The sequence below is a fragment of the Thermobia domestica genome, chromosome 6 (assembly GCF_964235325.1).
Source record: "Thermobia domestica chromosome 6, izTheDome1.hap1.1, whole genome shotgun sequence".
Lineage (NCBI taxonomy): Eukaryota > Metazoa > Arthropoda > Insecta > Zygentoma > Lepismatidae > Thermobia > Thermobia domestica.
The window spans coordinates 58,201,687-58,412,746 of NC_137459.1; the positions used below are offsets into that span (position 1 = coordinate 58,201,687).

At 36.1% G+C, this 211,060-nt stretch overlaps 2 protein-coding genes across 3 annotated transcripts; one reads left to right on the forward strand and one right to left on the reverse strand.

Moving 5' to 3' along the window:
- The first annotated feature begins 82,393 nt into the window (after positions 1-82,393).
- On the forward strand, positions 82,394-172,121 carry LOC145688023 (metalloprotease TIKI2-like). 2 transcript variants are annotated; one of them, XM_081761696.1, is made up of 8 exons: positions 82,394-82,550; positions 82,640-82,708; positions 145,542-146,102; positions 147,372-147,518; positions 151,452-151,626; positions 160,973-161,063; positions 166,745-166,942; positions 169,575-172,121. In XM_081761696.1, exons 1-8 carry the CDS (start codon positions 82,512-82,514, stop codon positions 169,741-169,743), a joined length of 1,449 nt encoding a protein of 482 aa, XP_081617822.1. In that variant the 5' UTR covers positions 82,394-82,511; the 3' UTR covers positions 169,744-172,121. The 2 variants fall into 2 exon arrangements, with proteins under 2 accessions (XP_081617822.1, XP_081617821.1); XM_081761695.1 differs by having other exon boundaries at positions 82,416-82,550; positions 82,622-82,708.
- A 9,277-nt stretch (positions 172,122-181,398) lies between these two features.
- Positions 181,399-209,096, reverse strand: LOC145688025 (mitochondrial potassium channel-like). Its single transcript, XM_081761697.1, has 3 exons — positions 208,646-209,096; positions 197,304-197,450; positions 181,399-182,651 (listed from the first exon to the last, which is right to left on the reverse strand). The coding sequence occupies exons 1-3, from the start codon at positions 208,877-208,879 to the stop codon at positions 181,926-181,928; spliced, it is 1,107 nt and encodes a 368-aa protein (XP_081617823.1). The 5' UTR covers positions 208,880-209,096; the 3' UTR covers positions 181,399-181,925.
- Between the last annotated feature and the right edge of the window lie 1,964 nt (positions 209,097-211,060).

Genomic DNA, 211,060 nt, shown 5'->3' on the forward strand with positions numbered 1-211,060 from the left:
GGCATAACTTGAGTGATAATAAATTACATTTATTAAGTAATGAAGACTTGGCATTTTTAGATGGAGTAAATCTAAATTCCGATGAAGAAGAACAAAAACTGAGGAGATTGGTTAAAATGTGGACGATGCTGTGGTTAAACCCACACAACAAATCCAGGGACAAAATTCTGTATACAACGCACAACCTAATCTTTGTGTACAGGATAATCATGGTTATGGGAACCAATTTTCTCCTCAACCTGGCCCGGCACATGCCCCTGATTCAATATTTGTTGGATATGGGAGAAACAATGGCAAAAGTACAAATAGTACTGATTGTAGTACTAGTGGTAGTACTAGTAGTAGTAGTGGTAGTGGAAATAATAATGACGGGGAAATCAGAGTAGCCATAACTTCGAAGTTGTAAGAGAGAGCAGAAAACGGTTTCGTAAGTTTCATCTTACGGGCCATGAAATCGTGGTTAGACCTGTGGATAATGAAAGACGTATTGATAATCCACAGGCCTATTTTGAAAGCTTATTTAATTTTGCGTTAGAACATGTGTTATCTAATGCTCGCCCCACAGATTATATTGGACTGTACATAGATAGTTGCAATAGTAGAAATAACAAGTCTGTGTATGTTCCATTTAGAAGAAAACACGATTTTTCTGCTAGAACTGTGCTTTCCTTAATTGAACGAGTTTTAAATTCAAATGAGGATTTCCTTTTGGGGCAAGAACTACTCTTTCGGTTCCATTTGGCAGAGAGTATGCATGGAAAAGGAAGAAATGCAGCAAGTGCTGTTGAAAAGTATTCCGAGCATCAGGATTATTTGGAAAAGCGTTTAATCCGCATAGGAAAACAATAATATGTATTGCCTCCCCATGGCAATTGTGTGGTGGATTACGAAGCACACCGCAAGTAGGCAAAGTTTGTGTAATTTAACAACAATAGAATATAGTTCATGGGTTGTTAGAGCAAAAGTTCTCTGCGAGATGGCGGGTGTTACCGTTAAAGCGAGGGAGGTTGTGATTTTCAAGACCTTGATATCTTCCAGGCATATTTGAGTGGGGAATATCAAATTGTGGTTTATGAGGGAGATGAAAATAATAACCGGAAATATATAGTACGTTACCCGGGAGAGTATGCAGAAAATAAGATTTTTATTTTCTATAAGAGAAGTGACACTACTGGTCATTTTGAACCCATTCCATACATTAAAAAATTACTTGGTAAACTGAAGTATTGCTATCATTCTTTGCAAGCATATAATTTGTTAGCATATAAACATAAGTGTGGAACTCAGTGTTCTCTTTGTGAATGCAAACACGTACGAGATTATGATAGTAATAAAATTAAATGTAATGCGTGCAATAGAGAGTTTGCTGAGGGTATGTGTTTTGAGAATCATGCGAAACAATAAAGGCGGAAAATCTATGTGTGATAATGTTAAGATCTGCAATAATTGCGGTATCATCTTTGGTAACAGGCTTCGAAAATCAAATCATGTGTGTGGTGAACACTTTTGTACGACTTGTCGTAAGCATGTTGATATCACTCATACATGTTTTGTGCAACGGCAAAAACCTGTACATACTGATAGGATTATGTACATTGCTTATGATATAGAAACGATGTTAAAGGCACCAAATGCGCGCGGTGAAAGGGAACATGTCGTAGTACTGGTATGCTGTAAGCATTATTGCTACAACTGTATGAATAAAGGTATCGATGAGTCCTGTAAAATTTGTGGTGATAATAAAGGAAATCGTTCGTTTTCTTTTAAGGCAATGACGGACTTTATTATTCACGTACTAGCAGACCGACCTGATTTTAAACGTATAATTTGTATTGCACATAATGCTAGCAGATACGATGGTCTCTTTTGTCTTAGAAATCTAATAGAAGAGCTACATCTTATTCCTAATGTGGTTATTCAGGGTCAGAAAATTTTTAATATTAATATTGGTAATCGTATTTTCTTTAAAGATTTTTATTTATTTATTGGTTGTAAATTATCTAAACTTCACAAAACTTTAGGCCTGCGCGGAAATTTAAGAAAGGGAGATTTCCCATATTTATTTAACACCGAGGAAAATCAAAATTATGTTGGTCCCTATATCCCACTTGAATTCTACGACACTGAAGGACGAAGCAACGAAGAAAAACAAGAATTAATAGCCTGGCACCAAGAACGTGCGGCAAGTGGCGAGGAGTTTAACCTCGAAAAGGAAATGCTGTCTTATTGCGAGAACAATGTTAAAATTCTAGCAGAAGCGATCATTAAATTTAGTGACATTATTGAAGAGAAAACGAATGGTTTGCAATGTTTCATTACATCATCCACCATTGCAGATCTTGCAATGCCTACATATCGTACTTTGTACTTACCTGAAAATACTACCCCCGTAATTCCCGCGTTGGGTTTCCATCATAAGACAAAGTATAGTACTTAAGCTATGCAATGGCTTATGTATATGGAAAAACAATTAGGGATAGAAATCCAGCATGCTAGGAGAGGTGGGGAAAAGTATATTGGTAGGTATCAAGTTGATGGATGGCATGAGGGACTCAACGCTGCCTTCGAATTTTACGGTTGTTACTGGCACTCGTGCCCGCGTTGTTACCCTTTCAACCGTGACGACATTTTACATGACGCTCAAACTCATACAATACAATGGAAAAAAGATATGAACAAACAATGCTCCGCCGGAAGTACTTGAAAAGTTTAGGTATAAACCTATACGAAATCTGGGAATGTTCTTGGGATGAGAAGGTAAAGACGGGTAAGGACGTACAAAGGTTTATTAAAGAACGTTGTACTAACCTGCTTGATTTCCTTATTCCCAAGAATTGTTAGAATGGCGGACGCACTGAAGTGTTCAAATCTTACGTCAATTGTACGGATAATGAGAAGTTATGTTACGCCGATATTACTTCGTTATATCCATATGTAATGTCACGTAAACCTATGCCCGTTAAATCACCTAAGATACATACGGGGCCGTACTTTCCAGATGTGGAAAGTATTCATGGTGTAGTAAAATGCACTATCTTGCCCCCAAAAAACTTGTATTTTCCGATTATTCCGTACGTGGAGGGAGGCCGATTACTTTTCGGTCTTTGCCGGACATGTATGGAAGAGGAAAACACTGATGATTGTACTCATAGTGACAATGAGTGTGCTATTACACGTACGTTTTGTACTCCAGAGTTACAACTAGCTCTTCAAAAAGGGTACAAAATACTCGATATACACGAATTCGAACTCATGGGACCTGAAGAGGGGAATTCAAGTGGTTTATTCGGAACTTATGTGAATTCCTTCCTTCAGATGAAGCAGGAAGCCTCTGGTTTTCCTGCTTATTGTAAAAATGAAGGAGACAAACAAAAATATATCGAGGACTATTATGCCCATGAGGGCATACAGTTAAATTATGATAACATCAGGACAAACCCGGGATTGAGGCAATGTGCAAAACTTTACCTCAATTCATTATATGGCAAATGGGAACAGCGCACTGATATGTCACATAGTGTAATCGTTAGTGACACGTCGGCGAGGTATGAAATTCAAAGTGTGGTCCCAATTAATGATGATCACTTAATTATCACATATAGAGACAATGAAACTGAAAATGTCCCACTCGAATTTCAAACGTCATATTAGCTGCTTTTATTACTTCGTGGGCTAGACTTGAACTTTACAAATTACTTACGACTGTAGGACCAGACAGAGCCATTTACTGTGATACGGACAGTATTATGTATATACAGAAAAAAGATGAGGAACCTTTGTTACCAGTTGGAAACTATTTGGGTGATCTAACAGATGAAATTCCAGAAGGTTGGGAATTTACAACCTTGTACGGTTTAGGCGCAAAAAATTATTGTTATAGGCTAATTAACGCCAATGGGGATGTTCGGCACATACTGAAAATTAGGGGGATAACACTAAACGATAGGACCTCTCAAAATATTAACTTTGAGAGTTTCTATAAATTAGTGTCTGGACAATTAGAATCCACAGTAATAGAAAACCCAAATAGTATTGTGCGTAAACCAGGGTTCCGTATCTTTAGTCGTACAAAGACTAGGACACACCGTGAGGTAAATAAAAAACGTAAACGTGTTGACGAAGATGACGTAACTGACAATATACCCATAAAAAAACGTGTGACTTTACCTTACGGATATAGGCCCACGAACGAGTAAATGTAACTTGTTTGAATGTTTTTTTTTCTTTTTTTAACTTCTCCTTTCCCGTGGAAAGTCATTAATTATTATTTATTCGATCAATTGCTATGTAATTTTACTTGCTATTCTTCTTATCGAAGCTCGTTGTTATTTGTGTATATAAAGCAAAAGCTTTATTGTATGCATTAATTTGAGTACAACATGTTAAAGTTTCAACGTCCCTCTACCATTTTAACTGCAGGTCCATCAAGGGCAGGAAAAACATGTTTTGTAAGTCAATTACTTAATGAACGTGATCAAATGTTTAGTATAAAATTTAATGATATTGTTTGGTGTAATGGTGCAGTAATACCAAACCTGGATGCACATCCAAAAATACGTTTTGTAGAAGGGATACCTGACATGAATAATTTTGAAATTAAAGACAATTCATTATTAATACTTGATGATTTAATGTCAGAAACTAATGGTATGTTGCTAATTTATTTACAAAGTATGCACATCATAAAAAGTTGACTGTAATATTTATTATTCAAAATTTATTTCCAAAAGGAAAACATGCGCGTGATATTAGTTTAAATGCACATTATATTATAGTATTTAAAACTCCGAGTGATAAATTACAAATACAATATTTAGCAAGGCAAATTATGCCACGATATAGTAAGGAAATCGTGAATGTATTCGAAGAGGTAACACGTGAGCCTCATACTTATTTGTTATTTGACTTAACACAAAAAACAAACGATGCATTGCGAATACGTACAAACATTTTTCCTAATGAAATCATGCATGTAGACGATAACATAAAAGACATGCATACAGAAATTTTTATTTAGTCGGTATCAAAATGTTGAAGGTGAAACAACACTACAACACGCTCCGTGCTCTGTGCAAATGCAAAAATACAAAACGAGAACAAATTTTACAAAATGCTTCAGGGGATTTAATAACAATTTCTCAAGTAGCTAAAAACACAATAAAAGGAAACATTCCTTTAAATTCTCGCCAGAAGCAACGATTACGTAGACATAAAAAGATCTTGCGCGCTTTATCTCAGCAGCGTACTGCATTGAATCAAAAAAGTGGTTGTTACTACAAAAGGGCGGCGCGCTTTTACCATTAATTTTGGGACCACTTCTAGCAGCAGTAGACAGTAGTATTTTAGTCGATAATCATGTCCGACTTACGTAAAATGATTTTAGTTCCTGAAAATGCACTACATGAAATTCGGGCCAATCTTAAATCTATAGATTCACATCAATCACGTTTAGATGAAGAAATGAATAATATTTTAAAACGTCATGATCTTAGTGTTCAACAAAAATGGAAATTATATCAACAAGCTTTGCATCGTTACTTACAATATACATCATCTTCACATAAGCCTATTACATTACCCGTTATTCAGGATGAACAAGAAAAAAAATCATCACCTGCTTTGCAACAGGTTAACAATACTACTATTTTACCATTTGTATCAGACATTTTACAATCAGTACCAAAACATTACGTAGGAAAACAGATCTATTATTAAAGCAGTTGACAAATTCTGATAAAATGCAGTGGGATAAGTGTGGTATAGTACGAATCCAAGGAAAAACAATACATGGTTCAAATATTATAGATTTAGTAAATGATGTTGTTCGTACAAGAAAATATTCAAGAAATCCTATAGGTATTCATGAATTTAAAAATTTATTAGAAGATCTTAATGTTCCTAAAGAATTTATTGGCATACCAGCATCAAAACTGAATATTAATAGTAGACAACGTATTCGTAAAATAAGAAAATCATCCAGTCCTAAAGCAGTATCTAATTTATTTAAACATTGGAAAGAATATAGTATGTAAAAATGACCAAATTATCAAAAATATATTATGATTATTCAAATCCTAATTCTTTGTCGAGTATACAAACATTACATCGTAAAACAAAATTATGTTCAAGAAAATTAAAAATTGGTTAGCTTCTCAAAATGCATATACATTGCATGCACCAAATCGTAAACTTTCCCAGCGGAAAAAGTATTATGTTAGTGCACCAAATGAAACATTACAAATGGATTTGGCAGATATGCAAAACATTGCAAAGTATAATAATAATTATAAGTATATATTATGTTGTATTGATATTTTTCACGTTATGTATATTGTGTCCCCTTAAAAACAAAGAAAGGTCCCGAAATGTCAAAAGCAATACGAAAAAATTTTAAAAATTTCAAGTTACCCGTGTTTAATGTACAAACCGATTTAGGTACAGAATTTTATAATCGTCATGTAAAACAATTGTTAAAAAGAATATGAAATTAATCATTATAGTGTTCATTCTGAAATTAAATGTGCTTTAGAAGAACGTTTTATAAGAACATTAAAAGAAAAATTGTATCGTTACTTTACTGCAAAGAATACATATCGATATATTAATGTCTTAGATCAAATTGTCAATAATTATAACCATTCATATCATTCAAGTATTAAAATGGCGCCTGCAGAAGTAAATGATTCCAATGTGAATCAAGTGTGGGAAACATTATACGGAAATACAGTAAATAAAAAAATACAAGTTGTAAATTTAGTCTGGGTGATTATGTTCGTGTTAGTAAGTATAAACATGTATTGGAAAAAGGATATTTACCTAAATGGTCACAAGAAATATTTATTGTAGATAAATGTATTAAATCTAATCCTGTGACTTATAAATTAAAAGATTGGTATGGAGAAGAAATTAAAGGAATATTTTATATATTTTATACAAAAAGTAATTATAAATTCAAAGAAAACTTATCTCATTGAAAAAGTATTAAAACATAAAAATGGGAGCATATATGTAAAATGGTTGGGATATCTGTCAAGTATGAATTCGTGGATTAGATCCGACTCTATTCAGTCTGCAAAATGAATTCAAACCTTACACATGACTTTTACGTTACTCTTCCTTCAAATGCCAGTAGTGAACTTTTTAATAATAATACAACATCTTCATTTCGCGTTAAATTAGCACAACCTATTGATTTAAGTGATGGGGAATGGGGTGTTGCATTAACACAAATTAATATTCCGTGGAGTTTTTATAATGTTGGTGAAAATGAAGAAATAATAATTACTACTGTTATCGATGATAAAGTTGACCGTCATCATGTTCAAGTAACACCGGGATATTATTCCCATATTGAATCTATTCTTGAGTTAATTCCTGAAAATGTTCGTAAGTTACAATATTTACAAAATAAAAATCAAATTGTGATTAAACATTCTTTAAAATTAGAAGATCAATGTATGATTGGTATTACACCGGGATTACAACATATTTTTGGATTTATTAATGAAAATACACACGATATTAAAAATGTAGTATACACAAAAATTAGAAATGTTGATTTATTATTATCACGGGGTAAATTTCCATGTAATTTAGGTTATAATATTCCCAGTACAATTAATGTTTGTGTTGATATTGTAAAACATGAACAAAATATTGGACCGTTATTTCGAAAACTTAGTGTATATAATGTACAACACGGTCATGTAAAATCTTTTGTGTTTCATACACCACATTATGTTAAAGATGAAAAGAAATATTTTGATACGATAGAAGTAAACTTAATAGATGAATACAGTTTAAAATTACCATTTCGTTTCGGGACTTCAAACTTCACACTTCACTTTAAACGAAAATGATTTCTGAAAGTATTGATGATAGTTTTTACATTACATTAGTTTCAAACGCTAGTACAAATGTATATCCTACAAATAATCCAACACATTTTATTAATCAGTTAAAAAATAATATACGATTATCAGAATCCGATTGGTACGTAGGGTTAAGTGAAGTACATATTCCATTAACATGTTATAACGTCACCGAAGGTGAAAATGTTGTATGGTACAAATTTAAAAATGCAGACCCTATGAAAATTAAAGTTATTGTTGGATATTATCCATTCATTCATCATTTAATAGATGAATTAAACACATTATCAAGATTTATACGGTTTAGGTTTTCAAATATTGTACGTGTTGAATGCGATGAACGTGTAGAATCTGTTACATTGTCACCTACATTAGCTCTACAATTAGGTTTTTCTGAAAAATCAGATCTTGTAAAAGAACATCGTGGATTCAAACAACCATACGTAGATATTGGATATCCACATCAAATTTTTATTTATACTGACATTATACAATATCAATTTTTAGGTGATACAAAAGCTCCGTTACTGCGTATAGCAACAATTTCAGATATTAAATACAGAAAAGTTCAAACAATTACCTTGGAAGATATTCATTATATGCCTCTTGAAAAATTTTGTATTAACACAATTGAAATACTATTAAGAGATCATGCAGGGCGAAACTTGCCATTCCGATCTGGGACATTGACCGTAACACTTCATTTTAAACGCTCTCCTGTATCTGTTAAATAATAATGTTAATAAAAATGAGATCTAGACGTATTACTTTACATCGTGGACGTGGAATACCATATTTTTCAGGACCTGTATATCAAAGGGGACATGGTATAGGTAGTTTTTTTAAAGGAATATTTCGTTTTGCTTTACCATTTCTTAAACCAGGTGCAAAAACTGTAGGACGTTCAGCATTACAAACCGATATACAAGTTGCGGGTGATGTATTGGAAAATAAACAATTTAAAGAAGCGGATCGTGCAAGTGTAAAAGAAGCTGGTAATAATTTAAAGACAAAAGCTTTAATAAAGTTGGACAGTTGTAAACTGGTAGTGGTAAGAGACGGTCACGCAAAAGGAAGGCTCCTGCAATTGTAAATTTTGGACCACCAACAAAACGTAAACATATAAACGATATCTTTTCATAACGTTGCTCCTAAATTCCGATAGTTCTGAATGCTGTACCAATGAAATTGATTTCTTTTCGATAGCAATGACACAAACACCTATTGAAGCAACTATAAATGCTGAATATTGACCTATTTCTACACTAACATCAGAAGGACCAATTGAATTTGTTATTCCTGGAGAAACAGGAGAATTTATTCATCCCGCATATCTATATCTTTATGTACGTTCTAAAATTACAAAAGCTAATGGTACAAATTTAGTTAATGATGATGTTGTTGCACCGGTAAATAATTTCCTACATTCATTATTTAGTCAGATTGATATTTCGTTAAATGATAAATTAATTAGTTCTTCATCAGGATATTATCCTTATCGTGCATACATTGAAACTTTATTAAATTATTCTCATGATGCTTCTCAAACATATTTAGCATGTGCCATGTGGCATAGATACTGCAAAACATTCTAATAAACTTGATAACAATAATGCTGGTTTTCAAAAGCGTGCCAGTAAAAAAAATAGTAAATCTTTTGAAATGTACGGACGTCTTCATACTGATATTGTAAGTTTAGATCGTATGCTTCCTAATAAAGTAAGTTTACGTGTCAAATTACATCGTGGTAAAGATAACTTTTGTTTAATGTCTCCTGAAAATACAAGTTATAAAGTTGCACTTGAAGAAGTTATTCATCATGTACGACGCATTGATGTCGCTGCAGATTTAGCTATGCAATTAAATACGCGAATGGTTTCAGAAACGGTCAACTTACCTCTCACAAGAGTAGAAACAATATCTTATACTATTCCTGCACAAGTCAAGTCATATAACCTTGATAATCTATTTCTGGGTAATGTTCCTAAAGGTCTGGTTATTGGTTTCATTTCCAACACAGCCTTCAATGGAAAATCACATCTTAATCCATATGAGTTCCGGAACTTTAACGTTAACAAACTGCAATTACATGTTGGATCAAAATCATTCCCTCCCAACCAACTTACTCCTGATTTTAATAATGATTTATACCTTCTAAGTTACTATACTCTGATATCAGGTACTGGTATATATTATCAAAATTATTCACATACTGTTACTCTTGAAGAATATCCTAATGGATATGCTCTGTATGCTTTTATTCTACCCCCAACTGGAACTTTAGATGACAATACTTGGGATGTAGTTCGTGATTCTCCTGTAAATTTAAAAGTATCATTTTCAGAAACTTTAACTGAACCGATTACATGTATTGTCTATGCTCAATTTGATTGGTTAGCACAAGTAGACAAATATAGAAATATTTATACCGATAACACCTTCTAATTTATTCAGTTGAGTAGGATGAGGGTTGTTGTACACTTCTCCGCATTCCATAATAATGATGATGAATTTATTGTAAAGGAACTAGCAATTGTAAATCCTGATGTTCCGTTTTTACAAAATTGGATATTTAAACCACCATATCCATTAAATAAGTTGTCTGAGCCAATCATAAATACAAACAAATATCTAAGTGAAAATGTATATGGCATTACCTAGCAGAAGGATGTGCTGCAAACACGTTCTCCGTCTTTAGTACGGGCACCAAGTATGGCTGAACATACAAAAAAATGCAATAAAATAAAATAAAGTTATTTCCCTTGTTTTCCTATTAAAGGGTTTCCCGAGTTCGATTCATGTGTACAACTTTTCACATAAATATAATTTCATGTTTTTTAAAATTCATTAAAGAGGAGGGAGGGGTCCTGGGTGGGGATCCTGATTTTAATTTTTAACAACACGCTTCTAATGAAGCGAACCAATGAATAAACAGGGGCCATTGGTTGGGGGCCATGCGGTAGGGAGCATCCACGGCCTATGTGCGTGGACATATCAAAAGTCATTGGTTAGGGACCATTTTCTTTTATCTGCTCACATACTGTTCGTATGGGTCCTGGCACCATGGGGCCTAGGGGTCATCCGTTGTGACCCTGCAAAGCAGGGAAGGGGCCAGGGAACCAAGGGCCGTGCGGTTGGGGGCCATTACATACGCAGGAAGCATATCCAGCTTTTAATATTTCACAATCATAGATTCTTCATCGTAAGGTAGGGACCAGCCACTGTGACCTTCGTAGTGGTCATTCACCCTTTCTCCTTTCCTAACCTTATTTCGTCATCTATCATTGTGAAACACCAAATAAGATAACATTATCTTAATTAAATAGATAACTAATCTTATCAAAAATAAATAGATAGCGGCTTCTTTTGTCGGCTTCATCTATACTCACTAGGGATGGCCAAAATTTTCCGGAATCCGGATTCCGGAAATTTAGTTTTCCGGAATCGAAAAATTTACTTTCCGGAATTCGGAAAAATACCGGACTTCGGAAAAATTCCGGAATTCGGAAAAATACCGGAATTCAGAAAAATCCGGAATTCGGAAAAATTCCGGAATTTAGAAAAAATTCGGAATTCGGAAAAATTCCGGATTTCGGAAAAATTCCGGAATTCACAAAAATTTCAACATTCGGAAAAAATCCGGAATTTAGAAAAAAATCGGAATTTTTCCGATTTTACTTTCCGGATTCCGGAAAGTAAAAATTCTGGAATTGGCCAAGCCTAGCTAGTAGCTGTTAAAAGAGAAACACAATAATGGATATATATACTGTATTAATTTCTTGTAGTTGGATATTTCTTTATCACTTACGTAGACAATTGCTACTGCAGTTATTTACTGCTTTATGAGAAAGGTCTTAATTTCACAGACAAAAAAGTCGCCGGTATGTCTCAAACATTATCGCGTTCCCACCTGCAGCTGCTCCAAAGCACTGCAAACTACTTTTTAACCAGGCGAAAGGCAGTGAAGGAAAAGAAATCTCAACAAATATTCTAATAACATTCGCTTATTGTCAACATACCTACAGTGAGCGCAGAAAGTGTTCGTACACCGTGCATACTTTATATTGAAAACAGCTAGCATGAGAACGGGAAGTGGAAAATATATATATAACCAGAATTAAGACTACACGTTCATACATTTTATTTCTATATACAATAGAAAGGCCAAAAGTAGTTAGGGGTGGTTACTTCTGGCGCAATTTGGACCCTTTTTTCGAACCAGATTATTTAGATATAAAAATGAATGAAGTAGCGTTATGCGCAAAAGTGAAGAACAAGTATCTATTTTATATTTAATAAATGAAGAAGTGCATTACTTGTAACGAATTAAAACAATACCAAGAGTTCTCTAGAAATGGTAATACAAGACGCAATGAGTGCAAAGCATGCTATAATAAAAAGAAAAGAGAGAAATATAACAATAGTGAAGTTGAAGAAGTAGGTGATGATTTTGAGTTTAGAGCTTTTGAAACATATATTCTCACAAAGAAAGAACTGAACTTAATACAGAAATACCCAAATATTCCTAAGAAGAGACCAGATGGTGTATCTCTGTTTTGGTGGAAGACCGTTAAGGACGGCATAAGATTAAAATGTATAAAGGAGTTTGAAATCGAAACAGCTCCAGAACCTCTTCCACAACATTTTAAAGAACGGTTTCCTTTTCCTCAGTATAAACATTTGATTAAGCGAGTGATAAGTCTTACCAAAGTTGTTCCTAAGAAAGGTTTTACAGTTACTGACAATGAGATTTTTATTAATGATACAGTGTTCGGGATAAAATATATTGTAGATGATAAGAGCATTTTCTTTCAATAGTTCTTGCTTTCACTTCTAGCGCATTTCCCCCTCCACCCCCTAACTGACAAAAACTATGAAGCCGCCACTGTGCACTTTAACACAGAGGGATACCCCAAAGTGAGATTGAATATGCTTTTATGACATGTAAAATCATAAAAACTTACATCTAAAAACTTATAATCTAAAATCTTACATCTAAAACTACAACTCTTCTAACTTATAATGACCCCATGGGTATTGATTCCATCCTTTAAAACACATCTCTTATCATCCACACAACTTAAAGCTAACTTATTTACTTCTATACTATACAAATCGTGCTTATAACTTCTAATCAAGTTCATCTTCTTATAATATTCTTTTCGATTGAACAAGCAGTCTTTATAATCGCTAAATGATAGTTCTTTACTTACAACATTTTTCTTAACTCCTTTTGCTTTCTTACAACATTTATCTTTTTCGAACCTGATTGAGTACATTTTTGATCTTAAACCCACAAACTCTTCTATGATTGTGCCTTTAATCTCATCCTTCATCTTACCAAGTATTTTCTTATTGACTTGTGGTATCTTATATCTGTTATCTATAGAGTAATCACTCGTGTCGAAGTAATCAATGTAATTTTTCATGTCCTCGTACACATCTTCTGTTTGAATATGGTATATATAGCTATCAGTATCTGTATAACATACTTCTATTTTGTCTTGGTATTTTGGCTTCATCACATTATAATGGAAGTCGTACATTAAATACTTTGATAAATCTAGAATTGACATACCAACATAAATCGGTTTGTTAAATTGCACTTTAACCTTGTTCATGTGAACTGCTACTAAATTTTCCGTAAAAACTGTGGTACTCTTATAATTCGGTTTTGCAACAAGCTTCTCGTATTTTTTCTCATCACTTACAAGTTTGATATTAACTCTCTTTCTAATATTTTCCATAGTCTTTCCAAAATCTGAATTGTTCATGAGCTTATAGAAGTCTTTTTCAAAGTCATTTGTTGCTCTAGTTCTCATCTGCGTGTTTAAATCAATATATTTCTTTAACCAATCTGATTGTTCGAACTCTATTACTCGATGTATCTTGTTAAGTTTTAATCCAAGTGAAAGACATTGTTTTAGGTTTCGATAGTGAATTACATATTTTTCTTTGTCATATAGGGTTGTTAAGAGTTTTGATTGTTTTGAACCAGATGGACACATGTTTTGAGGTGCTAATGGGTAGTCTTTGTGATAGTCATGCAATTCTTTAGGATATTCAAGATCAACTTCTAATATGTAACCAGTATCAGAATCATCAGGTATATTTGTGAAATCTATTTCTCTTATCTCATCTTCACTTAACCATCTAAATCCCTTATACGGCATATATTGACTCATTGCCCACCCATACAAGTTATTGGTATCTAGATACATTAAGTAAGGATCTTCTTTATTCTTATTGTAATCTTCCATATACTTATTGTTTGCTTTCACATATCTTTTTGAGCATTGACTAATCCCACCTCTTATACCTTTCTCTACCATTAATACCATATCATAATCCCACAACAATTCTAATTTTATATTTGTCATCTTTAACATTGCGTCCCAAGCGAAACCTGGTGCTGTCATATACCAAGCTGGATCAAGATCATAAGCTTTAAGACATGTTTCTCTAAAGTTCTCAAACACATCTGCTAACAATAATACATCTGTTTTCAAATATAAGTCATGGTATTGTCCGAGATTCTTAATTTTAAATGTTTTCCACACTTTCTTTGCATGCTTATAATCCTCATCGCTTATATGTGTGTTGTTAAGCTTGTTGTAGAATGCTTCTTTTGGTGGTAATTTTCTTTCTCTAAACTTATCCCAATTGTTAACATAATCATATGGGTAAACACCTTTTCTTATTACAAGTTGAAACTGTTCTTGATTAGGATAAAAGTGTTGGGTATGTATCATTTGCTCGGGTTTCAAGTTCGATGACAATTTATCTAAGCTAGAAGCTATAAATCTAAATGAATCTACAAATTTCAATTTAATAGTTCCAACCTTTTTACTGAATGTTATGTATCTTTCCTCGTTATTCGGTATTAGATCTATTTCTTCTTTATTACGTCCAAGCTCTTTTATAAACAAGTGAGAGTCATATCCTGTCAAGTTATGTATGATCACTGGTACAAACTTTGGTACTTTAACTTTTAAATTGCAGTTATTACATAGAGGTGCTACAAACTCTCCTGTTATATGATCGTGATGTTTAACTTTGTGGCTTTCTGGTGTATATTTTACTTTACAGTAAGAACAGGATTCGGATTGGTTGAACTCTTTTATCTGTTTACGTGTTAATGGCAGTTCATTATTTTGACTATATATGTTTGATATTTGTTTGGCTTCTTTCTTTAACATTCGTATGAACTTCTTAGCTGCATCTTTACCTCTATACACAACAGGATTGGTTTTACTTCCATCACTCTTTACTACATAATAACAAAATCCAGATGGTTTGTGTCGTTGATATTTTTTCGTATATGGCTCGTTATCCGGATAACATTCTTTACAACCCATAACTTTATGTAACAAACATTCAAAATCAGCATAAATCACAAATGACATTTTCATTATGTATTGGTAGTTTTTAAATTCAACACATTTACCTTCTTCAGGCATTATTATTTTTACTGGTTCATTTAACGAACAATCTTGCTCATGTTTATTTAAAGCGTTTTGAGAGTAAAAGTACAACAAACATCTATCACATAAATATTTTCGAGCTCTCTTTTTAGTTAACTGTGTACATACTAGTCTGCTTAAATCCTTAATCCAACAATAGTGTGTTTTAACTTGGTCTTCATTTTGTTCTTTTACATATAATAAATTAACATGATTTTCTTGCTTGTTTTGTGTGTGATGTAGTATATAGATTGAATAGTCTTTATCATATGCATAAACATTTATAGAAATATTAAGTAATTTTTCAGCTCTTTGAATATCGCATAGTTTTACAGGAAAATGAATATTTTTTAATTTTTCTTGTAAGTATTTGACAGCTTGCTTGTACTTGGAAGGTCGTTGTGGATCTTTATTAACTGGGTATAGTGCAGAACAAATTGAATATAAGAAACATTTTTCATCTTCATTCTTTACATTAATTACTGCCTTTTTGTTTTGAATTTGTTTAGGTAATTCTATGTATGTTGATCCTCTATATGGTGTATATTTGACGATTGCTAGTTGTAAAAAGTTAATGTTTATAAGAGCCCAGCCAGAACCTCTAGCTTGGAGCTCATCCATTCTTGTTCTTAACCTTTGTTTCATCTTAGTTATTTCTTCTTTCAAATTACTTGATCGATATATTTCTTGGTTTTCAGTGTCAAAATAGAAGTTTTGAGTTTCTTCACCTTTCTTATATGTACAACTTATATAAAGATTAGCTTTCAATGAACTATGTTTACTTAAGCTAATTTGTAATTTGTTTGATATAGCTTTAGATGTTGCAGTAATATATTGTTCAAGTGGATCTTGTGGTTTGTAATCTGTTGTAAATCTCCATGTTTCTAATCTTGATTTTAATGCAATGTTCTGCCGTTTTACATCGATTGGTTGTGATTCAACTTTGATTCTTGGTTCTTCAATTACTTCTTGTTTAAAGGGGAATATATCTCTAATCTGCCTTCTGCTTTGTTCATCGTCATGTTGTTTAAGAAGGTCTATCAGTTCTGCTTTTCTTAATCGGGAATATCTTCTGATTCCCTTCTCTTTACATTGTCGTCTTAACTCTACTACGGTAAATTTATTATAATTACTCATTTATTATATAGAAAATCTTCGTTAGTACTCTTCACCGGGTTATTTCAGTTCATTTTCATTTGTCCTAGTACAACGCTTAACATTGTACACTCCTGCCATTGTCTACATATTAAGCGTTGTATTAGAACACGGCTTTCATGGGATTAACCCATCAAAGTCACATATACACATTTAAAACTGAATCATTTTTGTAAACTTACTCACCATCATCATCATAATCATCACTACCATATTTATATTCATCATCACTACTCAAATCAGGTGTTTTTTGTTGCATTACTAATAACTCTTTTTCCTTTAACAGTATTTGCTTCTCTAGTAGTGTTGCTAAGAGTTTAAGATCATGTTGAATTAGTTTAAGTCTATCATGTAATAAATCAAAATGTGCCTCCATATTTGTTATATAGAAAACCATAAAAGTTGTTACCTTTACAAATATCTAAACACACAACTTATTGTTAATTGTCTCTTATACTCAAAAACAAATCAACAACAAACTCGTCGTCGTCTTCTTCTTCAATATCCACCTGGCAACCATACGAAACAACACAGCTGTATTTTTCTTTGACTTTGTTTAGGAGGTTGACCGAATTTGGATCTTTGGTTTCTGATAGCACTGACATTCTTGGATACTTTTCTTTGAGACACTGAAGTCTTGCTTTGATGTTGCGCTGTTGAACCCTTCCAACCCAATATTTGTATGACTCATAACGCCGAACCTGATCATGTTTGTCTGTGTCGTACTTGTCTACTATGTCTTGAAGCTGACCAACCGTGAGGTTCTTTTTAACAATAACTAGTTTGTGTACTTTCCCCGGATCTTCTGTATGTTCTGCAGCTCTCTCTAAGTCTTGTGTTTTCTATTCTTAAATCGTTCATTTGCTGTTCTATCTCTTCTACTCTTGATTGTAACTCTTCTTGGTCTTCTTGAATCTGTTTAAAATTAGAAACGAAATAGTCTTCGATAATATCATAGCATTTGTCATAGAAGTCTTGTGATACCCATAAAGCAATAGCAAGAAATATCTTTTTAAACATATATGTTCCTGAGATTAGATTGTTTATTTCGTTGCCAGCTAGTTTTACTGTGTAAGATAAGTTTCTGAAGTTCCTAGGATCGGAGGGACTTCGAAGTTTGTTGTTGTAATCTAATAACTCTTTTGATTCTTTATTTTTCAGCCAGTTATCAAACCTCTTACCACCACTCTGACACAGTTTAGTAGCGTTGAAATATCCTGTACTCTTATCTATAATCAACTTGAAATCGCCAAAAACCCCATACCAATAGTTATCTTTGATCTGTTCATAACAAATATCATTTAAACTAAGAGGACTATCCATAGTACCCATATTTATTATATAGAAAATCTTTATTTTTAACTTCATTTTCGTGGGGTCCACCAGCACTGGACCCCTTTAAAACATGCATACGTCGCTTCTTTGAAGTGGTCTATATCTAGACCGCTTATCTCGTTAATGAAGATTGTATGTTGTTGTGGATTAACGCGGGTCCCCGTTTCCGGGACCTTGATTTGTTTGTATGTAACTTTGTTTCGGAGCGACTCCTAGAAATCTGGGAGTCGGTTATTTTTTGATAATTTCCACAGCCGGAACCAACCCTGGAAATATATGTTATGGGGGTATCGTCTCGTTACCCCCTTATCTCATTTAAACCAACCTTTTATGGCATAATAACCATAAAAGACAAACATTTATATTTACACTACAACATTACTTTATGTATTATGCGAATCATCAAACCCTAGCCATTTGACATACTTTATCACCTTTCTTTCTCAACACCTTTTCTACCAAGTATTCATGCTTATGCTTCGTCTTTAATAGTTCTGGTTCGTAAAATCTACCTTGCACATCCTCTTCTTCTAAATCTTTAATTCTATATGTAGGTGGATTGGATGGAATAACTTCACTAATAACAAATACTTCTGTTGACCAATTAGGTGTATATCCTTTCTCAAATAACCCTTTCGACTTACTTATACGAACATGATCACCTAACTTGTATTTGGGCTTAACACGCTTATATTCTTTTTGATACACTTTCTCCAATATTGTTCGCTCATTCTTCTTGTTAACTTCTATAGGTTTTAAACCAATTGTTCTATGAATTTGATGATTATACTCTTTAAGTAGTGTTGGTAATATCTCTATCCATTTGTAGTTCCCTTGTGTCGTGAACCTTTTCCACATGTTCTGCTTAAGTGTTCGATTAAATCTCTCAACAACAGAAGCTTTCTTACCACTATAGGTTGAGTAGTGATTAATCTTATTTTCATCCATCAACTTCTTAAACTCTTTATTGTAAAACTCTTTACCTTGATCAGTTTGTAACTTACTAGGTTTTCTCGTTCTTAATATGGATTCGAATGCTTCTGTAACATTCTTACCAGTCTTATCTTTAACAGGAACAGCAAACGCATATTTCGAGAACACATCTATAATCGTTAGCAGATACTTATAACCTTTATTGATTTTGGAAACACCTTTTAATACTCCACTATCCATTTCTACAAGATCAGCCTGCCAAAGATCATCGATACCTTTTATAACCACACTTAATCTGTCAAAGTTTTTTCTAAATGGTTTGTGAATTTCTTCTATAATGTCTTCTCTAACACCTTTACCTTCTTCTAGTCAATCAGGCTTTTTAACGAATTGAGTTTTAGTAACACCGCATACAGAACAAATACCTTTCTTTAGATATCTTCCATTCTTTGTTTGTTCAATTCTAATAGTATCTTTCTTCGTATCTGTCAATTTCTTACACTTAACACAATACATCCTGTTTATTATATAGAAAATCAATAACTATCGCTGTTTAATATTATGCTATCAACATTCTCACCATCATCGTCACTATCTTCGTCTTCTTTCTACATGCATAAGAAGCAATAGTAATTTGCCATGTTTCAGATCAGAATCTTTAGATGGTCTAACTGCTAAATTATCATTTGTATTAAAGTGCAATGGAAAAGTTTCAACTAGAGAATCATTTAAATATATATCTATATAATACGTATTGTAAGATGACTCTATATGCATTATCCTACCTTTATAAAGAAATTTGTATGTGATAGATAGATTATGTATTAAAAAGAACGGAGTTTCAACATTTTCTGATATCAATCGACTATGAAGCTCTATAACATGACTCCGTTTGATGAAGTTAAGCTCTTCTTTCAACATAGCAATATCTCTTCTCACAACTGTACTATCTAACTCTGATGTCATTTTAACATTACCAAAGATATCCATATTTATTATATAGCAAACGTCTTTAGGAAAGCTCTCTTTCTATGTACATTACAACAAACAGTAATTGTCCTTCTTCCATAGCTGAATTTTTATTTGGTTTAATTGTAATTATATCACTCTTGTTAAAGTTAAAAGATAAATTTTCAATCAAAGTATCACCCAAATATATCTCTAGAAAGTATTTATCCAAACTTAACTCCATGTGCATTATTTTCCCATTATAGAGAAATTTGTGACCATTAGAGAGATTAAATATTCTAAAGATTGGCTCCTTAACGTTTTTAGCTCTCAATCGACATAATAAAGGTATGGTTTCTTTCTGCATAACCAATTTAGTAGTATCCATCCTGATCTTTTGAAAATCTTCTTTCTTGATGTATGTGTCTTGTAACGTTTCTAATGCATCTTCAAATCGTTTTCTATCGTTCTTTAATTGGGCTTCTATTGACCTAAGTTGACTTACGCTAACAACATCATTTAAATTCTCCAACAATTTTAATTTTTCTTCAATAATATCAACATCACCTTTTCTGTCTTTAACATTACCAAATATATCCATACTCATTTATTATACAGAAAATGCCCATCCTAATTTTTCAAAACATTTCTTTAACATCTCTATTTGTTTAGGTGAGTGTTTAAAATCAATATCAACATGAACAGCGTGCTTTTTCAACAGATGGTACAATACACATTTCAAGTTAATAAACAATACTCTTTTCGGATACAGCTCCCTAAAGACCTCCTGTAAGTTTTCGAACTCATTTATAAGTGTTTCCTCCATATGTTGTAATTTTAATGGTTTTTGATCGGTAAGGTGATAGTGTATTAAATAGACATCATCATAATATTTTGTGTATTTGTTTTTCTTTAGTACTTCTAGAACATCTTTTGTTGATATTAAATCTCTTGGTATATCTCTAAGTTTATCATTTAACACCTTGGGCATCTCTTCGGGAATAATTCTATCCTGTAAAGCTTGCAAACGAGATAACTGTAACTTAAATCTTTTTATAGTATCATACCATGGTTTTCTTACGCAAGCAGCTTTCGTTTCTTCACAAGTACTGTAAACCCAACCACTCTCTACAGAACAATCGTCACAAATGTATGTACTCATACCTTTTGTTAATGACTTACTACCACAATAACTGCATTGTAATGGTCTAGAGCTATAATTTGACAACAAGTCCTTTAAGGTAATTATTGGACGTAACTTTTCCAACTCTTCTTCTGTATACAAAAATTTTGGTATTAACCTTTTCCATAGATCAATAGCATTATATACGTTGTTTTTATCTTTTAAGTCTATCTCGCTAACATCCTGAAAATACTGATAAAAATTATATCTATCTAGTGCATCTAGTTCATCCTCATGCTTCTCAAAATAATCTAAAAATCTATTGTGTATAGCTTCCATATTTATCTTAAAGAGAAACTTTTATGGATACAACCCATAAAAGCACTTAATCATTTTCAATCATATACATAACATCACTAAAAGAATACCCTTCATTTAGAAGATTTAAAACCTTAACACAAAGATGACCACATATAACTGAGTTAAAGTCTTGTATTCGCTCATCATTGTAGAATAAGTTTTCAGTACCAAGATATTGTACTAGTTGTTTAGGAGGAACACCACCATAAGAATCGAACACGTACTTTATGTTGTTATCTTTCCAATAGCATATCCAATGAGTACCAATGTTTTCTGATTTATCAAGGTTAACTACGCCACACTCATGTACATAAGGTTTTTGTGGAAGTTCATCACTCATAAATACACCTCTAAATCGTTTTATCTTTAATTCTTTAGCCAACCTCTCTATATCGAAGTTGGTCAATGGTTTTAGTTTTTTGACTTCTTTGGTTTACCTGCTCCCTGCTTTTCTTCCATAGCCATATTGTGTCTTTTTTGTTCTTCAAGTTCTTGTTTATTCTTCTTAGCATCCAATACAGTTTTAGTAATCGCTGCTGCACCACCTGCTAATGAGCCAACTGCTCCTAAAGCTGCTAGAATGGCTGGAATTGTAAAGATAAAACCACCCATATGCTCTTTCTTAATCTTTTTCATTTGTGCAGTAGTTAAAGTTAAATCCATTCCTTTACCTTCTTTAATTTTCTTAGATTTATCGTTAAGTTGTTTCTTTGTTAATACATGATCGATATTTAAATCCTTTAGTTCGTTATAAGGAACACTAAACATACAACCTTTAATAGAACACATCTTCCTATTTATTTAAGAGAAAATCTTGGTTTGCAAAAGTACAGTTGTTGTTGCTCCACCAAAATATATTAAGGAATCATTCTCATCTGTTATCCTTATCTCAAAATTATCAACCTTGTCTTTGGATATAGGGAAAAATAATGGATAAGTAGGCTCGTAAATAATACTATGTTTGAACTCAGCATTTGTTTTGAATGAGGCAATAATTCCTGTTTCTCTATGTGTGTATTCTGTATCTTTAACAAACATGCCATCTGCTATATTACAGTGAACATTTATAGTATCAAACGGATGAAACTTTGGCAACTTACTTCCAATATGTGTTTTGTTCTTTTCTAAAACTTCAAAAACATTAAACCCGAGGACAGTGCCTATACTCCCAATTGTAACATCATTACTATCAGTTTCAATTTTAACTCTATTTCTTAAATGATCTTCTGATAATGTTATGTTGATGGATTGAGATTTTAAATATTCATTAAGACTGTTTAAGCTGTATTGCCCTTCTGGTATAAAAACTTGTCTATCACCATATGAGAAACTGTTTTTTTGTGTTGTTATGTTTGGTGTCAGATATGTACTGTAAAACCCAACTAGTCATATACTTAAATAGTTGCTCTTGTTGTCTAATTCGTAATGGAGCTTCTTCTTTAAAACAGAAGTATCACTCGTTAACTTGAATACCTTAGCCATTTATTATATAATAAATGAATGAGTTTGATTTACCTAGAGATATTCCAAGAGAGAAAGTAATCAAGTTAATAGAAGATGTCATTCAAAAGTTAGAAAACAGTTTAAAGAAGAAAAAGAGAAAACTACGGATTGTTAGATACGCATACTACACTTTGATCACGTTGTCGGTTATACTTTCTGCAACAACTGGGTTTATTAATATTTTTATACCTGTAACAATTTACTCGATATTAACAACATCTCTTGCAACTGGAAGTGCTATAATAACAGGTTTGTCTTCGAAGTTAAACATAAGCAAAAGAAAAGATGAATATAAAACCATTGTCACTTGTATTAACTCATTTAAAGAACAGTTAGAGATGATAATAACATTAAATGGTGAAATGGACAGCGAATATATAAAAGATACGTTGCTTAAGATCAGAGAGCAACTTAAAGATATAAGATCATAAAAGGTGCCCCGTTGTATTCGGAGGTCTAAAATGTTTTGTGTTTGTATAAAGAACTCTAATCCTTGGCCCTTCACATGTGAAGGGCCTGAAAGTGTGAGAAAAACACTCGCCTTACAGTTCATCCTCAAACTGTTTAAAAGGGGTCCAGTGCTGGTGGACCCCTGATTTTCTCTATAATAAATGAGTAAGAAAACTATTAATTGGGATGTAAAAGAGATGATAAAAGAAACAACAGCTAAGAAAAGAAATGGGGAGCTTATACCTGATGATGTTCGATGTCTTATCGTGGGTTCATCTGCGTGTGGTAAGACGTTTTTGCTATTTAACTTCTTATTGCAGCCAGGTTGGTTAAACAATAATTACTTCTACATATATTCTAAAAGCATGAATCAGCCAAAGTATGAGCAGTTAAAAGATCGATTTGAAAAGGCAGAACTAAAGTTCAATAAGCAAATAGCAACGTTCTTAAGCGGTAATGATTCTATTGTACCTATTGATGAATGTGAAAAATACTCTGTTGTTGTGTTTGACGATTACATTTTAGAGAATCAAGATACTGTTAGAAATTACTTTACAAGAGGTAGACATAGACATTTAGACTGTTTCTATCTTGCACAAACATATTCGAAAGTACCTAAACAGCTTATAAGAGATAACGTTAACTTCCTATGTATATTCAGGCAAGATGATACTAATCTCAAACATGTGTATAATGAGTTTGTTGGAGGAGATATGTGATAAGTTTAAAGAGATATGTTAAAAATGTTGGCAAGAAGATTATGGTTTCATAGTAATTGATATGACAAGGAAGGTAAACAATGGTAAGTATAGGAACAAGATAAAACACTTTATAGACGTTTGACGTTTTTTTGATGTTTGACGTTTAACGTTTGACGTTCTTTGACGTTTATTGACGTTTATTGACGTTCTTTGACGTTCTTTGGCATTTGTTCGTTTGCTATACAATAAATGGATGAGAAAGAAATTGATAAGAATATTAAGTTGAAGGAGTTCTTGATAAAGGGCTTCAAATCTTGGAAGAAAGAAAGAGCAGGTATATACGATAAATTTAAGACACAAGAACAGCCCGTAATTGATGCTATTCAAAACTTGGGAAGTGAGATCAAAGAAGTAGCAGAACAAAATAAAAATCTAATAACTGAACTTGTTCCAGTTGCACATAAGACGGCTTCAATAGATCCCAGTCTACTAGAAACACCTAAAAAGATAACTTATGATAGTTCTCCAAGTAGTAGTGATACGCCTATAACGGGGGAAATAAAACAAATGAGAAAACAAATTAAAGACAAAGTGGAAGGAGTAGAACCTTTAACAACAGCACAGTCATTTGGTAAGATTGCAACGAAATATTATAGTAAAAGAAATGATACTGTGTTTGGAATAAGAACTGTAGAAGAAGATGGAAAAATAATAAACAAGATAGGAAATTTGGAAGTTAAAGTGAATGGCGATGATTTGATAATTAATGGTAAAACTTATAAAGGAACAGAAGGTCTATGGGAATTGTTAACGACGAATACTAGTAAAACCATTGAAGATTATGATGATGACGATTTTGAACAGTACAAGGAAATAATAATAGACTCAGATGCTGCCTTCCAAAAATATAATCGAGATAAAAAGGTAGCATCTAGTAGAGGTTCAAAGTACATTAATATTATCAAGCCTATTTGGGATAATTATATTAAACCAACTTTACCCCCAACTCCTAAAAAGAACACGACACCTAAAAGGACTGGTGAAGGAATTAAACAATATACAGAGATACCTAAAGAATATATATGGATGGGTGATGTGAGAAAGTTAATTGATCGGTTAATAGTTATAGATGGAGAAGAAAAGGCTGGTAATCATAACTTTTACAATGAGAAAGTGGGTATAGTGAGTATGATTAATAATAAGCTTTCACAATTTATTCCTTGTGATCCAAAAGGTATAGGTTATTTGATTAAGATCTTAAATACATTACCACCACGATTCTGGAATGATGAGAAGCTTGGAAAAGGATTAGTAAATGATTTGATTAATAAGCTCCCATTTGAATTACATATTCCAGGTTTCAGATTTTGCGGGCCTGGGACTAAGCTTCAAGAAAGGTTAGAGAGAGGTGATGAAGGTATTAACCCATTAGATGAGGCTTGTAAAGAACACGATATATACTACAGAGACAATAAAGATACAGAGTCGAGACATATTGCAGATAAGGAACTAGAAACTAAAGCATGGAAAAGAGCATTTAGTAGTGATGCACCAATTGGTGAACGATTAGCTGCTTTTGGGGTTGGTACTGCTATGAATGCTAAGGTTAAGTTGGGATGGGGATTATAAGTTTTTAATTGTTAATATGTATGAGTCTTTTATGGGTATATTCCATATAAGTGTTGCTTCAAGATTTTCTTTATAATAAATGGATAGTGTTGAGAGTTACGAGTTACAGAGTTTTAAAGCTAACACAAGAACATTTAATAATTTGAATGAAGCTAACAAAGATATTGAGTTCGATTTCAGTGTGGGTGATGGGTTCGTACATCCACACAAAGCAGATTGTCATATGACTTTTGAAGTTGTTGGTGCATCAGTTGGAGGAACATTTGGTGCAAACGATACTATAAAACTTGTAGATAACTTCTTCCCATTCTTCTTTTCTCAAATTGAGGTTAGAAAGCATGGAGTTGTTATAGATAAGATTGAGCTACCTGGAATAACATCTACAGCTGTCGGAACATTAAAGATTTCCAAGCCAGAAGTTGAATATTTAAAACAAGCAGGATTTGAAACAGATGATAAACTTGGTCTAAGAAAGGACTTTAGCGTTTTGTATCCATTAAGATTAATTCCAGGCTTCTTAAGTGATTATAAAGAGGTTATGTGGAAAGGTGGATTGAGAATAACATTTACAAAAGCTAACAACAATAACGATGTCTTGTACAAATGGGCTGGATCAGGAGCAGCTCCTCATGATGGAAAAATAACAATAAAAAGTATGGAGATAAGAATGCCTATTGTTGAACACGAATCTAATTATGAAAACAAGTTAAAGTTGAATATTCTTAAAGAACCAAAAATCATGTTTTCATTCCATACTTATCAATGTGTTCAAAAGACTGTTGTAGGTTCTTTCTTGGAGTTTGATGTTACTACTCAATTTAATTCTAGACAATTTGATATGCCTGATTTCGTAGTTGTAATGTTCCAAACTGATAGAAGTGGTAAACAAACGGCAGATGCAAGTAAGTTTGATCATTGTAAGGTAAAGAATATCTATCTTAAGAATGGGAGGAATGAGGTATTTCCAAAAGAATCAAGAAACTTAGATATTGCTAACAAGGATTATTTTAAGATGTATGAAGATTATACTGCATTTATGAGAATAACATGTGGCAACACCGAAATGTACTATGACCCTAAAGAGTTTATAGACAACAGACCAATGTACGTGATTAATTGTAGTAAGAGGAAGAATGTATCGGTAAATGACAGAACAAACATAAAGATTGTTGTAGACTTTGCAGAAGCTGTGGCTGCTGATAATATATGTTATGCGATTTTAATTGGGCGAAAGAACTTTACATACCATCCCAAGAATGAGAAAGTAGTAGAAGAGTTTTAGATAGTTAACAAAATATCAAAAACAATTCAAGGATCTAAGAGCCAGTATCACTGGCCCTTTATCAGTTAGCCATCCTCAAACTGTTTTCATTAACGATTGTTTTATGGAAGTTTTCCATAAAACGAAATTGATAAAAATGATTAAATATTTTTTGGTGAAGATAAAAATTGAAGATTGATTTTCTATATAATAAATACGATGGCAAAACACGTTGATTTTTTAAACAAGCTTGGAAAACTTGAGCAAAAACAGGTTATTGGATTAAGAGAATTAGAATTAAATACGGAATATAAAATAGTAAAAATGGAAAAGATTAAAACTAAGTTTGGAAAGAGCATTTTGGCCGAATGTGAAAAGTTTAAGGTTTTTCTTCCACCTAGATTTACAAAACACTTAACAGATAAAATGATTGATGAGATCGTTAAAGATGGAATAAAAATCAAATACACTGGCCTAAAAGAAAACTATCCAACTGTTGAGTTCTGTATGCAAATCCAAAAAATGAACGAAAATGAACAAAAATATGTTGACACAAGTAAAAAATGAAGTGTTTAGAAATGGATCCTCAAAAAAAATTCATTCTTACTAATAACTTTAATGTAATTGTGAAAAATGTGCAAACCGAAGTTCAAGTGGTTTTTGATATTAACGGCTGTCTATTCAGCTTGAATTACGATCAGTGGACAGAGTTTAAGAAGTCATTGTTTCCTATAGAGAACGTGGTTAACAGAAGATTCCATTATCAGTATCCGAACTTGTAATTTTAAGTATGTTTTAAGTGTTTTTATGGTAATGCCATAAAAGCTAAGACCTTTGAATATACAAATACAACTCAGTTATTGAATGCTTTCAACTCTAGAAATGTGGGGAGAAAAAGAGATGATGTGAGAAATACATTTTGTATATGGAACACTAGCGCGCGCATGTGGCACGTTTTTGAACTAAATAGTGGCTCTGTCGACAAGGATGTTCAAAGCCGAAGTCCGCCGTGTAACAGCGCAACATTCTTCGCTTGAATTCTGATCGTTACGAGAGGAAAGTTTAGCGAAGAATACAGCGCCCGAGTTATGTGAAGCCGTTAAATTCAATGTTATCTATATGGGGAGCGAGACATACTGCGGCGTTAATCATTCTCTCTCTGTTTCTATTGCATAAACCTCTTTGTCGTTCAGAGCTGATGGGAAGGAAAGAGAGAGAGAATGAGAGAGAGAAAAAAATTGGCAAGCGTCCAAGTTTTACTTCCTCCTTCTTGTTCTTTGCTATATATGTATGTGTGTTAGTAGCTTTTTTTCTTTTTAAACTTGTTTCAGAGATGATGTAATAAGTAAATACATATAACAGTTTGCATTTCCTCATACAGCGCAGAATGAGCAGTACATCTGATCAAAGAGTATGTAGATTCTTAGAAAGCATTGTAGCTAAGTCTGTCAATGAAACAATTGAGCTAAAAATCACACAATTAAAATTAAAAAAGAAGCGAACTAAGGATAATATTAGAAATGTACAAAAACGTATGAAAGAACTATCTAAAAAGCTTCGTATGTATGAACATGATTGTGATAATATCGATATACAAATTTCAAATCTAAAAAACATAAAAACAACTGAATTTGAAGAAGATGAAGATATGGCTGAACTAAACATTAATCTAAGATAATACATCTCATAATATTTTTTTGAAATCGGAGGGCACATATATATGGATGGTGCTCACAGAATGTCGCGATGGTTGGGGCGATATTCACCAAAAAATATATATAAAATTTTGTCTTTCCATTAAAGGAACAGTAATCTAAACAAATTCTTTTAGATGTAAGTTTTTATGATTTTACATGTCATAAAAGCATATTCAATCTCACTTTGGGGTATCCCTCTGTGTTAAAGTGCACAGTGGCGGCTTCATAGTTTTTGGTAGTTAGGGGGTGGAGGGGAAATGCGCCAGAAGTAAAAGCAAGAACTATTGAAAGAAAATGCTCTTATCATCTACAATATATTTTATCCCGAACACTGTATCATTAATAAAAATCTCATTGTCAGTAACTGTAAAACCTTTCTTAGGAACAACTTTGGTAAGACTTATCTCTCGCTTAATCAAATGTTTATACTGAGGAAAAGGAAACCGTTCTTTAAAATGTTGTGGAAGAGGTTCTGGAGCTGTTTCGATTTCAAACTCCTTTATACATTTTAATCTTATGCCGTCCTTAACGGTCTTCCACCAAAACAGAGATACACCATCTGGTCTCTTCTTAGGAATATTTGGGTATTTCTGTATTAAGTTCAGTTCTTTCTTTGTGAGAATATATGTTTCAAAAGCTCTAAACTCAAAATCATCACCTACTTCTTCAACTTCACTATTGTTATATTTCTCTCTTTTCTTTTTATTATAGCATGCTTTGCACTCATTGCGTCTTGTATTACCATTTCTAGAGAACTCTTGGTATTGTTTTAATTCGTTACAAGTAATGTACTTCTTCATTTATTAAATATAAAATAGATACTTGTTCTTCACTTTTGCGCATAACGCTACTTCATTCATTTTTATATCTAAATAATCTGGTTCGAAAAAAGGGTCCAAATTTCGCCAGAAGTAACCACCCCTAACTACTGCCAAATAAACACAATCACTATTTTGTTCAGAAGAAAAGAGAGAATTCCTTTTTTGTAAACGCAATAAGTCAACGTACACTTATGCTTGAATTAATGCTTATAAAGTATATTACGCTATTTAATATTTTGTGGGATTACCCTGTGCGTTAATGATTTTCTGTAGTCTTCGTGGCATTGATTTCACCTGTAGTAGTTCGTAGTTCTGTAGCTTCGGGACTGATTATGTCCCATTCTTCTTGAATAGCTCTTCTCAGGCCTTCTTTAGTAGAGAAGCTGTGCCTTCTGATTCTTGTCTCCAGAACAGACCATAGATGTTCTATGGGGTTCATGTCTGGGGATTGGGGAGGTGTGCGAAGCTGTTTCAAGCTATTATAGAGTAGCCACAAACGAGTATTTTCCGCTGTATGTTTGGAGTCGTTGTCTTGCTGAACAATAAATTGTTTTCAAGAACCATCTTCTGCGCACTAGTATCTAGATTTTCCTTTAATATGTTAATATACACTTTGTGGATCATCACTCCATCGATAAGGTGAAGACGACCCACTCCTGAGGCACTCATACAACCCCAGACGAGCACGGACCCTCCTCCGTATCTTACTTTAGGGACGAGATTTTGAGGATTCATCTCTGTATTCACCTTGCGCCATACCATACGCCTCCCATTGGACTCGATAAAATTAAATTTACTTTCGTCCGAAAATATGACCCTATTCCAGAAAGAAGCCTGATCCCTTATTTTTATACTCTTTTTCAAACTTTAGTCTCTTTATACGATTTGTCTTGTTCACCCAGAACATTTTCCTGGCTATCCGACCATGATACCCTGCAAATATTCCGCATTGTACTGGCTGATACTTTAACACCGCGTGTTTCCAGATCCGTTGCCAATTGCACAGCACTACTTTTTGGAATCTTTTTTCTTTCCCTAATACTGTAACGTTTATCTTGTTCACTCAAAACTCTTGGTCTTCCACTTTTTTTTTTCGCACAGTGATAGAAACATTATACATCGCAATTATTGTTTGTATTGTTGAACGAGGCCTGTCTGCAAGGTTTGCTATCTTTCTCAAAGACTTACCTTTCTTATGCAATTTAATAATTACTTTTCTTGTCTCCTCATTTGTTTCCGTTCGGTTGCTTCCCATTTTGACAGCCCACCGTGCAGTTTTTTCACTCCTATTCACAACTAAACTCATTCTGTTACTCGTCATGCTATACAGAGGTGTATACTCAGGTGAATACTAGTGAACCCCAGTTGTGGTATCTTTGTTTCGTATTCGTACGTCAGGTGTACGATCACTTTTTGCGTCTACTCTATACACTTTCTATGGAATTTATTTACTTTCTGACCATTAAACTTGTCTTTGTGGTTCTTTATTGGTATATTCATAAAGCTTAGTTTTCATTATTCATATTGTGTGTGTTATTACACTTCTTAAATTTTCTGTTTCTTTTTCGCAGGCATTCTCGTTTCAATAGTATAGGTGTACGAACACTTTCTGCGCTCACTGTATGTACAGTAAATACAAATTTATAATTTTTGACTTTACGAAGTATACAATGTAATTGTTCAATAATTAACATAAGCAGGCATTCATTAATTTATATAAATATAATAATTAATAAAACTAATAAGCGGGTGATTGATGACTCAGTGGTAGAGTTTTCATCTATGGTATTCTAACCCAGGACATGTGGGTTTTCGATGGCTAATTTTGTGTTCGAAAATTTTCGCGGTGGTAGACCTACTCTTGGTTCCCTTTCTTATATTTGTTCCATCATCACTCATGAACGAATTTAGTTTATGATAGCCATATATTCATTCTGTCCGTCAGTAAAACAAACAGTCTCAAGAACTATCTGATGGATTACAAATCAATTTTGGCCATGATGTACAGAGTCAATAGTTAAGAATCGAGTTCCCTGATGAATGTAATATTCAAACCGGAAGCGGTACAAATCAACCATTTCCGGTTTTAACGTTAATCATTATATAGTAAATATGGTAATAGATAGCGAGAAGCGGTTTCCAGTAATCGACATATATAATATTCATGTAGATAGAATGTTACCCAATTTGTGCATCTGCTGAAAATAATGAGCTTAGGTATTTAGAGAGCATTTTCCGCTTTAGAAAATGTGTGCTTGGTAAAGAATGTAGAGAATTAGCTGAGTCAGGCACGTAGCTAGAATATGGTAATAGGAAGGGGGGGGTCTGTCACGAAATACTGTGGTTATTTACCAGGGGCTCAATCATTCTAAACTATTTTATTGGCAACATATATTGGTTCGCTTAGCCAAGATTTCTAATGGGGGGATGATATGAAATACTGTGGTTACACACCAGAGGCTCGATCAATCTAAATATTTTACTGACAACATACCCATATTGTTTGGTTAGGACAATAAAATGAGGATATATTAGTAAGTATTTTAATAAGAAGCTATGAAGAAATCTCGAGTAAAAGAATATAAAAAAGTATTGAAAAAGATATAGTTTTCCGAGGTCATTCGAACGGTGTCGAGAATTTTGCGTCTGGGAAATTTGCGCCCTACCTCAAGAACAGGGAAAATTGCGCCTGCGATGTACCTCCACCGGGAAGTTTGAGCCCTGCGAAATAAAAGAACCTATTGGAGCTTACGCATTTGCTCGGAAGGGCTGACATTACAGCATAAACAATCCTCCCCCCACAACCATGCCATTTGTGATTTATTTTCATTGTGGCTATATAAGGGGAGAATAAACTTCAATATAAGCCAAAAGAACTCAACGGATCAACGCAATCACTGCTTCTTCCAGAGATGATTTTGGGGGAACACTTGCCTCCCCAGAGCTCTCAGAGTACCCCTCGAAGGAGACCAAAATAATACGTCTATAATATAAAAATAAATAGAATAGTACCAGCAGTGAACCCCCTCCGGAATACTAAGTGTGCCCCCCGGAACATTTTTTCTGAAAGAACGACTGAACGCAATTGTGTGTTTGAAGTGTACTTCCAGCAAGTAAACACACTGTACATAGTTTTTTTGATAATATTACTGAACTGATTTTACATTCACTTTACATATTCTTTTCTATATTTTGTGTCCTGAAAAGCTAAACAACTCGCAAGGATTGTAAACAGAGATATCTGGGTAGAGCCAAACAGCCTTTTGTAGATTAAATTATACTCTTTGATTATATTAATAAATAATTATATATCAGTCATTTATACTTTTATTGTAAATTTTGTAGTATAATGAAAAATTGTATTTGTATGGATTGCCCTTTAGTGAACTAAAATTGTATTTTTTTCATTTGTTCGGAATATTATAACGGATGGAGTAACTCACTGAGACGATGAGAGGCAAGCCTAGTTCAAGTATGAGTGGAAGTTACTTTACACAATACAAAAATAAGTTGAATTGTAGGCCGCTATTATCCCAGTGCAAATATATAGCCGGCGCATTTTCCCCTCTTTTTGGGGTAGGGCGCAAACATCCCAGTGCAAATATATTGCGAGCGCATTTTTTCCTATTTTTGTGGTAGGGCGCAAATTTCCCGGGCGCAAAATTCTCGCATTCAAGGAAAATATAATGTCCGTGAAGTTGACAAGCCACTTATGTCAGACTCCAATTTCGACTTTAAACGTCGCTAGTGATACGTTAGTGTTCGATAGTGACGCAAATCGTTAGTACTCCACAGATAACGTGTGCTTTTTAAATAATGGATATAAGTCTTCTAACTTCATGCCAACACTCCCACTTCTAAGAATCATCTCAAAAATGAGGTTAACCGTTAGAGCAAGTAAGTGCTCATTAGTGCCATTAACATTAACGTTAATGCCTCCATCGCACGGCCCTTTGAGTAATAATAACACCGCGCTCTTTATTAGTCTCAATGCGTCCCTATCTTCTCGCGAACATTCTGACGTGCTCCAGTTAGTTACTTTTTTTTGCAACTATTGTTTATCTGTTATTGTTTATTGTTTATTGTTAGTCTCCAGAGTAGTCCTTACATTAATATGCCATTGTCCTTGATAATCATTGCGTATTTACAGGCAGTTTGTTATTACTGTTAGAAGATATCAAAAAACAACAGATAAAATCTACTACTTAACGGTTCATATTTTTATTTTACAGTACATAAACGATTAATAATAATAATAATAATAATAATAATAATAATAATAATAATAATAATAATAATAATAATAATAATAATAATAAGACTATTCCAGCATAAAAGTTATCAATTGCATCACACTAGCAACAAGCGACGCATATTTTAACTTCATAAAAATTCGTTTCTGACGATTTTTTGGAAAACTACGTATGATAACATATTCATTATGTCAAATTGTTTATCTCAGTGTGATATATATCTTACCTCTGGATAATATCATAGTAAAACAAAAATTAAATATTAGGAGTGCATCGTACTTTTGGACTACATCTCATTAACCATGGGAAGATTGAGTAGTGTATACTTTAGGATGTAAGTTTCAGCTTAACTTGCATCATACATTCTTAGGATTACAAAAAGGAAATTTGTTCGTTTGCATTTGAACAAAATTCCTAGGATTACAAAAAGAAAAAATAATTTTTCCGAATTCCGAAAATTTTCCGAATTCCGGATTTTTCCGAATTCCGTAATTTTTCTGATTTCCGGATTTTTTCCGAATTCCGGAATTTTTCTGAATTCCGGATTTTTTCCGAAATCCGGAATTTTTCCGAATTCCTGATTTTTTCCGAAATCCTGAATTTTTTCGAATTCCGGAATTTTCCGATTTTACTTTCCGGATTCCGGAAAGTAAAAATTCCGGAATTGACCATCCTTAATACTCACTATCTGCCTTTATCCATAGTTAAACAGTAGATATGTGTTATCTCTTGTCAAAGAGCGGCATCCCTTTCTGTACAATACTAAATCTATACTACTAACGACCATTAGGAAGACCTAGGCGCAGATGGGAGGACAATATTAAGATGGATCTCGCAGAGATTGGAATACAAAGTAGAAAATGGATCCAGTTGGCTAAGGTTAGAAGTCAGTGGAGTGCTTTTGTGAAAGCAGCATTGAACCTCCGGGTTCCACAAGCCATAGAGTTAGTTAGGTGCAAAAGTAATCCCGCCAGAAATTATGCCCATAATACTCCAGATTACCGTATAAAACTCCTGAGAATCCCTGATTAACCTAGAATAGTGGTTCGCCCGTCATTCTCTTCAGAATAGAACTGCCTCTCAAGCGGTACCATTCACATATCTCCATCATGTATCTGAGGCGGGAAAATCGCAAAAAAGGGATTTTTTGTTTAATATGTAGCTTTTTATCTTTTTGACCCCTGGAACCCCCCCCCCTGTGCTTACGCAGAGATCTGAAAAAATCTGAGAAATACTACTTGGTGGACTGAAGGTTTATGCAAAATTTCAATCTTCTAGGTGCAAAAGTAAGCCCGCCAAAAAATAATAAAAATAGGCCTAATATTTTTTAAGTTATGACGTTATCACCAAGGGTGTCGATCCTGGGGGGCCGAGGGGGTCCGGGTCCCCCAAAGCTCATGTGTGTCCTTTCATTGTATTTGTAAATTTACAATATTTGGCATAATTTGAATGAAATTCGTCTTAAAATCCTCATATATGCTCATATATGCATATATGAATGCCCCCCCCCCAAAATTTACAGAGAAATCGGCGCCCTCGGTCATCACCTCCTATGTATCAACGCAGGAAGGCATGAAACCATACGTAACGTGTTCTACAATGCCTCTATACTTGAAAAAATGATGCAAAAAGCTTTATTGGTTCTTTTCAATCGAATAAAGAATACCCTACTTTAGTACCTAAAAATAGGTACTAAAACTCCATAGGGTACCGAATGTCGTGGAGACGAAGAATGAGCTCTTACTTATTTAGTATTACCCCCTTCCCTGCACACACACACACACACACACACACACATAAAGATAATATAATATTTCATCTTTTTCATAACTGGATCCATTAATTTCATGAAGCTAATAACGTTCAATATCACAATACACCTAATTTGTTTAGTAAATATACAACGGTTCTTAAATATTTATTGACGAGCCATTAAAAATGCAAAGCTTCGTTGCAAATCTTCCATTTATTTATATTTTGTAGTCCTGACAACCAGACACCAAAAACCTATTAGTTAAAAATTATATAACATATGAATATCTTCTTAAAATCGATATTATTTCTAACTAACTTCTTCTTCTTCTTCAAAATAACCTTGTTTAGTACATATATAAAATACTTTGCGCCCAAATTTACAAGTTTACAAGTAATAAAAATATAAAAATATACAACGTACCGTTGTATATTATGGCGCCCGACGGACTTTTCTTTTTTTATTTAATTATTTAATAAAAAGAAAAAGAATTCTGGACCGTTTACTTTTGCATATTAATCATTTGAATTTTAGAATGCACCTCGTATACTTGATAATTACATTTCATATAAATATACATATATTTTATATTTACTTTCATATTATTATCATATTTATCATTATATTTATTTTAAACTTTATCATCATCTTCATTTATTTGTACTTTTCAACGACGATAAGGCACATTCGAGATTTGATTAACAAGTTATTTGATTCCTTTTCGGGGCCATTACATGCTTTGTTACAATTTAATAATTATCTACTTGGGCATCATGAAGAAGGTTTTGAAAAAGATGTATGTGATATTTATATATATAGTTGTTCATCAAACATAAAATGATCAGATGTAAGACATAGTTAAACAAAATATAAATTAAGATTGTAATATCGATAATAATCAGAATATAATATAATAATTAACGTCTTCTTAGCATCATAACATGAATAATGTGATTTATATTTCATTTTGGCAATCGCAGGAAAACACATAAATAGTATGAAACACAAATGAATAATGTGATTGATATTTCATTTTGGCAATCGCAGGAAAACACATAAATAGTATGAAACACAAATATTAAATAATACACATAACATCAAGGCATTTGTAGACATAATTTGAGAAATTGCGATCATATACATGAACTCAAGATTAAATAGCATAAAGTAAAATACATTAAATCAACTCAGATATCCATTCGTCCCCTCAGACGATGCAACTCCAATCTAAGTTACATGTCCAACAAATTTATTCAAATTGCATTGAAAATCATAAATCGGAATACGATTTTCCGCTTTCTTTACTTCTACAATTCTTAGTTTCTTTGTTGAGAATTTTCGTCGTAATTCCTGCCATCTGAATAGCATTTCTGACAAATCGTATTATTTCTGTTGTAATTGGATTGTGTCATGCTACCGATAAAATTAGGTTGGGTTGCACAATCGCTACCACTGTTACTGTCACTACTAGGTTTAAGTTTGGTTACATGATTACTATTACGGTTGCTATTAAGATTAGGTTTGATTACCTTACCGGTAAAATTAGGTTTAGTTCTCATTCGTTTTAATGGTGACAAGATGTCATGTCTCCTAACATATCTGTACCTATTCTTTCCACAATGTTCACGGTACTTTGTCCTATCTTGGGTTTTGTTTCTTCTGTGATTAAGTTCAGTTGCATCACCGGTACACATGAATTTAACATCTTCTTGCTCATTGGGATCACACTTCAACCTCACATGAATACATCGAAGTTGGTCTCGGTTAATGTTATTTCGGTTCAAGTTGACACTATATTGTACCATTGAAGAATTTTCAAAATTTTACAACGTTACACCTGGATGACTGAAATTAACGCACTGCATTACGTTTTGCGAAGACACCATCGGATCGTTCACCAACATCATTCTGGTCTTTTCGTTGAATACACAATTCAACACCTCCAATCAGTTGAATAATCACTACAAGCATTGGTGGGAACACACACTTTCTTTCTGAATTTCACAAATATTGGAATCAACTTTCTTCCTGCTACGTGAACCAATGTCATGTACATATCACCCAACGATTCTATTACCATTACCATATTCCAGCATTAATATCATATTGAATATATCGTGAATACGAACGATCAATAACGTTCATGAGACGAAAATGATCATAACTTCTCGCATATTGATACATACCAAAATCTTCATTACACACATCAGTAGGACAATTAAAAACATTTGAACGAAGAGAAAAGTTAGGATAATCTGATTCAATCAGTACGGCAGTATGCTTATACGAACATTCGGCTAATCCTATTCAATGTTCTTGTATTTGATCCCACTTATCATCATTGCGTTGCTGAAGTAGCTCTAGCTTTTCATTATCGCATTGTTGCAATTGCTCTAAATTTTATCAAAATGTTGCTGCAATTGATCTAGCTTTTGGTCCAACTTTTCCAATTGCTGATTCACTCTTTCAAATTGTTCCTGAGATTGTTGAGCTTGATCCTTGATCTGTTGAGATATCTCCCGTAATATGTCCATCATGTGGTTTGAAGAATTCGTTATTGGATTGTCGATCGTTCCATTATCCGTAGTGCTCATATTGTTTCTATAAATGATCTGGCCACTCCTCAACAGAGTATAATTGATATTTGGCTCAATGATGTTCGATTCTACTCAACTTCGAAACGATACAATCACTCAGTCTCGGGTTTTCGGCACCATATACAACGGTTCTTAAATATTTATTGACGAGCCATTAAAAATGCAAAGCTTCGTTGCAACTCTTCCATTTATTTATATTTTGTAGTCCTGACAACCAGACACCAAAAACCTATTATTTAAAAATTATATAACATATGAATATCTTCTTAAAATCGATATTGTTTCTAACTAACTTCTTCTTCTTCTTCAAAATAACCTTGTTTAGTACATATATAAAATACTTTGCGCCCAAATTTACAAGTTTACAAGTAATAAAAATATAAAAATATACAACGTACCGTTGTAAATAATAGGGAAAATTATATGTAAACTAGACACTGTCAGTTAAACTACAAGTTAGATAAGATGTCTATGTCCTACCTCCCATAGAAAAGAGCTAGCTACGATGAAAGAAAAGGTAAACAGGAAATTTATTTCACATTCTAGTCAAGTGTGTTCTGTACACTTTCCCTGATGAATTTTCAATAAGCTGTTGCAAATTCGATGTGTTTACACTTTTAGATACGTAGATACACAGAGCTTGTCGTGGAATTTTAGTTGCTTCCCTTAGCAAGAAAACACGTTTCAAAGACGACGAACGTGTTTGTTTAAGTCCTCTACAGCATATTTGAACCTAGCGGATAAATGTTTTCTCATCACACAATGTGCAAGAAAATGTGAAATATGTGTTGATATATGTAAAGAAGGGAACAGGTTTTTAACAAGAGGAAATTATGTTAAGTCAACCAACGTTCTGAGTAACATAAATGCTACAGCTTGATTACGTTCTTATAGAGGTATTTTGTACTAGTTGTAAGAAGTTTTGGACAAATTTCAATTGAATTGACAATTAAGAATTAATCTATAAGTTTAACCACAGTTGACCATTAATCAATGAGAATTAATTGAGGTTAATCAATCAATTGAAAGTAATTGCTGTGGAAAGTAATTGCAATTAAATTCAATCATTCAATTGCAATTAAATGCAATTACAATTGAAGGGGTCAATGGAAGAAGAGCCTATCCCACAATTTTGTGATTTGGAGAGAAATTCAGTTAAAGTAGTTTTGATGCAGAAAAATCTAAGTAACGTAGGTACTTTAGTTTGTGGGAGTAGACACAGAATACTGTTAAATACCCCACAATGCATTTAGTCCAATGAGTAGGCATAACACCAAAAATCTTTTATCGTAGCGAATCCTGTCGAGGAATTTGAAGCTTAAAATATATAAAATGATAAACATGCCTAATGTTCTGTATGGTTGCGAAACATGGTCGCTTACTCTGAGGGAAGAACTTATAGATTGAAAGTATTTGAGAACGATATTCTGAAACTAATATTTATATCCAAGAGGAATGGGAATGGGATATGGTGGAAACTTCATAACGAGGAACTACATAATTTATATCGTTTACCAAACATGGTTAAGGTCATCAAATCTAGGAGGCTCAGGTGAGCAAAGCACATAGCCAGAATGGAAGAAAATAGAAACGTTTTCGAAGTTTGTTGTGGTTCACTCCTTCCAGACTGTTTCGGCTCTCTAAGGGAATCCAATCATAATAAACCACAAACAAATAAAAAATTTACCATCAAATATTATGGGTTGTCTTATTCTCAAATGAAAATTAATCTTATGAGGGTAAATAAATATTTATTTAGGAAATAAATAAATTGAAGTGATACGACAAAATTCCTTAAGGTAAAATTAAAAAAAGAAAAAGATTCCGGAACTATTTCACTTCAGAGCCCTATCCCTTAAGTCAGATGATCATCACTCAGACCAACAGACTCCTACAAATTGACTTAGTCAGACTCCATCGATCCGTCACTCCCTCAACAGTTTTGTCTGACGCCTACCGCTATCAGGAAAGCCTGACTACAACTTTCCGTTTACAAATGTAAGAGACCCTATTGTCAATGGATATCACTTAGTCCTACTGCTCACTAGCGACAAAACAGTTGCGCAACTATCTTGTCGCTGTCGCCTACAGTCAGCAACTTCACGGCGACAAAACATTTTTGTTGCCACACCCTCGCTCACTGGCGACGACGACAGAAAAGTTGCCAGACATTTGATATCACAATTTGGCGGGATTGGACACAGTACGATGGACTTCGAAGAATGTGCTATTTTTTGTGAGCTAATGTTGAATTTAAGCAGGAATAAAAGAAGAAAAAATACTGGGTACATCCTATATATAGTGAGAAATTGCTGAAGCAAAACGTTTACACGCTATATTGTGATTTACGCAATTATCCCTCGAAGTTCTTTAGGTACTGTAGAATGAATGTGATTACCTTTGGTGAACTGTTGTCTCTAGTAGCACCAGCAATAAAAAAGATAAACACAAACTTCAGACTAGCTGTACCACATGAAGAAAGCCTAATAGTGACATTAATGTAAGCATGTACCATGTGTGTATTAGATTGATTTACCTGTAATATAATCGTTAATAATAATAAGCAGACCGCCTAATGACATTGGCCCATTTAGTTGTACTGTGATATCAGATTCAAAATCTAATAGGTTTCTGTGGTAAAGCGTTCACTTCTGGTGCATAGGGTCCCTGGTTCGATCACAGCTCGCGCAAAGTAGGGTTTGTGGTGGACAAACACCGTGTGGATGGGTTTTCCCATTTCCTGCCACTTTCTTCATCCTGCCATTTCATTCATTCTCATCATCACCGTCTCCTTTAGCCCACCCGGCATAACCGTGAAACAAAACTCCAAGGTTTCATTTCATTTTCATTTCAAAATGTAATAAACTCCTGTGTTGTTTTTTTCTTGTTCATTCCAGTTTCTTACAATAACAAAACACACTTCCCCTCACAATTTCTTCTTTCAATTTATATCTGAATATTCTTGCAAACTTTTATATATATATATATATATATATATATATATATATATATATATATATATATATAACGCTGGGTGTTTCTCTATTTCCTCAATTTTTCATTGTCTTATCGCCAATTAAAGACATACATGTATTAGCTTCCATTGCGAACACTTCTTTTCAAACTCTACACACGGAGCGAACTGTTATGTGAAAAAACTTGTAAACAACATTTATTTTTTATCTCTCTGCTTGGAGGTACCTCGGCAACTTTTCTGTCTCCGTCGCCGCAGAGTGCGGACTCCCATAAGACTCAATGCATTTAGCCAGAGCAACAAGATAGTTGCCCGACAAAATGTTGGCAATGAGCTTTAGACCTTACAAGGTACATTCGCGAAGTGTTCCCTCGGGATTCGTCTAAAATTGATTTAAATGCAAAGTTTTACGCGGCCCAAAGTGTATTGTACTAATTTTATCGGCCTATACGGGTAATTTGCATATTTATGGGCCTTCATATGTCCGGAATTCATACACTACTATAACGCCTGGTCACAAAATTGCTTTTAGTTTCTTTAGATGTAACTGAACATGAATGTGGGCATATGCAAAACAAATTGGATCAAGTACTGCTTCTCTGACATGTGTTATCCACACCAGCCGCCATCTTAGATCCGCCATATTGGATTCAACTTTCGGTTTTTCAAATGGGAATAGGTGCATGTGATACATCAAATTTATATAAAATTTTCTCGGAAATTTATTTGTGTAGTGAGTTTTACGTTAGCTTGTACCATTTGCAAGATATTGCATGTTAAATGTGAGGCACTTCACAAATTCGACCATTAAAAAGTTGGGCAGGGCCCCGTATGTATATGTGATCTTTTACATGATTTATTGTTGACGAAATGTTTTCTGAACGTACATACATACAGACACACAGACGTAAATAGGATATGGTAGATCTTCACCAAAATCTGGTCGTATCTAGATTTACATTAGGCATTTTGTTCGTGATACAATACTTCCTTGTTATAGTATAACATGGAAGTAATAACATTCACTGACAGAAATGTTGTAAGATTATGACACCAATGTTGTTGAGAGTTTGTTTAAACCTACAGTACTTTTCCAGTTAGAAATTAAATTGTTTTGATTTGTCAACATCAAAAACGTAAGCGTAACTGATATTACTCTGCAATGTCTATTCGCGAAGTGCCTAGAAGGATTTAACATGTAATATGTCGCAAATGGTACAAACTACCGTAAAACTCACTACACCAATGAATTTCCTAGAAAATTTTATATGAATTTAATGTGTCACATGCACCTATTCCCATTTGAAAAAACGAAAGTTGAATCCAATATGGCGGATCCAAGATGGCGGCCGGTGTGAATAACACATGTCAGAGAAGCAGTATTTGATCCAATTTGTTTTGCATATGCCCACATTCATGTTCAGTTACATCTAAAGAAACTAAAAGCAATTTTGTGTCCGAGCGTTATAGTAGTGTATGATTGAATTCCGGGTATATGAAGACTCATAAATATGCAAATTACTCATATAGGCGCTAAAATTAGTACAATACACATTGAGCCATGGAGAACTTTGCATTTAAATCAGTTTTACATGAATCCCGAGGGACACTTCGCTAATGTATCTTGTTAGTCCAAAGACTGATTCTCTTTCTCTAAAGAGAAGACCATCACTCAGGCTTCTCTGGCCTAGCAAAAAAAAAAAAAAAAAAAAGTCTATAAGAAACCTAAAAGTGTTTTCTGCCTCTGAGTTTAAAAAAATATATAAAGTACTTCTCCTAACGAGAAGATAATGGGAATCACTTATCCCAATAAGCTATCATTCAAGCTTATCTCCTGCCTAGCTAAATTTTATCAAACTTGGTCATCCCTCAGACCCAAAGGAAATCACTAATTCCTTGCTCTAGCCATCACTTAGGCCAGTCCCTACTTATTTCCTTATTAAATCAGAAATTCTAACGCCATCACTCAGGCTCCAGAGAAATAATTTATTCTCTGTCATCGGTCATCATTCATACCGTTCCCTACAAAATAGGAAAGTATAAAAAAAGAAAAAAAGACGAGACAGGACCTTCAACGTAGAACGGCTCTACCAGCCACAGTCATCCAGCCCCCTATGATCCGAGAGGCTTCCTTTTATATGGTCGATGACCCTTCTCTTTTTAGTTTACTTAATTTTATTTTCGCTTAAAAATCCGCAAAAAATTCTTTTGAATGTGAGCAGCCGTCGCAAGCCTCTGGAAAATTTCATCGATCACTATAAGAAAAAACTATATAGAAAAAAATCGAATGTTGAGTTCGTTAAACAAAGCTGAAAGAAACCCAAGCAAGATATACACAGTTTAAGCAGATATACACATACAAATAAGTAAGCAATAACCAAGATGAAATTACAAATATATAACATAATACTTATATATGTAATTAAATATATGTCTGACCAACTTACCTTTATCAGTAACAAAATTATATACACTTTCACACTAATCCTTTATTCAAAAAAAAATAAAACACAGTAAGGGCGAACACTCGTCCTTACAAGTTTTAACTGGAAGTCCAATCGGAAAACGACCATTAGGAAGACAATATTAAGATGGATCTCGCAGAACTAGGAATACAAACTAGAAACTGGGTCCAATTGGCTAAGGATAGAAGTCAATGGAGAGCTTTTGTGGACGCAGCATTGAACCTCCGTGTTCCATTGGCCATAGAGTTAGTCAGTTACACTACATAGATCAGGGATGGCCAACACGTCAACCGCCAAGTCCTGACAGGTAGCTCGCGATGGTCGCTCTCACCGCCACTCATCATATCTTGATTTTACCCTCGCCCTCATGAGGATTGCCTTTGTGTGGCTGAATACTTAGTCTTCCATTGTAGTTCAAGGAGCATTTTGAAGTAAATGTATCGGATAACGTTGATAAATGGTGTAAAACCCACTATCAAGATCTCCATTATACAATTAAGGCAGTGAAGGTTATCCGGAGTAACTTATATGATGATATATTTACTTTTCGTTGTTTAATAATTCAACAAATAGACTGGAAAATTGAAGCTCTGATTCTCGCGAGGGAAAGCCCTCTTGAAGGCCTCCTCACACGCAAATACCCTCGCCCTTAATGACATGAGGGCGATGGCCAACTGCCACTGCGAGGACAAGTTTCCAGCACGAGGGCGAGCTATGGCAATGCATAACTCCGTTCGCGAGGGCGAGGATCAACTGCCACTCCGAGGGCGAGGACAAGTTTCCAGCACGAGGGTAAGTGAGGGCGATGGACAACTTCCTTCGCGAGGGCGACGGTGAAAGAGTGCGAGGGCCAACTGCTACTGCGAGGGCAATGGTCAACTCCCTTCGCGAGGGCGAGGGCGAGGGCGAGGGCAAGTGAGGTTGGAGTATAATGAACACCTACGGTGCTGAATGGCAAAATGTGATGTTTTCGAACAAGTCCCGTTTCAACCTGTTCAAGATTGATGGCCTCATACGCCTACAACGCTGCCGTGGTGAGCTTGCATTGTTTAGCGTCATAGCAGACAAACGCCCGGTGTGATGGTTTGGGGCGCCATTGGTTATAGCTTGCAATCACAACTCATTCGTATCGAGGGCAATTTGAACAGCAACCCGTATATTGGTGAGATTATATAGCCATTATCTATAGGTGATGCCTTACCTATAGACAACTCCAGACGCAATATTTCAGCAGAAAAATGCCAAGCCACATGTAGCGAGTAATGTGCAAGCTTTCTTCGCCAAAGGCTAGGTATAACTACTTAAATGGCATGTCCGGTTGCCTGACTTCTCGTACATCGAGCATGTCTGGGATATGGTTGGACGCTAACTTCTTTGTCACGGTCTGCCACCAGCAAATGTGGATTCATTTTTTGACTCGTGTAGAAACCACCTGGCAGAATGTCCCCCAGGAAGATATCCAGTACCTTCTTGATTCCATGCCAGGACATATAGAGGAACTGATCTCAGCACGTGGTGGATTCACACGATACTGATTTGTCAATGTCACAGGTCATGTATAGTTCTGTAATTCTAACTATTTGTGTCTTGCCATGTACCTAATCTTTGGAATAAATTTCATTGTTCTAGCATAGGTCTTTCTGGGTGTTCCAATTTTCATAAACGTGAGTGTATTTCACACGACTATATAAGAGGTCAAGATTTACCATCATGACAAGTTTGGTTCCGATCGGATGAATTCGATTGAACTTGTACGATATATACAGGGTGGTCGTGCATGAATGTCGGAAAATTCGTGAGATGAATCTACAGGTAAAAACAAGCAAAAAATGTCATATGAACATTGGGTGAATGCGGCTTCGTTTGGACGCTAGAGGCGTCTGAAATGTCACCTTCCGAGGCGGCAATTTGCAATATCTCAAGAACGGAGAGAAATACGAATGTCGGGTCAAAACATATCAAAGGAAACCCCATCCGAAGAATCCAATTATGCATAAGTGGTGGCGAAACAGTGGCGGCGCTAGAGGGGGGCACAAAGAAAGTGAATGAAACATGGAGAAAAGTGAACAATTTACACTGAAAAATTGTAGGAGGGGATGTTACTTGGAATATGTAATAACAAATGTTAATGAACAAAGGCAACAACGGCTAGTCTGTAGGGACTTTATGGGAGGCGGATTGCAGGAATACAGTATCTTTGTAATGGTGAGAAATAGGAATGTCGGGTCAAAAGATATCAAAGGAAATTCCATCCGAAGAATCCAATTATGTATAAGTGATGGCGAAACAGTGGCGGCGCCAGGGTAAGCACAAAGAAAGTGAATGAAACATGGAGAAAAGTTGAAATTGGTGAAAACACAACTATTTGAAAGCAATCAGGAAACAAGGAATACAACTCTAGGTGTACTGTATGATACATGTCCGATGACAGAGGGCGCATAGCTACAGTAGGTGGAACAAGGGGGCATGCAGAGCGTCACGTAGTAGAGTTAGTTATAGGAGTAGTGAAAGCGTGGGTAACGAGAGCGTTCGCATCGAAGGTGCAGAGGACAGCGCACAGATCATTTGTACTGAATGGGGCAATGACAGTAACAGCACAAGCGTTTTAGTGCTACACTCTACAAGCAGGGCAGTAATCCATGTGTATGTGAATGTGGTTTACTTTGTGTCGTGTGAAATAGTGTTGATGTTGACAAGCGATATGTGCAATGCACCACAATGAATAGGGTAGTATACACTAACGCCGAAATGGCAGATATGCATTTGATGTACGGCTTAGCGGAAGGCAATGCAGAAGAAGCACGTAGGTTATGTGCGGAACGTTACCGAGATCGACAAATTCCAGCACCGGGGATGTTTATTCGTATTCATCAGCGATTGCGGGACACTGGGTCATTCCTTCCCAACACAGACATTCCGAGACGACGACGCGTTCGAACACCCCCCCCCTGGAAGGAGGGTACTCCGACATGTGACCCGGAACCCGAGTATTAGTACCCGACGAATAGCAAGGCAGGAACACGTTTCGCATCAAGTCGTTCTAAGCATCTTGCATAGTAATAATCTCAGACCATACCACTTACAACGAACCAATGCGTTATACGATGGTGACTATGAAACCCGACGACGTTTCTGTCGTTGGTTATACCGCCGCTGTCGTGTATCACCAGCCTTTCTAACACAGGTATTGTTCTCGGATGAGGCATTATTCACACGGGATGGCATCACAAATTTCCACAATGACCATCGATGGGCACTAAACAACCCGCATGCAATTGTAGAGACGAAGCATCAACAGCGTTTCCAATTGCATGTGTGGGCTGGTATTATTGGAGACAACGTTGTAGGACCACATTTCTTACCACAGCGATTGAACGCAATATCGTATCTCCAGTTTCTGACTCAGAACCTACCTATTCTGCTTGAAGATGTGCCACTGAGGACACGACAGTGTATGTGGTTTATGCATGATGGCGCCCCTGCCCACTCATGTCACACCATTCGTGCATATCTGAACAAAACATTTCCACGCAGGTGGATAGGTTGTGGTGGAAGACAAGCATGGCCCCCACGTTCACCCGACCTGAATCCCCTAGATTTTTTCCTGTGGGGTTACGTGAAAAGTCTCGTGTATACACGGCCCCTGCATGATGTTGAAGATCTTCGCCAGCGTGTATGTGCTGCATTTGCCACATTACGGCAAACGCCAGCGATATTGGCACCAGTCAGACAATTCTTACGCCATCGTGTAATTGTCTGTCTCGAAGAACAAGGAGGACATATTGAACAGCTGCTATAGAATGGCATTATGTTGACCATGGTAAGTACAATACTTCTTGTTTTTACAGTACACTGGGTCTCATCTTCCATACGTGTTTTTTACGATCTGCACGTTTCATCACTAAGAGTGTTTAACAGTTTCTTTGCAGCTTCCATGCGCCGCCACTGTTCCGCAGTACGTGTGCATAATTGGATTCTTCGGATGGGATTTCCTTTGATATCTTTTCACCCGACATTTCTATTTCTCTCCATTAAAATGATACTGTATTTCAACATTCCACCTCTCATAGTGTCCCTACAGCGTAGCCATTGTTGCCTTTGTTCATTAACATTTGTTGCTGCATGTTCCATATAACATCCGCTCCTACAGTTTGTCAGTGTAAATTGTTCACCTTTCTCCGCATTTCATTCACTTTCTTTATGCTTCCCCTGGCGCCGCCACTGTTTCGCCATCACTTATACATAATTGGATTCTTCGGATGGAATTTCCTTCGATATCTTTTGACCCGACATTCCTATTTCTCACCATTACAAAGATACTGTATTCCTGCAATCCGCCTCCCATAAAGTCCCTACAGACTAGCCGTTGTTGCCTTTGTTCATTAACATTTGTTGTTGCATATTCCAAGTAACATCCCCTCCTACAATTTTTCAGTGTAAATTGTTCACTTTTCTTCATGTTTCATTCACTTTCTTTGTGCCCCCCTCTAGCGCCGCCACTGTTTCGCCACCACTTATGCATAATTGGATTCTTTGGATGGGGTTTCCTTTGATATGTTTTGACCCGACATTCGTATTTCTCTCCGTTCTTGAGATATTGCAAATTGCCGCCTCGGAAGGTGACATTTCAGACGCCTCTAGCGTCCAAACGAAGCCACATTCACTCAATGTTCATATGACATTTTTTGCTTGTTTTTACCTGTAGATTCATCTCACGAATTTTCCGACATTCATGCACGACCACCCTGTATAGTTTTTTGGGAGGGGGAGAAATCATACTAAGAACGATTAAATGGATACAATAACAGATATGACATGCAAAGGAAGAAGTATGAGCCGTCTTCAAACCAGTGGTAATTTCACAAAATTTAACCCAGAGGCTTTCAATACATTGGGTGAAAGTAATGCTGTGATAATACTGGCAATGCATGTTATGCACTTTCAGGAATACGCTTTTGTGGTTAGGGAAGTTTTATAGTCCCGGAGGAATACCTCTGGCCACTCCCTGAAATAATACTGCTTCAAACAGTAGAAATGTTCTCAATAGAAATTTCTTGTAGTGTTCCTTGTTTTCTCTTTTGCAGTGTTCAAGTATGCTGTGAACATATTGCTTTATTTATTTGAAAATCCTCACAATTCTGAACATTTAAATTCCTTACCCAGAATTTGTTTCCTTGTAGAAGAAGAAAAAAATAGAATTTGCTTGTTCCAAAATGTTATCTTTTCGTTCATTACTATTGGAAGTAAACAACTGCTTTTGGCACAATGATATTTACTGTTTGATATTATTAGAAAAGATGGGACTTACTTTACTACTGAAAATAAACTTCTTGCACGGAGTTTTTCTCTTTATATTTTTGTTTTGATTAGAATCTCCGAAGTTCTGACTCCAAACGGAAGTTTTTCTCTGTAGTGGTTAGTTGTTTATCAAGATACTGACTTCCACTGTAATAAATAAACCTGCACCAAATGGGTTCAAAGAACAAAAGATTTTTTGAGTCTATAACTGTCTTCTTTGACTTTGTGTTACCGCCACCCATTCCAAAGGGGTTTCTAGGTGAGTCATTCTTTTGATTATCACTTCAATTTCACCCTCCGATAATGTTAACGAGGTAGGCGTGGCTTATAGGCAGTGATAAATATTTTATGAACTACAGCGTTTGCCTTCGTTTCCCCTTTGCACCACCAACCCTTCGGAGGCGCAGACGACGACAGCTTTCACATTAGTGCAAGACTAAAGGTCTCTCTCAGGGTTGCCACCCCTAACAACATATCAATAGTTGAGTCAAGGAATTTCGTCATTTTCGGCTTCAATGAAAGTACAGGGTTTCAACAGTTACATTTTTGCTTCTAAACAATATGGCTTCTAAGTAATGGAAGCTTAGGCTAAAGTATATTTCACATTTATTTTGAGGCAAGTAATATCCATACCTTGGTTCAGTGGCGTAATTACAATGGAGCGAGAGGAGCAGTTGCTCCAGGGCGCATAGTAAAAGGGTGCAAAGGCGAAAAAAGAATACGGAAAACTGTTTCTTATGCAAATAACGTTTGAAAACATTTCAAAAGGTACGCTATGACTATTAGCTGTTAATTGGCAACAGTCGATACCGGGGGCGGATCCAGGAATTTTGAGGGAGGTGCAGGTCTAAAAATAAACATGACACATTTTTTGATATTTGGTTCGCTAACTAAAAATGTGGACTGCAGTGCTTCATAATACGTATCTACCTCCGCCCTTCTGGAGGCAGCATTGAAAAATCTTTGAGTTTTACGTCCCCCAGTTATGCCGGTTAGGCTAAAGGAGACGGTGATGATCAGTAACGAATGAAATGGTGGAATGAACAAAGTGGGAGGAAACGGGAGAACCCCGAGAAAACCCACGGACACGGTGTTTGTCCACCAGAAAGTTCACTTGGCGGGAGCAGGGTTTGAATCCAGGACCCCATGCACCAGAGGTGAACGCTCTACCACTGAGCCACCGCGGCCCCTGGGATACGAATAATTTGGGCAAGCGAATGATGTGGGATGAAACGGTAGTTCCCCGAGAAAACCCACGGACATGATGTTGTCCACCATAAACTTACTTGGCCGGGGATCGAATCAGGGACCCCGCGCACCAGTGGTAAGCAGTCTTCCACTGAGCCGCCGTGCTCCCTGCATGTTTTTGAATCAAAGGGAAAAAACTGGAATGCCTTCCCTTAAAATGCTGGCGTTGTGACTTCCCCCAAAGAATGTTACGTAAATGAACTAGAGAACCTGCCTCAAGCACAAAAGTGAAATAAATAAATAATATACTGTATGACATTGATGTTTTTGTGTCCGATTATTTTCCCTTTTCATTACTGATTGTGATACAATTTGATGTTTGCCAGGGGAAAAAATGGTTATAGTTATGGTTGATGTAATTAAGATATCTATTTACGTCTGATAGAAAAGCGCAACCAATAGGTGGACTAAGATCACATGTTCACAAATCTGTACATGTTAAGAAAATAAGCTACGGTGCCTAGTCAGTCAGAGGGTGGTGTGTTGCTCAACAATATCATGTGAAATTGCACCATGGAGAGCACACATTTGCGAGTGGTTTTCTTTTATGAATGTCAGTGACACATTATAAAATAGCTACGTGGCCATGAAATTACAGCATATTATGAGAAGCTCTTCAGGAACACCATGAAAGTGGACTACCTAAAAGAAAGTGTTCATGTTATTGCAGACGAGTAGGCATACAAACCCCACCACTTTCGTTTGTTTGCTTCGTTCAATAGGTAAGCTGAAAAAAGTTAAGATTCATGATTGCCACTTGAGTAGACACCAGCAAACAAACATCGCCATCTGGATGTACCCAGTTCTCTGATTGTGCCTAATAACTGGAAAGACTTTTTGCATCAGGTTGTCACATCTAAGGAAAACTGGATCTGCTGCCACAACGGTAAACGGACAGGGCTGTGGTTGAATCGTCATCAACGGCCAGGACGGTTTACAATTTGTTGATGTACTGTTATGGGGACGGTGGTAATCCATTGTGTCTTTCTCCATCAAGGCGAAACCATCACAGCGTATCGTTAGAGATCTTATTAAAATGCAATACAAACTTGTCGACAATCATCCAGCAATGGTCAACAAACATAATGTCTTGATGTTGCACGAAAATACACGCCGATATTTTGCCCAGAGGACGGTGCAGACTCTCCATGAGTTGCAGTACGAAACCGTTCCTCACCCACTGTGTTATGCTGAGATATCTCCCACTGACGCCTTCCATCATTTCCATCTCTTCTTGGCAGATAAAAACTTCCTTGCTGACCGATGCAAACTGCCTGCGATGACTTCTTCGTATCGCAGAGTCGAGACTTTTCTTTTATTTATGAAACCTAATCATGGCAAAAGTGTGCGGCTGCAGCCGGAGACTGCAGGGTGAGGCATAAGTAGGTAAACACTCCTGCAGCACACGAACGGCTTGGCGTTCACACTGGTTGGCTTGGTTCATGGTATTCGTTGTCCGGGTGGGAAATGGACCATATTGCACGACATGATTTCCATGGCGGCTATCTTAGAAGCCACCATCTTGGATCCAACTTTGGATTTTTAAATGGGAAGGAGGCATGTGGGGTATCATTTGACACGAGCTCGATCTTAGAGAAACAGTGGTGCAGGCCATTTTTACCTACTGTTATTCGTTAAGAAGTTATTGCGTCACAAAGGGTGAAAATTTGTCATTACAGCATGTGCTCTATGTGATGTCCTTGTTCAGCAAGACACACTCCAAGGCGCCTCTGCCAATCTGTATGGACTCGCAACCGCATGTCCGGGTCGACAGATTCACAACATTGCAGACTTCGCTGCATCAGGTGGTGAATATCATGGATGGGTTCTTGATAAACCAGGTTCTTCAGGTGGCCCCAGAGAAAGAAATCTAGCGGCGTAAGATCTGGAGATCGTGGTGGCCACCCTATCGGTCCCCGTTGTCCTATTCAATGTACCGGAAATTGTTTATCGAACCATTGGTGTTAACATAACGCATAGTGAGGTAGATTCCCATCTTGCTGGGAAAAGGATGGGAAATCACCGTCGTTATTCAAGAGAGTAAGGAACACATCATCCTTGAGCAGATCACGATATTTCTCACCAGTCAGGGTGCCGTGGATGAAGTACTATCCAATAATGCGCGTCCTCCAGATTCCACACCACACCATCACCTTTTCCCCACCCACCTCTTTGCTGTCTTGGCGCCAATCTGGGTTTGTGTCACTCCCGTATCTGTGATTTTGTTTATTGACCTCTCCGTGGACGAAAAATAATGTCTAATCACTGAAAAAAATACGTTGTGGGAACATGGGATCCTCCTCACACATTTCTGTGGCCCATTCAGGGAACTGCACTCGCCTGTCTGGATCATTCTCTGTTAACCGCTGCTGGAGTTGCAGCTTGTATAGGTGATACTTGTTCACACGCAGCACCCGTAGCACTAATCCCTGACTGTTATGGATGCCACACGACGAGAACTGCGTTTTGTGCTTTTCACAATAGCACTTCTTTCACCTTGTCGTCGGCAGTAATGATCCATGGGCGTCCAGATCAATCCTTGTCGTGCACCGAGCCCGTCTCATGGAACTTCTTCAACTTGAACACTGCAACGTGTGAGATATTCTTCCTCTTAGGGTGGGATGCATTAAACTCATCCGCAGTCGCCCACCACTCTTCTCCGCAGGCAGATCGTCCACCACTCTTCTCCACGATCTCGATGCGTTCTGGGATTTTTAGGAACATCTTACATCATCTGGAACAACATAGAAACACATGCTGTAATGCCAAATTTTCACCCTTTGTGACGAAATAACCTCTTAACCAAAAACGGTAGGTAAAATGGACTGCACCACGCTTCTCTGAGATCGAGCTCGTGTTAAATGATAACCTACATGCCTCCCTTCCCATTTAAAAATCTGAAGTTGTACAAGATGGCGATTTTCCAGATGGGCGCCAGGGTAACTATGTCGTGCAATATGGTCCAGTACCCACCCGAACAACATATAACATGAAACGAGCGTGAACCCCAAGCCGTTCATGTGCTACAGGGGGGTTAACCAACTTATGCATCACCCTGTACTTTTGTTAACAAGGTATTGGAGTTTTTTCTCTTCTTTCTTTTTCTTTTTTTCCTTTTGAAAGTAATGTACGTCCAGTGGACATTTCAATCTTACCAACTCAATATTTGACAAAACTCTTCACAAATATGGTTCAGTAAAAGAATAAAATCATGGTCCTTTGCCTTAACGAGGCACCAATAGTATGTAGCAAGAAAGATCTAGGGAGAATGGAAGTGTCTCTACAGGTAATTACAAGCATCAATATTTTTCATACTGGAGCACACTCGTAGTTTCAATAGAAAAGTGGCAGCTCAAAAATGCTTCTTATTGAGATATGATGTTGAAAATAACTCTCACATTTACACAGGTTTTGGGTAAAGGCATCGCAGGTGAAATTACACAATTTATTCCCTCTCTCAGGGAGCAATTGTAACGCTTATCCGTTCCTTGTTAGCTGCAACAGTCCAGATACTTAAATCGGTCTCCTAAAAAGCTAATGATTTTGAGTTGTGCCACCTTTCTATTAAAAAAAAAAAACTATTTCTATCTACTGGCAAAAGTACGGAAACAGATGCGTGCATTACTCACTCCGAATGAGCGAAAACACATTAGGCAAATCAGCCATTTGTTTAGAAATTTCAAGCTTCTAGTTCAAGGAAAATCTCTCAGTAGAATCATGACATAACCAAAGCGAAGAGGAAAATAACCTCATATCAAAGTCAAATAAGGTTGTGTTTTCTGAAGAAACAATCGGATAATATGTATAATAAACTTGGGAAAAACGGACATATGGAGCAAACGGACATTACCAAAGAAAAATTGTATTACAAATCAACGAACATGTCAATACTGTTGAGCAAATATAGTAAGGTGTGAACGTTGAAAGAGAAGAAACTAAATATATCGTCGTTGCCTTGGAGAAGAGAAAGTGAAACAAATTAGACAGAATGATGAGTACCTGCAAGTAAAGTTATTAGGTGTAAAACGAGTTTCATATCTTAATCCCTAGCTAGTAAATTTAAATCAAAATTTGTTCATTGTTTGTGCTATTGAGCAGCGTGATCTAACATCTTGTAGTGTGACGAGTATGCGAAACTACTGCATCTCTTGTGTAAAATAGGAAATTTATCTTCGCTTTGCTTTGTGGGGCAAACGGACACATGTAAGTAGAGGGCAAACGCACACCAGTAAGATTAAGAAAACGCGATTGTTAAAAGTACTAAACGGGAGATAATTTTGGTTTGTACCAATGGTGCGCAACCGAGCTAGATCCGCCAATCGTTGCATCTGGAATGAAGAAGTAATGCGTAATGCAGTTATTGCTGTAAAGGAAATATGAACAAAAACACCAGAGGTGCAAAAAGTGCAGCCAAGTTCGTCAGCCTCAAAAAGTGTTGAGATGAGAATGGATGAGCCAAGTTCCTTGGCCACTGCATCTGAAAGGAACACTGGAACTTGGCGCGAAGTGTCTAACATATTCGAATACATTAAAATGTCTGTTCCTAGTTTCACGGCCGGGACATTTCAGCACTAAGGCTAGTGGTGACCCTCAAATCCACCACGCTCACAAACACCATCCCTAAGGCTCGTTAGCATCACTTACTTTGACACTTCGTCGAGGAATATAAGTTTTCCTTGTCTGGGTTTCGAACCATCAATCTTACTGCAGTATACTGTATATGTGCCTTAGCGCATTAGCAAAGTTGATATTCCTAAGGTTGATGGTGGTCCCAAACCCACCACGCCCACCACCACTATCCCTAAGGTTCCTTAACATCATTTTCCTTGACACCTCGCGCCAAGTTCCAGTGTTCCTTTCAGATGCAGTGGCCAAGGAACTTGGCTCATCCATCCTCATCTCAACACTTTTTGAGGCTGACGAACTTGGCTGCACTTTTTGCACCTCTGGTGTTTTTGTTCATATTTCACTTCTTTTTGTAGTTCACCATGTCAATATCGTATATTGGAATTCTCAATTGTGGCATATTGCTGCATTTAAATTTAAAATTGTACGTTTTTAAAGGAGTCATAGTGTGTCACATACAACATTAGTTCCCAAGGGCTCTTCCACCGGGAATAGAACCCAAGACCTGTACAAGAAAAGCGCACATGCTAGCCACTAGAACAGCGGGGAGGATTTATTCTATTAAATATCTGTTAGAGCGTTATGTCCAAACGAGATTCCAATTCATTTACCCGAACTAGAAAATCACGATCGCTAACAACTCATTTTTCATTACATAAATACGAAGAGTATCAACAGGGCCCAAAACCCTTGATGCTGAATCCTCGCTGCTACATCACTAGACATAGCTGGTGTTTCAATATATCTAGTTGTTCTCTACCTTTTCACATTGCGAAATTACGGAGTTCATTACATGACTCGCATGTTGCGCAGTTTCATACTGCCTCGGGTTTTCCTTCCAATGATATACACCTTTCAAATAGCTTGTAAACTTAATAATATTTGCCACCAACATATCCTAATTGTATATAAAACTACATGAACTGACATAAATTAAAGGGATGCTTCCGGTTGGCGTGGAAAGTTGAAATGATGAAGGGGGATGAAGAATTTTCCCATGTTATTTAAATGGGTCTTTTTTTTGACATATAATCTCATGTTTTAGGAACTTGGAATTGGAATTAAAAAATTGAAATTCGGTATGCTTGTACGTTTTCATTAGTATTACCTAAGTAAATCAGTAAAAATAACAATTCCAACTTTAGAGTGGTTTTATGGGGAACTGAAAAATCTTTCCCATGATACGTATTTATATGGGACACCTTTTACACCCCAAAATTATACGGCACTTCCTGTAGGGCTACAATGATTAAATTTGACGTGATTTTAGTTTTTCGGAACTAACCGACAGAAAAATTGCCAATAGTGAATATTTTTAATTTTTAGGGAGTCTAAAGGGGAGATGAAGAAATTCCCCATGCTATTTAAATAGGCCTTTTTTTGGACTTATAATCTCATATTTTAGGTACTTGAAATTGGAATACAAACGTGAAATTCGGTATGCTTCAACGTTTTTGTTAGTATTACCTAAGTAAGTCAGTAAAAATGAAAATATCCAAATTTAGAGTGGTTTTATGGGGAACAGAAAAACCTTTTCCATGTTATTTATATTGGACGTCTTCTACACTCCAAAATGGTTAGGCACTTCCGGCAGGGTTAGAATGATGAAATTTGGCACGATTGTAGCCTCCCGGGACTAATCAACAGGAAAATTGCTAAAATTGAATATTTTTAATTTTTAAGGAGTCTAAAGGGAGATGAAGAAATCACCATGTTATTTAAATAGGCGTTTTCCTGGAATACAAAATCTTATCTTTTAGATAGTTGAAATAGGAAAAAGAAACTTGAAATTCGGGAATTGTAAGCTTAAGAGGTGTGCGGAAATAGGACGAGCAAAGACGAGGGTGTGGGGGCGAACCCCCGAAGGGCAAATTCAGGAAATATGAAGAGCATAGGCACGCAATTCACTGTTGATGAAAAGGCTGATACGTAAGAGATTCTCACACTGTTCACAGATGAAGACACGAAGTATCAAGAACATTTTTACATAACGACTGTGGTAACTATAATATAACTCTGGTACCAATATATTTACGAAATCGGTTACATTTTGTTGCTATTCTCACATAAATTCGAACAATTGGATTCCTCATTTCTTCAAAAACTTCATTAATTTTAAATATTCTCACCTCTACATTGTGTTACTTATCAAATTAATTTCAATATCTATTATATACCAATGACTGCAATAAAGGAAAAATATTCACCGGAAAAAGACAAAATATTGGCTTTCCTTGTCTGGGTTTCCAACCACGAAATTTACGGCAGTATGTACGTGTCTTAGCCCATGGTTTTAAAAGTTAACTGATTCACAGAACGTGCCTCATTAACTTGCTTAACTACTTATTACTAGCTTTCACTTATTTTACTCGCACACTGAGAAAAACTGTATGTGGCGTACGTAAAGACGTTGGTTACATGTGTAAATCCTGTAGCTGTTGGACTTAACGTACACTAAACGTATAACTGAAAAAAGTATATTTGAACGTACTTTCCGTATAAGTGTTCCGAATAAACGTACTTTCTACACGAATGAAAAGACTTTATGTAGGCGGTTAGGATCTCACATACAGATGGCCGTATGTAACTTATAGCTGACGTACGTAATGTACGGAAGACTGTTAGATGTCAGACATCCTGCAACGACATTGTGTAACATCTAAGCGGGAAAGAGGGCAGTACGTATGTAGCATATGGATAACGTATGTTAAGTATTGATTTCTGTAGTAAACATAAGGATCCCGTATATTTGTACACTATACCGCTATCCGGATAACGGGTTTTTCTCAGTGACCTTAGCTCATTTTTCTATTAACCTAGAACGACAAGAACACGAACACAGAAACATCGAGGAGAGTTAAGATTCCAAAGGCTCTTCCACCGGGAATCGAACCCAGGACCCCATACACCAAAGGCGCACGTGATAGCCAATAGACCAGCGAGAAGGGCACCAACTCGACCACTCAGACAATTGACAACATTATCACTATGCACATGATGTGTTCAATAACGGAATCGTTCCCGATTTCTGATTGTAACGACAGTTATTTTGCTAATGAAAAAATTTCCGTAGCAAATTCCACAAATTTCATTTTCAAGCCGTTATAGTGTACCTTTATGGAAAGTTTCGCATCTTTATCTCATTAAGAAGTACCTAATGGCTATGGACAGTTTTTCGCCCATAGTACATTCCTTAAATTTGGAATCTTTACTTACACAGGTCATTACATAAGGTAGGTACCATTATGCAGAGTTTCAATTTTCTATCTCATTTGGAAGCACCTAATCAATGATGAGTGAGTAAATGAACCGATCTCTGTTTGAGTAAGGACAGTTTTTTGCCCATAGAAAATTCTATACCACATTCCTTAAATTTCGGATATTTTTCATATTCAAGTTATTATAAGCTACCTTCGTGTAGAAATTCACATCTTCATCTCATTGGGAAGTATCTAATGGCTACGGACAATTTTTCGGATATAAAAAATTTCCCATAGCACATTCGTCACATTTCGGACTTTTTCCATATTCAGGTCATTATAAGATACCTTTATGCAGTTTCACGTTTCTATCTCATTGGGAAGTACCTAATCATTTTGATGAGTGAGTGAGTGAATCGATTTCTTGCTTGGCTAAGGACAGTTTTTTGCCTATAAAAACTTTCCCGTAGAACATTCCTCAAATTTCGGACTTTTTCCACACTCAAGTCATTATAAGGTATCTTTATGAAGAATTTCACGTTTATATCTCATTGGGAAGTACCTAATCAATTTGATGAGGGAGAGAATGAACCGATTTGTGTTTTACTAAGGACAGTTTTTTGCCATAAATTACTCCCATAGCACATTCCTCATATTTCGGACTTTTTACATATTCAAGTCATTATAATGTACCTTTATGCAGTTTTACGTCTCAATCCCATTGGGAAGTACCTAATTAACTTAATAAGTGAGTGAGTGAAACGATTTCTTGCTTGGCTAAGGACAGTTCTTTTGCCTATAAAAAATTTCCCATAGCATATTCCTCAGATATCGGACTTCTTTCATACTCAACTTATTGCAGGGTACCCTTATACAAAGTTTCACGTTTCTATCTCGTTGGGAAGTACCTAATCAATTTGATGAGTGAGTTAGCGAAACAATTTTTTTCCTGGCTAAGGACAGTTTTTGCCCATAAAAATATCCCATAGCACATTCCTCAGATTTAGGACTTTTTCCATACTCATGTTATTGTAGGGTACCTTTATGCAAAGTTTCAGGTTTCCATCTCATTGGGAAGTACCTAATCAATTTGATGAGTGAGTGAGTGAGACGATTTTTTCCCTGGCAAAGGACAGTTTTTTGCCCATAAAAAATTTCTCATAGCACATTCCTCAGATTTCGGACTTTTTCCATACTCATGTTATTGTAGGGTACTTTTATGCAAAGTTTCAGGTTTCCATCTCATTGGGAAGTACCTAATCAATTTGATGAGTGAGTGAGTGAAACGATTTTTTCCCTGGCAAAGGACAGTTTTTTGCCCATAAAAAATTTCCCATAGCACATTCCTCAGATTTCGGACTTTTTTCATACTTATATTATTGTAGGGTACCTTTATGCGAAGTTTCAGGTTTCCATCTCATTGGGAAGTACCTAATCAATTTGATGAGTGAGTGAGTGAAACGATTTTTTTCCTGGCTAAGGACAGTTGTTTGCCCATAAAAAATTTCCCATAGCACATTCCTCAAATTTCGGACTTTTCCATACTCACGTTATTGTAGGGTACCTTTATGCAAAGTTTCAAGTTTCTATCTCATTAGGAAGTACCTAATCAATTTGATGAGTGAGTGAGTGAAACGATTTTTTTCCTGGCTAAGGACAGTTTTTTTTCCATAAAAAATTTCCCATAGCACATTCCTCAGATTTCGGACGATTTCCGTACTCAGGTCGTTACAGGGTACCTTTATGCAAAGTTTCAGGTTTCCATTTCATTGGGAGGTACTTAATCAATTTGATGAGTGAGTGAGTGAACCGATATTTTCCTGGCTAAGGACAGTTGTTTGCCCATAAAAAATTTCCCATAGCACATTCCTCAGATTTCGGACTTTTTCCATACTCATATTATTGTAGGGTACCTTTATGCAAAGTTTCAGGTTTCCATCTCATTGGGAAGTATCTAATCAATTTGATGAGTGAGTGAGTGAGACGATTTTTTCCCTGGCAAAGAACAGTTTTTTGCCCATAAAAATTTCTCATAGCACATTCCTCAGATTTCTGACTTTTTCCATACTCATGTTATTGTGGGGTACCTTTATGCAAAGTTTCAGGTTTCCATCTCATTGGTAAGTACCTAATCAATTTGATGAGTGAGTGAGTGAAACGATTTTTTCCCTGGCTAAGGACAGTTGTTTGCCCAAAAAAAATTTCCCATAGCACATTCCTCAGATTTCGGACTTTCTCCATACTCATGTTATTGTGGGGTACCTTTATGCAAAGTTTCAGGTTTCCATCTCATTGGTAAGTACCTAATCAATTTGATGAGTGAGTGAGTGAAACGATTTTTTTCCTGGCTAAAGACAGTTGTTTGCCCATAAAAAATTTCCCATAGCACATTCCCCAGATTTCGGACTTTTCCATACTCATGTTATTGTGGGGTACCTTTATGCAAAGTTTCATGTTTCTATCTCATTAGGAAGTGATTAATCACTTTGATGAGTGAGTAAGTGAAACGATTTTTTTCCTGGCTAAGGACAGTTTTTTGCCCAAAAAAAATTTCCCATAGCACATTCCTCAGATTTCGGACTTTTCCATACTCATGTTATTGTAGGGTACCTTTATACAAAGTTTCAAGTTTCTATCTCATTAGGAAGTGCCTAATCAATTTGATGAGTGAGTGAGTGAAACGATTTTTTCCCTGGCTAAGGACAGTTTTTTGCCCATAAAAAATTTCCCATAGCACATTCCTCAGATTTCGGACTTTTCCATACTCATGTTATTGTAGGGTACCTTTATACAAAGTTTCAAGTTTCTATCTCATTAGGAAGTGCCTAATCAATTTGATGAGTGAGTGAGTGAAACGATTTTTTCCCTGGCTAAGGACAGTTTTTTGCCCATAAAAAATTTCCCATAGCACATTCCTCAGATTTCGGACTTTTCCATACTCATGTTATTGTAGGGTACCTTTATGCAAAGTTTCAAGTTTCTATCTCATTAGGAAGTGCCTAATCAATTTGATGAGTGAATGAGTGAAACGATTTTTTCCCTGGCTAAGGACAGTTGTTTGCCCATAAAAAATTTCCCATAGCACATTCCTCAGATTTCGGACTTTTTTCATACTCATGTTATTGTAGGGTACCTTTATACAAAGTTTCAAGTTTCTATCTCATTAGGAAGTGATTAATCACTTTGATGAGTGAGTAAGTGAAACGATTTTTTTCCTGGCTAAGGACAGTTTTTTGCCCAAAAAAAATTTCCCATAGCACATTCCTCAGATTTCGGACTTTTCCATACTCATGTTATTGTAGGGTACCTTTATACAAAGTTTCAAGTTTCTATCTCATTAGGAAGTGCCTAATCAATTTGATGAGTGAGTGAGTGAAACGATTTTTTCCCTGGCTAAGGACAGTTTTTTGCCCATAAAAAATTTCCCATAGCACATTCCCCAGATTTCGGACTTTTCCATACTCATGTTATTGTGGGGTACCTTTATGCAAAGTTTCATGTTTCTATCTCATTAGGAAGTGATTAATCACTTTGATGAGTGAGTAAGTGAAACGATTTTTTTCCTGGCTAAGGACAGTTTTTTGCCCAAAAATAATTTCCCATAGCACATTCCTCAAATTTCGGACTTTTCCATACTCATGTTATTGTAGGGTACCTTTATACAAAGTTTCAAGTTTCTATCTCATTAGGAAGTGCCTAATCAATTTGATGAGTGAGTGAGTGAAACGATTTTTTCCCTGGCTAAGGACAGTTTTTTGCCCATAAAAAATTTCCCATAGCACATTCCTCAGATTTCGGACTTTTCCATACTCATGTTATTGTAGGGTACCTTTATGCAAAGTTTCAAGTTTCTATCTCATTAGGAAGTGCCTAATCAATTTGATGAGTGAATGAGTGAAACGATTTTTTCCCTGGCTAAGGACAGTTGTTTGCCCATAAAAAATTTCCCATAGCACATTCCTCAGATTTCGGACTTTTTTCATACTCATGTTATTGTAGGGTACCTTTATACAAAGTTTCAAGTTTCTATCTCATTAGGAAGTACCTAATAAATTTGATGAGTGAGTAAGTGAAACGATTTTTTTCCTGGCTAAGGACAGTTTCTTGCCCATAAAAATATCCCATAGCACATTCCTCAGATTTCGGACTTTTTCCATACTCATGTTATTGTAGGGTACCCTTATGCAAAGTTTCAGATTTCCATCTTATTGGAAAGTACCTAATCAATTTGATGAGTGAGTGAGTGAAACGATTTTTTTCCTGGCTAAGGACAGTTTCTTGCCCATAAAAAATTTCCCATAGCACATTCCTCAGATTTCGGACTTTTTCCATACTCATATTATTGTAGGGTACCTTTATGCAACGTTTCAAGTTTCTATCTCATTAGGAAGTACCTAATCAATTTGATGAGTGAGTGAGTGAAACGATTTTTTTCCTGGCTAAGGACAGTTTTTTGCCCATAAAAATTTCCCATAGCACATTCCTCAGATTTAGGACTTTTTCCATACTCATGTTATTGTGGAGTACCTTTATGCAAAGTTTCAGGTTTCCATCTTGTTGGGAAGTACCTAATCAATTTGATGAGTGAGTGAGTGAAACGATTTTTTTCCTGGCAAAGGACAATTTCTTCCCCATAAAAAATTTCCCATAGCACATTCCTCAGTTTTCGGACTTTTTCCATACTCATGTTATTGTAGGGTACCTTTATGCAAAGTTTCAGATTCCCATCTTATTGGAAAGTACCTAATCAATTTGATGAGTGAGTGAGTGAAACGATTTTTTTCCTGGCTAAGGACAGTTTCTTGCCCATAAAAAATTTCCCATAGCACATTCCTCAGATTTCGGACTTTTTCCATACTCATGTTATTGTAGGGTACCTTTATGCAAAGTTTCAAGTTTCTATCTCATTAGGAAGTACCTAATCAATTTGATGAGTGAGTGAGTGAAACGATTTTTTTCCTGGCTAAGGACAGTTGTTTGCCCATAAAAATTTCCCAAAGCACATTCCTCAGATTTCGGACTTTTTCCATACTCATGTTATTGTGGAGTACCTTTATGCAAAGTTTCAAGTTTCTATCTCATTAGGAAGTACCTAATCAATTTGATGAGTGAGTGAGTGAAACGATTTTTTTCCTGGCTAAGGACAATTTCTTCCCCATAAAAAATTTCCCATAGCACATTTCTCAGATTTCGGACTTTTTCCATACTCATGTTATTGTAGGGTACCTTTATGCAAAGTTTCAAGTTTCTATCTCATTAGGAAGTACCTAATCAATTTGATGAGTGAGTGGGTGAAACGATTTTTTTCCTGGCTAAGGACAGTTTTTTGCCCATAAAAAATTTCCCATAGCACATTCCTCAGATTTCGGACTTTTTCCATACTCATGTTATTGTAGGGTACCTTTATGCAAAGTTTCAAGTTTCTATCTCATTGGGAAGTACCTAATCAATTTGATGAGTGAGTCAGTGAGTCAGTGAGCCTGAAAACTGTATATTTTGGGGGTCCGGTACTCAAATATGGTTGAAGGTAGGAATGTGAGATTTGGCATATGAGTACATTTGTGGGATATCTCCTTACATTCTAAATTTCATGTTTCTACCCTTAATAGAATCGTTTTTACAAAGCCTCGAAATCGGCGATTTTACCCAAAACTCTTGTTCGTGTATAATATGCTTACGGCAGTGCAGGCCAGTTTTCATTTTCTTCGCATAACTTGGCTGCCATGCACTACCGTGCATGTTGATAAGATGCCTTTAGCTACAGCATCGAAAACATTTAATATCCCTAGGAGACGCTTGGGCGTCAAGTAATATCCAAAAAGGAAGTTCCGAAATTATGGAAGGAAATTTGGACATTATATCATGTTCTCTCCTAACATAGAAAGAGAAGTAATATACCCTACAATATCTGTTGCAACTTGGCGCTGTAGGATTTGGATTGACGATTAAAAAATTAGGAAAACTCGATTTGCTGTTATCAGTGTATATAAACATGATGACTGGTTTATCAATGATTGAATGATGACTGGTTACGAATAGGTACTTTATTTTCTTGAACGTCTTTGCAAGCTCAGCGACAGAGTACCTGAAGGTTTCTTTTAGTTTTGCAAAGGCAAAAAGTTGGAACCACCAAACAATTAATAACTTCTATAACAAACTTGCCCTATTACTCGATACGTACAAACTACACGACCAATCTGCTAGGGTATTTAATTGCGACGAAACAAGGCTACAACTTGTCTGTAAGCCTAAAAAACAAATCAGTAAGCGGGAAAAGACGGATGTAATTAGCGAAACTAATTACGAAAAGCAGAAGCTATAACAGTAATGGCATTCAGTTCTGTGGTAGATCAGTTTTAACGCCCATTTGTTGAGATAAAAGGACAGAGAATGGAAGAAGAGTATGAATTTGGGATGCCATCTGGGACAAAATATATATAGTATTGAAACTATCGGGCCCTGTGATATTGATATCAGATGACTATGATTCACACTGTTCTGACCCAACCACCTTACAGACTGCAATTGCCAATAATGTTCAATTTTGTGCTTGCCTTCTCACAGTTCACATTGCTTACAGTCCTTTGATGTGTTATTTTTGTACCTCTAAAAAAGTATTATAATGCTCTCTGTAGAATTTACATTCATCATCCTGATAAAGGAATTACAAAGGACAATAATTCGCTTTGCTAGGCACGGAATAAAGCCGCTACAGCGAATATCACTATTAGCGAATTCAAAGCTAGTGGTATTGTACTATGAAACAATATTGTACTATTGTCCAGTTCAATTACTATAATAGATCAGACGCGTATACAACAGAAAATGTCTAAGTGGACATTTGTGAAGTGCAACACGACATCTGTGACCCATCTCAAAATGATTCACGCCTACACATCTTTTCACCAAGCAGCAACAAGAATCTGGGTAAAACAGTATTCTCCAACAACCATGGGTCTGTTACTGACCACTGCAAAAGTTCAAGTTTAATCGAAAAAAAGAAACTTATTTCTAGCACCTTAAGCAGTGCAAGAAGTCAATATTCAGTTCCGTTCACCTACTTTCCCAAAACACACAAAACAGAATTAAGAAACGAGGCTTATGTTCAAACGTGCTCACAAATCCGGACGTTATTGCTCAATTTACCGAAGAAAAATAGAAGAAACAATCATCAATACTACATGAAAACTCTCAACGCGGGCAAGAAAAGACCAGCTCAAAAGCAACTGGTACTTCTTCTAAATCATCGGACAACTTTGGCATGCAATGTCGGAAAAAGACCACTATGGTGAGGAGCGAGTTAAGTGCACGTTTTGGTTCCACATACGATGCTCAGTTAACATCGATGCTCAAGTTGGTGAACATTAGCAAAAAAAAAAAAGACTGTTTGCCCTTGTTGTGCTGTCCCTATGACCCGTATATGCTGGGGTAAATGGACACTTGATACAATTTTTTTTAAAATCATATAACACAATTGTAAAGAAAAAGCTTCTTCTCTTTTTGGCCATATATTGCTTAGGTATTGTACTATTCATGCGATAAATATAGTTCATTTAAAAAAAAAAAACATGAGAAACTTCAGTTGTAAATATGCTTAGCGTGCCCGTTTGCTTTGAGTTTACTATATAGATAAAGGCAAATACCTGGATACTTCCGATTACTTAAGATTTTGTCCTAAAATTTCCTATGTAATAACATCGATTTTTGAAAATCGAACCTGTGTTTTTGTTACCAACGAATTTCTACCAATTCTTATTCCATTTGCAGATATCAAATTGTATAACAGTCAGTGGCTTATTAGCATCACAATGCAGTAATACCCAACATGAAATAAACATACAGACGGATATCACTGTCATATATTTCATACATGAGAAAAGCAAAGAAAACATTTCTCAAGATTTAAAAAAAAGAAAAGAATAATACGTTTGTTTCCCTTGAGAACTGAAGAAAAAATGTTAATATGTATGTAGCTTTTACTAAAGCAATGTTAACAAAGTATGTAAAGTTGTATGATAATCAAATTTTCTGTCTGCGTCTCACAAAACAGGAAAGAGTAATACTTTTCCTTTTAATTAATCTTAATTTAATTTAACTTGATTTTGATATATTTTCTGAAATCTAAATTTATGTTACAGACACTACAATAAAAAGGTTCCATATCCTTTGAATTGTCAGCTATACCATACCACACAACTCATGTTTCTTGTTACCTCTGCAACATGTATATACAGGCAGTGATGCCAACTCAAGAGATCAACTGCAAAGAACTTTAGAAAAGAAACTATTATTTTCTTTAGGATATTTAAAGTTTCTCAAGTATTTTCAAAAATGAACTATATTTATCACATAAATCGTAAAATACCGAGCTTTTTCCTTACAATTGTGAGTGTGATATATATATATATATGTGTGTGTGTGTGTGTGTATGTATGTATGCATATATACAGACGCGGATCCAAGGGGGGCAATAGGGGCTATAGCCCCCCTTGACGCTCAGGTATATACTGAATAAAATGGGCTTCAACACTGGATAAATCGGCAAACTATGGTTTAGCTACTCCCTTGATCATATCCTGGATCCGCCACTGTGTATATATATATATCTATCAATCTATCTATCTACCTATCTATATAGATATAGATATATATCTATATCTATCAATCTATCTATACCTATCTATAAGCAAATAAACTAGGGACTGTTACCACTAACCATCGTATATGGAATCAAAAAATACACCTAAGGCCGAAAAATCATATGGGTACCACAGAAAGAGGGTAAACGTTGAAAACATTTATTTTTCGTTACGTCGTTTGCCACTTTTACCTGTAGGGCATTATGTTGAACATGTCTCGAGATATTGCTCTGTAAGTAAAGCATAGAAGAAACCTTGAAATATAGAATCTTCAAGGAGTGGTCTTGATGGTACAAAAAAATCGATGAGGAAGATATTGAAGATAGAAAAACAACATTACATTATTTAGCTAATTTAACATCCCACTTAAGCACAAAACTATATGAGACAATATTAACTGCTTAAAATAAGATCTAAACCATTAAAATGGATTTTGACTGAAAAGTTGTACACCGGTAATCGAACCTGGAACCATGTATATACAGCAAGACTGAACATAGTTAAAAAGATGAAAATAAATAAATGATCACGACATTAGTTTAAAATTTATAGGTTTGATAATTTACTAGCGTCAGTTACTCGCTTCACTGGGTTAAAATAAGAAAAAAAAAACAATAGTAATATGTTTCGTTAGTCAGTCACTTTTTACTATTACTGAAGCACTCCTTGATATCGGCCATTTCCGATCATTTTTATATATATATCTCTCTCTATTCCCAAGTTGCGGGGCTAAATTTGGATTTAAACGGCATTGCAAGTGTCACTGTTCATCTCAGCGACCCCGAAAACTATGGATTCGACACTAACATCGGTCACTTCCGATCATTATATATATCCTCCCCTAAGTTGCACCGTCAAGTAAAATAACAAAAAAAAAAAAAAAAATCCAGGCCCGAATATCATCTATGTTAAAAATTTGGTTGAGATCAGTCAGGTGGTTCAAGAGTTATCAAGTTATAAACATAGTCACTTTCATTTTATTTATACTAGCTGAACCTTTACTCTCTACACAGCACATCATTCACATGTAAGTACGAATCTCCTTGTCATTCCTCACAACATCTGTACATGTCTCTTTACAGACACAAGTTAAAGACGTCTTCATAAAAATCGGCAAGGGGTACCATAAAGGTGAGATTTTTTTCGATTATTTTTTTCAATACCTCGCACCATTTTCAAGATTGAGCCTACTTGCGGTTGCAGTTTCTAATTCATGCATGATCGGTGTTTTCTTTCTTCTTGCACACAGTATGTAATAAGCAAATATATTACATACACAATTAATTATAATGTCGGTGATATGTGGTGTTCGTTGGGGAAAACACTCCAAAAAATAAAGATTCATCTTAGTCTGGAGAAATGGTTATCCTTCGTTTTTCACAATCACCTTAAACAAACGCCTGAAAGATATGCAACCCCTGTATACAATTATGTGGTATTGGAATGTATAACTCGTAGGATATTATGTTTTTTTTAAATACTCAACATTTCTAGTGTACCCCTATAAATGTAATAAAGAAATAACGACCATGATTTTTTTTTTTTTAAAAAAATATTCAATTAGAACTGGACAATCTACACAAAAATTGGAATGAACTAGTGAAAACGGCATATTTCTAGCACTTGTAGTTTTCGAGATCTCATTGTCGAAAGGATTGGAGACAAACATAAACTTAGCATTAGCTACAATGCTCATAAAATACAATACATTACATTAAATATACTAGCTGAACCTGCGCTCTCTACACAGCACATCATTCGCATATGAGCATGAATCTCCTTGCCATTCCTCAGAACATCGGTACATGTCCCTTCACAGACAAGAGTTAAAGACGTTGTGATAAAAATCGTAAAGGATACTATAAGGAGATTTTTTCGATTATCTTATCAATATCACGGACCGTTTGCAAGATTTGAGCCTACTTCCGGTTGAAATTTCTAATTCATGTATGATAAGTGTATTCTTTCTTCTTGCATGCAGTATGTAATAAGCAAATACAAGTACATTACATACACAATTAATTATAATGTCAGTTATGTATGGTATTCATTGGGCAAAAATGGTTATGGTTATCCTTCCTTTCTGGAGAAATGGTTATCCTCCCTTTTTCATTATTATTTGGCCATGAAACAAACGCCTGAGATATATATATACAACCCCAATATACAATCATGTGGTGTTGGAATGCATAATGCATAGGATATGATGCTTTAGGTTTTTTTTTATGTAAACACTTCCAGTTTATCCGTAAAAATTTAATAAAGAAATAATGGTCATGCTTTTTTTAAATATTCAATTAGAACTGGACAATCTACGCAAAATGTGTAATCGATCAGTGAAAACGTCATCTTTTTAGAGCCTGTAGTTTCCAAGATCTCATTGTCGAAAGGATTGGCTACAAACATATAAACGTTCACAAACATATAGTCTAAAAGAACTCCAAAGATGGCAGCACAATTCATTTGCATTGATTTTGGAGAAGGTTTATTAAAATACAAAGGCTTTGAACAATAATTTTAAAGCATAAACTTTAGGGAAAAGGTGTATTTAACTAATTTATTTAAAATACCCACACTTAAAATGTTTGTCTCTGCTAAACGTGAAATCACATATAACCGTAAATGAAAGATTTGATAGCGAAAGTTATAGGTTGAGCTCAGGCGTTTTTAACTGCTACTGTAGCATTTTAATAGATAGATGAAGTTTTATTCCAATACTTCGTTAAATGCACAAACTCTTACAAGGAACCCTAGGTATCTATCAGAGCCCGATTTTCATGAAACTTTGTATATAGATAGAGTACCTTGGGAAACTCGCACAGCCAAATTTGCAGCTGCAGAGTCCAAGACGTTGGGGCATTAGGGCCCGAGAAAGATCAAAAGTGGAACCTCATTACATTAAGGACATGGTGAGAAAATGCACGTTTTTCTTTAAAACTAATCATTGTAACGACACGAAATAAGCATACATGTATATGAGATGGTCGATGTGATCTGCTGAAAGTTATAAAAAGAATATCCGCCATCTTGAAAGAGGCCATGTTGAAACTGGTGCGATTGGTGCAAATGAGAAGAGGGTCACCCGATGCATTAATTTGAACGTAAATATCCACAAAAACCTGTTGGTGAAGTCTGTTGTGGGATTATATTATTCCTGTGCTTCTGGTAGAGTGGTTTAGGTACAAGATAAGCAAAGTGTATCCTATGACACTCGAGCAGACGGAGGGTATGGAGCGCTATAGGTGGACTGATATGACGTTCTGATTTCTGTTCGAATTAATTTAAGTCTAATAAAAAGTTACAAGTTAATGTCAACCATGATACTATTATAAAGATTTAACCCGTCATACCAGCACATCCCACCAATTACATGTTGACTCTGACACAAATGATGTAGTGCTAAAATTATATTTCGCTCGGTTTTCTAGTTCCACTGATCCCACTCACAGCGCTCCATAATCTGCATCTGCTCGAGTATCATAAGATACACTTTGCTTATCTTGTATCTAAACCACTCTACCAGAAGCACAGGAATAATGTAATCTCACAACAGATTTCACCAACTGGTATTTGTGGCTATTTACGTTCAAATTAATGCATCGGGTGGCCCTATTCTCATTTGCACCAATCGCACCAGTTTCAACATGGCCTCTTTCAAGATGGCGGATATTCTTTTTATAACTTTTAACAGATCACATCGACCATCTTGTATCCATGTATGCTCATTTCGTGTCGTTATAATGATTAGTTTTAAAGAAAAACGTGCATTTTCTCACCATGTCCTTAATGTACTGAGGTTCCACTTTTGATCTTTCTCGGGCCCTAATGCCCCAACGTCTTGGACTCTGCAGCTACAAATTTGGCTGTGCGAGTTTCCCGAGGTACTCTCTGTATATACAAAGTTTCATGAAAATCGGGCTCTGATAGATACCTAGGGTTCCTTTAGATTTAGTATTTATGGACCTTATGCAGAGTGATTAGTGCTATCCTAAAGAGTACATATGACTAATATATGTTTCTTGAAGTATTCAGGCCTTTAGTACTGTATGTCGCTAATCATAAGTCAAAACTTCTTTGCGTAAGGCCCTTTGTGTTTAGTTTCCTTCCTTCTCTTTTGTACGTATAAATGATACATCACAAACGGTCTTTTGGTGCCACACAACGCTCTAGTTTTTCTAAACATAATTTCAACCATCACAGTGATGGCCAATTTATAATGTACTGCGGGCCAGAACAAAGTAACAACTATACTTGGAGGCCATTTTCAATGTCCTACCTGAAATGACGCTTTGTTGAATGTCTTCTCAATCTTTGTTCTATTCTGCGTATTGTCCTTCTCGTTTAATGTATTTAAGTTAATTAAGGTCTGAACTGTGAATATTTGGAAGTAGCAATATGAAATCAGCATTTTGCTACAAGTCGGCCCGGTACCAACGGCCTTACTCTGCTGAATCAGCTTGATAACTAAAAAGATAAAGGACATATTTCACAATTAAGTTTCAATTCAGGTATATTATAGGTGGGGTGCTGACTGCCACGGGTGCTGACTGCCACAGCCAATTAATGGTGCTGATTGCCACGACTGGCGCTGATTGCCAATATCAAGGTGCTGACTGCCACGATGGCGTGCTGACTGCCACGAACCTGAGAGAAAGTTGCTAGACGTAACATTACCGGACGCCAAGAAGCATGAAAGAAACTAGATGATCCTTAGGATCGTGTTGTTCAGACCAACACCTAACAAAGGTAAACAGGTCTCTGTATGTACACTCATGTCCAAAATTATTGTCTCTTTACTATAAATATTTTGTTTTACTAATATAATTTGATAACGAATTCACCCGGTACTTCTTATAATGTTAGTATGTGTATAATCAGCAAAGACAAGTATGTGGTAAATTTCATGTCAAAAGAGCAGTAAATAAGAACAATAAAACGAAAATAAAATTTTCTTGTCCATTTAGTTACATTTTATTTTACTCATTATGATTTTCGTATTTATAATTCTTTTCCTATGAAATTTATCACAAATATAAATTTCCTGATTATACACATAATGTAAGTATTAAAAGTACTCTGCAAAATTATCAAATTATATTCTTACAAGAAGACAGTTATAGATATGCGACACTAATTTTGGACATGAGTGTACTTTCAGTTTTGTCAGGGAGCAGTGCGTACAAAATTGGTACGATTTATGTATTCTCACTTGAACTCCCTATGTCAGCATGAACTGTGTACAGCTGTGCAAATTGTTTCGAGCAGCTCTTGAAAGTTCCATCAAAAAAGCACTGCTGGCTGTACCTCACAAGGGAAGTTCACGAGAAAGCATTCTCCTGCAGATAAACTAAGCATGCCATTTGAAGTCCCAATTCATGCTGATTATAACAAGCTAATAAAATTCATGTACGGTTGAGAACGGTTCGAGATATTCAACTTGGAAGTTTATATGAGAAAATGAGGATATACGCATTTATACGCGTTAAGTACAACGTAATTAGTAACGAATATTGACATACGAATTGAAAGCTATTGGAAGTAACAGCAAAAAAGTGTTTCGCAATAACTAACGGGTTTGTTAGATACAATTAGTCATTACATTGTTCACAATAATCATAGGTTAGAGATGAAAATTGATCACTGTTGTTCTGTTTTATGAAGAAATGACGCAGGCAAAATACTCCCTTGCACCATGAACATTTTATGTGTGCAATTGTGTTGCATCCGTCAACAGAACAGTTCGCAGAACCAAAGCAAAAACAAATTCGACAAGTGATTCAAAAGTTATAGGCCTATAATTTGTTCGTAACCTGCCTTGCAAAACGCAAACTGAAACAATCCAATGTATCGCGGTGATCGGAAGTGATTCGTATAGACACGAACTTTATTTGATTGTTTCGTTGGTACATTATAACGTCCAGATGAAGATTCATACTATGTACAAATCTCCTGCCATAATCTTTGATTGATCGGAATCAAAACACATCAAATGGTTGCACAAATCGTGTGCAGTTCTTTGGTATCTTCTCAACCATTAGGTCATTGCCATCCGTCATGGAACTTGTAATAGACAAATTGTCTGTGAATGGACCTCAGTGATCAAGCAATAGCAAGTTCAAACCATCAGGCTTCGCCATGGGAGAGAATACTTAGCGCATTGAAACGTGCATCCACTCATTTTCTCCTATAAACTTCCAAGCTGAATATCTCGAACAGTTCTCAACGTACAGGAGTTTTATTACCTGTTGTAATCAGCATGAATTGGTCCTTCAAATGACATGCTTATTTCTCTGCAGGCGAGTGCTTCTCCCAAACTTCCCTTGTCAGCTGGCTTCAGACCATCATATCCATTAAATAATGCAATAAAACAATTAATATAAACAATGAAATGTGTAAATTGTACATATAACAGAAAAGATAATCAATTTACAAACATCCAAGTGTATGTCGTTCCACTTAGTGAGCAACTTTGTAACTTATAGTATGCCACATAGATTTGCTGTGATGATTACTAAATTAATCCCTATTAAATTAATTAATAATCATAAATTTAGTATGAAGGATTAATTCATCTCTTTCCAAATACAGTTTCTCCCAGGCTCGTGGCAGTCAGCACGCCGTCGTGGCAGTCAGCACCTTCATATCTGCAATCAGCGACAGTCGTGGCAGTCAGCACCAATAATTGGCTGTGGCAGTCAGCACCCGTGGCAATCAGCACCTATCCATATTATAGGCCTAATGGTGAGCTTCACTCTTTCTGTTGGAATAACAAAAAGAGAACAAAGCATACGTCTTTTTCATTTTTACTTGCGGTCCACATGCGACTCATGGGCTGCCATTTTACCATTGTTAATCTCTTAGAACCGAGAGAACAGGACCCATATTTGAAAACATTATCTTGGTATTCTCCTGGTAAAGCCGAAAGAAAGCTCTGGAAACTTTCAGTCAGGATGACCATCACCGGATTCGAACTCAAGATCGTTTAATTGCGAAGCAGCAATGCTTACCATTAGCATATGGATTTCCAGGCCTGTTATAGAATGTATGGTAGAAGATAAAAAAGGGACAAGAAGGTGAGAATTGCGATCGATAGACGATGTCAAAGAAGGCAGTTCTTATGACGTCAAAATAAAGAAATTAGTGGAGAGCAATAGGACACGAATGCTTTTATATTTGCTGCAAATGAGCTACCAGTGATGGCGATGATGAGAACGCATTTACGATGATGATTATGAAAATTAATATAACACATTACAATCATATGAAACAGAAATTTAAGTTTATCTAAAAGGAAATCTATAAGTTTTACGTCTCACGCTTATGCAAGTTAGGCTGAAGGAGGTGGTGATGAGAATGGTGGAATGAAGTAAGTGGAAGAGAGAACCCTGAGAAAACACACCCACACAGTGTTTGTCCACCACAAAGTTCACTTGGCTGAGTTGGGATCGAACCAAGGACCCCATACACCAGATGGGGACGCTCTAACACTGAGCCACCGCGGTCCCTTTAAGTTTGTCTCTTGTAATGTATGGATTAGAAAGTTGGTCACGAACTTTGAGATATAAACACGAATTGCTGTCGTTCGAAAGCAAAAGGTTGAGAAAAATAGCCTTACGAAATTAGACGAAGCACCACCACAGCGAAGAGGCTTACAAAACTTAATATATTGCACATATTAGTTTGGCGCAACATGATTTACGTGGAAAATACGCACGAGGTGCATTGCTTAGGTAACTTCTGGGGAAGACGATCATTGGGCAGATAGAAAAGGGAATGGGAGAATAATATAAGGAAAGATCTGAGGGAGATTAGGAATAATAGATCTGGATGTGTTAGATTGGCACATTATACAGTGACAGGGTTTTATTCCTGGGGCGTTAAGTCTATGGGGTTCTTAAGACATATTATAAATATAATAATTTCCAATTTATACTACAGCAAAACTTGTTCAAAGCGGAACCGGAAGGGATTGAATTATTTTAACAAATTGGACAAGTTTCCACATAATATAAAGTTATTATTATATGACTGAATAAATTATACTAATTTTAAGTACATACTTATAGGCCTATCTTCTGTTTAGGAGTGTAGATTCTCCCCGATTTGCTTCCTACACTGATGCGTGTTGTAAATTTCCATAGTACAATTACCAATCACATAATTTATTACTTCTGTACACTAGATTTAATGCTATATTTCACTGTACATTAAACTACACTACAATACATCTTTAAGTTTATACACTTGGAAACTAAGAACTAGTGATGAACGCAAGAGTCTTGGTCTTGCAGTTTTTGCAAGAGTCTTGCATGCAAGACCAAGACCAAGACCAAGAATCCCGATACAAGACCAAGAACAAGACAAAGGGGTGCAAAACCAAGATCATACCTGCAAGATCAAGACCAAGACCAAGACTCTTGCGCAAGAGTCTTGCACAAGTACCGACACTACTTGAATTTTTTTATATAGAATGTAAAAAAGAAGGAGATGAATTTCTTGGCTTCAGTAAAATTGCTGCTGGAGTGAATGTATTCTCAGTAGTTTATGCAATCCGTGTGAGTCGATCTGCCCCTGTAGCATATAGATACAGTATGTCGTTTTCTGAATTGGTTGTTCGCGTTTTCTGTAAATATTGCTTGTTTTCAAATCGCACAGGCGTCATCTTGCGCCATGTGAGCTTTTTTAGTGGACAAACACTGTGTGCGTGGATGTTCTCGGTGTTTTTCTGTCTCCTCCTACTTTCTTCATTCCACCATTTCAGTCATTTCTCATCATTACCGTCTCCCTTAGCCTTGATGCACCGTGGGACGTTAAACTAGATACTTCATTTCATCTCAAAGCATATTAGTGGTGTTTTTCTTCCAAAACTAAAGAGAAATGTAGTATTAAACATCGGTAATACCGTACACCATAGGTGTCGACTACTTGGGTATGGCCTTGGCTCCGAGACTCAAATATCCGTTGGAAATTTTTAATGTGTGCTCATAAAATTAATATCGAAATAACATTTTCATGACATTGATTAAAACTTAGTGCATGTGACCGCAAGTTTGATTTCAATGGACGGATGCTTGTACGTTGAATAATTGTTTATTAATATAACTTTTAGCCTCCTTAGGTATACGGCACATCGAGAATTGAGCGATATAACATTATACTACAACAATAAATCTATATTATAAAATTAAAGTGACTATTTTTATGACTACTAATCTGTTGAACCATCCGACCGATCCCGATCAAATTTTCAACATAGATTAGGTTTGGGCCTGGAAGTGTTTTCATCATTTCACTTTGACGGTGAATGTTAGGGGAGGGGAGAAGGGGGAGTTATAAAATAATAAATAAAACTTAATATATCTTGAACTAAACGACCAATTTCGATTAATTTTTTAACATAGATGAGGTTCAAGCCTGGAATGTTATCTGTCAGTTCACTTTGACGGAGCAACGTAGATAAGGAAGAGGAGGAGGATATGTACAAAAATCAATATAAATAAAAATAAAAGTGATTAAGTTTGTGTCTTAATAACTCCTGAACCGATCTCAATCAAATTTTTAACATGTATGAGGTTCAGTCCTGGAAAGTTTTTTTTTTAAGAATTTGTTTCATTTTGATGGTAGAACGTAGGGATTGGAGGAGGTGAGGGGTGAGGAGGTGATATATATAATAAAACTTAATAACTTTTGAAACACCCGACCGATCTTGATCAAATGTTCAACATAGATGAACTTCAGGCCTGGAGCGATTTTTATAATTTTACTTTAATGGTGCAAATTCGGGGAGGGGGAGGAGGGAGGTATATGTAAAAGAAACTAAAAATATAAGTGAATGTAATCGTTACTTCATCACTCTTGATCCAGCAAATCGATTTCAATCAAATTTTCAACATAGATGAAGTTCGGACTTGTGGTTTTTTTTTTTTTTTTTTCAAATCACTTTGACGGTATAACTTAGGGGAGGGGAAGGGATGGAAAGTGTATAAAAATAAATAAAATTTAATAACTCTTGAACCAACCGACTGAACTCGATCTCATTTTCAACATAGATGAGGATCGGACCTGAGATGGTTTCTGTCATATCATTTTGACGGTGCAGTTTAGGGGAGGGGAGAAGAAATATATTCAAAAATTATCAAAAATGATCGAAAATGACCGATATTAAAATGGAATCTATAGTTTTGAGGGTCGCTGAGCTAAACAGTGACACTTCCGAAGCTGTTTAAATTCAAATTTAGTCCCGTAGTTTGGTGGAGGGAAGGGAAGAGATATAAAAATGATCGTAAATGACGAATACTAGTGTCGAATCCATAGTTTTCGAGGTCGCTGAGTTGAATATTGACCTTCCGATACCGTTTACGACCAAATTCAGCCTCGTAACTTGGGGGAGAAGGAGAAACATAATAATGATCAAAAATGACCAAATATTAGTGTCGGGTGTATAGTTTTCGGCGTCGCTAAGGTGAACAGTGATACTTCCTATCCCGTTTAAATGCAAATTTAGCACCGCAACTTTTGGGAGGAATTAGATATATAAAAATTATCGAAAATGACTATTATCAATGTCGATCTCATGATTTTTGAGGTCATTGGGATGAACAATGACACTTTCGATGTCGTGCTTCACAATATGGGGGAGGAGGAGATATATATAAGAGTTTATTGAAAATGACCGATATTAGTACCGAATCCACAGTTTTCGGGGTCTCTGAGACGAACAGTGACACTTTTGATGCCGTTTAAATCCAAATTTAGCTCCGCAACTTGCGGAGAAGAAGGGGAGAGAAATATAAAAGTAATCGAAAATGATCGATTCAGAGAGCGCTTTACTAATAGTAAAAAGTGACTGACTAACGAAATATATTATTATCATTATTAGTTTAACCCAACGAAGTGGGTAACTGATGCTAGTAATCCATATTCACAAGTGAGACTTCAAATAACTTGGAGTTTGATGCCGTTATTTTGTATTTCTAATAGAGGTCGAAAGTATTCATATAAATTGAGTTTATACAAGACATAGACAATTGAGTCATTTTCAGTTTTCACTCAAAATATTCTAAAATATTAAGAGGTTTGATTATAATAATTATTATTTTAATTTTCTCTCTCTTTTTTTGGTCAATATTGCTAAACATATCATCATCATCATAGCTAATCTGCCATTATTGGCAGGTTACTTGCTGCAACTGAGAAGGTTCGACGTTCGGTGGTCCTCAGCTAGTCTCTTCGTCTTGACATAACAATTTTCTGTTTTAATACCTTCCTTCAACTACAGTCTCCTTCGCTCCCTCCCTCTCTTTCCTTCCACAATACCCTCTAACACGTCCTTCATAATACAGTTCCTCCTTAGCCATATCCTAACCAGTTCCTCTTCCTCCTTTTAACAATATCTAAAATTCTTATTTTTCCCCCTACTGCTAATATTTCTAGCACCTTTTCATTCGTTTTACGTTCAACACAGCTAATGCTCTCCTTTTTTTCTCCATGTCCACATTTCGAAAGCCTGCAGTATTTTTAATCGCTTTTGCGTAATGTCCATGTTCATGCCCCATAGAGTACATATTGGAATCAGTAAAACAAAATCTCAATATTTAATTGGAAGTTTGTTTAATACAAGGATTAGCTAATTGTGGTTGAAAAGAAAAATCTGACGCCTTTAGAGTGTAAAAATAATTTTGCAATTCATGGTATTTCAATAATCTGTGCCGTCTTGATTTTCTTTCATGCGTCTCAGGGGTAGCCTCCCCAGTTTGTGAACCAGTGGAGTGTTGGATCTGTTAAAAAATATAAACAGATTACGAAACGTTGTGATTTAGGCATATCTTATAAATAGTGAAGTGTGCGCACCCATTAGAAAAATAAAGGTCATCACCTATGTTGTACACTATCATCATACTTACACGAAGTTAAACTATATTACATTTAGAAAATACATTGTATTTCCGTTAATATTGGCGCATTGTGGAGTTTATTATCTCTTATATCCATAGTAAAATTTACCTATGAAAGGCTTGAGATTTCTTAAATGCAAGACTTGCAAGACTCTTGCATACAAGACCAAGACCAAGACCAAGACTGGGTGTGCAAAACCAAGACCAAGGATTCCAGTGCAAGACCAAGACCAAGACTGGATGTGCAAGACCAAGACCACCCCGGGTCTTGGTCTTGGTCTTGCATTTGCTCATCACTACTAAGAACAGGACCCATAAAGCCTTCTCCGAAGGGTTTATCACGGAATTGATCATTTTCGAGAGATTTGCATACAGCGAGAGCTTCACTAGGTCCACGTATGTGCATATTATTTAGTTATGCATTAGTGAACCATCCCCAAACGATTTTGTTAATTTCCTCGTTGCTGGCTTTCTTTGGTTTCCTCTTCAGTTAACCATTTTCTTGCAGCTATTCATCCATTATTTTATGTTTCTGTTTCAACACATCACAAATTTCCGTTTTCCCGCATTTAAATCGAGTCATCATTTTCCGTACAGAGAGTTTATCTGTCTCTTTAGCTTCGATAATGAGACATGACTCTTAGCTATGAGGCTTACTGTTAAAAACCTGGGAACAAACTGCATTGTTCTTGAAATATTTACGCATTATATACATAGTTTCGAGCGAATTCTTCAATTATTGCTTTCCGTTTCAGAGTTGGAAAGATTTCGTATTATACAAAGGATTAACATTGTATAACCTGTTTTCTTAGCTGGGGGACCATGAAATTTGTTCATAATGAGCAAGTTTTCGCCACATTCATATTCCGGCTTGAGCATGTTTTATTATATAATACTTTCTGTACTGCTGTACTAAATTTACATGTGCTAAATCGTTATCACAACTACTAATTTTTTACCTCAAACGTTTTTCACTTTTTAAATTTACTTATGTTCTATCAATGCATGTTTTAATGCACCAAAATAAAAAAAAAGTAAAATTGTACAAGTACTTGTATTTTAACCCTTTAAGTGCTTAACAGCGATATATCCATCTTGCTCATTAATTTGTTGGGTGCATTAGACGGATATATCCGTCCTCGATTCTTTTCTATGGCCTTAACGTAAATGCACGACGAATTAAACACTTGAAACTTACAGTGTTGAGTAACTTGCAGTTTTATGCTCAAGAAAGAAACATGCTTCCGTAGTTTCTGCTTATTTTTCGTACTGGTTTTTGAATTGTATTTGAGCGCTGTTAAAGAATAGCTTCACTTTCCTCAGTAGTAAGCTAAAATTAGGCACTGTAAATGAGATCTGAAATTAGAAATAGAAATTGAGTCTCTTTCTCTTTTGAATTGAGAGTTGAGGTATAAGTGTTTTGTAAGTAACATGACATAAGTAACATGTACATTTCAGTTGTGTTCGAAACGTTTTTTCTAACTTTTATACGAAATAAGATTAAATCTATATATATAATACTTATATATAAAATATAAAATATAATAATAATAATAATAATAATAATAATAATAATAATAATAATAATAATAATAATAATAATAATAATAATAATAATAATAATAATAATAATAATAGAAAAGAAAATCAATTGGTCGGACCATTTCTTACGCATAGATTTCCAAATAAAATTATTCAAGAAATGAACGGCTCACATGAAGACAATGACAAGCGCCATTTTCTGTGAAATTGAGTTATTAGTTGAAATGGGTTGGCATAGGACCACAGAAGAGTATGTAGGTAGTTTAAGTTTGGAACTGTACCTGCATACGGGAGGGGAACTTGTTTAGTATGTATCATTGCATTCCATTGCATAACATATATAACATTGTTTTAATAGACATACTAATATACAGTAGGCTATATGCCATTCACATATTAATATAATATATATTAATATATTTGTTAAAATAATGTTATATTGTCCAAAATTGTAACACAAATTGGTAATAATAAATGTTTGCTTTGGGCAGACTTCATTTTTATCGGCATCTTAGCAGTCTCGGACTAGGGTGTATAGCGCCCCGGCAGGAGCCTCACTTTGAGGGTCACATTTTTCCTTTCCATGGGGCCCCAATATACATTTAGACAATGTGATGCATTCCCATTCCTCATATTATTGAAATATATTCTTACTAGGCGACAAACAAAGGGCCCGAAACAGGACTTTGTAATACTGTTAGTTTCATTCCAATAATGGGAACCCAAGACTACATTCAATGCTAGGGGCCACCGAATGCTGGGAACGAAAGAAATTACAACGAGTAACGATGCTCCAACACAACAGACATGCTTTGTCTTACTTTCCATGTTATTCAATATTCATTATTATTATATACAGGGCTGGCGCGAAGGGAGGTTGAGCCGTGCCATCGCCCAGGGCGGCAAGTCTGACGAGCGGCAAAATTTTAAAAAAAGAAAAGAATACAGGAGCGGCAAAATTTGAAAAAGAAAATAATAAATGGGCGACATGTCAAAGTACCGCCCAGGGCGGCAAAACTTCTAGCGCCGGCCCTGATTATTTAAAGGGTCCCGGCAAGGATACCTGCCCCCCTGCCCTGGTCAGTCCGAGCCTGTATCTTAGTGAACCACTCCTGCCTTTTTCCTTCCATTTTACGTCAAATAAAAAAAAATTAAAGGCGTGTTTAATTATTTTAAATATCAAGTCCAAATACCAAGTTTCATGTTTTTAACCTAAAGGGATTCCGAGATATGGAATTTTATTATAATAATTGCAACCCTAATTTCACCCTCATTTCACTTCGAATTAACAAAAATCTTTAACATATTCTTATATCACAAATTGTATAGCTATACTTCCCACATTTTCAAGACTTTGGTCACCCAGAACTTTTTCTTTTATGTAGAAATTATATTTGATTTAATGCCAGCATTAGGAGAGCACACAAAACAACCATGGGCGGCGATTAGGGGGGCAAAGTGGGGCAGTTGCCTCCCCCCACTTTTTTGATGTAACCCATTTATGTATATAGTTTCATTTGGAAATGTAAACTTTTTGTATGTATTACTGGTTCATAGAAAAAAATGGTGCCATATAATATTCGCCGTTGCGTGTTTACGTGATGAAATGAAATGAAATCTTTGAGTTTTACGTCCCACGGTTATGCCGGTTAGGCTAAAGGAGACGGTGATGATGAGTAATGAATGAAAATGGTGGAATGAAGAAAGTGGGAGGAAACGGGAGAACCCCGAGAAAACCCACACACACGGTGTTTGTCCACCACAAAGTTCACTTGACGGGGGCTGTGAGTACGTGATGGTTATCCACCCGTGGAGTTAAGAAAGCTGCAGAAATTGCGTTTTAATTGCCACGGAAAATAACCCAAAAATTAACCTATTGCAACACAACAATTTCATCATATTTTCACTTCTTATAAGAATTCAATATATTAATCAACCGCTTTGAATTTTAAGACGTTCATGAGCAAGGAGTCAAATCTCTGTTTAAGAGTACAAAGGGCTAGTACATACTTGCGTTGGTCTTGTCAATTTACTTAATAAAATATGAAATACGATATACGGTATTTTAACAAAAAAAAGATAGTATCCTATTAGTTATACAACCTCCCGTCAAGTCTTGCCCTCCACTTTTGACGTCCAATCGCCGCCACTGAATACAACTACATAGAGAAGTGTTTCCAGAGATAAAGGAAAATATTGATAAGAACCACAAGAAGTTTAACTATGAATACAATCCTTTAATTAGGATGGAGACAATCAGAGAAGTATGCTTTGGAATTACGCGATGATACTTTTCAATAGGATTTTGCGAAATCACTAGGACTATACTATGTACACGAACACTGATGGGGTAATTTGGAGAATGCCACTCCGAGAAAATTCGCTTTTCGACATTGGTCCATGAAATTTAAACGGGGAACAATGGGATGAAAATCACGCCCTACGCTCCGCAAAATGATCAGAGTGTATTCTCCTGTGTTTCCATCACTACTTTGTTACCATTGGCATATCAGAAACATTATCATAAAGGGAATATTTACTTTAAAATTAGTACTTAATAATTAAGGCACAGAGGTTGAACGTTTTTTCGTGAAGACAATAGTTGCTTGACGAGAGAAGGAAAAGTGAAAAGTTGCAGTTGGCAGTACTGGTTCCCTCCCCCTTTCATTTTCGATCGTTGCAGCAGTCAGTCGCGTTGTGGTGTGGAGTGGAAACGATGTGGAGGAAGCCCAAGCACAGGATCACACAGCGAGAGCAGGCAGCGGGCTGAGCATGAGGGCTCGCCTGAGGCCCGCTGTCACTTTTCTTATGGTGAGTACTCAAAAAGTTTTCCTCCATTCGGTAGAAGAAAAACAAGCAACACTACTCGACTTCTAAGAAAGTGTGTCTTTTTGTTTCAGCTCCTGCTTGGTTGTCTCTGCGAGGCCAAGAAATTCAAGAGACCGAGCTACTGTGGGAGTGACGAGGAGGTAGGTGCCGAGACATTTAAAACAAGTTCTGTATCTCCTGAGCTAAAACGCATGTTCTAACAGGGAAGGGAAACTAGTAACAAATGTAACAGATCAGTCGAAACAAGTTTCTTTTTTTTTATAGTCTTTGTAACTGGAGAGCAATGAAACTCTTTTCTTTGGAAAGGAAACAATTTTCGTAACTTTGATAGCATGCTAGATAACTTCTTTTACTTTGCGTTGTACGAATCGAGAATGTGGCGGACGATCAGCTGATCTCGGAAGGGATTTTCCGCGAGACGTTCAAGCGTGGCGGAAAAACAACCAAGCGCCATGATGGATTATCAGCTACCATGGAAACAATGATATGTATGTATGTATATAAAAAGCCACTCAGATGGCACTGAATCAGGTTACGTAGCTTGTTCTTTCGTTAGCGTGCATTCGCCAACAACACAAGGGGAAAGATCGTTATGCCAATTACACGCAAACGAAATCAGGCATGCAGAGATTAAAAAGTAGGGAAAATGAATTGGCTTCAGATGTAAATAACTTCACAGGAGAGAAAAAAAAATGATAACTTATAAGTCGTCACGAATATATGTCTACTACAGAAATGGGATGGGATACATTGGTGTTAAATGATGTTTTGTCACGCGATTTGATGGTTTGGGAGCTTGTTTGCGGAAATTAGTATGTGATGCAGAACTTTAAAAAAAAAGTGAAGAAAGAGAAATATACGGTATCGTAGTGAAGAGCAAATTGCAGAAGATAGAAGACAAGCTTTGTTTGAGGCGTTAGCTGAGAAACGGTAAACTGATTTTTGTACAGAACACTACTATTATCCAATTATGTATATGTTAATTGTTTTAATGTTGCTAATTACGCGACCAGTTCAAGAACAGCTTTCCTTTGTTTGGTAATTATTTCTAGCAGGCGCCAAAAGAAATTAGGAAGTAAGAGGTTTTAGGGTGTAAAGTACTATACGAAATTTATTCTTTAAAAAATTAGTTGAATGTTGCAGTATAATAGTTGCGTGAATTAATAACCATAACATTACTTTTTTTTTTTTTTGTTCTCAGTAAGACTCGCAGATTTAATAAAAGATCACAGTCTAAATATTAAAAACTTAAATCTTTAAGTTCTGTATTCAAGAGGATTCTAGACATGGGAATTTTTAAATTATCAAATTTCCCCGATTTCATCGAGAGAGTAACGCAATTATTTCTGGTGGGTGTGTTCCAGGTTCAAATCAGCAGCGTTATTTCAGGGTTTTAAGGGAGGGGCTAGATTGTCCACCGACATAAGTGATTCACGTTTTGGTTAGTATATTAGTATACAATTCATTAAAACTCATGTGTTTCTCAAACTCTGGGGTGCCAATTGCCCTCACTGCCCTTCCCAAATGACACCCTTGGTTCAAATCGCAGTAAGTTCAAAATTTTCGAGGATAATTCAATATTGTGAAACTATTTGAGTTAAGAGGTAGTGAACTAGTGTCTGGAAAACCTAAATAATGTAAGTGGAATCAATGTGCTGTCCACACATCACCAGTTGAACTTACTAAATCGCTGATTGCTAAAAAGAATGTTTGTTTTATTCGAGTTGTTAAACTGTGTTCTATACATCACGATTGAGATAATCATGTCGAGAATTTTATTGTTTTAAAATGCCCTTACAGGGTGATCTGTAGTTTAAGAGTACTTGTATTTTACAGTATTTTTCATAACTCTAAAAGAACGTAAATATATATACACCTACGCTTATATTCAAGGGCGCCCATGTTGTAGTTTCGAGGGGGGGCAAGTATAAGCGATTTTTCAAAAATAGTTTCAAATTTTGTTGCAACTAATAAAAAAATTCTTAGGGGGCAACCGCCCCACTTTGTCCCCCCTGTGGGCGCCCTTGCTTATATTTAGCGCTTCAAGTAAGATTTCAAATTGAGTAGTATATTTTATTCAAGAGTATTATTGTCATCAAGAGAGGGGAAATTTGTGAGTTATGAGCTAAAGCTGGAAACCAGTTAATAGGAATTGCAAATTAGAGGGAAACTTTCATAAAATTCTGTTTATTTCATTCTTTTCTTTTCCTCTGCTACGTCGGGCTCATAGTTCAATCCCCCAGCTAATTAAGTTTGTAATGGACAACATCATGTCTGTGGGTTTTCTCGGGGGTTCTAGTCCCATTTACATCCACATTCTCATTCTACCAATTCTTACAGCATTATTCACTTGCCTTAATCATTCGTTCCTCTTAACCTAAAGGGCATAAAGGTGGGACGTTAAATTGAAATATTTCATTTTGTTTTTTTTTTCTTTTTCTTTTGAACAACCAACTCAAATTATTAGGATCACGCTAGAAGAACCTTCTAAGATTGTAATGTTAGTACATCCCTCAGTTCGTCCGTTGCTCCACACAAAAACGACACTTCTTGAATTTTCTTTCTTTTTGCAACAGGGAGCTAAAGCGTTTATCTCGCCCGAGTTCGTTAAGAGACCTCATCTCAGCGAAATTTTAAAACCGCTTATTTTACAGTAATTATATGATATCTTCAAATAGATAAAAGATAATCGAAATGTGGAACAAGAGTGCCCTAGACAATATCATTTTGCATGAGATACCGTTATCACGACTCACTTATCTGCTTTCGATTTCGAGCCATTTTGAAAATCGGTATTTATTTTCGCATTTCTAAGCGGCTGAAAGCGGAAAACCACTAGGTGACTTGTAATAACGGTACCTCACGCAAAGGGCGCTCTTGTTCCACATTTCAATTGTCTTTTATCTATTTGAAGATATCACATAATTACTGTAAAATTAGCTGTATTTTAATTTCGCCGGGATGAAGCCCCTTAATGGAATCAATCCGTTAACACTTGATGGGTAACGTGACTTTAGCTGTGGCTATCCATATCCCATATCTTCCATACATGGAAATATGTGCTGAGCTTAGATTTTTTTAAAAAAAATAGAAGATAAAATATGTTTTTGTCGTTAAAAAGTGTTCTTGAGGTTAACTAACATTTTGGTTAAACCTCAAAAAATATTGGTGAGGGTGAAACGTCACATAGTTGAGATCTGAGAGGCTACTAGAGCTGGTTTTCGTAACTTGGTGTAGGCGCTCCTAGGGGCTGGAGTCGTGAACAGATATGAGAAAATGTAATTAGGATCTAGTCGCGGGAAAATATTTATTTAAAATAATATTTTGAATTTCTTATTTTGATAGTCATGTTTGCAAAGTTTTGGCTCCGTTTGTACCGAGAAAAATCCGTTATCCAGACAGTGGTATATTGTATAAATATACGGAATCCTTATGTTTACTACGGAAATGTGTACGAAGTATACATTATCCATATACTACATGCCTAGTGCGCTTTTCCCGCTTAGATGTTACATCATGCCGCTTCAGGATATCTGACATCTAACAGTCTTCCATATATCACATACGTATACGTATGTTACATTCGTCAACTATATGTTATGTACGTCAGCTATATGTTACATACGTTCATCTGTATGTGAGATCTTGACCGCGTATACACATTTCTTTCTTTCATACGGAAAATAGGTTTATTGGGAACACTTAAATGGAAAGTACAAAAAAAAAAAACACATACATTTTCAGTTATACGTTTCTTGCAGGATATTACATAGGGTTGTACGTTGTCCAAAAACTACAGGATTTACGCATGTAACCAACGTTTTTTACGCACGCTACTTATTTTTTCTTCTCAGTGTGAGATCTTGTGTTATTTTTTGGAGAGTTATTTATAAGTGTAAGATTTATACGCATATACAACTACAAGTGATAAACAAAAAGCTTATTACAAATTGGAAACTAGTTATAGAGATCGCTGGCTAGAGCATGTTATAAAAGGGGGTGGCGATATGAGATAGCTTGAGAAAGCATGGTCTAGAGTATTCTTGTTTAATCTGATGCTAATAAACAGATCTGCTTCCCAGAGGTTAAATTATTATTATTATTATTTATTATTATTAAATGCTTAAGTCTTTGAGGACAGACCTTAAGGCACCACATCTTTTTCAGCAGACGGAAGATTTTTGTGCTTTTCAAAAGTTTGTTTAACTTTTTGTTTTTTGTTTTTTATTTTAAAAAAACATTTATAAAATCTAGAAACCTTGCTCTTTCAAAAAATATTTAACTTCTTATACTTAGAATAATTCTTCTAACATTTAAAAATATTTTCCGTTAGCACTTTTTGGGAAAGAAATATATATATATGACATTGTGTTAGAATTTATTGTACAGATATTGACAATAAATAATACAGAGAAAACGATGCAAGTATCTTAAGAATGGAATGTCTTCCATTGTTTATTATAAAATTATCTGAACCGGAATGCACGTGAAGCAGTTCCAAAATTTGATCAGCATCTAAATTGCTCGATTCTATTCTCAATAGCATAAACGTGAACACAGACGCGTATTCAAATAAGTTTTGACTATATTCCTTAAAATAAATATTTCTTGTTGGAAATAGACTTCATGAATATGGTAGTTAAATTTACTAGCTAAACTGACTTTCTATTTGAATAGTACATTCATAAATCATGTTTAGGTCGCATTAGTTTAAGGTCACATGAAGAATGCTAAAGTAAATGGGCAAACAAATCTCAGCATGAATTGCTTGATTGTTGTCAAATACAAGAACTACATTCTCGAACAGTAGTGAACACGTGTTCTGTTTAGTGAGTTATCACAGTTTTGATACGAAAACTAATCTTGTCTTTGTCATAAACAAGTTCCTTATCATTGAATGTGGAAACAAGTTTATTTTTATAAAAAAAAAACTTTTTAATAGATGTAGAAGGAAAATAAAGAAATAAAGACAAAAGAGCTAGTTGCAGTGCAATTGCAAACTGATATATTGAGATTGAAACTCGATATTGAATTTTATAAAAAGAATTACCATCTTTCCTCCGCTGGTGTGTTCGCTTTGTCTTTCACTAATATAATATATTATTTCTTATGAAAAAGAACAGACACAACAGGATTTTATTTGTAGTGTTTTAGACTTTGTGAGTGCGAGTGCACTTTCCCTTCCCTTTGTTGTTCATGATGTGGCTTTAAGATTAAAATCGTGGCTTTCAGATTTATTCTTTCTGGAGAAAGGGGACGGCCAATGATGGCATTGCACAAGGCGACAAATTGCCTAGGGCCGGCCCTGATCATTGCCAAAAAAGGAAACATTGTGGCTAAGTTGTAAGGGCTGAACTCTTTTCAAAGGATCCCTGGTTTGATTTCAGGTCCTGTAAATTTATGGTAGACAATTTTGTACTCATGAGTTTTCTAAGGGTTCTTCCATTTCCTCCCACATTATTATCCTACCAATTATTTTATAATCATTCATTTTCATTAATCATTTATCGTCTTTGGCCGTCACTGCTTAAATATGAGAGATACATCTACGTATTGAACTCCAGTTTTTCATTTCATTACCGAAAGAAGTTAGATTCAGGACAACGCCACCAATTGAAGTGATGACCAAATTAAATTAAGAAAAGAGGAAATTTTAGTCTATTTTCCTGTTACTTTCTACTAAGGACAGTGTAAATTTTTGCTTTAGGCCTAGGTCTACCAGGGGTATATTCACGATGAGGAGGGAAGGGGGTCAGGCTCCCCGAACACTTTCTGGTGTCCCTAAACGACGTTCATTTGTTATATCTTTATTAAAGTTATTTAATGCTTACAGCAAATGAAGAATGAAGAATCTAAAAGAAAAAATGTTTCCAAAAAATGAGTCAACTTCTTAAATACGTTTAAATAATTTTAAAAAATTAAGAAACATGCTTTCCTTAAAGAATAAAACAAACCATACTTTAAAATGAAAGAAAATTATACAAATCACAATAAAAGTGAAAAGTAACTCTGTTGTGCAAGAGAATTACTTTTAAAAAAATCAATTTATGCATGACTAGAAATTAAAGCATGGAGAGCGCTCTCATATTCAATAAGTTTATAAATTTATTAAAGCTGATGTAATACTATAATTTAATGTTATTTCTATTATTAGTATATAATATGTACACAATATTATAATATATTCTAACTCTATATAGCATTTCATATAGCATATACATAAGCACTCTATATAGCATGCTATAATGAAATGCCATATTTTTACTCGTATATAATTAATAATATATGAAATATTAAATTTTAGCATATTGTTATATAACACAGTATCATATTATTGACTTTATTTTATTTTTTGCTATATAAAATAGTTTATAGATACATATCTTAATATACTACATAATACTATTATAAACTACCTTTTTATTGATAGAAATTAAGGTATCCTTACATTTAATATTACAGAAGTATTGCACATTTTATAGATTTATTGTATATGAGAGCGCTCGTCATACTTTTGTTTTTAGTCACGCATAAATATTTTTTTAAAGTAATTTTCATGACAACAGAATGAATTACTATTTAGTTCGATTTGTGATATTTTGTTTTACTTTTTACTGTGGTTTATGATTTAAAAAAAAAAACATTTTTACAAATGTATTTGTTTCATTTTCTAGTTTTCAGTCGTAATTAAATACATTTTCTACCATTATATAATTTCATTTGTTTCCTTTCCTACATGCTTGCTGAGACTTGGTATCTTGTCACATCATAGTCTACCTGAAGGGAGGATTTTAAAATTATACAGATTTTTTTTGTGTGTATGTGTGCGGTAAAATAAAGAAATAGGGCTAACACAAAAATAAATAAATAAATAAAAATAGGCGTTTTAAGTGGTTCCCTTTAATCCATTATAATCTTTTATTTCAGTTTAACGTCCCTCGATTAAGCCTTTTAGTCTAATGGAGACGGATGATTAAGGCAAATGCATAATGACGACGGGGAATGATAATGTGGGAGGAAAGAGGAGTATCCCGAGAAAATTATGTACATGGTGTTATTCACCTAAACTTATTTGGACGGGAATCGAACCAAGGACTCCACGCACCAGGGATAAGCGCTTTACCACTGATCCACTGTGCTCCCATAATCCATTATAGTCATTTAAGGCCAATGCTTTCATATTCTTAGACCCATTTCTTAATTGTCGGGTGGGTGTGTAAAGTGCGTTAAATCAAAAATTAGTGTTTTAGAGAAATCGCATTTGAAAGTTCAGACATAAATCCAAAATCCGGTTTGGGGAAAATGATTAGCTGTTGTAAATTTTTATGTTAATAGGACTGCTGTTGTTTTGGATTTATGTCTGAAACCCAAACCTGGATTTTGGACTTATATCTGGGCTTTCAAATGTGACTTCTCTAAAAGACTAACTTTTGACTTAACGCACTTTACACACCCACCCGCCAATTTTAAGCACAAGAGAATTTCCATTTTGTGAATTTTCATAAAAGCGCTGATTTTATTTTGAAGCTTATTATTATTATTATTATTATTATTATTATTATTATTATTATTATTATTATTATTATTATTACTTTTATGTCGTCACATCCAACCAGTTCTTGAAGTTCTATCATACTTTCACAATCTCAATCGTAATTTACTAAGATATCCTGTATGTTATACTGTACATGCCAACTTCTACGCATTTCTGGTTGCATAACGAAACAGGATGAGACCCTGTTCGTGTTGTCTGTCTCCGTACGGTCCAACTATAAAATTATTCTTATTACTGTAAAAATATATAGAAATACGAGGATGATCGAAAAAGAAGGTTACAAAGCACCAGGGATGTAAAGGGGTGTACACGGCAGTATACGGCGTATACCCACCTAAAATTTTTATAGTTCAGCGTATACTCACCTTAAATTTACGAAAGAATGAGCGTATATGCCAAGTAGTCTTGCTTGTACGATATATTTTTGAAAACAATCGAGCGTATACCTACCAAAAATTCTAGCATTACCCCACTGCAAAGCACATAATTTTGTGCTATTTACTGTAACGTAACGATTTTTTTTTTTCTGTATTAATAACATTTGTCTCGTTGCGGGTTTGCGGACTTCGGATTTCTGACCATGTACGCTCGAGAAGTGGACATTTAAAATGATGACTCTTCTGGAAAATTGGTCAAGAAAGAGTAGAAGCGAGGTCAGTGGTGTGCTCTTGTGGGACGAGGACACTACACCTGCTGATATTCATAGGCATATTATGTAACTGTATTGGAAGGGCTTAATTTTAAGGCAGCATGTAGCGAAGTAGTATTGTGCCTTCAAAGAAGGACGAGTATTGCTAATGTTAATGACAGCGGTAAAGGCAGTACCTTAACCACTAAAGTGAACTGTGTTTGTATGGACAGAAGAACATTACGCTCAATGTCAGATAAGCTGGGAATATCATATGATGTTGTGCAGAACACGGTGGTTAAAGTCATTAAGTATAGGAAAGAGTACGTAAATTGGGTGCCACGAGCACTATCCCAAAAACATAAGACAACAAGAATGGCGACGTCACTGAATATCCTGCAGTGTCAGACAGCGAAGGGGAACAATTTTTTTCTTCGCTAGGTAGTGGCTGATGATGAAACAATATTGCATTTGTTCATTCCATCAAGGAAGCAGAGATCAATGAAATGGAAGCATGTTTCTTGTCCATGGAAGAAGAAGTTCAAAGTGCTTGGATCGTCCAGTAAAATTTTGTGCACTGTTTTCTGGGACGTATCAGATGTGCTACTGATCGATTATTTGAAACAGAGAGAAATTGTAAGTGCTGAAGGTGGAGGATGCCATCAGACGAAAACACTCAGGTCTCCTTCGCCATGGCGTGATTCTTTTGGGTGGTAATGAGAGACCCCATTCAACTCAAAAAAAAAATGTTGAGCGTATTCCTCGTTTACGCTGGCAACGATCAGATCACCCTTCTAGATCCCTGATCTAGTCCTCAGTCACTTTTCTCTACATTAGAGAACATGCTGATCATCACTATCTGACATGTGATGATGTGAAAACCGCTACCTCACGGTGGCTACGAACCAAGAATGTTATAAAATAGAGGATCTGCCCATACGTATCTTCAACATATGAACTCAATGAAGCCAAAAAAAACAACCGAGCATCGTCTGATTCGGCACGTTTGATTGGCTACTCTCTTTTCTGCCATGATTGTTGGCTCGAAACATTGCGTTCTTAGTGGCGTGGAGTGGGCAGAGTAGGTGTGGCGAAGCTGTGACGTATGGCTTCACGATTTTGTTGTATGGGGAGATCCTCTATTTTATAACATCCTTGCTACGAAGGTGTCTTCCCACTTGCGACAGTCCTATTAGCGACAGGAACTGTTAACTGTCCTATGAGCGACCGATTCGATCTGTTAACTGCTCTATGAGTCACCGATTCGTTCATACTAAGATAATGGAAGAAGATAAGGTTCTCCTTCTTCAACTTGTTTCATGCTAATGTGATTTAGAACCTAACAAAATGTACTATGAGAAATTTCGCTCTACCTGAATTTAACACGTGAGAATGCTCTCATTACATTAACAATCTTTTATACGTTTTTCCTAATATTATATTTTCGATTTAATTTCTATGAATACATTGACTCTATCAAGGAGAAAACTAACTAAATACATTTAGAGTAGCTCCGCCTTTGTCTATGATTCTAATATAATTAAAAATTTCATGTTAAAATGGTACGGAGCATAAGTTTAAATTGAATATGTTTATGGCATAAGAAAGAAATCAGAAAGAGGTAGGGGTGCCCGAAGAAAATTTTCTAGGGAGGGGCATCTCCATGGTTGCTGCATCACGTCTGGTATATCTGGTTTTTAATATACGTGGTTTGCTATATTACGTATACATTTTTGTGAGCCAGGGGGGCGACCCCTGCCTTCCCATCGGGCGCCCATGGAAAGAAGGTGCTGACCACTTCAGGATATCAAAGAAATCTAAAATATGGTGTATTTGAAGAAATTATTACACAAGTTACAAATCTCTCGCAGGACTTAACAGTTCGTCTAGTTATAAGGGACTATTTCAGATTGCTACACGACAAGCTTTTATGTATAAGTCAAAACAATGGAGGGAAGGCAAATTAAGCAATTAGTTTACGTTTTAGTAGCTTACAATAAGGGGAAGGTAGTTTAAAGAGTTTGTTTACCTTTTGGATTGTAATTGGTGGAATTGGTTGAGAATAGCCAATCAGATGTAAGTGATCTCAAAAGCTGTCTTTTATCATTGACATTTTTTTTTCATTTTATTCATAGAGTCTTAGGAAGTCTAAAAATTAGATAGTGAAACTGTTACACGTTTAAGTTTTTCAAAATAAAATATATTACTGTGCTTAGTGTGTGATTAGATTTGAATCAAATTAAATACAGAAAACAGAGCCTTTGAAGAAAGGGGATATTACAACTGGATTTTCAATAATTACATAGGAATATACTTTTCATGGAAATATCCCTGTGTCTCGTTAAGTTATTTGATATGTTTTATGTCAAATCTAACTCAAAATTAAAATAAGTTTTATTTGCACTCACAGTAGAGGAAAAATATATTTGACGAACAGTATCACTGGCACTACATATTTCATACCAAGGTTGTTCGGGCGCTAATAACGCTAGAGGCAAACATATTTTACGAGATGGAATCATATCATCTTCCATTATCTCAATGTAAATGAATCTGTCGCTCATAGGACAGATAACAGTTCCTGTCGCTAATAGGACTGTCGCTTCTGGGACTAATTCGCTACGAACGCTGATTTCTGTGCAAGCGTAAGAAAAATATCACCTACCATGTGACAAATGCTTGAACAACGAAGGTGATTACATCGAGCACTAGCGTTGATTGCTCCCTATCATCAAGTGTATTGATCTTCCAGCTATGTCTCTCACACAGCTGTGAAAAATTTCTTCATGTGAGGTCGGAAAATGAGTTAAATTAAGGTTCAAGATTTGAGGAAGTCCCCCAACCATTGTAGGTTGAAGAAAAACATTAAAAATTAGTGCTGCCGCCCCTTTCCACACCTACCCCTAACTTCTTATCCCATGCTATTGGGCTGATCTTGGCCTCGGAAATTCCATTACTCATCTCATCTACCCCGGAAACTATGAAATGGATACTAATATGGTTTTCTATTATTATTATTTTTACAAGTTACCCCTTCCCAACCCCACTCCTCAAACGCACGCCGATGAGAGATGAATTTGGGCTTAAACGGCTTTGGGAGTGCAACTATTACTCTCGGCAGCCCCAAAAAGTATGGATTCGACACTAATATCAATCGTTTTTAGTTGATTTTTACATATCTTCCTTTCCCAACCCACACCTGGGTGCTAGAGATGTCTTACCCCGACAATATTTGTTTCGCGATTGTAAGTCATACGTGTACCAAGTTTGGGAAATTGCTCAAGGCGTGCTGGACGCTGGAATATACATACATTATATACGAGGGACGTATATGTTATACATTATAAAATACCCCGATGTCCCTTTAAATCTAAAATGTTCAGAAACACTAAATGCGTGTCCGTTTATTTTTAATAAGTTTGTGTGCTGAGTTTCATGTTACTAACTTAAAGGGTTCATGAGATACCGGTACTAATGTTTTCGCATGAATTATGACCCCAGTTCCGCATTTAGAATACACGTTTTAATCAAAGTAATATGGTAAAAAATGAAGTAGATGATAACTATATGTAAGGAATCATTTCAATCGATTCAGTTGTTTTCCCGTGCTGCGATCACAAACAAGATTCTTTTCATTTTTGTATAATAATAGATTATTGCCCATCTCTGTACGGTCTAACTAAAAATTACTCGTAGTTAAAAATTAAGGTTGCAAGATTTGGTATCTCGGTTGAAGCATTGCGAATTAAAGAAAAGCATATAAAACGACTTAATTAATAATTTATTTTGTATTCTCATTTGTATAACTGGATGTTCAAAGTTACGAATTTTTTACTATATTGTATAACAGTGCCTGAGTTTGATCTTATTTTTTCTTAGTGTTTTAAAAACCATTAATACTCATATAAACATTCAGACAAATGGACTTCTATAAACAGTGCTCATTTTCTTTAATAATAATAATAATAATAATAATAATAATAATAATAATAATAATAATAATAATAATAATAATGATAATAATATAATCTGGAGACGTACTCGTACATACGACGTGTGTTCAAAAAAGGCCTAACTTTTCTGTTCTCGAGTTATTGCTCATGACACAAACCTTCAACCATTATCTCCTTCAAAGTACTACCCTTCATTGCTAGTACACTGTTGTCGTTGTTTCACTAATTTTGGGAACCCCGCTGGAAATCACTTTTTTCGATGGCGTGCTGTACTGTCGTCGTATTTTCCTGAATTCCCACTGAGAATTGAATACGACATCCTTTCGAAGTGGTTTTAAGTTTTGGAAATAGAAAAAAGCCAGCTGGGACCAAGTCTGGATAATAAGGTGCCTGGGTACAACGAAACAGCGATTTTCTGCCAAATAATACCTAAGTTTTCCTTTTTAACTCAGTATTTGATGCAAGGTTCTACACGTATACCAATGTCTTCAGCAACCTCAAAAACAGTTAAACGATAATTTTCATTAAAATCACAGCGCGCACAATCTGAGCATGTTGGTTGTCTGTTAACGCGGAAGGTCGTCCAGTCCTTGGACCTTCGACAACCTAACTTCTGCCCTCTGTAAAACACTTAAACCAATCACCAATCATAGCACTGCGTTCAGCTCATGAAGTTATCCTTCTGTGCCCGTGAAAGTTTTCTCCAGTTTTCCGCAAAATTTCACACAAACAAGCTGTTCTTCCAGTCCTTCATTGTTGCTTTTCCACTAATTCGACGAGCAGGTTATATACGACGTCACTCAAGGTATATAAAATAATTAAAACGTAATAATACACTGCGTAAGGCTATATGATATGTAACAAAACACACAATCACGTGAGTTTCGACACAATAACTGTGTGTTCATCGGACTTCCACTCCTTCTGGCTGTTCGGGAGTTGGTCACCTCTTATATACTCTCCGGAGATCAACTTGGACACGTGTGCAGCTAAAACGTGAGAAGGGGCGGAGCCTAACTAAAAGTTGATACTATGTCACTAGGTACTTGCGGAAGCTGGAGCACGCAACCTGCAGCTGTTGGCCCACTATTTAAAAAATTCGTTTTCTTAACACATCTCGTTTGTAGGCCTATGGTGGGTTATTAAGAGGCCTTATCACTGCGAAATTAAAATACCGCTAATTTTACAGAAATTATGTGATATCTTCAAACAGATAAAAGATAATCGAAAAATGGAACAAGATCTCCCTAGACAGTATTATTTTGCGTGAGATACAGTTATCACGACTCATTTATCTGCTTTCGATTTACAGCTATTTAGAAAATCGGCATTTATTTTCGCGTTTCTAAATAACAGCAAACGAAAAGCTACTAGGTGACTCGTGAGAACGGTACCTCACGCAAAATAACATCGTCTAGGGAGGTCTTGATCCATTTTTCGATTATCTTTTACCTATTTGAATATATCACATAATTACTGCAAAATTAGTAGTATTTTAATTTCGCAGTGATAGAGACTCTTAATGTTTTCATAGTCTGAAAGGTTTTGGTTTGCTTTTAATATGTAAAAAAAAAAAAAAAAAAAAAAAAAACGCCTCCCTGAAAAAGTCATGCTTCCATAGAAAAACGTGCTGGCTACACCTCTCAAGTATGCTATAGGCTTGACACTGAAAAAGGTCGCAAAATTTAAACCAACCAACAATCATATTTGTCCTAGAATTTGTATTCGTGTTATTGTTCGAAGATGACATTGATTCGATTAGAGCTTTTAAAGTCTCTCCTAAGTTCTGAGGCTATGTAATACCAGGCACTACTAAAACTGAAATCTGAGCCGTTACTTCGTTTCCCTCCGAGGTTGATTACGCTAATAAGAGATTGACCTTGGGATCATCGCACAGAAAACAGGCGCGCTAACCACTTGATCATATGGAGGATCATTTGAAGGGTATGTTGACTGAGTGTGAGATTATTCAAATTTTAACAGCAGTGCCTTGCTTTCCTCCTATAGCTTATAGCGTAAGTGGGACATTTAACTAAAGTGGATAATACAATATAATCACAGATTTTATATGCGTTAGTTAAATCACAATTGAGTTTTCTTCAAAAATTAATTAAATTACAGTTTTAGAGCGTGTATATACGTAGTTATAAAGATAATGGAAACGCTCATGTACTGCAACATATACTCTTTCTAAAGTAATAACACTGAACTGTGTACTGTGACTGTCTTCTGAGCGATAGTGCGTAGCATGAGAGCTGGTGTAGTATGGTTTCGTATTCACGGTGCAAATTGGGAGATCTGTCCGATTTTCAGACAGCAAGTCGTGTTTGTACGATTAATGGAAGCAAGTGTATCCAGTTTTCTTTTCGTATGTATGTATGCATGGCGTATCCGATTGCAACATTTTCTAATGATAACAGATTACAGAACTCATAGGAAGATATCCTCACCACAAAAGTGTAATGAAGGAATAAAACGGTGCCTAAGTAAGAGGGATAACCGAAGATTCTAGATGATCCTTTCAAAGAATCGCAGAGCTAATGCGGAAAAACTGACTATAGAGCATCTAGATTCACCTGTTTTTACGATCGCAGTGTGACGAAAGCTCTATAACTTGGACATCCACGCAGTAGCGTAACGCAAAAATGTTGGCCCCCCGCAGGATTATTTTTGGGCCCCCTTCCCATACGCATTAACTTCCCACTATATTATGTCCCTGTATAAAACAATGGTTCATAAATCATAGTTGACATAGTGACAATGAATATAATTAAATTACAATTAAAATTAACGCTCATCGAAAAAAGGAAACGAACTGTTGAATGTTGAAGTTCACTTGAAGCGGTGTAATCTTCTATCATTTTTTCTGCAAATATTTCTATTACATTACTTACGTCCATTGCTCTTGTTCTCTCACATTCAACACTTAAAATACTGAGACTGGTCAACCGTTCTTCAGACATGGAACTGCGTAAATAGTCCTTTATCAGTTTTAATTTTCACAAGGATCTCTCGCCTGCAGAAACACTCATTGGTAAGGTCAGAAATAACAAAAAAAGCTGTTCATACATCGGGAATGCTAGAAGCCGAAGTAATCTATTAATAGGAGATAGGCCTATGCTAGTTCCCGAATTGTTGTTTTCAACTTTATTTCATTCTCTAATGCCAATTTGAAGTTGCAACAATGTAAGTTATAAATGTTCTGAACTGAATGTAGTAATACGGATACGTATTCCTTTTGCTTAAATTTTTGCGACCAAAAAGACATTTTCAGCACATTGTACAGTCGGCAGCAAAATTATTTTTACTTAATCCTCGAGTGCTAAGATGATTTTTTAAGCTGGTATTACTAGAATGAATAAATTTTCGTCCAGAGCATATTTTTCCTTTTCTAAAGTAAATAATATTATTCAGGAAATGGATATTACGTATTCAGCTCACTCTTTTGTTGCTTATAGTTTTTGATATTTTCTTCGCGGTGGGCCTCCAAACTCTGCGGGCTGCCCCGCACTACAGACCCCTCAGTTACGCCAGTGCATCCACTGTGGTTTGCGGCTTTGAAACCTGATCACCGCCACCAACGCGATAGCACAAGAAAGATTATACCGAGAACATAATACAAGACCGCCATGATTAGAACAGAATAATGTGGTCCGAAGAGTCTTCCCCTGTGTTTCCAAAAACAGGCCTGTTTTATTTCCAGCGGACTCCCAAAGAAGTGTGTGTTCCAGACTGCGCGTTGCACTGTGGTAGCGTATTCCGCAAGTTTATGATAGTCAGTCGTTGACTTACGACCAACGTTGGTTACAACTAGTGGTGGGCAACAAAAACCGTTTTTTTGGTTTTCGGTTTTTAGAAAAACCGAAACCGGTTTTTGAAAATTTTCAAAAAAACGGTTTCGCTTTTCTCCAAAAACCGGTTCAGTTTTTCACCGAAACCGGTTCCGATTTTCCCAAAATTTGTTCTATTTCTGACCAGAATAGTGTTTCGTTCTCCGGAAACCGAATCCGTTTCCACAGAAATCCGAATCCGTTTCCGAATCCGTTTTGTTTTCCAAAGATTTTCACCGAAACCAGTTTCGGTAAAAACCGAACCGGTTTTGGAGAAAACCGAAACCGGTTTCGATGAAAACCGAATCGGTTTCTGGAGAAACCGAAATGTCGGTTTGTCTTGTTTCGGTTTTTCTAGAAACCGGTTTCCGGTTTTTATAAAAACCGGTTTTGCCCATCCTTAGTTACAACTGCAGGTAAATAGTAGTAAGCTAGTGTAAAGGATGTCGGAGAAGTCTTCGTACACCTAGGTGTGATTGGTTTAGTTTGACTTGATTTTTCTTTTTGCATCCCGCTCAGCAGAGAAGCTCTATGACACATGGATCTACAGATTAATGTGAAAACTGAACCACATGAGCTCCCACTGGGAGTCAAACCTGGATATCTGGCGCTAAAGGGATGCGTGCGCTAACCATATAGCCGCGAGGGATCTAACATTATATTGACATTGCTCTCTCTGATACTGAAATCGTAAATACAATATTGATTAATCATCAGTAGATGATTTTGGCTGCGATTACGCTGGTTCAGAGTTCGTACAAGGTTTGGTCGTAAGAATTATCACGAATTAAACATATTAATTATTGTCCATAAACGCAGTTACGGTATTTACATCCCATTCTATTTCTATAGCATTATTTCTCTTATTATTATTGTAGGTTCTTGATAATATAACTACCTAAACTAATCGTCACAACCGGCCATAAGTGCGGGTAATCTAAGTCAAAAACTAACTGCATTCCGTTGGTCGTATTAACACTCAAAAGTCAAATTACTGCCAGTAATGATGTCGACATTTCAGGGTCCAAGTACATCTTATGATGCAGATGTTGTTCCCTAACGACGACGACAGTCTTCCAACATGACAGCATGCCAACACATACATCCAGACTAATTCAGTTGTGATTTGAAGAATATCAGGATGACTTTAACACCCTTCCTGTTTCACTTGATCCCCAATATCAACATGTCTCCTCTTTCACTTTAACATTGTTAAACATTTATTGTCAGTTTTTGAGCATTGCGCCCAATCCAGATTTCCTTCTCCAGTATCGCTGATGCAGCTGAGTTGTGGATTGCATGAATAATGGTTTGCAATTCCTCTGAAAATGATTGACGAGTTATACGCCATAATTTCGCGACGGATACAGACTGCACTACGGGCTAAAAGTGATCAAATACCGCATCAATCATGTAAACTGAATTTTATTAAGGTGTTGTCATTATTTTGGTTGGTTAATTCGAAGTTTAACGTTCCTTGGAGTATCGAAGCTATGTAAAACATGGACCTATAGTTTAATGTGTGGTCCAAATCACATTATCTATCACTGGAAAAATCCAGTTTGGGCCAAATATTGTGTACAGCCACAACAGATTGGTCGCTTGACTGGAATTTAGCAAACCTTTTGTGCACCGAGGCTATATATCACGTAGACCTACATTTTAAGGTGGAATCCGAACGTCTGTAATGCATTAAAATATCAATGATCTCCCACTGGGAATTGAGCTGGAATCTCGTGCACCAGAAGCGTGCACACTACAACTAGAGTAGGGGGGAGTGCTGCATTGATTGTTATATGTGACAATTTTTTGCAGTAGATAAATAGCTAGAGCGATTATCTCGACCGAGTTCATTAATGGTGTCAAAACTTGATATTTTTGCATGTAACGGTGATCTTAACGGTGGCTATCCATATCTCGCTTTCTACTATTGAAACAAAGGTTTATAATTCTAGAATGCTAGAAGTTACACATTGCGACGTCAGATGGCAGCAAACATCATGCAATGGTTGACATCTACCGAATAAAATTGAAACTTCTATAAATAGAAATAAATGTACTTTTTTCGTGATCCTGTTTACAGTGTTTAGCAGAGTTTATTGAGTTTGAGGGGGACAATAATTTTTAACAAATGCCTCCGGCCGGCAAAAGTGTTAAATATTCGTTTGTAAGCTACTAAATGTCATAATAGTTTTAGGTATTAACAACAAAGGCGTCCGGGTACACTAGCGGATCCAGAAGAATCATTTGGAGGGGGCGGTTTGCTTCCTGGAAGATGAGCATAGCCTCAAAGTAACCAGAATTTCAATTTGGAAAAATGGGACACTGATGAATCCGGGGCTGGAGGGGGGTGTAAACTTGATTACCAGATTATATTTTATGACCCGAATATATTTTATGACACGAATTTGTAAGTTTTTAAAATGAAATTATATTATTTCTTTAGATTTAAATTAAATACGCACTTCCGTTTCGGAGGCGTGGCGGTATCATAATTCACTTCACACTTAGTCACCGCGATTTATCAGATGCGCTGTATTGGACAGTACTTACACAAAAGAAAGTGCTATATTGACGATGGCATTTATCCTGTCATCTGTTATCTGCCACGAAGCCTGTCCCATTTCTCCTTTGTGTATATAAATATAGCTTCCCTTTGTTTCACTAAAGTGATCGCAAGAAAACATGAAGCTTCACATAAAGCTATCAATTTCATTATCCAATAGAATGAGAGGGTATGTTCCGGTCGTCGATCCGTATCCATGACTTTTTTTTTCAGTGCCTCTCTGAGAGGGACATCATCTTTGATCTCTGGCGCTATGCGAATAACATTTCCTGAGGGCAAGGTGTTGAATTTCCGTTACGTTTCGTTTTTCACCATGATTTCAGTTTGTCAACATTGTTGACATTTTATTAAGTGCATGTTAAGATTGCGGCTATATAAATCGTACCAAAATCATCTGATGTATCAAAGGTGAAGAAAACATTTCTATGATTGGTATAGAACCCAGGATTCACGAGGAGTTGGGGAGTCACTGACTGATAAACTTTGACACCCATGGAATTGTTCATTTCTCAAGAAAAGCTCCCAACTGTACTCAATTGATGTATTTAAAGATGAATGTGTAAGGAATTCAATTTCTGGTACATCCAGGAATTTTCCACTTAAACAAGAGAGAGCAAGAAGACAAATATAGGACATTATTTATTAGAAAAGTATAGACCTCTGTACATAGAGTATTTTGATTTGTTGTTTGGGTTTAACGTTCCACGGTAATGACATGACGGCTAAAGAAGACATGCACTTACTGATTATAGTGGAATTCGAACCACCTTTTTCGTTAAAATGCACCCTTACCGGGAATCAAACCCGGGACCATGAGCACCGTATAGGGTATTTTGTCCGAATACTCCGATTTTGCAGTGGTATAATTAAGTATGTAAAGAAAAAAACGCATTAGACCAGATTAGGAACAGAGGGTTGGAAATTGGCTCTATTAGGTAATTTCTTAAAACTAGCATTTAGAAACATGTATAATTATAGTTATGCTTACAACAACAATAAAAGTATATTATAGTAACCTTCGCTTCGGTGAGATTTCGCTCCCAGACCCCCAATTTGTTCGGAATACGGCTTCGCACAATATAGCAAATGCTTCTACGTGGTACTCTGGCACTATATTTCGCGTTCTCCCTTCTGTCTTTCATATAGAATTGGATTGAACTAAAACGCTGTCACGAAATTCAAACACCTCACAAACATTTTAGTGAACCCTCACCTCTGTTCTAGCCCTTCTATGTTAAGTGGCAAAAAATGCTCAAATCCATATTTCATTATTTTAAATGAATAATCAAACTAGCAACTTTCATATATCTAGCCGTAAGTAATCCCGAGATATAGGCATCTTATAATAATAATAATAATAATAATAAGAAGAAGAAGAAGAAGAAGAAGAAGAATACAAAAACGCTGAAATATGTATTGAATTGTTTTAAGTGAGAAGTCCATATACCAAATTCCATGTTTCTAACCTACAGAGATTCTTAGATATCTTATTATAATAATTGCAATCCCCGTCCCCTTTTCTTTCCACCTCTTTTCCCCATTTTACTAAAGTATTAAAAAATGTTAAAACGCGTGTCAAATTACTTTAAATGAGAAATCCAAATCCAAATTTCAAGTCTCTAACCTTAAGGGATTTGGAGAGATTACCATCTTATTAAAATAATTTCCTCCCCTTTCCCCCTTCCTTTCTTTGAATTTCCCAAAAATCCTTCCTTAGTGGTATCCTAGATCACAAATCCTATCTACTGTCCGAATTTCAAGTTTCTAGCTTAAGTGGTTTGGCCTGTGCGAAGATCAGGAGCAGAACAGCTTGTAAGCTTGTATTATTTCCCAAGAAAAGATGAAATGCCATTAAAAGTCACAATGAATGTTTCCGTGTTGAACCTCAAAAGTCACAGTTCTTTGTTGATGTATTATCTAGCGAGAGTACCTTTGATCTTTGATGCATGAGGTTCTGTGGTTTGATACCCGGTGAGTGAACATCGAACGCACTACAGTGGTTCAGATCCAACTTTAAACTCTGGCTCTCGTTCTGTAAAGCATCACTTTTGATGAACGATGCATATACATATCAATCAATCACCAACCTAAAAGTCTCATCTCTGATTTAGAGAGCTTTACAGTAAGGAGCGCTGAATATTCTATATTTCTCTTTATGCAAGGTAAAGGTAATTGAAGTTTCAGGTTTTGAATTCCATCCCCACATTTTTTTTCTAGGACACAATTTTAAAATATAATTTTTAGTTCATAGAGTGAGCCGTCTTTCCTTATTCCTACAGCTGTTCGTTCAACGTATGAATCATTCTCTCTCGTTTGCGGCTCATGGTAACCGTCCCAAGGAACTAGGGACAGACGTATTCACAATTCAAATATGTTTGTATTAAGTACCATTAAGTATCACACATTTTGATTATACTCTACTAGGGTTGTTACACAGATTGGATCGTCCGGGAAAAGACAATATTTGTATTTCCGAACGGTACATGCTGGAAGTAGAAGACCTTTGGGGGGGCGGTCTCCCCCTCCGCCCCCACGTGGATCCGCCAGTGTCCGGGTATCACAGGTTAATGGCCTCTGGAAACTTTTATCACCTTGTCGGTTTCTGGTTATTTCAGAGTGAAAGTGGGATCTCACATTATAAATTGATATAATTGCTCGTTATCACGATTCCATGTCCGAAGGGCCCATCAAAAGGGTAAAAGTATAATGAAACGAGTCAAAAGGGTCTGGTGGAAACGGCCCAACATGAAAAGGGCCCGTGTCAAAACGGACCCGCATCAAAAATGTCCGGGTCAAAAGGGATCGAGTCAAAATAAAGCTGTCAAGAGGGCTCTGTGTGTAAAAAGAGTATAGGCCAAAATGTTCCCACGGCCAAAAGGATCCCGTTTCAAAGAGACCAAACGTCAGAAGAGACCTGGTCAAAAAGACCCCGCGGCAAAAGAACCTGAGACCAAAGTATCAAAAGCTCATATAAAAAAAATGAACAAACAAAAGGAAAGAAAATATTTCATTTTAACGTCCCACGTTTCTGCCCTTTAGGCTAAGGGAGACGACGATTAAGGCAAGTGAATGATGGAGGAAGAGTGAGAGAAAACGGGACTACCTCGAGAAAACCCACGGACATTGTGCTGTCTTCACAAATTTACTTTGCCGATGATCGAACCGGGAACTCCACTCACTAGAGATAAGCGCTCTACCACTGAGCCAGCGTGTCCCTCAACAAAAGAAAATAAAGAAAAGACAAAATATAGAAAGAAACAAAAGTATTTGTGGACAATACCCATTTTATTTATGTTGAAAATATTAACATGTGGCTTTGTATGTGTCCATGTTCCACTTTTGTTCTTTTATGAATGTTTAAGTTTAGTGCTTTCCGCGCAACTAAACTTATGTTTGAAAGAATAAACCGCATATATCTTTAATATACCTAGGTATTTACTTTTACTCAACGGCGGATCCGAGGGGGGGCTATAGGGGCTATAGCCCCTCCCCTTGACCCTCAGGTATACACTAGATAAAATGGACTTCAATCCTGTTTTACACTGGATAAAGCGGCAAACTATGGTTTAGCCCCTCCCTTGATCATATCCTGGATCCGCCACTTCACTTGCCTTTACAAAAACGGATTCTACTCTGCAAGAAAGAAGTTGAACAGATTCCACCAAAAGATAGTTTGGAGCATGCAGTAGATTTGAAATGATTCGCATTTACCGCAGTTCAGTTTTTCATAAAGTGGGATATGGAATAAATGGCAGAAACTATATTATCTGATAATTCCGATGGGTGAGGGGAACAATTTTTTCATACATTTTCAAATGTCAAAGCGTTTGTTTTATAACATTGTCAGTGCAGAGAGATACCGAAAAAAAAAAAAACTAAAAATTCAGCGTTAGGGGTTGAATCCCAATTTGAAACATATATGTACCAAGTCTAAACTTTCCACAATTTTGACTCCTAAAACCAGAAATATGCCCATATCTTGCAAACGATTCGAGATATCGCAAAAATAATAATTAAAAAATACCCCCTTTATGATACACCCTTTCGAATTTTGTTGTTACATGAATATACCAAGTTCCAAACACGTATGACAATTTGGACTCGGTATGATTTTGCTTAGCTAAAAACTGCTAAAGACGTCGGCATTTAAAACGTTCATTCTATCACGTGATACTCCGTTCCACAGACCCGTATCCAATTGAAGTTTTGTAATCTACTTATGTTTTCTCATACCCATTCCTTTTTCTTCAATCGGATATCCAATCAAAAACCTAATTAAAAATCACTTTCCCGTATTTTCATCTCCGTATGTGAGCATATACATCCATTAATTTCGCTGTCAAATTTTGTTTACCACCCACAATTTTATCACGTAAACCAGATATTATTTTATCCCTTTTCATTTTTTTCAATCAAAAACCTATTTTTTTAATAAAATATTAAACCCATATGCAATTTATTTCATTAATATGACTATCATTCTTCCAAAATATATTACAATCGCCTATCTACTTCGTTATGAACAAAGTCAACAACACATAACCATTAATTTAAATGTCAAACCTTTTCATTTCATCCTATCACAGTGACAATATTATTCAACATACTACAAAAAAACACCTTTCCAGTTAATAATTTTCAATTGATCAGAATGCTTGGGCGAATTACAATATTTTTACCAATCGGAATTTGAACGATAGGTGCGTAACACCCTACTTACAGAAGCAGCAGTTTCGGCGATACATTTAAAACGTTAAAGAAGCCATAATTCTATAATCGTAATTGTATGACAGTAACGTATAATTTTCAAGTAATATTATTATTGCTTGGAATAGTGGCGTGGCAAAGGGATGTTTCGGGATTCATTCCCCCTTCAGCAAGACATTGTGGAAAATAAACATTTACTATAGCCTATTATGATTTTATATAAATTATCCGTGCCCTGAAAGGATATCAGATTGAGTGCTTCAACCCTCCCCCCTTAATAAATATACAAGAAAAGTAAAGAATATATTGATAAACTTGGTTTTTCATTGAATTTACACAAAATCCATAACTTCTGTCGTCTTACGTGATATACGCGAGACAGTTCGCTATGAAACCCTCACACCTAGCTGCATGTAACAAAATCAAGCGCTATCTTTTAAGAGTCTTCATCCCGGCGAAATTAAAATACCGCTAATTTTACAGTAATTATGTGATATCTTCAAATAGATAAAAGATAATTGAAATATGGAACAACAGCGCCCTAGACAATATTATTTTGCGTGAGGTAAAGTTATCACAAGTCACCTAGTGGCTTTCCGTTTTCAGCTGTTTAGAAACGCGAAAATAAATGCCGATTTTCAAAATGGCTCGAAATCGAAAGCAGATAAGTGAGTCGTGATAACGGTTTCTCATGTAAAATAATATTGTCTAGGGCGCTCTTGTTCCACATTTCGATTATCTTTTATCTATTCGAATATATCACATAATTACTGTAAAATTAGCGGTATTTTAATTTCGCCGGGATGAAGACTCTTAACAATTAGGACAGGTATTGTACTACTTTTATGTGCCGACTCAGTTTAGTAATTACCATTGGAGTGATTAACGTTTACCATGTTTCGCCAAACCATACTATTCTCTCAGGTTCCATACTTCCCATCTTCAGAAAACATCGTATAACAATGATATCCTAACTGCCTTCTAAAATATTCTTTCCTTTAAAAAAAAAATCGAAATCCTATCTTTTTAAGTACGGTATTTTGCGCAGAGTTGTCTTTCCATTCGTGAATAAACTATATTTCCGTAACGAACCAAGGAGAGAATTTAAAGTTGAATACTTCTTTTATTGATATTACCTATAAACATGAGGTCGAAATGCATTCTTCGTAAAATCATCTACGCTTGACTTTGGACTTACTCGTGACTTCCTTTCAAAAAAATAGCACCGTGCGTTATGTCATTTCCTGTGACTGGCTATTGTATGTTGAACCACTTGTCTTATTTGTTTGTTGTTCCAGCATTTTCAGTTGTCACATTTATCTTTCTCTTGTAAACAAAGCACACACCAATTATTCATAATCAACAGTTATCAGTAATTCGGAAAGAAAACTTAAAATAGCATATATTAAAACAGTGGCGTAACTAGTTTTACTGCGCCCTGGATCGATCGATTGTCGATTTACTCATATCTGCCCCCTGCTCGACGCATATCAGCTAACAGTATACAAAGTTATTTTTATTAAGAAACCTAAAGTTTTTACTTATCTTTCTCCTAGGTTATTACTACATACTTAATATGTATTATGTTCATAGGAAATTAAAATTAAAATGGTTTACTGTTCTTAATCCGATTTAATAAAAAATAACGTTAATAATAAAATAAAATAATACAATACATACTTTGCCCGCTTCTTTTTTATGTATATGGTTCCTTATAGATGATTTTACCCTGAAAATATTTTTCTCACGCTGAGTTGAGGAGAGCGTGCGAAAAATTATTTTATATGGTTTGTAAAAATATGTAAATTATATTTAATTATGAATGATTACTTTAGTACACAAGTTTATTATTATAATCAGGGTAGTTGAGACGGAAAGAGCGAAAGTTTTTTTTTTCTTTTACTGCTACTTTTATACTTTAAAGGTAGAATGATATGATTGTTTATAATTCTTAATGTAAGTAGGAAGAACAGCGCATAGGCGGAGCTATGGGGGCATTGCCCTCCCAACTTTTTGACAAAAAATAAAAATGCCACCTATAAGATCCTTCAATTCTCATTTGTATTTACCGTGCCCCACAGCAGACAAAAGGTCTGCCCCCCAGGAGACAATTCCTAACTCCGCCCATGAGTACAGGATAGTTTTATAAGTGTCAACTAGGTTTCAAACTGGCCCAACTTTCGTTTTATTCCCAGGTGGAGTTAGAACGCGAGAGGGGGCGCGGCGCGCTAATTGCAGTGACTCATTATGCAAAACTTTCACTAGGCAGCTACTATGGTATCCGGTCAAAACAGCGCATGAACAAAAACAGCGCATGGACAAAAAAACGCATGGACAAAAAAAACGCATGGACAAAAACCGCGTGAACAAAAACTGCGCAAGGACAAAAACCGCGCATGCAAATACCGCGTGGACATAAACCGCGCAAGTACAAAAACCGCGCATGCAAATACCGCGTGGACAAAAACCGCGCATGGACAAAAACAGCGCATGCAAATACTGCGTGAGCGAAAACAGACAACAGCCATGGACAAAAACCATAGATGAACATTTTGCACTAACCTCGCTCGCACTCGAGCTCACTCAGGCTTGCGATCACTTACCTCAATTGGGCTCGCGCTTCCGACCATTTCCCTCGACTGTTCTCGCAATCACTCGCACTCGTGGTCACTTGATCTCGCGCTTACTTCTCTCGACTGGGCTCGTACTCACTGGGGCTTGCATTCACACGATCGAGTTAAGAGAGAAATTAGGTTGAGAACCACTGCCACAGACTTTACAATTTTTATACACATCCTTAGGAAAGAGTAGTCAGGAACAATTACAGCGTAAGTTCCGTAAAATGACAATCCAAATGTCTTTACTGTGTTTCAGGTGGCATAATTGACAGGCACTCTTCCTAGTTAAATCGGTATAAGGACAAAAACAGCATGGACAAAAACCGGGCAAGGACAAAAATAGCACATGCAAATGCCGCGTGAGCGAAAACAACCGATGGAAAAAAACACGGATGAACATTTTGTACTAGGCTCACTCGCTCTCGAGATCACTTCTTTCAACTGGGCTTGCGCTGACTTGGGCTTGGGATCACTTACCTCAATTTGGCACACGCTTACGGCCACTTTCCTCAACTGTTTTCACAATCACTCGTGCTCGCGGTCAATGCGGCTCGCGCTCACCTCTCTTGACAGGGCTCGTACTTACTCGGACTTGCACTCACACGAGCGGGTCAAGATAGGAATTAGGTTGAAACCCACTGCTACAGAGTGTTTACAAATTTTATAGACATCCTTAGCAAGAGGGGTTAGGAACAACTACAGCAGAAAAAGAAAGAATTTTTAATTTATTCATTTAAAGAAAGAATAAAATTTAATATATTGTGTTTATCCAATATATTAAAACATATACTTAAAATACATAAACATATTAAAAAAATAATATACAAAATAGGAATGGAATAAAGTAAAAGAATAAGGAGAAGTAAACTGCTACAGAAATCAACAGGTCAAATTTCCTACTTGTAAGTGTTATTAATTCTCCAAAGGGAACCGGACTTCCTAGATTCCCTTTATTAATAGTTTAGCGTACCCGGCATTCAGAGATGACAGGACTTCGAACTACCAGAAGTCATGTCTATCTTCCGGTGTCGGGCAGATTAAGTCAGTGCACTTATTTCTATATTGCAAAAATGTTTGAATTTCTTGTGTAAAGAATAAAGAAAAGATAGAAAATGGCTCACATAATCAAAAGCTTGTGTGAGAGCCTGATTCTAGTATTTTATTAACTTATTTATTTTCTTACCGCAACATATAAGGTTTATAATTCTTACTTTTAGTTAACAATGGTTTTTTTAAAAAAAAATACTTTTGGATTATTTTAACCACTGTAAAATTAACCTTTTATATACTTTAAAATTACTTTTCTCTTTGATTCGGAGTGGGAGTTCATTATAGATCATCGGAACTCTGTAATATGTTTGATATTGAGTTATAGATTTACTCGTTGTTTTATTTCTAAATTTTTGTTTGTCATATTTCTGGTTATGTACATGTTTTATTCCGTCCCATTTGTTTCTATTCTTTTTAACATATGTTAATACGTTCTGCGAATATAATTTTGAAAGTTGTAACACTGAAAATTGGTCATATAGTCTATCTAGTCTAGGGCTGCCAGTTTTTGTAAACGAAAAACCGGGACATCAATCTCAGGCTATTCATGATGATTCACGAAATCCGTAACAGGACCTTAACTCAGGTCCAAGTGTACAGAAATCTTTGAAAAAATACCAAAGTGCATATGCTGAATTCAAATGGTGATGTTTCTGACATCAGGAGCGTCTCAAGAATTTCTCTATGGGGAACAAGTTCAAAATTTTAAATGGAAGCAGAGATTTATTTTGCCCCAATTGAAACAATCACTGAATTTTGAACAACTTTGAGAGGAAACACTTTGTTGTCTCTTTCCGTTTGAGAGCTACACGAGCTCATTAATACTTCAATGCGAGGATAGTAAATGATTGTTTGAAACTAAAGCGAAGTAAGAAAGTGATCATGAGGAAACAAACGGATATATTTGCGAAAACAGTAGTTTCTCGTGAATACCTCTATTGGGGGCGGCCAACTTAAAAATATCAGATCGAAACAGGAGGTCAATTTTGCTTGCGTTGAAAGAAGCACTAAATATTGGACACTTTCATAAGAATAGTTCGTGATAGTTGGTACCGTATGGATACTACAAAAGCTGAGTTGTTGGGGGGAAATATGATGAGATACATTTACGACGTCACATTGGGGTGAATTTTGTTACTTCATATTGCAAAATATCTTGAGAAACAAGCATCGGACGAAAAAAACTGTACGAAATAAAAAGTTAATATTTTGCAGGGAGAAATTTACCTACGCTAAAATCAACCTCTGCTTCTCCACTTAGGGGCGAAACTGAAAACTGATATGGGAACTCCATCATTTTAATTGCAGATTCGGGTTAAAGGGGAAAATACGTAAATTTATCCGAAACAGTTTTTCGAACTCTGATAGGTGATGGTGTAATCAGTTAAATATAGGTTCACTAAGGTATCTTCAATTAAGTTTGTTAGATAGGAGTTTAGTGTCTTTCTCAGCACCGAGGCTACATAAAATTCATACGGACCATTTAACGTGGAATTCGAAACACTGTAATAGGTTAAAATCAGGGCTGGATTAACCTATTTCCGTATAGATGTGCACGAGACGAGTCGAGACAGGGTTTTCCTGACAAAATTCGAGTCGAGATACGGCTCTTCCAATAGATAAATATTCATTTTTCGAGTCGAGACATCACTTTTGCAGCACATTTTCGAGACGAGACAGCCACAAATCTTGTCTCGTGCGCATCCCTACCTATCTGGAGGCCCGGAGCTAGAAAAATAGGTGGGCCCTGCCGGCTTCACCTAATACATTTCTGTGAAAGTACACTCATGTCCAAAATGATTGTCGCATATCTATAACTGTATATTTGTGGTAAATTTCATAGGAAAAGAATTAAAAATACGAAAATTAGAATGAGTAAAACAAAATGTTGCTAAATGGACAAGAAGGTTTTACTTTCGTTTTATTGTTCTTATTTACTGCTCTTTTGACATGAAATTTGTCACATACATGTGTTTTTCGATTATGCACATAATAACATTCTAAGAAATACCGGGCGAATTCGTTATCAAATTATATTCCTACAACACATTTATAGACATGCGACATAATTTTGGACATGAGTGTACAGTAGGGAAGTTAAGGGAATATGTTGCATATTTTTGGTCATATTTTATGATTATGATTGTATCTTTAAGATTTTTTCAGTATAGTCAGTTGAAATTTTGATCAGAGTGGAAGCCCCTGTCCACCTGTAGGTCCGGGCCTATAGTCCCCTAAGCCCTCCTTAATCCGATCCTGGTTCAAGTGTCAATATTTTCATACCCAGAATCGAATATTTTATATGTAGATATTACCTTATTTGCAAATTGCAAATTTTATTTGAAATAAATTTAATTTATAATTATATAATATGAACACAACAACAGAGGGGGAAAAATGGATTTTTAACAGAGATTGTAATTTAAGTCAAACATAAAACTACCATTTTTGGTATGCAAAAATAGCCGCCCCTCAAAAATGTCTCTGTCTCTCTTTACCCCCTAAGAAATTAAAGTTGGCGTCGTTACTGTTGTAAAATTGTTCCTCAAGAGACAGCAGGCAGGACGAAATAGTTTAAATGCGGTTAAAAAGCAGCGACTGAGAGCAGTAGGTATTTCCATTGTTTACAAAAGTTCCAGCAATGAAGCGGTTCTTCGCTGGCAATTGAAGTATAAAATAACTAGTACTTAAAGCAGGTCACCAGAAAAAATACATTCTTTTTTCTATTGAAAGTAATATTCAAGAAATTATTGCCACAACATATGATCCCTCTTGAATATTTTTAAAAATCCATTTTTCCCCCTCTGGAAGCTCGACAACTTATAGGACGAAATAATGTATGTGAATTTCAAAATCCTGGTTGTTTGTTTAGTAAAATTAATTGGCTACACAAATCTTCCGAAATCCTTTCGTTTTTAGCTGAGACATACTATTTCTTGCACGTGAATTTTTTTTCAATCTGAACAACCAAAACCGGGACAAACAGGCGTCCCGAAAGCCATTTTCGGGACAGTTAATTCTATCATTGAAAACCAGGACTGTCCCGGAAAACCGGGACGTCTGACAACCCTAATCTAGTCTACTGTCAAGTCCTTGTTTTAAACATATCCTTACAATATTATTTTCTTGACCCATCAAAGGTTTTAAATGAGTAGGGTAAGCAGCACCCCAAATTAATATAACATATATAAGTATACTATTTACAAGAGCATAATATACAGTACGTAATATTTTTATGCTTACAATGTATCTTAATTGAACAAATTTATATAATAATATTCATATAGAAGTATCTTAAGTTTGACAACCCAAATGTCTTTACTGTGGCTCAGGTTGCATAATTGACAGGCACTCTTCCCAGTTAAATTGGTATGAGGACAAAAACAGCGCATGGACAAAAACCGCGCAAGCACAAAAACAGCGCATTAACATAAACCGAGCAAGGACAAAAACAGCGCAAGCAAATACCGCGTGAGCGAAAGCAGTCCATGGATAAAAAACATTTTACACTAAGCTCGCTCGAGCTCATTCTTTTCAACTGGGCTCGTACTCACTCAGGCTCGCGATTACTTACCTCAATTCGGATCGCGCTTCTGACCATTTCCCTCGACTGTTCTCGCAATCACTCGCGCTCGCGAATACTTGGCCTTGCGCTCACCTCTCTCGACTGGGTTCACTATTCTTAACTGGACTCGCGCTCACTCGGGCTTTTGCTCATTTGTCTCAACTGAGCTCGCACTCACTCGGGCTCGCGTTCATTTCCATCAACATGGCTCGAGATCTCGATCAGTTCCCTCAACTGGGCTCGCGATCACTTCCCCAAACTGTGCTCGCGCTCACACGAGGTTGCACTCTATTCTCTCCAATGGGCTGGCGCTCACTAAACGTAAATCAGCTCGAATTCACTTGGGCTCGCGCTCAGTGCTGTAAACTGAGCTCGCGCTCACTCAGGCTCACGCTAATTTCCCTCAACTGGGCTCGCGCTCGGGATCACTTCTATCAACTTAGCTCCAGCTCAGTCGGGCTCACTTCCAGAAACTAGGCTCGCGCTCCCCCGGGCTTGCATTCAATTCTACCAAATGGACACGCCCTCAATAATCCAAAGTGACCTCTCGTTCACACGGACTCGCGCTCACTTCTCTTAACTGAGCTAGCGCTCACTGAAGCTCGCGATCACTTCTCACAACTGGGCTCACACTCATTCGGTCTCGCATTCACATCTCTCGACTAGGCTCACGCTCACTCGGACTCGCGCTTACTTATATGATTGAGGCTCGGACTCACTCTAGTTCATGCTTAATTATTCAGCCCGAGCCCGATTGAGCGTGAGTGCCAAGCTTACGAGCGTCGGGCTCGCTAGTTTGGACCAAAGCCCTACAAACCCAGGCCCGAAGACAACCCTGCCCGGTCCAGATGGATCTATAATCTGTGCCCGGCCCGGCCCGAATGTCGAGCGGGACACAAACGGGCAGGACCCTAAACTGGCCGGGCACAAACGAGCAGAGATCTAAACGGGCGGGGCGTAACCTGCCTGAGAACAACTAAGTCTGATAAGTCAAGTCAATCCTTCAATATGCAATGGACAATGAGAAATATGTCGTCATAATATTGCAATCTCTATTGTCCTTCTCGAATAGGAAAATCGTGTGAAAGATTACCCAATGTTTGTTTTCTATATCCCTATTCTGTCTGTCTATTTGTTATCTGTGCTTGCTCTGTATTACGAGTAACAGAGAAGATATGTAAAACTGCTAACAAACTATATGTAATACTAATACTACAACAACTACTGCTAATACTACTATTAGGATTACGAATGCTAGTGCTAATTCCACTATTGCTGTCACTGCTTCTACTATTACTACTACCACTACTGCTACTACCCATTACAATACTAATACGACAGCAAATACCACTACTGCTGTTACTAGTAATACGAAAACAAAACAATGAAAATGAAATCTTTGAGTTTTACGTCCCACAATTATGCCGGCCAGGCTAAAGGAGACGGTGATGATGAGAAATAAATGAAATGGTGGAATGAATAAAATGGGAGGAAACCTGAGAACGCCGAGAAAACCCTTCGCACGGTGTTTGTCCACCAGAAAGTTCACTTGACGAGAGCTGGGATCGAACCAGGGACCCCATGCACCAGAGGTGAACGCTCAACCACTGAGCAACCGTTCCAGGAACACCTAATCGACCCGGCGTCTTGGTGATTTATTTGATCATTATATTTTGTTATATTTGTAGTATCATACTATAAACAATACAGGAACATGTGATAACATTTGGCATTTGCCTTGCTAATTGAACATTAGTACAATTTGCATTGATCTTAAAAGCACGCCAGTTCACGGTTTTGGCATCCGTGGTCTAATGGTAGAGTACCAAATTCTACTTAGTAGGTCAAGTACTTGACTTTATCATATGTTCTTTAGGTTGCTACGGCTCATGTCGTATGGATGATGATGGGATGAGTTGGTGGAATGAAAACAGTGGCAGGAAACGGGACTCCCACGCACACGGTGTTTGTCCACCACAAAGCTCACATATCACGAGCTGGGATTGATCCGACGACCTCTAGCACCAGATGTGAGTGCTTTACCTACTGAGCCACCGTTGTCCCTCGTAGATCAAGCATCGGTTCACATTCAACGCACACCGGCCAAAATAACTAGCATTTCTCTGTTTTTTTCTGTACTTAGAAAGTAAAATCGATACCACCAGACATGTCAACTCTGACACGAGATCGTAGCAGTTGTAGTAGTATTAAGAGTGGTTTGTAGTAGTAGTAGAAGAAGAAGAAGTAATAATAGTAGTAGTATTACAGTACTTTGCAGTCTTGAATAAAGAGTCAGTTTCCTAAACACATTATGATTAACATAGGCTGACAACATTAGTTTCCGCTCCGTCTTTCAGAGTGTTTGGGCCGGGCCGGCCCGGGAATATATGTGCCCGGTTCGGCCCTATAGCATTTCTGTCCGACCCGGAATGTGCCCGGCCCGGTCCAGTTTGATATTTCTTGAAACAATTTGCTATTTCCTGAAACGGCCAGGGCCGGACTTGGTAATCCGCCGGGTCAAAAAAAATATGTAACGTGATTTTGATTTATGTGGCTCCTCACATCGAAATTTTCTAGCATTTCTGATTTTCACCAACGTACATACAAAGAAAAAATGTAAGAACATAAAAATCCGTGGCTTAGTTATAAGCTATCCTTAATACTCGAGAATCTGTTTTACTTCAAACAGAAATTCGGTCCTCATCTAGAATACATTTGTTTTTACTTTGCACGCTTCCCGCCTAAAGGATGGATCTGCAGTGCCTTGTTGCCACGTCAGGGTTGAGTTGAGAGTTACAATACGGTAGGAAACAGCAAAACGCCACTCCTCTGACAAATCACGGTAACACATTTCCTCCGCTTGTGGCAACTAAACATTCCAAATACACATGGCCAGATTAACCCATCTGGAGGCCCGGGGCTAGAAAAAATGTGACCCCTGCTGACGTCGCCTAATAGATACATTTCTGTGAAAGTACAGTAGGAAAGTTAAGGGAATATGTTTCATATTTGTGGTCATATTTTATCTTATGATGATGATTGTATATTGTATAATTCTTGATCTGATGATGATTGTACCTTGATCAGAGTGGAGGCTCGGGACTACAGCACCTCTAAGACCCCATTAATCATACCCTGCAAATACGCACCAAATAGCAATGACTTCATTTGACGGGCTGGATGACAACTAACGTCACCTACACGACAAAAGCAATAAGACGTCTATTGGATTAAAACGTTCACGTGAGTGCTAGCAGGAAATACTTTATAAGCCAATCAAGTGCATTGGCGGGAAGTGTGTCAAACGCACTCTAAACTCCTTCTGCCATTGTCCTACCTTTCAACACCTTTGCGTATTATGGCAATGCGCTGTTTTATTCCACCCGGTATTTGCATGTGCGGTTTTTGTCCTTGCGCGGTGATTGTTCACTTGGTATTTGCTTGCGCGGTTTTTGTCCTTGCCCTGGTTTTTGTCCATGCGCGGTTTTTGTCCACGTGGTATTTGCATGTGCGGTTTTTGTCCACGTGGTATTTGCATGCGCGGTTTTTGTTCTTGCGCGGTTTTTATTCACGCGGTATTTGTGTGCTTTGTTTTTGTCCATCGCTGTTATTGTTTGCGCGGTATTGACCTAGAACCCTAGTTATATAGACAAACATTGCAGTGACGATTGTTCGAGTATCGCCCAGTGGGATCTAGAAATGGAGCGCGGGGCTCGCGCGCCACTCCATGTGAAGTAAAATATATAAGTCCAGTGGTCAAAGTGAGACGGTATGCGGTGGTATGCCATACCGCATCTGATTTTTCACTGGCGAAGACAAGCCGTCTCCGGTTTCTGAATGATTAAAAAACATACCGTCAGTGGAAAGTAGATGCAAGGTACCTTTAATAAATCCATTTTTATACACACTAATTTATGAATAGCTTTTCAAAAAAAAAAAAAAAAAATCTGATGTAGAAATAATTTCTAAGTTGACAACACCAATATTTTTGTTATTTTTTTCCCCTGCTTTCTTTTGTTTTTAAAATAATATGTCTTCAAAGAAGTTCACATAGCTTATATTTTGATGTGCCATATTGAATTGTTTCTTTGTTGTGTATATGTGTGTGTCTTCTTGCCTTAATGCATAATGCCGTGTTTTGAACATAGGCGGATTTAGTGGTTGTATACTGTGGGGGTCTACTTTCCGGGTGTTTCTAATATCTCACAGTCGAGTAGGGGACCGAGTTTTCCTGCAGGAAATTGTTAATATTCTCATTTGTTTTTGAGCATTTTCGTATATAATTCCCTATAATACGACATAACAGGAGATTTTCTTTTCCAGAAAGTTGTTGGAGGGATCAAAGTCTCTGCATACTCCCCTCCCCCCTCCCCTGCGTTACTACAAAGAAGCTCTCCAATGGTTTACAGTCATTATGTAAATAGAAATACAATCTTTTAGGCAACATACCCTCACTGCGTTTCAACATCCAGATAGGCGTTATGTCGAGTCAAAATCGTAATGAAGCATACCGCCTCTGCTTTTTTCCCACTTCGAACACTGAATAATTCCCTAATGAAGCGCTTGTTCAAAGGCTGTGAGGAATGAAAAATTTCTAAGATTTCTCTCAAAAGGAAGATTCTGATACGTTGTCCACACTATGCAGATAATGTATGCATTTCCAGTTCATGGCAATCCTGGATCCTCTCGTGTTGAACAAGATAGCTTTCCTCAATCCTGCCTCCAGAAGGGCTGAGACAAATACGTATTTTGAAGCACTGCAGTCCACATTTTTAGTTAGCGAACCAAATATCGAAAAATGTCTCAAGATTATTTTTCAGACCTGCGCCCCCCTCAAAGATTCCTGGATCCACCCTTGATACCGGGTGTTGCTAATTAACTGCTAATAGTCATAGCGTACCTTTTAAAATGTTTTCAAATGTTCTTTGCATAAGGGACAGTTTTCTTATTCTTTATCTTTTTCGCCCTTGCACCCTGGAGCAACTGCTCCACTCGCTCCGTTGTACTTACACCACTGTATTAAAATAACTATTAAACGGACTCTACAGAAACAACTATTGGCAGAAGATTCAACCCTCAGCTACTGGCAACAGCACGATCAGTGACGGTTGCCTAGAAACAGCGTGAAAGAACAGTGCAGTGATTGGTGAACTACTCGTCTTTCGTTTCGTTTACAACACGTGTAGGTATCTGGAAGAGACCAACTTTCGTTAACTGTACTGTAGACTCGCTAATCCGGCCATCCGGATTAGCACAAGTGCAGGATTGAGAGTGAAATTTAATTTAGCGCATACAGTACTATCATGGGCGCCCGAAGGGGAGGGCAGGGTCGGGCCCGCCCCCCCCCCTGCTCACGAAAATATATTATTTTTTTTAAGATTTTCTTAATACAAATAAAAAATACCAAACGTAATATAGCATCCAGGGATTTGAGCCCCCTCTAGAAAATGTTCTTCGGGCGCCCATGAGTACTATAGGAGTTACATACATTATCATAGGAAAAAAAAAGGTAAACTTAGTCCATGAGTTTGTACCTAAGGCCTTTAGAAGCTATGGTACTGAGCCGTAAGGGAAGCCACAATACTACTGTATGTATTTTGCCGTAGTTACAATATAAATAAATACAATCGTTACGCCACATGTTGCGACGTCAGAGGCTAGATTACTGAGAATCCGAACAACCCTTAAATTGATGTAGGTGTGTACAAAAAATCTGAAATTTTGTCGGTGTGCTCTGTGGGTGTCGAAAATAATTTGTGTGAAGTTTAATCGTTCAATAATGTTTGGAAATATGAGTTGCCCATACTTATTCTGGTACATCCATCGAGATTTTTCTTCAATTAACAAATCTACAACTATTTTTTTTTAATTGCAGTTGTCAGGGGCGCCTGAAGAAAATTTTGTTGGGGCCCATCTCCATGGTTGCTGTATTACGTCTGGTATATCTGGTATTTAATATACGTGGTTTGCTATATTACGTATACATTTTCGTGAGCCACGAGGCGAACCCCACCCTGCTCCCCTTCGGGCGCCCATGGTAGTTGTTCCTTCACTGCTTCACTTGGCAGCCAAACATTTCAAGAGGGAAGGAGTTACAAATACTATGTACAGCAGATCACGAAATTCTAGGCTTATTGATTATTCAAAGACAAAGGGATGCGAGCAATCCTGTGCTACTCCTTTTCCAGTCTCACACAGATATAACTTCCCTGGGGATGGGGTCTGTCGTCCCGTTATCTGGATGGCACGCTTATTGTGCTCTTCCTGAATCAATGCTTTGTTGATTTGACATCCACTTTGCATGTTACTTGCTCTGCGTTGAAGTAGTCTGACAAAAGGTTGTTCGTGACTGTATATTAAGTGAATTCAGAAAATTAAATTTGAATAATAACGATTCAAAGCAATCACCGTAACTTCATGGCCACAAAGATTTTCTTGCTAATATGAAGAGGAGCTAGTAGTAGGTTTAAATTTTAAAAATGTAATTTTTAAAGTAACAAAAAGTATGTAAAATATATAATAAACATATATAATACATCAAGTGGCATTTTCATAAAATGTACAAGTTTACAAGTGCTTTAAGAACTATGCAAATATAAAAGATCTATCATATCAGCAAAGCGTGCTACTCTTTGTAATTTATTATGTGCAGTTCGAAATTCATAATACATACTTTTTTATGTTCAAGCGAAGATAGGAGAAAAAAAAGTATGGTAATAGTGGAAAAATCGAATTCGAGATTTCATCGAATTTACACATTTCATGGTCCCTAGATATCGAAAAAAAGCTGATTTTTCGACGTCTCTCCGTCTGTTCGTTCTGATGTACACTCACGTAGAGACCACACCGTTCAACGTATCTGAATCAAATTATAAAGTTTAGGCTTTTATAGAATTCCCCAAAGGATTTTTCTGAATTTTCTTCCTACTTCCAAAATTAGGATAGCTTACTGAAGGATTAAAATAATACAATTTTCTCAAAAACGGCTCTAACAAGTTTGTTTACATTTTCATAAATCAATATTTCATTAACAACCCTATACTGTGCTATTAGTCATTTCTCTGTGAAAAACCCAAAAGGGGTAATTTACTCTTAAGGGTGAGGTTTTCTTCGGACGATCTTCTCAGAAACGATCCAGGCAATTTTGTTCACTATTTAAATAGTAAATGTTTCGTTAACAAATCTACAATGTGGTCTAAAAAGGCACAAGGGGTAGTCTGCTCGTGGGGTGTGTTTTTCGATAAAAAAAAGTACAGAATCGTCTATAATAATTTTGTATATATTTCATAAATAAATGTCTCCGTAATAACCACAGAATATGATTCAACTTAAGAAGTGAGAACAACATAGTTTAGTGCGGTTGCCCGTATATTTTAACACCAACACTACAAATTTTTATTTATTTGTAATACAATAATCCAAAGATCAGGGCTGTAATAGAGCGCATGCCCATTTAAAATTTGTACACTCCAGTGTATACTGACCTTAAATAATCATAACAAGGTCGTATGTGAGATGGGCACAGGCTATATTTTTGAAAACGGTCTAACTTATACCAACTAAAAATTCTATCATTACATCATTGCCGACGATCTTTACTAGATTTCTTCCTTCTTTTAAGGTGAGCTGTTGTCTAAAATCAATGATGTTTTAGCGGGTATAAGTGAGAGAATTTTGGAGAGCTCCTTTCTTCGTATATATCCTCGTGTACAACCTTCGTATACAGGACACGTGCAAAATTCTATGTAATAAAGTATAAGGCAGTATTTTTTTTTTTCGAAACATAGTCTGTAGCAGGCAAATTGATTAGACAAAATATTGCAGATATTGGTTGGTTGTTCGAGGGTATCTTACACCACTTTCTTCCTCAAAGTTTGATTTCCTCCCTGGTTTTCCATTATTTGAAAGAGTGTATAAGATTATAATGAACCTATTGTAACAGTGTTTCAAGAATTGAGCCTTGTTTGATCTGTAGACGAGAGCTTGAGGAATCGAACTCTTCTATGAAATGCGATTGACGCTCTAATGAGAAGACTTTTACCGCTATATTTTTAACTATTATTTGAAAAGAATGGTTTTATTGTACAATTATTTAATTCTTACTTCGGTTGAACATTTTGAATGAAAAACCTGGTAGTTTTGGGTGTAATTTGTGAGCATTGCTTTTTTCAGAATAAGAACAATATTGTAATTTAGCATTTTTGTCATTTTGCTAGGGAAGTTTGTCTTATTAATGTTTTAATCAACCTAATTTTGCATGAAAAATGGATGTACTTGTATTTATGGTCTATTCATGGGTGTATCTGGCGGGGGACGAGGAGGACGCGTCCCCCTAATATTTTGAAGTACAAAATATTCAATATTTTATTCTAATTTAATTTATTTACTAACGACAGAATATCATATAAATAATAATAATTATATTTATTTGGAATCAGGCTGTGAAACGATTGTAATCGAGTTCTTGATATACCTTAGGGCAGCGTTTCCCAACCGGTGTGCCGTGAATGGGCCGCAGGTGTGCCGCGAGGAATCGAAACAAAATTATTAATTTTATAGCAACCAAATTGCAAAACGTAGGGAAAATGTATATTCGTGTTTCACATTACTATGAACATCTAATATGAATCTACAATTTTAAATTTCATACCAAGTTGCTGTTCTGTACATTTCTAATGTTAAAAGAAGTATCTGTTATCATTGTTATTGTTGCATTATTGCTTCTTTAATGTTTCAGACTATTTCGTAACTTGAAAATTTAAAATATCGTTCAATCCTCTCGACAAATTACCTACATTTGTGTTTTAAAAGTAAAAGATTCATTTGTTCTTTCGTTATTTAGTGATCTTCCTTCGTAGTAAAAGGTTGGATACAGTTTTTAAAAAGAAAGCTTATTTTTAAAAACCTGAGTTCAATAGTCCATTGCAATTGTTTTCTATTTTAAAATTAGAATGAAAAATAAGCATAATGAATTACCACGGGGAAAAAACACTGATAGAGCATTCTTCTCTGTGAGAAGGAGATCAATAATCACAGAAAAATACCACTGTGTTTTATATTTACAGATAATAATATCTGTAAGTGTGCCACGAGAATCCAAGCAACACCCGTAGTGTGCCATAAGTTGAAAAAGGTTGGGAAACGCTGCCTTAGGGAGTCCGTGAAGGTAAGCAGAAAGGTAACAAGTGGAATCGGAGTTAAACAGGTTGGGCTAGGTAGTACCATTTAAGTCACTTTCTTTGATGTCCCCCCACCCCACCCCCAAATCTTACATGCCAGAGATGCCAGTGGGTCTATTGCATGTTAAATTGCGATGAAATTTGGTTACCACTTTACAGCATGATAGATTCTAAATACTGTTTGGTTAGCATCATACATTCAATATTAACACTAAAGCCCTTCTCACATGAAACTGAACTGAGGCCTCAAACCAGATTGCAACTCGACAGTGTTGCTTAACTAAAAAATTCCATGCAATTTCTTTCATTCTGAGATGATGTTGGGTCTCAGACGATCCTTAAAACTAGGTAGGTTTTACCAGCAGAGCCCCTTCTAGCTGCTGTATTAAACAGACGTAGAACATTTGAGGAATGTGTTACGTACAGGGCAATCAACTGTCCTAATCATAAATATTATTGTTTTTCTATTTCACAACATAAGTTCATCCGAAGAGGATAAAATAAAAAAAAAGAGAGAAAATAGGAGCTGCTGGGCCAGGGAATGGATTCTTTGCTGCAATAATGCACACGAAAGCGCCGTATTTTCAATGGTGAATAATGAACTACTTGCAGAAGATCTTCGTTCCTATAAAAAATCTACAGAATGGACTATTCAGAATTCCATGAGCTATTGAAATTTGTAACTCCGAAACTTCGGAAGCAAGATACGAACATGAGGGAGTCTGTATCAGCTGAAAAAAGTTTATAGATCCTTGCATCAACCAGATTGTAGAACTGAAAATCAAATGACTTGACCAAATATGTAAATTAAGACAGTTTTCACACGTGGAAAGCTAAAATAGAGGAGGAAGAGCAATTTCCTAGTATGGGTACAGAGGGTACCCGCTCAGCTAGCTACCCACAAAAATACTCCATAAAGTGAATTTATATCACGACGGGAGCCCCTCCTATGCACTACACCCGGACTTCTTGTATTGTGCCAACATTCTAGAACTGTTCCCTAAAGTTGCACGAAGGCAACACAACACTAATGACAATTAGCTCTCATTGCTTCTGCTTTTCGTGCCGTTTTACTTTTGGCGCACCACATTTTGGAAGATTTACAGGTAAAATTCAATACTTTGCGTAAAAGACATATCTATAAAGAACAAATTTCTGCAAGCGATAGAATTAAATACAAAATAATACGTGTGTATTTTATGTTTGCAAGTGTACGATTACTAGTGTAAAAACATTGCAAGTACTTTACGACGGGCAAAATAAGTGAGTGCATATGAAAAATGACTGTATTAGAAATTATTTTCCAGCTGCAGTGAATTTCTGCACAGTGTACAGAAGTTGTATTTTGTTTACAAGTAGAACACTACTAGTATGAAATCATGACAAATGCTATTGAAACTTGTATCACTGGCAAAAACCACTCGTTTTCACTACCCTCGCTTATGCGTATAACCAACTTCGCTGACGCGCCTGTTTCCTTCAGACGCACGCCCTCGCTAACGTTTGGGCATCCAGCTTCGTCCTGCCATGATTTGGTTAGATAGAATTCGTGCTTTTTAGTGGTCACCTAGCGAAGTTTTTTTAAATTGTTTTTTGCACTGTAGTTTTTATGCATACATCCGGACGCTGTATTTACATTCACATCGTTAAAGAATTGTAATTTTTCAGTAATTGCTTATGATGCCCTCCCTTGAATTTTAACTATGCCATGTGAGATAGTTTCGTCGCCCAGCGCAAATTACTTAGGAAACAATAAGAAAGAAATTAGTGAAGGAATTTTACTTTTGAACACTTATTTGGAGTGGTGCGTCAAAAGTAAACCTTTAACATATTACATTATCTGGTATACAAGTTGCACAATATACTTAAATTACATATTTTTATTGTTTCAAAAGAAAATGAAATCTTTAAGTTTTACGTCCCACGGTTATGCCGGTTAGGCTAAAGGAGACGGTGATGATGAGAGATGTGAAAATGATGAAATGAAGAAAGTGGGAGGAAACGAAAGAACCCCGATAAAACCCACGATCACGGTGTTTGTCCACCACAAAGTCCATACGGCGCAAGCTGGGATCGAACCAGGGACCCCAAGCACCGGAGGTGAACTCTCTACCACTGAGCCACCGTGCCCCCTGTTTCAAAAGATGTAATTACATTTGCTCACTCCTGTAGTGTTCGGGACGACACATTTTACTTCACTGTATACCTTCTGAAGGCCTCTATTTTTGCATTTAAAAAAAATAATATAAATCGTACTTCACGTTATATAAAAAATCATATTTTTCGTATGACTATAAATACCGTTAATGCTTCTTTTATTCAAGCATCATTGTTTTAAAATGACAGCGAGAAATAATGTTAAATGTCGTCAGGTGCTACTCTTTTCTGATTGGTAGTTGTATGCAAGTGCTAGAAACTGCTTCTATTTCTTCCAAGTCAGGATCCAAATAAGGACAGGAGAAAATTTCAACCTGAAGTAAGGACAAGTTACTTCTCACACAATCGTCAAGTAACGTCGTGAGCTTTGGATCGTAATCGCAGCCTTACTTCAGTCCTGTCTGAGACAGGCTTAATATTTCTTTTTAAAATTGAAAGAAAGAAAAAGAAGAATAGAATCAGTGGAAACAATCTGTTTCTCTGCCAAATTCATTTACCGAAGTTGAGCTAATAAACTAAAAAATCTTTCACAGCACATATTCATTTTGTAATCATGCTTTATGTATCATTAACTGTAATGAAAATGAGTAAAATACATCGTTTCTTTTGTTACATCTCCAAATTATGTCACTGTCAAAAACTACAGGAGTTAAAAACTTCATTTCCATAAGTATCTATAATATTTGTTTTCCATTTCCGGCTAAGTTTTTCCGTCAGATATACGTGACATGACGAAAACCAAGCTTCTGTGCAGTTTTCTGATACATATTAATGAAGCTAATAAAATGTTTGTTTCTATTGTTTATGGTACAAAAAGAGCTGACGCTCTGTCAGATAAGTAAATGTACATGACATTCCAGCCTTCTAACCGTTGAGAATACGAGAATTAAATCAATCAAAAGTATAGTGAAGGGTAAGGAGAAAAGCGTAATCTGAATAAGACAATGAAGGAGGGTACAAACTGTGAATAGTGCATGGTGTGAAAAAAGGGGGGAAACCGAAAGAGAAATCCTGAAACAACAGGTAAACGAAAGAAAAAGGAATAAAATTATCGAAGTGGGAACATAAAATACAAATGCGAACAAATATGTCAACAACCACTTACTAACCAGCGATCTTGGTGTAGTGGTTAAGACGCTGGATTATAAATCCAAAAAACGTCAGTTCGAATCCACTCCAGGGAGTATTTTAAAAAATATTTGTTAATAGTGCATACAACACATGAGATTTGGTAAAACAGAGCATATTACCCGTTTTATATATTAAGTGAAAACGAGGTAAAAATTCCAGTGACATTTATCAGAGAAGTGAAACAATGAAAACGAGGAAGCAGGTATATTTAATCAGGGGTATGTACCAAAGAGCGGTGATCGGTAAAACGAAATTTTCCCGAATTTCGCATATGTGAGTCTCTCCAATAGGCAAATTTCTTTATAAATGTGCCTATTGCAAAGACCATCATGCCAGAAATGCCGCAAAATGTCTATGAACTTTTGCCGATCATCACCTTCTGAGACGAAAACCACCCTCAGTTCTAAAGTTTCCCTCTCTCCAGCTCTTTGTACATATGCATACAGAGGGAGAGTGAGAAATGCTCCCGGAACTGAGAATGACTTGCGTCCCTTCAAATCCACGAGATGACAAACGAACGCTTACATAATAAGAAAGCTTAATACTAACAGCTGTAAAACATCAAACTGGTTATTGCAAGCATTATACTAAACTATTCCTTCACCTAAGGTTCAAAGATCCAAACCACATACCACTCATATCCCGAATGCCAAAACATTGTGATTCACACAACTCCCTCTCTCCGCAAAAGTGTCCTGTGCAAACAATCAGAAGTTTTGGGATGAGGGACCATACTTAGACCACCATATTAAGCTATATAAATACACTCTAACAGACTCTTATTCAGTTATTTCTTCCTGCAATTAGTTTTATTCATACAGTTTGTAACAGTCTGTTTATACACGTTGAGTTCTTACTGAAATAGAACTTTATTCCAACTAAAAAACAATACAGGATGCGCCAAGTGGTAATTTAATCTAAAAAAACCCAGGACAGTGAAAATATACAGAAATTTCTTTCTTAGTAAAAATTAAACGAGAAAAACAAAAAATGCATTTTCTGGTCATCTATGAAGATTTATCTGTGCTGAACACCAGTCTCGATTTCGTTTATTGTGATTATCTGTTTGTAGCCATTATTTTATACGAAAAAATGATACTACGTGAGGGAATTGAACTGATATTTTCTATTTGGAAGTATAGCATGATACCACTACTCCGGCGATTTCTCTACCCAAACTTTGTTTAACAAATGGTGTAGTGTTTCTTTCTAAGAACAATAACACGAAAAGTGTATACTGCAGATCAATAAAGTGTTTCGAATGTCCTAGTAATTCCCTTGCCCTTTCGAAATCAACAATCGTAAATCGTCTCTATCATGATACAGGTTTTTCCTTCCACCTTCTTAAGGATTGTTCATTTAGTATGAGAAGTCATTCTTCGATTCTTCACAATTGCTTTGTGAAAATATTTTTGACTTTGAAAGGATTTGAACTTATGTTGATTAACTGTATTACTCACAAGTCCAGCACGTTACCTCTATACTAGCTTATCACGTAAAATTATAAGCCAAATATTGCTAAGTTCAGCCCTGATGGTTAGAACGAACCGGTAATGTTCTTCCTGTAATGATATTTGCACCAAAGTGCTTGTCGAAATGCATTTATTCGATAACCTGGAGACAATTTAGAGCTACTATAAAACTAAAGAACATACAATACAAGAAAATTACAGAAATGATAATGTATTATACAGTAATTTTGCCGTGAAAATTCAAAAGTACACTAATAATAATAATAATATAATAATAATAATAATAATAATAATAATAATAATAATAATAATAATAAAAGTAATAACAACAATAATAATAAATATTCACCTTCAATGTATAATTGTCACTTCAACGAACATCTTCGTCGTCTTGCTGCGAGTGAACTTTTGTTCGAGTCCGTTGAGGACTATTGAAGACACTGGTCCTTAACATAGTTTAGCCACAATTGTAAGTCTCGTCAGTAGGAGCTCAGCTGTTCGTTTTTGTCTTTCGTAGTATTTATAATTAATATTTAATACTGGTAGTACTTTTTGTCTTTGGGTATTGTTTTTATGCTTCCCTTCATTTCAAAAGAGAAGAATATCCGAACAAATAGCACCATAATTCATCTTAGTTTGAATGCTAACGCCATTTGTAATTAGTAAAGAACAAAAATTGAACCCATACTCATGGTTATGGTCATTAAAAATACTTATATCACACGCCATAAACCTCTCGATTACGATTTCCGCATTAAATAAAATATAATTTATTCAGTTTCTATAGTGCTCCCATTATAGCAAGTTTATAAGGATGTTTTTTTTTCCTTATTACAAAGACGTTGAAACTGTGGAAATAATTTTGACACTAGGCAGTCACTGATCACAATCCGAGTGAACAGAGTGTGTATTCTTCACCATATTCACATTGGCATCTCTTCATTCGTCTTTCTCTCTTCAGGTCTTTCTTGACATTTCTTATCTTTGTTTCTCTTTCTTCTCTCTCTATTCAACTTTATCTCTTACAGATTACTTCTCTCTTTTACGTACATTCATCCTTTTTGCTCCTGTACTGTGCCAGACCAATTGCAAAGCGTATTGACCAGGCCTAACCTAAACATAAGCATCCCGCTCCACATTTTCAATTCCTTAAAATAAGGAAAGACAAACATCCGTATTAAGTTGCTATAATGGGAGCAGTATAGAAATTGAATAAATTACATATTCAACATATAAATAGTAGTCGAGAGGTTTAGGCTTGTGGTTATAGCATTTTTAATGACCATGAGTATGAGTTCGAACGCCACTATTTCCTTTTTTCTTTACTTTTTACAGCTACGTCGGAACGTTCAATGTTTGTTCTTTACTAATTGCAAATGGCGTTTACATTCAAAATAAGGTAATTTTATGGCATTTGTTCGGAAATTCTTCTCTTTCAAAATAAAGAGAAGAACAAAAACAATACACAAAGATACAAAGTATTACCAATACTAAACATTATCAATTATAGTTGCTACGAAAGACTAAAACAAACAGCTGAGCTCCTAACGACCGGACTTACAATGTGGCCAAACTATTAAGAACCACTCTCTTCAATAGTCCTCAACAGACTCGAACCAACGTCCAATCACACCAAGACATCAAGATGTTCGTTGAAGTGACAACTATACAGTGAAGTAGAATATGTATTATTATTATTATTACTATTATTATTATTACTATTATTATTATTATTATTATTATTATTATTATTATTATTATTATTATTATTATTATTATTATTATTATTATTATTATTATTAGGGCCCGGATCTTGTTGACAAGTCAACTTTTTTCTGTTACGCATACGACAAGGTAAGTTCAAATAAAAACGTTATCAATCAACTCTAGGTTCTAAAAATATAGTTTTTTAGGGTCAACTTTTGGTCACTTTTTGATGTTTTGAAATTTCAGGTCATTTTTTAATATTTTAAGGTAACTTTTAGGTCACTTATGGTCTTTTTATTCTTTTTTTTTCTACATAAGGGAATCTTTAAATGAAGGTTTACGGATGTGGAAAAGACGAAGTTGAATAATCTCTTTTCTTACTTCCTGACTATTGGAGTGGAAAAACTGCATTCTTAACAAGCTAATGAAAACTAAACTGTAGCTGGTTAACGAAAGGTGGGGGTTGGTAGGTGGCCAAACAGATAGTTTTGGGTTATTGACTACAAAGAATGTGATCACGTGAATAACTAAAAATGGATTAGAAGGCGTACAAGGGTTTTAAACAGGTTTTTATCTATTATTTTCATGTAGTCTAAACTTGCTAAGTTTTATTGTTTAAGAGTGCTTCCTAGTTTCAACTCGGGAGTGAATTGACGCTTTCAATACTTTACAATGCCGTACAATGGACTGATCAATAGAAATAAATGATCAATGGACTGCAACTAACTGAAACAAAACTTTTTAAATATGAGTGAGAAATGTTAATTAAAAATCCAATGGATATTTCAAAATGTCAATGTTTAACGAAATAAAAGTTTGAGACGTAAGTTTTAAGGTCATTTTTTGTGATTTTTAGGGTCATTTTACAGGAATTTTAGTGTCATTTTATAGGTCACTTTTTAAAAATTTTTAGGTCAACAAGATCCGGGCCCTGATTATTATTATTATTATTATTATTATTATTATTATTATTATTATTATTATCGTGCTATAGAATTTTCACGGCGAAATTATAGCACGTTATCATTTCTGTAATTTTCCTGCATCGTATGTTATTGTAGTATATATAAATTGTCTCCAGGTCATCGAATAAATGAATTTCGGCATGCACTTTGCTGTAAACGTCATTAAAAGAACATCACTGGTTCGTTCTAACCATCAGGGCTGAACTTAGCAATATTTGGCTTATAATTTTACGTGATAAGCTAATATAGAGGTAACGTGTTGGACTTGTGAGTAATACAGTTAATCAACATAGGTTCAAATCCTTTTCAAATCAGATATTTTTACAAAGCAATTGTGAAGAAGCGAAGAGCGGCTTCTCATACTAAACGAGTAATCCTTAAGAAGGTGGAAGGAAAAACCTGTATCATGATAGAGACGTTTTACGATTGTTGATTTCGAAAGGGCAAGGGAAATACGAGGATATTTGAAAACCTTTATTGATCTGCAGTATACACTTTTCGTGTTATTGTTCTCAGAGAGAAACTACACCATTTGTTAAACGAAGTTTGGGTAGAGAAATCACTGTAGTAGTGGTATCATGCTATATTCCCAAATACAAAATACTTCGATTCAACGTCACATAGTACCATTTTTTTCGTATAAAATAATGGCTACAAACAGATAATCACAATAAACGAAATCGAGACTGGTGTTCGGCACAGATAAATCTTCGGCGATGACCAGAAAATGCGTTTTTGTTTTTCTCATTTAATTTATATTAAGAAAGAAATTTCTATATATTTTTCACTGTCCTGGGTTTCTTTGGGTTATCTTGCCACTTGGCGCACCGTGTGTTGTTCTTTAGTGGGAATAAAGTTCTATTTCAGTAAGAACTCAACGTGTATAAACAAGATTGTTACATATTGTATGAATAAAACTAGTTGTAGGAAGAAATAACTGAATAAGAGTCTGTTAGAGTGTATTTATATAGCTTAATATGGTGGTCTAAGTATGGTCCCTCATCCCAAAACTTCTGATTGTTTGCACAGGATACTTTTGGGGAGAGGGGGAGTTGTGTGAATCACAATGTTTTGGCATTCGGGATATGAGTGGTATGTGGTTCGGATCTTTGAACCTTAGGTGAAGGAATACTTAGTGTAATGCTTGCAATAACCAGTTTGATGTTTTACAGCTGTTAGTATTAAGCTTTCTTATTATGTAAGCGTTCGTTTGTCATCTCGTGGATTTGAAGGGACGCAACTCATTCTCAGTTCCGGGAGCATATCTCTTTCTTTTTCTCTCTCTCTCTCTCTCTCTCTCTCTCTCTCTCTCTCTCTCTCTCTCTATATATATATATATATATATATATATATATATATATATATATATATATATATATATATATATATATATGTATGTATACAGAGAGAGAGAGAGAGAGAGAGAGAGAGAGAAACTTTAGAACTGAGGGTGGTTTTCGTCTCAGACGGAGATGATCGGTAAAAGTTCATAGACATTTTGCGGCATTTCTGGCATGATGGTCTTTGCAATAGGCACATTTATAAAGAAATTTCCTATTGGAGAGACTCACATATGCGAAATTCAGGAAAATTTCGTTTTACCGATCACGGCCCTTTGGTACATACCCCTGATTAGATATACCTGCTTCCTCGTTTTCATTGTTTCACTTCTCTGATAAATGTCACTGGTATTTTTACCTCGTTTTCACTTAATATATAAAACGGGTAATATGCTCTGTTTTACCAAATCTCATGTGTTGTATGCACTATTAACAAATATTTTTAAAAAATACTCCCTGGGAGTGAATTCGAACTGACGTCTTTTGGATTTATAATCCAGCGCCTTAACCACTACACCAATATCTCTAGTTAGTAAGTGGTTGTTGACATGTTTGTTCGCATTTGTATTTTATGTTCCAACTTCGACAATTTTTACTCTTTTGTTCTTCGTTTACCTGTTGTTTCTGGATTTCTCTTTCGGTGTCGTCCTTTTTTAACACCATGCACTATTCCTATTCACAATTTGTGCCGTTCTTCATTGTCTTATTCAGATTATGCTTTTCTCCTTACCCTTCACTATACTTTTGATTGATTTAATTCTCATTCTCCACGGTTAGAGGCAGGAATGCCAGACTCAAAAAAGAGATGTACATTTACTTTTTCTGACAGAATACATGTTCCGCATACGGTATAAGGATCAGTAGATGATATACGGCGCTGATATACTGTCACACGAAAACATATGACTTGAATCCTAAATAATAATAATAATAATAATAATAATAATAATAATAGTTTCCGCCCCTTGCTATGTTTATGTGGGGTCCCTTCCCCTCTACCTGAAATCGTCTTGTATCTTGTCCTTTAATCTCATCTTGGGTCTTCCTCTCTTTCTTTTTCCTGTTACTTCCATCAGTTGCGCCCACGAGGGCTCACCCTGCTCAAGACCTCCCCTAAACACAATAATACCAAAAACTGTTTCATTTTACATGCAACGTGTTCCCGTCCTTTCGAAGATTTTTAGAAATTATTTGTCATATAAGATAAGTATTATACAGTCATCCAGAAGGTCAAAATTTGACTTAACATAAGATTTCAGCAAATTCATTATATGCGACTCTTTGTCTCTTTGAGTTTTTTTCTCTGTAGCATATGCATCAATATTTACCATCTGCGTTTGCGAATAGAAAGCATTAAAAAGAAGGTAAATGTTTATTTATTTATTTTTAAATATTGATCTCTTACTAAGCTTCTGCTCAGCCAACTTGTTAAAGCTCACACATTCAGTGTGAGTGATGACCTACTCCTGGAATGAGCATTTATGGAGCGTTTACACTTGGTCGATTTAGTCGCACGACTAAATCGACTCGCTGCATTTGCCACTAAATCGAAGCAACTAGGCCGAATCAGATGGATTGATGTGTTCAATTATTTCAACCACAGAAAATAGAACGTCTTTCAATTCAGTTGCCAGTCGATTAGTCGCCTTCGATCAACAAGCGATTAAGTTGAAGTCCCGTTTACACGGTCGATTAAGTTGAAAGTGACGTCAATTCAACTGAATCGAACGCAAATCGACTAAGTGTAAACGCCCCATTAAATTTTCCAATGTTAATCCAGCGTCATGAGGTAATTGGAGTACAGCCTCATTTAAGATGTATTGAACTCATGTCCAGAAAACCAGAAATAATGACTAGTCTGACCAGCGACACCCAATTGAACAGGCATAATTTTGATCAGCTATAGCTTTTTATGCTTAGTACTTCCAATCCCATATTTTATTTTATCTTTTCAGGCCAATTGGTATCCTAATGTTAAAGGAACTAGGCAATGGCCATGACGACCTCGCATCCGGAGTTACTCGAGCCAAATTATATATATATATATATTCTGTGTGTGTGTGTGCTTGTGGTGACGCTACTGACTTCATCTTTCCAGTTTTCTTTCTCGTTCTTCATTTTACATCCCCAAGGGGCCTTTTCCGTAATGGTTTGAGTCAACGCAATGCAAAATTTACAATTTAGTTTTCGCTACAGCCTGCCTACTTCACCTGTGCCCTCGGAAAATATGTGAAAAATACTTCAGCCCCACCCCTGCAACCCTCTGGCAGATAAAATTCTCCCTTTGTTTAGGGAAAAGAAGTAAATGACCTCAGCTCTGTTGCCAATTTGTCATTCAGTCGCTTGGTCTTGACGAGTGAAGATCGTAGGCTACTTAGAATGGCTAGTAAGATAGTGCACAGCTAAGTCCGTGAAATAATATTGATTGACAGATCTCGGCCGCAGCAACTTGTCCCTCCAATTTCGAGGGAGGTACGGGAAAACACATATCGACAGCAGCGTCAGAATAGCTACAGCTGAAATTGAAAGTACTGCATTGTTTGACCTGGGATTCGCAAATTTTGCAAAGATTGTTAGAGAATGAGGCCCACTCCATCTAAACATACATTCTTGAAACGTTTTGCTCGAATGGTCCACCTTAGCAGTACCTCGAATATAATCACTTCTTATACTATCCTCCCTCTCAATACCATAGTACAGTCGACTTAATGTGCCTCATTATTCAACACACTTTATCTCCGCCACTTTCGTGGGCCCTTCCGATTGCCCAGGGTGGTATCCGGTCAAAACAGCGCACGGACAAAAACAGCGCATGCAAATACCGCATGGACAAAAACAGCGCATGGACAAAAACCACGCAAAGACCAAAACAGCGCATGCAAATACCGCGTGGACAAAAACAGTGCATGAACAAAAACCGCGCAAGGACAAAAAACAGCGCATGCAAATACCACGTGGACAAAAACAGCGCATGAACAAAAACATCGCAAGGACAAAAACAGCTCATGCAAATACCGCGTGGACAAAAACAGCGCATGAACAAAAACCGCGAAAGGACAAAAACAGCGCATGCAAATACCGCGAGAGCGAAACAGCACATTAGCAAAAACCTTAGATGGACATTTTGCACAAGACTCGCTTGAGCTAGAGCTCTCTTCTTTCAACTGGGCTCGCGATTACTTACCTCAATTGGGCTAGCGCATCCGACCGCTTCCCTCAACTGTTCTCGCAATTACTCGCACTCGCGGTCAAATAGGCTTGCACCTACACGAACGAGTCAAGATATGAATTAGGTTGAGAACCACTAACACAGACTGTTTACAATTTTTATAGACATCCTTTGGAAAGATGAGTCAGAAATAATTACAGAAGAAGTCCCTTAAGTTTGATAACCCAAATGCCTTTACGGTGTTTCAGGTTGCATAATTGGTAGGCACTTTCCAGTTAAACAGATATAGGGACAAAAACAGCGCATGGACAAAAACCGCGCAAGGACAAAAACAGCGCATTCAAATATCGTGTGAGCGAAAACAGCCTATGAGGACGAGGACGAAAACCATAGATACACATTTTGCACTAGGCTCGCTCGCGCTCGAGCCCACTTACCTCAATTGTGCTCACGCTTTCGACCACTTCTCTCGACTATTCTCGCAATCACTCGCGCTCGAGGTCACTAGGGCTCGCATTCACATCTTTCAACTGGGCTCGTAGTCACTCTGGCTTGCACTCACACGAGCGGGTCAAGAAAGGAATTAGGTTGAGAACCACTTTTATTTTATTTTATTTATTTAAAGAAAGAAGAAAATGTATGTATTGGATGTATACAATATATTAAAGAATATACATAAAGATACATAAACATACTAAATTATAAAAAAATAACAATATACAAAATATTAATGTAATTAAATAAAAGTATAAGGAAAAATTAACTGCTACTGAAATTAGCAAGTCAAATTCCCTACTTGTAAGTGCTATTACTCCTCCAAAGGAAATTGGATTTCCAAGATTCCCTTTATTAACAGAGTTTAACATATCCGGTATTTATAGATGACAGGACTTTGGGCTTTCAGAAGTCATGTCTATCTTCCGATGTCGGGCAGATTAATTCAATGCACTTATTTCTATATTGCGAAATTTTTGTATTTCTTATGCAAAGAATAAAGAAAATGGCTCACATAAGCAAATGCTTGTGTGTGAGCCTGATTCTCATGTTTTATTTGTTTATTTATTTTCTTACCGTAACATAGGAGGTTTACAATTCTTACTTTTAGCTAACAATAGTTTTTTTTTAATACTTCTTGATTCTTTTAACCACTATAAAATTAACGTTTTATATGCTTTGAAATTACTTTCCTCTTTGATTCGGAGTTGGAGTTCGTTACAGATCTTCGGAGCTCTATAATATGTTTGATATGGAGTTATAGATTTACTCGTTGCTTTAATTTCAAAATTTTTGTTTGTTACATTTCTGGTTATATACATATATTTATTATGTCCCATTTGTTACTATCCTCTTCAACATATATTACTATCTTTTGCAAATATAATTTTGAAAGTGTTAACACTGAACATTGGTCATAGAGTGTATCTAGTCTACTTTCAAATCGCTTTTTGGATCAAAAATTCCAACATTTCAGGCAAAATTTTTCTTTTAGGCCTTAGATCTCGAGAACTATATATAATGTAGCCAAGCCAAAAATATCATTTAATTCAGAATGATGTGTTTATTTCGGAAAAAATACGAAAACTACATTTAAAGGCCGTTGAAAAATTTTGTGGCCCTGATACCAAAAATTAAAAATATTTCATTGAATCAAACATTTTCTTGTGCGCCTTATATGTGGAGAACTACATGTAGTGATGCCAAATCAAAACTAACAATTTACTCAGTATGATGTGCTTATTCCGCAAAAGATATGAAAACTTTTTGGGGGGCCATTCAAAAATTGTGTGGCCCTTGATACAAAAAATTAACTATATTTCATTGAATCAAACATTTTTTGTACGTCCCATATTTTGAGAACTACATATAGTGCAGCCAAACCAAAACCAAGAACTTACTCAGTGTGATGCACTTATTCCGTAAAAAAAATATGAAATTAGATTTAAGGGCCGTTCCAAAACTGTGTAGCCTGATACAAAAAATTCAATATATTTAATTGAATTAAACGTTTTCTTGTACGCCTTATGTGTGGAGAACTACATGTAGTGAAGCCAAACCAAAACTAACAATTTACTCAATATGATGACCTTATTACTTAAAAATTTGAAAACTTGATTTAGGGGTCGTTCAAAAACTTTGTGGCGCCTGATACAAAAAATTCAATATATTTCACTGAATAAAAGATTTTCTTGTACACCTTATATGTGGGGAACTACATATAGTATAGTCAAACCAAAATTGACAGTTTACTCAGTATGATGTGCTTATTCCGTAAAATATATGAAAACTTGATTTTTTGTCCGTTCAAAAATTTTGTGGCCCCTGATACAAAAAATTCAATATATTTCATTGAATCAAACATTTTTTTACGCCTTATATGTGGAGAACTAAATGTTGTAAAGCCAAATCATAACTAACAATTTACTCAGTATGATGTGCTTATTCCGTAAAAAAATATGAAAACTTTATTTACGTGCCATTCAAAAATTTTGTGGCCCCTGATCCAAAAAAAAATCGATATATTTCATTGAATCAAGCATTTTCTTGTACGAATTATATGCGGAGAACTACATATTGTGTAGCCAAACCCAAACTATCAGCTAACTCAGTATGATTTGCGTATTGCGTAAAAAATACGAAAACTATTTAGGAGCCGTTCCAAACTTTTGTACCTCCTAACTCTTGGCCAAGATCGCAATCCTTTGATGCACTTTTTGATCATTCGTAAAATTCTTGGCCATGATCTCAATCTTTTGATCCATTTTTTGGATCATCCTAAAATTCTTGTTTAAACATATTCTTACAATATTATTTTGGGGAACAATCAAAAGTTTTAAACGAGTAGGGTAAGCAGCAAGCCAAATTAATATACGATATGTAAGTATGCTATTTACAAGAACATAATATACAGTACGTAATATTTTTATGCTTACAATGTTTTTTAATTGAGCAAATTTATATAATAATTTTTAATATTGTGGAAATGTGTGTAATGTGATGAAATTCTATGTGGCACTATTAACACAATTACTCTGTATTACCTGATTCCAGTTACATTTTTCAATTCTTCATTTAAAGTATAATCTATAATTGTTGTTTCATATGATATTTTTCCCTCTTTTGCATTGTAATGAGAACATTTATACTAGTGAGAAAGTGGTCAGTTACACTTGTTTGAAGCACAGCTGATGTGACATTCAGTGGACTTCGGTGCTTTAAAAAATAAATATGATCTATACAAGTCTTACTCCGTCTTACAAATCAATTTCCACAGACAGTTTACAATTTTTATGGACATCCTTAGCCAAGATGAACCAAGAACAATTACAGCAGAAGTCAACAAAATTAAGCAGAAATCAGCTTAAGTTTGACAACCCAAATGTCTTTACGGTGTTTCAGGTTGCATAATTGACACTCTTCCTACTTAAACAGATATAAGGACACAAACAGAACATGGACAAACGCCGCGCAAGGACAAAAATAGCCCATGCTAATACAGCGTGAGCAAAAATCATAGATGAACATTTTGCACTAGGCTCGCTTGCGCTCGAGCACCCTTCTTTCAAGTGGGTTCGCGATCACTTACCTTTAATTGGGCTCGCACTCACTCGAGCTTGCACACACTTCCCTCAACCGGGCTCGAGCTCGCGATCATTTCTCTCAATTGGGCTCGCGATCACTTTCCCAAACTGGACTCGCTCTCATACGGGCTCGCAGTCAATTCTCTCGAGTGGGCTTGCGCTCACTAATCCTAAGTGGGTTCCTGTTCACTCGGACTCGGGCTCACTTCTCTCAACTGAGCTCGCACTCACTTGGTTTCGCGCTCTCTTCCCTCAACCGGGCTCGAGGTCGCGATCACTTCTCTCAACTAGACTCGCGATCATTTCCCCAAACTGGGTATGCGATCACACGGAATCGCACTCAATTCTCTCGAATGAGCTTGCTCTCACTATTTCTAAGTAGACTTGCGTACACTAGAACTCGCTTTCACCTCTCTCGACTGAGCTCGCGCTAGTAATCACTTCTCTCAACTGGACTCGCGCTCACTCAGGTTCGCAATCACTTCCCCAAACTGGTATCGCACTCGCACTTACTTCTCTTGACTGGCCTCACTCTCACTCGGACTCGCGCTCACTTACATAATTGAGGAACGTGCTCGTGCTCAGTTATTGAGCCCTAGTCCAGCTGAGCACGAGTGGGCTCGCGAGCCCGACCTCATGAGTTTGGACACCTATGACAAAAACAGCGCATGCATGGCCCGCAATACACATCCTTACCCAAAGCAAACATTGTACAATTCTTTATCTCAATAAATAGTATTGCGTTTATAGTTTTTATATTGTGTTCTCTTTATAGGTCAAGTCATCTGTTCGGTTTTGTATATACATAGCGTATTGGTATAATATACAACCTTTCCCTTCGTATCTATTCCGTCTATCAAAACGAAACTTGGCAAACACATTTTTTAAGTCCTGTAGTATTTTTCAAAATACATTTGGATTGTGTGCTTTTGTCTTGGGCCACTCCACAGAGAGCCAAATTTGATGGGAGGTATTTTTGGAGGGAATTTTTTCCAATTTCCCGTTTTCAAATACGTTATGGGCGACAATACACAGCACCTCTAGAGAACTTGTTCCATGCTGAAGAGAATGAACTATAAAGCATGACTTTCCAATGAAGAGTGTTGATGCAATATCTTTTTCACTGCGAGTTTACAATTTTTTATGCTAACAGAATTAATGGACTCCAGGGACTTATTCCATTGTCCATGGCACCTAACTTTTAGTGCATGGGCATATTTTTGTTTATTGAATGGACTAGGTTTGATTCGGATGTCCGGAAGACACGTTCATGTATGTTCCTTGTGAGATTCGCATGTCACTTGAATACGGCAATGCGGATACTGGATTGTTTTTCCGTTCTGACACATTTTTTTCATTAAAGGTATTTATAAATTTACTAATTACACAAAACACACTTTCCGACACCGTTCCGACGCACACACACACACACACACACACACTCGATATATCCAGAGTTCTTATCCAGTTTTACCCGGAGATATACCGAGTGCAAGCATACAGTTTCTTTCTGGGACACGCGGAATGCCGACGTTCCCGGAGGAGTCCTCCGGCCCAGAAAGGTTCACAGCCACTCTTTCATTCATTCAGCTACACTATTATAAACATCATTCCTATTTTGGTGTTTCTCCGTTTTGTTTACGATTTTAATCATTTGTCCTAGTTTGTTGTCCTCTTATTACTTCTGATTAGTTATTTCTTATTTTGCTTAATATCCTATAGTTCTCCCCATTAGCTATAATTTCGTTTATTTCTTTCCTTTTTACTTGATCTCTTCCCTTTAGCCGTTCTTCCAGTAATGGACACCGTAGTACGTGATGCTCTGGTGTGCCTGTTTCTTCGCATTGACATCTTGGATGCTGTGATTGTCTCATTTTGCGTAACGCGTGACTAACAAGTAACACTTCCCAAGTGCAACACTCCTATTTTGATAAAATTTGGCAGGTAGATACTATACATGAAATAAAGGCATACGTGTTTTCTTTATTTTCTGCGGAAAAACGGTTTTACGGGCAAAAGCCCCACCAAATGTTTTGGAAGTTGATGCCCGAAAAGAGAAAACAAGTGGACCGAAGTGAACGAAATTGTGCACAGATATTGTAGACGTAAATTGAGAGAATACGTGTTTCTTATTTTCCTGGAAGGAACGGTTGAGTGGGGCATGGACCCCTCCAAACCTTTGATCACGAAATATCAAAAATGTTAATAACAGTGTCAGAAATGCCTAAAGGACATGCAGAATTGGTACAAAACTTTGTGTAGGGACAAAAAGCAAAAGACAAACGAATACAAGTTTTTTTTTATTTTCTGCGGAAAAACTGTTTTAGGGGCAAACGCCAAACTCAAAATTTTGAAATTTGACGCACGAAAGGCAAAAATAAGTGGACTGAAGTGAACGAAATTAAGCACAGATGTTGTAGACGTAAATTGAAGGAATACGTGTTTCGTATTTTCCTGGATAAAACGGTTGAGTGGTTCAAGACCCCTCCAAATCTCTGATCACGATATATCAAAAGTGCTAAAAGCGATGTCAGAAATGCCTAAAGAACATGAAAAATTGGGACAAAACTTTGTGTAGGGACAATAAGCAAAAGATAAACGAATACGACTTTTTGATTTTCTGTGGAAAAATGGTTTTAGGGGCAAAAGCCGCACCCAAATATTGAAATTTGACGTCCGAAAGGCAAGAAGAAGTGGTTTGAAGTGAATGAAATTGTGCACAGATATTGTAGAAGTAAGATGAGAGAATGCGTGTGTCGTATTTTTTGAAAAGAAAAAAACTGTTCGGTGGACCGAGGAGTTGTGTGGCAGAAGGATTGCACAGAACCGAACCAAATTGTGCGTAAAAATTGTATATGTAAAATAAGGCCTTTCGTGTTTCACAAGTGTCTCCATCCGATTTCTCCAAATTTGGCAGATCAACAGTAAGCACAAACAGTATAACGTACTTTATAGTATTTCAGGAGGCGCCTTTAACCCTTACAATGTTTTTCCGCATAAACAAAAGCACGTGTCGATTTATTTCCTCCTTGCTGTTGATGTGTCAAATTTGAATCAAATCGGATAGGGACATTTGAGAAAGACGAAAGACCTTATTTTATATATATAATATCTACACACAATTTCATCCCAAGTCCATCTAGTCCACTCCTTCCTGTAATCTTACGGTAATATTTAATTTTTTCGGACGGAGCCTTGGCCCCAACACTTTTTCTGCACAAATTAAAAAGCGTTTCGTTTGTTTTGCAAATAGTATCTACGGGAAGTTTCGTTGCAATTCTCCATATCCTTTTAGTCCATCATTTTACGTCTACAATACCTGTATACAGTTTCCTTCACTTTGGTTAACTTCTTGCCTTTCGGTCGTCAATTTTCAAAATTTTGGGTGGGGACTTTTGCCCCCCTAAAACCGTTTTTCCTCAGAAAATAAAAGGTATTCGTTTATTTTTTCCGTATTGTCACTACAAAAAGTTTCGTTGCAATTCTTCATGTCCTTTAGGCACTTCTGGTATATTGTTATTATCACTTTAGATATTTCATGATCAAAGGTTTGGAGTGGTCCATGCCCCCACTCAACCGTTTCTTCCAGAAAAATACGAAACACATAATCCCTCATTTTACGTCTACAGTATCTGTGCACAATTTCATTCCATTTGGTGAGATTCATATTGCCTTTCGGTCGTCAACTTTCAAAATTTTGTGTGGGGGCTTTTGCCCCCTAAAACCGTTTTTTCTCAGAAAATAAAAAAAACATATTCTTTATTTTTACTTATTGTCCCTACAAAAAATTTCGTTGCAATTCTTCATGTCCTTTACACATCTGACATACGGTTATTAGCACTTTTGATATTTCGTGATGAAAAGTTTGGAGGGGTCCGTGTCCTATCTATCCATTTTTTCAGGAAAATACGAAACACATATTCCCTTATTCTACTGCTACAATATCTGTGCACAATTTCGTTCACTTTGGTCCATTTCTTTTTGCCTTTCGAACATCAACTTCCAAAATTTTTGTAGGGGTTTTTGCTCCATAAAACCGTTTTTCCGCAGAGAAAAATTTTTGAAAACACGTATTCCTTTGTTTTATTTGTAGCATTTACCTGCCAAACATTTTCAAAATGGGAGTGTTACAATTGGGAAGTGTTACTTGTTAATATAATCCTGACTGGCAGGAATCAGCAGTAAGATGAAGTCTATAGTAAGAAATACTGCAAGTCAGCTCGATCCAGCCAAGACTCAGGTTCAGCGCAAGAATTAGTGTACTTTGCTAGATTAGTCTCACAACTATTGCCTTAATGTTTGCTTTGGGAAAGGATGTGCATTGCGGGCCATGCCATGCGCTACTTTTGTCATAGGTGTCCAAACTAGCGAGCCCGATGCTCCTGAGCTCGGCACTCACGCTCAGCCGTGCTGCGGCTGAATAATTGAGCACGAGCCTGAGGGAGCCCGAGCCCCAATGAACTAAGTAAGCGCGAGTCTGCCTGGGCTTGAGCTCAGTCGAGAGAAATGAATACGAGACCGAATGAACGAGAACCCAGTTGTGAGAAGTGGTCGCGAGCCTCAGTGAGCGCAAGTCCGATTGAACGCGACCCCACTTAGGAATTGTAAGGACGAGCCCATTCGAGAGAATTGAGTGCGATCCCTGTTTCTGGAAGTGATCGGGAGCCCGAGTGAGCGCGAGCTAAGCTGAGAGAAATGATTCCGAGTGCGAGCCCAGTTGACTGAAATTAACGTGAGCTTGAGTGAGTGCGAGCTCAGTTGAGGGAAGTGAGCGCGACTCCGAGTGAAAGCGAGCGCACTTAGAGTATTGAGCGCGAGCCCACTCGAGAGAATTGAGTGCGAGCTCGTGAGAGCGGGAGCTCAGTTTGGGGAAGTGATCGCGAGCCCGGTCAAGAGAAGTGATCGCGAACTCGAGCCATGTTGATGGAAATGAGTGCGAGCTCATTTTAAAGAAGTGAACGTGGGCCCAAGTGAGCGCGAACCCAGTTAAGAATAGTGAGTGCAAGCTTGTGTGAATTCAAGCCCGAGTGAGTATGAGCCCAGTCGAGAGATGTAGGCGCGATCCCCATTGAGGTAAGTGATCGGGAGCCCGAGTGAGCGCGAGTCAAGTTGAAGGGAGTGAGCTCGAGCGCAATCGAGCTTAGTGTAAAATGTTCACCCATGGTCCTTGCGAAAATGTCCATGGGCTGTTTTCGCTCACGCAGTATTTGTATGCGCTGTTTTTGTCCTTGCGTGGTTTTTGTTCATGCGCTGGTTGTCGCGCGGTATTTGTATACGCAGGTTTTGTTCTTGCGCTGTTTTTGTCCTTATATCTATTTAACTAGGAAGAGTGCCTGTCAATTATGCAACCTAAAACACAGTAGACATTTGGGTTGTCAAACTTAAGGGATTTCTGTAATTGTTCCTGGCTCATCTTTCCTAAAAATGTCTATAAAAATTTTAAACAGTTTGTGGCAGTGGTTCTCAACCTAATTCATATCTTCACCCCTTCGTGTGAGTGCAAGCTCGAGTGACTACGAGTCTAGTCGAGAGACGTGAGTGCGAGGCGAAATGACCACGAGCGCCAGTGATTGTGAGAACAGTTGAGGGATGTGGTCGGAAGCGCGAGCCCAATTGAGGTAAATGATCGGGACCCCCGAGTGAGCGCGAGCCCAGTTAAAAGAAGTGAGCTCGAGCGCGAGCGAGGCTAGTGCAAAATGTTCATCTATGGTTTTTGTGCACGGGCTGTTTTCGCTCACCCGGTATTTGTATGCGCTGTTTCTGTCCTTGCGCGGTTTTTTTTCCATGCGCTGTTTTGTCCACGCGGTAATTGCATGCGCTGTTTTGTCCTTGCGCGGTTTTTGTTCATACGCTGTTTTTGTCCACGCTGTATTTACACACACGGTTTTCGCCCATCGCTGTTATTGTTTGCGCGGTTTTGACCTAGAACCCGCAGGGTTAACTACTATGCTTCATTGTTCTTATACTACTACTACTACTACTACTACTACTAATAATAATAATAATAATAATAATAATAATAATAATAATATAAAATTGACTGCATATATTGATTCGTCTTTTTTGTTTGTTTCTGAAGGAAATAGTTTCTATTTCGAGAAAAATTCAACATTGTGGTAAACAATAACAGATAAACAAAACGTGCCTCTTTGTATCCGATGACTTAAAGCGACTGCTTTCTGGGATCATGGTCCTGGATTCGATTCTGGGCAGTTATTCTGAATGTAAATCGAAGCAGTGGTCAACAGTAGACCTCGTCTCATATTTTAGTCGCAGTGACGAAAAGCAATGTTAAACAGATAAACAAGACATTAATGCTATTCGTTGAATTTTAATAGCTGTTGTCACAGCATTCGTAATAGGCAAAAACTTAACATTGCAAATTTTACAATGTAACTTGAAAAAAGTAATTACAAAATGCTACTGCATAATCTACCAATTCCAATTATTCGGAACGGATTGCCATTGTTGAGTTGTACGTAGTGGCGTAACTACTATGTCACGAAACCCCGCAATGTGGTGGGGACCGACACTTCCAGCGGGGCCTTTCACCCTAGCCTCCTAATAGATCGAATCAACATGCTTTACATTTTTGTAGTATTAGTCGGCAATGTTTATACTTACTTCCCTTTTTTTTTTTAGGGGAGGGCTATCTTTGGGAGACTTGACGTTGTAGGTCAAGCACCGCAAAAGTGTAGATCACAGTAACACGCAGGATCACATTGCATCATACATTATTTATGATCAGTGGAAACATATTAAGTGTCTTGATGAAGAAGCCGATAAACAAGTAAGGTACGAAGCCAATTTGTAGTGTCAGATTCTAGAGAGGCTGATTAATATTACTCTAATGCTAGCAAAAAATTGCCTAGCGTTCAGTGGACACAAGGAGGACATAAATGAAAGTTATTGTGGATTTTTTTAAATCTCAGGTTTAGCTACTTGATAAATACTATCCTATCATGAAACAGTTGAATAAATTATATGCACAACAAAGTGGTTTCCATTTATGAATATTTAGGTCTAATAATTGCATGCATTTTACTCATTATTTACAGATATAGGGAAGTATGGTTATCAACGAACTTAAAAAGTTTGTTATTGAATTCTGTATATCTGTCTGTCTGTCCGTCTGTCTGTTATTTGCGACTTTTTAATTTTGAACCCTGCATTCGATAGAGCATCAAAAACTGTCCAAGAAAGTGATTAAATTTTTCGCGTCACTTTCACAGTTCCCGAGATATTGGCCAAAAATGGCCGATTTCCATTTATTTCAGGAGCCATATCTCGGGAACCGTAAGTCATAGAGAGATGATATTTTGCAAATTTTTGCGAGAAACAGAAGAAGGTGATTTACATGTGGAAACAATCACTGTTATCCTTCCCGTTCCATCTCTCCATTCTTTTTAAATTCTTTCTGACAATGCTCTTGGAGCATTCTCAACTGGTTTATTATGTTACCTATCATTCCACCAAAAAAAAAAAAAAAAAGTATTGTTAAGGCGTGGGACGTAGGTATTCTCTTCGGGGGTGTATAAAACGTAGTTACGCCACTGATTGTAGCTACGTCGGCAAAGTCCCAATTACCATATAACTATTGCTCAAAAATGAAATACGTCTACGCTGCAAAATTTCGGAATGATGTTTGTTTGCTTTGTTCATTTGTTTTTAAATTTTAAAAATTATGAAAATACATTGTAAAATTCAACAGTCTTAAATGTCTATTTATTTATTTTAAGTTAATCCATTATGAATGTCATTATAATGTTAAGTTTCTAAAAGGTTTTCCCTTTATACTTCCAGAGCACCAAACCTTTGTCGTTCTTGTGGGGAGTGAAACGAGTGCCACCATCTTATTTCTTTGGTACCATCCATGTACCTTATACACGTGTGTGGAACTTCATTCCAGATAACGCCAAACGCGCCTTTAACCAATCGGATAGTGTGTTCTTTGAATTGGATCTAACGGACTCACAAACAATAGCAGCGCTCTCAAAATGTCAGCTACTTCCAAAAGGTGAGAATTTGGCTGATGTTTTACCTCATGATCTGTACTTGCGACTCAAAAATCATTTGGACTACGTAAAGCACAAAATTCCAACATGGATGTCACAAGATCAAAGGGTTCGAGGTTTATACGCTGAGTACCTTTTCACAGCGATTACAGGGAACTGGCAGCGAAAACGTCCAGTGTGGGTGATGCTGATGGTGAATTCTTTAACGGAAAATGACGTCAAGTCGCGTGGAATTCCAGTCTTGGACTTATACTTGGCACAGAAAGCGTCGGAAGTGCATAAAACAACCGGAGCAGTGGAACGCGTTCATGAGCAATGTTTTCCTCTAAATGGTCTCAATTTGTCACAGGTATGTATATTTCTAAGTGTACTGTTCAGCCATGTTCAAAGTGGTTTCTTAAGGTAATCAACATATCAGACGAATGGAAACTCCATTACGTTGAACTAGCATTGGTACTTTTATAGCTTAGAGAAGGATGGAACGTCATCTATGTAAAAAAAAAAAAAAAAAAAAAAAAAATTGATCGAGATCGGTCGGGTGGTTCATAAACATAATCACTTTCAATTCTCTCTCTCTCTCTCTCTCTCTCTCAATATATATATATATATATATATATATATATATATATATATATATATATATATACAGGGGCGGATCCAGGATATGATCAAGGGAGGGGCTAAACCATATTTTGCCGTTTTATCCAGTGTAAAGCAGAATTGAAACCCATTTTATCCAGTGTATATCTGAACGTCAGGGGGGGCTATAGCCCCCCTTGGATCCGCCACTAATATATATATATATATGTATAGGGTGTTTCAAAGCAACACGACAACGTTTGGGAGGTGATTCCTGACACGAAGATAAGACAAAAAGTATAGACTAACTTGGGTACACAAATGCTTCCGTTCGGAGTTAGAGGCTGCCGAAAACATGAAGAAATGAACTTTAAAGTTCCATAGCTCCGAAACTATGGGACCTAGCGTATTTGGGTCAAGACTTCACTTAGGAACTAATATGTGAGCTATCGAAAAATACATGTTTCAAAATCCTAAGGTATTTACGTAATAATTTTTATAAAGGGAGTTTGGCTACGGGCATATAATTTGAAGTTCTCACTAACTACCTCTATAAAAATTGTAGTGGAAGTACCACAGGATTGTGAAACGTGCATATTTTGATAGGACACATACTAGTTCCTTAGTGAAGTCTTGACTCGACTACGGTAGGTCCCATAGTTTTGGAGCTATGGACCTGTAAAGTTCAGTTTTTCATGTTTTCGGCAGCCTATAACTCCGAAAGGAAGCATTTGTGCACCCAAGTTAGTCTATACTTTTTGTCTTATCTTCGTGTCTATGATATATATAAAATTTAATTGTTGTTAATATTGCTACCTACCTCTCAATGATTATTATTACTTAGCAGATACCAAATTTTCTAGTTGTGAAGTTCATACCTTGCCTTAAAAATGAAAAGTAGTCCGCAACTCTGAAGTAATTGGGAACCACTGTACTAGGGCATTTATTCAGAAATAAATAAATGAGAAGCAGAAAATAAAAGAAAATAGAGCTAATTTTATTATGAATAAACCTTAACCAATTTTTTGTTCAATTTTAGGTCGTATTCGCATTAAACCAGACTCTTTACCGACAAGAAAGTATCCGCACAGGAGAATTTCAAAATCCATACACAACTGATGATCTGGTCAAGCACTATAACTGCGGAGATTTAAACGCTGTAATTTTTAACCAAGTTACAAAGCAGGTACGGTATTATCTCTTGTTGATCTCCCATATGCTTAGGCTATTCCATCTTGCTTAGGCCAATATCTCTTCTTTCTATAATATCAATTATCTGCGAAAAAATAATCAAAGACAGGCTACTTAAATTCACCTCACCTTACATCCATAGTTCTCAGGACGGCTTTCTATCGAAAAGCTCAAGTCTCTCACACTTAAGTACTCTTCTTTCCTGTGCAGTCAAATGTATGAATAACAATACTCAATTAGATGTTATCTACTTTGATCTCTCGAAGGCCTTTGATTCTGTCAGTCACATTCATCTTCTTCATAAACTCTCCAATAGATTTAATGTACATGGCAAATTTCTCTCTCTAATCACAAGCTACTTAAAGGACCGTAAACAGAGAGTTGTTCTTTCAGGGGCGACTTCTAACCCCCAACCCGTGATCTCAGGGGAGTGTACTTGGGCCTCTGCTGTTTGTCCTGTATATGGATGATCTCTACACTCACTTATCAGCTCAACCTAGTGGCCTTCTGCTTTTTGCTGACGATTGTAAGTTATACAGAGAAATATCGTGTCTCCATGACACAATTGCTCTACAGGAAGACATAAATTATCTTACAGGCTGGTGTGAAATGTGGCACTTGAAACTCAACAGTAAGAAATGTGACAGTATTACTATTACTTTGAAAAAGTCTCCTGTTCCCTCCACATACCATATCAACGATTCCCCTATCACACATTCTGCTAGTCATAACGATCTTGGTGTCATCTTTGATTCAAAACTCACCTTCTCTGACCACATCTCCTCAATACTAAAGAGTTCAATGCGCATGTTGGGACTTCTTTATCGATTCACCGAACTACGCACTATTTCTTCATTAGCAACTTTTTATAAGACTTTAATAGCGCCCAAGATCGAATACTGCTCTCCCATATGGGCCATGGCAGCACCTACACATCTCTCCAGACTTGATTCTGTTCTCAATTTCTTCATCGCTATAGTCCGTTTTCGTGTTCCTGCACTTCGAATATTATCTAAGAAGGAGCTCTTGCGACATCTTAATATTCAGACTCCTGAAGTACGCAGAATTATCTCTGACCTGAAATATCTACATAAAATAGTTAATGGAAGCTTAAGATCGGAAATATTACTTCAGGAACTATCCTTACGTGTCCCTTCCCGCATCACCCGGAATACCCACCTATTCCATCTTGCCCGTCCTAGGTTGGCTGTTATACAGAGGTCTCTTTTTTATAGAATACCAAACTGTTATAATCAAGTAACAACTGATGTGGACATTTTTTCGAGCTACCCAGTGTTTGAAAGAGCAATTAAACGAGCTTTGACGGAATAGTTTTACTTTTACACTCTTTTTTTCTATGTTGTTGTTATTGTTGTCTTGTTTTTTTCTTTCTTTTGTTAGCATGTCCCTGTGTAAAATGGCAAAGTTATGCTGTATCTGGGTATTTGTTCAATAAATAAAAATAAATAAATATTCTCCCTCTGATGCTATGTTTATGTTCGATCTTTCTGTTATATGGGTGTGTTTTTTCTTTATCTCATCATTTATCCGTGTTAGCAGTAATACTTAGTTTCCTTCATAAGATTCTTAAACTTTTGTATGTAACAGTACAGAAGCAGTTGTATCATGTTTTAAGAATATCGCTTTCAAACAGTGAAGAGTATGGACAAAAGTGACATATTTCGAAAGTATATCAACAGGTAAAAGTTAAAGTGGTGTAGCTCACTTTGCGATAATAAAAATAAAATAAAATAGACAAAAATGAAATGAAATATTTCAGTTTAACGTCCTACGTTTATGCTCTTTAGGCTGAAGGAGACGATGATTAAAGCAAGTGAATGACGATGGAAGAATTGATGAAATAAGAAAGTGGGAGGAAACGGGAGTAACCCAAGAAAATCCACGGACACGATATTTTCACCACAGACTTCGCCGGGAATCGAACCACGGACCCTACGAACAACTGAGCTACCATGCCTCCCAGACAGAAAGAAAAGTTATATGTATATATATATATATAAGTCACTCTGTTAACAGAAAATGTATAGTAAATATGATTTACACTAGGGTGACCAGACGTACTGATTTTCGTAGTACGGTACTGTTTTTCGAAGAGCTGTCCTGCGTGCTACGAGGACGCCTAGAAAATCGAGAAATCTCCTTTTTTTTAAATGTCCTGCGAAATGCCCTGAGTTAACTTATTACCAATATTTTAATGTTTTATTCTTTGTTGTTGTTGAGTTGAGTTTAACGTCCCGTTCAGCAGCGAAGCTATATGAGACGTGGACCTACTGATTAACGTGGAATCCGAACCACATGAGCTCCCGCCGGGAATCGAACCCGGGTCTCCCACGCCAAAGGCGCGTACTCTAACCGCTTAGCCACGGAGGAGCTCATGTTTTATTCTTTGTTCACAACATTTTGAATTACAGACATTCATTTGTTTAATTGTAAACCGCTGTGATTTTTAACACTCCTGAAAAGATTAGGCAAGGAGAACTATCAACAAAATATTTTGAAATACATTGTTTTTGCAGAGAAGGACTTGTTGAGATATCGGTAAAGCATAAGAAAGATTCCTATTTCAAGTTACAACAGTGATGCTAACCAAGTTAGAAGTTTCCTCGTGCCAGTCTAAATTTTCCCTCATTCCTTAAAATATTTCCACGCTCCGAAAATCGATAAAAAAAAAGTATTTAGCCCTACAAGAAGTTTCACTGTACGTTCATAAAAATAAACTACTTTGGCATTCATCAAAGTATTTGGAGTTGTGTTAAATTCCTAGTTTTGTTCGCTATTTTTTTTAAACAAAAATGAATAATTAATTTAAGGTTAACGTTAAATGAAATAAAGACATGCGTATTGCCGACGCAGTAAACTATTATATTTGTGTCCTACTTTTCGCTTGTCGGAATCTGGTCACCCTAATTTACACTAATATAACTTTCACGCGTCCTTATATATAATAATGACAAAACAGGTTTATTCCTTCAACGTGATAATCAACCATACCCCCTTCAAGAGTGAAGCATGCTTGAAAATGATAATCAGCATCTCTCCTTGCATTAGCCAGGGGTGCCCACAAGGGGGGGGCTATGACGCAAACTGCGTCATTGAAATATTTGGGGGGGTTAAAATCTATATAAATATGTTTGATGAGGGGGGGTAAAATTAATCGAAAAGAAGATTTTTTTCATGGAAGAACACCTACGGATAGACAATTGGGGGGTGCGTCATAGACATAAGGGGGGGGCACCACTGCATTAGCACACACTTTAATTGGAGTATTGCTGAATTCCTGGGTTGAATCCTTTGCTTCAAATCGTAAATTGTTAAAATATTATGGGCGTGGGCTGTATTTTTAAGGTAGCTTCAAAGGAAGAAATGCACTGGAGTCAGGTCAGGGAAGTGGGTCAGTCTTTCATCTCTCAATCCAACGGTTTGGAAATATCTCGTTCAACTGCTCATAAACACAAGCTTCACCATCGAGTGGGGTCCTATCGTGCTCCAAAAGATGTCCTGGAAAATATCTCAGTACTGGTGCAAGTAACTTTCTGCTGTCACAGATCCATTGGAAATGGGGCTGTCACTCTCCGACACGAATTATTTTCAAATATAGACTATTATTTTCCATTAAATTGTCATTCCAACTTTATCTGCCTCCAGTAAACACAATTGTATCTCTTAGTTCTTGCAAGCACTGTCTCTTTAGTCGATTTATGTTGAATATGGAAGTGAATGTGTTAAAATAATTTACTGAAGTTGTAATAAATTTTTCGCACCTCGATTTTTACAGACATTTGTTAAAAATATTAAACAATTTTTTGACATAATTTCTTCAAAGTGGTTAGTTTTACTTTAAAATAATTATAAATGTCTGAATCCACAAGTCATGTGAAGAAACGTAAATTATTTATTCTGCTTTCAGGTTCCAAATTTTTTTAACAATTCACTATCGCCCACTGAACTTGGTAGAGCATCTCAAATTGATGAGTACTTTCGAGAAGAATTAATATATAAAAGAAATAGGCGCATGGGGGAGAGGGTCAGTCGTTTATTACAACAGCATCCAGACAAGATATTTTTCTTTGCCTTCGGAGCTGGTAAGTACGTTTTTCTAGATACTTTGAATGAAGGTTTGATTTTTCCTTTCTTTATAATTTCATATGTTGAAATTGGAATAATTTTATATCCATATGTTTCACTTAATAACGTATCGCTGAAAGGGAGTCTATAGTAGGATCTATTAATATTATAAATTTACTATTAGCCTAGTTGTAGTAATGTTTGAATTTGGTCTTTGATGGGCCTATAATAAAAATTGCTTGATTTCAATAATGTTAGTTTTAAACTAACTTGACTGTTCAAACAATTTTCACTTTTATAAAGAATGGAAATAATTACAACTAATTACTCTTTAAACGTGTCAGATGAGGTAAATCTCCACTTCTTCTTCACACAAATATATTTAAAACCTCATAAATTAAAACTTGTCTTACGATCTGGCACGACTGAGTACATATACTGTTTATTTGGTTTGGTTTAGTTTGTTCAATTTTCACGACCCTTTCAGCACCGAGACTATGCGGACTTACAATCTAACATGGGATCCAAACCACATGAACTCCCACAGGGAATCGAGCCCGGATCTCTTGGACTTGTCACGAGGAAGCTCCATATTCGTGGCCAAGAAAAAGTTCTTGTTCAGTATTGTAGACAGAGATTGTCACAGATAAAGCAACCGAGTAGTTGTACAGTGGCCGGAGAAAACTACCTCTCCTTTACATTTGTTTTTAAGTGAAAATCCAAAATATGACCAAAGCAAAATAATAGTAATAATAAATAAATAAATAAATAATAAAATAAAGATCTTCCGTTAATAATTTGTGTTGTACTTTCAGCAACATATCATTGCCTTCATCAGATATGTTATGTTTTGTCAATAACTTGGAGTTTTGTAGTATATATTAGTGATAATCTGTCACCACCTTGGAGCTAGGCTGTCTGGGACACAAATAGTTTGAATTCGAATGACACAATAAACAGCTTAGATTCACAGTTGCATTTTTAACTAAAGTAAATTTTAAGAGCTAAAAACAATGAATATTCCTGATAATTTACACATACGACTTCAATGTTTCATTCAGTGTTAGACGTAATCATAATCATAATCATAATCATAATTTATTGCATCCGTTCATCGTCATACAACGAAATTGGACATGTCATTTATATATATATACCAGTATACATAAACATACATACTATTATTACATATAGATTCTTATGGTTTCACTAATTTACTTACTATACATTTAATTTTACGTATACGAATTATTTTCTACATATTCTTCAACCGAATAAAAGCAATGTTCTATCAAGTACCTTTTCAGTTTGGATCTACAGCTATTGACAGAGACCTGATTTTTTATACATGATGGAAGTAGATTGTATAATAGAGTACCTTTGTGCGTAACTGATTTATTGTATATATTTGTCCTATGTGCATGCAAGTGAATGTCGTCTTTACTTCTTGTGTTATAACTGTGAATGTCTTTGTTAACAATAAATTCACTACTATGTTTTTTCAAATACATTAATATTTCGAACAAATACATTGAGGGAAGAGTCATTATTCCAAGTTCCTTAAAAATATTTCTGCAAGAAGAGTTCCATTTTACTCCTGCAAGTATTCTTACTACTTTCTTCTGTAGTCTAAAGATAGCAATACTTTTAGGTGCATTTCCCCAGAACATCAAGCCATATTTTACTGTAGAATGAAAATTTAAGTAATATATACACTTAGCTGTTTTTACATTAATCTTATCTCTTACACATCTAATTGCATAGCATAGTTTGCTTAGCTTACTTCTTACATGTTCTATATGTGGTTCCCAGTTGAAATTATTAGATATTTTAACTCCGAGAAAGGTAGCAGTTTCTACATATTTAACTGTTTTATTATTTATTTTTATTATTGCATTGATTACTTTTACCATTGTTAAAATTTAAGGCACATGTTTTATTTACATTAATGATTAGGTCATTTTTATTCATCCAACTTGAAAGTTGGTTCATTGCCGTTTGGCAGTTTAAGACTAATTCGCATTCATCTTTCCCACTAACTATTATGTTTGTATCATCTGCATATAAAGTCACACATGAACTATTAATATTTTCAAAAAGATCATTTATATAAAGAAGAAAGAGAAGTAGTCCTAGAATTGATCCTTGTGGTACTCCACGATTAATAATTTCTTCACTTGACACACATTTTTGAACGTGTTCTAACACATATCCCACAAGCCTGTATATGATGGTGAGAAAATCATGTGAACAGAGTTTGAAACTATGGCAAACAATGTATAGTGTTGACTGGAAATCAATATTGCAATAGCTACGTACATTTCGTTGAATTAATATATAAGAGTAATGAAATCTTAGTTGTGCAGGTTTTTGGTTTCCAAGTTATGGGCGGTCAAATTTTGCGTCATACTTTCGAAATCAAAATTCATATATATGTAACTCATTCAATCGGGATCAAGTTTGGAATGGCCGTAGATCTTGACCTGCTATATAAACATAAGAAGAATTATGTTGTACAGGCTTACAATTTCCAAGTTATAGACGGTCAAATTTTGAGTCATGATTTTGAAAGCAAAAACCCATACAGCGAGATCATGCGATCGACATCATACTTGACAAAGTGGTAGAGCTGCATCTACTATAAAGCGTGTGAAATGTTATGGGTTTACGGTTTTTGAGATATGAGAGGTCAATGTTTTCTTTATGTGACAAAACAAACAGTACTGAAATCTCATCGTTGACATTTATTTATTTATTTGTTGTACGACATAATGAAACATAAGAAATGTTGTCAAATGGATGTCAACCAAGTGTCACTTAACATATTGTAAATTTAAGAGGACTCACGCCCGTACAACATGTATTCAAAATGTTGATCATTACGTCGCACACATTCTTCGTAGCGGTCCTGTAGATCGATGAACATGTTAGTGAATATTGGTTGCTGGAACGACGAAACAAGTGACCGAATCTTCTCTCTTAACTCCGGTATAGTGGTAGGGAGATTATCTTTCGGAAAATTGTTTCCGTCAGCATTCCGCGTATGTAGGCATCCGTAGCCTTGAGGTCAGGGGAATGGGAAGGATATGGAAAATCCGTTCCACGGGAATAAAAGCGATATCCAAACTCTTATTGGCAGAAGGGCAAGTGATTCACTTGCAGTGTAGCAGTAGTTCCGTCTTTCTATATCCATTGTTGATTGTGACGACAGATTTTTAGTGCCGTAAATACAGCGCAAATCATGCAACAATTGGTCAATAATCAACTGTCGATTGATGTAGCGATCAAGGTACACATGGCTTTCATCACTGATCCATATGTTGCTGATGAAATCTTCATCTTCATACGCCAGAGCTCCAGAGCAATGCAGTAGACTTGCACTCCCACCTCCTGCAGTGAGACGCCCCACATTGTATGAGCGGAAATAGTGCTCAACAATAAACACCTTCTACTCTGTTGTAAGTAACATTATTTTCGCTCCAACTCCACATTACGCTAGTCCACACATAACTAAGCACACATGTGGCGCTCACAGCTCATATCACTTTGCACTTGCGCGCCATCCATACGTGATTTTCAGTACGGTTTGTTTTGCCGCATACTGTATTTTCGAAAACAAAACCTCCGTGTATGTAACTCATCCAATCATGATCAAATTCAGTGTGATGGTAGAAGTTTGGAAAGAGAAAATAATCCGAGGGGTATAAATGTGGCGAATAGGGTGCGTGAGGAAGCAATTCGAACGTTAACTCATTGATTTCGCCCATCGCGCTAACGGATGTGTGAACTGGTGCATTGTTTTCATGAAACAACACGCTCTTCTTCGCCGAATGCGGCCGTTTTGTCTTGATTTCGTCACTTAAACGCTGCAATAAGTTTGCATAATACCCGTCGTTGACTGTTTTCCCTTTTTAAAGATAAACAATGAAAATTATCCCACGCGAGTTCCAAAAAAACTGACACAATGACGTTGCCAGCAAACGAAACTGGTTTCCCTTTCTTTGCAGACGATTCTCCCCGTTAAGCCTATTGTTTCGACTGTTCCTTCGTCTCAAATGTGAAGTGATGGACTCGTGTTTCACCCATGGTTATGAACAGGCCCGTGCTGGCCCACCGGGACACCGGGACGTGTCCCGGTGCGCCCTCCGAAATATCACAGTATAAATAAAGGTACAAGTTTTTAGTAATAAATTCTTATAGTTTTTATTGGTAAAGAACCCGTGAAAGTTGCAGTGCGCCCTTTACATTAGGCGCCCTTCCGAGACCACATCAAAGATGAACGATTTTATTTACTCTTCTGCATAGCACAGTTCTGTACAATAAATACACACAGTTACTGTTTGCAAAGAACCCGTAAAAGGTAAGTGCGCCCTTTACATAAGGCGCCCTACGAAACATCACATTATAGATAAGTGGTTTTGGTTATCCTGTATACCAGCTTTGTTTAATAAATTCAAATACTGACTGGTAGTATAGAACTTGTGAAGAATACAAGGCGCTCTTCACATAAGATGCCCTGCGAATATCACATTATTTTTTTTTTTAAATTTTATTCTTCTGTATTTCAGTTTTGTATTATAAATTCATACAGTTGCTATTGGCAGAGAACAGGTAAAGAGTATAATCACTTACAATAATATTATAAAGTTATATAGCTATAAAGCGAAACAATGTGACACATCAAGATTAGTTCAAATAGTGAAATGTACGATGCATTTATGTAATACTACACTGACACTAGTCTCTAATTTACGATTTTTACGGCATCGAAGCTTTCACAGTCTTAATATGCATCCATATATCCGAGCATATTGATTGTTCCTGTGTGTTTTAAAGCAGTGTTCGGATAATCAGTACCTGTTGTATTTCTGAAATATAGCTGTATTAATTTCCGTAAAATGTGCTCTTCCTGTCACCACGGCAGGCGCGTCCTCAGGTTGTGGATCGAGTTGAAGGCTTCTGGGATATAGAGGTAAGCTGCGAATATACTGAATAAGCAATCTCGGACAGACAAGGGGTGATAATCCAACTTGAGAATTGGGTGTGAGGCTAACAACCACATCCTGTAAAAAAAAGGATTGTTCAGATAAGTTCGCAGAATCCTCGGATCAGAACTGATAACTTGGCACGAACTCAGCAAAGTGAAATCGACATCAGATTTGGAACATGAAAGATAAGAAGTCTCTATAGGGCAGGCGTGTTAAAATTTGTAAAAAAAAAAAAAAAAAAAAAAAAAAAAAAAAAAAAAAAAAAAAAAAAAGTTTAGAAATACAGGTTGGATCTATTGGGATATCAGGAAGTTAGATCAGAAGGTAATGGAGGAGTCAAGTCTGGAAATTTTACGTTCTTTTACGGGGAACAAATTAAAAATTACCAACTAGAAACAGGGATTTCCGTTCACAAACGAATACGTAATATCAGCAATTACATAGGTTGAATTTGTTAATGATAGATTTTCTTTTACTTCTCTTAAGGGTCGATGGTGTAATATTATTGTTTTAAATGCACATGCCCCAACAGAAAATAAGGATGGCGATTAAAAAAATAGTTTTTACGAAATAATAGAACTTGTATTTGATCATCTCCTGCAATACCATATGAAAATTCTGTTAAGCGGTTTCAATGCGAAGGTAGGACCAGAGGGTATTTTCAAACCGATTATAGGGAATAAATGTTTGCATAAGAAAGGTTGTGACAACGGCGTTAGATTCGTGAACTGTGCAATATCCAGAAACCTTATCGTGAAGATTACAAAATTCCAACATCACGACTTCATAAATATACTTGGATTTCATCAGATGGAAAAACACATATTCAAACTGATCATGTTTTAGTAGACAGAAAAGAACAGTCTAGCACAACTGATGTTCGGTAGTTCAGAGGAGTTGATTGTGATAGTAAGAGAGAGACTATCGTTGAATAAAGGAAATATTCAATATCTGAAAACGGAGCGGTTTATTTTATTTTATTTTTTTTTTAATAGAGGAGAGTCAGGTGAGAGGAGAGCCAGATTGAAGTGTCGAATAGATTCTCGGTTTTAGAAGGTTCGGAGTGCACTAGTGTTCAAGATACTTGGTTGAAATTAGAGATAACATTAAAATTTCAGCAAAAGAAATATTGGAACACGCAGAAATACTTAGGAACAAACCATGGTTCAACCAGAAATGTACTAAAGTAGCAGAGAAGAGAAAACAGAAGAAACTGCGTTGGCTACAAAATCCGAACGAAATAATTACATAAAATTTCATTGTCATCTGGCAGAAAACTTCTAAAACTTTTAGAACAAAGAAACGCGACTTTCGAGAGTTAAAATTAATTAACTTGAAGATAATAGTGAAAACAAAAACATTCGGGGCATGTATAAATGCATCAACGAACTTAAGAAAGGCTATCAACTTCGTGCTTATATATTGAAGAAACCTAAAGGAACAGTTCTCACTGATACAGATAGCATCTTAAATAGATGGAAAGATTTCTTTGACGATTTGCTTAACACATAGCCAAAAACTAATGCGCGTGGAGAAAATGAAATGCATGCAGCATAACCGTATATTCCAGAACCTAACAGACAGAAATAGAAATCGCTATTTTTAAAAAATAAACACATATCTCCGGGTATAGACGAAATTCTGGTTGACTTAATTTTAGCTGGAGGGAAAAACTGTAGAGCAAGATACACAAACTCATTCTCATTATCTGGAACAAGGAGGAATTACCACAAGAGTGAAGAGAATCAATCATTGTTCCAGTTCAGAAGAAAAGCAACAAAACAGATTTAATAATTATCGAGGCATTTCTCTTCCGTCAACATCCAATAAATCCTCTTAAACATTGTATTAGCAAGATTGACTCCATACGCAGATGAAATTATTGGAGATTATCAGAACAGATTTAGGTAAAATCTATCAACTATCGACCAGATATTTACCATTCGACTAATACTTGAAAAGAAATGAGAGAATACAACATTCTGGCACATCAATTATTGACTTTAGACTCTAGTAGGAGGGAAACATTGTACAACATGCTTAGAGAAAAGGTAGATTAATTAAGATATGTTTAAATGAATCCCAAAGTAAGGTTCGAGTAGAGAAATTCTTGTTCACGAGCTTTCACGTTGAGAATGACCTGAAAGAAGGAGATGCGTTGTCGTCATTATTAATTAACTTTGTTCTGGAGAACACGATAAGGAAAATCAAAGACAGCAATCAAGTCCTAGAGCTGAATTGTATTTGCCAGGTTATGGCGTATGCTGATGATGTAATTTAATAGGTAATGATAGAATAATAGAAAAGAATGCAGAAATCTTAATTACCGCTTGCAGGGATATAGGCTTAAAAGTAAATGCAGAGAAAACTGAATAAATGGAAGTTTGTCGGGATCGTAATACTGCATTTTATGAATGCGTTAAAATACCAAATAATATTTTCTTTCGACAAAGTGGATACTTTCAAATATCTAGGATCATTATCAACAGACCAAAACCATAATCACTAAAAAGTTTGATGTCAACTGAAAGCAGAAATTTCGTGCTATTATTCAGTTAAAAATCTTTTTTTTTTTTTTTTTTTTTTTTTTTTTTGTCGCTAATTCTGTTGAGGAATTTGTAGCTCAAAATATAAAATGATAATCATGCCTGTTGTGCTGTATGGTCGCGAAACATGGGAATATCGCAGACTGAACGTATTTGAAATCAAGATTCTTAAACCAATATTTGAACTCTAAAAGGAACGGGAATGGGGAAAGGCGGAAACTTCATAAGGAGGAACTGCATAATTTTATACCGTTTACCAAACATTGTTAGGGTCGTCAAGTCTAGGAGGATCAAATGATCATTATATGTAGCCAGAAAGGAAGAAATTAGAAACGCTTTCGAAGTTGTAACTGGAAATCCAAATAGGAAAATGACCGTTAGGAAGACCGAGGCACAGATGGGAGGACAATATTAAAATGGTTCTCGCAGAGATTGAAATATAAAGTAGAGACTGGGTTCAGTTTTCTAAGGACAGAAATCAATGGAGAGCTTTTTTAAACGTGGCAATGAGCCTCCTGGGTCCATAGGCGTGCTATATTAAGTTGTTGATACATTTAGCTTCTTTTTATTTCATAGAAATGTTATTGCAGGAACTAAAAAGTTTTTCTGTAGTAAAGAGGATTTCGATTCGAGGTTAGCTATTTACGTTAATACTAAAACAAATTTGGTGGTGATTTTGATATAAAATGGCACCCATACTTTCTTTCAAGTCTCTCTTTCTCTCTCTCTCTCTCCCTATATATATATATATATATATATATATATATATATATATATATATATAATATTCCCGTTTGTATGGGCGCCCTTTCAGTAGACTTGTCCACCGCCCTCAGTAGTATCCCAGCACGGCCCTGGTTATGAATCGACGCAAAAACTCGGCTTTACTGCTGTATAACATTACCAAACACTCGATTGAAACATCCTCACGATGCTATTTGTGTTCTGTTGTAGGCAAATGCGGCACTCATCTCGCGTAAAGCTTCCTCAGCTCCAAATTTTCAGTCAAAATGCGACAACACATTTTGAGATGCCTATCTGGTAGCTCGCACACTTTCAGTCGACAGTCATACAATACTATTCACAACATTTTCACCGTCGATTTTCTTCACCACATTTTGCGTGGCCACCTCATTTGGTCGACCACTGCGATGTTCGTCTTTGCAGCTCGTACGGTTTCGTTTAAAACTGCCACCCAACATTTTACTGTTGTGAACGAAGGAGCCGACTCTTCTAGAGTAGAATCTAGCTTGGCTTTGATATTGGTTGGACTGAGATCTTTCAAGTGAAAGTATTGTATCACATAATGATGATTTTTTTTTTTTTTTTTTTTTAATGTTTACAAATTTACTGAGAGTATTCACTATTTATGGCTGTCAAATACTAAACAACGTAGCGTCTTCAAACTTAAGCTTTAGAAGGTACTTTCGACCATAGTAATGCTTTTCAAACAATAATCGCCATCTATACGTCAGGTCGGGTACTTCTAGGACTAGCCACGTATATGGGTTTTTGCTTTCGAAAATCTGACGCAAAATTTGATAGCCCATAACTCGGGAACCATAAGCCAGCACGACAATGTCGCGTGGGTATCTGTGAAAACCTGGGTAATGAAGGCAGCTAATTACACCATCTTCTTTATGTGCCTGGGTCATAGAATTGAGAAACTTTACCTTCAAATTACCAATGGACCACATTGGCTTGTCCCAAGTACAAGGAGTGTTCTTACCTCTATAGATTTTATATTACTTATGTATATTTTGCCTTTTTTATCATGAACATTAGAAGCAAGGTTGTACGTAGTACTGTATAAACTACTCTTGTTTCAGGTCATCTTGTAGGAAACCATTCCGTTCTACATGTAGTTGAAGAAGATGGATTCCAAATTGAACATATTCCTCCAGAGAAAAAAATAAAATGGTTAGTTTTAACAGATAATCTGGATTATGGTTACAGAACATTTAATTTAATAGAATATTTTATACATGAAATTTAGTTCAGTATTTTGTGAAAGATACAATAATATGGTATATTGACCGACTTTCCTGCAACAACAGCTTATAACAATATCCCTATTTAAGATGTTACTCTTTCCGTCCGAAAGTATGGTATATATACCTAGGTATATTTGAAAATAATGTAAAAATTATTGAGGTTTAAGCAAAGAATCATAATTAATATTTCTTATTTGTAAATTCGTACGCTAGTCAAACAACTGAGACATACCTGGTGTTTGATTTTGTCTATGTCAAAAACGTCAATAAAGCAACGAAATGTGCTTGGAAAGTTGTACGGCAGGGCCCGCCAGTGCTCAAGACGAGGGGTTAGGTTTGCCCGGGATTTGAAAGGGGAAGGTTGTCCTTTGCTTGCAACATCCTGCAAGTGTCACTCCGATATCCATATTCAGTAAAGAGTAACGATGTGTGCTCATCGAATTTCGGCGACTCGGCGTGTGAAATTGTATGAATAGTTAAATACTCCTAGATTTAGCCTCGTCCTATGTACAAAATGGAAAATATTCATTTTAAGTAATGAAGCCTTGTAAAGAAATTCCAAGTTCAAGAAATTAACTGCTGAACAGCATAATTGTGTATTGCAAGAATTGTTGGAATTGAAAGAAGCCCGGAAGCTAAAGCATGGTGCTATTTATAAAAAAGTTTTCGGTCGAAAAAGTGTAAAACTCTTTTTCAGGCCAGCCATTCTGGTGGGGTTTTCTTCATTCACACCAAGCAAATGTTGGGATGGTACCTAACATACAGGTCCCAGGTCGCTTCCTTCCTTCCCTTTTCCCGGATAGTGTGATCACCCAGGGACGTCACCCTCATACGTGACGGACTAAATGGCCATAGATGCCGAAAGCTCAGAAATCTAAATCCTATATCATATATATATATATATATATAATTGCAACTGACCTTGGATTAATACGTTTGACTGAGTCTAGGATTTGGCAAATGGCTCAAAAACAAAACAGAAGGTAAAATTTGTTCTGATGTTCAAACAAAAGACGGCAAATATGGACTGAAACGTAAGAATTATTTTGAACACTTACGAAAAAAGAACAATAGTCGAGGGTCAAGTCGCCGTTTTTGTGCTGTTGATATTCCAAAGCCTACATTTAAGCGAGAAAATGGCATGTATAACATGCATCCAGCAGTGCAGACAGTTTTTCTTTGTAGACGAATTTTCTTTTGCGATACTTGGCTGCCATGCATGTTGATAAAGCGTATATTTTCTACTGTCAAACCTGCGCAAACAGATCAAAATAAGTTTAAAATATTAAAGTTTTGCTTAGCAAAAATGAGACCGAAAGGACATTTGGAAGATTTTCACAATTATGTCCACATTGACAAAAAGTAGTAGTTTTATTTAACGCAAAACATTCTTATTACATCATTCTAGACGAAGAAGAATCCCAACTAACTTGCAAAGCCAACGTTTTATATCTAAATTTATGTTTATGGCTTGTGACGCCCGACCACGTTACAATTCACATCGAAAACATTTTTTTAATGCAACAATTGGTATATGGCCCTTTGTTTACTGAGAACCCGCTAAGAGAAACTCGAGAAATAGACCTAAAGAAACATTGGTAACAGAATTAGTGGAATCCGTCAATTCAGCAGAATGTAGATAAATGATTTGAGAACTGAATTCCGGCGGTCAAGTTCAAATTTCTCGTAAGTCATAAGGAAAAACCGATATATATACACAGCAGAATAATGCAGAACCTCATGGCTTGTGACTACGACGATGATGAAACTGTATATAATGGTTCTAAAGATAGCAGGTTTATCCATTTTCATTCACAATTGCCGAACGGTCCCGATTTACATATTTTGGATTATGGCATTTTCAATTTCGCATAATCTTCGCAACATAAAGCTTCGGTACATACAATTTACGAACTGATCAAGTATGTTGAAAATGCTTTAAGCGAATTAGGGAGACACCGGATAATGTTTTCTTGGCATTGCAGACCTGTATGAAATCAACTATATTGGTTGCAGGCGGATTTCTACAAGTTTCCTCATATTAGTAAGGCCTAACTCTGTCGTTAGAGATGGTTATGAGCTACCTAAGTGTGCTCACAAGAGGCCCAGGACAAAGCTAGATCCCTCATCCATTGAATTTTATTCATACACTTAAGACTTACTTAATAAATGTATACTATAATTTCGGACAAAAACAAATTCCAAATATATACCATATTTTAGGACGGAGGGAGTAATACTTATTGTTACTGGGATATGTCTTTACTAATGAAATTTAAGGGTTGATTCCTGACTGATATATCGATGATGTTATCTAATGATTCGTACAATGAATGTTTGTGGACATCTTAAGGTCTTTAAATCCAAGTTATATATAAGTTTTGAAATTATAACTTTATGAAATATGTAGGGTACAATAAGAGGGTAACACACGTTAGAGTAAAAATGTAAATGTACACAATATGTACTTATTACCGAAAATAATGTGGAAAATTTAACGGAGACGTCTATGGGACGTTAAAATGTGAAACATGCGTGGTATTCATAGACTGTTGGAAAATCTCTGAAGAAAGAAAGAAGAAATAAAAAAGCTTTGGATAGGTTGAGAAGATGAGAGGAATGTTGGATCTCGGGAAGGTTGATAACAAACAACTCTGGATTTCTTACGTGCAGAATATGATCCACTAGACAGTTTTTGTCTCTGCAGTGATAAACCTCCAGGTTCCTTGTCTCAGGGTTAGTTAATTATGCTTTATGATACTAACCTGATTTTCAATCGGAATCAGAATCGAATGATTGTATCAATAATTTGGCATAGTATTAAATGTATTTTCACAACTTCAACAACTACAAAGCCTTATTTACTCAAAAACATGTAAACAGAAAAGAAAAGGTGTAGTTTAAAGAGGAATATGAGTGGTATGTGGATATGTAACAACTAATTGTCCTCTTTCTGTGCATTTAAAAAAAAATGCAATTCACTCAGTCATTTAGTTTTAATCCTTTCCGACCAGCTTCAATAACAAAACTGATCTTTTTCATTGTGTGTATACTTCGAGAATCAATTGCTGAAGAAGTTCTAAGAAACTGCTGTTACTAGTTGCGCCTTTTGTGGGGTCAAATTTGGGATCTTGCTCAGTCATTTCAAGTAAAACTATGAAGATGAATCTGTAGTCAACTAACAACAGACAATGGAGATGTCCACTAAAATACGGATTTAATATTCTAATTCAAAAGTAAATATAAAACATCATTATCATTAAGTATTCTGTTTTTTGGCATAGGAGAAATATTTTAAAGGACATTTTTATATCAAAAATTTTTCAATAATTGAAGATAATACCGTTTGAATTCTTCGGAAAAAATGCAATTTTATTCAGGTCATAGGTGTTCCTGCAGTCGACGTCTGTCTTTCTTTGCCTAGCACAGATAGTGCGTGAAACTGCATAATTAAATCTTTATACGATGCTGTAGACAACAGTTATCTACATAGTTAGGGAGGATTTCTGAAAACTGATCCATCGCAGTATCGATTACTGCGGAGTTTAAACGAAAAAAACATACGGAGAGTACTGAAGCAGGTGTATTGGGTTTATTACTCACACCAAGAACTTCTCATAATGAGAGGGAATGTACTGAACTAAAAGACGAAAAAGTAAACTCTCCGCTAGTGTAGTGGCTACCGCGAGTGCCTTTGGTGTAGGTGGTCCTGGATTCTATCGTAGCTCACCCCAAGTGAGCTTTGTGCTGGACAAACACTATGTGCGTGGGCTTTCTTGGGCTTGTCTCGTTTCCTCCCATTTTCTTCATTTCACCATTTCATTCATTCTCATCATCACACACCTTCCTTTAGCTTCCTTTAAATTTCCTTAAGTTTGCAAGACGACTATGGAACATAAGAGTAAAAGATTTCATTTTATTTTCTCGAATGTAGCGATAGGTATTTAAGAGCAAATCTACTTTCGTTTGATTTGTGAATTAGGTTCATTTCGCGCGAATTTACGATATAAAATTCACATATATGTCAATGAAATAATGTTGTCCTGTACAGTTTGTGAATAGTGTATACTGATATTTACTTGAACTTTATGATTCAAGTTACATTTCATGAAATAAGAGCTTAAAGTGGAATCCAATAAAAAATTAGCTGTGATAATATCAAATCGTTCGTAATAAATTTAATTCGGCATCTTTACAGTTTGTGGCTGGAATAATCAAATACTGCATACAGTGAGGAGGTTCAATTAACTAGGAAAGAAAATAATTTAAGCCTGTCGCTGTAATCGTAAAATTAGAAGAACAAAGAACATAGTGTACTCTATCAAACTCACCGAATTGAGTCATGAGTGCTATAATTAAATTTTTTACGGCAAGAGTGACTTTGCTTTAGCGTAGGTGGTGGAAAGTAAATTATTATATGTTACGTGCAGTTTTACAATATCTCGTATAAAAGAAAGAAAAAAAAAAGACTCCTATTTTCTCTATATCCAGATAACCCCTTAAACTTTCGATAGTCTATTGAGCACCACTTACGTAATTTCCGCAGAAACATGGTGCGGGGACGTTTGCAGTGGGTGAAGCTTAAAGGACTTTTTAAAGTCTATTTTCTTCGTTAATATGGCATTTATAAAAGAAAGAAATATATATTTATTTTTCGTTTAAATTAAAATAAAGAGAAAAAATAGTGAAAATCCCTATTGCTAGACATTTATGTGTATTAAAACCTTATCTCTGAAGTTTAATTTCTTAATTGGACCGTTAAACTAATTGGTCTCACAGATTTATAGGTAGTTCTTTCCTTTCGTCTGAAGAAGTTCCTTAGTAACATTTACAGATAAACTTTTCTTCTGAAACGGATTAGCCTCCGATTAGAGCGATTTCTTTGTTATATATTATGATAGAGTAAAAGTCGTCACTACCAACATATTGAAAATCTAACCTTATATTACCAAATGATATCGTGTTTGGTTATTAATGCTTCTTTCTGGGAGTCGAGAATTGGATATTTGAATGAGCCATAACTGGAAACAAAACTATAGCAATAATTTACCACTGTGTTCTAGCATATCTAAAATATGTTTGCGAATAGTGCAATTTCATTGCTGGCATCAGAAGTGTCTGGCATTGTAATTTTCTGTTACTTTGTAATTTTCTTTGAGACTGAACAACTTATCCCATACCACAGACGTTTAAAACTAGTGGCGTCACAGAAGTTCGTCACGGAGGGTTCAAGGTCTCAAATTCATATACTCTCAGGTGTTTGTATACATATCTTAATAGTAAATATTCATTTGCGTATATCTTTCTCAAGGAGATTTAATCCCCCTTGCGCACACCACTGTTCACAAATGTTTGAAAGCTATTCCCTAATGAATTACTGCACACTTTCGAGCCCCTTGATCACAATTTCTTAATTTCGTAGTAACGTGTATCATGAGTGATGCATCTGAATACTGATTAGCTATAAATCAAATACATTAAAATAATGCATTTTTTAAAAGTATTTTTTTCTCCCTGTCAAACAGTTGTAAAACATGAAATATGGGTACTGTAGCTAAGCAAAATTGTGAAATGTGTATCTAATATATATCTATATTTCTCGTACAGGTTCCGTAGAAAACACAAGAATCGAGCAACAGTACCCAAATTCAGCTTACTTCAAGATTTCACTCCGTCTAACCAGTTGGAGGATGTTCCATCACCACGTTTACTAATGGAACAACATCAATCTTCGCGCTATCACTTTACTCCCTCGCAGAGCCAAAGAAAGTTCAATGATTTGTGGGTCCGATTGAATCCAACGAGGTAAGAAAATTGATATGTTTTGAATCTAATTAAGGCTACATGACATTTTTATTAGTATTGCATTTATTCGTATTAACTACTACACTATTATTTGCTGGTAACTGAATGAGCAATAAACTTATAGAATATAAGAGATAGAGAGTTCATTGTTCTTAGGAATTATAAAGAACATTGGGTTGGAATGGAAAGATCGAAGATTCATAAGAAACTTACATATGAACCAATAAATAGGTGTTAGAATAGGGGAGGAAATGACAAAGGAGAATGTAATTGGAAGGGAAGTTTGACGAGAATGCTGTCTCTCGGTTACATTATTTGATATCTATCTAGAAGAGAGAGTGAAAAAGAGCTTAGATAATGAAAACGGCATTTCGGTAGGAGGTAGAAGGATTGCATATACACGCTTCGCAGATGATATGACGCTTTGTTGCGAAACCTGAAAAGAAAATCAATAAAATGTTAGAAAGGCAAAAGGCATGATGATTGGAACGAAGCGGTCAGTGTCAAATATAGAAGTAGGAGGGTAGAAAATAGAACCGATGAGTAGTTGTATGCCTAGGTTGTGAGGTACAGACAAAGTGGTAGATGCACCACGAACTGGACTTTCATCTACGGCCTCAACCGAGATTAACATGCAACGTCTCGCTCAGAAAGGCAGAATCACCACTCAGGAAATCGCATATATAACGCACCATTTTGTGGGGTCTATTAATGACACTGTAAAAAAATAAATAAAATATTTTAGAGTTCAGGAAAATGACAGCAAAGTGGATACTGTATCCGCTAAGTGATGATAAGTACAATCAGGTGCTTCATTCAGTCTTCTTGATTTCGGGAGGAATCTGAAGCTCTAGAGAAGATCATATTCATCTCTCAAATCTTCAAATATTTTGGGGAAATTTTAGATATTTGTGTGGGAAGTTTCCTCTTTTAACATATCTGGATAAAACTCTGAGTTCAGATGTGTCTGAGTGGAAATGGTGTACCAGTTTTGTGACTTCTTACCTGTAGTAACAGCCAGTTTCATGGTTTCGATCCAGAAGTCAACCAACAAAGTGTGTAGTGGAAACATGACAGTCCGAAACCAAATATTTAAAAAGTGCGGGGAAGATCAATAAGCAAGCCATTTTGTGCGATTACGTTGTCCACTGCAGAAGGATGTAACCGAGAAACAGTAGTACATATTAAGTCCTAAAAGATCAATTAGGAAGAAATATTGCTGCAATGTGGACTTAACATGCAGATAGCAGGTAGATTACAGCAATTCGGACTACCGTACTGATGTAACCCAAGCTACTGCTATCGACGAACTGGGGTTGAGATTATGACCAACACACTCTCCTTACCAGATCTTGCTCCATGCGACTTTTGTCTGTTTCCTGAGGTGAGAAGACAGCTTCACGGACGCGTATTTCGTTCCGATAGGAATCTTAAAATAAGTCTGTAATGAGTATTCTCAACATGCATTCAAAAGACTGGTGCCACCGAGTATCCCAAAGTAAATGAGCAGATGTGATAAATGCGTTCTAATGTAAGGAGAATGCTTGGATGGATTCTAATGTAATTAATTTTCAGTGATTACTGTGGTTCGTGTGATTCAGCTAGTCCCATTATTTTTTGAACGCTACTCTAATATGCCATACAATGCTGCATATTACGTTGGTAGATAGCCAATAGTGGAGCATATTATCGGGCGTTCGGCTTCGGATCACACGGTGCAACCCATAGTGAGTTCGAGTCCAACTGACGAGTATTGATATTTTTAACTGTTCTCAAACTTTCTGTGTTTGTGTCCCTGTTGATTTCGATTCCATAACTATAGAATAGGATGAATTAAGAGACAATGGAAAGGACAAGGTCCCAGTTGGGATGAACTTAAACATAAATAAATACAGTAAATAGTACTTTTGTTTTGTATTGGAAGGTTACGGGTTCAAACCTAGAGATAAGCCATCCTAAGTTTTTTTTTTCTCATGAGTTTGCCTTATTCTGTTAGGTTAATATCGGGATGGTAACTAAATAGAAGCCGTGGGTACATCCACTTCCTTTTCTATTGTTTTTGTTGATTGTTACATAAATATCTGCTTATCTCAGCTTTTTACAAATCTTAAAATCTTTATGGCTAGGAAATGAAAAATACGTTTCTAAACGTGAAAAAAATATGATCCTAAATTAAATCTTTAAAAAATTGAACATTAGAAGAATGCATGAAATTATTGAAAATGTTTTAAAAATTATTCTTTTTGAGATATAAAATTTGAATTTTTAATAATCGAGATATTAAATATAAATTCTTACATGTCGGCAGAAAGTTCATTAAAAATGTTACATTTTCTTAAGTTTATTTGTCTTGCTCTTATAGTTCATGACTTGCAGCGACTGAAAGAGTTTGAAGTATTGTATGCTTTTGAAAACATTATGTCCAAATTTTAATGGGCAAAATTTTAAAGATATTAAGAGGATGAGGTCATTGAATTACTTGACACGGAAGGACTCGAGTGTGTTTCCAGATCCTTTTTTTTAGTGTGTTACATATTTAAAAAGTTGTTCACAAAACAAAAAGAACAATGTAAATGCGTTGGACATTATTAAGTGTAGTAATGAGTAACAATACCATTTTGTTTCCTTGCAGTTCTATCTACAACTTACCTCAGAATCCTTTGAAGACAGACAGTCAGCTTATTCAGGAATCTTTAAGAGCATGGTCCAATCACGCGCGTGCTCTCTCCTCAAACTACCTCATAATTATTCTGTATTTGATAGTACTTTATACTATAGAAAAGGGGATTATTTCTAGGTAAACTATTTGATTGTACTATATATATGTATATTGTTACTTTCCCCAGCTGAATTTATTTATGTATAGTGTACATATATATATATATACTAGATTTAGTTTTCTACAGGCACAGCTGCGAATGTAAAAGTAACTAGTCAAACACACACATTGCATAAATTTAGGGGTCAGGACAGCAGGCGCGTGCGCTTATAATCACTATGTATTGAGAACTTGTCTTACTCCTGATCTTTTGGCTCTTATATAACATGTAACAGCAGTGATGGAAAGTGTGAGTTCGTAGGCATCAGATTAGCCTCGATCAGTATTATAGATGTTGTTTAAGTTACAGATGTTTATATTATTTGATTTATTTGCTCAGACACATCACCGGTGCTACACACTATTGTCATATAGGAATCGGCTTAGGTCAGATTTATTAGGAACCTAAGGGAGTACGTTCTTGAACGTTGTGTTCTCCATCACAAAACTTTGTTAGTAAGTGATTCTGTCTCTCAGTCCTTCAAAGTCGCGCCAATTCCTTTTCGCAAAAGAACTGCAAAATATAGAGGCAAAATGACAACTTGTAGAACATCAAGAACTGAGCTCGAGTAGCAAGTGTTCCGGATTTACTTTCAGTCACGATGATGTTATCACGTTAAAAAGCTATCATATATTTCGTAGGCTAAAAATAAAAAGCCCTTGCCACATTATTTCATAGTTATTCCTATGCTTTAGGCTGCTATATTCTCCAAATATTGTCTTTGCTTCCCAGTTACTTTGAAAAAAGAAGAAAAAGGAGAAATGAATACTTCGAATGACACGTAACAAAATGCGTAAGTTACTGGAATTTTCAAATTCAGATACTTTTATTACATAACAGAAGCCAGTCTATCATATATGTGTGTAATTTTGTCCATTCTACGTGTAATATGTTGTTATATATATATATATACGTGTATGGCAATATGCTTTAATTAAATACATCAAATAATCTTATTGCAGTTTTAGGTATGTAAAATCAAAGAATTTTGGATCTTAAGTTTATGCATGTAAAATTGCAGGACTTCCCTCTTGCAAGTTTATATGTAGAGGAGAAAAATTTCCTCTGACATCGAAATTTTAATTAATTTCTATGACTTAAAGTACTCTTTTAAATCTTTTCCGCATTGAATCAAAGGGCTTGTACGGTTAATGATCTGAACAGACTTTGAGAGAGATGGCTGAAATTCAGCTTAAATGTAGAAGAGATTATGTAGATTCTATATTCGAAAAGCAAATTATCCTAAAATGAATGGAACATAGTTTAAAAAAAAAGCACGGAACATTAATGTCAATGTAAAATCAGTGGAAAAACAAATAATTTGTCCACTTATCTCAAAAACCTAAAGAGGGAGATAGTTGAAAATCAGCTTAAATATAGAACAGACTGTAAATTCTACATTCAATAAAGAAATTGTCCTAAAATGGATGGAGCATAGTAAAAAAATAATCACGAAACATGAACAGTAAAGTCAATGGAAAATCAATGAAAAAAAAATAAAAAAAAAAAATGATGAAGTCGTTCACATATCTCAAAAAACTATAATAAGGAGATGGCTAGTTGAAAGATTATCCAAAGAAATAATGAAGAGCTTTAAAACAATGTATAGCACGTAAGGTATATATGGGTAGAACATTGTCAAAGTTCAAGGTGTTTGAGTAAAATCAATAATAATGATAACGTATATGCATCATCTTAGAATTATGCGGAGATTGCATGCTTCAAATAGTACACATCTGGATTTGGAATCTCCAGACTCGATTTAGCACGCAACTTGACTTTTGATCTGATCACGTGACACAGACTGGTGTTTATGGCAAACCGGATAGGACCTTATGCTTTTTTCCGATTTAACTCTAACCTAGACGGCAGCGCTAAAACAGTGAGTGTTTATATATATAAAACAGCTCCTCGAGTTACTAAAGAGAAAAGAGTTGCCCATCTTTTCCCCGCGGTCACCTTGTGCATTTCGCACCAAGATTCGTCTCGTGATACCGCTGTGGTGGTTTATTTAACGGGGGTGGGGGGTGGGGTGAACACTGGAGACTCAAAGTTTACATCAGCACCGGTGGTTGTCAGTTTTCTTTCTGTTACCTAATTAAGATCAGTTATACGAATTAACTAGTTTTATATTTATTCATGATTATTTTCCAGCTGTTGGAAGTTTATCCCTTTATACGACTTACACCTGTGATCTATTTGGTAAACAGTTCAGACTGAAAATTGACTTTGTGCATGTATTTATATGGTCATTGGTATATATATATAAAAAATCGATATTTAACACTATTATTATATCTGTCGAGATTATATGTATTTTAATTGTCGTACTATTTTAGAATAAAATTGTTTATAAATTATTAATGTGATTCTTTTCTCGTTGGAAACCTTCCAAGAATTTCTGTTTATAATGGATTTGTAGTTGGCCAAAGAATACCATAGCTGAATTGAGAATAAATGAATTGAAGTGAGTAGATTTCTCTACAATCTAGGTTTATATCATATGAAAAGGTTCTAAGCCAACATAAGCGAAGACCGCAACTAAGAAAACATTTCCATTATGTTCTGAAGCATCTATCAACTGAAGTTTCTCTAAGAATATTCTCTGCTGATATAACAAGGTATATATCTCTGAATTCCAATCCTTCGTTTAATGATGTTGTTTGGCCTGGCATTTCTCGTCCAACCCATAAACACTTTCGTCTTCTTTTTGGATGTTTTTTTTCCTCAGTGCTAGTACTATTTGTATTTCAATAGTTTCATAGATTCTTTTTTTTTTTTTTTCCTCAGAGAAATAGCAGAATGGTTGAATCGTCAACTGCAATATGAATTTCAAAGGAAGAGTGAAGTTCTTAAACTAAATATGACAGTGAATCAACCAAAGTTAGGCTATTGACCATTAGGTTATCAACCGGAATGTCATTTATTTCCTTTTCACTACGTCAACGAGAAAACATACATAGAGAGAAAATCGATCCTTAGCAGCTTCCACTGCATTTGCCAGAGAGTCGATATTCCTCGGTCGTAATAAATGACTACAGTTCTCGCTTTGGAAGTGGAAGACTCATCTTGAACTAAGGCAACAGGTCATGTTCGGATCTCACTACAAACTATAAATTTATGTCTCATATAGTCTATGAAATGTATCTATGTCTCCTATAGTCACTGAAATGTTCTAGGAATCTGATGGCTGAAAGTTTTTAAACTTACAACTTAATTGGAAATATTACTCTGTGCATAACACACATTTCGTGGTAGCAAGGGAGAAACAGCAAAAACAAAATACAAACGCAACGTCTACACTGTAAACAGAGAAGTATTACGATCTCATGCGTAGGCAATCATCTATGTGCGCTCGCTACGGATAATTGTAATAAAGTTATCATTCAATTGGAACATAAATTTAGAACATTAAGTTATATTGATAGATCCTCTCTTTCTGTCTTGTGAGGGAGTACAGCGGCTCAATGATGGAGCGCTTATCTATGGTTCGATCACCGGCCAAGTAACATATATAATTGAAACCTCTAAGGTTGAAAACACGTCAGAAGTCTGGGCTGTTGGTGTTAGTATATTAGGGCAAAGCCCATACAACGTAAGGAAGAGTAAATAGCACGTCAATGTGCAGTGAGCAGGCGGTGATAATGTAAAATGGGCTCTAATTTCCAAGGCCATGTGACAGAACTAGAAACCCATTTATATTTGAGTTAGAATCTATGTGCTGACCACACATCAATCAAATTAAAGTAATCTGACAGGCCTAGAAAGCCCAGTAACAAATGCATTGTGATCAGTATTCTGATCTCACATCACTTAACTAAAACCGCTTTCGTAGGCGTAGAAATCCAGTAACAACCGTGTTGGGTGTCGATGTGGTGACCATATATAATTCAAAAGCCGTCTGTTATACCTAGAAACCCCAGTAACAATCACGTTCAGGGCCATGTGCTAACCATGCATCACTCACCTAAAAACCGTCTGGTAGGCCTACAAACACCAGTAACAATTGCATTGGGGTCGATATGTTGATTCCACAGTCAACTGAAAGCAGTCTGGAAGGAAATCTTTGAGTTTTTTGTCGCATGCTTATGCCGGCTAGGCTAAAGGAAACGGTATGATGGGAAATGAAAGAAATGGTGGAATGAATAAAGTGGAAGAAAACGGGAGCACCCCGATAAAACCCACGCACATGGTGTTTGTCCACCACAAAGTCCACTTGGCGCGAGCTGGAATCGAACCAGGGACCCCATGCACGAGATGAACACTCGACTACTGAGCTACCGCGGACCCTCAGTCTGGAAGGCTCAGAAATCTAGTAACAGCTTCATTGGGGTCAATCTGCTGATCATATATCACTCAGTTAAAACCATTCTGGTGGGCCTAGGAACTCAGTAACAATCGCGTTTGGGTCAATGTGGGGACCACACAAAACTCAACTAAATACAATTTGGTTGGCCTAGAAATCCAGTAAAGTCGCCTTGGAGGGTGAATGTGCTCATCACACATCACTCAGCTAAAAGTGGTTTGTTGTAGACCATAATTTGGGGCTTTAATCTAAGGGAATCTCTTTATCATTATTGGTAAATGAAGTACAGGATGATGGTCTTATGAATTGGATGCTCAAAAAGGATCCTAAACTTCAGATCAACGAACTTACTAATGACCTCTTCACAGGGAGTCGAATCAAGCAGCATTCGCACATGAAGCATGGGCTCCAAATTTCCACAAACGAAAGCATTTTCGTGTCGATTTCGATTTCGTTACGAATCTTGGTCACTGACATTCTGGATGTGTAAAATTTTTCAGGTAAAATACCCACTGATACGCAAGACTGGATCATTACCTAATAAATTCAATTATATATATATATATATCCCTAACAGAAAAGAAAAAGGTGTTTATAGCAGTTTTCTTACAAATATGTTTTCTAAAACAAGTAGCATGTGTTATTTTGAGTAGCACTTTATGTAATGTTGTCAGGCGCAAAATGTCTTTAAACTTGCGTAAAAAAAAGTATTAAAAAACCTACTTGTGTCTTTAAAAAATTTTTTTCTTGGCCTTTTGTTTGCATTCGAAACTTTTGCATAGTTCGTATGCTGGGCAAGAAAGGGAGGGGAGAGATGGTCAGCTGCGCAGTCTAGCAGTGTTGCCAATAGTAATTTACTATTCTGAGTAGTTATACTTAAGCCAAACGGAAAGTATACCAGAAGGACAAGAATACGAGGAATTACTATGTTGATGCTGTCCGTCGTGAACATGCAGTTTGTCGAAAGAGCGGATCCGTATGCATTACAATAATTGGCAGATGCGCCAGTTCATTCTGCGCAACTGATCCAGGACTTCGTGACAAGGATCAAAACTTTTGTCTTTCGCCAGGCTTCCTACTTTCCCGATGTGCTCCATGCCATTCTGTCTTTTCTCGAAAACCAAAAGAGAAGTCAAACGTACCCGTTTAGACACTAGGTCATATGTAACGCGGCGGCTTAGCTGACAGAAATTCCAAACGAAACGTGCCAGACCTGTTTCCAGCAATGAATGTATCATTGGATTCGGTGTATGGAAGCTGCAAAGTCTACTTCGAAGATGATTAACAAAAAACACGCCAGCTGACTTTTTATTATTCTAAGGTCGAATACTATTTGGACAAACATTGTATTAGTATGCATAGATCAACAGAATACCACAGAAATCTGTCTGCTGGATTGAACGGGGACAAATCTTAATCTTCCGCTTACACGAGATACCCTACCATTAAGCTACCGACTACACGACCAGATTTCCTAAGTTTTGGTCCTTCTCAACTGCTGGCAATTTTTTGAAAGAAACCCAATCTGCCAAGTATTTCCCAATTGGAATATCTGCAAACTGGATTACTCCTACAAATTGATAGAGTATGGCTGATCAGTAATAGTTTGAGAAATGAAGCATCACCAGTCAAAAGAACTGTTCTAGCCGCTGGTAGCTCAGATGGTAGGGCAACTGCTCAACAAGTGGGGGATCGGGATTCCTATTCCCGCTGATCTAGGGAGCGGACATATTTTTCCTGTTATTCTACCTTCATATATTTTTGAACATCAACTACCATTCTTAATTCAGATATCTCTATTGAACTAATAGGTGCATATACCGACGGTACCATCTTCTTACTTACCTAGAAATGAGAAACCTTGTAGAAAAGTTGTATCTAAGGCCTCGTGCTTGTAAGAACTAGCTATTGGATACTTTTAAAGTTTATAAAAGGCTGTTCTTAAAAAATGTCTCAAACAAGCTAAAATTCATCTCAATACACTAGTGGTTACCACTGTAGCGTGGATGTCCTACAGTACAATTGACTACCAGGAAATTAAGAAAATTATACAGTATAATACTTTATTTTAATATTCCAATGCCGCTGAGATACGTTTTCCAGCTTAATGCCCATACTAAGAGAATTGACAATACAGTCAACACAGCAAAGAAGAGCACTCTGTGTTGTATCTGTTCTTGACCTAGTATTCGTCCATTCGCTGTTGTTTCTACGAACGTAAGATGTCAATTTGCCTCGCTGGCAATTGGCACTCAAACATAGAGAAAAAGGCAAGAGAGAAAGTTACTTTCTTTATGATTGGTTGGTTTGATTGAAGCTTAAGGTTCCTTTCCACACCAAGGCTATACGTATGAGACGTGGACCTACAGCTTAACGTGGGATCTGAACCACATGAGCTCCCACTGCTAGATTAATCGTGGTCTCTCGCGCCGAAAACTAGTGCGCTAACCATATAACCTCGAGAAAGCTCTATTCTATCTGTTTCAGTGTGATTTATACTGAGGAACACGGAATAAAAGCCATTGCTTGTTCTTTTCGGAAGAGTGAAAAAATGTCGCATTGATTCTTTACCTGTAATGAATGGGTGCTTCTCTGTTTTGAGGATGGTTGCCTTCAATGCCGGTCATCTTTCTCCCACTTTCTTTTCTGAAAGTTCTCTAGTCATAGTTATCGCTGATCACAGCTGTCATCTTATTAAGTTTCTCACTGTATATGGTGGCTCATTTTATATTTAAGACTAACGGAAAGTGAATTCTTCATAATATCAACTGGAGATTAGTAATATTTTTACGAAACCTGTTAACTCTTTCGGAATTGTGACCCACCTACTGAATACCTTCCACATTTGTTTGCAAACAAATATATAGTAATCAAATAATGAACACATTCTTAACAAAATAAAACTTCTTATTAATACGACAATGGAATATCATTAGCCTCTAGTGCAGCTTGTTTAAGTCTCTGAATTGAGTAGTATTAACTCATGAATCATTTGGAGCAGAATATTTGTGCCGGAGTCTCTGCTTTAAACCGGCTATAAATGTTTTATAATGTTCTAGTCACAATACTTAGCGGGCCCTAGCAGCTGTTGAAGTTCATCCTGGTATTCCTCAGTCCACGCCTTAACATGTCTCTCTGTATGTATTGGCACAATTATCTTGGAAGACTGTCCCGTTGGTAGGGAACAATTTCTGCCCTATAGAATGCATCTGGTCATCTAAACTGTCCATATAATAATTGCCAGCAATTCGTCCTTTACAGATAATAGACCAACAGAATACCATTAAATTGCTGCTAACACTAGCACAGACCAGTCGCCATGTTTAACGGTAGAAAGTAGGCAATCCAGAGAATACGACTTTCTAGGCATCCACTGCACATACACCTTGCCTAAAAAAACTATAGCCTATGAAACCCGGAGGTTCAATGCCGCGTTCACAAAAGCTCTCCACTGACTTCTATCCTTAGCCGATTGGATCCAGTTTCTACTTTGTATTCCTATCTCTGCGAGATCCATCTTAATATTGTCCTCCAATCTGCGCCTAGGTCTTCCTAATGATCGTTTTCCGATTGGTCTTCCAGTCAAGACTTTGAAAACGTTTCTACTTTCTTCCATTCTAGCTACATGACCCGCCCACCTAAGCCTCCTAGACTTGACGACCCAAACAATGTTGGGTAAACCGTATAAATTATGTAGTTCTTCCTTATGAAGTTTCCACCATTCCCCATTCCCGTTCCTCTTGGGTCCGAATATTCGTCTCAGGATCTTGTTCTCAAATACTTTCAGTCTATGTTCTTCCCTCAGAGTAAACGACCATGTTTCGCAACCATACAGAACAAAAGGCATGATTTTCGTTTTATATATTTTAAGCTTCAAATTCCTCGACAGAATTCGCGACAACAAGAGATTTTGAACCGAATAGTAACACGAATTCCCTGCTTTTAGTCGACATTTAATTTCTTCGTGAGTTTAATTTTCGTCTGTTAATATCGATCCTAAATATTGGAAAGTATCCACTATATCAAAAGTATTATTTAATATTTTAACGCATCCATAATTTGCCGTATTACGGTCCCGACGCACTTCCATGTATTTAGTTTTCTCTGCATTTACTTCTAAACCCATGTCCCTGCAAGCGTTTAATAAGATCTTTGCATTTCTTTCTATTGTTCTCCTATCATCCCCTATTAAATTTACATCATCAGCATATGCCATAACCTGGTGAATACCGTTCAACTCTAGGTCCTGTTTGCTATCTTTGATTTTCCTTATAGCGTATTCCAGCACAAAGTTAAATAATAACGATGACAACGCATCTCCTTGTTTCAGGCCATTTTTGATGTGAAAGCTCGTGGACAAAAATTTTCCTACCCGGACTTTACTTAAGGATTCATTTAAACATATCTTAATTAATCTAATTAGCTTTCTCGGTATTCCAAGTTCTGTAAGAACGTTGTATAATGTTTCTCTCCTAACCGAGTCGTACGCCTTTCTAAAATCAATAGCTAGTAGGGGTACCGGGATATTGTATTCCTACTTTTTTTCGAGTATTTGGCGAATGGACATACACCTTAACTATTGTTGGAAACTACGAGAAATGTGATTCATCGGACCCAGTGACGTACACAAAGGAAGGTTACGGGAGTTTACCTCCTACACTTCAGCAAATTATTATGAAAAATAAATATTTATCATATTAAGATAACTATACAAACACCTGAAATTATATGAACTTGGAAGGTTTGAGCTGCTCTTCACGAACGTCTGCGTACACCACTCATCGGACCGTATTACTCCCTTCTAATCATAAGCGATCCATGTTTCATGTTCTCTGCTACATCTTTTTCACGATACCACGTTGGGGGCGGTGATCAGAGGTTTCAAAATCGTAACCTGACCGGAGATGTTGAACTTATATAGCTCTCGTCAGACTACGATTGTAGAAAGACATCGTTTGAGGTGCTGATTGAGTTTTGATATAAGTTGGGCTGCATTAACTCTAAGATTCGTTGCAATAATCCTCTTCAATGTTTGGTGATCCCTCTCACTTAAGCTTGGTTTTTACTCACTATTCCTCTTCCCTGGCGATGTTTTGCCATGAGTTCTGTATATCATCACCAAATTGGACACTTCTCTCGATACACGTAACGTACCGGTAGTCTTCGCTACACTTGCTACACCTAAGTGTACATACACAATTTGCCTTATTTCAGGGTCGAAGAGCTTTCCCATTTTTTATCACCAACATCTGGCGTATTGCACACATGAATTCGTACTATACTGCCTCGCGTACTACTCACTATCACTTAATAACACAAAGAGGGAAGAAGAAAAGACTGGTATCTACGTTTATACAGTTTAAATTTAACAATGGTAATTTTTGTCTTGACTCACACTGTTACTTTTTGTTTCATGGTATCTAGGTCTTCTCAATGTCTTAAATGTTACAGTGTTTACGAACAAAATTCACGTTTACATTATTTTGAATGTTACAGACCAACCGAAAGTGTGTTTATTACTAATAGTGAGTTTCTGGTTAGGATTTTACCAGTATATCCACGTATTAGAGGACGCAGAAAACACTAGATTGAATCCCTGGGCTGTAAATGGTCATCAGATGCCTTATTATCCTTTCTTTTTTCGAACCTGCGAGATAATTCAGCCCTAAACTTAGCGACTGAAACGAAACATGGGGTGTGTGCCAATTAAAAGCAATGAAACTTGCCACAGAGAATCAAAAAAGTAAGCATTCCCTTCCTGTCACAGAAGATAGAAATGAACATGTAGCAAACACATTTCAAGCTGAGTATATGGAGAACAATTTTTTATTGTTTTGAAAAGGAAATAACAATATGGATATAAAGACAAATGAGTGGATTTATGATTGTGAAATTTCAAATCGACAACTTTTGTTCTCCTTGCTTGCTGTTTGCCCAAAGACGGATACAGAAAAGGGAGGAATGTTATAGCTTTACGTAGTTTGTAAATATTTCATTTATAAACGCTTTCAATCAGCGACGAAAACGCCTTCAGTGTACTACCTACATATTTTTAGAATATCAAAATGACATCTTTTATTACTTCATTAAAATATAATTTTTGCATGTTATATGCAGAGTAAATTAAAAATTCTCATTACATATTTAGTTTACAAAAAAATATCAAGGACGTAGTACGGATCTTTTCCAGTTATTTTTATCCCAAAGGCACTTCCATTTTTCTTTGGGGGGGGGGGGGGTTAAACCTTATTTCAATATGACATTGAAAATTAAAGTCTACTGTACAGTCCGCAGCAAAAAAAAAACCTGCAACATGAGCATGTAAGTTTATTGTGAAACTAAGCTTAACAGCGTAGGGAATCAAGATAACGTTTAAGTAGCACGAATCACGCCAGGAGAAACCTCGACGTCCTCCCCTGAAGACTTATTTTGGAGCAAAAGACTGTCGTTTCACAATAAACTTACATGCTCATGTTGCAGGTTGTTTGCTGCGGACTGTACCTGCAAAAAATATAAAATTACGCACATATGTACAACAGCCAATTACTGACCTATGCAATAGGCTTGAACGGGGCGATTTAAAAGAACTCACAGCGTGCTTCCAAGTCCCGCCTTCGAGAGGTGTAAACTTAGCAATGTAGAAAGCTAGAGCTAGAAAGCAATTGGATAACAAGCACTTAGTAGTATTATTATAAAATGAAATCTCCCAGTTTAACGTCCCACGATTATGCCCTATAGGCTAAGGGAGACATATGACTTACAGCAAGTGTATGATGATGGAAAACTTGCTGGAATAAGAATGTGGGAGTCCCTCGAGAAAACCCACTGACACGATGTTGTCCACCACAAACTTAATTGACCAGGGATCTAATCAGGGACCCCACGCACCAGAGGTAAGCGCTCTACCACTGAGCCACCGTGCCCCTAACATTAGTGTACATTCCTTTAAATTTTGCATTTACTCTAGTACAGTTTCTAAACGTAACATTCTTATGTATTGAGGATATACAATCTCGAATTCATGAAACCAGTACAATAGCTTTGTCAGATATATTTCTCCCAAGGACGGTTATATTAATACAATACGTCGTTTCTCTTAAGATAATACAGTCTAAAGCTGTGCTGAATAAATTGCGAAATACTACAAAGAGAATAGAAAATGTCTATAATCCGAAGGTAAACTAAGTATTAGATAACGCTCACGATATTTAGTTTTCTACAATTTTTTCAGAACGTATACGAGACAATTTAGAACAACCAGTAAAGTAATAAGTGGACATTTGAATATAAGTTCTGAAATTTGAGGAATGAACAGTCTACAAGAATTCTTTCTGTAAAATATTTTTCAATATGGCTTTAGATACACTAGAAAAATATTATCTGATGGTACGAAAAAAAAAAATCAGAATTGTTCCATAGAATAAAACGTTACACACAAGAAAACTACGCGCATATATATATATATATATACTCAGTCACTTGGGTACTTTCTGTCAACGATTACGGGATATAAACTGACTAGACATAATATTTTTCTTTTTTATTTATTGGTCCCACTTAAAATTTTGCTTTCTTTCTGTTTATTTCCAAAAAAAAAAAAAAAAAAAAAAAAAAAAAAAAAAAAAAAAAAAAAAAAAAAGTATATTTAATTTATTTAACCTCGTTAATCTTTTTTTCAAATTTTGCACGACTACGAAATCTGGCTTATTTGCAGAAATCACAACAAACATTACGTAGTTTGTCTGATTAAAAAATAATTTTGACTACTTGGTAACAATGCACAGCAAAATGTTTACTTTATAAAAACATTATCAAGGCACACAATTAATTTACACTAATTGTTTTGAAAAGTCTAAAATTACAAACCAAAATACTTAAACAAACAAGGAACAATAACAATGGAAGCTGCAGCGCATAACATGACATACTGTGTTTGTTTATAATGGTTGGTCACTAGCTGTTCTAATTCAGGAGAGAGGAGCACCGGTTGCTTGTCATTTATTTGATCTAACGAAACAGAGTTTGCCTTTAACACAGACGTTTCTAGTTCCTGAAATTTCTTACTGAGTAGTTGCTCTTGTCTGTTAAGTGATTCTAGCAATTGCTTCGTTAGTTGAGAGTCTACTATTTCTTGAGCCACGTCTTTTTTTGAGTTCACTTTATTGTCCAACGTATGAATAAGTTCCCCTAATCGCCCTAATACTTCATCATTCGAATTAGCTTGACTAGCGACAATTTTCATTTCACTGATAATGGTGCTAAGTTCCTTTTCATGTCTAGACAGGATTTCGGGCACTGTTACAACTACATCGTCTATCTTATACTTGGACAGAGATTCTTTCACTAGTTTACGTAGTTCCTTCATTCGATATTCGTTGTTAATAGAAGTACCGATAACGCCTATAATAGTTCCCAGTACTGATCCGATGATAGACCAATATTTCGTACGCTCCGACTGTGCACGCTCCTTCTCATGGCTTTCCTTTAAGGCGGAAGACAATGCTGTGAAGTATTCTCTTTCTTCTCGTTCATATCTCTGGAATTCTTCCACAAGTGCTCTTTCTTCCTTCAATATTTCATGCTCCTGCAAAAGGATAATAATAATAATAATAATAATAATAATAATAATAATAATAATAATAATAATAATAATAATAATACATTACAAGGTTAGAAAAAACGTTATCCTATAGTAAATTTAATGAAATAAATAAATGAGGTCCTTACATGATAGTCTTGAACAAGAATATATTGAAGGAACTACATATAGATATTTCGATCTCAAACCTTACATTGCTCGTCAATATAGCGAAAATAAGACAGAAAAGACAAAAATAAATAAATAAATAAATAAATGAAAATGAAGTGACTTTTTTTTTCACTTTTACGCCCCACGGTTATGCCGTGTGGGCTAAAGGAGACGATGATGGTGATGATGAGAAATGAATAAAATGGTGGAATGAAGAAAGCGGGTGAACCCCGAGAAAACCCATACACACGGTGTTTGTCCACCACAAAACCCACTTGGCGCGAACTGGGAAATAAATAAAATAAAAAATATAATACTAATAAGAAAAAAAATTAGAGAGACGGAGAAGAGATATTTGATAGTGATGATGCTTCTCAAAACTACTTGACTTGAGGTGAATTTTGTTGGAATTTTGAAACATAACATGGATGCAAATGTGTAGATAACTATTAACAGTTTCTAGAAGTTTTACTGGTTGTTGAGGTAGAAATAATGAATGTAAACTAAGGAATTAACATTAGAATGACATTACACAAACCTTTTTAAGCCTATCTACCGTGTAATCTTAACTATATATACAACTACATGAGCTGACATAAATTAAAGGACTACTTCCGGTTGACGTGGAAAGATAAAATTTGGCACAATTGTAGCTTTCCGAGAATAACCGACAGGAAAATTGCCAAAAGTGAATAATTTTAATTTTTAGGGGGTCTAAAGAGTGGATGAAGAAATTCCCCATTTTATTTAAAAGGAGCTTTTTTTTTTTTTTGGACCTATAATCTCATATTTTAGGCACTTTTAATTGGAATAAAAACTTGAAATTCGGTATGCTTATACGTTTTCGTTAGCGTTAACTAAGTAAATGGCTAAAAATAAAAAAAAAATCAACTTTAGAGTGGTTTTATGGGGAACTGAATGATAAAATGATGAAATTTTGCATGATTGTAATCTTCCGGGACTAACCTAGAGGAAAATTGCCAAAAGTGAATACTTTTAGTTTCTAAGGAGTCTGAATTGGGGATGAAGAAATCCCCATGTTATTTAAATGAGCGTTTTTTGGGGATACAATATCTTATCTTTTATCAAGAAATAGGAAAAAAACTTGAAATTTGGTAGAAGTATGGATTTAAAGGGTGCGAGGCCGTAGGCCGAGTAAACGTGAAGGTCAGGGGGCGAAGCCCCCAGCTGTGCCAAATTCAGGAAATGTAATTAAAGAGCGAATGCACGAAATTCACTCTTGATGCAGAGGCTGATACCTAAAAGATGCGAGGCCATAACCCGAGCAAACGCGGGAAACTGGGGCTAAAGGCTAGTCTATATTATAAAATTGAAAATGTCTATGTTTGTGACTGATAATCTCTTGTACCGCCGGACCGATCTCGATCAAATTTTCAAAGTAGATGAGGTTCGGGACTGGGATATTTTTAACATTTCACTTTGACGGAGCAACGTAGGGGAGAGGGTGGAGGGGGACATATACAAAAATCAATAAATATAAAAATAAAAGTGACTATGTTCGTGAATTAATAACTCCTGAACCACCCGATCGATCTCAATCATATTTTCAACATATATGAAGTTCAAACCTGGGAAGTTTTTTATCATTTCCTTTTGACGGTAGATTTTAGGGGAGGGGGAGGGGAAATATACGAAAATGAATAAAACTTAATAACTTTTGAAGCACCCGACCGATCTCAATCAAACTTTCAACATAGATGAGGTTCGGGCCTGGGATGTTTTCTTCATTTCACTTTTACAGTGCAACGAAAGGGAGGGGGAGATATATATATGACAAAAAAGTAAAAATAAAAGTGACTGTCTTTGTGACTTCATCACGTTTCAACAACCCGACCGATCTCGATCAAACTTTCAACATAGATGAGGTTCATATATGAGGTGAATTTTATCATATCACTTTAACTGTATAACTTTGGGGAGGGGGAGGGAAGAAGAGAAATCTATAAAATAAATGAAACTTAATAACTCTTGAGCCACCAGACCTACCTTGATCAAACTTTCAACATAGATAAGGTTTGAATGGGGATGTTTTCATTTTTTCACGTTTACGGTGCAACCTAGGGGAGGGGGAGGGGAAGATATATATGTAAAATAATAAAAATAAAAGTGACCGTCTTTGTGGTCTCATCACGCTTTAATCACAGGACCAATCTTAATCAAATTTTCAATATGGATGAAGTTCGGACCTGGGGGTGGTTTTTATCATACCACTTTGACAGTAGACCTTACGAGGGGAGGGGATAGATATATAAAAATAAACAAAACTTAATAACTCTTGATTCTTTAACCACCCAACCCATCTCGATCAAATTTTCAACATAGATGACGTTCGGGTTTGGGATAATTTTTATCATTTAACTTTGACGGTGCAACGAAGGGGAGGGGGAGATATATATATGTAAAAAAAATAAAAATGAAAGTTACTGTCCATGTGACTTCACTCTTGAACCACCTGACCGATCTCGATCAAAGTTTCAACCTAAATGAAGTTCGAACAGGAGATGATTTTTGTCATATCACTTTGACGATGTAATTTAAAGGAGGGGAAAGACATTTACAAATGATCGAAAATGACCAATATTAGTGTCGAACCTATAGTTTTTGAGGTCACTGAGATGAATAGTGACACTTTGGTGCCATTTAAATTAAAATTCAGCCCCGCAAAAATTGTGGGAGGGGAGTGGAATTATATATATATATATATATATATATATATATATATATATATTAGGGTGGGCCGAAAATTTCTTTTTTCAGATATTTTAGTTTTAGTAGTCATCAAAAGTTGTGCATTGGTACGAAATAAAGTCATGTCATATATGGTGATTTTAAAACAATATTTAACCGGGCCCCCGTGTCCCTAAAGGTTCCAACTGTTTGTTAAGAAAAATTGATTTTAAGTAATAAAATTATTTTACCAGACAATACTATTAATACATAAAACATGAAATACATGATTTCAATACACGAAAATAACTATAAGTAACTTAACTGACTTTCATAACTATTAACATATGAAAAAGCTTCGTGTTGAGCCCAGCCCAGAACCCTGAAAATTTAAGTAAATATCATTTTTTACATCTGGATGAAAAATGAACTCTTTATTGCACACCACTGGCTTCTCGAAGGCGGCGCTTGCATCGCGCAATTCTATTTTACTCTCAAGGTCACAGGGGTCACCCATAATTTAGTTACTATATGAAGGAACGCATGTTCTGTGATCGGATGTGCTGTGTTGTTACAGAAGATAAGTTCGGTTTTCGCTAAGTTGCAGTGTTTTTTTTTCTTTCTTTCTTTGTTTACGTGCTATCGTGGCTGTGATAGTGTGCGCGAGTGTGAGTATGAAGCACCATGTCAAAGAAAACTAGAACAAGTTTCGAAATGATTTTGTTTGGACCCATGAAAGATATTAATCTTGAAAATGCTACGGTTTTACCGACCTACGCAGATGTTATGCGGTGCTATGCAAGCGTTCGATTACAGTTGCAAGGGGAAGGAAGCAAGCAACCGGCTGCTCGACCTATTGCTGAAGTAGTTGCAAATAAACTAGAAACGATATGGCTGCGAGCCTCTCTTCCTGTATTGTCTCGCCCTCGAATTAAGGATATAATTTTGAATTACAACTCAAAATATCAAACAATCATTAAACCCATCGAAAAACGAGATACCCGCGCATTAAGAGCCAAATTAGAGAAATTTAAGTACAATGCTCAGAAGTTATTTGATATTTGCTCTTGCAAACGCTGCGACAGATTAACCTGCAAGTGTGAGAAATCAAAGAAAATACCGCTTTTGGAGTGGGAGTTCATATTGGATCAGAGAAATCAGAGACAAATGATGATTGGCAATGTAAATAAAACAGAAACCCATAGGCTCAAAAGAAAACATAACAGATAGATTGATTATGATGTTGCGGTACCAAGTACAAGCGGGCTACAATCGTTAGCCTCAAACCCGCACTTGGAACATACATTAAGCGATTCTACCTCGAATTCAAACGCTGAAGAGTTTGCATTGAGCTATCCTTTAGAGAATAAAACCTAAAGAAACAATAGTTAGCCCTAAACAAATGAGTAGCGCAAAAGAAGTTGATTCAACAGGTGTCTCGAATAGGTCGGCTGCTGAAATTGTATCCGATGTTTTAGAAGATATCAATTTACAGAACAAAACTAACCCAAACAAGATAGTAGATAAAAACAAAATCCGTAGGAAACTAGCGAAAAACAGAAACCGCCTACAGCTATTTGCGAAGAAACTAATTTCGAGGGTCTCTATTTTGATGGCCGAAAAGACCAAACTATAGTTCTAATTGACAATTGCCATAGGCAAATCACTGAGGAACACATAGCACCCATTCAAGAACCATCGTCGTCCTATTGGACATTTAGCTCTTAGTTCACCAGTTAAAGCAGTCGATATAGCTAATGGTATAATTTCGTTCATGCAAGAGAAGAAATTTAACCTCAAATATCTTAAAGTCATTGGATGTGACGGCACTAATGTAAACACAGGCTGGAAGGGAGGAGTAATCCATCGTATTGAAGAACAACTACAAAGACCCCTAAAATGGGCCATTCGTTTGCTACATGCAGATGAATTGCCTCTACGGCACTTATTACAAACACTGGATGGTCAGACTAAAGGCCCATATAACTATTCAGGACCTATTGGAAGCATGTTGAATGATTGCGAAAAAACACCAGTTGTTCAGTTTCAACCAATTAGCATCGAGTTACCAGAAATTGACATACGTGACCTAAGTTCGGATCAGCAATACTCATACCTTATCTGAGAAGCTATTAAAAGTGGACATCGTGCTCCAAATTTCTCCAAAAGAAACCCAGGTAAACTGTCGCACGGTAGATGGGTAACAACAGCTAACAGATTACTGCGGTTGCATATCAGTACAGAAAATCCATCTGAAAACCTTATATTAATAATTGATTTCATCATGAAACTCTATGCTCCCATGTGGTTTGAAATAAAAACGAAACCTCTTCTGCAATAAGGTCCTCGACATTTGTGGAAGATAATTTACATCTCAAGGCAGTTTCCAGAGGTTATTAAGAATATTACAGACAGGGTAATAGCTGGCAATGCATACTTCGCGCACCCAGAAAATTTATTGGTGGCAATGTTGGCAGATTCTCGTCCACATATTAAAGAGCTTGCAGTTAGGCGAATAATTAAAGCAAGACAAAACAAACAAACTTAAGGCTATTAAGAGTTCCAAAACTAAATTTCAGTGGTGCGGATTATATCGATTGGTCAGAAGTAAGAGTAACGAAACCTCCAATTATGGCTCACATATCAACAGAAGAATTAACCGAAATGGTTGTAGTAAAAGGAGAAGTTTCACAGTTTGTCACGTTCCCCTGCCACACACAGACTGTGGAGAGGTGTGTAAATGTAATAACGGAATCTTCTTCAAAGGTATGTGGTAGTGTTGCAAGAGACGATTATATTCGCGCAAAATTGAAAGCACGAAAGTATCTACCAAGCTTTGAACATAAATCTCAATATTTTGCTGCAAGAATCAAGTAAGGAGATTTAAGTAACAGGAGGGTGGGTGGGAGGAACTCGCTGTGTAGCCACCTCCACGTGGTGAGTTCTGGGCTGGTAGGTCAATTTTTCAACTTTATCTTACGTACTTGTGTCCGTACTATTATTTGTACTAAACACCAATCAGGCGAAGAGCTATACATCAGATCAGATCCTGGCCCCAATTTAAAGTATCAGGAATCTTTATACATACTTAGAATGATGGTATGTTCTATGTTTTTAAATTGACACTTTTCGGACCCGCAGAGCCTGGTTACATATTTTTATCTGGCTCTATTTTGGCGAAGAAACATAATATTATACAACGCTTGCACAGTACTCAAACTTAAATTTCTAAAAATATATTTCAATAATATTTTCACTACTCGCAACTACTTTTTTTCAAAATTAACGTTCTTTGGGGCCTCCGGAGCTCTGTTAAATATCTTTTTATCCGGCTCTGTTTCGATGAAGAAACATAACATTATACAACTTTTGCACGGTACTCAAACTTTACTTTCTAAGAAAACATTTCAATACTTTTTCACTATTCCCTACTCTTCTTTGTAATTAACGTTCTTTCGTGCCCTCCGGGGCCCGGTTAAATATTTTTTTTTTATCTGGTTCTGTTTTGGTGAAGAAACATAACATTTTACAACTTTTGCACGGTACTCAATCTTTATTTAAAACTTTTCGGGATCGCTGAGATGAACAATGACACTTTCGATGCCGTGGCCCGCAACATGGGAGAAGAGGGGATATATAAAAATCATCTAAAATGAACGATATCAAGACGCGCTTTAGTAGTAGTAAAAAGTGATTGACTAATGGTACATATTACTATTTTTTCTTAATTTAACCCAGCGAAGCGGGTAATTGATGCTAGTATATATATATATTCAACTTTCTAACATTAGTATTTCATTTACAGAGGTCAGAAAGGGTTCCGCAGATAAGCAGTAACCTGTCCACATGTCTTCAGTAGAAGATACTGATAAACATGTCAAAGCATCGAAGTGATTTTTTTTTTCCTTTTTTAATTTTCTCCGACTAAAAGTAAAATAGTGGTTTTTATCAAAGATATCTATTTATTTATTTTGCCTGTTTTGACATACAATATGGAGAGTATCTCCTATAAGTTCTACAGTTGTCATATGTATATAAATGCAAATTGTAATTACAACTTATTACACCATTTGTAATACAAAATTATAAACAAACATATAAAGTCTCGTACAATTTAAATATACATTTTTTGGTATTTGGAGTAATTTTATTGTACTACGTAAATGTCGTTTAATTGCCGCGTGTTCTATGCATGAATATCTCTTGTTTGTATAAACATCTGTTTGTTTTGTTTCACGAAGTGTATAGATTTATATATGTATAGGCTCATATACATATATGATTTATATATGTAATATGTATTCTATATGTATCCTGTTAACTACTATTAGCTATTATCTTTCCTTATCTTCTTTCCCTAACTTTCCAAAAAAGCAACATAACTTAAGAAGTTCTTATACAAAATCGTCTCCCTCTTCCCTTAGAATCGACCTTACCACATCAATTTGAGGTGCACAATAACAATCTTTGCGCACTTCGAATCAAACAATTATAAAATAAATAGATGATACTCTTATAATTCTTTCAGTTTAATTTCAAAAATACGTACCTGAAAACTGACAACAGGGTCTCTACTATTTCAGACAAATACAATTCCCTGACTTTCCACGTTTTCCAAAAAAAAAAAAAAAAAAAATAAATAAATAAATAAATAAAATAAAATAAAATTAAATTAAATTAAAAAAATAAAAATAAAATAAAATAAAAATTACAGACTCTTCGTGTAGATTATCCACAAGAAACTTCCCTTATTTAATGAGAAACAGCGTTCATTGGAAGCGTTTCGTGTGATAACATTAGAATTTTCTTAACAAATGCTGAAAAAATGTTGCTGGTGTCACAAGTGATTTAACCGATTCTTAGTCACATCAAAGTTCTTCATTCTTGTGATAACTGAATATTCAATACAAAGTTTATTATAAGTCGTTTACTTCATCAGCAGCAGGGCCAGACAAATGATGATTCTCTACAAGCAGTTCCAACGATACAGTTATTTGTTCGTCCACAAGTCTCTTGCGGGAGAGAGGCATGGAGCACCATGGCAATTTACACAGAATCTTCTTACAAAAACCTGTTAAAATATGCAAACAATCCCTCCGAAAACGAAGGATATCCAGCTCAGATAACTTCTCTGATTTTAATGCTGTACGTGTTGCAAATCCGACATCAACCTGCTAGGCCGAACACAGATCCTTACTACCATCACCTAGGCAAATATTATCAGGTCTTCAGAACTTGATGCTTCAATCACAATGGAGTTGTTGTTAAATATAATCATAAGGGACTTCAGAAGTTCAAGTACTTCACCATAAAGAAAAGGCAGCATTGGTGAGTCTGAAATTTCGTAAGAAAAGGTTGAATGTCTGCAGCAACGGTCTGGAAGAAAGCTAATTTAGCTCGATTTAACAATTTTAAAGCTGTCACAAGATGATTCTTGATTACTATCTAAAACTGAATAGACATACTTCAAGTGTGGTAATAATCGCTGAGTTATGTCTACTACATTCACGTTTTCTATAAAAATTAGCACTTGCTAGAAAAAATGGTCTTATTGAAAAGTTACAAGTATACCAAAAATATTCACAGAAATTACCTGCAAAATAATAATAAACATCACAAAAGACACACGGAACGCCAAACTGCACTGAAAATGGAATATGGAGGAAACGGAATAGGAGTTTTAAATTTAACTAATGTAGGAACGAATTATATTACAGAGTTAACCATACATAGTTAGGTTCTCTCTTATCGCTACACTAAAATCAACAAGATCAGAACAAACTTATTTAGGATTTTATAGGGGGTCACCGGTTGCAAGAGCCTGGTATATCCCTGGAGAAGAGGATCATTTTTTAATGTGGAGATCAGTAACCACGAGCTCCAGATGCAAGGGTTGCCAACTCCTTTCAGAAGTCCTTCATTATATGATGACTTCTGCTGAAGCGAAAAGTTGTTTCCAAACATTATGCAGATAACATGTAAAAGCGACGGAATAAACCTAACTTTATCAAAACTTTCCAGAATATACAGAAAATTCCATGACCTTTCCCTGTTTTCCGGACTAGTAAACACCCTGTGAGAAGTTATAGGCTTTCATCCTTCAGCTAAAGTTTTCAAACTTCAGTCTTATCATTTTTTTTTTTTTTTTTTACTTTGCTTTCTTCTAAATAAATTGTGTGATCCCTTTCATATTTTTTTCTTTCGTATTCTTTGTTGCTCCTAGTCATTTCATTTGTACATTTAGCTTTCTTCTATTACACTAGTCCACAATTTTAAACTTTGTTTTGCACATGGACGAAAAGGTCATACTAACTAAATCGACAACAAAAAGTTCGTAACACGTAAGGTTTTGTGTGGCTCGAGCGACTTGGAGCCAAAATGACAAAATAGTCTAATTTGTTGACAATTTCAATTTTGTCACTATTCAATTTATTTAGCTACGGAATTTGACAGAGAATGCAAGAATTTACAGCTAAGGTAACAAATATTTTGCGATAAAAAGAAATATCTTCATTTTAGGCAGTTTTAAACTTTGATCTAATTTACAATTTACAATATAATTTCAATTTTTATTTACTGAATATAATATGTATTTTTCATAATTATAAAATTTATCTCAGAATAATGTTTTACACTACCTCTAGTGGTATTAAAATATGAAGCTAGTGGACATTATGAAAATGACGAATATTTTAAAAGTTAAAGCTATTTCTTTTTATTGTAGTGCGTATCACTTTCCCTAGTTAAAAATCAGCAATAGTTGCCCATCATATGAGGATTCTATTTATCTTGATACTTCTGCTCTATTTTCTGAATATCCTGATGCATCTTTTCTTCCTTGCTTGTCACTTACAGCTCCTAAGTTCTGGGAGGAAAGCCAGTCTTTAACAGTGTAGTGTGACTCAGTTCTCCTACAGTCCCACAAGCAAAGAACAGTATTTTGTAAATCTTCCCTGCAGTCCTAGTAATATCACAATGATCTTTCAATCTCCACAAATTTCCCAGCAGTGCTTGTTATAACTAACCATAGCTAATAACACAGATATACTTTCGAGTGCTTTATTAATGTCTACGAAATGTGTCACTGATATTGACAATTCAGTGTTCCCGTCGTATAACAATACGGATTTAAAGCTTAGTTCTGAACAGCTGATAAGCAGCCTCCGTTCTTCAGGGGTGTTTTTAAAACCTAGTGCCTCCATTAAACGATCTATATTTATAAACACGGAGGAAATTTTCCATAGCATAATAACGAGAAAATTGTTCATGCCTGTTCCTAGTAATTGAAATTCTAGTGCTGGCACCTAGTTAATTCCACCCCTTTGGTCTTGGTCCAAGCAACTCAGCATGATACTTTGTGAGACTCAGATTTCTCACAAAGTCGTTCAGTCTGGTTTGATTAATTAGGAAGAATTTCTCTTTAGCTTGTGGGTTGTAGCTTGAGTCAAAGGACGTGAATGTTTCATCTATTCGACTATTTGTTCCCCTAGAGAGGATTCTTTTAGTTTTGAAGATAGACTAGGGATTGAGAGTTCAGGTCCACGCGGAACATGCTTTATAACATTAGGGTACTCAAGATTAGATTTAGTCCTTTTCGAATGGCCCTCAATTTTTGTTAGGCAGACATATGGGTCTTCTACCTGGCTGGTTGGTTCACGTCAGACTATTGGCACAAGAAAGACAAACATTTTTATTGCCATTCATCTACTTAATAAGATAAGAGTAACAAGCTGTGCAGAACACACAAGGAGTTCACAGTTCATCGCCACCACAACATCCAAAATAGCTCTATTCATCACGACTCTGGAACTCACTAAAGAAATAATAAACACTTCTGATCAGAGTATATACATTTATTATTAAAAATTAAATTAGTGTAACGGTTTCGACAACTTAACGTTGTCTTCATCAGACACTAACTGTTAGTGTCTGATGAAGACAACGTTAAGTTGTCGAAACCGTTACACTGTAATTTAATTTTTAATAATACGTGTATATACTCTGATCAGAAGTGTTTATTATTTCCAAAATAGCTGTGACAAGCTTGTTTTAACGTTTCTGTTAAAGACAGACGCTGACTTTTCACAGTATAGAACCCACATACGTAACAAATTTGGCCCAACCTTCTATAGCGGCAATACTCTTGCAGCGCTCGAATTCCATATCTACTTGTTCCTAAAAACCACAACCCACCACAACAGTACATTCGCCCACCTACCCTGTACATTCAAAATCCTTTGCATGTCGCTCAGAAAGGGATGGGAACACTTATTACTATCCTACCCGTGAACCAATCCCTGATCTTCAGCAACTGTAATACCGTACTCGGCATACACAGGGTGTCTACTGGAATACCAGAAAGTAAATTCATGACTTTTTCATGACTTTTCATGACCTTTTTGTTCAAATTTTCATGACCATGGCGATAAAAATTTACCATTAGTAATAATAAACCCCTATCATCAGTGGTGCATCGGAACTATGCGGGTTGCTAGTCTTAAATATCACTTATTGTGAATCTTAAAGAAAGAATCTAAAATTCTGCCCCCTTGTGCTCGAGCACAGAACAGCACTTACCTAAATACGGGCCTGCACTTACCAGTTAATCACTCTATACTGTATTTGAAGTTTTAATTCTGAGTATAATTATCCATCTAGCAGAAATTTGTCTAAAATTAAGCACTCAGAGAACTGCCCAAAGACAAAACAAATTATAAAAGAAATTAGTTTTAAAAAAAATAGATCATCAAATTTAAAATCTGCAAACTCAAACGAATAATATTATTTGCATAAGTCTAAAGGCCCAAAAATACACAATTTACATTTCTTAGAAGTAAAGAAATAGTAGATCACAAAGTTGGACAGTAAAAATTTGTTACTATATTACAGAGACTAGAAGATGAAATGGGGAGCAGCTAGGAAGACAGTAAAGTACCAGTTAGCTAGCACTAACTGGTGGGGGAAATTCTCACAATTACTGACCTGATACAACTGTTTCAGTACATGCAGTATGAGGTATAAAAGTATGAAGTATAAAAATATACTCTGAGATTTCAGATTTTCATGACCAGTTGGGTAAATAAAGGACTTTTTCATGACTTTCATGATCACTAAGCAAAATATATGACTTTTTCATGACTTTCATTACTTTCATGACCAGTAGACACCCTGTACTAAGTTCACATGAAGTGCACCCGTTAACTTTTTCACATTTCTATTTTAATCTTCGTCAATTTCTTTTCAATTTTTTTTTTTTTTAATCATTCTCGCACATACTTTATTGTTTCTTACTACTGTCATTACATATTTAGAAAAAACACTTGTAATATATTTTTCTCTCTTATCAATTTTATATTCTTCAATTTCTGTAATTTCATGTTTTCTACTTATTTATCTATTTTTTCTTCTATAAAATTTACACTTAATTTTCTGTTTCATTAATTTATTATTACTTATCACTTATCAGTCACTTGATAATTGACACTATTGTGCTGAATGATATAGTTATGTTTGCTCATTATAAAATATGTTAGGCAACTTCACATAATACAGCGCTCAATATATTCAACTGTCTGTTATTGTCATTATCAGTTTCAGGGTTCTCGAAATGAAGTCTTTCAATTTTACGTTCTACGTTATGCCATGGAGGCTAAAGAAGACGGTGATGATGAGAAATGAATGAAATGGTGGAATCAAGAAATTTGATGGAAAAAGAAGAACTCTGAGAACGCCCACGTACGCGATGTTTTTCACCACAAAGCCTACTTGATCAAACCAGAGGCAAACGCTCTATCACTGAGCCATAGTGGGCCCCTCTCGGTTCTCGAGTTATGAGGTGCGAATGAAATGCAACATGAACGCACAAGGGATTTCGCTCTTCTATTTTCATCGATCGGCAGGAACACATAAACACTCCTTCGGCAGAATTAACATTATACCTAATTAGAAAATCACATCTCAGTATAAATGCGTGACTAGAATTATTCAATAATCATTCCTTTGTTGAAATCAGAATAATATCATATCATAAACAAATAAATATGTCACCACTTTCCGGATCTGCTTCTGATGTCCAACCAATGTGTACTTTCAAAACAGCTGAGCTTACCTGGTTAAGACATTCAAGAACGTTTCCAAAAGGAATTACATAACTTTTCAAGGATCGTTCTCAGGTCTCAACAATAAGAAATGAAATGAAATGAAATTTTTGAGTTTTATGTCCCACGATAATGCCGGCTAGACTAAAGGAGACGGTGAAGATGAGAAATGAATGAAATGGTGGAATGAAGAAAGTGGGAGAACCCCGGGGAAAGCCACGCACACGGTGTTTGTCCACCACAAAGTTCACTTGGCGGAGGCTGGAATCGAACCCGGGATCCCTAGGAGCAGAGGTGAACGCTCTACCACTGAGCCAATGCTGTCCCGTCTCGACAATGAGATGAGCATAAAGCACCGAGATGTTCGAATGTCTCGTCTCGAAATCCTCATGGACAGCCAGACAATCACTTAGACAGTGACACACAAAAATACTATTCACACATGAGACGAAAACACATCGAATAAAATAATAATATACTTATTTATTAGATGCACTAATTATGCAGAAGAAAAATAATAACGGAGAAGAAAATCACAACATGAAACACTCATATGAAGGTAGATAACTCGTTACTTCAATAAACACAAACATTTTATAATTTTTATATTATATTTTTGGAGATCACTACAAGCACTTTCATCACACCACTACATAATGCACGTTGGGGTTAACACTGTGGGGTAACATTGGAAGTAGTCCCACGACGTAGGCTCCTAACTGCTGCGACGAAAATCCTACAAAAATTCACAATGTAATTCTCTGGGAGAGATGTCTGCAGTTGCAGTATAAAAATGGAAAATTGCTAGGAACCAATACTTTTTACTCGAATTAGGTCAGAGGACCAGAGAATTAACTAAATGGAGCTAGTCGCTGGCAACGTCCTTGTGCGACTACTTAATAACTTATGCCTCTTAGATTAACAGTATAACGAACCAAACTAGCCTAGTGGTTGCGTCAACACACGGAGAGAAACTTCCTGAGTTGAGGTATTCGGGGTAAGAGCTGGGCTGACCAACTGGTCAATGTTGGTAGTTCATTTTAAAATGTAATCTGGTTTAAGCCACCTGTATGGATATGCAAATTAAATGTCGAAAGAATTTGCCTTAATTCACAGTTCCTGGCCACAATGTAGAAGAAGACGAGAATAGTTCGAACGTGAGAACTTCGAGATAAGAACGGGCTGAGCGATATAGCTGGTGTCGGTCTGACTTCAGCGCACCTGGGATCTAGTATTTCTATAAGTAATTGAAGAAAGCACTTAATTCAGTTCCAAATAACTACAGAACGTAGTCTTTGCATACTAATGAGAAAGGAAGAAACACTGAAGTGTTCACATAGACGAAGTATGGTTCTCACGCATGTAGTTTACAAAATTGAATGTTGTCTTTGTTACTAAAATCCTTTTACTGTGAACCAACGTTTCACACATATGTGTTGGTGAACGATGAAAGGTTCTATTGTTCTTACTCGTGGGAGAGAATCGAGTTGTTCGCTATTCCCACCGAAGAAAAGAAATTATTTTCGTTGCAAGAATAAAATATAAATCGAAGGATGGTTTCTGTCCTTCAAAAATATACAGAGCGTCCCAAAAATTACCTATATAACCTGGTAACTGTTATAAATACGTACCAATTTCTTACGCTAACAGACTTTTAAATGAAATAATAATAATAATAAAAATAATGACATAGAGGGTTTACCTGAGTTAGTAAATGTAAGCGTTTTTCTTCGCCCCTTGAGGTCTTCTCTAATTCAGCATAAACTCCTTTTAATTTGGCCTGAACAGACGAAAGTGCTGTGTGGGTCTCTCTTCGCTTTTCTTGGGCTTTCACAAATTTTTCTTCTGCCTGAATAATAAATAAATAAAAAGAATGCAAACAAATTACTGAAATACCATATTGCTTGTAAGAAATACATACAACTTCCTTATTTGCGATGTACGGCTAATTACGAAATCACTCCTCTTTGCTCATCAAAATGCCATTTAGCACTCTTCTAGTTAATTATCTGCTTCTCCAGAATTTTAGTAGCAGAATCTTATACATACATTCAAGTACTACATTACTAACGTAGCAAAATTAACTTAAGTTTTACAGTCGGCACAGAAATTTCTATCCCTTTCTAACCTGTTAGGGAAATTTTTTCAGAAATTACGGGACAGAAATCAGTATTCTCTGGCTCTAATGAAACAATAAGTAACCAAGAGGATCCAATGAGATTGAGACTACTTAATGCTACACCGACAGATAGATTTACCGTATCATTTTTCTGAAAGAAACCAAATTTTCGTTGCTGACTGTACCAGAAGTGTGTTCGTATCCAATTTAAAAGAACTTGGATTAGTTATATTTCAAAATTAAATAAAATGAGTGAAATAAATTCAACGAACGTAATACAGTATTCTAATATAAATTTTAATGTTTTAATCATGTATAAATACTCCAAGCAACCTAATATTATTCTTTTTAATGAAGGGCAGAAAACAATAGGAAAGAGAACTGAAGAAATGGCATTATCAGTAAACAGGAATTAAACATGCAATAACAATGTAGATGAAACCTACGCAGCACATGTAATAAAAATGATTCATTTTCATAGGACGTGCCTTCTGACTGTAGATCTGTGCTACAGACTTCTCATATATCTTAAGCTAATTCAATGCCCTATGGAACCCGAAAATTCAATGCCACATTCACAAAAAACTCTCCATTGATTTTTGTTCTTAGCCAACTAGATCCAGTTTCTATTTTGTATTCCTATTTCTGCAAGATCCATCATAGTATTGTCCTACCGTCTGGGTATAGGTTTTCCTAATGGTCTTTTTTTGGTTGAGTTTTTAGCTAAAATTTTACAAGCGTTTTCTAACTTTCTGTCATTCTGGCTACATGATGCGCCCACTTAAGCCTTCTAGACTTGATGACCCTAACAACGTTAGGCCAACTGTAAAAATTATGCAGTTCTTCGTTATGAAATTTCCGTCATTTCCTATCTCCATCTCTCTTGAGTCCAAATATTAGCCTTAGAACTTCATTTAATTCTAAGTTTTAGGTCGCATGGATATAAGGGGGATAATGACAATCGCATATGTAATATGACTAACACAAAAAACATAGACGGGGTCAGAATGCCTGAATGATGGACTTCGGGCTTGTTGCGGAAGAAAGAAAGAAAAAAAAAAAAAAACGAACAAACTGGTGACTGCAAAATGTTACCTATCACGGAGCTCGGCAATTCAATACTCATCGACTGTACCTATATCGATATCTAGGTAGTACGGTTGTTTTATTTTTTATAAAAGTAATAATTGCAGACGGCTGCTTCAGCAAATTTCGCGAAGACAGCAGAACACAGCTTAAATGAAATGAACTAATTATGTAAGGTATCGATGGGGGCTTATGTAGTTCAGATCACATCAGGGCTCATATAGCCTCACTGCTAAAAGGAGTGTTAAACTTCAATCCAACCAACCATCATTTAAGAGGGTTGCGTGATGTCAACTAGACAAGTAGCATGCTATACGAAAGTGATGCAAAATCGGATGCAATGATCATAAAACCTGAAAACAATATAGAAACGCCCTAGAAATTCAACTGTCAGTATTTGCGTACCAGAATTCATGTGTTATTATCGAATCTGTAACCCAGTGTCACATACCAGGATTCTGAAATTCCAAAAATGTGCAGCTGTATTTAGCACGCTAAATTCTCGACACGATACGCTAACCTAAAATGATAAAGATCTGAAGACAATCACACAATCACCTCATAATACGTACCCAGTGGCGGCGGTTGGACGTTAAAAGTGGGGGGGCAAGAAATGATCTGAATATTTGCATATAAATGTTAGTTTTCCTGCTTGTTTTTAATATTTTGTTTGACAAAAGGTTGTATAACTAATAGGATACTATCTTTTTCAGTTAAAATACCGTATATAACATTTCATATTTTATTAAGTAAATTGACAAGAGCAACGCCAGTAGGTATGCAACCTTTGTACTCTTAAACAAGGAAAGTGTAAAAAGAGATTTGATTCCTTGCTCATGAACATCTTAAAATTCTGTCTGAAAAACTGTGTGATCAGATTATTGAATAACAAATTTGCAAAACAAATAAATAGAAAGGATAATATTAATCATAGTAATAAATAATGATTAGGGGCACGAGTTTTACGCACTAAGAATTTGAAAATTTCGCGTTTCGTTTCTCATATTTCGCGTTTTGTCGCATTTCCAAATAACTTCTGCATTTTTTTAGCTCTTGAGAAAAAGATATTCCCCGACATTTTTATAATTGTTCCTTCTATTCATAGATCACTACAAAAATAAACCAATAATAACCTAAAAACAAAATACACTGAATATTGCACTTGACATTGTAAATTTCACTTATAGGAAATTATATTTTTTTAAAATCAAATGAAAGAAAATCACTAACTAAACTTACTATGAGTAGGAAAGTTTTGCTGTCTTCTGAAAACACATGAGCACAAGTTACATTTAAGCATTAAACATAAGCATGTTACATGTTTACACATTTTCCTCCTTCATTGTTGTACGTTTGTCACTTATCACCAGTCCATAGTTGGGGAAAGAAAACTCTCACAATTGGCATTGCTTGTTGGAAACCACATATGTAAGTGCGTTTACAACAAACTTCAAACAATCATCACTTCAGGACTTTTGTCCATTCAAAATATTCATTACACTGTACTTTCCAGACGAATCACTTGTGAAGAGTTCATAGGGTACTTTGTAAAACTCCAAATGCGGTACTTCATAATCAGATGCTTTCATTTTCTTAAATGAAGGCCAAGCTTTTTTAAAAAAAAACTTTCTTAACGTAACAATGTCTGGTTCACTGCCACATGCAATTACAGAAGGATCAAATAGCGTTCCCAAAGCATCATATACTTCTATAGTTTTGGAGTCATCTCTTTGCGAAGAAAGCTTCAAGGATGATCTTTATGCACATTTTTTAAAAGTCACATTCAACACCAACCCCTTTCCACTTCGTAACAAACGTAAGTGTGATTTAGTTTTTCCACCAAAGAGGTCCTGCAACATGTTCTCTATCCGAATTCCCCAAAATGCACCGTTCATGCCACGTTCTACCGTTCCGACAGCGGAAAACTGGCGTTTCCAAATTAATGAAAACGTATGTTTAAAATTTCGCATTATATCGCGAACTGTTAGAAATTTCGTACAAAACTGTCAATTTCGCGTTATATCGCGCAACAGAAAACAACGAAAATACACATAGAATATCACAAAACGTCAAGAAACTGAAAATTACTTAATTTTGACGCATTTCATTTTGTCGCGCAATGCGAAAAACTCTTGCCTCTAATAATGATGTTTGTTTTGCAAAAGTCATATTGAAATGGGGATTAATGAACAACTTAATTTTTAATTCCACACATGCTATTAAACGTAGAAAATGAAAGACAGTAAATACTACAAGCATATGCTACGACATTTAAAGAAATATTTGCTTTTGTAACTTTCCGAAACATGTTCGTTGCCATTAGGTGCAGTTTTAATTTTCTTGGAGCACATCAAAACACAACAATACTTAGAATCACCCCATACTCCAGTTATACAAAATAACACTAAAACGTAGAATTATGTTGAATTCACTAAATTTAATTGTATATACACTCGTACACCTCTAACACACCACTTCATTCATACATTACACTACAAAACAATGGAAAAGGTAGAAGTTGTTTCTTATTACGCTTTCCCCCCTTTATTTAGAAAGAAAAGACATTTTAGGAACTGTCAATTTTTGTGCAATTAAAAAATAACTTGTGAAATAATTTTTTTCTTTTGCGAAATGCTGTCTGAATTAGTTTCAAAGCGGCTTACTAATATATCGAGCCCTTGTAAGAAGTGAAAGTATGCTGAAATTGTGCTCCAATAGGTTAATTTTGGGATTATTTTCTGTGGCAATTAAAACGCAATTCCTGTAGTTTTCTTTACTCCACGGGAAGACAACCAATACCTACTCAAGGAACGGCAAATATATGGCACAATTTTTTTTATGAACCAGTAATACATACACAAATTTTACATTTCTAAATGAAACTATATACATTGATGGGTTACTTCAAAAAAGTGGGGGGGCAACTGCCCCCCTTTGCCCCCCCTAATCGCCGCCCATGTACGTACCCAACACAGTAACTCTGAGTCTCCCTAATCTAGCCTGACATCCGTAATGTACATGCACTTTATTATTAAAAATTATAAGAAATGGAAGAATCTAGTGATTTGATAGCCACTTTTCATGCAAATATTCTTTCTCTAGATGGGTGACAGTTTTCGGAGCGCACGACACCTAAATTTATAATACGCTATACTATAAACTGTCTTAAGCCCAATAGGAATTAAATACGGAAGGATTCATTTTCTTATATGGTGTCCACGTCACGGAAGAAATTAAAGTCGAACAGAATCGCATATAGCATTTGGTGAAATCTGTTTACGGAACCATATAAGAACTCATGAGTTATTTACTTTTTCCACGAAATCTACTACCACTAGTACGTTATTAACTGTTTTTTGGGACAATTTGGGAGAATTTCCATTCCTAGGTGCAGACCCACTGTAGGAGAGTTTAACAGTCATCAGTACGGTTGCCAACTCTGGAAAATAAAATAATAATAATAATAATTTTTTAAAAAAAGGTACCACCTCAAAATTCCCTATGATATAGGTATAAGTGTGGACTAGCTCTGTTCGGACCCATCCATGGGAAGGAAATGTACTATCGAGAACAAAAGAGCATTAGCACCTCTATACTGCATATCCTTAGTACATTCACTAATAAGCTTAATAGATATATTGTGCTATAAATGAGAAACTGAAATCGGCATTGATCATTTTATTGTATTTACTAGTAACTGCCACTTCTTTAAAATTATCGAAACAGATGAACAAAAGCATATTAATCTTTACGTGACAATTTGGGTTTAGAAAATCAAATTTAACCTTTAAATTTATACTTCAACTATAGGAATTGCTGTAAGAAGTCCTTTTCCACTCTCAATAAATGTATAAAATTCCTTACAAGTAAATTTAAAATTTTCCCCGATACAGTTCCTGCCATCTCTTTAAAATTATCTAAACAGATGTACAAAATATATTACTCGTTGATAGATGGTGAAAGGTGACTGTTTTGGAATTACAGAATGAAAGTTACATTCTAAATCTATACTTCGAACCAGGTTAAATTGCTTCGAACTAGATACAAATGTGAAAAACAGGTCATAAAGGGACTGGTAAGAAGTTTGTACTGGTCATCGGTTTTAATCAAAATAACAGCAATATTTCCGGCCAGGCCGGTCAAAAACCGGCCAGTTGGCAATTCTAGTCATCAGTATAAATAAAGCATACGGACATATGCCATAAAAATGACAGTGCAAAAATACCAACCAACCGATACTAAGTGGCCACTAAAAAGCACGAAATATATCTAACCCGAGTAAGCGTTGGGCGAAGCTCGCAGACCCGCGCGGTGATGCGCTCGTATGGAGTCAGCGACGGTGGATAACGCGCGTGAGCGATGATAGTGGAAACAATGTGTCTCTTCTGTTATTATACGCTTTATGTGCCGGACAACTTTATCGTTGCGAATCACTGCTTTACACTGCACTGATATAGCAATTCAGTTCATCATGACTTCCTTACGGACTATTACGCTGTTGAAAACATACTGCTTTGATTGAGTTTTATAACATTATTTAGGATTAAGATCTTTGGGCTTGCGGCCTCTACGGTGATTTAGCCCGTCACGTTTGAGGGATGACGTCCCTAGGCGAAAACAGTATCCGGGGAAAGGGAAGGAAGAAAGGATTGTTAGGTACCACCCCAGCATTTGCCTGGTCTGAAAAAGCATTTTTACAATTTTTCGACCGAGTGATCCCACCGGGAATCGAACCTGCTCGCACCGAACATTATTAAGGATGACAAAGAAAATATCCTCATATATTTTGATTACTTATATAGCCCTCTCCTGCAATAATCAATATATATAATAAAAGTAAGTGTGGTTTGTCCGTGCGTGCCACAAAGGCTCCGAAACCAAGACTCGCAGCCCCATGGGAGTTATATGGTATTTTAGCCCTGTATCTCCCATCCATGAGGAAGGTTTCCGTTTGGACCAGTAGGGGTCCTGGAGGAAGAAAACGCTCTAGCAACGGTATTACTGTGCTAAAAAAAAAAAAAAAATGGCTTAAATTTTAACGACAATACGTGCATTTCTTTATTTTCAGTTTCAATGTTGCTTTTCTTTCTACACAAATTATTATTGATCGAATATTCCAGAATGTTCTAGAATTATCAACAATCCTGGAAAATGTTACAGACTGTTATAGAAGTTTCAGAAAGGTTCGAGAATGTTCTCGAATTTTCAGGATGCTCTAGAACCTTCTAGAATAATCCAGGATGTTCTAGAATGTTCTAAATTGTTGTAGAATGTGCCAGCATGTTATATTATTTTCCTATAGGTTCGAAAATGTTCTAGAATGTGCACCACTTGAAAGGTACACATTAAGAATACGGGGTCATTTTTATTAAAGTTTACAGGCATCATTACCATTATGCTCAGGTTCTTCTGAACCTATTTAATGTTTTGAAAGGAAAATGGTGGGGTTATATCTAGATGATGGGAGCCAGACAACAGAACCTACCTTAATGTAACCTAATCGAATCCGAGCCACTAATACTATTTGTACTGCTACTAGCATTAATTACTACCCTGTTCCAGGTTGAGTATCGCCAGGCGCCAACACAAGAAGAATCTATATAGAGTAGCGACACTATTTCCACAAAGAAACGTGTTTCCAAGTTACGGCTACGGTAAGAATGACTTATTCAGAAGCATAATTAACTAAAATTATAGATTACTGAGAAACAACTTTTCTGGGAGGTACATTGATAAAAAGTTAAATACATGTCAGTTTCATCTTCAGAATTCTTAATGCTCTTTGGCACCAGTATGCTCAAATAGCAACAAAGAAATTTAACAGGCAACGATGCACCGGAGTCTGAGGCATTATATTTATTTACAAGTTTGTTTAAAAAGAAGAAGATATAATGTCTACAGACATCGTTGAAAAGACAATGATGGTTTCAGAATTATCACAAAGTACCTAAAATGCCCGTTCTTCGCATAAGGAAAATACGTTTATAGGAAATGAATTACTCTCTATAAGATCGGATCAAGGAAAAGTGAAATTCCCAGACAGTTAATTGTATGCAAGTGATAGGTTTAAAACGTAACAAGTGAAAGTAAATTTCTAAAGGTAAAACTTAGTGAACAGTGTATTATTATTCCGGAGTTTCTGCAGTCATGTAATGAAATAATTCTGGTAGAGGCATTTTCAACGGTGTTAGTCGAATTCTCCCATTCTTCCCACACATTCCTGGTGATTCTCTACTGCATTTCTTGGGACAACAGAACATACACACTTGATCCATTTTACCAATGACAACGTGTTTGTGTTTGTTATACTCTTTAGTGGGATCATAACGGATTGCCTCACCTGACAAACTATAATCTCTACTTTCTCTGCTTCGCACGTCTAGTATAGAAATAAATGAAAAAGTAGATCAATTTATAAGGCTCAAACTCTGGGCAAGAGGACGACTGAATTACTCTCACTCCACTTTCATTGAAATGTGTATCCTACAGGGGAAGGAGGGTGAAATATATTCCAGGAACCCATTCTTCCGTGCGGAGAACGGATATTTCAGCTAGTATTAAATATCTCTTGTGTAAATTTTACAAGTCAATGGTTGCGTAAACAAGGACAGCATATAGTATTTTGTGTTAAGATAATCCATTGTTTTCACACCACATATGGAAGTTTACCTTACAAAGTAGGTATGACTAAAAATAGCTCGAAAATATGAGCATGTAAATCAAATTTTATGAAGGATTCTAAACTCAATCTACCTTTATAAACACACTGAAAGATGGATGAAACAACTCACTTTTCTAACAGCTCATTTTCTATACGCGTGAATTAATGAGATTCAAAGAGGCTGAAGTGGAGACAGACTGGGTATAGTAATGTTTAGTGCAGTATAGTCGCACATTTTCCCTCTTCGAATTTGCATTTATATAATAAGCGGGTAAGAAAAACTGGTTGACTTCTCCACTGTTCAATATTTAGTCCAAGCTTAGCAGAAGGTGCAGTACAGTCTATATGATATGAACGCCTGGACAGCGACCTGAGTAGTGAGAATGCGTAACTGCTGGACGGACTGATTACTTCTATCATGCTAAACGAAACATAATATAAACCATATTAATCTGTGTATTATAAGCTACTGTGAGTTAACAAAATTTATACCTGTACAAGATAGAGTAAAGACGACCTGAATTCCATTTTCTCCCAGTTCCACTTTTCACTATTTGAATTCCAGTATTTGGCATTACTCGAACAGACGGTTCTACCAAATTTTGACACATACCTTACATTTTCAGGTTAGGTAGAGCTTTTAGCAGAGCATGCACTAAATGATGAGCCCCATTATTATTTGCATATTGATTTCAGGAGAGCTCAGTATAAATATATTGTGGACGTACGGCATGAAAACTACAGTGCATAAAACATAAACCAACTTGTGCAAGGTGTCCACTAAAAAGCACGAATGCTATCTAACCGAGTCAGAGCTGGAGCAGAGCAGGGGGGCTCGAGCAGTCGCGAGGGGGTTCGTCCATAGCGAGCACGGGTGTCAGCGACGGGGTTATATGCATAAAAGACGATAGTGGATGAGCACTTTTACTATCACTCAATTCAATATGCCGTGCACTGACAGTAATTACATATATACACACACTCACTCCTTCACGAAAAATTATTCACATTGTATTTTACCTATAAATTATGTATTTGGCAGAACCGTCTGGTCGAGTGAACCCCAGCATTTTACTTTACGCCAGAAGTCTCGTACAAATAAACAGCACGCGCACAAACATACATACACACAAAAAAGTACACACGCAACGTGACAGAAAGCACTGAATGTAAACGAATGTGAAAGATGTAAATAGAATGCTAACTTAATTATCTTTACGCACATACATGAAACTATCGCAATATGCCAATGAAAAATTCTCGTAACAAAAACAGCCATGTGAGCAGTTGCGAACTAGATCACTCATGTCCTGGGCACTTACATTTCGTCTAAAAATCACTTAATCATAAAGAAAGATTCTACAAAGAAGTTCTACATAGCCTATTCTGTTCCTCATAAGAGGTTGTGCCCTTACAATCGTGAATAACAGGTTATCTTACATGAGGTTTTATATTCGTCAATTTAGTTGATGCTTTCAATACGATGATTGGTTTAAGTTTGGCACACCACATTTTGAAAAATTTACTAGTAAAATTCAATACTTTGAATGAAAACATATTATTTATAAGGCACACATTTCTACAGGCGACAGAAAAGAATACAAAGCACAGCAGTGTTTTTGGTTCACAAGTGTAGGGTTACTAGTTTAAAATCATCACACGTGCTTTACTATGGATAATATATGTGATTTCATATGAAAGATGGGTAATTGTTTAGTATTGGGGGGCCAAAAGTGGCAAAAAAACAGGATGATTTACAGGAGGAATGAATTGATAGTGGTGTTCAAGTAGTCATGAAAGTATCGTACACAATTTTTTGAAGACAGTAGAGGACCTGTACAAAAGGTAAAGGTAAGTGGAAGTGATTGGCCATTTTATATCGAGAACAGAACCCACCGAACCTCTGCGGGGCTTCTACCCTGTTCCTACTACTACTACTTATACTATGGATCCTAATTTATCGTATGAAACCATAAAACGACCGAATCGGAATAGAATATCGCAAAAAAGTAGATAAAAAAGCTGCTATCCCCGAAGCTAAACAATAGCCGAAAGGTGAATATACTAAATATTAAGGGGTATGTTTAGTATAAGGGGTCCAAAAGCACGTAAGAAACAAAAAAAAAATTCAGGAGAAATGAGTGATGCAAGTGCTTAGACGTAACGTAACGTAACCAAATCTAACCTAACCCAACATAAACTAACGTAAGCTAACCTGAACTAACCTAAACTAACGTAATATTAGTAGAAATAAGCGAAATTCTATCATTTTTTAGAAAATTATGTGGGACTCCTACACTAATATGACATAAACTACCCAACCCTACTATAAACTAACCGAATGTGAACAGAAATCACCAAAATTATAACATTTTTTTAGAGAAAAGAGCTGGACCCCTTCTGCTAAACATAGGCCAATATTAATTTCCACCGGCGGTGTATTAATTTCCACCTGGCTCTACCATCGCCAAAATCAACTTGTTTTCAATAGCCGCGCGCCCGCTCCCTTCGGATGCAGCTCCGCGCCATTCCCTGGATACACCAGCATCTATGTTTTGTAGTGGCCACTTACCATAGTTGTTTTTTTTTTTTAACTGTAGTTTTTGTCATACATATGCATATATATGTGTATGTTTTTGTCATATGACTTGTATTCATATGCAAATCGTAAAAGAATTCCAATTTTACAAAAATTACGGTAATAGTTAAGAACAGCTACTTCTCATCTCCCGTGCACGAGGATACATCTTACTGTTGCACTACCTAAACACCCTAAGTACAAGGGCAAGAACTCAGTCTATTACCTACTTTTTAACATCCTAGATACTTTTAGTGGCCCCCTTGAATTTCATCTAATGCGGGGTAAACTTTACAGTATACGCTTCAGTTGCGTATTGCTAAGTACAGCCACCGTAAAAGGGTATAGTATTGTAGGGTAGGGGGTAGGAATTGGTTAGCTTAAGGTTAGGGAAATTTTGGTCCATTTTCATATCAGCTGGAGCGGGCATTGTAAAGTCAACCCGAAATGTAGCTAATTTTCCAACAAATATTTCCAGTTGTGTGCCAAAAGTAAGCCTAAACCTGGACATGTTTATTTTCTTCGGAACATAATAAGTCATACCATTTCATACTTATTTTTACGAACTCAGTCTTCCACACTTGCACTACAAGTACTGACCTTAAGGACTCTATCCTGCGCTGCTCTTACTTCATCCAATCCAGTGAACTGTTCATACCGAAGCATTAATCGATTGATCCTGGTTTGAACTTCGTTCCAATATGTTACGCTGTTATTTCCTAAAGATGTTGACCTTTCAGTGGATAATGTCACTTTTGAATGGAGGATAATACATTTATCTCGAAATAATAATGATACAGAGCGGTAGAAATGGATACCAAGATTTCTCATCATTGTTTAATTCACAATTTAAAATTTTACCAAATAGAAAGGAAACGATAATTTGTCGACATAAAACATAACTTTTTCATTGCTACATTATATGTCCATGACATTAAATTTTTGCCAAATTTTCTATGTAGTAAGTACAAGTACCCAACCCTTTCGCTGCAGCACCAGACCAGTCATTCTGCTTTGGCTCCACTCGGTACTTCAAAATCATCAGGCGTGTAATCAGCGTTGCCAGACTCACAAACGTGAAAACAGTGCGCAAGATAAGAAATTAAATGTAAGTTTAACTTTTACGTCCCACTTTTATGTCATGTAGGCTAAAAGAGACTGTGATGATGAAAATGAAAGAAATGGTGGAATGAAGAAAGTGGACAAAACGGGAGAACCCGATGAAATTCAGGCACACTGTGTTTGTCCGCCACAAAGCCCATTTGGCGCAAGCTGGGATCGAACCATTGGCCGTAAGTACTAGAGATTAACATTCTGCCACTGAGCCACCGCGGCCCCTGCGCGCAAGATGAGAATCGGCTATTTTATCCTCCGTAGGACCGTACAATATAGGCCTAAAATGTTTTAGGAAACAGTTTTACATTTAAAAACATATTAATCTCTCTTTTTCACTGTATCCAGACATGTTTATTGTATTGCTTTCAAATTATGCATGATAATGTAGTAAATAATAACATAATTTTTCGATAATAATTTTAAAATATAAAATTGTCAGTTTGTAGCAAGGCAAAATAGCAGAAAAATAATCAACACCTTGCAAATAATTAAAATTGAAATTATCAGCTTCATCCTTCAAAAGGATGTTGTCACTTTCTATTGAATGCAACTTTACGTGTTCGAACTCTACTGAAAACAAGTGGCCATGTTATTTAATTATTTTGGGATTGTATCTCACTACCACATGTGGCTCCATTATTTTGAACAATGAATGGCTATTGTGAATATATTGTAGATATAATCCGCCTTTTGCAGAGTTGTTTTGACGTATAATTAGTGCCATACTAAATGCCTGACTACTGCAGGAATCATATGTTAGTTGAACTCTTTAGTATGGCACTAATCACGCTTCAGAATAACTCTGAATAGACCCAATAACTTTAAATTCAGGTTTTCACTTTCATTAGGGTTACATTTATTCTACTTATCTATGAAAGAGGAAGCCAGTGCCCAAAGCAACATTTAAGATGTTGCGGTGAGTTGTGGATTAGTAACCATTGGGAGATAGAAAACATGACATAAATGCTTAAAAAGAAAATATTGCTGCAAAATTTCAGTAAGGTCCTACACAAAGCATACTAAGGATGTTATAAAATTGGCTATTTTATAACATCCTTGAAGCATACGGCAGGCACGTAGCCAGGATTTCATGAAGGGGGGGTGGTCCGTGACATGAAAAACTGTGGTCATAACACCAGGGGTTCGATACTCTAAACTATTTTACTGGAACATATATTGGTTCGTTTAGCCAGGATTTCGTAACCTGGGGGTGCTGACATGAAATTCTGAAGGCCCAGGAGCTTGATCAATCTAAACTACTTTACTATCAACATATATTGGTTTTTTATGACAATAAAATTAGGATATCTTGGTAAGTATTTTAATAACAAACTGTGAAGAAATCTCAAGTAAAATAATAATAAAAAAAACGCATTGAAAAAGATTTTACAATATTTACGTCCTTCCTCTGTGTATTCAAATATAACAATTTTCCTTTCATTATGACCTCAACTATTATAAAAAGTACTTCAATAATGTGAAAAGTATTTCAGTAATGTCTTGTAAAATATTTTACAATATCTGCGTTCCTTTTTCTGTCGAATCAAATGCTAATAGAACTTTCTTTCCACATAATATTTTATTTTATTATTCCGTCAACTTCTGTCGGTTCGAAATGACAGGTTAAAGCAACAGAAGAAAATTGTTTTTGAAATAACATGTTTGATACTACAAGGATGCGATGACCAAAAATTAGATAAAAGAAAAAAATGTCCACGCTGTTACTCAACGGCACTATGCTTTGGGAAGCTTGAAATCTCCCTGACTAGTAGCAGAAATTCTGAGAATTCTGTAACTTTTCTAGAAATTTCAAATTCACTGAATCTTCCATGATATCTTGTTCACCTTTCCACCATATATTACAAGTAATACAAATCTCCTCATAAGAAAGAGTAACCA

Coding starts and splice junctions, on each gene's coding strand:
- LOC145688025 (XM_081761697.1), bottom strand. CDS start 208,879: ATGATGAGAAATCTTGGTATCCATTTCTACCGCTCTGTATCATTATTA. Junction 197,451..208,645: donor CGCAGGATAGAGTCCTTAAG/GTCAGTACTTGT, acceptor TTTATTATTCAG/GCAGAAGAAAAATTTGTGAA. Junction 182,652..197,303: donor GCTTACATTTACTAACTCAG/GTAAACCCTCTA, acceptor ATCCTTTTGCAG/GAGCATGAAATATTGAAGGA.
- LOC145688023 (XM_081761695.1), top strand. CDS start 82,512: ATGAGGGCTCGCCTGAGGCCCGCTGTCACTTTTCTTATG. Junction 82,709..145,541: donor ACTGTGGGAGTGACGAGGAG/GTAGGTGCCGAG, acceptor TTATACTTCCAG/AGCACCAAACCTTTGTCGTT. Junction 151,627..160,972: donor TTTCTTTGCCTTCGGAGCTG/GTAAGTACGTTT, acceptor CTCTTGTTTCAG/GTCATCTTGTAGGAAACCAT.